This window comes from Muntiacus reevesi, chromosome 6 (assembly GCF_963930625.1).
Source record: "Muntiacus reevesi chromosome 6, mMunRee1.1, whole genome shotgun sequence".
Lineage (NCBI taxonomy): Eukaryota > Metazoa > Chordata > Mammalia > Artiodactyla > Cervidae > Muntiacus > Muntiacus reevesi.
This window is the reverse complement of record NC_089254.1, coordinates 99,329,806-99,618,163: the sequence shown is the minus strand read 5'-3', so window position 1 is coordinate 99,618,163 and position 288,358 is coordinate 99,329,806. Positions and strand designations below refer to the sequence as shown.

At 42.2% G+C, this 288,358-nt stretch overlaps 9 protein-coding genes across 14 annotated transcripts; 2 read left to right on the top strand and 7 right to left on the bottom strand.

Moving 5' to 3' along the window:
- Positions 1-12,870: 12,870 nt before the first annotated feature.
- On the bottom strand, positions 12,871-31,467 carry LOC136170349 (serine protease 58-like). Its single transcript, XM_065938502.1, has 6 exons — positions 31,411-31,467; positions 29,018-29,120; positions 21,227-21,368; positions 14,529-14,779; positions 13,566-13,702; positions 12,871-13,155 (listed from the first exon to the last, which is right to left on the bottom strand). The coding sequence occupies exons 1-6, from the start codon at positions 31,465-31,467 to the stop codon at positions 13,009-13,011; spliced, it is 837 nt and encodes a 278-aa protein (XP_065794574.1). The 3' UTR covers positions 12,871-13,008.
- A 1,575-nt stretch (positions 31,468-33,042) lies between these two features.
- PRSS37 (serine protease 37) lies at positions 33,043-38,234 on the top strand. The gene is made up of 5 exons (XM_065938541.1): positions 33,043-33,076; positions 34,949-35,090; positions 36,333-36,586; positions 37,433-37,569; positions 38,094-38,234. Exons 1-5 carry the CDS (start codon positions 33,043-33,045, stop codon positions 38,232-38,234), a joined length of 708 nt encoding a protein of 235 aa, XP_065794613.1.
- Positions 38,235-47,002: 8,768 nt separating this feature from the next.
- Positions 47,003-48,803, bottom strand: TAS2R5 (taste 2 receptor member 5). Its single transcript, XM_065938501.1, is given in 5 exon segments — positions 47,003-47,096; positions 47,098-47,545; positions 47,548-47,751; positions 47,754-47,873; positions 48,788-48,803. Coding segments are annotated over 5 exon segments (882 nt in total).
- A 9,258-nt stretch (positions 48,804-58,061) lies between these two features.
- On the bottom strand, positions 58,062-58,952 carry TAS2R4 (taste 2 receptor member 4). Its single transcript, XM_065939834.1, has one exon. The coding sequence runs from the start codon at positions 58,950-58,952 to the stop codon at positions 58,062-58,064; it is 891 nt and encodes a 296-aa protein (XP_065795906.1).
- An 11,082-nt stretch (positions 58,953-70,034) lies between these two features.
- On the bottom strand, positions 70,035-70,985 carry TAS2R3 (taste 2 receptor member 3). The gene has a single exon (XM_065938500.1). It carries the CDS (start codon positions 70,983-70,985, stop codon positions 70,035-70,037), a length of 951 nt encoding a protein of 316 aa, XP_065794572.1.
- Positions 70,986-81,449: 10,464 nt separating this feature from the next.
- SSBP1 (single stranded DNA binding protein 1) lies at positions 81,450-98,747 on the bottom strand. Of its 5 annotated transcripts, XM_065939589.1 has the most exons (8): positions 98,664-98,747; positions 97,921-97,987; positions 95,269-95,329; positions 94,097-94,237; positions 93,788-93,875; positions 92,119-92,207; positions 88,724-88,797; positions 81,450-81,690 (listed from the first exon to the last, which is right to left on the bottom strand). In XM_065939589.1, the coding sequence occupies exons 2-7, from the start codon at positions 97,942-97,944 to the stop codon at positions 88,754-88,756; spliced, it is 447 nt and encodes a 148-aa protein (XP_065795661.1). In that variant the 5' UTR covers positions 97,945-97,987; positions 98,664-98,747; the 3' UTR covers positions 81,450-81,690; positions 88,724-88,753. The 5 variants fall into 5 exon arrangements, with proteins under 5 accessions (XP_065795661.1, XP_065795659.1, XP_065795663.1 ...); XM_065939587.1 differs by lacking the exon at positions 81,450-81,690 and having other exon boundaries at positions 86,300-88,797; XM_065939591.1 differs by lacking the exons at positions 81,450-81,690; positions 98,664-98,747 and adding an exon at positions 98,461-98,655 and having other exon boundaries at positions 86,300-88,797; positions 97,921-98,009.
- Positions 98,748-104,434: 5,687 nt separating this feature from the next.
- WEE2 (WEE2 oocyte meiosis inhibiting kinase) lies at positions 104,435-129,681 on the bottom strand. Its single transcript, XM_065939784.1, has 11 exons — positions 129,337-129,681; positions 123,288-123,484; positions 121,265-121,316; positions 118,876-119,048; positions 117,371-117,492; positions 111,114-111,260; positions 110,349-110,456; positions 110,132-110,217; positions 109,260-109,430; positions 107,996-108,138; positions 104,435-104,591 (listed from the first exon to the last, which is right to left on the bottom strand). Exons 1-11 carry the CDS (start codon positions 129,679-129,681, stop codon positions 104,435-104,437), a joined length of 1,701 nt encoding a protein of 566 aa, XP_065795856.1.
- A 14,850-nt stretch (positions 129,682-144,531) lies between these two features.
- On the top strand, positions 144,532-193,047 carry DENND11 (DENN domain containing 11). The gene is made up of 9 exons (XM_065939240.1): positions 144,532-144,790; positions 162,955-163,054; positions 164,217-164,375; positions 175,896-176,049; positions 182,570-182,708; positions 183,548-183,679; positions 183,798-183,948; positions 184,465-184,533; positions 187,045-193,047. Exons 1-9 carry the CDS (start codon positions 144,541-144,543, stop codon positions 187,238-187,240), a joined length of 1,350 nt encoding a protein of 449 aa, XP_065795312.1. The 5' UTR covers positions 144,532-144,540; the 3' UTR covers positions 187,241-193,047.
- Positions 193,048-197,663: 4,616 nt separating this feature from the next.
- On the bottom strand, positions 197,664-285,645 carry AGK (acylglycerol kinase). Of its 2 annotated transcripts, XM_065938703.1 has the most exons (17): positions 285,604-285,645; positions 279,145-279,262; positions 252,675-252,714; positions 248,028-248,107; positions 241,142-241,217; positions 236,160-236,252; positions 234,528-234,560; positions 233,085-233,179; positions 228,329-228,398; positions 216,579-216,658; positions 213,568-213,625; positions 209,448-209,595; positions 208,920-209,014; positions 202,656-202,726; positions 200,378-200,462; positions 198,939-199,087; positions 197,664-198,790 (listed from the first exon to the last, which is right to left on the bottom strand). In XM_065938703.1, the coding sequence occupies exons 2-16, from the start codon at positions 279,243-279,245 to the stop codon at positions 198,950-198,952; spliced, it is 1,263 nt and encodes a 420-aa protein (XP_065794775.1). In that variant the 5' UTR covers positions 279,246-279,262; positions 285,604-285,645; the 3' UTR covers positions 197,664-198,790; positions 198,939-198,949. The 2 variants fall into 2 exon arrangements, with proteins under 2 accessions (XP_065794775.1, XP_065794774.1); XM_065938702.1 differs by having other exon boundaries at positions 197,664-199,087.
- Positions 285,646-288,358: the final 2,713 nt, after the last annotated feature.

The window sequence follows — 288,358 nt, the reverse complement described above, 5'->3', positions numbered from 1 at the left end:
ATGCATATATTATGATTTTCAAAAAGAGGTGATGTGTGTCTTAGGGATCTAAGAAGTTTCAGTTTCAGCATCAGTCCTTCCAGTGAATATTCAGGACTGATTTCCTTTAGGATTGACTGGTTTGATCTCGTTGCAGTCCAATGCACTCTCAAGAGTCTTCTCCAACATCGAAGTTCAAAAGCATCAACTTTGAACAAATTTGAAATTTTGAACAAAATTGAAGAAATCAAATGCCAAGATCATAATTTTCTTAATATTTAGTCTTAAGCTGGCTCTTTCACTCCCCTCTTTCACCCTCATCAAGAGGCTCTTTAGTTCCTCTTCACTTTCTGCCATTAGGGTGGTTATCATCCACATATCTGAGGCTGTTGATGTTTCTCCCGCCTATCTTGATTCTGGCTTGTAACTCATCCAGCCCAGCATTTCTCATGATGTGCTCAGTGTATAGGTTAAACAAACAGGGTGACAGCAGACAGCCCTGTCGTACTCCTTTCTTGATCTTGAACCAATCAGTTGTTCCATACAGGGTTCTAATTGTTGCTTCTTGACCCGCATACAGGTTTCTCAGGGGACAGGGAAGATGGTCTGGTATTCCCATACCTCTAAGTTTCCCACAGTTTGTCATGATCCACACAGTCAAAGGCTTTAGTATAGTCAATGAAACAGATGCTTTTCTGAAAGTTCCTTGCTTTCTCTATAATTCAGTGAATGTTGGCAATTTGATCTCTAGTTCCTCTTCCTTTTCTAAACCCAGCTTGGACATCTGGAAGTTCTTGGTTCACATAATGCTGAAGTCTAGCATGCAAGATTTTAAGCATTACCTTACTAGCATGGGAGATGAGTCCAATTGTCCGATGGGTAGCACACTCTTTAGTACTACCCTTCTTGAGGATTGGGATAAGGATTGACCTTTTCCAGTCCTGTGGCCACTGCTGGGTCTTCCAGATTTGCTGACATAATGAATGCAACACCTTGATGGCATCCTCCTTTAGGGATTTGAATACTTCTGCTGGAATTTCATTGCATTCAATAGTTTTAACAGCAGTGCTTCTTAAGGACCACATGGCTTCACATGCCAGAATGTCTGACTCTGAGTAGCTAACCACACCATTGTAGTAATCCAGTTCATTAAGATCATTTTTATACAGTTCTGTGTATTCTTTCCATCTCTTCTTGATCTCTTCAGTGTCTACTAGGTCTCTACCATTTTTATCCTTTATAGTGCCCAACCTTGGGCGGAATGCTCCCTTGATGTTTCCAACCTTCCTGAAGAGATCTCTAGCTTTTCTCCTTTTATTGTTTTCTTATTAAACACAGTTCATTGGGGAAGTCCTTCTTGTCTCTCCTAGCTATTCTTTGAAACTCTGCATTTAATTGTACATTCCTTTCCTTCTCTTCCTTGCTTTTTGCATTACCTCTATTTTGATAGATAAGTAATCCTCGGTATTATTGACTATGCCAAAGCCTTTGACTATGTGGATCACAACAAACTGTGGAAAATTCTGAAAGAGATGGGAATACCAGACCACCTTACCTGTCTTCTAAGAAGTCTGCATGCAGGCCAAGAAGCAACAGTTATAACTGGACATGGAACAACAGATTGGTTCCAAGCTGGGAAAGGAGTACGTCAAGGTTGTATATTGTCACCCTGTTTATTTAACTTATATGCAGAGTACATCATGCAAAATGCTGGGCTGGATGAAGCACAACCTGGAATCAAGATTGCTGGGAGAAATATCAATAACCTCAGATGTGCAGATGACATGACCCTTATGGCAGAAAGCAAAGAGAAACTAAAGAACCTCGATGAAAGTGAAGGAGGAGAGTGAAAAAGCAGGCTTAACCCTCGACATTCAAAACACTAAGATCATGACATCTGGTCCCATCACTTCATGACAAATACATGGAGAAACAATGGAAACAGTGACAGCCTTTATCTTATTGGGTTCCAAAATCACTGCAGATGGTGACTGCAGCTATGAAATTAAAACATGCTTGCTCCTTGGAAGAAAAACTATGACCAACCTAGACAGCACAAAAAAAAGCAGAAACATCACTTTGCTGACAAAGGTCCATCTAGTCAAAGCTACGGTTTTTCCAGTAATCATGTATGGATTTAGAGTTGGACCATAAAGGAAGCTGAGTACTGAAGAATTGATGCTTTTGAACTGTGGTGTTGGAGAAGACTCTTGAGAGTCCCTTGGACTGCAAGGATATCAAAACAGTCAATCCTAAAGGAAATCAATCCTGAATATTCATTGGAAGAACTGATGCTGAAGCTGAAACTCCAATACTTTGACCACCTGATGCAAACAACTGACTCATTAGAAAAGAACCTGATGCTGGGCAAGATTGAAGGCAGGAGGAGAAGGGGATGACAGAGGATGAGATGGTTGGATGGCATCACCGACTCAATGGACATGAATTTTAGGAAGCTCTGGGAGTTGGTGATGGACAGGAAGGACTGGCATGCCGCAGTCCATGGGGTCACAAAGAGTCAGACACAACTGAGTGACTGGACTGAACTGAATCCTCTGTATATTGTTGGTGAGAATAGAAATTGGCACAGTCATTGTGGAAAACAGTATGGAGATTTCTCAAAAAACTAAAAATCAAACTATCATATGAACTAGCTATTCAACTCTTAGATACATATTCAAAGAAAATGAAAACACTAATTTGAAAAGATACATACACCCCAATGTTCTTAGCAGCATTCTTTACAATAGCCAAGATGTAGAAGCAACCTAAGAGTCCAACAACAGATGAATGGATAAAGAAGATGTGGTACATGTATACAGTGGAATATTACTCAGCCATTAAAAAAGAAGGAAGTTTGCAATTTGCAGCAACATGGATGGATCTGGAGGACATTATGCTAAGTGAAATAAGTCAGACGGAAAATGATAAATATTCTATGTTACCACTTAGATTATATGCATAATCTAAAAAATAAAACAAAAACTAGTGAATACAGCAAAAGAGAAATACACTCAAATATAGAGAAAACTAGTGGTTACTGGTGAGGAAAGGAAGAAGGAAGGGACATAATAGGGGTAGAGGATTAAGAGGTACAAACTACCATGTATAAAATAAATAAGCTACAAGAGTATATTGTGCAGTACAGGGAATATAGCCAATACTTTATAATTGCTATAAATGTAATATAATATTTAAAAATTATAAAACTTAAATGATACTGTAAATCAACTATATCTCAATTAAAAAAATACCACCACTCAAACAAGTTTTCTTATTCTTCTCTCACAGAGTAAAGTGAAGTGAAGTCGCTCAGTCGTATCTGACTCTTTGCGACCCGGTGAACTGTAGCCTACCAGGCTCCTCTGTCCATGGGATTCTTCAGACAAGAATACTGGAGTGGGTTGCCATTTCCTTCTCCAGGGGATCTTCCTGACCTAGGGATCAAACCCGGGTCTCCCGCATTGCAGGCAGACACTTTAACCTCTGAGCCACCAGGGAAGCCCATGCCTGGTACAATTTTAAGACTTTTCCAGTATGTAGAATTTTTACCTTATGGGATTCTTAAAGCTGATGATATATTTGTTTTAGGAGAGACCAAAGAATCAGCATTACTGAAATTTACAGATCTCACTCCAGTGATTCATCAAACAAAAATTCCTCTCTTAAGCCTCAAGATGACTAGTGGTATGTTCTGTACTGAGTCTGCTCATGATCCTCAAGTTACATTGTACTTTGCACTCACAATTGTAGTGTACTCAAAATTCTGGACCATTCTTCCTCAAAACTAAGCTGAATCCTACCTCTTATTTAAAATGGACAGCAAAGGGAAAGGAGGATTCATCACAGGCAGTTCTGCTTACAGCTAGCTCCATTCACTGGAATCCGTCAGTACAGGGCACAGACTGAGCTACAAACATTTGGTATTCTCAGTAAAGCACAGTACTAGGCAAAGACCAAGGAAACTCATTTGTTGGGTATAATTCTGTAAGAAGCACTTAACATTTTCTTTCCTGGTGGCTCAGTGGTAAAGAATCTGCCTGCAATGTGGAAGACCGGGGTTCAATCCCTGGGCTGGGAATACCCCCTGGAGAAGGAAATGGCAGCCCACACCAGTATTCTTGTCTGGGAAATCCCATAGACAGAGGAACCTGGTGGGCTACAGTCCATGGGGTCACAAAGAGGTGGACATGACTGAGTGACTAACACATTCACTTTCGTGTTTATTTCACATGTATCCTCTTTCCAAAAGGAATAAAAGCTGCTTATAAGAAAATACATAGGATAAGTGGGGACATTATATGATAAGAAAGAAAGATGAAACCGGAAGTAGGTGGCATATATAGTACACTCCTCCCAGATCACTTGCCAGCAGTGGACTTCAGATTCAGTCTAGAACTTTCTACCAGCCAAGAATGATCACTTTACATGACTCTCAGTGCCAAGAGGCAAAAGCAGATCTGTTGCTTTGAGACACAGAACAATTCCTTATATTGAGACTTTCAGTTCAGTTCAGTCGCTCAGTCGTGTACGACTCTTTGTGATCCCCATGGACTGTAGCACGCCAGGCTTCCCTGTCCACCACCAACTCTCAGAGTTTACTCAAACACATGTCCATTGAGTCGGTGATGCCATCCAACCATCTCATCCTCTGTCGTCCCCTTCTCCTCCTGCCTTCATTCTTTCCCAGCATCAGGGTCTTTTCAAATGAGTCGGCTCTTCACATCAGCTGCCAAAGTTTGGAGTTCAGCTTCAGCATCAGTCCTTCCAATGAATATTCAGGACTGATTTCTTTTAGGTTAGGATTGACTGGTTTGATCTCCTTGCAATCCAAGGAACTTTCAAGAGTCTTCTCCAACACCACAGTTCAAAAGCATCAATTCTCCAGTGCTCAGCTTTCTTTACAGTTCAACTCTCACATCCACACATAACTACTAGAAGAACCATAGCTTTGACTAGATGGACTTTTGTTGGCAAAGTAACATCTCTGCTTTTTAATATGCTGTCTAGCTTGGTCATAGCTCCTTGGTCATGCTTCCAAGGAGCAAACATTTCTTAATGGCTGCAGTCACCAGCTGCAGTGATCTTGGAGCCCAAGAAAATAAAGTCTGTCACTGTTTTCCCTTTAAGTCTGTAAAAAGTGAGGACTTAGTGTATTACACATAGGTAAGGAGAATGAGGCAGAAAGTGAAGACAAAATAAAAAGCCTCTTGATGAAGGTCAAAGAGGAGAGTGAAAAATTTGGCTTAAAACTCAACATTCAGAAAACTAAGATCATGGCATCTGGTCCCATAACTTATGGAAAATAGATGGGGAAACAGTGGACACAGCGTCAGACTTTATTTTGGGGGGGCTTCAAAATCACTGCAGATGGTGATTGCAGCCATGAAATTAAAAGACACTTACTCCTTGGAAGGAAAGTTATGACCAACCTAGATAGCATATTAAAAAGCAGAGACATTACTTTGCCAACAAAGGTCCATCTAGTTAAGGCTACGGTTTTTCCAGTGGTCATGTATGGAATGTGAGACTTGGACTGTGAGGAAAGCTGAGCGCCAAAAAATTGATGCTTTTGAACTATGGTGTTGGAGAAGACTCTTGAGAGTCCCTTGGACTGCAAAGAGATCCAACCAGTCCATCCTAAAGGAGATCAGTCCTGGGTGTTCATTGGAAGGACTGATGCTGAAGCTGAAACTCCAGTACTTTGGCCACCTCATGTGAAGAGTTGACTCATTGGAAAATACCCTGATGCTGGGAGGGATTGGGGGCAGGAGGAGAAGGGGACGACAGAGGATGAGATGGCTGGATGGCATCACCGACTTGATGGGCATGAGTTTGAGTAAACTCCAGGAGTTGGTGATGGACAGGGAGGCCTGCCGTGCAGCAGTTCATGGGGTCACAAAGAGTCAGACACGGCTGAGCGACTGAACCGAAGGAGAATGTAATAGAAGTTATGTAACACACTCAAGATTCTCATTAGGTATAAATAATAAAGCCAGGATGCAAATGCCAGCAGCCCGACTCTATAGACTGAGCCCTTAGAGTGACTACTTATTATTATCTTCCCTTTTGGACTAACAAGACTAAGGACCAGAGGGTTTAAATAATTTTCCCCCAGAGACACAGCTTATTAATAGTGAGGCTGATTTTTGAAATTAGACTTATCTGATTATACAGCTTCATATCAACTCCTACTATCTACTATTTTCCTTACAAATGAACTTCTTCTCATATCTAATAAACTTAGAAATATTTTAAGTGGCAGAGCTTTGGGCCTCAATTCAGGAAGACAGGATACAGCCTAAGTGAAATATAAGCTAAAATACTTGTGAATATTATAGATATTTATGGTGACGGTTCAGTCGCCAAGTTGTGTCTGACTCTTGTGACCCCCTGGACCATAGCCTGCCAGGCTCTTCTGTCCATGAGATTTCACAGGCAAGAATACTGGAGTGGGTTGCCATTTCCTTCTCCAGGCAATCTTCCCAACCCAGGGATCGAACCCAGGTCCCCTGCATTGCAGGTAGATTCTTTACTGACTGCGCTACAAAGGACGTCCCATAGATATCTATAGAAAAACTAAAAGCCTAGGGAACAAATTCTGATCTTCCCCCTGCATCAAACACAATGCCATTACAAACTCTTGGGAGATGTTCCAGGACCCAAAAGCATGAATTCCATCTCCAAATAAAGAAGGTACGCCATGAAGTGTGAATTACTTAATGCATAAATAAATGGACTAAAGTCCCTTTGATATCTTCCCAACCAGTCAAGTCCACTGGCAGCAAGTGTGGTGGGAAGGATGCCTGAGATGAAGAGGCCAAAAGAATACAACTGGAAAAACCCACTGAAATATTGTGAAGTAATTAACCTCCAACTAATAAAATAAATAAATAAATAAAAGAAAAAAAAAAAAAAAAGAATACAACTGGAGACTCTGAAGCTTCTGTAGTGCTAGTATGAACAGCACTATGTGAAGTGTGGTCCAATGACCAGTGGTCCTTAAACTGTTTGTTACTGTTCTGTGAAAAGCAAATTACAAACTGTAAAGTAAATATTAGGAGAAGGAAATGGCAATCCACTCCGGTACTCTTGCCTGAGAAATCCCGTGGACAGAGGGGCCTGGAGGGCTACGGTTCATGGGGTTCCAAAGAGTTAGATGTGACTTAGCAATCAAATCAGAGAAGGAAATAGCAACCCACTCCAGTATTCTTGCCTGGAGAATCCCGTGGACAGAGGAGCCTGGTGGGCTGCTGTCCATGGGGTCATACAGAGTCGTACATGACTGAAGCGACGTAGCATGCAAGCATGCATGCAAAGTAAATATTTAGAAACATTTATGGCAATCTGGCTTCCTATGAGACCCAGATGCAAATCCAGGAGCTGCTACTGAGTGATCCTGAACAAGCTAATACCTGAGCTGCTACCTTTTAGAATAAAGATGGTCCTTTCAGCAGCAGAGGCAAGGATTAAAGAACTAACACAGTTTGAACACCAGGGAAGGAAGGGCGAGAAGAAAGTGGAAGTGAAGTAAGAAGACACATGAAGTAAAGCTATAGGAAGATGTGATAGACAAAAACACAGCGCAGAGCAGCCCTTGGCAGTTTATCTGCATGGCTCCCCATCCCATTTCTCATAAGTCAAGGTTCATATCCCAGGATATAACTACTCAGAATTTATGATAGCATCATCTTTCCCTTGACAGTCACCCAGGAAGCCCAAAGCAAGGTCTGAAAATGTGTTTTTTCAGACAAGTTTTAAAGTAGTATGGCAAGTTGGCCTGGATAGGTTCAGCTTACGGGTTTCCCTGATAGCTCAGTTGGTGAAGAATCCACCTGCAACACAGGAGACCCCAGTTTGATTCCTGGGACAGGAAGATCCGCTGGAGAAGGGATAGGCTACCCACTTCAGCATTCTTGGGCTTCCCTTGTGGCTCAGCTGGTAAAGAATCTGCCTGCAATGCAGGAGACACTGGTTTAATTCCTGGGTTGGGAAGATCCACTAGAGAAGGGAAAGGCTACCCACTCCAGTATTCTGGCCTGGAGAATTCCATGGACTGTATAGTCCCTGGAGTCACAAAGAGTCAGACATGACTGAGCAACTTTTGCTTTCATGTTTCAGGGACAGGAGAGCTATTCATGCTCAGAGCTTCATGTGACCTCCAGTCAGCTTGGAAAGGGCCCAGAAAAGGTGATAGCAGTATGACCCAGGATGCAGGCAGTGCCCTTGGAAAGAAGAGGTGGTTGAGAGGATCTGAGAAGTTATAGAATTGTGTCCATTAAAATGAACCCACAGATATGCCATGAAAATAAGAATAATCATATAAAGCATTTGTTCTACCATTAAGTATAGCTAGTGAAACAGGAGAGTGAAAAAGTTGGCTTAAAACTCAACATTCAGAAAACTAAGATCATTGCATCTGGTCCCATAACTTCATGGAAAATAGATGGGGAAACAGTGGACACAGTGTCAGATTTTATTTTGGGGGGCTCCAAAATCACTGCAGATGATGATTGCAGCCATGAAATTAAAAGACACTTACTCCTTGGAAGAAAAGTTATGACCAACCTAGATAGCATATTAAAAAGCAGAGACATTACTTTGCCAACAAAGGTCCATCTAGTTAAGGCTATGGTTTTTCCAGTGGTCATGTGGATGTAAGAGTTGGACTGTGAGGAAAGCTGAGCACGAGAAAATTGATGCTTTTGAACTATGGTGTTGGAGAAGACTCTTGAGAGTCCCTTGGACTGCAAGGAGATCCAACCAGTTCATCCTAAAGGAGATCAGTCCTGGATGTTCATTGGAAGGACTGATGCTGAAGCTGAAACTCCAGTACTTTGGCCACCTCATGTGAAGAGTTGACTCATTGGAAAATACCCTGATGCTGGGAGGGATTGGGGGCAGGAAGAGAAGGGGACGACAGAGGATGAGATGGCTGGATGGCATCACCGACTCGATGGGCATGAGTTTGAGTAAACTCCGGGAATTGGTGATGGACAGGGAGGCCTGCCGTGCTACAATTCATGGGGTCACAAAGAGTTGGGCATGACTGAGTGACTGAACTGAATTGAACTGAATGCTATATAGCATAAGTATAGCTAGATAGCACAAGCAGTAAGTATAGCTTGATGCAGAGATGGAAGAGGTTTTGGAAACTGTATCACTGGAGATGGTTTTAATTGTAGCAACTGAAAGCCTGACTCAAACTATCTTACACATTGAAAAGAATTTAGTAGATGATAACTGAAAAATATCTAGAGAAAAGGCCTACATTCTGTCACAGTTTTACTAGGACTTCCGCTCCACTTCTGGGCAATTCTCTTCTTTTGACTTCTATGCGTGGGCTTCATCCTTAGGCAGTTTCCCCAGTGGTCACTGCAAAATGATAGCAGCAAGTTTGATTCTCATTCATCAGCCATGTTCATACGCTCAGAGCAATGTCTCAACACACCTCACTCTGTGTTATCCCAACACTGAACATAAATAAAGGGTCTGATGTTTAATATGACCAACTGTGTCATATACTCACTCCTGAACCAAACACAGGGATTTCACTGCTAAGCTAAGGACAAGCAGGTCACATCCCTAGTGCATCATTGTGACATAATAGAGGAGAGGTAAAAGTGGATGCTGAGAAGGCAACCACAGCATCCACAGGTTTAACTCTTTTGTTTTGTATACCAAGTAAATCTAAAAGCCAAAGCCCAATGATTTTCTAAATTTACATAGTCTGTAAATTCTAATAAAGGAACCACAATCTACTGCATATCATCCCTCACATATTTCCAAAGATGAAGGTGAACTGAGGAAGGAAAGATGTGATGTCAGAAGATAGATCCCAACTCTTTTGGTAAACTGCTGAGTATCATTGCAAAGTATGGATACAGAGAGACTATTGATTAAATCTGTGAATTTGATCAATCCAATTGCTAGGTAAAGATACATGGAAGTGCCTTATACATGAGTGTGTTTCTGAACTGAAGACAGTCATGTGGTCTATTGTGTAGATAGATTAGAACTCAGGTAACTCAGGTTGCTTACCTGCCAGAGGTTGGTCTCTTTATTTAAGAGATTATGACAAGGCAACAAATCAGTGTGAAAAGACAGCAATAGTTACATACAATCCATAGTTATGGGAATCCATCACAAACTTATATTTTTATATGTTGTCCTTGGTATTGCATTTGGTTCCAATCATTATGGAAAATACGTATGTATTTTAGAAAAGCAAAAAAAAAAAAAAACACAAAAAGAAAAAAAAAGAAGTATGCAAAAGTAGGCAAGTATGTGGTAATAATAGAGGTGGTGCAATTAGAATAGTTTACCAAGGGAACCAATAGAAATGAAGACCCATAAACAGATTTTGGAATGAACCCTTCAGGACACTAGAATGGGTCTAAGATAAATAAATAAAAACAGAATAAATTAGGGATAAATAGAAGTTAATAGGCAACATTTACACATGAGTTTAGAAAGGATCTTTGAAATAATCTATAAGTTATAGACCCAAGAAAGGTGATATCTCTCATGAGCTAAAGATCAGACGTGATTGAATCAGAAGGGGGAGACAAGATAGCTCTCCTCCACACTGCAGAGGGGAACCAGCTGCCTGACCAGGCCATCCTTCATGTTCCCATTTTTGTTGTGTTCTTCACTTACCACATTGAAATCTGCTGTTTTGTATCAAGGCTCCATTCAGTGCAATGGATGTAAGCTAAAGAGAAGGGCATGGGATATTAACCCCAATCCATGGAAAGAGAAAAAGGAACCAGAAAGGGAATACAACAGTGATTGGTGGATATGTCAGGAGAGGGAGGTGGATGTGAGGGAAGACAGGGCACAAGGCTACCTGAAGTTACTGATAAACCAAGTTAAATGTGGGATGGAAATGAAAAGGCTTTGCAATCAACCATATGCAAGACTGAGGCTTCCTTGATGGCTCAGATGGTAAAGAATCTGCCTGTGATATGGGAGATCTGGGTTCAGTCTTCTGAACCCACTCCAGTATTCTTGCCTGGAGAATCCCAAGGACAGAGGAGCCTGGTGGGCTACAGTCCATAGCCTTGCAAAGAGTGAAACAGGAATGAGTGACTAGCACTTTCACTTTCTTTCTTACACAGTATTGAGTTTAGGAGAAATTGGCCGGATAAGTAGAAAGGTATTCACACTCTCCACAAATAAGTAGATTGATTAACTGTCCACTCATATGTTAGTCTCTCAGTCGTGTCTGACTCTTTGTGACCCCATGAACTGTAGCCCACCAGGCTTCTCTGTCCATGGGTTTTTCCAGGCAAGAATGCTGAAGTGGGTTGCCATTTCCTTCTCCAGAGGATCTTTCTGATCCAGGGAACAAACCTGGACCTTCCCCACTGCAGCAGATTCTTCACCATCTGAGCCACCAAGGAAGGACATTCATAGATAGATTAATAAATAGATAGAGGCAATGATTTACCCTTTCCTTTTTACATTGGAGAGCAAGGTGGGATAGAAAGAAGGCAATTCATACTAGGAAAATCCAAAGTCAGAAGACGTGAAGAAGCAAAAATGCCCAATGGTTGAAGTATTGGTGACCCAATCAATAAGATAGGCTTGCAAGTAGAGGGCCTGATTGAATCTAGAACAACTGCAGTGGGATGAACACATTGAGAACTCTAAGAATAAGGCCAGAAAAAGGAGGACAGAAGTACAGGTAGATTGTTAGGAAAATCATGCCAACGAAAAGTTCAGGTTGCAACTAGCTCAAATGGCTGAGGACAATATACCATCTGGCATATCATGTAAGGACAGAGAAATCTCTAACAACTTGGAGTAGGAATTAAGTAGGCAACAAAAAATGAAACAGTTGGAAACTTAAAATTACTAACTGAGGCCAATTCCTGAATTCCTCTTATGCATTCCAATATACTTAGCACTTAACACATTATCTCTGATCACCATGATAGTCTTAGAAGGAGTAATAGCTTTGATTTGGAAAAGCTTTGTGAAAGTAAGCAATTTATATCAATCAGCAATTTGAACAAAAGAATCCCAATATTTCATTGCATTGGACAAAAAAAAAGGTGTTTTACATGTCAGATACTAAAATTTCTTGATCACTCAGTATTTTATATAAAAATTAGCAGATTTTAGATCAAAATCAGTTTACTCTATCATGGATTAATGAAACTTGATATGTGGAGAATATATTTGTGGAACAATAAACAAGTGTCTTTTGGGTGTGCTTGAGAATAAAAGCATGTGCTCACGAATATATGCATGGCCTAGAGAATGCATTCAGGGACATGCATAAAATCTCTCAGCCAAAATCCTCAAGAATTTCACTATTGCATTTCCCTGTAAGAAAGGAAAATGTATTGGAAGGAAAATATATTTTAAAAAAAAACAATCCAACCACTTATGAAATCCTTGATATTTGTAATATGAATTATAAAATTCAGATAAACCCATATTCTGAAATTACACTGACCTATGGGTGGCCTCAGCAAACCTCAGAAAATTTTGATTTCACAGATCTTTTAAGTAGGTAATGGAAACATTGACTATAACACCCATACACACATACATACTCTCTCTCTCTCTCACTCACTCACTCACCCAGGAGACATTTGGTCACTAGAAGAATTACTAAATCTTCTAACTAATTTCAGCCAATTATTGCTCAGTTATGTGGTTCACATCACGCCCAAACAGACTCCTAGTAGTTGTTGTTCCTCATACCCACTTGTCTTCTGTGTTCTTAGGATAAAACAGGCAGTATTTTAACAGAAGTATCTTAGTTGGTAGGACTACACTTCTTGAGACCAGCATCCATGTTTTCAATGTTATATAAACACTTGTTCGTGAGCTGGGAATAAGCAAAGAAGTAGTTAAAGAAACTAGAGAAATGTCAACACGAAGGAGTCATCAATGATTTCTTTTGACACTACACTCAAGCCTAGATCCTAGGAAAAATTGGGACTAAGATACAGAATGTGGTTTCCATGGATCAGCTGGGATGTAGGGAGGGTGTCAATGGAGTTGCGAATCAGCTTATGTAGAAATAACGTTCTTGATCCATGGAATGTGGCTGTAGATGTCAATGAAGACAGCAGAAAGATCTGTCGGAAAACATCCAGTTGTCCAAGACATAATTCCTTGTAATTTATCGCCACATGTGGCTGGTGCACCTGTGGTCACCTGCCAGACAGAACAGAGGGGATCAGAACTTCCTTCCCACCTGGAAATTTGTCAACTCTTGAACAAAAGCAAAGGCCATTATATCTGCCATGCAAAAGGGCCTGGGATGCAATAGTGTGAAAGCTGCTTTCCACTGCATTAACCACCCCTACCTCCTAGTCATCCCTGGACATAAATTTCAAAATGGTAGCTGGAAGACAGCCTCACACTCCTCAACAATCTATTTCTCTCATCTCTCACATAAGATGGAGGAGGAGACAGACTCATCATTCTTCAGCCCTTTACTGTCTGAGCTCTCAGTCTGTCTGCAAAATATAGACCCTTATGAAGGATGAGAGGTAACAGAGACACAAAGACAAAGAGAAAGAATAGAAACTGAGCTTATGGGCAAATGAAATGAGAAAGGTTACCTGGCATTCTTCTGTGTTTTTTCTTAAGCGTCCCACACAGAACAAGTCTTCAAAAGACTTTTTATGCAGTAATGTTCTGCAGACTGAATCAATACTCAGTTCAGTCATGAAGCTCTGCAGGTAACCTCTTGTATTCCCTAAACATAATAAATAAAGGAGGCTTTCAGTCATATTTGCATTTTCATAAGGTATTTTGCCTCCCTCTCCTTCAGGGCTTCTTTTCAGTTAGAATGGACTGCAGAGAAAGAACTGAAGGAATAGATCATGGATTAAACATGTCCTTCTGTTTATTTATCATCTTTGAAAGATGATCAGCATCAAGGTGTGGTGCCAACCAAGATACTCCAAACAATATCTGAATCCAAGCTCATCAAATCCAAACCATCACGAAGTTTATGATTTTGGACAACTAGTTAACTTCCCTGAGTCTTGGTTTCCTCATTTATAAGATATAAATCCTAAGAAAACTGATCTACATGATATATGATGATGACTGAATAATACATATAAGATGCTTAGTGCCTGGGACATAATTAGTGTTCAACAAATGGTAGCATCTATCATTGTTGTAAGTGATAACTATATCACTGATAGGCAGGTAAAGGAAAAATATGATTTGCATCAATTTGCAAATAAAGATTCAGAGAAGTTAAAGGATCTGTCAGTAATCATATAATAAGTGGTAGAACCAAAACTCAAACATAAATCCCTGAGCTTCAGCCCTCTGCAGTGTGTACCAACATGATACATACATGCAACACATTGATTTAGGATTTGATTCCCGAAGTCCTAAAGGAGATGACCCTTTCTATTCTAAAGAGCTGACACCATTGCTCTATTTCTACTGTTACAATTGAATGCTTAAAAATTAGTTCCAATTCCTTCCCCTGACTCCTCAGAGATCCTGAAGATGTGAACATATCCAAGAAAACAGCTAACTATTCTTTGTTGACAGTCACTCACCAAAAGATCTTTTTTCCTCCATCCAAGTGTAAACCAAGTAATCTGAAATGTCACTTGCATTGGAAACAGGCAACTGAAACATGCTGGTAGAGAAGAAGGTGAGAGGTACAGACAACTTTATCAGCATAAGATCATTTTTAGGAGAAGTGAAAGTGAAATTTGGGTGAACAACGATCTCCTCATAAGGCAGAATCTCCCCAATAAACTCTTGAAAAGTTATGGCTCCACCAGTTAAGATAACCTGGAGATCTCTGGAAAATGGAGAGAAAAAAGGTTGATATTATCTACTACCACATATCACAAGGCTAATCTCTCTTTCTTTCTATCTCCCTCACACACACACAGTCACGTGCACTTTCCTTCCATAGTAATCCATTTAACCTCCTCTCCTATTTGTCCATCTGAACCTTTATGCATAACTACCACTTGTGGTCATGTAGGTTGTCTGCCATAAAATGTAGTGGGTTGCCATTGTTGTTTTTCAGTTGCTCAGTCATGTCCGACTCTTTGCAATCCCAAGCACTGCAGCATGCCAGGTTTCCCTACCCTTCACTGTCTCCCAGAGTTTGCTCCAACTCATGTCTATTGAGTTGATGATGCCATACAACCATCTCATCTTCTGTCACCCCCTTCTCCTGCCCTCAGTCTTTCCCAGCATCAGGGTCTTTTCCAGTGAGTCAGCTCTTTGCATTAGGTGGCCAAAGTATTGGAACTTCAGCATTAGTCCTTCTCAGGAATATTCAGGGTTGATTTCCTTTAGGATTGACTGGTTTGATCTCCTTGCTGTCCAAGGGACTCTCAAGAGTCTTCTCCAACACCACAGTTTGAAAGCATCAATCTTTCAGCACGCAGCCTTCTTTATGGTTGCCATTAACCCAGACTATAATGTGAATGGTGCCTCCAGGACTTAAGGCATACAATAGCTCGGTCTCCAATTTTAGCATATTTCTAGGGAGAAGCTTCAATCTGACACCCAGAAATAGCTGAGAGAAGTGCACAAGTGGATAGTCAAGTCTTCTCTGAAAGTAGTTTCTGTTAAGTGGACTTCTTTGGGTGTTGGGGGTAAACAGGAAATATGAGATTGCACAAATGAAATAATTAACAGCTTAGAGAATTGAATTATTTTAAAACTAGGGAGGATCATCCAAATATACTATGCTCTACTCATCTCAACCAAAAATTCACTGAATTAACAGGGTTTTCTGATGGTCCTTTACAAGAATAAGAGTCAAAAATACTGGATGTTCCACTGAGATCCAGTTGAAATTCACTCACTAACATGGCTCAAGATTCTTCAGAACAGGACACTTCTCTGAGGTCCCTGAGTCTCCCACTCAGGGGTCTCTCCAACCATAACAGTGAAATAAATACCATATTAGTACTGAACACCACTTTTCTGTTGCAATCCCAAGTGCTAAATTTGTCTCCTAACAGCAGTATAATTTGTCTCAATCTATTCTTGTCACTCTGTTGGGAGTTTATAAGATAAAACTGTGGTGCTGGAGAAGACTCTTGAGAGTGCCTTAGACTGCAAGGAGATCAAACTAGTCAATCCTAAAGGAAATCAATCCTGAATATCCATTGGAAGGGCTGATGCTGAAGATGGAGCTCCAATACTTTGGCCACCTGACACAAAGAGTCAAGTCACTGGAAAAGACCCTTGTGCTGGGAAAGACTAAATGCAAAAGGAGAAGGGGGCAGCAGAGGATGGATGGTTAGATAGCATCACTGACTCAACAGACATGGAGTTTGAGCAAACTCCAGAAGATAGTGAAGGATATGGGAGCTTGGCATGCTGCAGTCCATGGGATTGCAAAGAGTCAGACACAACTTTGCAACTGAACCACAACAGCATTGTAAGCTATACTTATAATTTAGAAGTCTACTTAAATTGAAGAAAATTCATAAGTAAATGTGATTCTTGGGCAAATTATGGCTAGTGAAGTTCAGCTTAAAACAACTCTATGGCATGGAGGAGGGCTTTCCTGATGGCTCAGTGGTAAAGAATCCGTCTGACAATGCAGGAGACACCAGTGTGATCCCTGGTCCAGGAAGATGGCACATGCTGTGGGACAGCTGAGCCTCTGCACCACAACTACAGTGCTCTAGAGCCCATGCTCCACAAGGAGAAACCCATGCACTACAGCGGAGTAGCCCCCATTCACTGCAACCAGAGAAAGCCCACTGCAGCAACGAAGACGCAGCACAGCCAAAAATAAAATAGTGCTTCAGAAAACTAAACTATGGTGAAAAAGTACCAGAATAGTAGGTGCCTCTGAGAAATATGAGTGGAAAGTAACTGAGAAGGAGTACAGGATGAACATTGGGATATTGTTTAACTTAAGACTTTATTAAATTAAAATTTGAAAAGTGAAAGTGAAAGTCAGTCGTGTCTGACTCTTTGCGACCCCATGGACTATACAGTCCATGGAATTCTCAGGCCAGAATACTAGAGTGGGTAGCCGTTCCCTTCTCCAGGGGATCTTCCCAACCCAGGGATGGAACCCACGTGTCCCGCGTTGCAAGTGGATTCTTTACCAGCTGAGCCACCAGGGAAGCCATTAAAATTTACAAAGTAATAACAGAAAGAATAGAAAAATTAATTAAATTTAATTAATTAAATTAATTTAATTTAATTAATTAATTAATTAATTAATTTTAATTAAAAATTAAAAAGTTATCTAAATTACTAACCTAAGAAGAAAGCAAAAGTATTTTTAGCCAAATAAAATACAGTAGAAATTCAAAACAGGTAAAAAGTAAATATAAACATAGCAATAACCAAAATAACCACAAATGGCCTAAACTCACCAATTAAAAGACAAATTATAGTATTACATTTTTTTAAGTCCTGCTATATATAAATTAAGATACATGCTTAAATCAAAAGGATACAGAAAGGTGGGAAAGAAAAGATGTAAACATGATATACCAGGACAACAATAACCAAAAGAAAATCAGGGGTGGTGTATTAAAAGCTGACAAAAATAGGTTTTAAGATAAAACATATTAACCGTATGAGAGAAAGAAACGACATATAATAACAGGTTTAATTTTACCAGGAATGTACCAAGTACCTAAATTTATAAACATACCTAAATTTATAGATACCAAATAAAATAGTCTAAAATATATTTTTAAAAACAAAAATAAAAATAAATTCATAGAACTATTTTGACCAGTCTACTAACACAAAGGAATAACTTCAACACAATCCTCTCATTTCCTGGTATCAAGCAAAAAAAAAAAAAAATTAGAAAGGATATAGAAGATTTTAATTAAATAGTTTAAAAGTTTGGTATACTGGATATACTGAACATACATAAAACCTTCACCCATAAAATTAGAGAGTACACTTTCTTTCAAGCACACAAGAAACATTTATAAAAACTGACTCCATACTAGTCCCAAAACTAAGTCTCAATGATTTTCAAAGAATCAGTATCACACAGATCACATTCTCAGACCACAAAAGAGTACTGTCTGTCTGTTAATCCAAAACTCCTCATTTATCCCTCCTTACCTTTCCCTTTTGGTAACCATAAGTTTGTTTTCTATGTCTGTGGATCTATTTCTGTTTTTTATATAAGTTCATTTGTATCATTTTTTAGATTCCACAATAAGTGATATCATATGATCTTTGTCTTTGTCTGACTTACTTCACTTAGTATGATAATCTCTAGTTCCATCCATGTTGCTGCAAATGGCATTATTTCATTCTTTTTATGGCTGAGTAATATTCCATTTTATATCGATATACACATCTTCATTATCTATTCATCTGTCATTGGACATTTAGGTTGCTTCCATATCTTGGTTATTGTACAATAAATAATGCTGCTATGAATAATGGGGTGCATATATCTTTTAGAATTAGAGTTTCTGTCTTTTGGATATATGCCCAGGAGTAGGACTGCTAGGTCATAGGGTAACTCTACTTTTAATCTTTTAAGGAACCTCCATGCTGCTTTCTATTATGGCTGCACCAATTCACATCCCCATCAACCAACAGTGAAGGAAGTTTCCCTTATCAAAACATTTTTTTAATTTGGAAAAATTTAGAAAACTCACTCCCAAAATTCTAAACTTACAAATGGAAGATTCAATCAAGTGGAAATTTTATTTTATTCCTTTTTATTGAAGTATAGTTGATTTACAACATTATATTAGTTTCAAGTGTACAAGATAGTGATTCAGTATTTTTACAGATTATTCTCCATTCATAGTCATTATAAGATAATGGCTGTACTTCCCTATTCTATATAATATATCCTTGTTGCATATGTATTTCAAACACAGTAGTCTGTATCTGTTAATCCCATACCCCTAATTTTCCCCTTCCTCCATCTGTTTCCCCTCTGGTAAATCTCAGCTTGTTTTCTATATCTGGGAGTCTGTTTCCGTTTTGCATATACACTCATTTGTATCATTTTTTAGATTCCACATTTAAGTGAAATCATATCGTATTTGTCTCTCTCTAACTTATTTGACTAAGCATAATATTCTCTAGGTCCATCCATGTTGCTGCAAATGGCAGAATTCCTTTTGTTTATGGCTCAGTAACTTCTCATTGAATATATATATGTGGAGATAAATATATATATATCTCACAACTTCTTTATTCATTCAACTGTTGATGGACGCTTGGGTTGCTTCCATATCTTGGCTACTGTAAATCATGCTTCTATGAACATCGGGGGTGCATGTATCTTTTTTAATTACTGTTTTCATATTTTCTGGATATTTGACCAGGAGTGGAACTGCTGGATCATGTTACAGTTTTATTTTTAGATTTTTGAGAAACTCCATAATGTTTTCCAGACTGGCACACCAATTTAAATTCCCACGAATAGTGTGTATGAGTTCTCTTCTCTCCACATCCTCTCCAACATTTGTTATTTGTACATTTTTTCATGATTACCATTCTGACAGGTATGAGGTGATATCTCATTGTGGTTTTGATTTGCATTTCATTAATAATTAGTGATACTACTGTTCGACTAATAATAAAAAGTCAAAGCACTTCCAAGCAAATCCCAATAGAATTTTTCATAGAATGCAACAAGTTGATTTTTAAATTTATGTAAAAGAATTCCTAAGCATTCCTGATGAAGAATAAGATGGCTGGCCAACCACATCACACATCAAAAATTATGATAAAGTCATAATTATTAAGGCACTGTGGTCTATAATAAATAAACCAATGGAACAACAATGACAGCCCAGAAACAGACCCATGTACAAATGGAAATTTGATAAATGACAAACAGATACTGTAGATCAGTGGGGAAAGAAGAGACTACTTAACAAATGATATTTGGATATTTCGCTTAATATGTTAAAAAAAAATAAAATTGGATCCCTACTTCACACCATTCACAAAAATCAATTCCAAATTATACAAAAAATTTAAATATGAAAATCAAAGCTTTAAAATCTTTAGAAGTAAAGGTAAAGGAATACCTTTCTGCTTATGATCATAAAAGATATTTTTAACTAGGCACAATGATCAACAACCACAAATAAAGACTGATAATTCAAGTTTTAAATTTAATTATACTGAAGTTAAGGACTCTTTTTACATTAATGAATCACTTATTTTTTCATTGAAAGCTTGCATGCTCTATATGTTTGAATATATGTCTTAAACATTAGTTGCAAAGTACCATTTGGGTTTTTAACTTATTTATATATATATATCATTTATTATTTATAAATATTTATTTATTTATATATTTTCTCTCTCTCTTTTTTTTTGACGTTAAGAACTCTTATGCATGAAAATACACCATAGAGAGAAGACAAAGCCACAGAGTGGAAGATATTTTCAATATGTATAACTGACAAACGAGTAATATCTAGAGCACTTATAGAAATCCTATGAAGCAGTATTTTTACAATACACAAAATGTTCAAAAGACAAAAAAGATTATTTCCCAAAAGATACATTATCGTCAGGAGAAGGAAGAGGAGGATGGGGAGGGAGGATGTTGATCATCACTACTAGTAAAAGTAACACAATTAAGATAACTGACACTTAATCAGCAAAAAAATTAAAGAGCTTGACAATACCCAATGTTGGAAGAACTCATAAATTGCTGGAGGGTATGTAAAAGTAAACATTTGTAAGCTCTACAACCAAGAAATTCCACTCGCTATTATATATTCTATTTATATACCAAGAGGTGTACTCACGGATATAAACCAATATGTTGTGATACCAATACATATATAGATACAGAATATATCTCACAGATACATATACAAGAATAAGTTCTAAGGTACATCATATGTTTACAGTAACACTTCAAAATAGCAGAAAGCTAGAAATAACTGAAACATCTATCAAGAAAAGAATGAACCAAACTCTGTGACATTCACATTGAAAAATTATACAGCAATGAAAAATTAAATACAGCCACATCTAACAGTTTTGGGTGAATCTTAAAACTGTTAAGAACAATGTGCAGGTTTATTTTTACGTGTATATGAAATATTGTACTATACCATAAACTGTTTCCTTTCTGGACATGTTAAACATAAGAATGTGTAGTTAAATTTTACCTGTATGCTTGAGCTCCCCTTTACCATCGAAACATTCAGACTTCCTGACTAGCACAAGTTTTATAGAATTTCCACAGGAGTGTTGAGCCCCAGCCTGGAAGCCTTAATAGAGTAGAACATTGCCCACCACTTACGGTAAGAAGCAGTGTGCTGCCGTTATCACCCACTGAGGAGCAATCAGAGTCCCCATACAGGACTTGTAACTGGATTTCAGATATAATAAATAGAAAAGATTGCTTAGGTCTGCAACATCTTCAATAAAAACTGAAATAACACCTGAAACACACAAACAGAAGAATCACTGGGATATAACCCAGCTGATTAAAGGGAACTGGCATGGTTATACAGATTTTAAGATACCAGTGTCAGATAGTATCAGTATTTACCACATTAATCACTTAGCCTACCTTATGGTACTAAGTTCCATACTTAGTACAAACACTGTACTAAGCACTTTGCTATTGTTGCTTAGTTGCTCAGTGATGTCCAACTCTTTTGTGACCCCATGGACTGTAGCCCACCAGGCTCCTCTGTCCATGGGATTTCCCAGGCAAGAACACTGGAATGGGCTGCCATTTCCTTCTGAAGAGAAGCAGGGAGATCATATAGAGGAGAAGGACATACACAGGATTTGGAATCAGATAGACTGAAGTCAGAATCCTTGAATCAACCATCATTTACTAGTTATATGACTTTAAGTAAATTTCCTAAGGTTAAATTCTTACTTTGTAAAATAATATAAAATGCATCCACTCCACCTTTTTATTTCCTGTGAAAATTTTAAAATATCTATTTTTAAAGTATCTAAAGTGCAATCTCAAAAATGACAGAATGATCTTTGTTTATTTCCAAGGCAAACCATTCAATATCACAGTAACCCAAGTCTATGCCCTAACCAGTAACGCTGAAGAAGCTGAAGCTGAACAGTTCTATGAAGACCTACAAGACCTTCTAGACAAACACCCAAAAAAGATTTCCTGTTCATTATAGGGGACTGGAATGCAAAAGTAGGAAGTCAAGAAACACCTGGAGTAACAGGCAAATTTGGCCTTGGAGTACAGAATGAAGCAGGGCAAAGGCTAATAGAGTTCTGCCAAGAGAATGCACTGGTCATAGAAAACACCCTCTTCCAACAACACAAGAGAAGACTCTACACATGGACATCACCAGATGGTCAACACCAAAATCAGATTGATTATGTTCTTTGCAGTCAAAGATGGAGAAGCTCTATACAGTCAGCAAAAACAAGACCAGGAGCTGACTGTAACTCAGATCATGAACTCCTTATTGCCAAATTCAGACTTAAACTGAAGAAAGTAGGGAAAACCACTAGACCATTCAGGTATGACCTAAATCAAATCCCTTATGACTATACAGTGGAAGTGAGAAATAGATTTAAGGGACTAGATCTGATAGAGTGCCTGATGAACTATGGACAGAGGTTCGTGACATTGTGCAGGAGACAGGAATTAAGACCATCCCCAAGGAAAAGAAATGCAAAAAAGAAAAATGGCTATCTGGGGAGGTCTTATAAATAGCTGTGAAAAGAAGAGAAGCCAAAAGCAAAGGAGAAAAGGAAAGATATTCCCATTTGAATGCAGAGTTCCAAAGAATAGCAAGGAGAGATAAGAAAGCCTTCCTCAGTCATCAGTGCAAAGAAATAGAAGAAAACAATTGAATGGGAAATACTAGAGATTTCTTCAAGAAAATTAGAGATACCAAGGGAACATTTCATGCAAAGATGGGCTCAATAAAGGACAGAAATGGTATGGACCTAACAGAAGCAGAAGATATTAAAAAGAGGTGGCAAGAATACACAGAAGAACTGTACAAAAAAGATCTTCATGACCCAGATAATCACAGTGGTGTGATCACACACTTAGAGCCAGATATCCTGGAATGTGACGTCAAGTGGGCCTTAGGAAGCATCACTATGAACAGAGCTAGTGGAGGTGATGGAACTCCAGTTGAGCTCAAAGTGCTGCACTCAATATGCAAGCAAATTTGGAAAACTCAGCAGTGGCCACAGGACTGTAAAGGGTCAGTTTTCATTCCAACCGCAAAGAAAAGCAATACCAAAGAATGCTCAAACTACCACACAATTGCACTCATCTCACAAGCTAGTAAAGTAATGCTCAAAATTCTCCAAGCAAGGCTTCAGCAATACATGAACTGTGAACTTTTGGATGTTCAAGCTGGTTTTAGAAAAGGCAGAGGAACCAGAGATCAAATTGCCAACATCTGTTGGACTATCGAAAAAGCAAGAAGAGTTCTAGAAAAACATCTATTTCTGCTTTATTGACTATGCCAAAGCCTTTGACTGTGTGGATCACCACAAACTGTGGAAAATTCTGAAAGAGATGGGAATACCAGACCACCTGACCTGCCTCTTGAGAAACCTGTATGCAGGTCAAGAAGCAACAGTTAGAAAAGGACATGGAACAACAGGTTGGTTCCAAATAGGAAAAGGAGTATGTCAAGACTGTATATTGTCACCCTGCTTATTTAACTTATATACAGAGTACATCATGAGAAACGCTGGGTTGGAGGAAGCACAGCTGGAATCAAGATTGCTGGGAGAAATAGCAATAACTTCAGATATGCAAATGACACCACCGTTATGGCAGAAAGTGAAGAAGAACTAAAGAGAACTTTCACCTCTTGATGAACGTGAAAGAGGAGAGTGAAAAAGTTGGCTTAAAGCTCAACACTCAGAAAACTAAGCTCATGGCATCCGGTCCCATCACTTCTTTACAAATAGATGGGGAAACAGTGGAAACTGGCTGACTTTTATCTTTTTGGGCTCTAAAATCACTGCAGATGGTGATTGCAGCCATGAAATTAAAAGACGCTTACTCCTTGGAAGGAAAGTTATGACCAACCTAGACAGCATATTAAAAAGCAGAGCCATTACTTCATCAACAAAGGTCTGTCTAGTCAAAGCTATGGTTTTTCCAGTGGTCATGTATGGATGTAAGAGTTGGACTATAAAGAAAGCTGAGCACCAAAGAATTGATGCTTTTGAACTGTGGTGTTGAAGACAATTCTTGAGAGTCCCTTGGACTGCAAGGAGATCCAACCAGTCCATCCTAAAGGAAATCAGTCCTGGGTATTCATTGGAAGGACTGATATTGAAGCTGAAACTCCAATACTTTGGCTACCTGATACGAAGAGCTGACTCATTTGAAAAGACCCTGATGCTGGGAAAGATTGAGGGCAGGAGGAGAAGGGGACGACGGAGGATGAGATGGTTGGATGGCATCACCGACTCAATGGACATGGGTCTAGGTAAACTCCAGGAGTTGGTGATGGACAGGGAGGCCTGGCGTGCTGCAGTTCATGGGGTTGCAAAGAGTCGGACACGACTGAATGACTGAACTGAACTGCAGGTGCTTAGTGGGATTTCCCAGGTGGTTCAGTGGTAAAGAATCCACCTGCCAATGTAAGTGTCCCTTACATTGGTTCAGTTCCTGGTTCAGGAAGATCCCCTGGAGAAGGAAATGGCAACCTACTCCAATTTTTCACTTTTCACTTCATGGTACTCAAGTTCCATACTACACAAACACTGTACTAAGCACTTTGTCATTGTTGTTTAGTCACTCAGTCGTGTCTGACTCTTTAGAGATCCCATGGACTGTAGCCCACAAGGCCTCTCTGTCTATGGGATTTCCCAGGCAAGAATACTACAGTGGGTTACCATTTCCTCCTCCAGGGTATCTTCCCAAACCAGGGACTGAAACCACCTGTGAAGCCCCACTAAGCACTTTAAGTACTTTTAAAAAAAAAAAATTTTTTTTTTTTAATTTTCACAGGAAACAAAAAGATAGAGTAGATACATTTTATATTATTTTACAAAGTAAGAACTTAACCTTAGGAAATATACTTAAAAGTCATACTAGTAAAGGATGGTTTGTTCAAGGATCCCAATTTCAGTCTGATTCCAAATCCCATGTACATCCTTCTCCTCCACACAATCTCCCACTTTTCTTCACCCTGTCTGCAGTTTTCCAGGATGACTCAGCTCATCTCCAATCTCCCAAAGGCTTAAGACTTCCCAGTTCTCTCCACAGTCATAGTCATGCAGCCTGTCCTGCAGCCCCTGACTGTTTCTACTAGCACACTGCAGGGATGCTCAGAGACCAGTCATTGTGACTCCAACAGCAATAAGTTCATTAGTTAATCAAAATTAAAATTATAATTCTGGCATGAAAATATAGGGAGAGATATTCTGAACAGATGGGCACTTAAATATAGGACAGTACTTATTCTCTGAAAACAGATTATCTGGATTCAAATCCTAGCTCTATCCTTACCAGTAGTAGAAACTTGTACAAATTAGGTAGATCTCTATATCTTAATCTCCTTATTTGTACACTGAAATCATAAACAAACTTCTCTCCTAAGGTTGCTGTGAAAATTGAATGCATTAATGTATGTAAATAGCTTGAAAGAATGCTTGGCATATAATGCATAGAATGTGTGTTCCATAAATGTTATTTTATACTATGGCAGTTTCAAGAATATTTTTACACTGATAAATGGCAAACTAATACTCAGAAAAAGATAGAGACAAAGCCTCTCCATTACTTACCAAATAACTAAACATTGGATACTGACTGATATCACCCTGTTTTTTTGTGTTATTGCTACTTCTTTATCAATGACAGCTCCAGCCCTAATTTAATTCTCCTACCTACTAATTAAAAATTTGAAGAACCCAATTAGGGTTAGGGTACCCCAATTAGAGTCAGAATGTTCCTTCTTGACAACACCAAGTTCTGAACTGACTCCATTTCTCTAACTCCATCTTCCGAATTATCCATCAAACCCTTTAAGACGCCCCTCCCAATTTCCCTTTACTGGGACACGTGAGGTTCTCTGGAGTGTGTTGTCCCTGCTGCATAAAGCTAAATAAACCTCACTTTAAAAAATTCTTGGTGTTTTTCTTGGTGGCATTTGGTTAGTGGGTTCAACAAGTTAGGTCAAATATTGCTTTCTCCAGTTCAGGAAAGGAGACAGGAAAATATAAAACTATTACTTTTTTAAAAAAATCTATGTTCCAACTGGGGTTTCTCTTGCTATATCAATTTATATTTCTGGGTCTATGGGTTTTCATCTAATAAGTAGTAAAAGAACAATGATTTATACTATATCCCCAAGCATTCAGCATAATGCCCAGCACATGGTATAAACTCAATACATATGTATTATACAAATAAATTAATGACTGCTCACTTTGGCAGCATATATACAAATGAATTAATGAGAGATTAGAGTAAAACTCACTTTGCATGAAAGGGGCCACTGGAAGGCTCTGAAATTAATGCAAGGGTTTTATGGATTCATATATAAAGCAAGAATCATCACTAAAAGCTAATATTATGTATATAGACATGTGTAGTTCTGTCCAAATATATACATGTGTGCATTTTTTAAATCGGTTGAATACTATTGGTTTCTGCCATGCATGCATGAATGCATGCTAAGTTGTTTCAGTAATGTCGGACTCTTTGCGACCCCATGGACTGTTGCCCACCAGGCTCCTCTGTCCATGGGATTCTCCAGGCAAGAATACTGCAGTGCGTTGCCATTTCCTACTCCAGGGCATCTTCCCAACCCAGAGATTAGACCCGTGTCTCTTGCATCTCCTGCATTGGCAGGTGGATTCTTTAGTAGCGCCACCTGCTTCACAACTTTTTTTAGCATAAGAACTCCTTTTAGTCTTAAAATATTTTGAATCTTTTTACGATGTTAATGTTATTGTTCAGTCACTAAGTCGTGTCTGACTCTTTGCAACCCCATAGACTGAAGCACCCCAGGTTTCCCTGTCCTTCACTGTCTCCCGGAGTTTGCTCAGATTCATGGTCGTTGAGTCGGTAATAATATCTAACCATCTTATCCTTTAGTCTTTCCCAGCATCAGGGTCTTTTCCACTGAGTCAGCTCTTCACATCAGGTGGCCAAAATATTGGAGCTTCAGTTTCAGCATCAGTCCTTCCAATGACTATTTCGGGTTGATTTCCTTTAGGATTGACTGGTTTGATCTCCTTGCAGTCCAAGGGACTCTGAAGATATATGATGTTAATACATCATGTTTTATTAATAAGACTAAGAGGGGTTCTTATGGTCAAAAGGTTGCAAACCACTGGCATAGGCAATGTTCTCATTCCTTCTTACTCTAAGCTCTTCCAGCACGTAAATCTAAGTCTTATTTAACTCCCACAATCTATCCCTGAATCTAGACCATCTCTTGTTAGCATGAATGCTTAGTCATGTCTGACTCTTTGCAACCCCATGAACTGTAGCCCACCACACTTCTCTGTCCACCAAATTTTCTAGGCAAAAATACTGGAGTGAGTTGCCATTTCCTACTCCAGGGGATCTTCTTGACCCAGGGATCAAACCCACATCTTCCAATTCTCCTGCATCATCAGGTGGATTCTTTACCACTGTGCCACCCGGAAGCCCAAAAGGACCATAAAGGAATACTATAAACAACTCTATGCCTACAAACATGAAAACCTAGATGAATTCTGTCTAAGATATACTCTGCCAAAACACAAACAAGAAGAAATAGACAATCTAAATGTGTCTATATCTATTAAAGATACCGATTAAACAATAACCTTCCAAAAGAGAAAGCACTGGGCCCAGATGAGTTGACTCACAAATTCTACCAAACATTTAAGTAAGAAATTACACCAATTCTCTGCAATCTTTTTCAGAAGATAGAAGCAGAGGGAATATTTCCTAAATTATTCTATGAGGCCAGAATTATCTTGATACCAAAAACAAAGCCATTACAAGAAAACTACAAAAAAAAAAAAAAAAAAAAAAAAACCTTCTCATGATCAAAAATCCTCAACAAAACATTAGTCAAATCTAATTCAACTATGTATAAAAAAAATTATACATGCTCTAAGACCATGTGGGATTTCTGCTGTGTATGCAGGACTGGTTCAGCATTTGAAAATCAATTAGGAGCTTCTTTCCTGTTTTCTTCTAGGAATGTCAAAGCTTCGGGTCTTTTGTTTAAGTATTTAATTCATTTTGGTTTAATTTTTGTGAGTGGTGTAAGACAGGTTTTCCATTTCAGTTTTCTGCATGTGGTTAGTCAGTTTTCCCAACACCATTTATTAAAGAAAAATAGAGTGTTCTTGTCTCCTTTGTCAAATATCAACTGATTGAATACATAAGTGTTTATTTCTAGGCTCTCTATTCTGTTTCATTGTTCTATGTTTTTATTTTTATGCCAATACCACAATGTTCTAATTATTATAGTTTTGAGGTATAGTTTGAGGTGTGATGCTTTTGGCTTTGTTCTCAGGATTGCTTTGGTTATTTGAGGTCTTTTGTGATTCCATATAAATTTTAAGGCTGCTCTTTTATTTCTGTGAAAAATGTCATTGGAATTTTGATGGAGATCTCATTGAATCTATAGATGGTTTTGGGTAGTGTGGAAATTTTAACATTAATTCTTCCAATCCATGAACATGAGATATCTCAATTTTGTTTATGTCTTCTTTAATTTCTTTCTTCAAAGTCTTATAGTTTTCATTGTACAGATCTTTCACTTCCTTTGCTAAATTTATTCCTAGGTATTTTATTGTTTTTGATGCTACTGTAAATGGGATACCATAAAATTCCTAGAAGGAAACATAGGGAAGAAACTCCTTAACATGGGTCTTAACAATTTTTTTTATTACGACAGTAACAATACAAGCAACAAAAGCAAAAATCAACAAATGATAGTACACCAAACTACAAAGCTTCTGCACCGCCTGTAGAGAAAACGACTGGTAGATGACATATTTCCCAAACTTCCCCGGTTCTGACCCATCAGCTCTCCCTCCCAACAGAGCTCTACAGCCTTATCTCCTAGCTGAGGCCCAATCAAACGAGAGAGAGATGCTTTCAGTCACTCACCAGTTATCATCAGCAAGGTTAATAGGATACACTTCATGGTGATGCCTGAATCTTGTCCTGAGGATAAGGTTGTAGTGGAAACAGGCACAAAGCAGGAACAGAACTTATAACCCACTCAGGGATTCTCAACAGCAGGATTAAGTGCAAATGAAAGAACTGGGATGTGGATTCTATAAGTCTGTCATTTAGAGACTGCTTCTTCCAGTCTTGATCCTTAGTGAAAAAGGATTCATCAGTTACACCTGCCAACTCTCTCAGTCATTTAGCACGAAAATCCTAGCAGTCTAACTGATAGCTCCCCTATGAGAAGATGAGTTTCAGGGGTCTGAGCTTTATCCCTTATCTAAGGAAGTAAGAACCGAGTGAACCTTCTGTGGTATTAAAATTCATCCCAAGTTCTTTCCCTAGCTTCTCAGTTCTTTTCACCAGTTCCTTGCCCACGAAGTTTAACTAGCAGCCCTCCCTCTACATATCCCATTGACCCTCTGCTTTCTGGGCTACTCTGACGAAGCAGAGCTATGTCCCCACCCTCTCTGTGACACGGACTCCCTTCTCCTTTATTCATGTCACACTCAGCCCACCCCTCCTCAGAACCGCTTCACTTGTACCGGTTGTATTCACAAATACCATTTGAAGAAAAGTTCTCAACCAACACCAGTGCTAGAGGCCCCCGTCAGATCTCCAAATCTGTTCCTACTACACTGCCCTCTGGGACAGCAGCACTGTTCCTACTACGGGCCCTCTGGACAGTACTCTTGTTCACTCACTCTCTCCTTTCTCTGTGGCTGCCTTATTTAAAAGGATTTTTTGGCAGCAAATACAAGTGTGAGTGAAAGTCACTCAGTCGTGTTCCTACTCTTTGTGACCCCATAGACTATAGAGTCCATGGAATTCTCCAGGCCAGAATACTGAAGTGGGCAGCCTTTCCCTTCTCCAGGGGATCTTTCCAACCTAAGGATTGAACCCAGGTCTCCCAAATTGCAGGCAGATTCTTTACCAGCTGAGCCCCAAGGGAAGCCCAAGAATACTGGAGTGAGTAGCCTATCCCTTCTCCAGCAGATATTTCCAACCCAGGAATTGAACCAGGGTCTCCGGCATTGCAAGCGGATTCTTTACCAACTGAGCTATGAGGGAAGCCCAAATACAACAAGGATATTACTTAAATAGAAAATCTTGTTAGATGGCAGAATGAAACAATAATAGATTTAGAGTCGCTTTAAACCTTAGATATGAGGCCTTAGATAGATATTAGGAATGAGGCCATGGACAGGTATATCTCCATGTATATATATGTATGGAATCTATAATAACTCTAATAAAGAACTTAATGATAAGAAATTTACAAACACAAGGAAATGTTGAATATCATACATATACCTACATACTCATAGGATTCTAAAGTTATCTTGCACAAAGAGAAACTTTAAGAACACTGTCAATATCAGATATCAATATCTCAAAACAAAAAGGGGAAAAAATGAAATTGGCAAACAAAAGGAAACATTCAAGGGCTAATGTATCATTAAAAAAAGTTATTTATTGAAACAAGAAAATTAACACTTGAAAGTAGTTTTGTAGGCCTGCAAATAAGTGTGTGGGGTGGGCAGGCAGGAGTGGGTGGCAAAGAGGGGATGAGAAGAGATGAAATGAGGTGATGTCAAGGGATCTCCCTAAACCATGCTAGGGGTCATTCTACAGTCAGTAGGGAACTACTCAAGAGTTTTAAGAAAGAGTCTAATACTCTCTCACCTACAGTTTAGGAAAGATGTCTGAGTAAAACAATGTTAAGTCGAGCAATAGTAGGCAGGCACATGCATTAGTTCATGTGAGTCAAGATTATGGCCTGGAGTAGGGTGACAGCAGTGAGAATGGAAAGACATGGATGGATTTAAGAGATTTAGGTAAGCAGGATGGACTTTGGGATTGACAGGTCAGAAAAAGAGAAAAAATTTAAAGTGAAAGGTAGAGTTGTTTCCTAAAAGGAGGAAAACAGGCAGAAGACTGAATTTGAAAAGCTAGAGGAATAAGGAGTTTAGCTTGACAGGCTAAATTTCAGGAGCTGAGAGGAGATGCAAACAGTGGTCCCCAGGAAGCGGTCGTGTATGCGTGACCAGAGCTCTGGGCTACAGATAGCAATGTGAAGCTCCTCAGCAGGCAGCAGACCCCAGTGCCAGCTTCTCCCGAAAATCTGCTTTTCTGCTCTCAGTCCTCACATCCCCAGACAAACTCCCTTCCTGGCCCAGAATCTTCCCAAAAGAACCAGGAAAAACCACCTGGCAGAAAAGTCTCTCTCTTTCTCAAATATTTAAACTTTATCTAATAATCCCACCCCCACCACAGAAAACCTTCCACAACTCCATCTTGTCCAGGAATCTCAAGTGTATTTCACAAACGAGCCCTAGTCTCAGTGTGGCTGTGTTCACTGTGAGGTTTAGGAAAGCATGTGCCATGTTAACGTTTTAAAACTGATTTGTTTTTGGTGGCGCAGGGTCTTCGCTGCCATGCGCGGACCATCTCCAGTTGTGGCAAGCGGGGGATGCTCTTCCTCGTGGTGACCAGGCTTCTCACTGCAGTGGCTTCTCTTGCTGCAGACACAGGCTCCAGGCACGCAGGCTTCTGTCGTTGCGGCCTGCGGGCTCTAGAGCTCAGGCTCAGTAGCTGTGGCGCAGGGGCTCAGCTGCACCAACGCACATGGGATCTTCCCAGAGCAGGGATTGACCCCGTCTCCCCTGCACTGGCAGGCAGATTCTTAACCACTGGACCATGAGAGAAGTCCCCGTGTTAACTTTTCATTCCACACTTCAGGAAATTTGTGAGAGGGACTGTATAGTTTTCCAGGATTCATGAATGCTGGCTAATGAGCTGAAGCTTGGAGGATGTGGCTAAAAAGTGGTGGGTATACAGTAATAAAATATAGATACTGTACTTCTAGTTTTTCCAGCCATGTGTGATTTTTAGAAAATCATTTAAATTCTTTGTTTTGGTCCTGTCACTACAGATCAGGAGAAAAGAAAGAATGATAGCAGCCCTGCCTCATCTTTCCAGGGTTGTTGTGACACTGGAATAAGACTATGAGTTTAGGAAATTTTCAGGAGTAAGAATGATACAAAGCTTACTTAATTTTGTATCTCAGACTAACCTGACATAAAATCACCACTAACCATGTCTATAAAGAACTTTGCTCAGTGACTGGGATGCAGCAAAGGCTCACAGGACGTTGGCTGTTAGCATCCAGGCTCTTTGTGTTCCCAGTTATCCAAGGATGACACGGCAGTGTGTTATTGGCAGGCCAATCTCTTCATTAGGTAAAAAGCACTTAGAGGTCCTGCCAACCATTCCATAGATCTCAGATCTAATGTAATCTAGAATGTAAATCATTCCCTGATTGTCAAAATGACTGCTCAATGAATGCTTTACATTTCTCCATTTCCTTAGCTCAGACCTGCTGATCACAACAACCAGGCCAAGCTGGTGATGACGGCGGAGTGATGAAATAGTGACCCCAGGGAAAGATGAAGCTAATGTAACAAAGAGGGGAGGGGTTGAAGAAAAGTATAAGTAGGGGGCTTATTATATTAGGGGGTTTATATATTAGGGGGCTCAGAGCAAACCTGGGCACACCGTCTTCCTGAACTAAGGTGCAGAATCCTGTCCCCCACAGCCCTGGCCTGAAAAACTCCATGGGGACCTAAGTCCTAAGCCTGGAGTTCCCTCTCCCACAGACAGTTGAACTGCTTTTGGGCAGATGGGCTTTTAGGGACAGCAAACTGAGGGACCTGGGTCCAGAAGTCCAGTCACGAAGCTTCCTTGTCTTTCCGTGAGAGGCATAGCCCCCCACCTTCCCTGGAACAGAGGGGCCTCCATCTGCCTGTTGGAGCCCTCCTCCCCTGTTGTGTTCATGCCCAGAGCTGCTTTTCAACCCTCCTGCCTAACCATACCCACTGGTTCTACTAGGTGTTCCAGAGAAACTACTGGACTGGGAGCTCCATACTCTGCTGATCTTCTGCCCCTCACAAAGGGAGACTATGAAGTTTACCTTCTGTTTGAGTGTCCTTGCTGGTATGTATCCAGGACTTTCTACCCTGTCATATAAGGCATAGGTTAATATAGAACGGAGGAGGGCAGATGCAGGATGTGGGGATGGCACAAAAGAGAGTCAAGAGAAAGTGTCAGGAGCAGCACTGGGGATCCCCCTCAGACTCTAGCCACAGGCTCTCTGGACAGGCTGAGAAGCCCAGTGCTAAGCCTGGGGGGTAGGTTATGGTGTATGTCTGCCTTGGAGAGTTCCACGCTCAACACTCAACAGTGAGTGTTCCACCTTGGTTATTCCAAAATACGGGCTTCATCACACAGGGGCAAGTCTCAAGTGTAGTCACAAGGACAGAGAACTCATTTTGACGACTGATATGCCTCTCTGCTGCAAAAAGCTTAGAGACTCAGAATGCGGGGAATGGAGAAGATAGGAACAAGAGATCAAATGCAAGGACCCTCCATCCTGTACTCCCTGACTATCATGAAGCTCTTCTGAATTCTCCAGAGCGGCCTTTCCCACCACACCCTGACTGCCTAGGTTGTTGCATCACAAATTAGCTGCGTGAGCTTGGACAAGTTAATTAATCTATCTGGGCTTCAGTTTCTACAGTCAAAATGGGAATATTCCTACCTACATTATAGAATCATTGTGAAGATTTAGAACAAGAGTGCAGTGGCGCTTGTCCTTATTAATACCCCACCCTTTTTTCCTTGGAGTTTCTAACTGTGACTCCACAGAAAAGGGCATGGTGACGTACAGGCCTGGGCTTGGAAAGGTTTAAAATAAGAACCAAGGGCAGCTGAAATAAAAACAATATTTCTGATATTGGAATCAGCCTTCCTCCCCTTTCTTCTCTCTTTTTTAAAATAATTCATTTATAAAAGCACTGCATGGTCATAGTAGAAAATTGAGAAATATTAAAAAGTATAAAAAATAAACATCATTCATAGTCCCACCTCAGTCAACACATGCTAATGCACTGTTTGAATTTATTCCCAGGCTTTATTTTATTTATTTTAAGGGCTTATTCTTGTTTCTTTACTTGTTCTTAGATAATTGGATTACTAGATTAAATGTACATTTTTATTATTTTTTAACTGAAAGGTTATTAGTATTCCTTTGCTGTTTAATATTCTTTATAAATGCAGTTTTAATATATATGCTGTTCCATTTGTTCACATCCCTTTGTATTTCAATATCCAACATTACTGTATTGGACATTCATATTTCATTTACCTATTATAAGAAAGAAAGAAAGTGAAGTAGTTCAATCGTGTCCATCTCTTTGCAACCCTGTAGCCTACCAGGCTCCTCCATCCACAGGATTCTCTAGGCCAGAATACTGGAGTGGATTGCCATTTCCTTCTCCAGGGGATCTTCCCAACCCAGGGATAGAACCCAGGTCTCCCACAGTGCAGGCAGATTCTTTACCAGCTGAGCCACAAGGGAAGCCAAAGAATTACCTATTATAAATAGTGTTAAAATGAGCACATTTACTAATAATCTTGGTCTACATCTGATTATTTCTTTAGAATCAAGAATTTTGGGGATTGTAATTATTAGGTCAAAGATGACAAACCATTTACAATTCTTGATGCTCATTTTTAAATTGCTTTTGAAGAAGACAGAATCAATTCCCATTCCTATAAGCAGTAAATGAGAGTCTTTCTCATTGTACTCTCTTAGGCTGAATATTGTTAACACTAAACAAAAATGATTATTAAAACTATTAAATAAAATGATATGCCATTTTATGTACATTTTTATTCTTTAATGTCAAGTACCTTCACATTTCCTGCCCAAATGACTGTCACTTTAAAATCATCCGCATTTCCATCCAGTTGGGAAGCTGCTGACTGTCTCGTTTGTCCTAAGCACTTCTCGCTTCCATCCCTCAGGGACGCTCTTCTCCGCTCACTCGTCTGTGCAGAAAGACGACCCTTCCCCCTACCTGGCATACCTCAAGTCTCACTTCAACCCCTGTGTGGGCGTCCTCATCAAAAGCAACTGGGTGCTAGCCCCTGCTCACTGCTACTTACCGTGAGTGTTGAGCGTCCTCACCCACTCTACTCATTTCTCATTGGTGATTCTCAAACAGGGCTAACGTTCCCCCCAGGGTACATTTGGCAAAGGAAGACACTCTTGGTTGTCACAATAGAGTGAGGGCTGCGGGGAGGGCTGTGCTAACGGCATCTGCCTGGTGGACAGACACCAGGGCAAGGATGCTGCTTAACATCCTACATGACACATGACAGCCCCTCCACAACACAGTCATCCAACTCCGCATGTCAACAGGGCTTCTGGGGAGCCCTGTCCTATGCAGTATGCCTCCTCAGTCTCCCATCAGTCTTTTCAAGGTTTTTTTACTGGCAATATGAGTTTTGTCAGTTAAGGAACCAGCAGGCAACAGATGGTACACTCAGATTTTATTAAATTGAGGAGACTTTATAAAAAGAACTAATGACAAAGGTATGGTCTAGTTATAGGAAAAACAGACAACAGTTGAGTTACTCTGGGGTTCAGTACTAGAAAGATGCACTTACTACTCCCAGACCTAAAGAGGCAGAGGGAGAATGATTTTAAGCAGGGAGAGGAAAAGAGTCAGTGAGAGAGGAGAGAGCACTGTGCACAGACTGCCTGATGGAGGTTCTAACCTTTGGTCAGGAGACAGTTGACAGCCACAACCCTGTGGCAACCCAATGGGGTCGCACAGGTGGGAGGATAAACACGCCAACCTCTCCCTTTTCCTTCCAATTCCTTTTTGGTGCTTCTTATCAGCCAAATAGAATCAAATGCCAGAGGAGAAGAAATCTCATTGACTTAATCCACCTATTTCACCTTCCAAAGTACAGAGAAGGATGAAATAGAGTTGCGAGGAGATCTGATAAAGCAAACAGGAGCTGTCCAACACTAAAGTCACCTCATTCTCTTCCCGACAACAGAATGGAAATGCCCAGATAGGCTGGAGCTGGAAAGGAGAGGAAATAATATTTATAGACCATGCATTCTTTTCTCTCCCACTACATGAAAACAGAGAAGTTAAAGGCTCCACCACTTAACTGTGTGACCATGGGTGAATACTCTCATGTGCCTCCATTCCTTCATCTGTAACACGGGGATTCAAAACAGAATCCCCCTCACTGCCTTGCTGTGTGTAGTAAATGAGGGAATCCAGGATTCAGACAAAGCTCTTGGCAAAGCACCTGGCCCACTGTAACATCAGCTTTGACGATGATACCAACAGTGATGATGATGGTGACTTCCAACTCCTTATCCCTCCAGAAATCTGAAGGTGATGCTGGGAAATCTCAGGGTCAGAGTCAGAGATGGGACAGAGCAAACAATTAACCCTATCCAGATTATCCGCTACTGGAACCACAGTCATAGTTCGCCCCAAGATGACCTCATGCTTATTAGGCTGGCTAAGCCCGCCACCCTCAATGAAAAAGTCCAGCCCATTGCCCTCGCCACCAGCACCGTCAAGCCGGGCACCATCTGCATGCTTTCAGGTTTGGACTGGAGCCAAAACAACTATGGTGAGTGCACCTGCCGCCGAACATCAGGTCATCAGTTATATCTGATGAGGCAAGTTGGGGAGGAGCCCATGTCCGTATAACTGAGAGCAGAGGAGGGTGGGGTGGAGACCAAGGGGAGGTACTACCGGAGGGGTCTGGCAAAAAGAGACCCTCCCAGAAGGCCAGAGTCCTCCTTTCCCAGGGTGTCTAAAGCCCCACTGCTTCTTCAGAGCTTTGGCAGATGGAGGCACCAGGCCACCCGACTCAGCACAAAGGCCACGCCTCCTGATTGTCAGACGCACGGTTCCCATTAAAAAGGCTCCTCTTTCCCATACTGGCTCACTTCTCTTGTGGAGGACACCTGAGAACTTGAGTCAGGTCACCTCTTATTCCTCCAAGAACAGACACAGAGTAGAAAGAAAACGCTGCTTTTTAAGGAGACATAAAGGCCATTTCAAAATCCTCAAGATTAACCCTCATAACCATGCACAAAATCACATCTTCTTTCTTCCTCCTTATTTTGTTCAGTTCAGTTCAGTCACTCAGTCATGTCTGACTCTTTGCAGCCCCATGGACTGCAGCACACCAGGCCTCCCTGTCCATCACCATCTCCCAGAGCTTGCTCAAACTCATGTCCATTGAGTAGGTGATGCCATCCCACCATCTCATCCTCTGCTGTCCCCTTCTCCTCCTGCCTTCAATCTTTCCCAGCATGAGGATCTTTTCAAATGAGTCAGTTCTTCACATCAGGTGGTTCAAGTATTGTTCAGACAGATACAAAACATCAGTTGAAACAGAGGCTGGGGATTGGAGAGCTAAATAACATTTGTGAACAGGAAGCTTTCTTTTATCCCTGTCTTCCCTCAGGCAGACACCCTGATTTAAGGCAGAACCTGGAGGCCCCTGTGATGTCCAACACAGCCTGCCAGGAAACCGAACAAGGAAAAAGCCACAGAAACTCCATATGCGTTAAATTTCTAAAAGTGTTCAGTCGAATTTTTGGGGTAATCTTTTCTCTCTATTCAATTTTCATTCATTTGGGTATGTCTAGTTAACTATTTAACCATGGTATTTAAAAAATAGAAAGCCCACAATTTCACAAATTTTTGAGAATTTGGTAAGGCTGCAGCAAAATCTCCCATTATCTTCAATAAAGGGCCCTTATTAGAGACATCTCTATTCATTAAAGGGCATCATGCATAGTTTGCTTGGTTTTTGTAGCACTTAAAAAAAAATTAATTCAAATATTTCACAAACTGAAACAGGCTTCACCAGTTCAAGAAAATGGAGTTTGACTCATTTTACATGTGAGTTCTAGAAAGGCTTTTCTCCGACTTTCTCAATGTCACACAAGGCTAGTTATGACAAAGTTACATAAAAGAATCAAGCTTCCAGTCTGCAGACTCTTATCTTGATGCAGCAAGCTACCTCTAGACAGGGCGCATCCATACTGTGACTAGAGAGCTCCTATAAGGAGAAGATTTGACTGCATCTCTCTGCCTCCCTCTCTGTGTGTGATCCCTTGTAGGAGGTGGCCGTTGCTACTGTCATCTGCAAAAACAAGCTGCAGGGGATCGAGGTCGGACACTTCATGGGAGGGGATGTGGGCATCTACACCAACGTTCAGAAATATATCACCTGGATTGAGAGCACCACTAAAGACAAATGAGACCATGTTGCTCCCTAAGCGTCCCAGTGGCTCTGCCATGGACGATGCCAACCACAACTTACCCCAGATTCAAAATAAAACGTCCAAATAGAAATATTTGGATTTACCACATATGTGTTTTCTCATTTGTATCTCTGTGCATATCCCATAATGAGCTGAAGAACCAAGAATGAAACATGAAATAAGCATTTTCCACACTGTCCTGGGTTATATATATTATCTCACTTGAAGCTTATAACAAACCCTCAAAGTTATCTTTTCTTCCCACTTTACAAATGGGAAAAGTGAGACAAATAGAAGTTACTTAACATTATCTATAGGTGGTAGTTTGTCAGAGCCTGAAATGGAATCCCAAAATGCTGGATTCTTAGCCCTATGCACTTAGCCTTGAAATTATAGGCAAGTCCATAGCATTACAACAGATACTGGCTTCTGTTCACTGCTACCTCTCTCCTTTGCTTTTTGCTTCTCTTCTTTTCACAGCTATTTGTAAGGCCTCAAGAGGCAGATCAGGTGGTCTGGTATTCCCATCTCTTTCAGAATTTTCCACAGTTTATTGTGATCCACACAGTCAAAGGCTTTGGCATAGTCAATGAAGCAGAAATAGATGTTTTTCTGGAACTTTCTTGCTTTTTTGATGATCCAGCGGATGTTGGCAATTTGATCTCTGGTTCCTCTGCCTTTTCTAAAATCAGCTTGAACATCTGGAAGTTCACAGTTCACGTATTGCTGAAGCCTGGCTTGGAGAAATTTAAGCATTACTTTACTAGTGTGTGAGATGAATGCAATTGTGCGGTAGTTTGAACATTCTTTGGCATTGGTTTTCTTTGGGATTGGAATGAAAACTGACCTTTTCCAGTCCTGTGGCCACTGCTGAGTTTTCCAAACTTGCTGGCATATTGAGTGCAGCATTTTCACAGCATCATCTTTCAGGATTTGAAAGAGCTCAACTGTAATTCCATCACCTCCACTAGCTTTGTTCATAGTGATGCTTCCTAAGGCCCACTTGACTTCACATTCCAGGATATCTGGCTCTAAGTGTGTGATCACACCATTGTGATTATCTGGGTCATGAAGATCTTTTTTGTACAGTTCTTCTGTGTATTCTTGCCACCTCTTTTTAATATCTTCTGCTTCTTTTAGGTCCATACCATTTCTGTCCTTTATTGAGCCCATCTTTGCATGAAATGTTCCCTTGGTATCTCTAATTTTCTTGAAGAAATCTCTAGTCTTTCCCATTCTATTGTTTTCCTCTATTTCTTTGTACTGATGACTAAGAAAGGCTTTCTTATCTCTCCTTGCTATTCTTTGGAACTCTGCATTCAAATGGATATATCTTTCCTTTTCTCCTTTGCTTTTGGCTTCTCTTCTTTTCATAGCTATTTATAAGGCCTCCCCAGATAGTCATTTTGCTTTTTTGAATTTCTTTTCCTTGGGGATGGTCTTGATTCCTGTCTGCTGTACAGTGTCACAAACTTCCATCCATAGCTCATCAGGCCCACTGTCTATGAGATCTTACTACTTCTCTCTGTCTCCACTGCTACCACTCTGGTAAACCTGGAGTATTGCAGTATCTCCCACTTTTGCCTTACTAAATTCAACCTGTTCTCAATACAACCTCTTTTAAAACTTAAGTCAAGTTCTGTCACTTGTCTCTGCTTTTAGCAGAGACAACCTCTCCAATGGTTCCCTCAGTCAGAATAAACAAAAAATGTGTATAATGGACTATAAAGGCCCTAAAACCATGGGCCACCCTGCCCCTTTGACCTCATCACCCACAACACCTCTACTCCAGCCTCAATGGCCTCCTTGCTCTCCCTTGAACACATTAGATACTTTTTTACTCAAAACTTTCACATTTTTCCCAGATTCCTTAATCCCTACTTCCCTCACTCCCTAAAATCTTTGTTTGAATATTTTCTAGACTTCCCTGGTGGCACAGTGGATAGGAATCTGCCTGCCAACGTAGGGGACATGGGTTTGCTCTGTGGTCCGGAAGATTCCACATGCCTCGGAGCAACTAAGCCCACGCACCACAACTATTGAGCCTGCGTTATACAGTCTGAGAGTTCCAACTATTGAGCCTGTGTGCTACATCTATTGAAGCCCGTGCACCCCAGAGGCGGTTCTCTGCAACAAGAGAAGCCACCACAATGAGAAGCCTGCACACTGTAATAAAGTAGCCCCTACTCACAGCAACTAGAAAAAGCCCCCACACAGCAATTAAGATGCAGAGCAGTCAAAAGTAAATACATAAAAACATTTTTTTAAGACTACAGGGATTTCCCTGGTGGTTCAGTGGCTAAGACTCCATGCTCCCAATACAGGGGGCCTGAGTTCAATCCCTGGTCAGGGAACTAGATCTCACATGCTACAACTAAGACCCGGTGCAGTCAAATAAGTAACTTAAATAAATATCTTCTTGGTAAAGTCTTGTCTGACTACCCTACCTAAAATTAGGACCCCACTTCTGGTGCACGTTCATCTTCTGTAAGAATTTGGCAATGCATATGATAAACCTTAGCACTGTGCATAAGCATATTCTCTGATGTCTACCTTTAGAGTTTTACAAGATGTTCACTGTAACACCAGAGAGAGCAAAACACTGGTAGGCTGGGGGGCCACAGAGTGTGGCTCATTTTTTAAAAGGCAGTACAATCATACACAATAACATGTGTGGCCATTCAATAATATCTACTGTTCTAAACACGGAAGACACAGGAGAAAATGAAAGATTTCTGTCCTCATGGAGTATACATTCTAGTTTAGAGACACAGGTAAATTTTAAAATGTATTATGTCAAGTAAGTACTATGAAAAAAAAACTAGAGTAAAACTGGGAGTACTGAGGTAACATTTTAAAGAGAGCATACATTGAGAATTACTCAACAAGGATCCCCAAAGCTGGAGTAGGTTCTATGAAATTTTCTTGGACATGCAGAAAATAGAGTTGAAAGGTGTTTGGGAAAGGCAGTGTCTGCTCTCCTAGAGAAATTATTGATTAACATAAAAGAGTCAGAATGCAACGACCAGGAGTGAGGAAGTGAGGATGAGGAATATGTTTATGACAAGTTGTGATAGTAAAGTGCGACAGAATGTGGCTCCTGAGTCTTGGACGTCCCCAGAAAGCACTGATGCTGACAAATGGGCAGAAGAAGGGAAGAAAATAAGAGATCCATCTAGGGAACATCCAGGACAGGAATCTCAGGAGTAAGGGTTGCATTGGCTACCATTCCTCTGGGGATACTGGGAAAGCCCAAAACCAATTTACAAAGCTAGGGGCCTGGGAGTGAAAGATGCTGTCATCAGATATTCCCCCAACTCTTCTACTAGTTCCTCAGAGATATCCAGTGCTGAGTTACAAAACCTTACTAAAAGAAAGAAAGCCTAAGCTGTTGATACCTGATTTTCAAAGTTATCTTTTACCTTAAATTCAGGATAAGTTCATCTTAATGATACTATGTTAAGAAAACTAAAATGAGATTATTACTCTACTCTTCTTAACCTCTTTTGCACACTTAAAAGACATCATGCCTGAGTCCTATCTCAGAGACTCTGGCGGAATTGCTCTTCGGCAAGACTTGGGCATTTGTGATACCTTTTAATCTGCCAAAGTGATTCTCATATGCTGCCAAGACTGAGAACTTGAAACTAACCATGAAGCATGTACTATCTAAATATTTCCCAGAATTTTATAGAACACTAGAGGCTACAAAAAATGGTTTTCTAAAAACTCATGTTTACTGATTGCTTCACACTGCTGTAGAGAAACACATTAACTCTTAGATGTTGACCTTATATATAGTTACCTTTCTAAATTATTTCCTAAAATTTTTTATTTATTGGAATTTTCTATGTATACAACCATATCTGCTTAAAATAATGACAGCTTTATTCTTTTCTAATATTTACATTTTTTATTTCTTTAACGTGTTGTTAAGCATATAAATCAGTGGTTTTTTTCATATAGTCACAGACTTAAGCAATTACTGCACTATCTAAATCTAGAACAGAAACTATATATATCCATAAGCAGTCACTACCCAATATCTATATCCCCAGCACTGGAAACTACTAATTTACTTTCTGTTCTATAGATCTGCCTATTCTGAACCTTTCACATAAAGGGAATCATAAAACATGAAGTCTTCCTGACGGGCTTCTTTCAGTAAGCATGTTTCAAGATCTATCTGTGCTGTACCATTTTTCAATCCTTCTTTCCTTCTTACGGCTGAATAATATTCTATTATATGATTATGTGTGTGCATACACACACACACATACACACACCACACTTTGTTTATCCATTCATCAGACAACAGACATTTGGGTTGTTTCCACTTCTTGACTAGTATGAACAGTGTTGCTGTGAATATTCATTGGTAAGCTTTTGTGTAGACATATATTCTCATTTCTCTTGGCTATATACCTATGAGAGGAATTGCTGGCTTATATAGTAACTGTATTTAATGTAGAATGTTGAAGTTTTGAAGCTACTCCACTAGCTCCCACTAAAGGAAAGAACCTCAGCAAAGTTTTCAGCTTTGTTCTTAAAATGCTCATACATTGCTAATGTTTTCTCTTTAACTGAAAGTAAGTTGTCGCCAACAGTTCATTTTGTCTTCAATCTATATGCTTAATTTCTTTGGTCTGTTTCTCCTATTTCCATCTTTTTACTGTTTCCTGATACCTTCTCAGAACGTTCTTTGAGCTGACCTTCCAGTTCATTAATTCACCATCAGCTGTTTCAATTCTGATGCTTAATGTCACTGTTGAATATGTCATCTAATCTAAAAATACATGTTTCAGAAACCAAAGTGGAATTAGACTTTTTCTCACCACAGGACCTGTCATCTATGGCAGGTATGATCTAGAATCAACCAAGCAGAGGTTTTTAGCCAGGGTTTCAGACCGTGGTACTATAATTCAAAGGGACATGTGAGGCACAGAGGGATACGTGCCACACAGAGGCAGTGCCAGTGTCAAGGGCACAATGCTGACAGTTGAAATGTGAATGGTGGTGCCAGCATCAGTCCCTCAAGAATGACTTGGTTGTGTTCTCAGTTGTTTAAACCCCCTTGATTCCCTTTCTGATATTGATTCTCCCTCTCCCCTTTGATTCTAAGAGATAGCCAATTCCCTTCTAATGAATTAAATTTATTCTTAAGTCATTATCAAGTTGGACACATGAGCTGGGATGTGGGGACAGTACAGGAGAGTTAAAGAACTAATTTCTTCCTTCTACATAGTTCAGATTCTGTAGCTACTGTCATAAGTTATGATTTTAAAAAGCAAAGTAAAAAATATATTACTTAAAGTCACAAAAATTAGTGACCAGAAGAACGATAAGTAAATAAAAATAATCAAATATTGAAGAGGGGAATAAATTTGAGGTTAAGTGAGACAATCCCCAAACTTTGATGAATGGGATTCAAAAGTTACAGTTCAAAGCTAATAAAACAAGTAAGAGAGACAAAATAGTTAGAATTGTGAAAGTCATCACCAGAAGAATGACGACAAAAGGTAAATGTGACTACATCTGGGACTAATGCCAGGGCATTTTCTACCTTTCTGTACTGTTTACATCTCTTTCTAGTTCCCCTCTAGGCTGCACCATCAGAGATCTCAGTCCATAAGAGAAAGGAAGGTTAGCTGAACCCACACACAAGCACGCACGCACATGCACATGAACACGGACCCAGCTGCAGCTCTGAGAATGCAAACTATAAAAGATTTAATTACACAAGATTTAACTCAAGAGCACAGATTTGCCTCCAGATTTGTTTTCTTGGGTAAAATACAAAGTAGCCTCACATCCATCATGAGCTAAATCACATACAGAAGAGGAAGGAAATTCAATCCCAAAAGATGACTAGGAAAATGCAAGTGTTCTGTCCCTGAGAAAAGCAAGTCACAGAAACTTCAGCCTGTCATGATTTTGGATCTTGGCTCCCAAGCATCCCACTAACACCAAACTTGAAAGATTAGCTGCTTATTTCACCTGTTTAAAAATACTCAAAAACTTGAGCATGCCACAGGCTAATCCCAGCATGAAGTCTCACAAGTATGAACAAGAAGAACTTAAGGTTTACTGGAAAAAGCACAAGATTTGGGGTTCAAACATCTGGGACTGTTTTATTAGCTGATGATCTTGGGCAAATCATCACTGCAGCCTGAGTTTTGTCATCTACATAATAGGAAAACAATTACCACTTGCATAGAGTTGCTAATAAAATCAAATGAGATAATAGACTACATATAAGAATACATGATACAAAGCCCAATACAAATGTTAGGTAAGTATCATTATTACAACAACTGGTCACAGCAGACAGCTGTATAGGCGTGGCATAATGGAAAATCTATTCTACTAATAAAAATATAGCCAGAGAGAGGTATCTCTCTACTTGAAAAGGATGATTATTATCATTTCCAGAAGACTAATACGGTGCTTGGCCTCACACAACTCACAGTGACATCAGTGGAGCTATGCCTCCTTTGAACAATGACCAATATCCACATGCACCTAGGACACTCCTCAGTTCACAGCTTTGGATAAGGAAAAGATACGTGTTAGAACATGTTAATGAAAGTAGATTAGCACAGTTAGTAAGAAATGAAAAAAAATATAAGTATATCAAGTACTGTTCTTTAGATTACAGAGGGGAAATGTGTTCAAATAGGCCTAAAAAGAAGGCTGAGAAAGTATATACAAAGGATGCGAAGTTAACTCCTTAGGAAAGTCGTGTGATATAAAGAAAGAGCCTGGGATAGGAGTCAGGAAAGTTAGTTCTGGCTCTCTATGAAACTCTGGAGCAGCCCATTGCCCTCTCTAGGCCTCATCTTCTCTATAATATATAAAAGGAGTTAAAAAGCTACTCCACACAGCAAATCATTTAGAAATTTATTATAGCCCAGGTCATATTCTAGGCACCAGGAACCTAAGCAGGAAACAAAAACAGGCAAAGTTCCTACTGCCATGGATTTGATGTGTTAGATGATCTCCACTCAACTCAAAGACCCAACATGCTAAAACTCTGCTGTTGGGCTGTGGAGAGGCCAGAGTGGACAGACAGGATGGCTAAAAGATCAAAGAAAATAAGGTTTGACCTCTGAAGGGAGCAGTGTTCTTTTGGGGAGTGGAAGCAAGTGCCCCTTGCTCCTATCTTGCTTCCCCCAGGTCCTGGGCATCAGAACTTAATACCAATTATGGCAGCTAATTGACTTTTATCCTAAAAGGAAAGTCTAGGGCTCAAAGAAACTTCCAGAAATAGAAATATATTTTGTTTTGTTTTTCAGTTAGATAATTAGAGAAATGGGAAAATCCTTTGGTACTTTTATTAAACTTATCTAAAATGACTAACATTAACAGACAGATGAAATTTCATAAAAATTAATGATCACTATAGTAATTGTTCCTAACCTCTATTTCATATAATAGGAAAAACACAACTTATATATGCAAATTTAAAATAAATGAATTATTTGTTATATATAAACAGAATATAACATTTCTTTTACCAAACATGAAGCCCCAGCCTTGATTTCTGTAATACATGAAAATAATGTACTTCATATTGTCAAGAGAGAAATACTAATTTTTATTCTGCATTTTCTATTTCCCATTTGTTGATTTAGTGTTAAAGAAGGAAAATTTTTACTCAGCCATTAAAAAGAGTGAAATATTCACACTATAAAATAGATAATAAGAACCTATTGTATAGCACAGGGAAATCTACTCAATTCTCTGTAATGGCTATATAGGAAAGAATTTGCAAAAAGATATGTGAATATGTGTAACTGATTCACTTTGCTATACACCTGGCACTAACATAACATTGTAAATCAACTATACTCCCATAAAAAAAATTTTAAAGAAGAATGAGGTAACACCATTTGCAGCAACATGGGTGGACCTAGAGAGTGTCATACTAAGTGGAATAAGTCAGACAGAGAAAGACAGATATATGATACCACTTATAAAAAGTGAAAGTCAAAAAAAAAAGTGAAAGTCACTCAGTCATGTCCGACTCTTTGTGACACCATGGACTATACAGTCCACGTAATTCTCCAGGCCAGAATATTGGAAAGGGCAGCCTTTCCCTTCTCCAGGAGATCTTCCCAACCCAGGGACCAAACCCAGGTCTCCTGCATTGCAGGCGGATTCTTTACCAGCTGAGCCACCAGAGAAACCCAAGAATACTGTAGTGGGTAGCCTATCCCTTCTCCAGCAGATCTTCCAGACCCAAGAATCGAACGGGGGTCTCCTGCATTACAGGCAGATTACTTACCAACTGAGCTAGTAAGCAGAATCTAAAAAGAAAAAAGTTGATACAAATGAACTTATTTACAAAAGAGACACAGACTCACAGACTTAACAGAACAAACTTATGGTTACCACGGGGAAAGAGTTTGGGGGAGGGACAGATTGGGAGTTTGGGACTGACATGTACACACTGGTAAATTTAAAACAGATAACCAGAAAGGACCTAATGTGTAGCACAAGGAATTCTGCTCAATATCGTGTAATAGCCTAAATGGGAAAAGAATTTGAAAGAGAATAGATTCATGTATATGTATAACAATCACTCTGTGTATACCTGAAACTAACACATTGTTTATCAACTATACTCCAATATAAAATAAAAAATTTTTTAGGAAAGAAAGAAAATTTTTTAAGTGAGTCCTCTTTGGGAGAGCTATCAAAAAATTATCTCAAAACAATCTCCTGACCACTCCTCTCTCTCCAGCTCACAGGCCCTGGGCTCTTCAAGGACATATAGTCTTCCACAGGATTCTCTCACATGTCTGCTTCATCCTGGGGTTCCCCATGAGCAGTATGACAGAATGAAGAGAAGGGTAATGTCTCAGAGATGAAGAGAGTGATGAGATTCACAGGAAAAGTCTTGGAGCTGATGGAGAAGGGGCTGGCCAGGATGTAGACCATGTAAAGTATAAGGAAACAGGCCAAGGACTTCCGGACAGTGATGTGAGCCTTGGCCTGAGCATCTCTTCTGCCGGCTGTATGGGCCTTCATCTTTCTGTAGTGTCTATACAAAGGGACAATCAGCAGCCCAGAGGAAACAAGAAACATCATGCAAGGCATCATGCTTCCTGTATTGAGCTGTAATATATATATATAGTGCCAATTTGAAAGGGGGAATAAGATGCTGCTGTTTCCTTGGGAAGGACTGGAGAAGTCTAAGCTACCCCTGACTGTAAGTTACAAATTGATCATGAAGTACACCAGGAAGCAGCAGCAACTCAGGTAATAGGTTCTCTGCTTCAGCCACAAGGAGACCACATGTTCACGGTCAGGATCTTCCTACAGTAGCAAACACTGAGAAAACTCGCAAACCACAGGCTGGCCTGGCTTACCAGAACCCTGAAGACACTGAGATAGCAAAGCCAATGGTTGCTCTGGAAAAGCAGGAACAGACTTAAGTCCACCACAATCAACCATTGCAGAAGCAACCAACAGACCGCCAGGCTCAGGACAATGAGGTTATACAAGGACTCCTGAATGTTCGGAGCCGTTCTCGAAAACTCCAGACCACAAAAACTCCATTTCCAACAAGGCCAATGAGAAATTCAGCCACTGCCACCAGCATCAGCAGTCCTAGGATAGAAGTCGGCACGGCTGGGGAAGTATCTCACTGCTGTCGCAGAAGGTGCTCTGCTTTAGTGCAGGTAGGTGTATACAGCTCTTGGCTACACTGCAGATTCCCTGAAGGTGATACCACACTCAACATAAAGTCTTAGATTGCAAAATCTGGATTTGGTCTTCAGTTCAGTTCAGTCGCTCCCTTCTGCAATCTGTCCTCAAGCATAGACTGAACAGCTCTGACCAGAAGTAAAGAGTTTAGAAGTTACAAATCTCTCTGTATTTGCATTCGCATGAATGAACCCGGAACAAACCCTGAGACTAGACATTTGAAACATCACAGAGACCAAGTCTCCTTCTCAAGGATATTGGGTTAACATTAGATACTAACACATTATGTAATAAGGGCTTTCCCAGGTGGCACTAATGGTAAAGAACCCTACTGCCAACGCAGGAGACAGAAGAGACAGGGTCTGATCTCTGGGTTGGAAAGATGCCCTGGAGTAGGAAATGGCAACCCACTCCGGTATTCTTGCCTGGAGAATCCCATGCATAGAGGAGCCTGATGAGCTACAGTCCATGGGGTCACAATGAGTTGGACACAATCGAAGCAACTTAGCATATACACACATCAAGAGAGACCAAATCAAAACCTTCTTAGATTCTATACCATGCCAGATGTGACCTTGTTCATATAAGAAAGAAATTCTATTTTCATAAAAAGAACTTTATTTAAGCATGAAAGCTGAATAAACTCAGAAAATCAAAATATATTTATCATTAAAGACTGAATTAGGGGAGTCCGGAAAAGAAAGTAATCAGAGAACCAGAACATATTTCATTTAAGTGGCAAATAATAAAAAAATATATAGGAGATAGGGTACAAAAACCATCACTATTAATCATGATCTCTGAGGTCATTTGCCTTATGATCAATTATCCACACACACTTGACTTAGCGTACATCTCACATCAAAATCTTAAGAGAAAGGAGATGGGCTCGAAGAAGTGAAAAAAAAGACTAGCACAGTTAGCAAGAAATAGAGGGAAAGTGCTTAGCAAATGTGTTTGTGAGAGGCCGAATTCTAAACTGGCCCCCAAAGTTCCCACCCCTTGGTGTACACACCCTGAATAATCCTTGAGCAGGTGCAGGGCTATGAATAACAGAGGATGTCACTCCTGTGATTAGGTAATATTACATGGCAAAGATGGGGGGCTTTTGCAGATGTAATCAAGGCCCTAATCAGTCAAGTTTGAGTTAATCAAAAATGAGATTCACCTGATTTAATCAGTTAATGTCTTGGAGGAGGAACTGAGCCCTTCTGCTGGCCCTGAAGAGTCCAGTTGCCATGTTATGAGAGTGTTGCATGTTGAGGAACTATGGGAGGCCCTGAGATGCTTAGACTGACACCCCCATCTAACAGCTGGCAAGAAAATGGGACCTCATCCTACAAATGCAAAGAACTGAATCCTGCCAATAACCAGGGGCTTGGAAAAGCGCCCTGAGCTCCATAAGGAACACAGCCCAGCCAACATCTTAACTGTGGTTTTTGAGAAGCCTGCACAGAGGGCCCACTTGGGCTGTGCTGGTAGCCTAATCTACAGAAACCATGACACAATAAAAGTATGCTGTTTGAAGCTGCTAAACTTGTCTTGCTATGCAGAGAACAGAAAACCAGTATGGTATTCGATATAGGCTAGAAACAACCATAAAGGAAATGAGAAGACAGTGGAACTGGATTGGAGGGGAAAGGCCAGGCTGGCTTCTTAGGAAGGCAGCACGGGCATAGTGCAGAGCTCTGTCCCACGTCCCAGCAGCGACTGGGGCACTCAATGCAGCTGCAAGTGAGCCAGCACCCTCGTGAGGTCTCGGCTGTTCCACTGAAAATGCAATGGACCGCAGGACTGGCTTTCAGTTCACTGAGGTCAGATACACAGCGCGCACCGTGTGCCAGGCAGCGCGGCCGGCGCAGGGACTCAGCAGTGAGCAGCCCCCAGGCCCAGGCCGCGTGCGCCGTGCCGCAGCCCACCCACCGGAGGGCCTGGCGCCTGAGGACTCCGCCTGCAGCTGTGGAGAGGCCAAGGGGAAGGCCACAGCCGCCAAGGGTCAGAGAGGCGGGATGAGGCACGAACCTCTCCAAGAGCCAGGCTCCTACAGTGACTTCTCAGGCAGCAGGTGCCACTGTCCTTCTCTCCTACCTGCCGCACTCGAGGTCTTGGGCAGTGGAACCTCAGGCAAAGCAGGGTAGCCACCGACAGGTATCCAGAAAGCCCAGTCTCGCCTCCAAAAAAAAAAAATCACCAGGAACAAAAAGATGGTTTCTTGACAGATTACGAGTGGTATTAAGAAAGGCTAAGCCACATACAGAACTGAGATAATTAGCTAACTCTAATAAGAAAAATGTTTGTCTAAAAAACATCTAGCAACTAATGCAAGGTTCAAGTCTTTTTAACACTCATTATTTCAAAATTACAGGTATTTTTTTTTACTTCATTTCATCAGGGGATACATAGTCTACACTGGCAAAGAGAACCGGATTACCTATAATAATTTAGAAAAATGTGATCCCTTCCATGCCAAACATGAAAACTCAGTTTTGACATCCAGAGTTTAACAAAACAAGCCCTTTGCATTGCTTAGAGAGCAACAGCTCTGGTTTCTATTCTGTTTTCCACATTACTTTCTCATTTTATATCAAACTTAAAGAAGAAATGAGAAAGAGAATAGAAATTTAATTAACTCTACAGTAAGTTAATTATAATAAGTTAATTTTATAGTAAGTGAATTTTACTATTGGCAGTGTTCTAGAGTAAGGGCTGATTTGATCTCCCTCCCATGTTTTGGACACCTTCTTCAACAGGTCTGATTCCTTCTAACCATTATAATCGAAATGTCCTTAATCGCTCAGTCGTGTCCAACTCTTTGTGACCGCATGGACTGTAGTCCGCCAGGCTCCTCTGTCCATGAGGATTCTCTAGGCAAGAATACTGGAGTGGGCTGCCTTACCCTCCTCTAGGGGATCTTCTCAACCCAGGAATCAAACACAGGTCTCACTACATTGCAACCAAATTCTTCACCGTCTCAGTCACCAGTGAAAGCTCATGAATACTAGAGTGGGTAGCCTATCCCTTATCCAAGGACCTTCCCGACCCAGGAATCAAATCAAGGTCTCCTGCATTGCAGGTGAATTCTTTACCTGCTGAGCTACCAGGGAAGCCCAATCTGTAAAGGTAGCCGTGAGCATCTCAGAGATGAGCCAGTGGTGGGTAAATTAATATTATAGGTAATCTGGTTCTCTTTGCCAGTGTAGACTATGTATCCCCTGATGAAATGAAGTAAAAAAAATAGCTGTAATTTTGAAATAATGAGTGTTAAAAAAGAGTTGAACCTTGCATTAGTTGCTAGATGTTCACGAAGACCTGGAGATGATGGCAGAGAGGCTAGCCAAGGCATGAAAGCCACGTGGAGAAGGAAGAAGCAGCTAAGAGACTTTGGTTTCAAAGACTCAGGTCTGACACTTTCATCCAAAAAATGCCTTCCACCTACAAGCTACCAAAGTCAGTCCAGCTCCACCTCCTACATCTGACATATCTCAGGGACTCAACGATTCTGTACTCCTGCACACAGCCTTTTTCAGTGCTTCCCAGAACTGTGCCCACATCGCCACCAGAAGGCATCTAAAAGGCAATTCGCCTATAGCAGCTGTTCACCTGAGCAAATTAATTCTTCTCTTAATACACTGTATGAGTCTAAAAATTCAGAAATAGAGCAAATTAAGCATGTCATTAATAAGCACATGTAACCAAAACTATCAACACACATATATTGTCTTTACAGATTCTTTCCCACCACTTTATGAAGAGGTGGAGTTCTTGCTCTCTTGGATTGGTACCATGTCTTGGGTACTAGAATTCAGGTCTTTGCAGGGAGAAGGAAGTGCCAAAGTGCATCATCCTCCACGCCTGGAGTGCCATGGGCCTGGCGTGCCTGGCGTTACAAGGACCAGTATAAGAACATAAGCAGCAGCAGCACTGCTGGGGCAGGAAAAGTAAATGGCAGGGAGGAGACCTGGCAGATAGGATAGCAGGAGCTATTTTCTCTGGTTCCGTAAGTATGAAAACTTGGGAGGAGAAATAAGTAAGACAGACAAGATTTGGGAGACCCTCTAGGAAGCATGGCTTAATGCCGCTTCCCTTGAGAGTGAACTGGATGCAGAGACTTACCTCTAAACTAGAATGTCTGGAAAGGGAAGCAGAGTGAGCAGGCAGTGGAGAAACCTGCAGACACCACCTTAACCAAGCAATCCAGGTTAACAGGACCAATGAATGGTCATGATGACATCATGTACCCCTGATGTGATGTGATGTGATGAGAAGGGTGCTTCACCTCTGTTGTACTCTTCCCCAAAGGCATTCAAACCCAGTCTAACTGTGAGGAAAACATCAGACAAACTCAGGTGAAGAGACGTTTTACAAAATGCCCAAACAGTAACCCTCCAAGCTGTCAAGGTCATGAAAAACAAGGAAAGACTGAGAAACATCATAGACCAGAGGAGACCATGACTATCTGCATTGTGATATCCTGGATTGGACCTCGGAACAGATAAAGAATATGTGTGGGAAAACCAGTAAAATTTGGATGAAGTCTGTAGTTTAGTTAACAGTTACTGTATGAATGCTGGTTTCCTGTTTCAACAAATATATCAGGTTATGTAAGGTATTAACATCAGAAAAGCTGAGAGAAGAGAATATAAGAACCCTACATACTCTCTTTGCAACTTTTCCACAAAATAAAATTAAAACTTTATTTTTGAGAAGTTACATAAAACCCAGTTACAGAAGGCTGTTTGCAAGGCAATCACATTTTTAACATTTTGGAACTTGTGCTTTTCCAGAGGAAATTTGGGGGACAGAGGTTTTCCCCTCGCAAGATCATGCTAAGAAAAGAGTCGAGTGACAGAGATGGCAGACAGGACTTTCCGGATATCTAACCCTCAACGGGACACAAATCTCTTGACAAGCTCCTTGTAAGGGAAATTTAAAGAGGGGCACTTGGGGCCACTCACAGAAAGGCACCATTGCTTCAAAATCCGACAGGTTTGGGTGTGCCTCCCCGCTCAACCAGTCAGAAGCTATGTTCTTACATAAGTCAATTAAGCTCTCAGAGCTCCTGGTTCCTCCTTATAAAGAGTTTTTATAATAATGCTTACCTCACAGGGATATTGTGATGATAAAAGGACATATGAAATTGCCTAGCCTGGTTCCTACAAATTAATGTCAGTATTTTTCTTTCCTTCCTTGGTGATTTCTCTCCATACTCACTCCTATCAACAAAGGAGGGGAGCATCTGAAGTCTGCTGGTATTCACAGCATGCAAATACAAGAACTGGGATGGTGCTTCTAAAAAAGGTGATCAGCTCTACACAATTTTAGAATTTCTGGACAGTAAGAGTAATGATAGGAGACAGGCCTTTAAAAACAGGCAGAGATGTCAAAGATATACAGGAATAAGTGGGAGTTAGAAAGGTTTTTTGAGTAATATCAATATATTTGATTATTTCTGGAGAGCCCAGAATTCAGGTCATTATATAGTCATTGTCCCAATTTGTGAAAGCAGTAAAGCTGAGACAAATAATTTTCTATATTTAAAATAGGTCAGCACAACATTATAAAACAATCATACTCTAATTTTAAAAAATAAATATATAAAATAGGACTTCCCTGGTGGCTCAAATGGTAAAGCACCTGTCTACAATGCGGAAGACCTGGGTTCAATCCCTGGGTCAGGAAGATCCCCTGGAGAAGGAAATGGCAACCCACTCCAGTACTATTGCCTGGAAAATCCCATGGATGGAGGAGCCTGGTAGTCTACAGTCCATGGGATCGCAAAGGGTCAGACACAACTGAGCAACTTAACTTTATATATATAAAATAGGTCAGAAAATCATGAAACAAATCATGTACCTGTGTTTAGACACCTCATTTGCAAGCAAGTTGTATACACATGGAGCCATCACCCAGGGCCTCAGGCTCCTTCCTCCTGACATGGAGGCACATTCCTGCCTTTTCCCAGACCCTACACAGCCCTCAGCCATCATCCAGAGAATAAGCCAGCTGTTCTGACGTGAAGCTACTGCTGGCATGCAAGCTACTGCTGGCATGCCCCAAGAAGACTGATCTTACACCCCCCCCAACCGCTCTCAGAGGCTGCTGTGCAGTCTGCGCCCCCCCCCCCCCCCCCCCCCGCTGCGGTCCTTATCCACTGGCCCCTCTCCCCCTCCCTCCCCTCCCCAACTTCCAGTAACTTCCATCACCTACCTGTAGTCGATTTCCATGCCAGGCAAATTCTCACACATCCATGGAGTTTCTTTTCTCCCTTTTTCACTTAAGGAATCAAACTGGCCAAGGGCCAGTTACCTAAATCCTTAGGGAGCTTTATCAAATTACCACTTCCACCTTCTACTCACCCAGGAAGAACAGGAAGCAAGCATACAAAATTCAAAAGTCCCAGCTTCTCCAGCACTCTCTGAGAAACAGTAGGCAGATGAGAGGATACAATTCCAGCTTGAGCTTACGAAAAAGAACATTATTGGGAAACCTACTCTAAGTGCTTTCAATAAGCTTCAGTTTCACTGGAAAACCCTGGCATTTGAGGCTATCTTAAAAGTTACATTCAATTTATGCTTTCAAACACTACTGTCTTCTTCCTCTTAATCTCTTCTTTCTTTTGTTAGTGTTGTTGTTTTTTTTTTTTAAACTGGAACAACTGAAAAAAGCTTGTAACAACGATCAGGGAAACCCAAAGTCACATAGGTTTAAGTCAAATTTCAGCAATATAGAGAAACCTTCAAAATACTTGAAAAGGCCAAGAATCTCATTTAGTTTTTCCATGAATTTTATCTACCTTCCCACCCTCTTTCTATTGGCCTATTCCTTCCCAAATAGTTGCATTCAAAAGAAATTATAAAATGGTTTCCTCTTTAATGTCCCTACTTGCTGGTTTAAAAAACATATCTCACATAAATTACAGGGCCTAAAATTCCAGTATCTATCGAATCCCATAATACTTATTTTGGAAGGAAACTAAGCACCCACAAGATTTCATATCTCCCCTACCTCTCTCAGATAAATAGACAGAGATAATAGATAAATATAAATCTAGAAGCCTTAGGGTGAAATTTTCAGGTTAGATACATCCTGCTTCAGACATCATTTTGAATACTTTTTTCTTGTCCTATAAAATAGAGCTTTATAATTGGACATTATTCTACTTGGGTCACTATGTCTTCCCACTCATCTTGTGATACAGGGGAGAAACAATTGGATTTTAGAATCAGAAGATGAATTGGAGCCTTGGGTCTACCCTCTCCTAGTTTTACTGTTATGAGTCATTTACTTTATCTGTTTGTGCCTCAATTTTCTCAGTCACATAATGGGCATAATGTACATTACCAAAGAAATCATGAGGAACCAATAAAATAACATGTGAAAATGTACCCCAGAGAATATTTGGACTTGTAGCACTTAAAAGCTAAGTAACAAATCCCCCAGTTATAGCTACCACAGTGAATATTTCATGATGTTATACAGACATTGTCCTGGTGCCTGCCATTCATTTCAGAAAGTGACTCTTCTCAAGAAAGAGTTTGAAGAAAGAGTCTCAATTTGAAGGAAGGTTTGAGACTTTCTTCAAATAGCAAAACCTAATTTAAAAATTTCCTAATACAAAACCAATACCTCCAGTCCAAATAGGAAATAAATGAATACAATATAAGGCAATCAAGAAATGAATTAGCAGAACTTTGTCAATACTAGAAAAAGAATCCATATAAACCCAAAGAATAGTTATTCACGCAGTCTTTCTTAGTGAGGAAAAATAGAATTTTGACATCAGAAGACCCCACAGCTCCTTTAGACAGACAGACAGAGATAATTTCTTACTGTTTATATTTTAAAGTATGTAGTTTGCTCTGATTACCAAAGAAATATATGCTCATCATAGAAAACTTGGAAACTTTGGGGCGGGGGGGCGCGTGGAATTACCCAAAACTTTCTGAAAGTCAAAGTGTTGATCACTCAGTCGTGTCCGACTTTTTGCAACCCCATGGACAGTAGCCACCAGGCTCCTCTGTCCATGGAATTCTCCAGGCAATACTGGAGTGGACTGCCATTTCCTTCTCCGGGGGGTCTTTGTGACCCAGGGATCGAACCTGGGTCTCCTGCATTGCAGGCAGATTCTTTACCATCTGAGCCACCAGGGAAGCAAAACTCAAAACTTTCTACCTAAAAATAATTGTTGTTTTCAATTTTTTTGCATATGCATTATTTTATTTTTATTTCACTTAGTAGTGTAAGTATTTTATCAGATCATATAAAAATGTTCCTTGACTATAAGATGGTAAATGGCTACACATTACTTCATCATAAAGATGTATGCTATTGTACATACTTACGGTATAGCATGTTATTTGAGTAAGGCAACAGAAACATCAAACTACAGAGTTGAACAGAATAGAGATGTTTATTTTTCATAAACAGTCCTAGAGTTAAGGTAAGGCAGTTCCACAGTGTTAGGAACCATACAGCCAAGTCTAGGATGAAAATCTGCTCCACTATCCCCAGGCCATCACCTCACCTGTGGTGCAAGATGGCCAATCCCTGTATCAGCGTTCCAGCCCACAGAAAGAGGAAGGCAAGGCATCTATTAACACCTGTTCTGGGGACACCACCCAGAAATCATATACACAGCTTCTGCTCATACTGCATTGGCAGAACTCAATCATATGGAAAGACCTAATTACAAGAGAAAGCTACCAGAATTCTAAGTAGCTAAAAATTCTGTAACTACGAATTTATGGGGGAAAAGAAAAGATGTTGGGGTCCATCGGGGTTTCTGCTATTCCTTTAGAGTTCTGATGTCATAATGTAGCTTAATCAGTCTCAGTAATCCTTTTATCTCCTAACCTTCAGATTCTAATCTAACAGATACCTCCAGGTTGTGGAGTATAAAATATTGGTTTGGGTAATCTTACTGAATACTCTAGTCAAGATTCTGGTGGTTGAGATGAGAACTATCAGGTAGACTGTAAAATCTGGAGATTTCTCAGGATAATTTTTAATAAGGAGAATGTTATTTTAATTAAGATTTTGAGATGTGTAAATATTACATATCCTGTAAACACACAAAAAACTACATAAATTATTACTTCCCAATTGCCATTTCAAAACATCAGTATTTCAACTTCAGATTTCTGTTCCTCTGTAGCCACAGCCCTGTTGTTCCAAACAAACAAGCAGAAGGCACAGCATTCTGGAGAATCACGCAATGCCCATAAAACTCAGTGCATAAATTCACAGGTGGACAGAAGTCCACCAAAGGGCAGGTGTTTCCACCGCCAGCCCAGGGACTCCTCTCAGCGTTCTACTTAACTCCGTATCATATGATAGGGTCAAATCTTTTGTAAAGTGGCACTCAGAATGTGTTGATTTCACTCTTTGGCACAACTTTTGAACTTGGCTTCCCAGACTTGAAGATCCTTAAAGCCATCCTGGATTGGGCTTCTTTAATCCTGGCCACTTCCTTCCACCCATCAATTCTGGCCCTTCCCTTTTTTCCAGAACAAAAGAAGAAATTCAGTCCTGAGCTTCCCGGCAGTTACTGTCCCTCAGCAAGTTGAGGACCCTTTTTCTCTACATCTGACATAATGCATACCTATCTCCTCTGATGTTCCTCTTTTGTCTCTTTTCTCTCTGAAACTTCCCCTTCCTCTTTTTCTCGCTGCGCCCTCTTGTTATATCTAAGCCAGCTGAGTGGCTCCTGATGACCATTTACCCATTGCTGATGCCTTACCCAGGGCTCCTCAGCTAAACTTCAAAAATTTAACTAATGAAGTGACCTCTAATATATTGCTTAATTTGGGGGAACTACCCATTACACTTCGGTAGCCAGTGGAAGAGTGTGGTGATTTCTATGATCCAGGGATGTGATGCCCATGCAAAACACACGATAAACAATGCCTCCAAGTTCCTTATAGAAAATACCTGATTTTAAAATATTACTAAACAATATATTGTAGAATGAACTGAAATACAGGCACTTAAAGGCTTATAGAGTCAGATCAGTAATTACAAAAATCAATTTCTCAGATCACTGGGAAAACTACCAACAAAGAAAATCTTGCTCCCCCTGAGGTGACTTTAGCACCTTTTATTATTGAAATCCCACTATTTATTGAAACAAAGAATATTCTTTGCTTTTGTTTTCAGTTTAGGATGTGTGAGAATAATAATAAGAGAATGTCCTGGAGGGTAAATGGTGGACATAATAACGTAAATAGACTTGGTTCTCAAATCCATCCCTATAGAAGAAGGGAGATAATGGAGCAGGGTAGCAACTGAGTATGGAATGTAGAGTATGAGGAAATAGATCATCAGCTTCATAGCACCCACATGAGCTTCAGTCTGGGGATTCCAAAGAACAGTGGCACTTCTCTGCATCTTCTGTATATGTCTCTTCAAGGAATTGATTAACAAAGAAGCAGAAGTCACATTAATGATGAACTGGAGAAATGAGCTCAAGACCAAAGGAGTCACCAAAGACAAGAGTCCCTCATTGATGTCAAATACTGTGCCATTTCTCACAGTCACAAATTCAACAGAGGGTGCCAACTGTCTGAGCATAACATACAGGAGAGTGGTGAAGACAGAAAGGAGCATACAGACCAGCAGCAGCCGGGGCATCCTGGTGGACAGATTTCGTTTCAGCAGGAGAAACATTGAGTGTTGGTAGTTAGCAATCTTCACACAATACAAGACGTTGAGCAAGGTTACAAACCAAAGACTACTAGAGTCCAAAAACATCCAACATGACAGGAGAAAACAGGATAAGGAGACTGACCTTTCCACATTTGGAGAGACGGTAACAACAACATTCAGTAACAGTATAAAAAATCTGGTGATGCCCAAACTGAACAGGAGTGTGTCAGAAGAAGAGATCCTGTGACTTTTGATGCAAGTCTTGTAACTGACCACTACAATGAAGAGATTCACAATGAGTCCTATAAAAGTTAAAATTTCAGAGACAACAATAGAAGAAAAAAAGACTATCCGAAGCATCTTTACTCATTGAGGACTCAGGAGATGCGGTGCTGATGCTGGGAGCAGGGAAAATATTGTAATGTACAAGTAGGCACCAGTACCAAGCCAGGAAAGATATTTCCTATTTTAATTTCCCCACTGTGGCAAATGAACCATCAGTGGTGTAACAGCCAGCTGCTTTTACTGAGATGCAAATATTCCAAGGATTGCATTACTATTTCTTCATTCATATCCTGTTTTCCTTAGAAATGCCTAATTAAAACCACCAAAGTGAACCTGGGAGTCCACTTCTCCAAGAGAAGGAATGCAAGAGGGAAGAATTACAGCAGACTCCAAGGTTATCAAAATCAAATGATTGAATTCTGGTCCAGCATGTCTGGACTTCTCTTCATAGCAACCCCAGAATATGGTGGGAATTCCCATGCCTCACTCCTACACACACACACACACCCCCACCCACAAAATCACAGGTGGCCACATCAAACAGGCAACACAGAGTGAGCAAGCAAGGAAACAATTAAAGGAAAGGTTATATCAGAGCACATATTTCTACTTAGCTATCTACAAAATTGATTACTACATTGAAGTAATTATGTTGAAATATTATACCTACCACATTTAAACAGAATAAACAATATAGTATAAGATACAAGAATTACATCTTAATTATATCACCAGCTCTGGGAGTTGGAGATGGACAGGGAAGCCTGGCATGCTGCAGTCCATGGGGTCACAAAGAGTCAGAAAAAACTGAACAACTGAACTGAACTGATAAGAATTAATGTTCAATACTTGAAAACCAAGGTTTGTAGTTATAAATCAAAAACATACAATGTATTCACAAACACAAAAAACAAGAGAACTCAAGCATGATACAAAGAAAACCTTCAAACCACTAAAGGAAAAACAAAAAAGGAAAAGAAAGGAACAAAAAGAAATAGAAAATCAACTGGAAAACAAGGTTCAAAGCAGCAATGAATACATATTCATCAATTGTTTTTGTTCAGTCACTCAGGCATTTCAGACTCTTTGCCATCCTGTGGACTGCAGCACACCAAGCTTCTCTGTCCTTCACTATCTCTTGGAGTTTGCTCAAACTCATGTCCATTGAGTCAGTGATGCCATTCAACCATCTCATCCTCTGTTGCCCCCTTCTCCTCCCCTTAATCTTTCATAGCATCAGGATCTTTTCCAGTGAGTTGGCTCTGCACATCACGTGGCCAAAGTATTGGAGCTTCAGCATCAGTCCTTCTGCTAGGGGAAGCACACTGATTGAAACCGATTGAAACCGCCCACCCTGGCCAGGCACCATACTAACCATTTGCATGAGTTGTTTTATGGCAGGAGATCCTGATAAAGAACACGGAACTAATAAGCCACCACCAGCTGGAAGATTTCGGGAAAGATCGAGAGGAGACACTACCTGTCCGTCCACTTCCCAGAATCCCTCTTGCTAGCATCCATCTTGGCTGAGCGATGCGTGCGCCACCAGGAAAGACTCTGAATTAGAATGATTGGCCAAAGACTACCCGGAAACAAATCCCATCCCCATAAAACCCAAGACTGTGAGCCATGCGGCAGAGCAGTTCTCCTGGGTTCCCTTACCTTCCTGCTCTCCACCCGGGTGCCCTTTCCCAATAAAATCTCTTTGTCAACATGTGTCTCCTCGGACAATTCATTTCCAAGTGTTAGACAAGAGCCCAGTTTCGGGCCCTGGAAGGTGTCCCCCTTCCTGCAACACTTCCAATGAATATTCAGGGTTGATTTCCTTTAGGATTGACTGGTTTGATCTCCTTGCTGTCTAAGGGACGCTCAAGAATGTTCTCCCATACCACAGTTCAAAAGCATCAATTCTTCAGCATTCAGCTTTCTTTATGGTCCAACTCTCACATCTATACATGACTACTAGAAAAATCATAGCTTTGACTATATGACCTCTGTCAGCAAAATGATGTCTCTGCTTTTGAAAACACTATCTAGATTTGTCACAGCTTTTCTTCCAAGGAGCAAGCATCTTTGTATTTCATCGCTGCAGTCACCATCCCCAGTGATTTTGGAGCCCAAGGAAAAAAGTCTGTGACAGTTTTCATTTCCTCCCCATTTACTTGTCATGAAGTGATGGGATCAGATGTCATGATCTTCATTTTTGAGTGTTGATTTTTAAGATAGTTTTTTCACTCTCCTCTTTCACCTTCATCAAAAAGCTCTTTAGTTCCTCTTCACTTTTTTTTTTCACCACTTAAGGTGTTGTCATCAGCACATCTGAGGCCATTGATATTTCTCCCGGCAATCATGATTCCTACTTGAGCTTCATCCAGCCCAGCATTTCATGTGATATACTCTGCAATAAGTCAAATAAGCAGGGTGATAATATACAGCCTTGACATACTGCTTTCCCAATTTTGAACCAGTTTGTTATTCCATGTCCAGTTCTGATGTTTCTTGACCTACATACAGGTTTCTCAGGAGGCAAGTAAGGTGATCTGGTATTCCCATCTCTTTAAGAATTTTCCATAGTTTGTTGTGATCCACACAATCAGAGGTTTTAGCATAGTCAGTGAAGCAGAAAGAGATGTTTTTCTGAATTCCCTTGTTTTCTCTATGATCCAATGAATGCTTGCAACTTATCTCTAGTTCCTCTGCCTTTACTAAATCCAGCTTGTAAATCTGGATTTCTCAGCTCACATACTGCTGAAGCCTAGCTTAAAGGGTTTTGAGCACAACCGAGCTAGCATGTGAAATGAGTGCAATTGTATGGTAGTTTGGACATTCTTTGGCATTGCCATTCTTTGGGATTGGAATGAAACTGATCTTTTCCAGTTCTGTGGCCAATGCTGAGTTTCCAAATTTTCTAACATATTAAGTACAGCACTTTAACAGCATCCTCTTTTAGGACTGTAAATAGCTCATCTGGAATTCCATCACCTCCACTAGCATTGTTCATAGTAATGCCTCCTAAGGCCCACCTGACTTCCACTCCAGGATGTCTGGCTCCAGGTGAGTGACCACACCATTGTGGTTATCCAGGTCATTAAGCTCTTTTTTGCGTAGTTCTTCTGTGTATTCTTGGCACCTCTTCTTAATCTCTTCTGCTTCTGTTAGGTCCTTGCCATTTCTGACCTTTATCATGTCCACCCATGCATGAAATGTTCCCTTGATATCTCCAATTTTCTTAAAGAGAAAGATCTCTTGAAGAGATCTCTAGTCTTTCCCTTTCTATTGCTTTCCTCTATTTCATTTGCATTTCACCTAAGAAGTCTTTCTTATCTCTCCTTGATATTCTTTGGAACTCTGCATTTGCTTGGGTATATCCTTCTCTTTCTCCCTTGCCTTTTGCTTCTCTTCTTTTCTCAGCTATTTGTAAAACTTCCTCAGACAATCACTTTGCCTTCTTGCATTTCTTTTTCTTTAGGATGGTTTTAGTCACCATGTCCTGTACAGTGTTATGGACCTCCATCCATAGTTCTTCAGGCACTCTGTCTGCCTGATCTGATCTCTTGAATCTATTCATCACCTCTATTGTGTAATCATAAGGTATTTGATTTAGGTCATACCTGAATGGCCTAGTGGTTTTCCCTACTTTGTTCAATTTAAGCCTGAATTTTGTAATAAGGAGCTCATGATCTGAGCCACACTCAGCTCCAGGTCTTATTTTTGCTTACTCTATAGAGCTTTTCCACCTTTGGCTGCAAAGAATATAATCAATCTGATTTCAGTATTGACCACCTGGCGATGTCCATGTGTATAGAGTCATCTCTTGTGTTGTTGGAAAAGGGTATTGCTATGACCAGTGTGTTCTCTTGACAAAACTTTGTTAGCTTCTGCAAGGATCATATGCCATGATCAAGCTGGACTCATCCCCGGGTCACAAGGATGGTTAAACATATGGAAATCATTCAATGTGATATACCACATCAACAAAAGAAAGCAAAGACTACATGACCACCTCAATAGTTACAGAAAAGGTATTTGATAAAATTTAACATCCATTCATGATATAAAAACTCTTACCAAAGTGGATATCAAGGGAACTTATCTTAACATAATAAAAACTATTTATGACAAATACATAACCAACATAACACTCAAAAGTGAAAAACTAAAAACCTTCCCACCAAATCCAGAACAAGAAAAGGATGCCCTCCTCTCACCACTTCTATTCAACATATTATTGGAAGTCCTAGCCACAGCAATCCAACAAGAAAAAGAAACAAAGGGTATCCAAATTGGAAGGGAAGAGGTAAAATCACCTTTATATGTAGATGACATGATACTATATATAGAAAACCCTAAGGACTCCACACAGAAACTATTAGAACTGATAAACAAATTCAGAAAGGTAGCAGTATAGAAGGTTAGTATACAGAAATCAATTGCATTTCTTTATACCAACAATGAAATAGCAGAAAGGGAAAGTGAAAAAAATCCCTTTTAAAATCACATCTAAAAAACTACTTAATAAAACTAACAAATGAGGGGAAAGACTTATATGCTGTGAACTATAAAACACCAATAAAGGAAACTGAAGATGATACAAACACATGGAAAGTTATCCCACACTCTTGGATTGAAAGAATTAATAGTGTTAAAATGGCCACACTACCCAAAGCAATCTACAGATTTAATGCAGTCCCTATCAAATTACCCATGATATTTTTTCATAGAACTAAAACAAATATTAAGATTTATATGTAACCACAGAAGACTCGGAGCTGCCAAAGCAACCTTGAGGGAAAAGGTAAGGGAGGGATAAATTAGGAGTTTGGGATTATCAGATGTACACTACTATGTACAAAATAAATAACAAGGACCTACTGTATAGCACAGGGAACTATATTCAATATCTTGTAATACAGTGAAAAAATCTGAAAGGTATATATATATTTATGTGTATATCTTAACCACTTTTCTATATACCAATATCTAACACAACATTGTAAATCAACTATACTTTAATTAAAAGAAAAAAGTAGTAAATGTTCCAAAAAAAGAAGAGGAAACCCAGTGTCATGCAGTAATAGGCCACATTCAGAGGTTTATACACTAAGTGGTTGGGTTCTCAGTAGCAGGAGGCATGGAATTAAGATGCAATCATGCTAATTAGCAAGAGCAATGAGTAAGCTGGTTCTCTCTGAAGTCATTTCTGAAAGGGTCACTATAGGCAAACTGTTAACAAAATCCCTTCTCCCCCTGCATGAGAATTTGACCTTCAGTTAAATATGTTATGGAGGCCTCTTGCTTCCTTGAATGTGGGGGATAACTCCTAGGTGAGTATCCCTTGGCTCAACCTGGAAAGGCTATGAAATTATTACAAGAGAAACTGATTCTTTGAGATATGAGGCTTTTATTTTAGGGCAGCTTCTATCCTTACCTAAATGTGGATCTCTTCTCCTTGTACCTGAACCATATAACTGGCAGCAAGGACACTGCAAAAGAAGGTCTGACATTCCCCTGCTGCTGAACTGGATCCCTGAACTATACCTGTCTGAGTACACTGGTGCCAGAGTGGCCTGACAGTCTTGTGAGTCTGACCATTTATTTATTTATTTATTTTAGAGCCCAAGAAGACCCAGGGTGGATACAGAGCAGTCCTGAATCCACACTTTGCTACTCAGTAGATCTGGAGGAAAAGTCTTAGGGCAAACAGTCAAAGCAAAAGGATGACTTGGTTTATTTGATGAAAACTTTGAAGAATGAGATCAGGCATGGATACACAGGAATTAAAAACTTTGAATTATTTTCAAAAGAGTACTAATGTTGCTTAGAAGAAATGTCTATTAATATTTCTTAGGCTTTTTTGAGTGCTTATTATGTTCCCAGGCATTATAAATCTCAGTTCATCTTTAAAACAGTTCTAGGAGAGAAATCTGGTTACTCCTACTTCCAGATGAGGAAAATTTAGGTCAAAGGAAGTGACTGCCAAATGTCACAGAAAATCAGTGGCTGATTTGGAAGGTCTTCTGAGACTGAGCTCTGTCCAGTACACTAGGCAGCTCCTCATTGGTTCATTCATTCAGTAAATTGTTATTATCAGCCAGTCGCTTATACATTATGTGTTAAGGAAACAGGGAAGAATCACCCACAGCACACCCTGCCTTCAAAGAGCATAAGAATAGTGGGAGTGACAGACATAGACAATTAGATCATGTATTAGGTGCTATAGCAAGAAAAAACAAAGGGTACACTGGGAGTGCTCCAGAGGGATCTTTAACACAGCTTTGAGGATTTACAAAAGGCATCCTTAAGGAGACATATAAAGTAACTATCGAAGACGCAAAGGGGTTATCCAAGCAAAAGACTGGGGGTGAGCAATGGAGAGTCACTGCAGGATTTTAAGAGAAGAGCACCATGATTGTATGTTCACTGTATGAAACCCACAACCCAGTAATGTGGAAATGCTTTGCTGGAAGAGGATGGAATTGGAAAAGGAAACTAGTTAAATCATGCTGCAGGGGCTTCCCTGGTGGTCCAGTGGCTAAGACTCTGAGCTCCCAATGCAGTGGGCCCGGGTTCGATATCTGGTCAGGGAACTAGATCCCACACACTGTAACTAGGACCCAGTGAAGCTAAATAAATAAATAGATATTAAAATAAATAAATAAATAAATCCTGCTGCAGTCACTCTTAAGGAATGAAAAGAGTACAATCAGAGACTAGCAGGGCATTTGAGAGAAAAATTTTTAGAGTACAACCAAACAGATTTAATGACCAAGTGAATATCAAAACTGAAGGAAAAGGAAGAATCTGGGGTGATTTTCAAAACTCTAGTTCACTTGAAAAAACACAACACTTGTATCTTTTACACAAGAAACACAGGCAGAAATAGGATTAGACATGCAAGAGATTTTAGGTGGCAGGAAGTAAAGGAAGGTGAATATTCAGATAGCAATGGAGGTCTGATACCTATAAAGAGAGAGAGAGAAGAAAGAATTGGGTAAGAAGAGCTCTAGACTGCAGCACAGTTCCAAAAAAGGGTCACCCAAGCTGATGGAGAGTCCTTGGGCCAAAACTGCCTGTTGGAAGAGTCTCATGTCAGTGGAGCAGACCTACCTTAGGACTCTGGTCTCCATCACTGGCTGGGAGCAGTCTGCAGGAAGTGTGGCCTCAGCAGCTGGAGCTCTCAGTCAACTTTGCTCCCCAGGGCAAGAGGAGCGAGCAGTATATTTTTTTTTAATTTATTTATTTTAATTGGAGGCTAATTACTTTACAATATTGTAGCAGTACATTTTAATAGCTGTCAGAAAGAGAGAGCTAAAGATCACCTGGGCCAGAACCCTCTGGTAATGACAGGATCCCTTCATCATACCTGAAGCATCTGTTTCAGTGATGGAAAGATGGAATACTCATTTCTGCATCTTTATTGCCCACTACATGCAATGCTTCTGAGAATAATGATTGGTCTAGTACACTGTTAAGTGCAGAGAGAATGTTAAATAAGTGTCTGTAGTATGAAAGAATGAAGTAGAATCAAGATAAGCCAGAGAGGTCAGAGAGTATCAAAAATGAGATGTAGTTCCATGAGACACAGAATATATAAGGGGCCCTGGTGGAAACCTGGTGGAAGGTTTCATGAGGTACTGTTCATAAGTTACTGTTGACTCATGTGTTAAAGGCCCCTCCACCATACACCAAAGAAGAGATGTGCTTGGTGGAGACACGTGGCCTCAGGAACAAGCTCTAGCCTGTAACTGGACTCCAAATGCAAGGACAATTCTCGTTCTCATACTTTGACCCTAAGAACCTGGTCACAGTGGGGAAAAGATATGCTCTGGCCCTTTGTGCATGAAACGGCCAGATGTAAGAGTCTTAAGGGATTTAGCAACTAAAGTTAATTTAATGAAAACAAAACAAACAAGATGGCCACTTCTAGGGTTTCTCAAAAATGGGAGTGAGGTGTTAGGTAATTCTCCCCTATGGCTTTGGACTGTCAGGAACTGGCAGATTAAGCATTTTCCCTGGTGGGTTCAGAAGACCATATCCTCTCCAAAAGAGCTAAACTTCCCTTCAGGGTGCCTCTAGCCACAAGTAAGACTCCATTCCTCAGCAAATCACCACTATTCAGACTCACGTTCCTACTCCCACACCAGTCTTTGATTAAGGGCAGCCAATATATTGTTGAAGTCACATAACAAAGTCTGAGCTTTCCCAGGAGTCACCTCCAGATTTCTCTGAAAAAGGAAACAGGGGAGGGGTTGGGAATGCCACACCTAAGAATCTGATTTCATTTGCTCTCAGGGAGGGAAACTATGCACTCAGCCAACTGGACTACGACAACAGACTCCCTATTGGGGAATTCTACAGTTTCCATCCATACTCCAGGTTCCAGTGGAATGAACATTAGTGGTAGTCTGAGCAAGTTGACTGGACCCACCCATCTGAATCTGTTAGATCAGGGTAGGATTTAATGAAACCTCAGTAGAAAAAAGAGGAGGAAACATCCAGGAGTTAGCCAAAGGCACCAAGAAACAAACAACAGCCAAGCCAAAATCTCTAATAAAATGTTATGTCCAATTAAAAGAGAAGAAAATCCCCACACCCAAGACAGAAGGCAGGATCAGGAATTCCGGTAGGGACTAAAGAACCAGAAAGTCAGGGCTAGGTGGAGAAGCTGTCAAAATGACAAGAAATAAGAACAAGTGTTCAAGAGTCAAGAGAGGATAAACCCGAGTAGGGCTCAAGGTGAACAAAGCGCATAGCAATTGAGACCGCAGTTTTTCCACAGTTAAACTTCCCTGTGCTGAAAAGAAGCACAGATTTTTTAATTACAGAAGTTCTCCTTTTAGAATCCTTCTATGTTAGTGAATTATGCATGAATATTAAATCATTATTTCCACTGACAATTTTTCTCTATTTTTAGCTTTTTTTTTCCCATTTGTTTCTCTCTGTGTGTCTACACCATCTTGGAAAATCCCTTCTTCCTCCAAATTAAATTTTTATTAAGAAAAAAATCATTATTTTAAGTTTCCATAGATACCTTTTTGAAAGAGAACTTTATGTCAGAATTAGGAATTTTCCGAGCACCTCTAAGAGACAAATATCAATTTGAAAGCAAACAATACAGACCAAAAGACATTTTATTTCTATAATTTTGAAAATGAATGTATAAATCAGAACAACCTGAAAACTCACTTTGGGCTACATATGACAAAGTGCTAAGAAATGTGTTAATTCTTCGTGCTATGTCAGAATGTAACCTCTTTCACAAAACAAGAACAAAAACAATAATAATAGCAGTATTTATTGACTTACTCCATGTGGGACTCTAGTTTTCTTATGTTGATTCACTTATTCCTTTCAACAATCTATCAAGAAAATACTATTACTATTTCTATTTTATAAATTGTTGTTTTTCAGTTGCTAAGTCACGTCCAACTCTTTGTAACCCCAGGGACTGCAGCATGCCAGGCTTCCCTGTTCTTCACTGTCTTTCAGAGTTTGCTCAAACTCATCCATTGAATCAGTGATGCCATTCAAATATCTCATCCTGTCACCCCCTTCTCTTCCTGCCCTCAATATTTCCCAGCATCAGGATCTTCTCCAATGAGTCAACTCTTCGAATCAGGTGAATCAAAGTACTGAAGCTTCAGCTGCAGCATCAGTCCTTTCAATGAATATTCAAGGTTGATTTCCTTTAGGATTGACTGGTTTGATCTTCTTGCAGTCCAAGGGACTCTCAAGAGTCTTCTCCAGCACCACAATTCACAGTTCGAAAGCATCAATTCTTCAGCGCTCAGCATTCTTTACGGTCCAATTCTCACATCTGTACATGACTACTGGAAAAACCATAGCTTTGACTATATGAGGAAAGTGAAATAGAGAGAGGTTAAGAAACATCCCCAAGGTCACTCAGTCTGTTAAGGTCTGAGTCAGGATTTGAGCTCAGGCTATCTGGTCTACATTTTTAGCCAAAAAACTTTATACCTGAGAGCCCCGTTAGTGACAGAAATCCAGATTTAGAGTTGCCATGTGTCCTAAATATGTTTGTAAGTTTGAGATCTCAAGCAATAATATTGTCACTGACTTGTCAGCACTGCTCAGTGACAGGAAGGAAATCAAAGCCTATATAATTCTATTAAAATAAAAGTGATTACATTTAGAAAAACCGTTTATTTTTCACAAAACTCTGACATTTTAAAAACAGATATACATCTTGGATAATTTAAAAAAAAAAAAAACTGCTTGGATATTTTGCCCAATCTAAAAAATTACAAATTACTTGAAAATTTGCTTTAGCAAAATGATAAAAGAAAGCAAAGGACTACTGAAATTAAAATGACTTAACCAGCAGACAGGATTGGAACCTAGTATCCAAGGGTCTTGACTTGCATTTCTCTGCTTGTCAGTACATAATGGATCTGTGGAAACAGGTCTCGTGTGGTAATTGCTGCTGCGGCACACTTCACTGTTACAGTAACAGCTTCACCTCCTGCAGATTTCCTTATTGTTCAGTCGCTCAGTCATGTCTGACTCTTTGTGACCCCATGGACTGCAGCATGCCAGGCTTCTCTGTCCATCACCATCTCCCTGAGTTTTCTCAAACTCATGTCCATTGAGTCAGTGATGCCATCCAACTACCCCCTTCTCCTCTAATTCTGGTATAATCCTGACACAATAAGCTGTGCTGAAATGACAGCACACATTGTCTTCTGAATCTCTAAAACCCTGTGAAGTCAGTATCACAGTCTGCATTTTAAAATGGGGAAAGACAGAATCAAACAGGTAATTAAAGTAACTCCCCTAAGGCCAAAAAGTCTTGGAAAACGGAGTGAACCAGAATTCAAACCCGAGCCTGTGGGACTACAATGCTTTTGCTCTCTCCCCTCTAGTTCAGTACATCACTGTCAGTATAAACTTGAAGTTAAAGCTAGTAATCAGCTCATGATGTTGAGTTGATACTTACTAAAATACAACTCCATGTCTATATATTCCAAAGACTATTTCTGCCTCTTCAAAGCAACCATACAAGAGAGGCCATGAGAAGGGTCCCCGAGGAGGACAGGGTGAAGCAGTAATTACAGAACTGGTGCCACAGGAGGGTGAGGAAGAGCCCTGTGATCCTGGCTAAGGACTCCTAGGTTCCCTCCCACACCCCAAGGTGCTCTATCGATAAACAGATCCCTTGGATCCAGGCTTCAGACAACCAGGCTCACATCGGAGCATTGCCACAAACATCTGCTTCAGCTTGCTATTTCCCAGAATGAGAACATAGGAGTGACCAACAGGATATAACATTGCAATTACTTCTCCAATCATCGAAACCATCTTAGTTGCTGGTAGGAAATAACTGGATGTTAAAACTGAAAAGGAAAGATAGTAGAGTAGGAAGAGAAAGAGGAAGGAGAGGATGACTCTGATGGCCCTCCTGTGGGCCTCGGTACTGGGATCTCTGGAGCTGGCACGGTTTTGATGCATCTGCTGCATGTGCCTCCCCAGGGAGAGAATGAGCATAAAGTAGGAGGTTAGAGATACGACTAGGGGAGGGAGGTTCCACAGAGTCCCAAGAACATGGATCAGTTTATATTCCTTTTCTTTCTTTCTAAAGAGCTCAGTCATATTCCCAGTTTCGTCAATTCCACCAAGAACAGAATACATCTTAAATTCCCGGATCAGGGAGATGGCACTGCAACATGATAACAGCAGGGTACTCAACAGCATCCATATGACTACCCTGGAGACTCTCCACTTGAGCCAGAGGAACATAGGATGGGAGAAACTGGCCACTTTCAGGCAGTAGAAGACATTGAGACAGGTGGCAAGCCAAATGCTCAGATGGTTTGTAAATGTCCAGAAAACATCAATAATTTGCATGACTATCCCTTCATCACGTAGTTTGGAAGAGAACACCAGTAAAACACCATCAATCAAGAGAATCCACAGCAAAACAATCCTGGAGACAGCCAAGCTAGTGATGATGAAGTCAGACAAAGAGATCCTCTTGCTCTTGAACCAGCTGCTGCCATTGACCCACCCTATGAAACCGTTCCCCAGCATTCCCAGCATGAACTGAAGGGTGGTCAGAACCAGAAACCCCCACTTGCTGAGTCTCAGCATGTTAGCTGTTCAGCAGACCTGGCCTTTGTTCTTTCCGTTGACAAACATTCTCCTGCTGATTTGAAATTCCTCTTGCTAATCACCTCTACCTGCTGCTTCCCTTATCTCTGCCCAGTTTGGTCTGTTGTAGACACAACACAGCAAACCTTCTGGCTCTTTCAGGTTAGTCTGTCCTCTTCAGAGGACGACTTGGTTTGTCACATTCCATCTACGATCTAAACTCAGAAGCTCTTTGCCAAAATGCAAATAGAGTGGTGTCCGGTGTCACGCAGAGAAGGAAGAGATGAGTCACCAAGAAGATGGAGGATTTGGACTCCATTTCAAAAGTAGTAGGGCTGGGAGTGCAAAGTGGAATGGAAACCCAGAGTGGAAAGGTGGGTCACCAGAAGGGTCACACAGAATCCCTCACGAGGAATGACTCAGGGACACATACAAAAGGGGGAAATATCAGAATTTCACCATACGGCACTATCACAATCATCCTGGAGGGAGGTTTACATTCATAAAATAGGAAAAATTCAGAGTCAGTGGTCCTGGATCAGAATTAAACGGAGTGCCTCCTACTGCCTCTTTCCTTGTTTTCTTAAGAGTATGCCTCACATGAAGAGGCTACAAGCTCATCTCTAGCGAGTCATGGCATCGGAAATTCTTAAGTACCTGAATATTTAAATGATAACAATAATGAAGTATCATACAAGCTGCTCAAAGGATGGATTTTTTCAGAGGGCCTGACCACTGTATTGACATGTCAGTAATAATTCAGGCTGACCAAAAAAACATACAGACACTCTCTGTGAACCAAAACAGTGCCTTACAAATTTCCCAGGACAGTGTGCTTCCATGTATATCTCATTAGCTGGTGACCAGAGTTCAATTTCTCAAATGACTTTATTGAATATCATCATTATCACTGCCATCATTACATCAGGTACCAGTGATATGAATTATAAGCCCACAGTTATAACTATTCTCATTTCTTAACATAAATAGTAGAACCATCATACTATAACTAAAACCACATCATTAGTAAAGGCTGCTGTACATTGACCATGCTCTACCAAGTAACCACATGTATTTCCATTCTATTAAGCCTGCAGTTTGTTGGAGAAATCAATACTAGAGCGGTGATATTGTGGCAACCCAGGCTGCAGATACCTAGGAACAATACTGAGACCACACACTTGCTCTCAACCATTCTTTTCAGTAAAAGACCAAAGTAAATAAGGTAAGTCAGGGCACTGGCAAAAATAATTTGTACAGACTAGGTCATTCCAGAAGTGTTTTAAAAAGGGATTATTTTTTAAATGAAGACAGAGTATTAGGGAAACTATAAACAGACAGTTTAGGACCCCAGGGCAGGAACAGAATGCACTATAATATGATGCCACTCCCAGAGAGAGAGCTGTGTGTAGAGGGGACCTCCAGACCATTACCTGAGATTTTTTCAGCTGGGAGACCCTGAAGGGAGTCAGCTGAGAGAATACAGGTCAGCAGACCAACAAGGCATTCTCAGATCATCTTCCACCCCTTCATTATTCTTGGCACTTTCTCCCCAAGGACTTAGACATCATGGTCCAAGTCTCTGCATTATTCCTGCTTCTGATACTACTCTGCATGACAACTGTGTGGATAAATGTTAGCAGTACACTCAGACTGACATCAAGGCAAATCTTAGACAATATTCATTTATACCTAAGTTCACTAATCTGAAGAACACAGAAGGAAGTCAGCAGAGTTGAGTGTACACAGCAGAGAGATCAGCAATACATATAAAATGATAAGTGGTCTGAAGCCTTGCAGGGCCTTAAAGTCCTGACCTGAAGAATGCACAGTGTCCAGTAATAAGTCTACTTCAGTTCAGTCGCTCAGATGTGTCTGACTGTTTGTGACCCCATGGACTGCAGCATGCCAGGATTCCCTGTCCATCACCAACTGCCAGGGCTTACTCAAAGTCACGTCCATCAAGTTGGTGATGCCATCCAACCATCTCATCCTCTGTCATCCCCTTCTCCTCCTGCTTCAATCTTTCCCAGCATCAGGGTCTTTTCAGATGAGTCAGTTCTTCTCATCAGGTGGCCAAAGTATTGCAGTTTCAGCTTCAGTGTCAGTCCTTCCAATGAATATTCAGGACTGATTTCCTTTAGGATTGACTGGCTGGATCTCCCTGCAGTCCAAGGGATTCTCAAGAGTCTTCTCCAACACCACAGTTCAAAAGCATCAATTCTTCAGTGCTCAGCTTTCTTTATAGTCCAGCTCTCACATTCATACATGACTACTGGAAAATCCACACCTTTGACTAGATTTGTTGCCAAAGTAATGTCTCTGCTTTTTAATATGCTGTCTAGGTTGGTCATAACTTTTCTTTCAAGGAGCAAGTGTTAAAAGATTTTATGGTTGCAGTCATCATCTGCAGTGATTTTGGAGCCCCCCAAAATAAAGTCTCTTTCCATTGTTTCCCCATCTATTTGCCAGGAAGTGATGGGACCAGATGCCATGATCTTAATTTTCTGAATGTTGAGTTTTAAGCCAACTTTTTCACTCTCCTCTTTCACTTTCCTCAAGACGCTCTTTTGTTCTTCTTCTCTTTCTGCCAAAAGGGTGGTGTCATCTGCATATCTGAGGTTATTGATATTTCTCCCGTCAATCTTGATTTCAGCTTGTGCTTCCTACAGCCTGGCATTTCACATGATGTACTCTGCATATAAGTTAAACAAGCAGGGTGACAGTATACAGCCTTGACATACTCCTTTCCCAAATTGGAATCAGTCGTTGTTCCATGTCCAGTTCTAACTGTTGCTTCCTGGCCTACATATAGATTTCTCAGGAGGCAGGTCAGGTGGTCTGGTATTCCCATCTCTTGATGAATTTTCTAATTTGTTGTGATCCACACAAGGCTTTGGCATAGTCAATAAAGCAGAAGTAGGTATTTTTCTGGAACTCTCTTGCTTTTTCGATGATCCAACAGATATTGGCAATTTGATCTCTGGTTCCTCTGCCTTTCCAAAATCTAGCATGAACATCTGAAAGTTCACTTACTGTTGAAGCCTGGCTTGGAGAAGTTTGAGAATTACTTTACTAGCATGTGAGATGAGTGCAATTGTACAGTAGTTTGAGCATTCTTTGGAATTGCCTTTCTTAGGGATTGGAATGAAAACTCACCTTTTCCAGTCCTGTGGCCACTGCTGAGTTTTCCAAATTTGCTTGCATATTGAGTGCAGCACTTTCATAGCATCATCTTTCAGGATTTGAAAGAGCTCAACTGGAATTCCATCACTTCCACTAGCTTTGTTCACAGAGATGCTTTGTAAGGCCCACTTGACTTCACATTCCAGGATGTCTGGCTCTAAATGAGTGACCACGGCACTGTGGTAATCTGGGTTATGAAGATCTTTTTTTTTTTTTTAATGAAGATCTTTTTATATAGTTCTTCTGTGTATTCTTGCCACCTCTTCTTAATATCTTCTGCTTCTCTTAGGTTCATACCATTTCTGTCCTTTATTGTGCCCTTCTCTGCATGAAATATTCCCTTGATATCTCTAATTTTCTTGATGAGATCTCTAGTCTTTCTGAGGGAACTGAGCTTGTGTGAAATACAGAAGTGCTTCATATAAGTGCAAGAGACTCTCTTTTCGCAGATAACGGGTTGTCCAGGCAACCTAGATTGAACTCCGAGGGTTATTTCTGGACAACCTTCCTCTTTACAGTATAAATTTCCTGTAATAAGAGTGATCATATATCCATCTTGTCTAGGGCAATCATGGTTATGTAACTGTCACTCCAAGTAACTAATAATAATGCCCCCTTTTGAAGTTTTACTCACTGAACACTCGGTGCTCAGTGCTCGGAACACAGCAGAACCTCAATAAATACATATTGAATAAATAAACTTCCCAGAAGCTTGACTACTGTTTTTTTTTTTAATTTTTCAGTGGGTTTTGTCATACATTGATATGAATCAGCCATGGAGTTACACGTATTCCCCATCCCGATCCCCCCTCCCACCTCCCTCTCCACCCGATTCCTCTGGGTCTTCCCAGTGCACCAGGCCCGAGCACTTGACTCATGCATCCCACCTGGGCTGGTGATCTGTTTCACCATAGATAATATACATGCTGTTCTTTTGAAACATCCCACCCTCACCTTCTCCCACAAAGTTCAAAAGTCTGTTCTGTACTTCTGTGTCTCTTTTTCTGTTTTGCATATAGGGTTATCGTTACCACCTTTCTAAATTCCATATATATGTGTTAGTATGCTGTAATGTTCTTTATCTTTCTGGCTTACTTCACTCTGTATAATGGACTCCAGTTTCATCCATCTCATTAGAACTGATTCAAATGAATTCTTTTTAACGGCTGAGTAATATTCCATGGTGTATATGTACCACAGCTTCCTTATCCATTCATCTGCTGATGGGCATCTAGGTTGCTTCCATGTCCTGGCTATTATAAACAGCGCTGCGATGAACATTGGGGTGCACGTGTCTCTTTCAGATCTGGTTTCCTCAGTGTGTATGCCCAGAAGTGGGATTGCTGGGTCATATGGCAGTTCTAGTTCCAGTTTTTTAAGAAATCTCCACACTGTTCTCCATAGTGGCTGTACTAGTTTGCATTCCCACCAACAGTGTAAGAGGGTTCCCTTTTCTCCACACCCTCTCCAGCATTTATTGCTTGTAGACTTTTGGATAGCAGCCATCATGACTGGCGTGTAATGGTACCTCATTGTGGTTTTGATTTGCATTTCTCTAATAATGAGTGATGTTGAGCATCTTTTCATGTGTTTGTTAGCCATCTGTATGTCTTCTTTGGAGAAATGTCTGTTTAGTTCTTTGGCCCATTTTTTGATTGGGTCATTTATTTTTCTGCAATTGAGCTTCAGGAGTTGCTTGTATATTTTTGAGATTAATCCTTTGCCTGTTTCCTCATTTGCTATTATTTTCTCCCAATCTGAGGGCTGTCTTTTCACCTTACTTATAGTTTCCTTTGTTGTGCAAAAGCTTTTAAGTTTCATTAGATCCCATTTGTTTAGTTTTGCTTTTATTTCCAATATTCTGGGAGGTGGGTCATAGAAGATCTTGCTGTGATTCATGTCGGAGAGTGTTTTGCCTATGTTCTCCTCTAGGAGTTTTATAGTTTCTGGTCTTACATTTAGGTCATTAATCCATTTTGAGTTTTATTTTTGTGTATGGTGTTAGAAAGTGTTCTAGTTTCATTCTTTTACAAGTGGTTGACCAGTTTTCCCAGCACCACTTGGTAAAGAGATTGTCTTTTTTCCATTGTATATCCTTGCCTCCTTTGTCAAAGAGAAGGTGTCCATAGGTTCGTGGATTTATCTCTGGGCTTTCTATTCTGTTCCATTGATCTATATTTCTGTCTTTGTGCCAGTACCATACTGTCTTGATGACTGTGGCTTTGTAGTAGAGTTTGAAGTCAGGCAGGTTGATTCCTCCAGTTCCATTCTTCTTTCTCAAGATTACTTTGGCTATTCGAGGTTTTTTGTATTTCCATACAAATTGTGAAATTATTTGTTCTAGTTCTGTGAAAAATACTGTTGGTAGCTTGATAGGGATTGCATTGAATCTATAGATTGCTTTGGGTAGAATAGCCATTTTGACAATATTGATTCTTCCAATCCATGAACACGGTATGTTTCTCCATCTGTTTGTGTCTTCTTTGATTTCTTTCATCAGTGTTTTATAGTTTTCTATGTATAGGTCTTTTGTTTCTTTAGGTATACTCCTGAGTATTTTATTCTTTTTGTTGCAATGGTGAATGGTATTGTTTCCTTAATTTCTCTTTCTGTTTTTTCACTGTTTTTATCTCAAGCTTCAGATTCATTTTCTAACACTGTTGGATTTCAGAAAAAATAATGGAAAATAGATGAACTAGAAGTTAAATCTTATTTCTGTACTGCCATTCACTCACCTGACATTTCTTGAGCATCTACTAATGTGACAGGCAGTGTACTAGGTACAGGAATTCATGGAATAGTAAGCAAGAGTGACATCTACAAAAAAATAATGTAACGATGTGACCAATGCTGTAAGAGATAGATACAAAATATCCATGTTTGCACAGACAAGGGAACAAATTTTCCCTGTAATAGTCACAGGGTTGAAAGAAGAGATGATATTTGAGATACATCTCTTAAAACAAATGGAAGTTCACCTGGAAGGCAAGGTAAAGAAAAGAAAACTCCATGTACTACAAAAATAGAAGCGATAATGGTGGTGATGATTTATTTGCCAACATATCCACAGACTAATATATAATACATATCAAATAATAATGGACTTCCTCAATGGTTCAGTGGGTAAAGAATTTGCCTGCAATGCAGGAGATGTGGGTTCAATCCCTGAGTCAGGAAGATCCCTTGGAGGAGAAAATGGCAACCCACTCCAGTATTCTTGCCTGGAAAATCCCATGGACAGAGGAGCCTGGTAGGCTACAGTCCGAATGGTCCCAGAGAGCTGGGAACGACTAAGCAACTACGCGTGCACTCGTAAAATAGTATACATAGCACTTAATTACATGCTACAAATTGTTTTAAGGTAAGTGGAGTAAGTCATTTAATTTTCAACACATGAGGTGAGTTCTATTATTGTCCTCATTTTTAAAGAGGAAAAAACTTAAGGCTGAGATTCTCATAGAGCTAGTAAGCAGCACAGCAAGGATTCTGACCCAGGCAGTCTGGCTTCAGAATCCATTGCCTTAACTAAAGATCTCAAAGACCACCTATTGGTGACACCTCAATAAATATGAGAAAAAATAGGGCCTGGAGCAGTAATGTTAGTCAGGGACAAGATCTTCGAGCCCCTTTTCTTTATATCACACTTCTTCATCTGCTCTGGTTCCTAATGATCCCTATAAACTCCCAAATCATGGGATGTACCTTAAATCAACAGAAGTTTCATTGAGAAACATCTGGGTCCCATTCTCTGCCTTTAACATTCCTCCTCATTTATCTGTATAACACATTTTATCAATTAGTGATCTGATAATTGGAAAAATCCCAGAAGACAGCAACCTACGATACCTGCACCCTTGCCATAGAAATGCTTTAAGCTAATTGTGTGTGTGGTATCTGGCAAACTTCTTTATCTCTCTTTGATCCTCAGGTTGGAAATAAAGTGAGGAGGTAGCAGACAGTCAATATGAATGATTCATTTAAGGGCCTGGGTTCTGGAGTCAGGCCTAGATCTGAAATCTGAGTGCCACTGCTCTGCTCATTAGTTATATAATCTTAGGCAAATGAATGTTCCTAAACTTCAATGCACTCATCTCTAGAACAGGGAGGCCTGGTGTGCTGCAGTCCATGGGGTCGCAAAGAGTCGGGTGTCCGACTTCATCACCAACTCCCGGAGTTTACTCAAACTCATGCCCATCGAGTCGGTGATGCCATCCAGCCACCCCCTCTCCTCCTGCCCCCAATCCCTCCCAGCAGCAGGGTCTTTTCCAATGTGTCAACTCTTCGCATGAGGTAGCCAAAGTATTGGAGTTTCAGCTTCAGCATCAGTCCTTCCAATGAACACCCAGCATACTAGTACCTAATTACTGTCTAATTACAGTAATTAGACAGTGAGTATAAAAATGTAAAATGTAGGCGTGTTTTTTTTTTTAAACATTGACTTTTTTTTGGCGGGGGGGGGGGGGGGGCCCACACCACATGGCATGTGGGATCTTAGTTCCCCAGCCAAGGATTTAACCCAGGCCCCGTGCATTGGAAACACAGTCTTAACCACTGAATGGCCAAGGAAATCCCTAGGAGTGTTTTTTAAACATTAGCTATTAACAGGGTATTGCCCTATACACTAACCACACTTGGGATATCTTTCTGAAAACTGCTATTTGTTTAATGTAATATTTAATACATATAAAAATACATGAAACATATATGTAAGCTATAAAGCAAACAAAGCAAGAACCCATAATCCCAGCATCCAACTTAAGCATCCAGAGTGCCAAACCACGGCACGTGCATGCTGCTTCTGTCCTACCCATGCCTTGCCCCGGTCTCCTGTGGAAACTCACCTCGAATTCTGTATTTATCACTCCTTCCCTTTTTGAATAGTTTTATCACATAGGTCCCTGTCTATTAAAAATACTGTATACTTGCTTGATTTTAACCTGTAAAAAAACAACATGCTATACAAATATCCTCTGCAACCTGATATGAACACAGTGTATGTTTATAAAATTATTCTTGTTACAAGATAACTGCATTTACCCAGGTGTATGATAATCCACTGTGGGGGCATTTATTTACCCATTCTGTGTGGATGAACCTTGGATTGTTCCCGGTTTTGTACTCTTACATATTGTTGCTATGAGCACCTCTGGACTTGTTTCTTGGTCTACATGGCAAGACCTTTCTACAGAGTCTATCTTAAAGGTAGAATAACTGGGTGAAATTTCAACATTACAAGTTCATGTCAAAATGTTTTCTCAAATAAGGCAAGTTATGTCCCTCAAAAGGTCTCAACTTACATTCCCCCACTAGTTTCTATGGTCTACAACATCCTCCTTCACACTTCATTCTGTCAAATGTGTTGAAACTTGCTAGCACGGAGGTCTTAAAATGAAAGTTAATTGAAATTTCTGGTTTTGTATTTCCTTGATTATTAACGAGATTGACCAGTTTTTCATACATTAGTGGATAATTTATATTTCCTGTTAAGTGCTTCTGTCTTTGACCATTTTTCTACTAAGCTCTCATTTTCTTGCTTTGTAGTTTTTCATATATTCCAGCTCATATTTTTTGCTCTCTAGGCCTTTCTATATTCCAGACTATTTCAGTTATATTATTTTCAAATATCTTCTCTGCCAGTTTGTGACTTGTCCTTTTGCTTTCTTTGTGGTGACTTCTGATTTTAAAAGGCTATTTTTAAGTTAAATTTATCGCTTGTTTCTATGTTCAAGATTTATTTTAAAAAACCTAGCCAATTGTCCTGTACTCTCTTCCAAAATTTTGTTTTTCCTTTCACTCTTTAAATAACCAAGAATTGACTTTTGCATAAGATGTAGAGATTCAATTTCATTTTTTTCCTATATGGATGGTAAATTTTCCTAGCAACATTTACTGATACTTAATCTAGTGATCTATAATACCACTTTCACCCTATCATTTCCATATATGCATGGCCTGTTTCTGAGTTCTCTATTCTATACGACTGTTTTATTTGCTTATTTCTGCATCCATAGTATACTTATTACTTAAAAAATAAAAATAAAAAACAAAAACCTGTCTTACCAACTGGCAGAGTAAGCCCCCATCTCACCCTTCCTCTTCAAGAACATACTGCCTGGTCTCAGACTTTTGCTCAAGAATACATCTTTACAATCAGCTCGTCCAGTTGCCCCCAGAACACTTCTGGGAATTTTTTGATCTGTAAAACATCAACTTGGTGAGGACTGATATCTTTACATTTTGACGCATTCAATAAACATGGCACACCAGTTTGTCTTCTTTTCAGGCATTTCAGAAGTTTTAGAACATCCTCCAAAAGGGCCACACACTTGAGGACACCTTCCATCTTCTGATGCTCCTGTGTATAGGATCTTTTTGAAATTACATTTTCTTTGCTGTTTGCAATTGACTTTCGTACACTGATCTTATTTCCAGCAACTCCTAATTGCTCATCTATTGATTCCCTTGTACCTTCTATGGAATCCCAGCATTTGCAACTTTCTTTGCTATCTTAATACTTTTTTTTTTTTTTTCATTTCCTCACTATCCCGATACAACAGGATTAGTTCCTCATGGGAGCTCTCTTTACCAGCACTCACAAACAAGAGGTCATGTGAGCACACAGTAAGATGGCAGCCACCCCGAAGCCAGGAGCACAGGCCTCACAAGAAACCATACTGGCACCCTGATCTTAGGACTCCCTGCCTCCATAATGGTGAGAAGATAAACCTCTGTTGTTTATGTCACTTTGTCTATACTACTTTGTTATAGCAGCCTCAATTAAGACATTCAATGATGCAATAAAAGCTATGTTAAACTCAGGATTCAGTTACTTTTCCTCTGGGAAATCTCACTCCAGATTATCTGGTCTGCTATACTGCAAGGGAAGTATGAGGATAGTATTTCTGTTCTTAAGTGCTCCTTTATTTAACAGGGAGCTGTTAAACTAAGGGTCCTCATTAGGCACTTCAAGCAAAATTGCACAGTATTTATTTGAGGAGGGTGCTCAGACTCACTCTTTTAAACGCTAACTGTTAAGGTTCTGTGTAGGTCTTATGTGCCAATCTCCTCCTCGAATTCAGAATAAGACGTTAAGTGAAAAGCCTGGAGGACTGTGTGAGCAGAAGTAAGATTTCACTTCTACTCACAGTGGAAAGTGATGCAAGAGAAAGGTGAGAGTAACGAGCTGATCACGTGTATGGAGATAAAAGGTTAAAAATGCGTGAATTCGTTAAGGAATAGATTTAACTGCAAAGCACAAACAAGTAGCTACAAGGCAGATTTATTTGTGTCGCCAAAAGAAGTCCAGAAGTAGGCTGTCCGGGACTGGTATGGTGGCCCACGGTCATCATGGATCCCAGCTTCCTCTGTCTTCCAGCCTGAAGACCACCTCACGTTCCAAGATGGCTACTGGAGATTCAGCCACCACGGCCACATTTTAGGCAAGAAAGAGTCAGATGACGGTCAAGAGAAGCACAGAGGATGAGCCTCCCAGCAGACTCAGGTCACTGAAGGGACTTTCCTGGAAATGCCAACAAATGACTTCTGCTTACACACACACCCCCCTCCCGCCCCCCAGCCCTGAACAATTCTTAACTGCAAAGGAGAATAGGAATGCAGTACTTCTGCTGTTCACACTGTCACCCCCCAAAAATATGGGTTCCACAAATGTAGAAGGAATGACAGATACTGGGCAGCAAATGCATGCTTCTTTTTTTAAACAATGGGTCTTATTTCCTGTATTTTACAGTGCTTTGACATCTTGGGGCCTGGCAGATCATGCGAGCCACCGCCCTCACCCCACCCCCAAAGGGTAGCTGATTCCTAGAAGTAGTAGAGGAGTTGCCCACAAGCATGCCTTTGATATGCACATCAAGCAGCCCTGAATTCACAGCCTTCATCAGCCTCCTGAGTTCACAGCCCTCACCAGGACACTCTTCCTCTGCCTGAAATCCCCCCACGACCAATACCAAGGTACCACCCACTGACTACTGAAATGTATTCGAGCTGACTAACTCTAAACTTGTTTGGCTCGGCTATCCTGTCTCACCCGCTCTTTCCCCCAGGAAACCCCCGACTCCCCCTCGCTCCTGCAGCCTCCTGACTTACCCTGGCACCTCCCCATGTGTACATGGTGTGGCCCATGCCCTCCCCTGAGAACTGCAAGGAAGGAACCCTTCTCTCAAAGACAGCTGCCTCTGTGTCTGTCATCACACCCTTCCCTGATTAAAACCAACCCTGTATCGTAAAAACAAGGAGACAACTGGAAATCTTTCCCACAACATGACTTCCCACAACAGAAAGCTGGAATACTGGCCACATTTGAAGGTTACCTCACAAAAATGTACTTACAATGTGTCTGGCGGGAAGAAAAAAATGTCACTCTTGCCTCAGCGTCGCTTCTGAGCACCAGACTCATTAACCTTCACCCTCCCAAATAAGAGCTAAAAAGTCTACAACTAAACAAAACTATCTTCCCTCTTCTCAAGTCTGCTCCCACATCCATGTTCCTTGTTGTTGTTGTTCAGTAGCTAAGTCATGTCCAACTGTTTGTGACCCCATGGACTGCAGCACGTTAGGCTCCCTGAGTTTGCTCAAACTCATGACCATGGAGTCAGTGATGCCATCCAACCATCTCATCCACTGTTGCACTCCCCCACCCCACAGCATATTGGACACCTGATGACCTGGGGGCCTCATCTTCCAGTGTCTTATGTCTTTTGCCTTTTCACACTGTTGGTGGGGTTCTCAAGGCACAAATACTGGAGTGGCTAGCCATTCCCTCCTCCAGTGGACCACACTTTGTCAGAACTCTCCGCTATGATCTGTCCATCTTGGATGGCCCTACACAGCACGGCTCATAGCTTCAGCGAGTTATGCAAGCCCCTTCGCCACAACAAGGCTGTGATCCATGAAGGGGGATCTTCAAGGCCCCAGTGCCCACATTCCTTAGTCTCAAATAAAAATGTCACCATCTCCACAGCTGCCCAAGCAGAAGTTTCAAAATTATCTTCTGACTTTTCTCATACCACCAACACATGTGTTCTGTCACCACTAGATCCTGGGTAGGAGTTATGTGTTCTCTGTGTCCCCAGCACAGGATCTGGCACATAGTAGGCACAAAGATGTCCACGTGAATCCCATACGGCCGTCATGTCACCTCTCATCCCCACTCTACTAACCCTTCCCAGGCTTATTCAGTAGCTTCCTAATGACCTCTCCACTTTCCTCCTTCTAACCCTTCACCTGTCTCCACAGTTCTTAAAGGACAATTCTGATGAGATGTCCCTGTTGTAAAACCTTCTAGGGCTCCTACTGCCAAAGTTCTCTACAAGCTTCCAACGCCCTTTGCAGTCTATCCTCAAATCACTTTTCACGTTTTACCTTTCCATGTTTCACAGACCTTTAAGTTTCTGGACCCCTGTTCGTGATGTTTCCTAACTATTCTCTTCTGAGCCCCGCAGGACTGTCTCCACTGTGACGAGGATCACACTCGACTACTCAGCCTCCTGCTTTTGTCCTCCCCACCCAACCCCCACCACCCTACACCCTGAGTTCCTTCAACGCAGGAGCCCTGTTATATTCAGCTTTATGTCCTGGCTGCATGGATGCATGCATATGACAGATGCCCACATGGCTTCTGAGTTTAAAAAGATAGCCAGGTTAATGGGAAATAGCCATAGAAGATTAACAACAAAGCAAAGAAAAAAGAATGACCAAAGTGGAATATGTGCTCAGTAATCCATGGGTGTTGATAATACAAACACAAAAAGGTAAAGTACAATAAACTGAAATGCCCTCTAAGGATCCCATGAGACTCAGTGAGATGGACACGGTGACTGGAAGAGAAATACACCTTATTTAAAATAACTGCAACAACAGTAATAACATCCAGTATGTACTGAGCACTTGATGCAGTTACTATGTACATCAAGTAAATAAGTTACATGTATTATTATTACATCATGTAATAATAATACATCACACATATTATTAATAAGTTACATGTATTAATATGTATATTAATAAGTTAACATTTATAATAAATTAGTTAACTTAATAAAGTTAATTTATTAACCTAATATTAATAAATAATGTTATTATTAATAATAAATGAGTTACACATGTTATTACTACATCATGTAAATAAGTTACACATATTATTTACTATGTTCTTCATAGCAGGGCCATAAAAGTAGGACCACTATTACCCCTGGTTTATTCACAGGAAAACAAAACAACAAAAATCAAGACATGGGAAGTTAGGAAACTCACCAGAGTTCACTCATCTGCTCTGACCAAAGCAGAGATTCAAATGCAGGCTCTCTGACTGCACAGCCTTCAGTGAACTATTATGACAGACCAGTTTTTTCCCCAAATGACAGGTAGAGGAGAAAAACAAGAAAGTGTCAAGATGTACACCAATACGGACAAGCAGGACTCTGAGGTTCAAAGGATGGCAGAGAGCTAATGGACGAACAGAAAAGAGAGAATGAGAGGGGACATCAGTGATACTGGTGCTGGCCAAAAGTCTCACTCTCTAAAAAGTAAGCCTGACAAATTCTTGAACAATCTTCCAGACAATCTCAACACTCAGAAGGAAGGAAACAACTGGAGGAAACAATAAAAGGAGGAGACACCCTGAACTTACTTTAACCAGTAAGGAGACACTGCTTGATAAAAAAAGAAGAGGAATATGTAAAGATAACCTGGTAGGGAGATTAACTGTGACTTATTTTCCTGTGGGAATCATTAAACTGAAAACGAGAACGAATACTGAAGAGGTGGCGGCATTTCACCATCACTCATAATTCCTCCCCCACTAAAGCCTAGAGAGGTACGGGATCCTGGTGTGATTCAGACGCACCCTGCACAGGGCTCCAGGCAGAAGTCAGCACTGGGGTTCTGGTTACTCAAGGTCAACGGGAGTGGGAAGGAAGCTGTGCTGTGCCGTGCCTAGTTACTGTCATTTCCGACTCTTTGTGACCCCGTGGACTGCAGCCCACCAGGCTCCTCTGTCCATGGGATTCTCCAGGCAAGAATACCGAGTGGTTGCCATGCCTTCCTCCAGGGGAATCTTCCCAACCCAGGGATCAAACCCAGGTCTTCTGCACTGCAGGTGGATTCTTTACCGACTGAGCCACCAGGGAAGCCCAGGAATACTGGAGAGGGTAGCCTATCCCTTCTCCAGCCGATCTTCCCAACTCAGGAATCGAACTGGGGTCTCCTGGATTGCAGGTGGATTCTTTACCAGCTGAGCTACAGGGAAGCCCCTAAGGAGGCTGTGAGCAGAAAGCAAAATGCAAACCTCATGTATCCAAGTTCAAACCCCAGATGTGCCTCTTATGAGCTGCACCACTTTGACGTGTGTCTTAAATCTCTCAATTTCAAGTTTCCTCACTTGTAAAATGGGGATAATACGACCTACTTCTTAGCGTCAGTTTAAATGAGTCAATAGTAAAAAGTACTTAGCTCAGGGCCTGGTGTGCATTACTGTTACCTTGTAAGGTATTTCTCTGTAACTCACTAACCTTGTGAGAATCTCTTGTTTTCTATGATGATTTGCTTGCTGTTATTCCCACCAATCTTCAGGGCATATAATGCAAACCCTGACAGCAAAACAAGTAAGGTGATCCTGCTCTCATTTGCACGTCAATGTCTCAGTGCAGTCCGAAGGACGCATTTACAAAGCCCTAAACCACCCACTGCGCTGGGCTGAGCTGGACAAGGGTAAAAGGGCAGTCTGAGTAAAAGACAACCCTGCCCTCAAGAACTGCACATTATCTTTTAGGAATAATGAGAAATTACCATTAATTTCCCCAGCTACAAAGGTTAGGCTGAAACCCAGTTGGCAATGACAGGTAATCCCCAAAACAGCCACAGAAACAAGTCTTTGATGATTCTGGATGCCTTTGGACAAGTAAGAACCCAGCGATTTTTAAGAAAAGGATGACTCTACACCTCGCAGCAAATAGTGGATCTCATATGTGACAGTCTTTAAAGTCAGCCCTTCCAGGCTATATATACTTAAAGAGGAGAATACAAGAAAAAAAAGATGACGTGTCTAAGCATGAGATGGTACTAGCTTAATGTGAATGAGAGCAAGCCTGGCTTGGAAATAATGGAAAAGCTTTTTTTTCCCCCCAAAGTGTAAACAACTTTATTTCTTATTATAAAAGTAATACATACTCAATGCTTAAAAAAAAAAGAATATACAAAAGTGTCAAGTAAATCATACACAATCTTCCCATTCAGAAATCATCAGAACACTTTGTTTTTTCTCCTTCTAGACTTCTTGAGGTATATATCTATTATCAATTACTTCTCTTTCAAATACGGGATATATTTTCAAACCACACATGCTGTCTGACACTTTTTCTCCCACACTTCCACGTATCATACTCATCATTAAACTAACACGGAATCCCAAAATCAAAGTCACAGAGCAGTCTTCTATAGGTACATTCCCTGACATTGTAAGACCATGAAATAAGGAAAGGCAGGACACAAAACGAGAAGACCCCTACGGTCTGTGACTGCTATGGGATTCTCCGTCTCCTCTGAGACCAACCTGGGAACAGCACGAAGTTTCTCAGCAGCTGGGGCTGCCTGCAGGGGAGGGCAGCTGATGCTCCTGCAGCCCAGCAGGCTGTGGACCCCAGGTCTGCAGCATCATGTGCATGCTGAGGCCTCCGCCCTGAACACCTGACTCTGAAAGCCCCGCTGCCCACCTCGGAGCCTCTCGAGTGAACTCCAGTGGGAGTCTGCAGAAGAGCCCCTCAGCTCACAGGATCCTGGAGGACACTGTCTCTGGCCCCTTCACCCAGACTCAGAATCACTTGGCAATTAAGCTGTTTTGTTCACCATGTCACTTTCCCAAAGCACAGATTCATCACCCAGTTTAAACGGGAATACTTATATGCATGACCTCTTACAACTTTGAAAGAGCATACAAGTAGCTTTGCTGAGGACAATAAAAAGTTGCCCCCAAAACAAATTTTATGTACTTTACAATTTTGCTTTAAGGAATGTGGGGTCAACATAACAACACTAGTGTTAATGTGGGAACCAAGAGGGCAGATGTAACATGCTGATTAATGGTCCCAGTTACAGGAAAAAAGAAAAGAAAAAGGTGGCTGAAAAAAAAATTAAATTTAAAGACGGTTGGTACGAGGAAACAGCAATTTTCTCGCATGTCTTGGCATGGAAAGGATAAACTAAGGAACTCCTATTTTCCCTAGCCAAACTGTAGTGTGAGTACAAAAATCTGCTGAAGTGTGTAGAAGATACGTTAAAACAGCCAAGGGCCCATAAAATGACGTGTGAATGCGCTTCTCGTTTAAGTCCAGCAGGATGTACGCCACAGTGCGCACCACACTCAGAGGCGGGGGAGAGGACACACAGCCTGGGACAAATAACCAGGCTGGGCCAGAGGCGGAGCGGGAACCTGAGAACAGGGACGTCTGCCGTGTGACCCGACAACCTGCCCAGCAGCGGCCAGCCTCTGTGACCCAGCAGCGAACGGGCACACACTCCTGGGAGGGACTGATGCCAACTTCAACACGTACAAGATGCATTTCAAACACTGAGATTATTTCATTTTATCATTACTAGTAAACTGCTAGTGCTCTGTGTTAGAATCTTATAATGAAAGTGACTGTGTGTACACTAGTGTACACAGTATGGACAGCAGGAAACCATGTAGAAAAACGGGAAACGTCACACCTGGGGCGCTAACCTAGAGACGCATTGCCAGAGGGGGCTCCCTAAAAAGAGAGAGCTCCGGATGAGACTAAAAGGACAGAGAATAGGGGCTTAGAAAGAAAGAAAATAGTGTGAAACCAGAGCCCCTGTATCACCTCCTGGAGATGAACAATTCCATCCCCAGCTGCACTTTAGGTCTTTACTGCTGGTAAACTGTTTCATAAATGCTACTAGTGAAACTGTCCAAAAACGGAAGATGGGACTGAGGTAGCTTAGTCTTGAAGCTATTTAGGTTACATACTAACCGCTGCTCAGCAAACCCCTTCACTTTGGGCTAAAAGCTCATTATCCTATTGGGATCATTCACATGTCAACATTTATTGCCTACTCTGTGCAAAGCACTGGTTAAACACACAAGTACACAAAGAAGATACAGCCCTTGCCTTCTGGTCCATAAACCAGATAAGGAAATCAGTATCTGCAACCATGGGCTAAATGTCTGACATACAGCAATGCTCAAGAACACTGTGGTGGTTGACTCAATGCTATAATAGAAGTATGCACAAAAAAGGCGGGGGGGGAGGGTCAGGGCGCCTTCCCAAAGGACATTCATCCCTTTGCCATAACATGGATGAACCTAAAAGTTCACAATTTTGTACACAGAAACCTTCTCTTAAATAAACAATCAGTGAATACCATTAACAGGCAGGAGCTATCAAAGTTCATGACACAAAAAGGGGAAGGGGAGTGAGAGTCAGGAAAATGTTATCACTCATTTTATAACGAAGAATATTTTAATTCTTATCCTTAGGGACTATAAACATTAGCATGATTTGGAAATGAGACTGTACCAAACACCGGCCAGAGAAGAATCGTCCAGTCTACGGCTTCTCTTTCATCTGGTCACTCAGAAATATAATATTATCTGTAAAGAAGCCAAAGCACAAATGTTATTTTCAGAATTCTTTCTCACTTCAGAACTCACATCACTTAATCATTCCCTTCTACCACATACATATTTTAGTAATATTCACCAAAGAGACTTTAGACAATTCTCAAAACACTACGTTCCTGCTGAGAAGGGGGCGACAGAGGATGAGATGGTTGGATGGTTATCACCAACTCGCTAGACATGCATTTGAGCAAGCTCCGGGAATCGGTGATGGACAGGAAAGCCTGGTGTGCTGCGTTCATGGGGTCACAGAGTTGAATACGGCTGAGTGACTGAACTAACTGATGTTCTTGACAGGTATTTATGATGAGCATAATGGAGGTTAACAGCTGGGCTTTGACGGTTTATCAGTAATTCAGACCTTGTGAGAAAAGGTGGGATACTTCTTGTCTTCCCTGAAGGTAGCAAAGGTCTTCTCAGTAGTAACTTTCTACAAAAGAGCTAGTCACACACTTTGATGCTTGCAACACTCAGATAGATGCCAGTAAACCAAGGAGCACGTCCTCACAGAGAAGAGGATCACGGCATCACATACCACATGCTGGAGGGAAGAGGGAAGGACGGGGTTCAATATGGCCCCATCAGGACAGAGACCTATTTGTGTTTTTTAAGTCTGAACACTCATACAGAACACATGGTATTTCTAAATTTCAAAACAAAATGAGTTTTACACACTTATTCCAGGGAAATTTTCTAGTAATCAATATTTCAGAGGGAGTATTTTTATCCAAAAACATCAGACACTGCTCCTAAAAGGCTGTCCAGAAACAATCAGTTTAGGACAAGCAAAGGAAAAGCAGCAGTACCTTCTACAAAATACCAAAACACTGACATTCTTAAAACTTTAGAATTATCCCGGAAATGGTTACTATACAATAACTGAGTATTTCTTCATGACTATAGTCTTCTAAAACTAGAGTATTTTGGTATAGAATAGTTATTTCAGAAGAGATTATCCAAGTTGACATCACTATGTAAAAAGACGAGACTGCCACCTGCTGGTGGCTATTTTTAAGTTACACTGATTTCTAGGAGAAAAATATATAGCCCATAAAACAGATGAGCCAAATTATACTCTATTTCCTTCCATCCTAAAGGCACTAAAGACCTCTTCATTTTACTATTAGCCATAAACCTATGTTAATTGCTTAATCATCCATGCTGGTAAATAATAGTGACAAGAAAAAAAATGGCAGATAATTTGAAATGTTTCTCTTTGACCTGGTTTATAAAACTTCACACAATTTAAATTTGAAATTTGTCCACACAACAGGTTCACAGTAGAAGATCAAAGTATGAAATGCTTCATAAATATGTCAACTATTTTATTAGACAGCTTGATTTTCCACTGCTGAAATTACAGGCATAGTTTTATACCATACACAGGTCTGGAAAAAAATTTTTGAACAGGTAGATACCTCTGCAAGAATAAGCCAAGGAAGAGGGCAGGCAGGAAGTGATTTACTCAAGACACTCAAGAAATATGAAAGCAAACTGGTCAGAAAGAACCTTCTCTTAGGTTTAATAATGAGGGGAGGAAGATACCTACATTGGTTCTCAAGGTCAATATACTTTCAAGAAAACAGTAAGAAAACATATGCTTATTATTTATAACAAATTATAATTTATCGATAACACATAGTAGTTAAGACATGAACTCTGGAACAAGTAAAAAGAGAAATCTGACTATAAAAGGAAAATCTGTCAGAAGACTTTAAGTTGTCAGACTTTTAGCCTCCCAAATCTAAATTCTTTTTTTTTTTTAAATGAGACTTAAGATATACATAAACCATGTAATATAACGTAGAGATTGCTGTTCATGAAGCAAGCAAAAAAATTTCAATACTATGACATCTAGTAAAAGGTGAATTTAACAATGAGTTCTTAATACTAGCTCTGCTAATAGCACTATAAAGAGGAATCCATACATTTCAGATATACCTACTGAAATATTTATGGATGATACAATGTCTCAAGATTCACTCAAAATGATCCAGGTGGAGGAAAAGTGGGCTGGGGCATAGATGAAATAGTATTTGCTATCTGCTGATAACTGTTGAAGCTGCACGATGGGAGTTTTTGTTTTTCACTCCTCTCTCCTTTTGTGTATGTTTGACATTTTCCATAATAAAAAATTAACTTTTGAATATCTAATTTTGGCATATCTCAGAAGTTCATAAATAGCTTTTTCATTCTCATCAACTTATTTAAGAAAATAGTTTCTTGAGTTTTATATCCATAAAAAACAAGAAAACAGAATGAATGCTTAATAACTTTCAGTTTAGCAATTAATCCAAAAGACAAAAAATGCATCATCTATCTCATTAAGACACATTTTCAATAAAATATTATAGCTTTGGTACTTACATATTACAGTTGTTTTGGTCAATTATATTCTAAAAACAACTGTAATGATAACCTATTCAAGGAGAAACCTAACATTTAGAGCCCCACTATCGCAAAGTTTTTTAAATATTTTAAAATTTCTATTTATGCATGTACCTTTGTTACATTTAACAGAATAAAATAATAAAATATTTTTGACTATACAATATATTATATTAAGATACACTTCTAAGGAGAAAATGGAATTGAAAAACAAATTCAGAGAAAAGGGAATCATAAACTTTCCAAATGTTGAAGAGCTTGTATCTTTTTAATGATGATGGATACCAAATTGTTATGGTATTTAGATCCCTTAATACCTTTAACAGCAACATAATTTTATATTGAAAAAAACTCTTAATGTCAACCTAAACGTGTCCAAAGGGGTATATTGGTTTCAAGATTCTTGCAGAATTTTCAGAAAAGTTTGAACACTCTTCGTCTAGAGGATATCTTCTTAACCTCCTTTAAGCTCTGTGCATCCATTTTTCCATGTTGTTTTGTATTTTGTTTAATGAGAACAGGAGTTTAAAACAAAATCATCATGTTAAGTACCAAACAGGCTCTGAGTGAACCTGTACAAATGTCTGATGCCAATATTAGTGTAACTCTTCTTGGTACATGCTTTTCCATTTAGGCCATGTCCTTCAAAGAGGCATCAACAGTGCAACAGATAATTCTAAAGTTACTTGTGAACTAAAACTGTGAGTACAGAGATCACTTTCTGAAAGAAGATATATATATAGAAACTTGGAGCAGGCCCACAAACTCCACTCAGGATTCTCCTGGTGAGGTGCCTTACAATCTCATAAGCATCAGTACTAATAGCCTCAGGTAAGGCTGCAACATAGCCAAGCTTTCAAAAGGGAAAAGAGAAAAGAAGAACAGCTATTATCACAAGAGCCTTACCAGCTATAATTGTTGTTGCTTGTCGTCTCACATTATTTTTATCCGTATATTCACCATAGTCTACTTTCCCTTCCACAAAAATTCGAGACCTGATACAAATAAAATTTACCAGTTTTAGTCTGGAGATTTCAATATGCTTTACAGCAGAGTCAGGTCAGAGAAGAGTTATGAGTATACTCTTCAAGGATGAAATAGATAATCACACATACCACTTCTCAAAATTCAGAATTAAGAGTGCTAAAACAGTTTCCTGATGGTTAGGACTCTGCACCTTCACTGCCTGATCCAGGAACTGAGATCCTGCAAGCCACGAGGCACAGCCAAACATGAGTACCGAAACATAAAGTACACGTGGACTTGCCTTGCCACGCTGTGGAAAAAACAATGTTTTTGTCTTTTAGCTGCCTGTGGTCTTTATGAAGTTTAAGGGGAAAAGTTCCAAATTTTAAGTCAAAATTAAAAAAAAAAAAAAAAGCAACCTTAAGACCCTGAAAATGAAGAGCATCCTTTAAATCTCTATGACTGATTTCCAACATGTGATTTTCCTATCCCCTTTGACCCTGAATTATCTAACAGATTTGTTGGGTTTTTTTCCCACTTATTTTTCAGTTCCTTTCTATAGTGAGATTCATGAACTTACTCTCAAATGACTTTAGATTATTAAAATTCAAAATAGAAGTTTTCAGCTTAGTATTTCACCCAGAGTTAATTACTAAGACTATTCTGCACTCTCTAGAAGGCTGAACTAGAAGACAAACGTAATGCCGACTTTAAAGGGTAGGAAATGGCCACAGCGGCACCAATCTCAGAATCTAATAGTACTGATACTGTATAACATAGAAAGCAGACTAGTACAATGACTGGGTGCCAAAGGGAACAGTCACACAGATTCATCAACCAGTAAGTGAAACTGGATACCTTTTCCTTGAAATGTCCCCTACCTGTTTTATGTGTGTATATACATATTTACATACTATACACACACGACAATGGAGGTACATATGAAGAAAAGGTATGCAGCTACTGAAAAAAATAGAAATTTTAATTATTGCTAAACTTATGCTTCATGAAATGTTTTATTTCTAAAATAGTTAAACTGACTACAGCTGCTGTTAAACACAATCTTTTGTCCTTCTGTGGGTTTGGAAAAGATACTTCTTATACACAATCCAAACATTTCAAAACGGAATTGCTAAGCTTATATAAAATTATATATGAATTAACTGCTCTGAATATCCCCAGAATACCTCACCACGTCAGGCTCCCAACCTCCTAGATGCTCTGTCAAGCCACCACGTGGATGCCAAGAGGAAGACACCCACCATCGGGGTCCCTGGCCGTGGCGGCCTGGGACCTCCCACGAGCACTGCTGCACCTGCTCACAGGCACACGGTACCCTCTGCCTTCTCTCTTACCTCATCAGTGCTGTTCAAGTTCACATCCTATTGTCCTAAGTTCTTAAAAGGCTAAACCATGTTAAAACCTTCAAACTAGTCACATATGACACTATGCATACAGCATTAAGCACTGATAAATACCTCTTGGGCTAACCCAAAGTAATGAGTGGTACTTTATAAATGGAAGAGCTACAGAGTCCCTGAAAACACGTTCCCAGTTTGTTTGTTTTTTTAAACATTCAACCTGTAAGATCCCTCCTTCTTCAACTTACCCCTTTTTCACATACTGATACGCCACGTCTCTGAGGCCCGGTCGGAACACTGAAATTCTATGCCATGTTGTCTTTTGACTGACATCACCTAAGTCACGAGAATCACAGGACAGGGAATGTGGTTACAAATGCAAAAGACAACTGCCAAAGGGCATCACGTCCAGCTAAGCCATGCCACCGTTTCTAAGAGACAGGACAGTTAGGGAAGATCCTTTCTGAAAGTATTCTTAAAGTATCTAATTAGACAAGTCACACTAAATAATGTCTATTTACTGCGGATAAAAGTAAAACTCAGTCTTTTATACTCACCCATTTGGTAGGTTTCATTTTCCCCTGATCGCCACATCTCATTTGTTGCTAGGGAAAATATTGTGACTGGGTTTTTTCCTTCTACCTGTCTCATGACAGGGTCCTGACCTACACGACCAAGCAACTGCACGCGATTCAGAGCTGAAAAGCAATGTAGATAACATAAGACTGACAGAAATGTCCAGAAGAGGAACAGCTACAACTTCAATCTCAGCACTAAACAAAACCCAAACACTAGAAGGTCAGAAAACAAGTGTGAGGAGCAAATAAAAGAGGATCGAAGGGAAAAAAAAAGGACTGACAAGAAAGGAGAAAATATCCATAGAACCCCACAAACAAGCATTAAGCTCTTTATCTAAATTCTTCTTTTCAATTCAGTCAGTTCAGTCACTCAGTCATGTCCAACTCTTTACGACCCCATGACTGCAGCACATCAGGCTTCCCTGTCCATCACCAACTCCCGAAGCTTGCTCAAACTCAAGCCCATCGAGTTGGTGATGACATCCAACCATCTCATCCTCTGTCGTCCCCTTCTCCTCCTGCCTTCAATCTTTCCCAGCACCAGGGTCTTTTCCAATGAGTCAGTTCTTTGCATCAGGTAGCCAGAGTATTGGAGTTTCAGCTTCAGCATCAGTCCTTCCAATGAATATTCAGGACTGATTTCCTTTAGGATGGACTGTTGGATCTCCTTGCAGTCCAAGGGACTCTCAAGAGTCTTCTCCAACACCACAGTTCAAAAGCATCGATTCACCTTTTAAGCACCATTAAAAAACTTTTTTAAACTGTTGTAGGGTTAAAAGAATAAAACTGAGATCTGAAAATCTTTATAAATACAGGGACTATTTCTGTGAAACAACCACTTTTCACAAACATTCACTGCTTCAGTCAACTAGCACACAGCCTTGGATGTCTTAGGTAACCAAAAAGGACCCAAGGAATTTCTTTGGCAGGAAAGTGACGATAAGAGTGGGTAAAACGTGATTGATGAGGAAAGAAGGACCAGGTTTACAGAAGGCCCCTGCAGCCTGATAGGAAGGCCAAGATCAGAGAGGCAGATATGAGCCAAAAGCATGATGGTTAACAGAGTATAACCTGATGAATGCACCTCTTCTGCAACACATTTGAGAACATGAGCAAATTGCTATAAAAACTGGAAATCAGCTACTACTCACATCTCTCGAGAACCAAACTGCTAGCTACTTCAGACTCATGTCTTACAAACTGGCGAAGCACCTAAAGTGGAGCAAAGGAGTAAAACAGCTTTAGTACAGGGGGCAAGGCAAATGCAAACAGAAGACCAGCTCACACCTGGTCACCACCCAGTCAGCAGCCCCCGAGGCACACACCCACACACGAGACATGCACCCGTCACAGTGCCAGGCACACGTGCACGCTCAGTGGCTTCGGCGGTGTCCAACTCTGTGCAAACCTACGGACTGTAGCCTACCAGGCTCCACTGTCCAGGGGATTCTCCAGGCAAGAATACTAGAGTGGGCTTCCATGCCCTCCTGCAGGGGATCTTTCCAACCCAGGGATCGAACCCACATCTCCTGCATCTCCTGCACTGCGGGGAGTTTTTTTACCACTGCACCACTGGGGAAGCCCCACAGAGCCAGGAGGGCCACACACACACCTAGGGGCAGCCTCCGGCAGAAGCCCACAGGCACAAAGAAGGCCCGAGGGAGCACACAGAGTCCATTACAGGCCCCTCCTGCTGCTTCGGTGGCAACCTTCTGACACGGCGCTTCTGTGCTTGCACACAAAAAGGTAAACACCACGTGTTGGAAAAACCTGTGCTTCTGACAGCTCCCCAAAAAAATCTAAGATAAGCAAATATGGTTCTTTGATTAAATACAAAAGTAGGACTGTTCAAATCAGCCTGTCAGAGAAAGACAGTCACTGCAGGGTAACAGCAGCACCCAGTGATAACCAGAGCCATCATTACTGAAAGGGCTTCCCAGGTGGCGCGGTGGTAAACACTCCGCCTGCCAATGCAAGAGACGAAGGTTCGACTCCTGGGTCGAGAAGATCCCTTGGAGAAGGAAATGGCAACACATGCCAGTGTCTTGCCTGGAAAATTCCATGGACAGAGGAGCTTGGCAAGCTATAGTCCACAGGAGTCCATCATTAGTGAATACTAGGTAAGTGCTTTGCCTCTTATCAATTAATCCTCAGAATAAACCTATAAACTATGTAAAATTACCACCACTTAACAGATGACAAAAATGAAGTTCAGAGATAAGAGTAACTTGCCCAAAATCCTACAGGAAAGAAGTGGCAAGTCACAACTAGAACCCAGGGCTCCCTGACCCAAGGCTGCTGGCTTTCCCACTGCCCTTTGCTGCCTCTGTTTAAGGGCTACTGCCAAGATTTAAGTACACATTACTGAGAAGGCCACTGGGTTCAGAGAGTTAACCACTGTATCAGAAAAACATGTGTCCAGAACTGGCACTGTTAACATACAGTAGGCATCTACCAACTGAAACAACACCCATTCCAGGGGTACTTTTGGCTGTGGAATCCCAGCACTATGCTTGCGGGCAGAGGATGGGTAGAAAAATAAAAAATATGAGTTACCACATAGTAAAGAATCAACCTAACTGGTTCTTGTGTCATGATTCTAGAAATGTACTAACCTGATGCTCAGATGAGCCAGAGCTCACATGATTTATGGAAAAATAATCTGTCCCATTGGGGGCACACAAAAATCAAGACCTACCGGAGAAGCAAAAATAGGGAATGAATTATTTAACTGGGATAATTTTTTTAAAACTAAACTTTGAACTCTTTTATATATGGTATTAAATTTACCTTAATACTGTAGAATTGTGTATTAAGACACGAGTAACTTTTCCAGGTTTCACATTTCAACACATTAAAAAGTATACATTTTAAAAGTATGTGTAAGTTAAAATAGGGATCCAAGAATATAGAGCCAATTCTACAGCAGAGTGGAGGAGACCTGAACATGCTTCACAGAGGAAATGATTCTTCCTTAACAAGATGGACGTTATGAGAGAAGTGTTATAAAGGAGAATCTATACAACTTGGTGTCCAAATGAGGTAAGTGAGAAAGAGTGTCGAGGCTGACTCAAGGCTGGCTAGACGGACTGAAGAGATTAGGTGAGGAGTCTGACTGGGTGAAATGAGGAGTTTTGAACATAGTTCATCTGTAGAGTTGCTGAAACTTGACCTGCTCTCCTCAGCAGGGAGATGGCTTGTGGTGGGGGACGCAGACTGACAACAAAAGAAGTAGGTGGTCAGAAAACAAACCATGTGATTTAAAAAAAAAAAAAAGCTGAAACAATTCTCATTGATTTTAGATCAATAAGGACTTTAAATGCTCTCTAACTGATCTCCATGCAAGTAACACGTTTTAAAAAGTAATTACTCTCATCACATATGTGAATAAACTAGAAACGTGGTGGTTTGTTGTTTTTTTTTTTTTTTTTTGCTTTAGTGAACATTATTTATTCAAGTGGTAAAGAATCTGCATCCCAATGCAGAAGATGCCAGAGATGCAGGTTCGATCTCTGGGTTGGGAAGATCCCCTGGAGCAGCAAATGGCCATCCACTCCAGTATTTTGCCTGGAGAAGCCCATGGACAGAGGAGCCTGGGTGGGCTACAGTCTATGGGGTAGCAAAGAGTCAGACACGACTGAGCTTACACCTACCACCAAAATCTGGCTCCAACCCTCATACCAACTAAGTACACATAAGATAGGTGGGCTCAAAGGACTTCTGCCTCTGCAGGCAAAACCCTAAAGAAATGTGATCACTATGGTTTATAGTAACACATCTCAACATTAACGTGAAGTGATTACCTGTACTACAGGTCTTCGAAACATGGCTTCTACTCTCTTTTCTTCCAATCTAATCTTTAGTCTTTTCCTGAAGAAAAAGAGATTATATCCTATAGCAAGAACACGAGTTCACTAAGTCCAAAATTCCTAAAGGCATTCAGGGCTTTTATGCAACCAACCTTGCGACCATAACATATCACGCCCCTGCACATTAGACAAGGATTTCCTCCCGCTCCCCAAAATCTCTCGTACCTGTTTTTTTGGTCCCCCTTAACTTCCTCTTCTTTTAACCCACATAAAAATTCTGATTCTACCCCAATTTCTATTCCACTGTTTTCTCACATTCAATTAAAACGCAAGTTTCCTTCTGGCAGAGATTCCTGCCTTATTTCTTCACGGTTACACCCAATACTTCTAAAACAGCTCCTAAGACAAAGTAAGAGCTCAGCAAATACTAAAATGTTATCATGGGGCTGCAATCTGGAACGTGCTGCCGCAAAAATTACTGCCTCCAATCCCGTCTGCAAAGAACAAGGCGATCCCTGGGCTTCTCCCTCTCACCGCTTAAATGTGCGGGTGCCCTTGCTCAAAGCTGACGCTCCCAAGCGACAACGTAAAGAGCCTGGGAGGTGCGACGATAGCAGAGGCCTCCGCGCGAAAAGAGGAGGTCTACACGCCGACAAAGCAACTCCTCCCGGGCCGCGAACAGCCGTACGCACACCTAACGCAAGACTCTGGCCTTCCGCCCTTCCTCCCGCCCTCACCTGAGGCTCTGGCCCGCACAGCCTCCAGGCAGGGAATCGCTTCCGGCTGCTGCCGGGACTCAAGGCTCGCGAGAAGGAAGAGCCGGAAAGTCCTCTGCGTGCATCGTGAAAATGCAGCCGGCCGGTGCTACGGGAAACACGCCTCCTTAACGCGGTAGTTCCGGGAGCCTCCTTCCGGACGGGAGCAATATATTAACACTGCCTATCGGCAAGCTAACCTGATTTTAACTTTTTAATGAAATGAAATTACTGTATTTGAAGAGCTTCCGGGATCCGCCCAGGACTCGGCAAGGTGAGCGAAAAAAAGGGTAGCTGCGCCTCTGGAAAAAACTAGAAAGGTTCAAGCCTCCCAAAGCAAGAAGAAAAAAACAGTAGCAACAAATAAAAATAAAACAGAAAAAGGAATGGGGAAAGAGCCGAAAGTGCACAATTTAAGGGTCACCAAAAAAAGGGGGGGGGGGGTATCAAAATAAATATTAGTGCAATATTTTTAAGTCAGAATTAAGGAACAAATCCATGAATAACATATAATTTGTATTAAATACAGTATATGAGCCAAGTAGATTCCTAAGGCACCAGGAAAAACGTGCGTGCCTATGTACAAGTTGTTATGTATTTGAACATTTCTTTCCCAGAACATTAAAATACTTGAAGAAATATTGAATATTTAAAAATTCAGTGTATTAAAACTCACAACACTGTTTTAAGATAAGTATTTTTTAATACCAAAAACAATTATAATTTTACCTTCCTACCTTGAATGGAAGTAAAACAATCGATAATATTTTCAAAAGCCTTTGATTACCTTATTTCCAATTGCAAGAATTTCCATCTCTGATAATTTTTCTCGAGGAAGTGGCATTCTTAATTAACTCAAGTTTACTGATCTTGACTTCATTTAGAATTCATTGTGGATTTCATTAATTTTAATAATTTTAAAATGAAATATTAGTCTTGAGTGTTGGGTTTCCTAGCCATCCCTTAAATTTTGTCTTGCACCCGCTAATCCTGGCCTTGGTGAGAGAGGGGAAAGAAGGCTGACAGATTGTAGGATACAGGCTGGGGGGCGCCTCCCCGGGCCTCTCCATCATCTGGTCCTGTCACTGTCCAACTTCTAGAAAACGTACACCCACATCATCCTAATCAGCAAATCTCCTCAGAACCCTACTTAAAACTCTTCAATAGCCCATTTTTGCCCTAAGAGGAAAAAATATCAACTATTTCATGTGATTTCCAACACATACCTTAACCCAGTCTTAACAGTATGACTTCCTTGTTGGTATATTTCATGATGCTTACCTGTTTTACTTCCACCTTCAACATGTTTTGTCCTGGAATCATACCATGTTAATTGCCTTCAGACCTTGCTCAGACATTAATCATCCTACATGCCTCTGTTTACTACTGTAACTTGCCCTCTGATGATTTCATATTTAAAAATCCTACTTTTACTTGAGCTATTGAGTCAAGTGAAAAAACAGATTCATCCTTTCCTTCAAAGCCAGTTTCCCTCTTCTAAGTGCCTTGTGTGTTTTAATGGTGCCAAGATTCTGCCAGACCTGAACTTCAAATCACCTTGGAAACTTCTCCCTGATCACCCATATCTGCTAATCCACATCCAGTCACTTGGCCTTGAAAGTTCTTTATTAGACCACAAATCACTCCCTCTTTTCTTTCTGTTCACAAACACTTTGGAGAAAGGAATGTGGAAAATTTTATTTAAAAAGAAAAAAAGCAGAAAGCACCATGCAAATTGAAAGTCACATGCAAAACTTTATGAATAATACCTTAGTGGAGAATATAGGCTAATCTGAATTCTCTCTCAGACAGGAATTACCAATTCACATTCTCCTTTGTTGGCTGGAGAAAGTTGCAAGTGCTGTCTACTTTGACAAAGGAAATCATATTAAGATGTATGATAACACAGCAGAATGTAGTTAAGACATCTTCTGTTATCAAATAGATCCTCCTTCCCAACATGGCAGATACTTCAGCGTTGTTTTGCTGTGTCTTCATCATCAGAAGTGTCCTTTCCTGTAATTTCAAAATTCTTTATGCAAATCATCCTTTCTTTGTTCTCCCAGTTCACTTTCTTTACACCCTAAATCTTATCTTGAATTAAAATTTAAATGCCCAATGAAGGTGCCTCCTCTTCCCTGTCGACTGTGAGCTCTTAGAGAACAGGGACCTTCTTGTGAATATCCAGTCAGCAGTTAGTCTTTAAACAAGAACAGACCACAGGCAAGAACAAATGAATAGAACACAGAAGGATACTCAAATAGGCCTGAAATTAGAAAACTTAAAAAAATAATAATAATCTGGAAGAGTAGCTGAAAAAAATTTATTAAACACACTGCTTTTGCAAGAAATCTACAGTTTGCATTTTGACGAGGAATTCCTGAAACCTCTTCATGATGTGCATAGACCTGCACCCACTCTTTAACATAATCGTAAGCTTTTTCTGTAGTTCATCCATGGACCCAGAAAGGAAGGACCTTCCCAATACTGAGAAGTGGTGAAAGCATCATGCCTTTAGTCAGCTACCATTACCGCTGGTCTTAGTGGAATAATTCAGGGCTTTCATCCTTTGAAAAGCTAATTGAGAAAGAGACAAGTCTACAGTGTATGCCCAAGGCCACAAAGCTATCTTTGGCCTTGCCTTTTCTCCCCCCTAAATTAAAAGAAAGTCTCAGCTACAGGCATCAACTGGTAGAAACCGTGGTTGGTAATGCTTTCTCACAGACAGGAAGCTTTGGACAATTCAAATGATGTACAAGAACACTTTTATATGTTGTAATCACGTTTTCGCTTTGCTTTTAAATCAGTTTTTCCTGAAGCCTCATAACTTAGAAAAAAATTAAAGCACTTATTACCCAACCTGATCACTAGCATCTATTTTACAGTGATTCAAATCTACTTTAGCAATACCCTATAATTAACCATGGCTACTTCTTGTTAAGTTTTAAAAACATCAACCCAACAATTTTTATGCAATTCAAGATTGATGTAATGGTTCGTACAGAAATTTTTTAAGCCTAATTGTTCAGGCCAAAATATTGACATTTATCTTTCAGTGTTCATCTTTCTACAGCTTTTAGATAAACAGCTTTTATGAATTGGTAGACACATTGGTGGTTAGTCAGTCAGTCGTGTCAATTCTTTGCAACCCTATGGGGCTGTTGCCTGCAAGGCTCCCCTGTCCATGGGGTTTTCCAGGCAAGAATACTGAAGTGGGTTGCCATTTCATTCTCCAGAGGTACTTCCCAACCCAGGGATCGAACTCTGGACTCCTGTATTGCAGGCAGTCTCCTGCATTGCAGGTGGATTCTTTACTGACTGAGCCACCGGGGAAGCCTCAGGAAAGGCCAGTAGTATTTCTTTATAAGGTTTCTTTAATTCAAGATTTTCTGTCAGTACCTGATTGCCAGTGTTCATGTTTAAGAAACAGAACTTCATGACAAGATGGAGCTTCTCGCTGAGGCCAGGGGTCAACTTCCAACTGAAATGGAAGAGATTAAACCCTGAGCCCAGAGAAGACCCAGTCCGTGTCACGTTCGTTCAGTGTCTATGCAGCCTCTTGCTCTTCTGGTGACTTCCTGCTACTGTGGAGCGCAGCAGAGAGAGAGGGAGGGAGAGAAACCAACATTCTAGCATCAGATCCATTCAGGTGCTAGAAGGGGCTCTGAGGAACAACATAGAGAAGGGGTCACAGGCCCTAACAATAGTTGTCGGCGCCTTCTTTGGTGGCTTAGCTGGTAAAGAATCCGCCTACAATGCAGGAACCCTGGGTTCAATCCCTGGGTTGGGAAGATCCCCTGGAGAAGAGAAAGGCTACCCACTCCAGTATTCTGGCCTGGAGAATTCCAAGGACTGTATAGTCCATGGGGTCACAAAGAGTAGGACACAACTGAGCGACTTTCACTTCACTTGAAGAAGACAGGTGTAGCCACAGAACTTGCGGCTATATGTTGCTTGTGCTAAGTCACTCAGTCGTGTCCAACTCTTTGCAACCCCTTGGACTTCAGCTCACCTGACTCCTCTGTCCATGGAATTTTCCAGGCAAGAATACTGGAGTGGGTCGCCATTTCCTCCTCCAGGGCGCAAACACTGCTCAAACATCCCAACCCAGGGATCAAACACTGGTCTCCTGTGTCTCCTGCATTGGCAGGTGGGTTCTTTACCACTGAGCCACCTGGGAAGTCCAATACATTGCATACTCTTAATAATATATCTGTTTATAAATCACAAAGTATGGTCGACCTTGCACTGTTCTGCAAGGGACATGGCTGTTGTCTGGGAGGCAAGACATAAATTCAGTTTGAAAACCTAAATAATCAACTATATTTCAATGTTTTTAAAAAATAAATAAAAATAAAATACACAGTGTATACAGAAAAAAAAAAAAACCTGAATAAAGACTTAATTTTTTTAAATGTCAATGGGCAGTACAGAGCACTATACCTCATTTAATTGCAGGGAGGAAATTGCTATTCCAAAACACAAGAATGATGTGATGGTTTGTTCACTGATTTATTCCATTTTTAAAACTTATCTTGCTTTTAAAAATTAAGGGAAAAGAAGAAAATAAGGCAGCCAAAAAGCCTACAAGCCACAACAGGAGTAACATCATTAAAAGACACAACTAGGCATTCTCAAATGCCTTTGTGACCAACATGATTTTGTGTCATAGCCTGGCCATTTTTAGCTGTGAAGGCTATGAAACCGAGCCTTAAAATCAAGACCTGTTAGCCCTAGCCTGCTAAATTCTCTCTCCTACCTACTGTGGTTTCCAACATGAATTTCTCATTCTTTGTTAGTTACATATTTACAAAGAAGAGTGCTTTACTGCTATTTGGCTTTGGACAAGTTTAAAAAAGGAACTTTATTTACACACATTCTATTCCTTTAAATATATATACAGAGCAAAGGATTTGGATAAAATAGGATAAAAATCACAGGAAGCAAAGCCAACTTTTGATAAAATCCAGTAGAAATTAGTAACACTCAGAAAAATCAAAACCAGTTATAACAGTTACAAGAGAGTCAAAGCAAATAGATTGAGGGACAACAAACCACATCAGATTTCCCTCAAACCCTCTAGCCAGTGTTTTTGTTACATAAGTTAATGGCCAGTTCAGAAATTTCAAGTCACACAGTGAAGCTTACTTACTTTTTACTTACTTTGTAAAAACAGTATCAGAGAAAGGGATTGTCTCCATTCAGAGAATACAGTAGGAAAACCACTTGCTCAAAGCAACTGAGAATTTTTTGAGGAATAAAATCATCTAGCCTGGGAAGTATTGTTGAAATCCAGGCATACTTTCTTATAAAATACTACCACAACTCAAAACAAAATTGACTTTCTTTCTGTGTGCCAGGAGAGTCCCTGGGATCCTTGGTTGGTAGGCAGGTGGGTAGGCAGCCTTGCAGTCCACAGGCTGCAGGGCTGGGAGGCGTGGGGGGCAACTGCTCTCAGTTCAGAGGCCCATGCTTTCCCGCCATGCATCGGCAAACCTGAGAAGTCAGAGCTGTTGACAGGCGGTGTTAGGAACGTAAACGAGAGAAGAGACACGGCTGCTAATGGTAGCACCAGCCACCAGTGCTGCTAGGAAGCCATGATGGCTGGAGGATCTTGGCTGAAAACGCTAAACTAGGCTGGCTCTTGAAATCTTCAGCCTCCTGAGCCTGTCAGTTCCTCCCTTTATGAGAAAAGGTTGGCACAGCCGGGATCTATTTTGGGGATAAAGGGTAAGTTGATGGGAGAGACGTTCTTATGGGGAAGACTGCCTCGAGGTGAAGCTTGAAGACTTGGCACTCTTTCCTCCTACCAGATGTTTGGCGCTACTTGACCTGGTGGGGGTCTCAGAGACCCCGGGGACGCTGTGGCCATCCTTGGGGGACTGGGCCTGCTGGGCTTCTTTCAGTTCCCTGACAATGAAAAAGGAAAAGTGTACATTCCTTGGTCCTAAATTAGAGATGATATTTATGATCAAAACCAGCATAGATTCTTCTTATTTCAGTATTTATAGAAACAAGCATGAACAATGCACAGAATAGAAAATTAACTCCTGTGATTATCTTTAGAAATGGCCAGTACACACATGCCTCAACACATTGCAAGTTTGCCTTCCTGAATTCTACTCATTGGGGCATAAATGGTCTTTAAAATTAAAGAGAAATAAGGAGACAACTCTACAGGGGTCAGCAAAGGATGGCCCATGGGTCAAATCTGGCCTGCCACCTGTTTTTGTAAATAAAGTCTTACGGGAATTCAGCCAGTCCCATTCATTTTTGTTTGGTCTCTGATCACTTTCATATCACTCCAGCAGAGTTGAGTCATTGCAGCTAAGACCATGTGGCCCACAAAGGATAAAATACTACCCTGGTCTTACAGAAGGGTGTGCCAGCCCCTGGTCTAGACAATTTCAAGAAGGCATCTGCCTCATCTCCATGATGAGTGCTCACTACTGGTAATGACCGATGACACACACCTGTACGTCGACAACTGGCTTCACAGATATACACACCACACCTTAAGGATATTTATAGTCCTGAGACAGCATATATATTTGTATTTTATTTGTTAGCAGAAATAGAGCAAAAAAAATATTAGGATTATTAGGAAGTTGCTTACAAGGAAGGATTACTTGACTAATGTCTTCATAGAGTTTACACAGCTCATTGCCAAGAAATTGGGGGAACTTTTCCAAGCTAATCATTCTAAGATGAACTGTGTATCCAAAACAAATTGGACTTAAGTATATTTTAGATAGTGGAAGTGACAAATAGAGTCAAGGGATTAGATCTGATAGTGCCTGAAGAACTATGGACGGAGGTTCCTGACATTGTGCAGGAGGCAGTGATCAAGACCATCCCCAGAAAAAGAATGCAAAAAGGCAAAATGGTTGTCTAAGGAGGCCTTACAAATAGCTATGAAAAGAAGAGAAGCTAAAGGCAAAGGAAAAAGGAAAGATATAGCCATTTGAATGCAGAGTTCCAAAGAATAGCAAGGAGAGATAAGAAAACCTTCCTCGGTGATCAATGCAAAGAAATAGAGGAAAACAATAGAATGAGAAAGACTAGAGATACCTTCAAGAAAATTAGAGATACCAAGGGAACATTTCATGCAAAGATGGGTTTGATAAAGGACAGAAATGGTATGGCCCTAACAGAAGCAGAAGATATTAAAAAGAGGTGGCAAGAATACACAGAAGAACTGTACAAAAAAGATCTTCATGACCAAGATAATCACAATCGTGTGATCACTCACCTAGAGCCAGACATCCTAGGATGCAAACTCAAGTGGGCTTTAGGAAGCATCATTATGAACAAAACTGGTAGAGGTGATGGAATTCCAGTTGGGTTATTTCAAATCCTAAAAGATGATGCTGTGAAAGTGCTGCACTCAGTATGCCGGCAAATTTGGAAAACTCAGCAGTGGCCACAGGACTGGAAAAGGTCAGTTTTCATTCCAATGCCAAAGAATGCTCAAACTGTAGCACAATTGCACTCATCTCACACGCTAGCAAAGTAATGCTCACAATTCTCCAAGCCAGCTTCAATAGTAAATGAACTGTGAACTTCCAGATGTTCAAGCTGAATTAGGAACCAGAGATCAAATTGCCAACATCCATTGGATTATCAAAAAAGCAAGAGAGTTCCAGAAAAATATCTACTTCTGCTTTATTGACTATACCAATGCCTTTGACTGTGTGGATCACAATAAACTGTGGAAAATTCTTCAAGAGATGGGAATACCAGACCATCTGACCTGCGTCCTGAGAAATCTGTATGCAGGTCAGGAAGTAGCAGTTAGAACTGGACATGGAACAACAGACTGGTTCCAAATCAGTAAAGGAGTACATCAAGGCTGTAGATTGTCACCCTGCTTATCTAACTCATATGCAGAATACATTATGTGAAATGCTAGACTGGATGAAGCACAAGCTGGAATCAAGATTTCTGGGAGAAATACCAATAACCTCAGATATGCATATGACATCACCCTTATGGCAGAAAGCAAAGAAGAACTAAAGAGCCTCTTGATGAAAGTGAAAGAGGAGAGTGAAAAAGTTGGCTTAAAGATCAACATTCAGAAAACTAAGATCATGGCATCCAGTCCCATCACTTCATGGCAAATAGATGGGGAAAGAGTGGAAACAGTGGCAGACTTTATTTCTTGGGGCTCCAAAATCACTCCTGATCGTGAGTGCAGCCATGAAATTAAAAGACACTTGCTCCTAGAAAGAAAAGTTATGAGCAACCTAGACAGCATATTAAAAAGCAGAGACATTACTTTTCCAACAAAGGTCTGTCTAGTCAAAGCTATAGTTTTTCCAGTAGTCATGTGTGGATGTGAGACTTGGACTATAAAGAAAGCTGAGCCCTGAAGAATTGATGCTTTTGAACTGTGGTGTTTGAGGAGACTCTTGAGAGTCCCTTGGATTGCAAGGAAATCCAACCTGTCCATCCCAAAGGAAATCAGTCCCGAATATTCATTGGAAGGACCAATGCTAAAGCCAAAACTGCAATACTTTGGCCACATGATGGGAAGAACTGACTCATTGGAAGAGACCATGATGCTGGGTCTTTTCATCTCCTTTTATATTTTCAACAATTCACTGGATGTAATAATTACTTTAAAATGCCTTCAGTATCCTGCTCAACCATCACTGCCTGACCTTTATAATACCAGGTCCATGCTATCTAATTAATTCCTACTTGTTAAATGAAGGAATAGATTAATAAATGCATGCATGAATACAAGCTTACATGCATAAGAAATAGGATTACTTCCTTAGGCTTAGAAAAATACCTCTTTCTTAAACATGGGCCAAAACAGAATTTTTTTCTGTTTTTTTAATTTATTTATTTTTACTTGAAGGATAATTGCTCCACAATATTGCATTGGCTTCTGCCATACATTAACATGAATCAGCCATAGGCTCTGTAACAATCAAGACAGAATATCTGCCTGCCCCATGATTTAATGGACTTCTAATAGGTCTCTTCCCAACTTAGTTATGGTTATCTTACTTTGGATAGTCATTCACCAGTTACTTGAATACTGTTGTCCCTTAGAATCCTAATTTTTCTTTACCAGTTGTATTTCCTTGCATTCATTTGCATTAACTGGAATTGTCTGTCTCAAGCTGTCTACTCACAGAGCATCCAGCCCCTTGTTACATAGGGCCCCTCTTTGTGGGCAGGAGCCTCACAGTCATTATGTTGGATTCCACTTGAATCCATAAAGAAGACACACCAGACCAGTTGTGTCACTGTGAGTACCACATAAATAGGTTCTTCCTCGACTCCAGCATCCAAAAATCTACCTTTCCAGCGTCGCTGTCTTGAACTTTTCCAAGTTCAACTGGTGCTGAAGCTCTTCTGTTTTCCCCAGGGAGGGACAGAGGACTCGACTCTTGGCCAGAGCTGCTGCAGACGGTCTCTCTGCTGGATCAGGGTGGATCATGCTCTGATGAGGTGGGACCAAAAGGGAGGAAACAGAAGCTTCACTCTTGGGAAAATCTCCCCACCCAACCAACTCCAACCCAGCTTCTGCTGGTGGGTTTTTTGAAACTCAATTCTCCTTTGTGCAAAGGGAGGAAATAAATGAAAACTTAGCTCCGCCCAGGACAGAAATATCATCCTTACGTGATAGCATCCATCATCCATACCTTTGACTTTCTCAAGTATCATCTTTTAAAGCTAATTGAATGATGAACTAGTCTAATACCTTAATTTTCAACAGAGGAAACTGAGGTCCTGCGATAAAGTGGCTTGTCCGAGTTATTGACAGGACCAAGACTAAAACCTGGGTTACCCAACTGCTAGCTCAGCTCACTACTGCCATCATGTGTCCATTTTTCACATAAAATTAATTAAGCATATCCCACCATGACAGTACTCCTACAGCCTTTGTCTTCAGAGGAGATCTGTAGCCTAAGATGACCGGAATACAGTAGAAAATACCTAAATATATACAGCAATTGGTGTCAAATAATGAAGAAAACACTGACCCTTCCATTGGAGGAGCAATGTTCAGAGTCCGCTCCACTACTTAGCACGTAGCCCTGAGCAAGTCACAAAACTTTGCTGAAACTCAGTCTTCCATTACTGGCATTTGGAAGAGCAATATTCACCTTCCGGACTGTTGTGAAAATTAAATGAATTAGCATATACTTATTACCTAGCACAGGACCAACACTGAGCTCCTCAGTAAGTATGCTGCTGCTAAGTCACTCCCGTTGTGTCCGACTCACCAGGCTCCCCCATCCCTGGGATTCTCCAGGCAAGAACACTGGAGTGGGTTGCCATTTCCTTCTCCAATGCATGAAACTGAAAAGTGAAAGTGAAAGTGAAGTCGTGTCCGGCTCTTAGCAACCCCATGAACTGCAGCCTACCAGGCTACTCCATCCATGGGATTTTCCAGACAAGAGTACTGGAGTGGGGTGTCATTGCCTTTTCCGCCGCAGTAAGTATAAGTATCAACTCTTAAGATTGACACATAGAAATAGGTGGACATCTGTTTGCCATTACATTAAAAAAAGAGAGAGAGACATTTCCATCTTCTCTTCAGTCCACAAGAGACAGCACCTTGAGTAGTTGGTGGAATTCCTTGGAGAGCTCCTGAGGAAGATCTGGAAGGTTCCCCTCACGAATGTGATGCCACTTGGCGCCGTTGGCGGGCAAAGACTCTGCTCCCGCAGCCACTGCGATGGTCAGCCCCAAGGCAAATATGTCTGCTTTGGGGAGGTGCTGATAATTCTTCAGAACGGAAGACAGGAAGGCTGGTTAGTTTGCCAAGAGAAGCAAGTCTAGACTAAAACACAACTGGCAAGAGAGAGTTGCTTGAACGCACATGTGGAGACAGAGTGGGGAGGTCGCATCTGCTGTGATTAGTAGTCTCTCTAGGGAAGACAGAGGACGGGCATCAATCCACCTGAGTAATACCGCCCTGGTCCTGGGAACCCAAAGCTGGTGCTCTGTGATGACCTAGACGGGTGGCATGGAGAAGGAGGTGGGAGGACATATGTATACCCATGGCTGATTCATGTTGACATACGGCGGAAACCATCACAATATTGTACAGTAAGTATCCTCCAATTAAAAATTAAATAAAATTTAAATATATATATATACTGCCCTGAAGAGTCAGAGGCAGAATCTTAGCACTCTTTTGCTCTCTCAGGCTCAAAGAGGCTTGAAACTTAGATTGACTGATCATAGAGAGAAAAGACTCCTCTTTTCTTCCCCCGACTAGTGGCATGATAAAGGTTGGGTTGGACCAATAAAGGCTTCCTTCCTGCTAGGAAATTCATAATGCTAAGAATTCTAAAAAATATTAGAAATAGCAAAGGACCTTTACAAAAACACAGTAAAAATGTTGATTAGTCCATTGATTGAGCCACCCTCTTTGCAGACATTTCAATGGACTATTAAAAACCCTTTGTTCCCCAAATCTATACCTCTTGCAAAATCTCATTAGCCAGGAAGCGACTGTCCCCCTCTTCCACTTTGGGATTGCTTATTGATGCTACATGACCCAAGTCACCTAAGAAAAGAAAAAGGAAGTTGAGTTCTTTCAAAGCAGGTTTTTCTTAAAACTGGAATAAATGGATTAGAGTCATCAGCATACATTTTGTAGGATTAGAGTATACCAATCAAGTTACAAAACAGACTCACCAATTTTATACATCACATCAGCAGAGAGAAACCAATCAGCTTCATTTTCAACCTCTTCCAGGACCACAGGAGAGTCACTTTGCATCTTATGACAAATGAAGATGTTACCTGAAAAGAAGTACAGAACTGTCGTAAGGAATGATACCTAGACCTTTTCACCTCCGAGATTCTTTTCTATAAATGACATTTCAGTCACCCTCCTCTTCTGTATGCAGGTAACAAGTCTACCAAGGTTTCTTTTCTTCCATGGAATCTCTCACACTACTTCAAAACAGCTCAGTGATTGACAATACCTATTTCAGTGGAACTTAAACCTCAAACCTCTTTGAAGAGGCTGGCGACCTCAATACAAAGAAATAATCAACAACACAGGATAGTAACAACATTTCCTTGCATTTCACATGAATGAGTGCCTTAACTAGGCATTTCTGCTCACTTTGATCCGTGCCAAGTTAGAAAGATTACCACTAGATGTAAATCGTCAGGATGCAGCCAGGATGCAGTCTCTTATCTATGCGGTAAATTCAATACTTATTTTCATAGTTGGGCTTCACTATCTGGGAGTCTTTTCTTTCTGTCCTCTAGGCCCAATGGGAAAGTAGTTAAAGCTGTTTTAACTGGAATGCGGGCTGGGGGAGAGGGACATGGAACCAATGAAAAGGATTCTGCCAGCTAACAGCATCTTTGACAGTCAAGCAGGTACAGATTCTGACAACAAAGGGGAAGGAATTAAACACGGCCAGAAGAGCAGACAGCTGTACTGACTGGGCTTCATGTCCAGGTGCACCATGCCGGAGTTGTGGATATATTTGAGCCCGAGGGAAATCTGCAGAAGGATGTCCTTGAGTCTGGGCTCTGGGAAATGATTGCCAGACTTCGCGTTTTCAGTTATTGCAGCCTGCAAGCTCCCGCCTAGGAAAAAACAACAGAATAACCCCATCGAATGAGAGGAAAAGGTGTGACTCTTATATGTGAAAGCCTAGTATGTATTCAATACATTGCTCATGAATGAACTCATTCAAACAAGTCTAAACTGCTTCAGTGTCGATGGGAAACATAGTATCAGCTCCCTATCAATCCCACAATCATACTGGAAAGAATAATTAAGGGCCTTTAAAGAGGAAAAGAAAATACTGTATCCTAGGTAGCCAATACATGGCTCTATTGCCTTGAGCATGCCCCCAACTAACATTTAAAAAGCTTCACCTTGCTATCAACAGACGATCAGTCAGGCCTAGTCAGTCAGCTACTGTGGTGTCGATGAATAATTCCATGTTGGTGTCAAGCTAGTGATTATAGGCCATCAGTAACTTTAATGTAATTGATTTCAAGTTTCCTTCCATTAAAATATATATCACAAAATAAGAACATTTAATGATGGCTGACCCAAAGAAAATATAAAACCTCCATGTACACCTAAACCCTCTTTGAGCCAATGTGTTTGTATATCAACTCTATCAATGTTGTCAATAAAAAGATAAGCCCTGAGCTCATCTGACTACCTGACCTCAGATGCCCCTGCCATAAAGTATTAGGATGCTTCTGAACCTTTTGATTCATTAATGAGCATTTGTCTGTAGCCTCCTCAGTCAAGTTAGAGAATTCTGGGGCCCCCGTCAGTTATAAGGCCTGTAACTCCCCACTTCAGGTGTCTATCAGAACAGTAGGGTCTGAGATGGTAACTGTACTTTTAAAGAAATCCATATTTAAAACTCTCCTATGTAAAACTGAATGTAAAGGTTGAACTGCCACATTCAAATAAATTCAGAAAGGAGAATTCAGCCCCTTTCAGAGACAAAAAAACAAAAACAAAAAAAAGGGCTAAAGGAGACTGGTTTTGTTTTTCCCTGGGAAACTACTTAGGAAAGAATTTATGAACTGTAGATGACATTAGAAAGGAAAAATAAGTAAAGAAAGAGTGCATTGGGGTTATTATAAACAAAGCCACCTTGAGGCTAAGTTTGCAGATGAGTTTATGAGATGTGACGGAGGAAAAGGGAGGTTGCATCAAGGCCCCTGGGTCTCCACTAGCCTGGCTGTTCCTTTAGGATGTGCCCGCAGCTCTTTCATCCTTCCTGTCCCATGGTCTGGCATGTAATCAGTATTTTCTGAACTGAATGTCTATCCTGGCAACAGAGGGGAAAGACTGAGTGAATGCCCCTATGCAATGTATGGAAAGAAATAAGCATCCTAAGTTACTTAGCATTCCTTTAATATGTTCCTTTAGATTATAAGCAGAGGGATTTCTAATCCCCTGAAGAGTGATGGGTATTTAGTAAGGGGAACTAGACCAGTGATAGCAGCACTTTCAGTTACTTAGAGTCTCTATAGTTAGTGTTAAAGTTAGGCAAGTGATAAAACAGTAGAAGAGAAGTTACTGAAAAGTACTCATTCATATGACGGTATTAGAATATCCTTATTTTGCTAGAGCTAAAACTGATTGTCCACACACTCTTACAGAACAGCATAATGAACTGTTCTTTACTAAAGAATATTAACAAGAAGTATCCATTGACAGGGGGCTTCCCCAGTGACTCAGATGGTAGAGAATCTGCCTGCCATGCAGAAGACCTGGGTTCGATCCCTGGATCGGGAAGATCCCCTGGAGAAAGAATGGCTACCCACCCCAGTATTCTTGCCTGGAGAATTCCATGTACAGAGGAACCTGGCGGGCTACAGTCTGTGGGGTCGCAAAGAGTCAGACATGACTGAGTGACTAACACGTTTCACTCCACTTTCACGCATTTACACACATAGCAATCCTGAGCGAACTGTAAACTTCATCCCTCCTAATTTCACCCGGGCGCACTGAAGCCTCAGTTCTGTAACCCAAGGTAGCCCCTGGCATTGGCTCGGTGCCTTAGGAGGTGCCCTAGGAGGAACACGGCCAGCTCCCGGGCAGTTCTTTTCAAACCATCTTTGTGAGATGAGTTGCTGAATTCCTTCCTTTAGATAAATGTACTTGTCCAACTTGGTAGGAGAAAAGATACTTCAGAAAAATATATCCTTGTTTTCCTGTCTGCTCATAAGACCTAACAGATGCCAAAACAAAGAAAAAGCAAATACCTTCTGACAGTGAAATGCAAAAAACCAGGCCAACAGTTCAACAGGACATCTTATTTATATATTTGTATTCTCACTATGTTACTTTGCTGCCAACGACACAAGCCTACTTTTCTGCTGGTAAAATTGTCCCTTATCTGGTGGGAAAATATAACCTGTATTCATGGTGTTCCAACTTCTGGAAGTCACATCACTTGAGCAAATGTGAGAACCAGTATTCTAGGGGATCATGCTCTGTAAAACTTCTATTCCAGAAGACGTCACAAGAAAACACTGCGATTAGGGAGAGATTGGGCTTCCCAGGTGGTACTAGTGATAAAGAACCTGCCTGCCAAAGCAGGAGATGTAAGACATGCGGGTTTGATCCCTGAATCAGGAAGATCCCCTGGAGGAAGGCATGGCAACCCACTCCAGTGTTCTTGCCTGGAGAATCCCATGGACAAAGGAGCCTCTGGGACTACAGTCCATAGGGTCACAAGGAGTCAGGGATGACTGAAGCGACTGAGCACCCACGCGCAGGGAGAGGGTAATTATCCAGCCCTGAGCCGGTCAGAATCCTGGTTGTTGCAGAATCAGCCGGCTACTGGAGACCTCTGATTTCTCAGGCTGGCCCAGAGGTGACTTATAGGGGACCTTGGCTAGGGTGGCGGAGAGGGCAGAAACTTGTGATTGGTTCAGGGTTTACGAGGGACAGGAGGGAAATCAGATGACTGTTAGTCTCTCATAGTTAAAATCTACGTTATCTACATCATCTAATTTATAATTGAAGTTAAAACCGTAACCATGCATGTTCCAGCCTGACTGCTATGAGAGTCTGGGTAGAGGGGTTTGGGCGGATATGGGTGGCTAAGGGTGGGTATGGGGAAACAGGGCATAGGATGAGAGGTGAGACAGAGGGGGAGAGGGATGATGTAGGAGCAGAAGGAAAGAAGCACCGGCTACCTAACACATACTCTGGATTTCTTATCCTTTATTTAGACCCACTCCAATATTCCTGCCTGGAGAATCCCACGGACAGAGAAGCCTAGCAGGCTACAGTCCATGGCACCGCAAGAGTGCGACACCATTTAGCGACTAAACCACCACCACCACCAGGAAAAGTCTCAACATGGATTATCCTCAACAACAAACAAGATTTGCGTGCATGCGAAGTCACTCCGGTCGTGTCCAACTCTGTGCGACCCCAGGCGCTGCAGCCGGCCAGGCTTCTCTGTCCGTGGGATGCTCCAGGCAAGACTACTGGAGTGGGTTGCTGAGCCCTCCTTCAGAGGGCCTTCCCAACCTAGGGATCAAACTTGAGTCTCTCACATCTACCTTCATTGGCCTGCGGGTCTTTTATCACTAGCACCACCCGGGAAGCCCCACGAAAGGGCGTGCTTTATTTTCCATCATCAGTTCACATTTGAAAGGCTCAATGTATGTGAATTACATTTTGCTAAGTCACAGTTACATTTGAGTTGGCAAGTATTGAGTAAAGTTAGCTGAAGCACCACGATGAACAAATACTAATTTCCCATAATATCTTATATCTAGTCCACACTCACTGCCTGGCTTTCAACGCCCACTGCAGGCTGCCCACACTTCACCTTGCTGGTCTAATTTCCTCCTACAGGGGTCACCTTAGTCTCCTTTCTATCTACTAGGCCAGACGCATGCCCAGTACCATGCTTCTAGCCTGCATGCTGGGCTTCCCTCTGCTTCCATAAACTCAAGGAATCCTTCTGCAAGTTCCCGTTCAAGTCTTAGCTCCTTCTTGAGATTTTCTCAGGCTATGCTAATAACAAGTATCACCATGTTCTTACTATGTATTGGGACTTAATGATGTGCTAGCATTTGACATACACTGTTGCTAATTCGCAAATGACTCCTAAGTAAATATTACTGTCTCTTTACTCAGTGAGATTAAATGATGTCTCAGTGATCCTGAGAGAAGTGAAGTGAAGTGAAAGTCACTCAGTCATGTTTGACTCTGCGACCCCATGGACTGCATAGTGCATGGAATTCTCCAGGCCAGAATACTGGAGTGGGTAGCCTTTCCCTTCTCCAGGGGATCCTCTCAACCCAGGCCTCCCGCATTGTAGGCAGATTCTTTACCAGCTGAGCCACAAGGGAAGCCCAAAAATACTGGGGTGGGTAGCCTACCCCTTCTCCAGGAGATCTTCCCCACCCAGGAATCAAACTGGGGTCTCCTGCATTAAAGGCCAATTTTACCAACTGAGCTATGTGACAGAGCTGGGTTTTGAACTCCAGTCTGCCGACTTTAAAGCCCAGGCCCATCCCACCACACACCCTGCTACCTTTGCTCACATTCACCCTCTCTGGCCATTTTGTGTGCTCACTATAAGAGAACAAGTGGAATAAATCTTCTTGAAGGTAAGGACTCACCTCACTCTACAGTATTTTGCACCCAAGAGCTTAATACAGTGTCAAGTCCGTAGAAGATATTCAAATGTTGAAAAGAATGAGATGATTTTGTAATAGATTGCTTCATCTTATTCTTTTTGAAAATTTGAAACTTTTACATTGTCCCAGTTAAAATTTTACATTGCCCACAAGTTAAAATTAGTTAGTTTTGCTTTATTGACTGATTTTTAAATTTGATATTATCTTTGTTAATAGGTAAATGTTATGGAAATAAAATCAATCTTCTCTATAGAGAGAGGGAAGAAAAAAAGATAGAGATTCTCAGGTTATGATAAGAGGAAATTAAGAGAAGATGATTTTAAAAAAAGGTCTCAACTACTCAATCACAAGTATAAGGAAAGGGTCCATTTTGTTTTAACCCAAGGAAACTATTAGAAAAAGGGATTTGGGGTGAGCTTATTAAAGAAAAAAACTCATGAAGTTCATATGTAAGGCTATGAGAAAAGCAGGCTATAAGGAAATAGCAAGGAAGATGCCAAATTATTATTTCATAGAATATGTGTACTACTGTCTATGCTTCTAGCATCTCATAATTGTTTACTTACCTACGTGTCAAAGTAATCATGTATACAGTGTTGAAACTTTATCACTGATCACTGTCCTCAAAAGCCAGGCTATCTGGTGGTAACTAAACTTACCCAAAGACAGACTGCACCATTAAAATAAAAAACTCAGGGTAGGTGTATATGTTGGGGGGGTGCCATGATCCAGTATTACTGGGGCTAAAATACGGATTGCAAAATGTGGCTGCATCCTAAAACGATGACAAGCTTCTATCCAATTGGTAGCACTTTCCTACTATAAAACGTTTTAATGAAAATGTATTTCCAAGAATAACAATACATAACTGCTGTTATGTAACCCCTTAATCATAGATAAGAACTATTAAATCATGGATTAGAAATATGTTAATCCAAAAGACCACTCTGTGATTTAAGTAGTCCAGAAAAAAGTTTTACTGGTTACTGTGTATACATAGTCCAGAAGGACCTAGGAGGATGTATCTGAAGTCACTAGATTTCAGTCCCAGCACCCCACCCATGCCCCTACTCTTGTGAGAACACTTAAAGCTCAAAGGTAAGAAGCAGCTAGAAACATGAACAATCCCCAAACACAGGAATCCACTTCAAAATCAAAAGTCAGCTATATAAGTCTACCACTCCCTCCTCCAAAATAGTAGAGACTATGGTTTATATCTTTTAGAGCACTTAGTAAATGGTAAAAAGATGATTTACCATTCAAACCACTAGTGTAAAAGTTTTCTAAGTATTAATTAAAGTGAGAAGGATGTGATAGCTCCTATGTACCAACTACACAGCAGCTTTGAAAGAAACACCTAAATAGCATAAGCCTGAAATTCCTTTCCAGCTCAACTCATTTCCTCCAGCTCTCTTGCTTCCAAGCAAAACAGCAGTACAGACTTTTAGGTATGATTTGCTATACCTGCTATCAAGTACAAGAAGGAAGCAAAGATTTTTTTGCGAAGACTTAAAAGCTAATCCTGCCTCTCCATAGATATGAGCCCCCATACTTACCATTGCAGTATTCATTTTGAATGATCATGTAGTCATCCTCTGCCCACGCAGAGTAGTAACGAACCACGTGGGGGTGGTGTCCCAGCACTGCATGGGCATAAACTTCATGCATAGCCAGATTCCTAAGAGATGGAAAAGCATTCAGGAAACTGAAAATAATACACATACAGATTTTTTAAAGATGAGCTATGAGGCATTATTCACAATGGCAGAACATTTATTGAATGCTCACTGCTTGCTTACTATCTTATCACATTTAATGTTTGTAATTCCTCTATATGATATAGTGACAAGGATGAAGCCTTTAAAAGGTTAAGTGATTGGCCCAAAGTCGAGCTGGTGATAATAGATCTAAGACCAGAGCCTTGCCTGTCCTGGGCCCAAGTTCACGGTTTTTTTTATTGAATAGGATATATGTAGAGAGGAATCTTAGGTGTCCATTATCTCAGGAGCAGAATTGTTTTGATTCTAATTTTCACAGCCTAAAAACCCTGATGGGCTTAACAAGAAATGGACTTGGTTGTGAATAATGTGATGGGCCCGCTCCCATCTCTATGAAAGTGAGACAGTTGCCATGTGTGTGGTCAGTCGCTCGGTCATGTTCGACTCTTTGCGGCCCCTTGGACTGTAGCCCGCCGGGCTCCTGTGTCCATGGAATTTACCAGGCAAGATTACTGGAGTGGGTTGCCATTTCCTACTCCAGGGGATCTGCCAGACCCAGGGATCGAACCCAGGTCTCCCGTTTCTCCTGAATTGCGGGCAGATTCTTTACCCACCGAGCTGACAGGGAAGCCTTGATAGTCAATACTAAACTCTGCTGGTATGATGTAGTCACAGGGACAGTCCCGAGGACAGATATCCATCATGGCATTGGAAAATCCAACACAAAAAAAAGCAGCAAAATATAGTGCTTGACCAATTTCAGTATATAAATGAAGAATTCCAAAGGCTAATTTCAGATTCAGCATTTTAGTATTATATTTCGCAGAGTTCACAAAAAGCAATGGCTGAATCTGAAAATATTTGTTTTCCTTGTGAAAAGGAAGAACTTTTGAACAATTAGTTCTAGGAATGAAATTTAAATTTTTGTCAGTTTTTCCTGGCTTGGAGTTTTTCAAACTTGACTATTGAATTTATTATTAATACAAAGTAGAGATAACCAGTGAGTTAGCAATAACTTGGTAGTATTTCTGATGAACTAAACAGATGCCAGAAGATCCTTTCCCAAATCCATTCATTAGAAAAAAAAAAAAGTAGTAAGACCAGTAGTAAAAGCCATGAAAAATTTTTAAAAAATCCAAACACACAACAGAATTCCAAATGCTCATGGTATATTTCAGGAAATAACTCATCTCTGGTCTTGAAAATTCAGAAAGGTTACAAATGTGAGACAACTTTCAGTGGTAAGGTTGACTTTTAAAAGTAGCAAATGACATCAGTGCTCTTATTCAAAATGTTTTGACAAATCCAAGTGTGTATTTCTAGTACATTTTAAAGGTACTCACTCATCTGATAATCCTCCCAAAGGTTTCGTGGAGCGTTTTATTGCATAAACACATCCATCCAGCCTCTTAATGCACTTGTAGACTGTACCAAAGTCCCCAACACCAATTTTTTCTACCTCCAAGAATTCTTTTTCATAGCGGGAAGCCATGTTGGTTTCTCGTAAAACACATCTCTGAAATATTTTAGCAAAAAAGTGAAATATTTTAGAATGAAATTTAGGCATATTATATCCCTCAATTTCCCTAAGTTTCCAAAAAGACTTCTGAGGCAAACCCATTGGATTCTGTCTGTGTCAATGTTCATGGTGGCAAGAACCACCCCCTCCCACCGCCCTGCCACAGTTGCTGACGACCTCCTCTGTGCTCTTTATAGCCTTCCACTCAACTCTGCACCGACACTTCTCTTGGCTAACTTATTAAATCTAACTCTCTATCATCTCCTCTGTCTGGGCATACTCTTCTTCCCTATGTTTGTCCCTAGAGGCAACAGTGCACCCATAGCCAGAGCCCCCGTCCTCAGCTGGAAGGAGTGGTGGGCTCTTGGAGGAGGATGCCAGACAAGCAGAACCTCTCTTTGACTCTTGTCTACTTGTCTCACACTCTGGCTGCTAATGTTTCATCTTAAGCGCAATAAACATACTTTTTAGTTTGCTTCCCACAAAACCTTAGTCTGGAGAACAAAACTGTCAAATTGATTTATTTCAGAATGTGTGCTCAGCTACAGCAACCGCTCCCCCTACTGGCCAACCGTGACATCACTCATTGCTCTGCTAAGTAAGGAACTCGAGCACGTCACTGAACTCCTGTATCCGTTTTCTCATTTATCAGATGAGGATCAGAGCAACAATGCCTCAGGGTCCTTTCAAATACTGCATGAGAATTACATATATTACAAACACATATAAATTCTCAATAAACAGGATCTCTGATGATAGAAATATCCATAGATTTATAAAAATCTCAGTCCAAACTGATTCATCTCTGTGAAATCACCTTTTCCCAGTATCTCCATTAGCAAGAACTTTTTCCATCTAACTTTAAATGTTTAAAAAATCTTGACCCTTAGCAGCTCTTCATTGTCAACATCCAGGCCCAATCAGTCTTCATCAACAAGATCTATAATTTCCCTTGCCCTTACCAGTCTCAGAGAGAAGGCAATGGGACTTCAGTGACAGTCCCACTCCAGTCCTCTTGCCTGGAGAATCCCATGGACGGAGGAGCCTGGTAGACTGCAGTCCATGGGGTCCCTAAGAGTCGGACATGACTGAGCGACTTCACTTTCACTTTTCACTTTCATGCATTGGAGGAGGAAATGGCATCCCACTCCAGTGTTCTTGCCTGGAGAATCCCAGGGCCGGGGAGCCTAATGGGCTGCCGTCTACCGGGTCTCAAGGAGTCCGACACGACTGAAGCGACTTGGCAGCAGCACCAATACCAGCCTTAAGCTCATGCGAGACCTTGCTCCACCTCTGGACTTGCTCCAGCTGCCAGTCCTTCCTCTGTCTCCTCTATCAGTAAAATTATTTTTGTGAAATGATGCCATAGAATGAGACAGACCTAATTGTTTCCCATGAGGAATCCTCACCTCTAATCAGAGGCCTGGAGGCTCTGCTGGTGCTTACCTGCTCCCTTAAATCCTCATCTCAGACACCAAGTACCAGCTTACTATCCATATCAGCCCTTCCCCATCCTCCTCCCTGCCCTGTACGGACACTGAACGTTATACTATCATGAAAACTTGCCTACGTCCAACATGCCATCTTAATGGCAATTTAATATTCTACTGATTTTATGCTCTAATTTAATTGACCATTCTTCTGTTATTGGATATTTGGTACTCCCCCTATTTTTTTTTTTTCTTTTTTTGCTCTTATAATCAAGGCTGCAACAAACATCTCTGGTGGTAATATTTACAGCACTATTTTCTTAGTTTGGATTATTAAATGAGGGATAATAGATCAAAGATTATGAACATTATAAAATCAACAGATACTGGCACATTTAAGAACTAAAATTTTTACATATAAACCTCTGGCTTTATGCTATTTTTCTGCTTTTTTTTTCTTTTTGGACCTTAAATATCTTGATGTTCCCTTTACTTCTGCACCCCAGGAATACAGAACTTTTCCCCAGATCAAAGACAGAAGCAGTAGCCTTGAATTTAAGACTAGTCCAAGGTAATGATTCAGCAGTATAGATGTCAGACACTGTCTGATAAAGTAACAACTAGCTAAGAATATAGACCTTGATTACAGTCCAGATAAATTCAGCTGCAAAACATATTTACTATAAGTGTCAAGGACTGGGAAGGGAGGGAGGAAGGGAGAAAGACGAGGTATTCGAATGAAACGGTTATGATACAACAGCTGGGCCAAAGAGCAGCGCTCACCTTAGCAGGCAGCCCTCGTTCTTCCTTGCCTTCTCCTGGGCTGGATTCCTCCCTTGGGGGAAAAAAAAAGATTATCAATGTATGATTAACACTTATGAACCGTGGTACTGTGCTAGGTTTGGGCACAGTACAAGTAAATAAGACAATTATTTTCCCTCTTCATCTATATTTAGAAGCAGGAATCAACAGAAGTTTTTAATACAAGAACCTAGGACAGTATCAAAAACAAGATATGAAGGATACTCTAGACAGTACTAGACACTCTGTTTTGAAAGTAAAAGCCTTTCCGCAAAAAAAGAGGATATGTACGCTGAGATTCCAAGAATGAGGAGGAACCAGCTAAGAGAAAAGAAAAAGGGTTGCAGACAAATAGACAAGGTATGCTGAGATGTGGAGTCAAGAGAGCTTACAGAACATGTGAGAAACTCTAAGAGCTGTTCACGCCCGCAGTATAGTGTGTCCCCGGCAATGTTTCTCTTCCCCAGAGCCCGGCCTGTCTTAGGTTCACAAGCTGACCGTAGGCATAGCAAAGTGCACTCTAATCCTAGCTAAGATGTTTTCAGTTACTTTTCAATAAGCTGAAGTCTCTGATGGATATTCTCTTTTGGCATGAGCAGATGAATTCTGGAATCTTTAAGCAAAATTTCAGTTTCTAGATCAATTAGGTTTCTTTTCTGGACAAGCACAGGGTCAAAATGGCAAGTGGAGGACATTATACTCACACAAAGAAATTGATGCAGGCAAACTTGTGACTTAAATTTAATACTACATCCTAATCTTTATAAAATAACAACAACACGATGAAAAAGAAGGGAAAATACCCTCTCAGAATCACTAAGTGATTTTACTAAAGTGTCATCATTTTCAGGGCCAGGAATTCAAATCAGCAGTCTTTTCCTGCTAGCTTCAGTGACAGATGAATCCGTTCACTCTGCAGGTTTACAAAGCATCCTGAAGAGCTAAAAACCAGTGGAATACGCAGTAACAAGAATAGATCCAGCGTACTTGTGCTCGAGTCCTATTTACTTAAGACCCAAGAAACAGTATTGAGTAAAACCTGTTCTGGCTACAAGGTTGATTAATATGGCGTCACTGATTCCAAAATAACACAACACATTAAATGCTCTATATACTTTAAGATTGTTAGCTCTACCTTTATTTTGCCAAGTACATCTGAGCACAAAAGACTGGCCTGTTTTAGAGGTGCTTCCATTCTATTAAAAAAAAAAAAAAAAAAAAGGCAGCACTGAAGAAATGTCCTTGAGGGCTTCCCTGATGGTCTTGTGGTTATTATTGCTCACTTCATTAAAGGGAGCACGGGTTCTCCCATCCCTGGTCAGGGAACTGAGATCCCACATGCTGCCAAAGATGAATAAATAAAAATAAAAGCAAGTACCCCTTCACTCCCTCACATTTGGGTAGGGTCACTTAAAAAAAAAAAAAAGCCCCTGAGTAATCTGCAAACTCCTTATTTAGGCAATTTCTCACATTGAGTGACCTTTGTAGAATACTGCAGTCAGCTGTCCCTTTATTAGTGCCTCCAAAAGCAACACTCTTTTTCTCTTCAGCCAATCATCACCTGCAGAGGAGTTCAAATTCTGGCTCTGCAGCTCTCATCGCCAGTCATGCCACTGGATTCAAAACAGCAATGTACTCTCTGAAATGAGAATGACACCTTCCCCAACTGCTAGCCTCGTAGTAACCAGAGGGGACCCCTTGAGAGCAATTCCACTGCCCGTTTGACTTCCTAATATAAGTCAGACTTCCTAATATAAGTCTTCACTTACTCTGCTCTGTTCTTTCAAAGAGAAGGCATTTTACTGTGCACTTTGTTATGGAAAGGTGTTAGGATCTCTGTGATGAAGAAGGTTATAGCCAACACTGACATTTAGGAAGGAGGAGATATATAAACACGATGTTTATCATTTAAAGAGACATTGCTTATTGCTAGTCTTTAACACTCTCCTTTCCTTTCGACAATAGTAAGACCAGTTCTCAAGAGTCATAGCAACAGGACACTTACAGATCGCCTCGGGTTTTCCTCTTGCCATTGGATATAAGGAATTGTTTTCTATAGGACTCCGGAGTGAAGGGATTAATGTTGACCAGAGCCAGTGAGGTCATCTCATCGATGAACGGGCCGGGTGTGAGCTTCAGATGCTTAGAGCTTCGGGGGAGAGGCTTCCCTGTTGAAGAAATCATTGACTGGCTCACCTGACCCTGAATGAGGATGACAAAAGACAAATCAGAATGGAGTTAATTAAAAAAAAAATGGTTCTGTATCAGTTAGGTAGGTAGTTAACATTTCAACCAAAAAAAAGTTATTGCTGAAAGGAATCTTCGAGGGTACCTGGTACAATGGAAACTAGTTGCATGGTAACTAGTCCTCTTGTGAAAGATACAGATCCCCAGACTACCTCTAGATATTTTGATTCATGGGATCCACACAGCAATCTGTACTTTTATTTTAATGTTTTTTTTTATTGTGGTAAAAGTCACTGAATATAAAAAATACTATTTTAACCATACTTAACTGTATGTTACATTCAGTATGTTCAGTGGCAGTAAGTACATTCGCATTGTTGAACAACTCTCAAGCAATCCGTTCTTGTGTCAACTTCCACTCCCTTCCCCTGGGCGATTCTGTTAGCCAGCTGTGAGACCACCAGTTCTAGTTCTACCTCCAGCTTTTTAAAGGTGACATTGAAGCTTAGACAAACAATGACTCTAAAAGCCCCGGCACTTTGGTTCCCAGAGCGTGTACTTTAATTTCCCCTCACTTTTTCATCCCAATATTTGTTTGTTGACTGCTAAGTAGCAGGTGAGCTTCCCTGCTCAACCGGTAAAGGATTTGCCTCTAATTCTGGAGACCTGAGTTCTTGCTGGGCTAGGTGCTGAAGGATGAATTCCAGCTTTTAAAGAACACGAAGTCCACTAGTCCACAGCTTACAATCACTTTGTAAGGGGGAGATTTCATAAACTAAGCATGGAAGAAGTTTCCAATTCCACTTAAAATGTAGCACCAGTTGAGAGGAGCTCCATGAAATGGAGTAGAGAGATTGAAAAGGAATAGTCTAAGCCCTTCAGATGCAAGGCTCTGCAGGGGCTGTAACTAGCATACTAACCCATAGGAAAATGTGCAGGACTTACCACTCCAAGTGGGGTACAGTGAAAGGGCACCAGCCCAAAACACAACCAGAATTAAATCAAACCACAGAGGTTAAGAAATCAAAGAATTCTGATGAGACAGCAGAATGCCATTATGACCTAAGCACCAGGGGCCAGAGGAATGGCTATGTTATAGATTCAAGAGGACAGTAGTAGACCCCAGGGCCAAGATATTACCTCACAGTATAATTACTGTGGGCTTCCCCAGTGACTTAGATGGTAAAGAATCTACCTGTAGTGCAGGAGACCCACGTTCAGTCTCTGGTCAGGAAAATCCCCTGGAGAAGGGAATGGCTACCCACCTCAGTGTTCTTCCCTGGAGAATTCCATGGACAGAAGAGCCTGGCGGACCATGGTCCACGAAGTCACAAAGAGTAGGACACAACTGAGTGACTGACTATAACCATTGCATTGTGAGGCTCTTTCAAAAAGAATTCTACCATTTTGATTGTCTCTGCCCATGACTTTTGAGTGTAGAAGCTGAAGCTACATTACAACACGACTCACTACATAATGTAATTAAAGACATGAGTCTACAAACAATGTATCCTGAACTTATTAATAAATACTCATTAAATGATTGATAGAAGCAGAAATGAAGGAAGCAACATAGTAACCTAACATTGTTTTAAATGAAGAAAAAATTGACCCTCAGTGAAGAGTTTTGATAAGGGCTTACATAGGTCTTAGAGTTCAGAGGGTCAGCAACCTCGGGGCTATCATTATTCAAAGCCATCAATGACAAACAACTTTCCTATAAGTTTACTGTAAGGATTGAGTATTGGTTCAAAAGAAATAAAACTATACAATATGGTATTTCTCAATGGTCAATGTGATTCAGGAAGTGAATTTAGAATTATAGTAAATCATTTTCTGAAACTTTTTTTTTATGCTGATTATCACAGAAAATAAAATACACCTGTCACATATGAAACAGTAGGGCACCAACTCCTGGAACAGTTCACATAATTCCAGTTGCTACAATTCAAGGACAACAAAAACGGCCTAGAAACTTTTCAGCTAAAAGTAAGGAAAAGTGTTCATATCAAGGAAGACAGTACCAGAATTCCTAGTCTGGAAATATGAAGGCTGATAGATTTTTGTGAACTCCACTTAAAATATAGAGAAAGACATTAATACATATTTTATTGCCAGAGTGATAGAATTATGAGTAATCCTTTTGAAATCTAAAAGAACACAATTTGCAAGAAGATTCATGATGAAAATGAGTTCTGCCTGGAAATAAAACAGACTGGAAACATGGAAAGATGACCAGGTGGGAAGTAAAAGTGTGTCCCAGCGAGTGTAGCTAGTTCTATGTAAGTAGCAGCTCTTATAACAGGCAATTAAGAGAAAGAAAGGAAATTTGGGGAATAGCTCCTTGACCTCTGAAGACGGCGAGAGAAGGTGGCTGCCTCCCGTAAGGCACAGCATCACAGGGAAAGACTTTGAAGGCCCAGCACGAACTGTTAGCTTCCTGATGCTCGACTCGCTGCTACAGCATTCCTACACTAGTCAACTAGTGTTCCATGCATTTAGCCACAGGGAACTTACTACCTGCTAAGGAAACTCTTCTATATCTAGATGATTCTACTAGGAAGTCCTTATGATGACCTGGCCATTTCACATAATTTCTGGTCCTATCCCTGTAGCAAGGCTGAATTAAGCCAATCCTCCTTTGCTCTGCATTCCTGTCTTTAGTGCTGTGTACTCAGTCATGTCCAAGTCTGTGCGATCCCATGGACTGTAGCCCACAAGGCTCCTCTGTCCGTATTTTCCAGGCAAGAACACTGGAGTGGGTTACCTTTCCCTTCTCCAGGGAAGCTTCCCGACCGAGGGATCAAACCCACATCTGCTATATCTCCTGCACTGGCATGTGGATTCTCGACCACTGAGCCACCCGGGAAGCCCATCTTTAATACAACATCACCAATTACCATCACCCTGGCCTCTCTCCTCTGATCTTGATCCCAACTATATTTTTCATAAAGTGTGTGCTTTTTCAGTTGCTTCCCAGTTTCCCTGCCAAGCTCTGTTCTCTTTCTGTCCCTTAAATCTTGGTATTTCTAGAGTTCCTAACTTGTACCGCTCTTCTTAGTCTGGCAGACAGGTTACATAAACTTAAACACACCCATGGCTTCAACAGCTTCCTAAATGCCGGTGACATCCAAGTATAGCTCCCCAACTGGGGTTGTTTTCCTGCAGTGCAGAGCCATGTATCCAACAACTTACACCATATACCTCCTCTCCAAACCTATACCTCCTCTAATGTCACCTACCTGATTTAAAGTACCATCTACTCAATCAGACAAGCAGGAAGCCTCACAGCCCCTGAGACCCCTCCTTTCCCAGCAACCCCTCCATCAAGTCAGTTACCAATTCCTAAACATCTCTCAGCTTACCACAGTCCACCACTGTCCTAGTTCAGGCCTTTTTGAGAAAAGGCCCTTCTCTTTTCTCAACAGATCTATTGTGAACACTGCCCTGCCTCATTGGTCTCTCCCACTCCTTTCCATCCTTCACATGAAAGTCATGATTTCTCAAAAACAGCCTCTGGCCAAAACCACTTAATGGCTCTCTCAACACTTTCAGGGTAAAATCTTGGTCTAGCTCCTACCTACCTACATACCTACCTACTCTGGCCCCACTACCTGCCCTCTTGCACACCCAGACCGCTGCTGCTCTGAATAACATAGTTTTCCAGCTGTGGCATGATCTTTTCCCTCCAGGACTTGGTAGATATTTTTCCCTTGACCTTGAGTTCTCAATCCTTCTCTTCCTAGCAAACTCCAACTCATTCTGTAAGATTGCTCTCAAATATTGCTTTCTATGGAAGGGTTTCCTGGCTATCTTGAGACTTAAGGTCTCATTAGTTTTCACCACACTCTACCACTCCTTAAGTTCACCTGCTCTGAACTTATTATTGCTTACTTTTGTATATCTTTTTCAATCTATCTCAAAAAATGATGGAAATAAAAACAAAATTAAACAAATGGGGCCTAATTAAACTCAAAAGCCTTTGCACAGCAAAGGAAACCATAAACAAAACCAAAAGACAGCCCTCAGATAGGGAGAAAACGTTTGCAAATGATGCAATCGACAAAGAATTTAGCCTCCAAAATTCACAGACAGCTCGTGAGGCTTAATATCACTAAAACAAACAATCCAATCAAAAACTGGGCAGAAGACCTCAATAGACATTTGTCAAAAAAAGACAAACAGATGACCAAGAGGCACATGAAAAGATGTTCAACATCACTAATTATTAGAGAAATGCAAGTCAAAACTACAATGAGCTATTGCCTCACACCATTTTGCAGGCACTTGTTGAGGCAGTGAATGGCTTATCAGCAGAAGGTCTGCTAACTTATCAAGGTGTTCAAAGTTTTCAGTGAATGGAAGAAAATATACATACCATGTCATTTCCTTGCCTGTACACTCTTGCTCAGAACCGTATGCTCTCAATCCGCTCTTCCCCAATTGCCATGTGTTAAAACCATACCAACTATCATTAACCTTCTTATACTTGCTTTAAGTTCATTTCTTTTCTGACCAGCCAGTGAGAAACAATCTACCCAGAGAACTCTGACCACGCTTGAATCACCTACCACGTGGTATCTGCAGACATATCTCCCCTCCTGGAGACTGCCATATGCTCCCAGACCACAGTGGGTTCTCAAAAAATAAATGGATGATTGATTGGTTATAGGGACCATTGAAAAACCCACAGATGGATGAATGAAGGTATGAAAGTAATTTGTCTACCACTCAGACAAGAAGCCTGGTATTTCCTGGTAGATGTGGCGACCACCCTCGGCAGGTACAAAGGAGACCTGCTGACGGTGACTGTGCTGCCAGCAGAAGCAGAGATGTTATTACCATGATCTTAATTGCCTCAAGCCGAGCCAGCAGGAAGCAGAGCTAATTCCAGGCCTAAGGCTCTTGTGGCATGTCACCAGTCTAGACAGAGGTACCCCTGCCCAATCCTAGCTTTAATAGTATGAACGATGTAATAGGAGACCAAGCACAGCAAAAAAGAAAGGAAGATGCTTTTTGCTTGTTTGCCATCCTCAGCTTATAAAGTAGTATCAACATTACCTCTTATTCACCTATAAGAGCCTGTTCATCACTAGACCAAGAAAGGGTGAGGACTTCTTTCTGAAAAGAGCATCAGCAAAGATATATACATATATATATATATGTTCAAACAGTGAAGTATACATATTAGGCAATAATAGTAAATAATCACAGGAAAATAGAGCCAGTTGGCGTAATGTAAAGAACAATAGAATAAGCTCCAAAGATTGTGTATCCAGTCCTTTTGCTGCCATTGGCTGAGTAACAGGCCAGTTCCTCTCCTAAGACCTTGGTTTTCTCATAGGTAGAGTACAGGCCGGGCTTCCCTGGTGGCTCAGTGGTAAAGAATCTGCCTGCCAATGCAGGGGACATGGGTTCGATCCCTGGGTTGGGAAGATCCCCTGGAAAAGGAAATGCAACCCACTCCGGTATTCTTATCTGGAAACCCCATGGACAGAGGAGCCTTGTGGGGATCACAAGGGTTGGACTTGCCTTAGCGACTAAACAATAACAGTACAGTCTGGCCTATAGACCTTTATTTTTTCCAGCTCCAGTATTCTTTCACTAGGAACGTTTTCCCCATCCAAGATTTATCTGGGGCCTACAGCAATGGTTTTGAGTAGACAGCTGGAAAGACACTTAATTCTGTGTTCTGGTATCTTTCAACTCTTCTTCATTTTCACCAGCAAATACATAATTGAAGACATATACAGAGCATGAAGCACATCTGTGACACACCCAGGACTGCACCCTCATTCTCTATCAGCTGAGCTTAAGAAACACAGGCCCAGGTGGCCTGGCTCCCGCTCCCCCCATCGCGGACTTACTTTGGGAGTGAAGGGGCTCTCACAGTGTGATGGCCTGCTCTTGTCTGGTGGGGCTGGTGGTGTTTCAGGGAGTGCGAGAGAGTGTGATGCTGGAGTCCCGAGACGCTGGCCTGGACTCGCTTGGTCTCCTGCATGAAATGCGCTGAGGTCATGTTTGTTACTAAGGGGCGTCCTGGGAGGTGTGAGCTTCGCCTCTGGATCCTGACCTCTAGGCCTCTCTGGGGTTTGACTCTGGGCCTCCTCGCCCTCCTGGGCTCGCTTCTGCCCCCCGTTCTCATGCTCCTCTTCACAACAGGAGAAGTTTAACTTCTGCTTCAGTCTTTTATTCTCATCGTTGTCACCCATCTCAGCTGAAGAGCTTTACCATCTGGGCAAGAGGGCCTAGCAGGAGGAAACACGCTACTGAAACAGGAGGAGAAAGAACGAAAGCTGACACGTTCCCCAGTCCCAGCCCTGCTTTCCTTCAGCCAACTAACAGCTACACGGAGACACGCCATTGGTTTTCTCACTTAAGTACCATGCACCCGTAAGATCTCAGCTTCTCCCTATTTCCATTCTGATTAAAGAAGGCTGCAGTAACATTTTGAGCAATTAAATCCAGTTTACGTATAAAACTCCCACAGTCTCCCTGAACCCACGTGCTACCAACTACTAGGGAGAGACACTTGGATTCTTTGCTCTGGCATGGGTTTAAACATACACATCGGATCTGTAATTTTACTTAACAATAAAATGCTACAACAAATTTTTTTAAAATACATATTTGCTAATTAAGAACAAGCTCATTATTGGAAAGACATCATTTTCACTCTTTTCTACCTACCAGTTAGAAATATGGTCCTCTTCTCTCCCCTACTCACCACCCACCCAGTGACTAATAGCAGTTCCTTAGAATTCAGTATCACCGGGATAGTATAATGATTAAACAGCAGCTAACATATCTTGGCTAGAGTTCATCTCTCTAATAGATACACACCTGAGATCTCTACCAGATACACCTGTCCTAATTCAGGCATCTCCACACCCTCCTCTCACCCCTGGGTATGAGCAGTTAAAGCGTTAAGAGAACCAGACACATTTTTATATCAAAATAAAAAAGGGAAGGTAGAAAGATCAGCAACACAGAGACAGATAAATGTATTACTAGAAAATGGTGACTACTTGGGCCCCAAATGCCTTATTTTGTAAAATGTATTTCCTTACCATTTAGATATCTTTTACATACATTATTCAATTTCTTTCTCAGAGTGGCCTCTGTGGGGAGGGTAAAAGTAAAAAATGCTTTGAGGAGCAAAATAAGGCCACCAGTATCATTTTATAGGAGAAACCATGTGAAAGGCAATCTGTGAAAAAGGAAAATGATGTAATGAGACCCTGGTGCCCTCAGGGGAGACTCTGGAGGGACTGGACATGAGGAATTATTTGCATGATAGATGTGGACCCAAAGCGAGAGAGCTGGTGGGAATGATTTTGCTGTTAGTTGTTTTAATTTGGCTGTGCTGGGTCTCAGCTGTGGCAGCAAACTCTCAGGTGCAGCAAGTGGGATCTAGCCCCCTGACCAGGGATCAAACCTGGGTCCCCTGCATTGACAGTGGGGATTTTTAGCCACAGGACCCCCAGGGAAGTTCTGGGTTTGGTCTTGAATGAAACAAACTCACTGTCCCATCTCTTGATTGTCTTTGGTCACCCATTACTTGGCACCCACCTTCCACCTTCTCTCTCTTTACCAATCCCTCCACTCCTTTCTCCCCTCTCACTCCCTTCCTATTCCCCACCTGAACTCATGAGGAAGTTAATCCAAGAGAAGAGTAACTGGGGGTATATGAAAGTGTCTTTTTAGCTAAATGCCTTCTCATGTCCCAGCTTTTGAGGTGTGCACACCACCCAAGCCTTCTTTTGTCCTTCCCAGTCCCTCCTGCCAAGCCGACTTTCCAGATCACTCAACAGGGTAGCTCCCTGCTCACCTTGGTCAGAGATTTGGCATCCCACAGATTTCCCTGGTGGCTCAGATGGTAAATAATCTGCCTGCAATGCAGGAGACCTGGGTCCGATCCCTGGGTCTTCAGGAAGATCCCTTGGAGAAGGAAATAGCAACCTACTCCAGTGTTCTAGCCTGGGGAATCCCATGGACAGGAGAGCCTGGTGGGGTGCATGGGGTCACAAGGAGACGGACATGACTGAGCAACTAATGTTTTCACATTTTCACAAAGAAGTTCCTCTTAACTGAGATTCTGGGCTTTGGAGTTGGGTTCTTGTTTACAAACCAGGAGGCCATATGATATAATTCCTTCACTACAGCCTTGGTGCCGATCAGTTTTCCCCTCTTGAGGTCTTAACTAGTCATTCTCACCTCTCCAGGCCAGCTGGAGACTGCCTCTGCTCTTGGGTGGGTTGGGACTAACCTGAAACAGTCTGGATCACAGGCCTGCAGGCAGAGCACAAGGCTGGGGTGTTTGTTTTCACCATCACCCTTGCCTTTCCTCTCTGCCTTGCTAGAATTCTCAATTACCTTTCTCTAGGACTGCACTGTTTGCCTAGGGCGGCAACTATGCCATCGTGATGACTTAGATCTTACATTATCAGCAGTAATTCTATCAGAAACTTGTGCCATTCACCTTCTGTGTATTAGCACTCTGCAGATGAATTTGCACTCAATATGCCAGCAAATTTGGAAAACTCAGCAGTGGTCACAGGACTGGAAAAGTTCAGTGCATTCCAACCCCAAAGAAAGGCAATGCCAAAGAATGCTCACCCTACCACACAATTGTACTCATCTCACACGTTAGTAAAGTAATGCTCAAAATTCTCCAAGCCAGGCTTCAACAGTATATAACCATGGAAATTCCAGATGGAATTTCCAAATGTGGAACTGTGAAATTCCAGATGTTCAAGCTGGTTTTAGAAAATGCAGAGGAACCAGAGATCAAATTGCCAACATCTGTTGGACTATCGAAAAAGCAAGAAGAGTTCTAGAAAAACATCTATTTCTGCTTTATTGACTATGCCAAAGCCTTTGACTGTGTGGATCACCACAAACTGTGGAAAATTCTGAAAGAGATGGGAATACCAGACCACCTGACCTGCCTCCTGAGAAATCTGTATGCAGGTCAGGAAGCAACAGTTAGAAATGGACATGGAACAACGGACTGGTTCCAAATAGGAAAATGAGTACGTCAAGGCTGTATATTGTCACCCTGCTTATTTAACTTATATGCAGAGTACATCATGAGAAATGCTGGACTGGAGGAAGCACAGCTGGGATCAAGATTGCCGGGAAAAATATCAATAATCTCAGATAGGCAGATGACGTCACCCTTATGGCAGAAAGTGAAGAGGAACTAAAAAAACCTCTTGATGAGTGAAAGAGGAGAGTGAAAAAGTTGGCTTAAAGTTCAACATTCAGAAAACGAAGATCATGGCATCTGGTCCCATCACTTCGTGGCAAATAGATGGGGAAACAGTGGAAACAGTGACAGACTTTATTTTGGGGGGCTCCAAAATCACTGCAGATGGTGACTGCAGCCATGAAAAAGATACTTGCTCCTTGGAAGAAAAGTAATGACCTACCTAGACAGCATATTAAAAAATAGGGACATTACTTTGCCAACAAAGGTCCGTCTAGTCACAGCTATGGTTTTTCCAGTAGTCATGTATGGATGTGAGAGTTGGGCTATAAAGACAGCTGAGTGCTGAAGAATTGATGCTTTTGAACTGTTGTGTTGAAGAGAACTCTTGAGAGTCCCTTGGACTGCAAGGAGATCCAACCAGTCCATCCTAAAGGAAATCAGTCTTGAATATTCATTGGAAGGACTGATGCTGAAGCTGAAACTCCAATACTTTGGCCACCTGACGCAAAGAACTGGCTCATTTGAAAGACCCTGATACTGGGGAAGATTGAAGGTGGGAGGAAAAGGGGATGACAGAGGATGAAATGGTTGGATGGCATCACCGACTTGATGGACATGAGTTTGAGTAGGCTCCGGGAGTTGGTGATGGACAAGGAGGCCTGGTGTGCTGCAGTCCATAGGATTGCAAAGAGTTGGACACGACTGAGCGACTCAATTGAACTGATGATTGTTGCTAAGGCTTCAGATATAACTAGTTATAATGCATGCATGTTTGCTAAGTCACTTCAGTCGTGTCCGACTCTGTTGCCCTATGGACTGTGGCCCACCAGGCTCGTCTGTCCATGGAATTTTCCAGGCAAGAATACAGGAGTAGGTTTCCACTTCCTTCTCCAGGAGCTCTTCCCAACCCAGGGATCAAACCCACGTCTGTTGCATCTCTTGTATTGGCAGGCAGATTCTTTACCACAAGTGCCACCTGGAAAGCCCAACTAGTTATAATAACCAGAAAAAAAATATTCCCAATCTGGAAAATAGAACAGTCAGGACTGGGCATTCGCTGACCTTGATGGCCCAAGGGTCCCTGGAGATGCACATCTTCTGTCTGGTCCACAGCCCTGCTGTTTTTGGTGTCATGCTTTACTCTTTTCTTTGTCCTTATCCTCTTTACATTGTGCAAGATTGCATCTTTGCTTCAGTGCGTGTTAATAGGCGCCCATCCCAGGCACAAAGCTTCCCATCACAGTTGAGATGAGATGTCAGAAGGGGAACCCAAGTAATCTGTAGCAATAAGAGGAAAAGGGGGGGAAGGATTTTTCTCTTAAAGTGGAACGCATTATGGGTGTTCCATAAGCTATTTTTGAATGGACTTGGGAAAATAAAATTAATGTATCTCAGTTTTTGTTAAAAGTACTCAGTATTGGACTTTTTTTTTTTTTTTTTTTGAAATTCAAACATTTCTCATATCGTTACAAGGATTTCTGCAGAGCAGGAAAGTCATGTCCCCAGGAGTGAGATGTACAAGGAGGAAGTCAGCTTTGAATCTCAGGGCTGGGTTCCCCAAACCATGTGCCTGGGGAAAGCTCTCCTTCTGCTGATGCTGCTGAGTGATAAGAAACCTCCCAGACTCAGAGCCCTGACCAAACTTCAGTTCTGACATCTTTGAAGCAGTGATGGGAAGAACAGAAGCGGGAAAATCCAGCTAATTCCAGTCGGATTTGCAAGAGGTAGAAATTTACATTTACATTGAAAAGGCACACCATTCCTTTTCAAAAGTAAAACTAAGGCCATGGAAAATATTTGAGAGTCTATTGCTCCAAGAAAGGACATGCAGACCTGATCTTCTCCTCAGTCAGGAGAGAGAAATGTAAGAAATGTTTGAACAATCTAAAGTGAAGCTCCACCACATTATTTACTGAAGACTGAATTAAGAGTGAGTCATTCCAGACTCTGAAAAAATACCAAAGTTGAATCATGGTATATTTGATAGAACTGCCCCCCCTGGGAACCACTGGGAGGTCTGGTTTACCAGGTAAGAATTGGGCGTTTTTACCGCCAGACTTTCTGGAAAGAGGAGAAAGCCGACCTTTATCCCCAGCATGTGCCCTATAGAGGCAACAGGGAGATGGTGAAGGACAGGGAAGCCTAGCATGCTGCAGTCCATGGAATCACAAAGAGTCAGACACGATGGAACGTCTCAACAACAACAGAGGCGACAGTTAACGAGACCAAGGGCCTCGTTAAAAGGTAGAGGCATCACCGCCAGCTCACTGAGGAAACAGGAAGTCTAGGCAGTGATTATCTCCAAGGTCCCTCAGGCTTCAACCCCATTGTCTTCCTTGTTCTTACCTTGCTCAGTCTGTCATCACAACCGGAAATCTGAAATTCGGAAAAGTTGCTTCAACCCTGGTGGGGGTGGGGGAGGGGTGTTGGAGGCGGAAATTTGCAATAACTTAGAGAAAAGCAGAACACATTCATTACCGACATGTATTACTTAGCAATCTGGACAGTTCCTTAGCGACTGTGACCAAGAGCAGGTCCAAAGATGGTCCAAAGATGGGTGCACCTGTCCTGGTCCTGGACCCATCCCAGCAGGGGTCCCAAGTGTTCCTGCTTCTAAGAGTCCTTTTCCCAAGACAAGTGAAAAAGAAAGTGAAAGTCAGACATATGCAACTCTTTGCAACCCCATGGACTATACAGTCCATGGAATTCTCCAGGCCAGAATACTGAAGTGAGTAGCCTTTCCCCCCTCCAGGGGATCTTCCCAACCCAGGGATTGAGCCCAGGTCTCCTGCACTGCAGGTGGATTCTTTACCAGCTGAGCCACCAGGGAAGCCCAAGAAAACTAGAGTGGGTAGTCTATCCCTTCGCCAGGGGATCTTCCCAACCCAGGAATTGAACCAGGATCATCCTTCATTGAAGGCAGATTCTTTACCAACTGAGCTACCAGGGAAGCTCTCCCATGACAAGGGTGGTCTGCAAAGCCAAGAGCCATGACGGGGACTTTATCTTGAGCTCCTCCCTCAACTAAGGGAGAGGGCACAGAGACAGCATCTGTCAACCCCAGTCAATCTACTGATAATCACATCAATCGTTAACAATACTTATATTTGGCCTCCACGTTTCTCCTTTGGAAGTGCTTGTACATCTATGTCTAAAGAATAGCATTTGCAGCAGAACAGAATTCTAAGGAAAGGTTGTTGGCCAGTTAAGATAAAGTCTGGAAGTCATTTTAAAGCTGATGAGTCTATCGTGAATACTTTTCTTGTTCTGTTTTTTCTTGTGGAAATGTTCAAACACACCAAAAGTAGAGGAAATATGGTATAATGGGTCCTGATGGACCAATACTCTAGGTTCAAAAAATTGGGGACAATTTTACCATCTTGTTTCACTTACATTTGCACCTTTCTTAGGGGTGGGTGCTAGAATATTTTACAGCACATCATGGATAACATGTCCTTTAACCCATGAATACTTTGGTGTCATTAGTAAAAATTCTTAGATTAACCTATTTATTTGAAATCTACTATAAAACTATGTAACAAATCAGATTCTAATGAATTGCTGCTCTTGCCAGAGTTGCCTATTTGCTAGAACTAGAGGATATTCATCAAAATGGTTATTAGAACAGAGATAAACTACTTGTCTGCTCACAAGACAGTATTCTTCTTAGAACAGGAACAAAATTCTAACCTGAAATCCCAATAATTTAGAGATACTGCCCATACTTTAAGGAGCAGAGAGTTTAAAATTATATAGATTCATTTTAATGAATCTTTACTCTATGGGCCACAGTTGACAGAATTTATGTGGCATTTGACCATCCCCAGGACCTCTACAATTACAGCAGTATTGCCTAGGTGACGAAGTCCAAGGTCAGCCCTGCAGCCACAGAGATGAGGCTCTCTGTGACTGTGTCTCTTTCTCACATACATGAACACATTCACACTCACTACTTTAAAGGGAAGAAATTATTAGGGATGAAAAAGACTCATTCTAACAAAGGTCCAACTAGTCAAAGCTATGGTTTTTCCAGTAGTCGTGTATGGATGTGAGAGTTGGAGTATAAAGAAAGCTGAGCGCCGAAGAATTGATGCTTTTGAACTGTTTGGAGAAGTTCAAACAACTGTTTGAACTGTGTTGGAGAAGACTCTTGAGAGTCCCTTGGACTGCAAGGAGATCCAAGCAGTCCATCCTAAGGGAGATCAGTCCTGAATATTCATTGGAAGGACTGATGCTGAAGCTGAAACTGCAATACTTTGGCCACCTGATGTGAAGAACTGACTCATTGGAAAAGACCCTAATGTTGGGAAAGATTGAAGGAGGGAGGAAAAGGGGATGACAGAGGATGAGATGGTTGGATGGCATCACCGACTCAATGGACATGAGTTTGAATAAGCTCCAGGAGTTGGTGATGGACAGGGAAGTCTGGCGTGCTGCAGTCCATGGGGTTGCAAAGAGTCGGACATGACTGAGCAGCTGAACTGACTGAAGGTCTCTCTCTGTTGTGCCTCATTCTTGACTCTCTCTCTCTCTCTCAGGAAGTCCCAAGAAATTTGCCTAAACATTCTCAGTCATTTCTTCATACTTCTGATCCAATGACAAGATCCCCACACTGAAGCTTTGCCTTCATAGAATGAGGCAAAGTGAACTTTTAATGATTTTTTGAAGTGTGATTAGGAATTTAAACTCTTCCACAGGAGGTAACCAGCAGAAACTCTAAAGACAGAAACTTAAAAGTATTAGTTTCTCAGAAGAGAGCATGGGGAAGGGGGAATTGGAGGGGAAGGAAATTGCTGCTCATTATACATCCTCTGTGCAATTTAATTATTTAATCTTTGCCATAGATATCACTGCAGATGGTGATTGCCGCCATGAAATTAAAAGACGCTTACGCCTTGGAAGGAAATTTATGACCAACCTAGACAGCATATTAAAAAGCAGAGACATTACTTTGTCCACAAAGGTCTGTCTAGTCAAGGCTATGATTTTTCCAGTGGTCATGTATGGATGTGAGAGTTGGACTATAAAGAAAGCTGAGTGCTGAAGAATTGATGCTTTTGAACTGTGGTGTTGGAGAAGACACTTGAGAGTCCCTTGGACTGCAAGGGGATCCAACCAGTCCACCCTAAAGGAAATCAGTCCTGGGTGTTCATTGGAAGGACTGATGTTGAAGCTGAAACTGCAATACTTTGGCCACCTGATGTGAAGAACTGACTCATTTGAAAAGACCCTGATGCTGGGAAAGATTGAGGGCAGGAGGAGAAGGGGATGACAGAGGATAAGATGGTTGGATGGCATCACTGACTCAATGGACATGAGTTTGGGTAAACTCCCAGAGTTGGTGATGGACAGAGAGGCCTAGCGTGCTGCGATTCACGGGGTCGTAAAGAGTTGAACACGACTGAGCGACTGAACTGAACTGAACTGATAAATATCTACTTATGAAAATATTTAAAATAATACCTAATAATTTCAGCAAGTAAATGAATATACATGTATACATATGCATATATATATATATATATATATATATATATATATATATATATATATACACACACACACATGTATATAGAGAGATAGATAGACGAATTTAAACCTGCCCAGAACATGCTTGAATCACTTTGCCCACTCCTTTTCATCTCCTGACCTCTGAACTCTGGGGGTCCCTGAACTCACTCCCCCACACTTTTCTGTGTCCACTCTCTTCCTTGGAATATCATTCTCAGCCCATAACTTTAAACCCTCTCAGTTAGCAGGTGACCTTGAAATTTACCTCTGCATCACAGACCTCTCTGTTGGACATCAGACTTGCAGTTAGTTCATCAGATCTCTCTCTGGCAGTCTAACAGGCATCTCAGCCTCAATGTGTCCAAAGCCAAACTAATAATCTTTCCAATCATACCCATTCCTCCCACATTTTTTCATTTCTTGGTGAATAGAACATCAGAAATCTGTGAGTGATCACTGAGTACTCTCTTTCTCTGCAACCATGCACCCAGTCTCTGAGAATTTCTTGCTGTTCTCTCAGCCTCCTCCTATTGAAGTAGCATCTTCTGCATCCCCCTGCCCCCTCTCCACCCAGCAGCCAAAGAGGGCTTTTTAAGAGGATCCTGCACTCAGATCCTCCAGGGCCACCCACTTCACTTAGAACATAGAGCCAGCCCCTGTATGAGGCCCCCGGGGCCATAGGGTCCACCCCACAATGTCTGATTCCTCCCACCCGCCCCCACCTCCACATCCTGCTCTGGTCTCCTCACTGTCCCTCCACACACCAAAACCTTCCCCACACGTCTCACTCACCCCATCGCTTCCTCCAGGTGTCTGCTTACAGGTCACTTACCGTTGAGGTCTTTCCCAACAGCCCCATCACCCAGTCTCTGGTCCCCTAGCCTGTTTCATGTTTCTTCACAGCACTTACCACTACATGATATATTATATATTCAACGGTTCATTAAAGAAATTGTCTCCCCCACCCCATCCCTAATAGAATCTAAATTCCACGAGGACAGGACTTAACTCTTACCTAATGCTGTTTTCCCATTACTGGAATAAGGTTTGGCACACAGCACCCACGGTGACTCAAGGCGCACACTCTGTGTTCTGAGTATCCACGTGATGGACACTACTGCAGAGTGAGTACCTTTTATGAGGTTTCAGATGTTTCATTTCCAATTCCATTGCAAATGTGAGAGGGCTGAAAGGGAGGGATGTGTCGATTTTAAACAATGTAGTAATTTTGAACATATATTCTATATTAATCCTTACACCGTTTTTGGCAGAACTCAGCCTCTGCAATATGAGATTTACCGTGCTCTCAACTTGGGTCATGCCAAGGGCCTGCTGCACAGGTGATTCAGTGCAGACAGGGCTAACGTTCCCGCTGTGTGAGCTAACGTGTGACATAAATGGGTCTCCTCCATTCACATTCTAAATCTCAGCCCATTACACCTCAGCTTGTCCCATGATCTGGACTCCTCTCTGAACCAGTAGCATTTGCCCCAGACAACTAATTATTCAGACCGAGGATGGAGGCAGGGCAACCTATTGCCCTGCCTTCACCAATCTCTCTTAATGTCAGAATAAAGTGGCTTAGTTATAGAAAGATGCTGACCCGTCTCCAGTATATATGTCCAGATTACCCTTGAACAGTGCAAGGGTTGGGGCTCCCCACTCTGCAAAGGTGAAAATCTGCTTGTAACTTAGACTCGGCTCTCTGTGCCTGAGATGACTCTGTATCCACCATTCTCCACCTGCGCTTTCAACCAACCATGGAGAGTATTTACCGTGAAAAAAGTCCACATATATGTGGACTCAAGTGGTTCAAACCTGCGTTATTTAGGGGTCAATTCTCATGCAGTTTGACCTGAAAACAATTCGTAGTTTTTTGGAAACTAGATAAAATGATTTTGAATTTCACATGGAAAAAAATGATTGTCAAAGAAATAGCTGATGACTTTTTTTAAAAAATGAGTAAAGAAAGAAGACTACTTCTCCTAGAAATAGAAATTTATATGTGAATTTATATATGTGGTTTCCCAGAATTTATATATATGGTTCGGTGGTAAAGGACCTTACTGCCAATTCAGGAGACACAAGAAATGCAGGTTTGATCCCTTGGTTGGGAAAATCCCCTGGAATAGGAAATGGCAAGCCACTCCAGTATTCTTGCCTGGAGAATCCCATGGACAGAGGAGCCTGGTGGGCTACAGTCCACGGGGTCGCAAAAAGATGAACACAACTGAGGGACTGAGCACACAGCACATGCGCATACATATACATATATGTATATTCTACATTAATAACATACATACAAGGTTAATATTCTTGCTGCATAAAGAACCCATGCCAGTTGATAACAATTCTTCAGACAGTGTCTTCTGACACTACTCTAAAGAGGAACCACAAGTCACCAACATTTATTTCAAAACCATGATTAGATTCAGTCACAAAAGATTAACTTAAAATATGATGGCCATCTGACAACTGGCAAAAAAAAAAAAAAAAAGATTTTAAATGGCACTATCTAATTGGGATGAGAGGGAAGTGAGATTGAGGTCCTTGTACACTTGTGACTCAACAATTTGGCAGTACAATCAAAACATGGATGCACCTTAACCCGGTATTGCCACCTCTGGCAATCTGTCATAAGTCAGCAGCCTGAGTGACCGATTGTTCTTGCCCTGTTTGTCATCCCTCATTCCAGATTTCATTTTTTTCCTGATAGCTGCCTTGCCTGCTAGGCTGAAAGCGTGATGGGAAGGGATGTCTGTTTTCTTCACAGCAGGACTTGGCATAGAATAGGTACTTAGTGTGAGTTCAGAGTGAAATTCAGTCACAGTAAAAAAGGGAAAAGCTTGATTGTCCAACAATGAGAATGGGTAAATAAATTTTCAGAAAGCATACAAGGGGAACCATTAAAATGATGTGCATAAAGTTTCTAATAGAATGGCAAATTGTTCACAATTTGATAATAAGAGAAAAAAAGTACGAAATTAATATACAGTATGATTTCAACATGTAAACACTCAGGAAGAAAAAATCGAAATCTATCATTTATTTTAAGATATACCATTATTATACTGTTATTTTCACATACCACTGAGAATAAAGAAATGCCCATGATGCTGAGTCTAATATGATATTGTCTACATGGCTTTGATAAATAAACCTCCCATGTAGAGAAGCCTGGGCAAGGGAGCTTGTTTGTCTCAACTTTGTCATTGGGTGCAGAGAAGAAAAAAAATATCTCACCTAAGAATTATAAAGTAGGGCTTGCATTAGCTTGCATTTTGAATTCACACTACCAGCGTGGTCCAAAGAACCTCCAGCAGAGAATTTAACTCAGAGCAATTTAACTCAGAGCATCAACTCAGGTCGATGTTGCCTCAGATGGCTGCAAAAACAGACACACATCTCCCCTGTGAGACTTAGACCTCAGCAGGGCTGGCAGCATTTATGAGCCACCATAGCAATCCTAACAAGTGAAAAATTTTGCACCCTACAATTGATGAGATAGACTAAACAAAATCTTAACAGGGGCCAACTCAGTGGTAAGATGATAAAGCAAAAATACTTTACTATATCTTATAGACATTGTATTTTTATATATTATAGATATGTAATATAGATATGTTTTGTATAATGTGTTTTACATAATGTAGACGTATTGGTATTTGGAAAAGTAAAGTAATTTCATTTAAAATTTGAGATATGTGGGATTCTAGGGGAACTCATTAAAAAATTTAACATTGGGACTTCCCAGGTGTTCTCGTGACTAAGACTCCATGCTTCCACTGCAGAGGGTGTGACTTCCGTTGGTTAGGGAATGAAGATTTTGTATGCTGTGTGACTGAGTGCCAAAGAACTGATGCTTTCAAACTGTGGTGCTAGAGAAGACTCTTAAGAGTCCCTTGGACAGGAGGAGATCAAACCAGTCAATCCTAAAGGAAATTAACCCTGAATATTCATTGGAAGGACTGCTGCTGAAGCTGAAGCTCCAATACTTGGCTACCTGATGTGGGAAGCCAACTTATTAGAGAAGACCCTGATGTTGGGAAAGATTAAGGGCAAGAGGAGAAGGGAGTGACAGAAGATGAGATGGGTGAATGGCATCACTGACTCAATGGACATGAGCTTGAGCAAACTCCAGGAGATAGTGAAGGACAAGGAAGCCTGGCGTGCTGTAATCCATGGAGTCATAAAGAGTCGGACATGACTTAGAGGCTGAACAATGACAATGTTGCTACGTGGCGTCACCAGAAATTAAAATAAATTTAACATTATCCTCAGGTCTCTGAATGTGACAGATCTTTATTTCTTCTTGTCTTTAATACTAGTTTCTCAGCAGTTCTATTCCAATAGCTAAGTTCAATTAGTTCCCTTCCTATCATCTTGTGAAATTCAATAGACACAGAAAAGATAAATCTGATGGTTAGGTACAGAGCCTCTTTCATACTGTGAATGTATTAAGCAGGGTGTCATCAGCATCATTAAGATTTTTGAGCTCTATGTGCAAGATATTAGATTAAGCCTGGTGGGAGGGGCAAGTTGTACAGAGGCTTAAGTCTCTATTTTCATTCATTTACTTAGTTGACAAACATTTGTTGAGTACCCATTATGCAGGGCTTCCCTGGTGGCTCAGTGGTAAAGAACCAATGCAGGAGATTCAGGTTCGACCCCTGGTTGGGGAAGATCCCCTGGAGAAGGAAATGGCAACCCACTCCAGTATTCTTGCCTGGGAAATCCCATGGACAGAGGAGCCTGGCAGACTACAGCCCATGGGGTCGCAAAAAGTCAGACATGACTGAGCACTCACAGGTCTTAAGAAGGACATGATGGCTGGTGAGCTAGACCTCCTGCTTAAATGAAGATTGGAAAAGCTGCTGGATTTAGGGTGTGAACATTTTGGTCTTCTGTTTATACAGAAAATCAACTGGGATGGAGATTATGAGTTTATTTCCTGGTATATATACACAACTTGAGGGTATTAAAACTAGGGGATTCTGGGTGGGGTGAGTCCACACAAAATAACAGAATAAGGAAGTCCCTCCGGGGAAGAAAAGAAAGTCAGACTAAAACTGATGGCTTTGGGAATGGATTAAAGATGTTCTATGAACCCCCATTTTCTATTTAGAAGTAACATTTTGAATGCCTCAACCCTTGGGGTAAATTTGGTGGCTATGTCATCAGAGGAGGTGGGAAAAATAGGAATAGTCATTAAAATAACGAGAAAGAATGAGATGAGGAGAGAGACTTGTTCAGACACCCAGTTTCTCCACGCTTCAGAACAGCCTGGGGTTTTTGCTTGCCCTCAGGACCCAGCGGATTTGTTTACTAGTTGTTACCCAGGGGGTGTTGATGAAGGGTCATATTTATGAGCCAGAAGGGCAGTGATAACACGATCTAACCCCTCTTCCCAAGGAGATCATCAGTGATAACCCAAGGCTGCTGCTTCCAGACCAAAATTCAGAACAAGACAGAATCCAGGCAGTATTCTACCCTAAAGAATAGGGACTGCTTTCCTCATGGCGATTATTTAGTTCAACCTCTCCGCCGCCCCCCGCACCTCCCCCTCTCCAAGGGCAAGTAAGTGACCATCCACCACTCTCTGTAGAGACCAAGTCACTGCAATGGATGGCGCCCCAAGCAGGGTCCAGGAAGACCAGCGTCAGGCACTCTCCAGCCTATTCAAGGGCACACCGACAGGGTGATACACACACAACTGCTCCAGGCCGGACACCAAAGCCCACACCTTCAGGGGATCAGGCCACATCCCGAGTGCAAACAACGCGGGCAGCCGAGGCTCCCCCTTCGGTTTCACTCGCAGCACGGCGGGAGCTCTGGCCGCACATCGGGGGTTATGTAACACCTCTCTGTCACGGTCTGCATGTCCAGGGGACTTTCAAAATAATGGTGTCGTGTAACAATTCACGGCGGTACGGTCATCCCACGGAATCCTAGGTGAGAAGGCACAGGTAGACAGATGCAAGTGGCTGCGCGTCCCGGTCACCGCACTTTTCCCCATCTCGGAGCGCGCAGATGCATCCGTGAAATCTCAAACCCAGCACGCAGTTCCGCGAAGCCGGTAGAGAGGACGCCTCCTCGGGCGGGATCTGCACTCAGCCGAGCGGGGTGGGAGGGCGCTGGGCGCGGGGCCCGGGGCGGGGCGGGGCGGCCGGGGCAGGTGCGGGCCTGGGGCGGCGGCGGCGCGGTGGGTGCGCGGAGGCCCGGGCGGCGGCGGCGACGGCGGCGGCCGGCAGCCCGCCCGGCGAGGGGAGTTCCTGCAGCCCGCCCCTGCGCCCGCCCCTCGCCGCCCGCGGCTCCTCCTCGCCGCCGCGCCGCGCCTCGCCTCGCCATGGTGGAGCGCGGAGACGCGGCGCCGCTGCTGCGCTGGGCCGAGGGCCCCGCCGTCTCCCCGCCGCCGGCCCCGGTCCCGCAGGCTGGAGGCCGTGGCTGGGGCGGCGGTGGGGGCGGCTGGGCGGCCGCGGAGCCGCCGAGGAGGCGGGAGCCCGAGGAGCTGCGGCAACCGGGGCGCCTCGAGCTGGGCGACGTGGAGGAGGACCAGGTGGTGGCCGTGTTCGTGGTCACCTTCGATCCCCGCTCGGGTGAGAGCCGCCCCGGGACCGGGGCGAGGATCGCCCCCCAACCGGGCCTCGGGGACGGCGGGGGAGGGGCTCGCTGCGCGCGCACCCGCACACCTGCACCCCTCTCCCCGCCGGCCGGGGGCCCCCCGGGGAGGGCAGGGGTGCCTCAGCGGGGTGGGCACGTGGGGCTTTGTTCCCTGCGCCCCCGGGCCCCCTCTCCCGTTCCGTCCCGCCGCCTCCCGGCGGGTCCCCAGCTGGCGCCCCAGTCCCCACAGTCTTGTTTGCACTTCTCGGGTGATAGAGGATCCTGTTCGTGGCCACGGGCACGCTAGCTTTTGTTTTCTTTTCGGGCTCGGCTAATCGGTTTCTCCTGTGAAGAGGAGGAACGCCCCTCCACCCCTCCAGGTGAATTACTTCGGAAACAGCTCGTCCTAAGCCTGGAGGTTCTCTGCTTCCCGCCCTCGCTCCCCATCCCTCTCCGCCTGGTAACTTTGTGAGCGCCCAAGTTCAGTCGCTCTGACGGCAGGATTTTGAGGAATTAACGCCTGGAGCATTAAGGGATGGCACGGAGGGATTAAGCTGGAGACGGATTAAAAGAGAAACCTCCTCGGTAGGCTCTTTGCGGGTGTGTTCGGAGAGTTAAAGGATGATCTCGCCTAATCCTTAGCCTAACCATCCGGTAAGGAAGTCTGCGTTTTACTGGTGAGCGAATTCCTGGGGTTCAAAAGTGAAGGCGTTCACTTGTTCAGTCGCTAATACCTCCCTCGGAGAGCCTCAGGTGGTCGGGGAAGGGCTCTGCTCTCAGGAGTGGAGGGAGGAGAGCTCATGGGTCTGAGAAGTGTTAGTCGCTCAGTGGTGTAGGACTCTTCGCAACCCCACGGACCTGAGCCTGCCAGGCTCCTCTGTCCATGGAACTGGGGTTAAGAAAACCCAGATGTGCCTTTCTGTTCTCAGTCCACTGAAGTTGCTGGAATGTGGAGTGTCTGATTGTGTGGACTGTCAGCTTTTTCCTCGAGTTCCCTAACTGGTCCTCCAAGGATGAGCTGTAGAAACCTTTCTGAAAAACTTGATAGGGTGCGATGGAGTGAAAGGAAACGGAAAAGGGGTGAGGATCTTCGGATGTCAGAAGATGGGCGGATTAGAACCCAGCAAGGCCCAGGAAGAAATAGGAACAGCTGTGGGGAGACTAGACCTTTCTGACTCCTGGCGATTCCTTGGCCCCTTCCCTGTGGCTTTCAAACTTTTTTGACTGTGACCCAACATATGAAATTCACTGTACATACCAATCAGTTTGCTCCATACATACACATGTAACTGAAATTAAAGTTTCATCAAACAGAACTAATCCCTTTTACATGTAGTACGTACTGTCATTTTCTATTTTTTGTTTTTTAATGCTCATCACATAGGCTGCTTAACTGACATATGGTTGGGACTCCCAGACAGGAAAACTGTCCTTTTTTGACCGAAGTAACCTTTATCGCTAGAGAAAAACATACTGTTTTGTGACTCATAATATTCCTTATTCCTGCAGTAAATAGATGTGCGCATCAGATTCTTTCTGAAAAGCGTTTAAGAGTAACTAGAAGAAATGGAGAGGGAGCATTCACAGGGTCTGGCTTAGCAGTGGTCACACTGGTGGTAGAGATGAGAGGGGAAGATGAGGAAAAAAAAGAAATCTCTGGGCTAACCACAGGTGGAGTTAATCATACTGAAAAGCACCTCAGAGCCGCAGCCCCCTGCCTCGTTAGTCACAGCTGGTGAACATGGTTTTGTGGGGAAGTGTGTAAGTATTTGTGTGCGCAGACACACGTACACGAGTGTGTATTTGTAATGGCTTTCAGATTAAGATTAGTGTGGAAAGAAGGGATTTAACAGGCATCTGGACACTTGCTTTGTGTAGGCGTTTTACGATGATGGTGTTTCATTTAATTCTCACCACCGTTCTAATTGGATGATCATTTATACCCCATTTATACATGAGCAAACAGAACAAAGATGATTAATTTGGAAATATTAACTAGCTGATAAATAGGTGGCTGTGAGTCTGGTTGTCTCTAAAGTATATACAACATGACCTGAACATCTGCCCTGGTAGCTTTTTGTCTTAACTGTGTGCAGAGAGGGGAAAGGATGGGAAGGAGTGGGGTGGGCAGGAGACAGAGTGTGTTTTTAGTTATGATTGGTGGTTTTGGTTTTGTTTTTTTGGAAAGCTGCTGTTTCCTGCCCATCATTCTCTTTCCTCATCTTCCTAGTTCCAAATGGCACTTTACTTTCTTTAAAAAGAAAAAAAAGAAGAAAATTCTGATAGTATCTGTATTGAGTAAAAATTGTGTGATGAAGCACCTAAAAGTAAAAGGTGGGATGAATGAATGCTCCTGGGGTTCCGGGACCACAAAGGTCACCACTGGGGCGAGGGCCTCAGAGAGCCTGTGGCGCGTCCCTTATGTGAGCGTTGGGGGAGTCTCGTCTGAAGAGGTGACGCTTGGGCCCTTGGATGCCCGGGGAGGGGCCGACGTCACTGGGGCCAGGCTTCTGTCTCCCAGTTTTAGTTGAGTGTCTCAACCCTTATCATCCTGCTGTGGAGGCAGGTCTGCTCTGTGCTGCTGTTTAGCCTTGGTCCACCAAGATTTTTGCCTTCCTGAACCTATGATACCCAAAGTAGTAAAGTGAATACTGGCTTCTTTACCCAAATCAGAACACATCACAGAAGTTCTTACATAGGAGGAACTGTCGTCTCTATGACTGCCCATCTGCGCCCCATGTCTCCCACTGTGTCCTCAGCATCCTCCCCTCGGAGCTTCCTCCCTTGTCCCCAGACTTCCCCAGGCGCTTACTGCCCAGGCCGTGGGTATTTCATTCATCTTCCCTCCTGCTGCAGGTAACAACACATTGGTGCGTGTGCCTGCGAGAGTACAAGAGGGGATGGGTAGGAGAGAATCCACCCCTGTGAGTCATCTGTCAGGGCCTGAGTGGTCTGTGTGCTGAAAGGGGATGAGAGGGAGGAGCGGACCCTGGTTACACGCGTGCAAACACACACACATACACACACACACACTTGGACGGATGAGAGGGAGGAGGGGGCTCTGGTTACACACACACACACACACACACACACACACACGCACACACACACACTCACACACTCTTGGACAGAGAATACTCAGTGATTCTCAGACTGCTATATGGGAATAAGAGAGTATATACTTTAGGATACAGGTTTGGGGTTGAGCATCTATAAGAAGAATCAGAGCAGAGGGTAGGGGCATAAAGAATGTTACTTTCATTGGAGCTTCGGTTTGAAGATTATGGTTGCTGGGTCCGTAGATGATGTCAGGACCAGGGCTTCAGGGTCAGGAGAGGTAGAGGCTCCCTGTCTCTGACATGCACTCTGGCTGCCTCCTCTCTGTCTCTCTCGCACACACTCACTCGCTGACACACTCAGTCTTTATCTGGAGCAGGGAGTCCCTGGGATGGTGGTGATGCCGGCCATCTGGGCCACAAAGCTGCTATTGAAAGCAGGCCCAGATGCTGACTCTGCGAGCTGGGTGGGAGAGATTGGCAGCCAGAATATTGCTTTTTTATTGTGTCCAACCCATCATTTAGAGCTTTGACTCTGTTCTTTGGGTCTCTAGGAACTAAATTTTCTTCCTCTGCCTAATTAAGGGAAAAGGTAAGGTCATGCTTGGAAATCAGCCTCCCCCCTCCCCAGCCCTCTCTGTGAAGGTGACGTAGGGTCTCGCCGTGCAACTGAGGGCTTGTGTGTGGGCCTGAGGCAGGTAGAGCTTTGAACCTATGGTGGATGACACCTGTGATTCAGCCTTGCTGGACTGTTTATAAGAGATCCACTTTCAACAGCTCCATTTTCTGCAGAGTTATTTTGTGGGTGTCCAGGGGAAGTTCCTATGTGTGTGTGTATGTGGGGATGGCTGAGGGGTAGCACACCTGCCACGGTTTATAGGATGTCTTTTTCCTTTGTTCTTCCTGATTAGGGATGCATTACCTGTTCCTCCCTCAACCTCTAGCCAGTGCCTCAGTTACATCTAAAACCCTTATTTAATTTAGTGCATCTAAATGCTTCAAATGACTGTAGTATTTAAAATCACTCACATGCACAAGTTTTAACTCCATACATTCTCCCTACCGTCAACAAAACACAAGCTATTTTCTTTTTAACAACAGCAACACAGAGGCCTAGGGAGACAGGGCCAGGTGTGGTGTCTGAGGCATAACTTGGAGGGCTGCCCAGGTCATCTGACTCGTGCAAATAATAAATGGCTCCAGCCACTGGTGGGAAAGTGACAGAGGAGAATGAGAGTGGAAAATTTGGAGTGTAGTTTTGAAACAGGAAGAGCAGTCCTAAAGATGGCCGGCTCATAGAGGCCAAGAGAAGGCTGGTCCTGATAGCCAAAGCAAGCAAGCCTCTTCTAGTGATGTAATTTGGCCATGGCCTTTCTCTCTACTTTCGATCAGAAGTCAGTGGATTACAACTAGTAGATTTCTTTAGTTCCCATATTGGCAGACTCTTTCCCAGGCTGTTGGTGATTCACCTACTTGCAGTTTTCAGGGAGAAGTCAGTTGGTGACCATCTGCTGTGACTTCTGTTTCTTCTCTTGAAAGCTGATGGAGACTCGAGTAGGAGGGGAAGTCATAACACCCACCGTTTACCAAGTGCCCACCGTGGACCAGGAATTATCTGATCCCTTCAGCAGCATTCGCAGTCATGAGGCAGACAGAGGCACGGGGCCGAGAGGTCATCTGAAGTCACAGATCAGCGGTGGGGGCAGAGCCCAGAGGCAGGCTGGCTCTGCCTGCATCCAGTGTCTGTGGTCCTTCCCACATCACACCACACCACTGCCTGGTGCAAAACGATACGGCGTTCGTGAAATGGAAAGTTTCTTCCATGTAAAATTAATGCATTGGAATTCAGCCATGGATGGGCATATGGCTGACTTGAAATCACCGGGATTAATTTCTTCCTGCCTCAGTTTTCTTTATCCTGACTCTTTCTTCCTTGGCTCTGATAGACTGTTATCCTAGGTGATGTTATGACAATTCAAAGCTACGTAAGAGCCAGTCGAATGATATGGGCTGTCGACATTCCTGGTGTTAGAATCCAAACCCTGTAAACTTCTGAGGTTTCGTCCATTTGGGGTTGGGGGCCTGCTGCAGAAGTGGAGACCATGAGCACTCCTGGATTCTTGCCTTTTTTCATGAGACGGGATTCCTTTGTACCTCGACTGGGATGAGGGCCTGGAATGTGTATGCTGATGGGTGGAAGCTGAAGGAATGACTGAAAATCAAGGCACATTTCTTCTGAGAGGGGAGAATTGGTACAGGGCTCCCCACTTGAGGTCAGAGGAGCGGTAACAGTACCTTTGAGTCAGTCGCTGATTATGAAATCAAGAGCTCGGGAGGAAATTGTTGGTTGGGAACTGCAACAAGGAGGGAGAAAAAGAGGAAGGAAAGTCATGTATTTCCCATTAGAAAGAGATTGTTTCGGTTCAAGACCATTGCTTTCTCCGCTTTCGGTTTTCTGAGATCAGCTTTCTCACAGGCAGCAACAGTGGTAGCTGATGTCTCTTCTCTCTGGAGAAATGGTGGTTGATGAAGTCCAAATATGCTGGGGCGAGGGGTGGTCACTCCACATTTTGACCGAAAGAGAAGATAGAGGCAGCCCTGTTTGTAGGAGATAAGACAGAGTACATCTCACCTAGCGCAGGAGCTTATGAAACATGAGCCCTGGGAGGCCCCGGCCCACCAGGCCATGCGGTTCAGACCGTCTCTGCATCCACAACCAGGCTCAGCATTGTCCTCTAGCTTCCCTGGGTTAAGTGAGCTGCCAGCTCAGTAATCTGTTAGTGCAAGTTCCTTGGCCCCAGCCTAGCATCTGGCAGCAGGCTGCCAAGTTATGTTCCACCAATATTTATTGAATGACTGGCTGAAGGTACACAAAGCAGATTGCCACATCTGTTCTTCATGCTGTTATGTCCATCCCTCCACAGAAGTTGTCTTAGCAGCTGGAGCCTAGGCAGGGCCCGTGGGTACCTGTGATGGGCCCAAGGCAAGGGGGGACTTGGGGATGGAAGGAGAGCAAGTTGGGAAATAAGGCACCTATTCATGTTGATCGCCCCCTCTCTTTGATTGCTTAGCCCTGGATCAGTCCTTCTGTTCAATCCTGCCAGGCCTCACCTCCCTGGCTGGGTTCCTGAAGTGTGGTGAGGAGATTTGGGAAACCAAATGGCTTTGCATGTGAGAGCTGAGCCTGAGGTAGGTAGCATTCTGTGTGAGGTTTTTCTGGCCCTGCATGGCTCACCACAAGGATTGTTATTTTTGCAAAATCACTTTCCTTTAGGCCTGTACAAGTTTCTTATATAAATGGGTTTCTAATTTTTGAGCATCATATTTTCTTTCTGTTAAAGAATGACCTTTAGCCATCATGCTGCTTCATCCCCCTAAATATAACACATTGTCTCAATTATTTTTTGTTTTTGCAAAGTCCTTTATGCTTAGCTTATGGTTTTCCCCATCTCTGTTATTTCAGTTATGATCCTTAATTCATAGGATACATTTTTTAATTTTTCTTTTGTACTGGGGTATAGTTGCTTTGCAGTGGTGTTTCAGATGTACAGCAAAGTGCTTCTGTTATGCATATATATATATATCCATTCTTTTTCAGATTCTTTCCTCATATAGGTTATTATAGAGTATTGAGTTCCCTGTGCTATACAGTAGGTCCTTATTGATTGTTTTATACATAGTAGTTTGTATATGTTAATACCTAGCTCCTAATTTATCTCTCCTCCTCACCTATCCCCTTTGGTACCATAAATTTGTTTTCAAAGCCTGTGAGTCTGTCTCTGTTTTGTAAATAAGTTCATTTGTGTCATCTTCTTAGATTCCACATACAAATACATGGTATTTGTCTTTCTCTGACTTAATCCATTTGGTGTGATAATCTCTAGGTCCATTCATGTTGCAGCAAGTGGTGTTATTTCATTCTTTTTTATGACTAATATTTGATTGTATATATTGATACATACCACACCTTCTTTAGGTGTGTCATCTGTCTGTGGACATTTAGGTTGTCTTGGCTATTGTAAATAGTAAATAGAGCTATAGTGAACATTGGGGTGCATGCATCTTTTTGAATTATAGTTTTCTCCAGATACATGCCCAGAACTCGGATTGCTGGATCATATGGTAGGTATTTTTTTAAGCATGTTGTCCATGCTTCCCGTGTGGCTTAGCTGGTAAAGAATTTGCCTGTAATGCAGGAGACTTGGGTTCAATCCCTGGGTTGGAAAGATTCGCTGGAGAAGGGAAAGGCTACCCACTCCAGTATTCTGGCCTGGAGAATTCCATGGACTGTGTAGTCTTCAGTCCTTGGGGTCACAAAGAGTCGGACACGACTGAGTGACTTTCACACATACTGTTGTCCATAATGTGTTGTCCATAATGGATGTACCAGTTTATCTTCTTATTGACAATATAGAAGGGTTCCTTTTTCTCCACATCCTCTCCAGCATTTCTTTGTAGACTTCTTGATGTTGGCCATTCTGACTGATGTGAGGTGGTGCCTCATTGTGGTTTTGATATGCATTTCTCTAATGATTAGTGATCTTGAGCATCTTTTTGTGTGCCTATTGGTTATCTGTAGGTCTTCTTTGGAGAAATGCATAGTTAGATCTTCCACCCACTTCTTTGGAGAAGGAAATGGAAACCCATTCTATAGTACTTGCCTGGAAAATCCCATGGACAGAGTCTGGCAGGCTACAGTTCATGGGTAGCAAAGAGTCAGACATGACTGAGCAACTGAGCACCCACTTCTTGATTGGACTGTTTGTTTTTTAATGTTGAGTTGCATGAGCTGTTTGTGTATTTTGGAGATTAATTCCTTGTCAGTCACTTTGTTTGCAAATATTTTCTCCCATTGTGTGGGTTCTCTTTGCATTTTGTTTATGATTCCTTTGCTGTGCAAAAGCTTTTTAGGTTTAATTAGGTTCCATTTGTTTATTTTTGTTTTTACTTTCATTACTCTCAGAGGTCGATCCAAAAAGATATTACTGTGATTTATGTCAAAGAGTGTTCTGCTTATGTTTTCCTCTAAGAGTTTTATAGTATCTGGTCTTACCTATAGGTCTTTAATCAATTTTGAGTTTATTTTTGTGTATGGTGTTAGAGAATGTTCTAACATGTAGTTGGCCAGTTTTCCCAGCACCACTTATTGAAGAGACTGCTTTTTCTCCATTGTACCTTCTTGCCTTCTTTGTCCTAGATTAATTGACCATAGGTGTGTGAGTTTATTTCTGGGCTTCCTGTTCCATTGATCTATGTTTCTGTGTTTGTGCCAGTACCATACTGTTTTATTAGCGTAGCTTTGTGGTTTAAAGTCAAGGAGCCAGCTCCATTTGTCTTTCTCAGGATTGCTTTGGCTATTCAGGGTCTTCTGTATTTTCATACAAATTAAAAAAAAGTTTGTTCATTGCAAAATGCCATTGGTAATTTGATAGGGATTATAATGAATCTATAGATTGCATTAGATAGTATAAGCATTCTGATAGTGTTGATTCTTCCAATCCAAGAACATGGCATATCTTTGCATCTGCTTGTGTTATCTTCAGTTTCTTTCATTAGCATCTTATAGTTTTTTAGAGTACAGATCTTTTCCCTCCATAGGTAGGTTTATTTCTAGGTATTTTATTTTTTTGATGCGATTGTAAGTGGAATTATTTCCTTATTTTCTCTATCTAATCTTTTGTTGTTAGTGTATAGAAATGCAAGAGATTTCTGTGTTAATTTTATATCTTGTAACCTTACTGAATTTGTCAATGAACTCTAGTAGTTTTCTGGTATTACTAGCATCTTTAGGATCTTCCATGTATGGTATCATGTCATTTGAAAACAGTGACAGTTTAACTTCTTCTCCAGTTTGGATTCCTTTTATTTCTTTTTTTCCTGTTTGCCATGGCTAGGACTTCCAAAGCTATGTTGAATTAAAGTGGCAAGAGTAGACATCCATGTCTTGTTCCTGATCTTAGAGGAAATGCTTTCATGTTTTCACCATTGAGTATGATGTTAGCTGTGGGTTTGTCATATATGGCCTTTGTTATGTTGAGGTAGGTTCCCTCTGTGTCTACTTTCTGGAGAGAGTTTTTTTTTTTTTTTAATTCATAAACTGGTGTTGAATTTTGTCAAAAACTTTTTCTGCATCTATTGAGATGATCATATGGTTTTTATTCTTAAGTTTGTTAATATCACACTAATTGTTTTGTGGATATTAAAAAATCCTTGCATCCTTGGGATAAATCCCACTTGATCATGGTGTATGATCTTTTTAATGTATTGTTGGATTTGGTTTGCTAGTATTTTGTTGAAGGTTTTTGCATTTGTATTCATCAGTGATGTTGGCCTGTAATTTTCTTTTTTTGTGTTGGTTTTGTCTGGTTTTGGTATCAGGGTGATGGTGGCCTAATAGGATAAGTTTGGGAATGTTCCTTTCTCCTTAGTTTTTTGAAAGAGTTTCATAAGGATAGGTGTTAACTCATCTCTAAATGTTTGATAGAATTCACCTGTGAAGTCATGTAGCCTTGGACTTCTGTAGTTGGAAGTTTTTAAATCACAGTTTCAATTTCAGTACTTGTGATTAGTCTGTTCATATTTGCTATTTCTTCCTGGTTTGTCCTTGGAAGAACATCTCCTTGTGACTTTTTTTTTTTTTTTTTTTGTCTTTGGATATAGAGTATCTTTTTTGATAGGGTCGTCTTTTTTTTGTTGATAGTTGTTCAGCAGGTGGTTGTGATTTTGGTGTTTTTGTGAGAGGAGGTAAGCTCAAGTCCTTCTACTCTGTCATCTTGTCTTCCTCTCATATGTTGAATTTTTTTACACCTTAGGAAAATTTAAAAACCTGTATGTCCCTCACTTAGGTATACCCTTCACTCCCCGTTTGTTGACATTTTGCCGTATTTGCTTTATCCTTGTAAAGTCAGTTCCACCATGTCAAATATGCTTTTCTGAAAACCACAGTGCGAAGCAAATCCTGCAGTAAAACCACAGGGCTTGTGGGGAAGGTGGGGTGAGGGGCACAACGCTTAAAACATTGTGAGTAACACTTTAAAGATGGGAACATAATAAAAAGTGGTAGGACGGCTGTACATATATTAAATAGTTAAGAAATACTACTTTAAATATGGCACTCTACTTAAAAAAAAAAAGATGTGTGGTTTGCTTACAAAGGTGGTTGTTGGAAGGGTGGAGCTTGTGAGTTATTATGGAGCAGTGGAAAAGGGCTTTGTGAAACTGGATAGAAGGTCGTAACACTAGAGGAATTAAGGGTGGCTCAGAATACACATGGTGAACTGAGGTAGCAGGCAGGGGTTTGAGTGATGTGTTGGGATTCATCTTGTGTATTTCTGCAGCTGGGTGCAGTTTTCTGTATGTACATTGTAATCCTTGAGATCAAAATCACGTTTCAGCACACTTCAAATTCTCTGTGATCAAACTGTTAATATGTCAATTGCTTTGGAACAAATTCAGTCAGCATTATAGCAGAACTGAGGATGTGTAGATCTACTTTTTTTCTGAACTGTTTGAAAGTAACTTGCAGGCATCATGGCATTTCATTTCTAAATACTTAAGTATAAATCTCCTAAGAAAAAGGCCATTACCCTGCCTAACCGCAATATCATTTCTACCCCCAGGATAATTAGCCTAGGTTAGTTCTTTTATCAGCTTTTTTAATTAATACATTTTATTTTTAACAGGTTTATAGGGAAATTAAGCAGAAAATACAGAATTTCCATATCATATACCTTCTTCCCTTACCCACCCACCTACATTACCTGTTATTGACATCTGGCATTAGTGTGGCATATTTGTTGAACATATGTGTGTGCATATTGTTGAACCAATATTCATACATTATTATCAACTGAAGTTCATAGTTTCATTAGGGTTCATTCTTTGTGTTGTACTTTCTATGGGTTTTGAAAAATGCACAGTGTTAGATTATCTACCATTAACAGTATCATACAGAATAATTTTACTGCCCTAAAAATCCTCTGTGCTCTGGTTATTCATCCCTGATTACCCCCAGATCTTTTTTTTTTTTTTTTTTCCAACTGTATGTAGTTTTTCCTTTCCAAAATGTCATATAGATAGGATTATACAGAGTATATCTTTTTCAGACTGGCTTCTTTCACTTAGTAATATGCTTTTAAGAAGTTCCCTCCATGCCTTTGTGTGGCTTGGTGGCTCATTTCCTTTTGTTGTTGAATAGTGTTTTGTTGACTCGGATGGTTAAGAATCTGCCTGCAATGCGGGAGATCTGGGTTGGATTCCTGAGTTGGGAAGAACCCCTGGAGGAGGGCATGGCAACCTACTCCAGTATTCTTGCCTGGAGAATTCCCATGGACAGAGGAGCCTGGCAGGCTAAGGTTCAGGGGTCGCAAAGAGTTGGACACAACTGAGTGACTAAGCCTAGCGCAGTGTGTTCTATATGGATAGCCCACAGTTTTTTAATCCATTCACCTTTCTGAAGGACATTTTGGTTGCCTCCAGTTGTTGGCAATTGTAAGTAAAGCTGTTGTAAACATCAATATACAGGCTTTTGTGTGGACATAAGTTTTCAACTCATTGGATAAATACAAAGGAGCATGGTTGCTGACTTTAATTTTGTAAACTAAACTGTCAAACTGTCATTTGAAGTGGCTGTACCATTTTGCACCCCCACCAGAGGTGGACGAGGTTTCCTGTGGATCCGCATCCTCGTCAGTGTTTGGTGTTTTCAGTGTTTTGAATTTTGACCATCCTGTGTATGCTTAGTCACTCAGTCGTGTCCGACTCTTTGCGACCCCATGGACTGTAGCCTGCCAGGCTCCTCTGTCCTTGAGGGTTCTCCAGGCAAGAATACCTGAGTGGACTGCCATCTCCTCCTCCAGGGGATCTTCCCAACCCAGGGATTGAACCCAGGTCTCCTGCATTGCAGTAGGATCCTTTACAGTCTGAGCCACCATGGGAGAAGCCCTTGGACTTTGACCATTCTAATATGTGTGTAATAGGATCTTGTTGTTTTAATTGGCAGTTCCTTGATGATGCGCTATTGAGCAGGTTTTCACCTGTGTGTTTGCCATCTGCATATCTTCTTTAGTGAGATGTCTACTTAGATCTTTTGTCCATTTTTTAAATTGAGTTGTTTTCTTATTGTTGAGTTTTAAGAGTTCTTTGGGTATTTGAATTTAAGCCTTTATCAGATATGTTTTTGCAGATATTTTGCCCCATCATTAGTTTGTCTTTTTATTCTCTTAATAGCATCTTTCACAGATGAGAAGTTTTTAATTTTAATGAAGGACAACTAACCAATTTTTTTTCATAGATGACGTTTTTGATGTATCTAAAAATATTGCTAAACCCAAAGTCACCTAGATTTTCTCCAATATTCTAGAAGAAGTTTTATAATTTTGCATTTTACATTTAAGCATACTATTCACATTGAGTTAATTTTTGTGTAAAGTGTAAGATCTGTGTCTGGATTCATTTTTTGCATGTGGATGTCCAGTTGTTCTAACACCACTTTTTGAAAAGACTGTCTTTTTTCCCATTTTATGACCTTAGCTCCTTTGGCAAAGATCAGTTGATTGTATTCATGTGGGTATATTTTGGGGCTGTCTGTTCTCTTGCATTGATCTTTTTGGGCCAATACCACATTTCTGGATTCCTGTAGCTTTATAGTCAGTCTTAGAATCAGGTAGTGTTTGTTCTCTTCAGTATCGTGTTGGCTAATTTCAGCCTTATGCCTTTCCATGTAAACTTTAGAATTAACTTGTCAATATCCACAAACAGCTTACTGGGGTTTTCATTGAGATCACATTGAATCTATTAGCATTAACAGATGTGAAATTCCCTGTGGGCACATTATTCTCAATATATATCAACTGACACAAATTCAGGAAGCATTGTATCAGAACTTACTAAATGCGGATATAAACTCTTTTCCTCAACCATTTGAAACTAAATGCAGACATGACTTCACTCCTTTCAGTATAAACATCCTGAGAAAAAGGACGTTTTTCTACCTAACTACAATATCTAGGACTTCCCTCGTGATTCATTGGATAAGACGTCACCTTCCAGTGCATCGGGTACAGATTCGATCTCTGGTCGGGGAGCTAAGACCACACATGCCTTGTGACCAAAAAACCAAAAACATAAAACAGAAGCAATATTGTAACATATTCAATAAAGACTTTAAAAACAGTCCCACATTAAAAAACAAAAACATTTTAAAAAACCACACTATCATTACCACTGGCTTTTTAAAATCACGCTTGTCCTCAGTAAAGCTGGGTTTTTGTTTTTGTTTTAATGTTCATCCTGTCATATGCTAAGCACTGTGCTCTGTTGGGACATAAAGATAAACAAGCAGAGTTCCTGCCTTTAAGAAGTCCAGTCTCCTGGGGAGACAGACATCTAAGACAGTGATTGTATTAAGCTGGGATGAGGGCCATAGTAGATTTATCTACTTTCCTTTCATTCAAGGAATATGTCAGCAGAAATGTTCTTTCTGTGGGATAAAGAACTGTTCCCAGAGTGGTGTCCTGGAGTCCACACTCCATTCTGTGATTCAGCCTGACCGTGATGGACCTTCCTTCACAACCAAGAGGGGCTTGCATCCATCTAGCAGTGGAGGATGCAAATAGCAGAGTGTCATTCCCTTCATCTGATTCTTTCAATTTCTGTACAAGGGTTGGCCAGGCACAGAAGAATAAGAAAGAAGCTTTGAGAACTAGGCTGAGGAATTGGGGGCTTTATTCTTCAGATCAGCTGTATTAAGCTGTATAAGCTATATTAATATATGTACTAATGTATATTAAGATATATGTTTGGCCATGAATACCAGAAGTGTACGTGCTCAGTCGCTCATTCATGTCTGACTTTTTGCGACCCCATGGACTGTAGCCCGCCAGGTTTCTCTGTTCATGGGATTTCCCAGGCAAGAATACTGGAGTGGGTTGCCATTTCCTTCTCCAGGGGATCTCCCAATCCATGGATCCAACCCATGTCTTCTGCATTGGCCGGAAGATTCTTTACCACTGAGCCACCAGGAAAGATGAATACCAGAGACCCAAATTAACAGTGACTTAATCAAGATAAAAGTTTAGCTTTCACTTAGCAGGAGATCAGTGGTCCAGGGCTGGAGTGCTGGCTCAGGTCCATGAGGTCATCCGGGGACCTTGACTCATGCTGGCTATCGCTCCATCATCCCCTCTGTGATATGTGGGCTGATGGCCTCACCTGTGTGATGCAAGATGGCTTGTCCCTACATCCACATGCCAGGCAATAGGATGGAAGAAGGCGGCAGCATGTGCCTTTCTTTTAAGGCATGATTTAGAAAGACCTTATTTCTGTCTAGATCCCATTAGCCAGAATTTGCTTGTGTAGCCATACCTATTTACAAGAAGGTGCAGAGAAACATAGTCATCATTTGGAAGACCATATGCCATGCTAAGAATAAGTTTTATTCCCTATAAGAAAGGTGGAGTGATATGTACTAAGAGTCAACTTGCAGCCCCTTACATACTAGTATTTCTTTTATAAAAAAGAGCCTTCTATAAGATTGAACCCTTAAGATGCTACTTAGAAACAGGTTTACCAGCAGAATAATTTTGGAATTTTAAGCATGGTATTGATCTCATAGATATTCATAATGCGGAATAGCATTAAAGGCTCTGAGAAGTTCTGCAGTAAAAGAACATGTCTATCTTTGTTTCACCTGAAAAATCCCTTTATATATGTATATTTGCTGAAGCCCTTAGCTTTGGGAAACACTGCTTTGGGAATTATTGAAGTTTTTTCTTAGTTTGCAGCAATGCAAACATTTTTACAAGACTTTCACTCCCGGGGATTTTGTCAACAGAAACGTGTGCACATTGTGTCAGTCAAAATCAAGGTTTAGTCAAAGAAGCAGAACCACTGGAGATAAATAAAGGGATTTATTGAACTTGTGCGTTTGTGGGAGCTGGGTAGATAGTCTGTGTAAGGCTGCTGTCTTTGTATCTGATTGCGGAGCTGGAGGTCTCTTGAGTAAAGCAGAAGAAATTGGGAAAGGAGAATAAGCTGCAACTCATGAGAGTGGGTGGGAACGACAAGTCAGGCTGTCATTGCCTCCAGTTCTAACGACGTGGTGTCCTGACTCTATGACGCTGATGCCCTTCACTGTGGAACTAAGCGTGTGCCTGGGGTGTGAGTCAGAAGCTGAAAGAGGGTCCAGGGAAGGGAGACCCATCAGCGGCAGACCTGGTGCCCCCTCCCCACCAGAGTGTGATGAGCCTACACGATAGGCAACAACAGGTGTCAGCTTACCTGAAGCTCCCTCACTGACCTTCCCACACAAACATCATATGGCTTCACTTCCCCTTCCCCGTCTCAACTGGAAACGTACAAAGAAGGGAATTCTGAGAAATGTGTATTAGCCCAGCCCGGTCATGCGTTACAAAGCTACTGCATGTGCAGTCAACCAGATGACAAGGATGGGATTGTTTACAGCAGTGCTGTTTCTAATGGCTTCAAATAAGAAACAAGCTAAGTGTGCGTCAACAGTTAAGTAGATACGTAAGTTGTGTCACTAGCATAGGATGGAAGTAAGAAATTAACAAAATATTGCTATATGCATCCCCATGGATGAATCTTGCAAAAAATATGGAGCAAAAAAAAGACATGAATACAAATGATGATTGCATTTATGTAAATTTCAAAAACAGCAAAGCTCATTTGTGGTGTTAGAAGTCAGGCTAATAGTTAGCCTTGAGAGAGGGCTAGCGACTCAGATGGGTTTCTGCTGTGCTGATAATGTCCTGCTTCTTGGTCTGGGTTCTGCTCACCCAGGTATGTTCACGTTGGGAAAACTCACTGTGCCGCACAGTTCTGATCTGTGCACTTTTCTAAACTTATCCTTCAGGACAAAGTTTAGATGCATTGATGTTTTAACAAGTCATTGAGTGCTCATGGACCTGCTGGATTAGAGGAACGGAATTAAGTTAGAGCAAGTTGACCCCTCGTATGGAGTGGCATGGGGGCGCAGAACAAGGCAGCAGATACTAGAAGAAGCAGATGTGAGAGGACAGGGTCTCCTAGAGGGTCACTGCAGGCTGTGCCTCTCTTCGACTGGACATCTGTGACCATCATGAAGGGTTAGGACCCTGGGGACTTCCCTGGTGGTCCAGTGGCCAAGACTGTGTGCTCCCAATGCAGGGGGCCCAGGTTTGATCCCTGGTTGGGGAACTAGATCCCACATGCTGCAACTAGAGAGCCTGCATGCCACATCAAAGATCGAAGATCCTGTATGCTGCAACTAAGACCTGGTGCAGCCAAATAAATAAATAAATATTATTTTAAAAAGGAGTTGGGACCTTGTACACAGGAGGCTTATTAGCAGATGCAGCCATGTGGCACAGATCATAGATCTGGAGTAGATAGTGTAGATTTGGAGTGGGTCTCAGCACATTTGTAAGTTTCCTGGGTTTCCTGAGGTACAACGCAAGGTGGAAGCCACTGGACTTAAGAGACAGTAGACATGGATGCTAAGAGGAAAGACAGGCATGTCGGGGGACCTTGGTGCTGGAAACCTTTCTCCCCATGCTTACTCCTGGTTCAGCATGCAGCATGTTTTTCTTGTCTTTAACCCTGACAAATAACATTGGTCTAGCCTTTCTGTTGTGTGAAATCATAACTCCTTTTTCCACGCTTTTTGTTTTAGCTCATCATTGGGGTTTATGATTCCTCTCTTGAAAACAAGCTACCTGAAAGGGCCGTAGGCTGTGAATATAGAATAGGCTGAGTCCCTGTGATGTCCACTCCGTTCAGAGCCTGGGTTGTATACAGTTGGACCTCTGATGCCCTAAACAGTTATCTGAAAAGCATTGTTGTCTGGGATTATTAATGGTATTTCTGTTGCCTGGGAAATTAGGGTTTGCCATGTTGATGAGCAGTTTGTTCTAAAATGAAATCTTTGCAAGTATCTTAATATTTTTATTTGGAAAAATTTTGAATATGCTAGAAAACAGTAGGGCATATGCTGTAGTGTCCTCCCAAGCCTCTAGGAAACACTGGTCTTATGAAATTCTCTGATTCTCTCAATCTGATGGAAGCTTGTCATTGCTATATTCTAAAATCCCGTATTATACTCTGTCATGGAATTTAGCATAACCTCCAGAACTGTAATCACCAGTCTCCTTGTTTATCTCTTTATCTAGGCCTGGAATCTAATCTGTTTGAGTTCAGGGACTATGTCTTATTTGACTTATAGCTCCAATGTCTGGCTCAGCAGAAACTCAGTAATTAGGGATAAGTGAATGAGCCCTTAAATTCTGGAAGCAAAGCACTGGTGTCTGGATCTTGGAGAAGAGCCTCATTTGAGGAGGGAGGAGAGCTAGGGAAGGCAGCAGAGCTACACTGACCAGAGAAGAAGGAAAAGAACCAAGAGAGTGTTCTATCATGGAAGTCAAGGAAAAAATGGGAGAGACTTTTGAGGAATTATCAAATGCCACAATGAAACCAATGAAAATTTGAATTGAAAAGAGTTTGGGGGACTTCCAGGTGGTTCAGCAGATAAGACTCTGCACTCCCAGTGCAGGGGGGGCTCAGGTTTTACCCCCGGCTGGGCAACTAGATCCTTTATGCTGTAACTAAAGATCCTGACTGCTGCAACTAAAACCTGGCACGGCCAAATAAGTAAATTTTAAAAATAAATTTAAAAAAGAGTTTGGAGGCTTGTCAAAATCACTAGTGGCTATAGAAAAGCAAGATGGAAGCAGGATCTTGAGGGGTTAAGGAGAGAGTATGAGACCAGGAAATGGAGGTAGAGGGTCAGAACATGTACCTAGAAGTGAGGCTATAAAACAAAGGAGATCGGGAGGTGGCCAAGCAGAATGGCAGAAGCAAACCCAGCAGCCTCGCTAGGAAAAACTGTTCATTCAAAGGCAGAGATCAGAGGTGTCTTCAGTGCCCATCTCCCGGCCCGCAGGATGACTCAAGCACTCTGCCAGCCTGTGGCCGGTGGAGGGATGAGGCTGCATTTTGGTGGCTGACTCAGCAGTTCATTTACTTGGAAGCCACACGCGCTCGGCCCTGCACTAAGCCCTTTGAATGATTTTTGTCTGTTTTAAACTTGTATCTTCCCTTTCCTGCAGGAAACATGGTGGAATGGTGCTTACCCCAAGATATTGACCTTGAAGGCGTGGAGTTCAAGTCTATGGCCAGCGGATCCCATAAAATTCAGTCTGATTTCATGTAAGTAGTGCTGATTGCCAGTCTGCTCTGCACTGTTTCCTCTCCTCCTCTGCTTTCCCCAGAGAATAAGAGCTGTCGTCAGGGCATCTTTAGGAAGTGTGTATAAGTGCCCTGAGAATATATGTGCCGGTTTGTGTTTTTATATCAGTTTTGTAATAAGAAGCTCCCAAGCTTTCGTTAGGTTATCATGACCCGAAAACGTTAAGAACTCCTGCCATAGAGGTTCTTGCTTTTTCTAAGAGATGATTGATCCTTGCTTCAGGTTTGGCTTTAATGACCTCGCTTGAGGTTTTGGTTCCATTTGGGTTAACTCAAGACATGTATGTGCTAAAACTTGAAATTTAAGTAAGGCCAGTTTGTAGTCCTGTGTGATTAAGATTCTTGTGAGGAACAACTGGAACATTTGGGTGACGGAGTAGCTTTCATCTTCTCATTGGGCCGAAACCATGACGGGCACAAGTGTGAGAAAGGGGAAGGAAGACAAGTGACAGCTCTGGTCAAACATTCTATTAAAAACATCAGAGACTCAGGAAGCGAGGAGAGAATCAACATGGTTTATGCTAATAAAACAGAGGTCACACATCAAGTCAGCTGTTATGCAGGAAAGAAAGGTCATGGTCACAGGCAGTTGATCTGGGGTCAAGGGCAGCTGAACAGCAGGCTTTGCGGAGAGCAAGTCCTGGCTCCAGCCAGACAACCCTTAGTGGGTTCCAGGTTTTTTTTGAGCCTTGATTGTCCCATCTGTAAGGTTGAATGACTTGGGCTCATTGTCCCCCTGAGATCCCCTCCCACCCGAGATTTTAAAAAAGGTTTTTCTCAGGCTGAACTTTCTCATGTAGAGCCCTGGACACAGTTACATCTTCTATTTGGGATGCCTCTCAAGGGATTTCCAAATGCTCCTGGTGGTAAAGAACCTGCCTGCCAATGCAGGAGACATAAGAGATGCAGGTTCCATCCCTGGGTGGCGAAGATCCCTTGGAGGAGGGCATGCAACCCACTCTGCTATCCTTGCCTAGAGAATCCCCATGGACAGAGGAGCCTGGTGGGCTACAGTCCATGGAGTCGCAAAGAGTTGGACACTGAAGTGACTTTAGCACACCTGTCAAGGGAAAAAACCAAAATTCCTGATTTTGAGCTATGCTACATATTGGGTCTCTTTTAGCTATTTCCGGAAGGGGCCCTTCTTCGGCCTGGCCTGCTTCGCCAACATGCCGGTGGAAAGCGAGCTGGAGCGTGGCGCGCGGATGAAGTCCGTGGGCATCCTGTCTCCATCCTACACCCTGCTGTACCGGCACATGCACTTCCTGGAGAACCAAGTTCGGTGCGTGGGCCACGGGGCGGGGGGCGGTGGGCCGGTGGGTGATGGTGATGAGCCCTCAGCGTTAAAGGTCGTGCATCGATCAGAGCAGTAGGTGCCTCTCCGGGAACTTCCGTGGCCACGTTCATGCCTCCGGCGGTGGTTTTTGTGTTTCAGCCTGCGTCCTGCGTACAGATCCTTCACACTCGAGTGAAAGCTGGGGTCGATTTTGCTTTCAGTTTAACACTATCATCAGTTTTGTTTAATCAATTTGTTGACATGTACAGTGATCTTTACTTCCCCTCAACCACAATTAAACCTCCCTTCCAACTCCCACCCTCAACTCTTTTAAGACCTCATCATTTATTATTTGGAGTAATCGTTATCATGGGAGGGAATTAATAGGAAGGGAATTTTTAACAGAAGCTGCAAAACTGTTACTTTTTCATATTTTTCCCCATCATATGAGTAACCTATATTTTATTTCAGATTTTTGAGGAAGAAATCTATCACTAATCCCTGAAGCATTGTTAAAATTTTAGCACATTTGCCTCTTTTCTGGTATGCGTGTGTTTGTGTACTTTAAAAAATTATTTATATACTTGGCACCATACACTATACATACTTTAACATCCCATCCTTTTAAAATATATCAATATTTTAATTTTTTATATAACTGTCTTTCTTGATCAGCATCTTTGAAAGAATATGAAATGCAGTTTGTAGGGAAGATGTTTATTATTTAAAAATTAGTTAAAAGTACAAATGAACTTTTAAAATTCTCCCAAATCTTAGCACTTAGTAAGATGAAATATCCACTGTCAATATTCAGTGAATGTCATTCTAAAAAACATAATTTTCCAAAAGTAGTGGTTTAATGTATTTGTATATATCAGAGGAAAAGAGTAAGTGAAACTGAAGAAACTGTCAAACTTTGAATATTTTTTTCACAGTAAGATGTATTATTTCTTGGAATATTCCGCCCAAGTTAAAGACAAAAGACTCTGAAAAACATGAAGATACAGTATTATTCTTATTGAGAAATGGCATATATACAATAAAGTATACAGATCTTTGTGTAGGTGTCATTGGTGTTTTTAGGTTATGTTTTAGGTGTAGACAGTTATATTATACTTTTCCCCATAACTCCTACCCTAATTTTTTTCTTAACTTTATATATTGTGAGGTTTATTACATTTAGCTCTGTAATCATAATTCCCATGATTCTTAAGTCTCATTTATATGTTTACAACCACATCCCTGGCTTAACTGTGACTTACTGAGCTCCTGATAAATTTCTTGGTTGGATTTTGCCATCAAGCACTTTTTTTTTGTCATAAAAGGATCGTGGGTGCTGCCTCCTCTGAAATCTTGCATGCTTAATGCTGTTGGTCTTTCCCCTTTACTCTTGGCTTGGGTATAAGATTCTTATATCTTTTCTTTTCTCCTCAGGATGCTGTAAATATCGTCTTCTGATATTGGTTGTTTTAGAAAAGCCTCTGTTGTCTAGGTCCCTATAGATGCTTTATCTGTGATGTTTCTGAACTTTTGGTTTTTTTTTTCTGGAATAGTTCTTCCTTTTTGATCCAGAGACATGACTTAATTTCAGGAACCTTTTCTTCTACCATGAAATACTCAACTTTTTCCCTGCATTTTTCCTTCTTCTTCAGGAACACCAGTTATGCTCAGGTTTTCTTGCCATTGTCCTGCATATTTTTCATTTTGATGATTTAAAAAAATTATTTATTCATCTTCGGCTGCACTGAATCTCCTTTGCTGCGCGTGGGCTGTCTCTAGTTGCGGCGAGCAGGGGCTACTCTCTGGTTGGGGTCCACGGGCTTCTCACCGCAGTGGCTTCTCTTGTCAAGGAGCACGGACTCTCGGGGGTGAGGGCTTTGGTCGTTGTGGCATGTGGGCTCAGAAGCTGTGGCTCGCAGGCTCTAGCACACAGGCTCTGTAGTCGTGGTACACGGGCTTAGTTGCTCCACGGCATATGGGATCTTCCCGGAGCAGGGATCGAACCCGTGTCCCCTGCATTGGCTGGCGGATTCATAATGACTGGGCCACCAGAGAAGTCCCTGCTGATTATTTTAATAGCGGTCGAATGTTAGAGCTGTCCCATTAATCCACCCCCTTATCCCCTGCGGTTGAGCAGTTGGCATGTTTCTAATTTTTTTTAGCTGCGCCTCTACATTTTGGAGCTGTGATATATACTTTTCTGTATTTGAAATATTTCCTGAGTTTTGTGTCTCAGAAGTAATACTGAGGAAAAGAACATTTTCATTGGGATCTTGACACTTTAAAAAAATTATTACTCCTTTTGAAAAATTAATTTCCCAAGGAGGCAATACATTCTCATGGTTCAAAAGCTGAAAATTATAAGGAGGTATTATGTTAGTTAGAGTCCTGGCTAAATGGTGGTTAACAGAGGCCCTGAAATATGCTGGTTCAGATAAGACAGAAGATTCTTCTCCATGAAATGGCCTAGAAGTAGGCAGGTGATCAGGGTGGGCAGCCTACCGTTCCCACAGTCATCCGGGGCCCACACTGCGCTCCTAGGAGAGATTTTTGTGTTCTCAGATGCCCTTCTCACCTGTTGAGAGCTGCTCACCACCACTAGATCTGCATTGCAGCCCACAGGTAGGAGGGAAAAGCCAGAAGTTCCATACATAACTTCTCATGACCCACGGTCAAGTCTTCAATCACAAAGACACGGCTGACAGCACAGGACACCGGGGAGGGTCGTCTCTGACTGGGGGGCCTTGTGACCAGTTAACACGGGGGGCTCCTGTTCGGTATAGGAAGAAGAATGGTTTTAGGGGAAATTTCAGCAGCCTCTGCTTCAGTGTGCCCCCCCCCCCTGGCAACCCAAGTATCTGTATGTACCCTTCTTCCCACACACAGAGCACGTTCCTTCCATCCTGAGACGTCAGAGTCTCATCCAGTTAATGCTGGCAGTCCAAAATCCAAGCTTTCTGTGTGATATGAGGCAATCAGGACATGGTTCCTCTTATTCTGAAAAGCTGTGAAGGAACAGTCACGTCCTCCACTCCCCACCTCCCAAATGCAACATAGAAGACAGAGTAGGAGCCGTAATACAAACTCCTGTTTGAAAAAGAATGAGAAATACGAGCGGTCATTAGATCATAACGGTAATGGAATTCTGCCCAGCAGGGATGGCAAAGATCTCCTGTAGTCACAGAGCAGGAACTTCTGGCTACACTTTGGTTCTGCTCACTAGAATCCCCTTGTCCATTTTCCTCCATGGCTCCCCACTTTACCTTCTAGGGGCTTCTTTATCTGTTTCCCACTGTAACTGCTTTTAAATTGAGCTTTGGAGAACTTTGGAGAAAGCTGCATAGCTTAAGAACATGTTTCCTGTGGGTGTAGGTCTGGAAGTCTAGTGGTTTGTTTAAGGGACCAGAAAAGTCCCAGGCTTATACAAGGCCAAGCATGCGGCAGTCCAGACCCCTCAGAAACTCAGCAGGCTTCTGGGTTGTTTGCTTCCAGTCAGTTCCAGGTCAAAATACCCACTGCCAAACATCTCTTCTGGGTCTGAGCTTTTAAGTCGGTGCACTGAGAAGTAGTTACTGCTCTTTGCTCGTGGCCAATGCATCTTTGCCTCATTTTGATGGCAACTGTCTTGAAACTGTAGCCTAAATCTGATCTTTATAAATGAACTGACGCTCATGTCTGGCAGAGAATATTTAACTGGAGAATTTCTTGGAGGCTTTGAGAGAAAATCTTGGCCTCCTGCTTTTTGGGTCCAGAGAAATTGGTTTTTCCAGTCCCATTGGATCCCAAATGTTTTGAGTCTCAACTAATTCATATTCTGGAACTCAGATGTACACCCTTATGCTATATTTATTTCTGCTTGCACACTGACCAGTTCTTGCTTGTTTTCATCTTAACTCTTGTAGTAGCTCATTAAAAACATCAAGGAGCCGTCAGTACCCTGTTTCTCACTGTTTGCCCTAAAGGCACAAGTTCAGATGACACATGGCTTGTCTTATAAGTTATTGATGCTCTAGTGAAGTTTTTTTGCTGCAGTAATAACAAGGATTACCAGCTTGTCAGTCTGCAATGTTTATTTTCTTATCATTTTCCCTTGCCAGCTGCTAAGCCAATGCACTATTGTTGATCATGGAAACTCATATCTAAATATCATTTTCTACTTTAGCTAAGTTGCTGTAAAAAAGAGACCCAAAATACAGAGACAGAAGTACAACTTTTCTGGCATGATAATTCCAGAGAGAGGGAAGTAGTCTGGTGTGGCAGGCTTTGTTCCACTGGGTCATTTTGGGACCCAAGCCTTTCTGTTTTGTATCCTGCCATCTCCTAGAATATTGTCCTCACCCACATGTAAAAACTGATTCACTGTTAGCAGGTCCTGTCCCAGGCTGCCAGAGGGGGAACATTGCAGGAATCCTAGAAATTGAACACATAACTTCTGCCCACATTTCATTGGCCAGGTTTTAGTTACTAGCTCCACCTAGCAGCAAGACAGTCTAGGAAATGGGGTTTTTAACTGGCTGGTCATGTGGTCAGCTAAAATCTGAAAGGTTCTATTACTAAGGGAAGAAGAGAGTGGCAGTATCAACCACTGGCATTAAAAAGCAAAACGTTCAGAGTTCCCACGTCCATCCAGTAATCCTGGTCATTGCTGCTCATTTCCCATGCATCTTTCCTAAGCTCTTTGTTTATACATATACAAATACAAATATACGTTCTTATTTTCCCCCTTTCATACAGAAAGTAGCATATTATACACATTATCTGCACCTTGCCTTGTTCATTCAACCGTGTATCTGGGAGATCTTTTCATATTTATACACAGAGACCTTCTTCACTGTTTCTCACGGTTGTATCACAAAAGAACCTTGCTTGCTCTATCAGGTCTCTTCAGTTCAGTCAGTAAGTCGTGTCCAACTTTTTGTGACCCCATGGATTGCAGCACGCCAGGCTTCCCTATCCATCACCAACTTCCAGAGCTTGCTCAAACTCATGTCCATTGAGTCGGTGATGCCATCCAGCCATCTCATCCTCTGTTGCCCCCTTCTCCACCTGCCTGCAATCTTTCCCAGCATCAGGGTCTTTTCCAATGAGTCAGTTCTTTGCATCAGGTGGCCAAAGTACTGGAGCTTCAGCTTCAGCATCAGTCCTTCGAATGAATCTTCAGGACTGATTTCCTTTAGGATGGACTGGTTTGATCTCCTTGAAGTCCAAGGGACTCTCAAGAGCCTTCTCCAGCACCACAGTACAGAAGTGTCAATTCTTTGGCGCTCAGGTTTCTTACTGATAGACGTTTGGTTGTTTGCAGTCTTTTGCTGTGGTGCTGCTGCACTGGATACCTGTGAGCAAGTATCACTTCACACAGGAGCAGTATATGTGTACCTTAAGTTTTTAGAAATGAAATTGGTGATTCAAAGGGCATATGTATTTCTAATTTTAATAGATACTTTCAAGTTGCTTTATACAGAGATTGTACCATTTCACATGCCCAACAGTAGTGCAGGAGAATACTTGTTTCCTCACAGCATTGCCCACACAAAAATACAACTTTTGGATTTGGGGCGTTCTGATGCATAAAGCACAGTTGTTGCTGTTCTCTAAGTCATGTTTGACTCTTTTGTGACCCCATGGACTGTAGCCCACCAGGCTCCTCTCTGTCCATGGGATTTCCTAGGCAAGAGTACTGGAGTGGGTTGCCATTCCCTTCTGCAGGGTATCTTCCTGGACCAGGGATAGAACCGACATCTCCTGCATTGCAGGCAGATTCTTTGCCATCTGAGCCACCAGGGAAGCCCATAAAACACATTATAAATTTACATTTTTCTTAGGAGTGAGGACAAGCACCTTTATATGTGCTTGAGCCGTTTACATTTCTTTTTCCATGAACTGTTCCTAGCCTTTGCTACATTATATTTTGGTCATTGGTCTTTTCTTATTAATTTACAGTTCTTTGTATAGTATGGAGATTTATTCTTTGTGATATAAATGGAAAATATTTTTCCACTTTGTCATTTGTCTCTCTTAAAAAATTATTTGTTTATTTAGGCTGCGTTTGGTCTTTGTTGCTGCCTGGGCTTTTCTCTAGTTGCTGAGAAGGGGTTGCTGTCTAGTTGGGGTGCGCAGGCTTCTCACTGCAGTGGCTTCTCTTGTTGCAGAGAACAGGCCGGAGGGTGGGTGGCTTCAGCAGCTGCAGCTCCTGGACTCCAGAGCACAGGCTCCATATTTGTGGCACATGGGCTTTGGTGCTCCATGGTATGTGGGATCTTCCCAGATCAGGGACCAAACCCATGTCTCCTGCATTGACAGGCGGATTCTTTATCACTGAGCCAGCAGGGAAGCCCGCTGTCATTTGTCTTTCAACATTCCTTTTTGTTTGTTGTGCAGATTTTTCTTCATTTTCTTTTTTTCTTCACTGAATTCAGTACTTTTTTATGGCTTATAGATTTTGAATCATAACTAGAAAGGCTTTCCAGCTTGATGAGTAAAGAAGAGCTCAGGTAACATGAGAGAAGGACTTGCGTGAGAGCATATGAGGAAAGAACATAGTGATAAAAGCCCAGGTGTACCCAGGGATAATACATGATTGTAGCAAAGACTTCTATAAAAATTCACTAACTTGATTTTTTAAAATACTGAATCTATGTTTTATATTTATTTTTACGTATGATACCCTAACCTTTTTTGTTAGTATTTCATCCACAACTCTTGACTTCTCTATCTCCCTAGTCTTTTCTATGATTCTTTTTTATTAATCAGAATATATTGGAGAACTGTTTTATAATTTTAAAGGATTAGTCAGAAAAATGAAGAGGGCATGTTATAAAATAAAAGGGACTTAAACACATAACCACATTTTTTATCTTGTTTAGATCATGATAGGAACTACCAACTATAACATTTAGGGGACAATTGATATAATTTGAAAGTGGACTGCGTATTAGTTTGTGTTAAAGGCATTATTATTTTGTTGGGTGAGATAATGGCATGGTAGTTACATTATTTTTTAAAAAGATTTTATTAGAGATGCATACTGATCTATTTATGGGTAAAATGTTATAAGGGATCTGCTTTAAAACATTTCAGGAAAAAGAGTGATGGGCATTGGGGAGGATAAAGTATAGCTGTAACAACCATATTGATCAAATATTGACTGTTGTTGAAACTAAATGGTGGATAATGGGGTCTATTATTCTCTTCTTTCTACTTTTTGTGTATGTTTGAAATTTTCCATATTGAAAAATTTTAAAAGACTAAATAAAAAATTAACATAGAGTTATTACAGAAAACTGAAAAATGGGCAAAGGCTAATGGGTTAAAAATGAACATGAAAAAAAAAAAAAAAAGAACATGATCCCACCAACCAGACCTATCTACTGTTAACATTTATATCCTCCTGGTCTTTTTCCCATGTGTAAATATGTCCATACACATTCATTTTTTTAGAAAAGAAGATTGAGGTCACTCAGTGTCTAAATTTTCTAACTGAAAGATATTTAACCTTTTACTGTATCATGAACAATAGTCCTTATCATCATTCTGGTGGTTTCCAAGCATTTGGGGAAGATCCCCTGGAGAAGGAAATAGCAATCACTCCAGTATTCTAGCCTGGAGAATCCCATGGACAGAGGAGCCTGGCAGGCTACAGTCCACGGGGTCCCAAAGAGCTGGACACGACTAAAATGACAGAACACAGCACACAAGCATTTCAATATATAGATGTATCACAATTTAACTGTTTCACTGTTTTATTTTTAAGTTTGTTTTTTTTTTTTTTTTTTTTTGATGTGGACCATTTCTATAGTCTTTATGGAATTTGTTACGATATTCTCTTTTATGTTTTGGTTTTTTGGTGAGTCATGTGGGATCTGAGTTCCCCGACCAGGGATGGAGCCCACACCCTCTGCACTGGCAGGTGAAGTCTTAACCCCTGGACCACCAGGGAAGTCCCTGTTTCACTGTTTTTGTAGCTTTTAGGTGGTTCTTATTTTTCACCACCATGAACATAAATATCCTTACGAATATCATTGTTCGTATCCACATATAGATCCTTAGGCCTTGATCCTGGAAATGGAATCATTGGGTTGGAGGGTACATCCAGGGTATGCAGTTTTACACAAATTTCAAGTGACCTTTCAGAAAGTACTGCACCGCAATAAACAGGAATGCCTGTTTTTTCTATACTTGCAAGGCCAGAAGACAGAGTGGTTCAGACCGGTCATGAGTGTCAGAAGTGAAGAAGTGTCATTGCTGTCCAGAGGTATCCCTGATGCTTACACTGGGTTCGTGATGGCCCGGTGTGCTGGGAGAAGGCAGGGCTAGTCGCGGTGAGTGTCGGTGTGGCCGTACAGCTCATATCGTATTAGTGAAGGGGCTGTGGGCTTAATAAGCAGCAACCCAGTGTCTCTGGTTCTTGAGAAGAATCCTTGACGTGACTCAGATCAGTAGCACACACTGCCAGTTACCCTCTCGTTTTTACGTTGTCATGGCTCGTGGGCGGTTCCCATAGATGCTCGGCCTGTGCGTCTCCATCTCTGCCTTGTATGTATCACCCTCCTGAATCATCTTTGAAAGCCAGCTTATCTTCTAAACTCTCAGGCTTGTTTCAATACTTTTTGGTTTATCTTGGTGTTACGGTTTGATAATTATTCTTGCTCAATTGCAAAATCTATATTGTGTTTGAATTTTGAGGCTTTCATAAAACGGCTGTGTAACACGTATCCGGGAACTGCCAATTTATATTTATGTCTGTGTCTGTGTCCATACTCCATGTCCTTGCTTCATCCTGTTCCATCAGCCAGTGGTATCTTAGGCTGTCAGAGGACAGGATTCTGAAACTACCTTTTAGTGTAAGAGATTCTAACTTCGTAGTGAGCTTTTCTTTAGACTCTTGGTTCAAGTATAGAGTTTGATAGAGTCAAACAGGTAAGACCATTAATTGAGAAGCAAATCAGCAAACAATGAACCTAGAAAATATAGCCAAGATGATAGTATTAAAAATACAATAAAATGCTTCCCACTGTTCCTTTTAAGGAAATTAGGTCTTAATAAAATTACCCTTGAACTTAATTGTCTACTTGCTATTTTGTAGTAGTAAAGCTTTTGTCCCTTTGACATAGCCTTGAGGGTTGTCTGAAGTCTGCCATCTTCTCAGAATAGCTGGACACAGCTTAGCCCTCATGGGTTTCCTGTCTAGACTGTGAACATTTGTAAGAGTGAAAGAAAGGATTATAGGGACGTTCCTGGTGGTCCAGTGGTTAAGATTCCACACTTCCAATGCAGGAGGCGTGGGTTTGATCCCTGGCCGGGGAACTAGATCTGACATGCTGTGCAGCCCAATAAAAGAAAACCAGAAGTGATTATAAGCACACACACCCTCAGAGTCATTTATTATTACATCACAGAGCTGCTTCCTTGTGCAGAGGTTAAAGTGTAGGAACCACGGAAGTAGAGAGCTGTCACTCAGAGAGGAGTTTATTTTAGTAATGAACTTGGTGATTTTTTGTTGTTGTTTGTTTTTAAAATGTAAATTTGCCCAAAGGTCTCTGCCAGGGCTTGCCCTGAATCTTCCCCTGTTTCTCTATTGTTTCCAAGCCTTCCCTGTGCACCTGGCTAGACGCTGCCCGTGTGCTAGGAAGGAAGGAACCTGGGGTTTTGCGTGCTGTGTTTCGCCCTTCAGTCGTGTCTGACTCTTTGCAACCCTGTGGACTGTAGCCCGCCAGGCTCCTCTGTCCATGGGATTTTCTAGGCAAGGATATTGGAGTGGGTTGCCACTTCCTCCTCTAGGGCATCTTCCCACCCATCTTCAAACCCATGTCTCCTGCATTGGCAGGTGAATTCTTTACCACTGTGCCACAGGGGAAGCCCGCCAGGTGTTCTAAAAGAAGCTGAAATAGATCACAGACTGTCCTGGGCACTTTTTCTACTCAGCTCCATTTACACCTCACAATACTATTGCGGTGGTTCTGCTATCTACAGGAAGAAAAGCAGATTTCGGAAAGTTCAGTAATGTCACTGAGCACTCACAGGGAAGAAGTGGCAGCTGTAGCCTTGACATCAGGAGCCGTCGGTCCCTCTGGAGCAGGGATGGGTGGGGAGCAGCAGGGTACGTGGTGGACAGTGCAGATCTGGAATCTGAGCCTTCCGTGACGGCGTTTGGGCGAAGCCAGCAGTGACAGGCTGGGGGCATTGCCTTCCAGTCGTCATTGTGCCAGGGCCAGCTGTAATTAGGGGAGCCTCCCCTGGCTCAGAAAAACTCTATTTTGATTCTCTTTCATTGCAGTATGATGGAAATTGTAGAGTTCTAAGGCCATTTAAATGGACTAAAAAAGTTTTTGTTTTTTTTTTTAATTTTTCCTTCTGTTTGTGTCCTAAGGCTGCTGTCACAAAGTACCACAAACTAGGTGATGACTGAGAACAACAGAAATATATTGTCTCACAGTTCTGGAGGCTGGAAGTCTAAAATCCAGGTGTCAGCAGGCTTGGTTTCTGCCCAGGGCTCTGAGAGAAAATCTAGTGGTTGCTCCTCTCCTGGCTTCCGACGATCTTGGCTGTTCCTGGCTTGTAGATTTATCACTCCGATCCTTCACTTGCACACAATGCTCTCGTGTGTGTCTGTGCGTCCAAATTCCCCCTCTTACAAAGATACCAGTTGGGACTTTGCTGGTGGTCCAGTAGTTAAGATGCCACACTTCCACTGAAGGAGGCACAGGTTTGAACCGTGGTCGGGGTGCTAAGATCCCGTATGCAGCGCAATGTGGCCAAAAAATAAAAAACAAAGACACCAGTCATACTAGATTATGACCTCATTTTAAATTCAGCCTCTGTTACACTTTCAGCAAACATAGTGCCAAAATGGTACCCATGGTCCTCCTGTGCTTGACCCGAAGGCAGGATTGGATTCTCCATTGACCAAATGGTCCAGGGCCTTAGTGTGGCTTTCTTGGCTTTGGGATCAGTTGACAGAATTACCCACAGCCAAGTCTCTGCCACCTGTGCAGGATGGGGTGGGGGGGAGAAAAGGTCCTGAGCTCTTTATTACTTGGTTCAAACATAAGCCCTTCGTGACCTCCAACAGTTGTTTTCCGTCATTTGAGATGTTGAGGAGTACGCTTCTTCTTATTCTTTCACAACAGCAAAGCAAGAAGACAAACTTGCTCTCTAAACAAAGAGCAGCTTTTAAGCAGGGAATGTGTGGTCTTCCAAGTTTCCCCTTCTCATCACCAACAGCCATTCTCTGGGAAGCATCCTTTGCTCCAGAACAATGGACATTAGTTATAGTCTGTTAATTCCTCCTGTTTCCCACGAGAAGGAGCTGTGTCCACAGCACTGTCGGGGAGTTTCAGAGCCTATCTTAGAGCTTTTGCTAAGGAACATGTAACATCGAAGGAAGTGTCCTAGGCAGCCTCTGGAAGGGAGGCTTTTAGTTTATCCAGGCTTTTGCCCTCCCCCACCCCAAGCATTGCTGCCCCTGGGGCCGGGGAGTGAGGGCAGGGCCGCAGTCAGGGCCGTTCTCACTGTGCGTGTCTTGCGCAGACACCAGCTGGAGACCCCGGGTCATTACTCTCACCTGGCTGCCTTCTATGAGGACAAGAAGGGGGTGCTGCACGCCGGTCCGGGGAGAGGTGGCAGCCTGCCCCCCATCTACTGGCTGCCTTCCATCCACCGATACATGTACCCCGAGATGAAGGTAGGTCAGCCAGAGTCTCACGCAGTCCTGGGCTTGGGTCTGGGGACAGTACTTGCTGATTATTGTTTTCATGAATAAGGAAATTTGTGTCTTGGACTAATGTCCAAAGTCTGCTTTTGATAGAATAGGATTGTAACCTCAGCATTTGGTTCTTATTTAAAACATAAGGCAAGTTATCTTAAACAATATGCTTGGTAATACTTCCATAATAGCGGTGCAAAACCATATGGAGGGCCCAGTTGTGGTGGACTTCTGGGGGCGACGAGTGGATCTGATTCTTGTGATTGCTTCGGTTTTAAAGGCAGACATTTGAACTAAAAGTGAAGTGTTTGAACAGTTGAGATATTTTTTAGTTACCGTATTTTTGATATTACTTTATTGTGTATTTTTTCTGAATTACTTTGTACTAGAATATGTTTGTTTACCATTAAGAGAAGACCCAAGCAAGTGTTAGATGTTGGGAGGGTACAAAGAGCCTCCCGCTTTCCCTTCTCCGCCAGCTCTGCCGTCCCCATCCTCGTCCGCTTCCTCCTCCTCCGTCCCCCTCCTCATCCCCCTCGTCCTTCATCCCTCTCCTCCTCCTCCATCCCCCTCTTCATCCCCCTCATCCTTCATCCCTCTCCTCCCCCTCTATCCCCCTCCTCATCCACCTCCCCCTCCTCCTTCATCCCTCTCCTCCTCCTCCATCCCCCTCCTCATCCACCTCCCCCTCCTCCATGCCCCTCCTCCTCCCGCAGCCTCCTCCTCCTCCATCCCCTTCCTCCTCCATCCTCCTCGTCCACCTCCTCCTCCATCCCTCTACCGTTCCCCTCCTCCATCCCCTCCTCCTCTTCCATCCCTTCCTCCTTGTCCACCTCCTCCTCATCCCCCTACTCGTCCACCTCCTCCCCCCCTCCTCCTCCATCCCCCTCCTCCTCCTCCTCCACCCCCTTCCTCCTCTTCCTCCATCCCCCTCCCTCTCTTCATTCATCCCTCTCCTCCTTCTCCATGCCCCTCCTCCATTGCCCTCTTCCATCCCCCTGCTCATCCCCCTCCTCCATTCTCCATCCCCCCTCCTCCTCCACCCCTCCTCCTCCTCCATCTCCCCCCTCCTCCTCCACCCCCTCCTCCTCCTCCATCCCCTTCCTCCTCCTCCATCCCACTCCTCATCTTCCTCCATCCCCCTCCTCCTCCTCCACCCCCGTCCTCCTCCATCCCCTTCCTCCTCCTCCATCCCCCTCCCCCTCTTCCTCCATCCCCCTCCCCCTCTTCCTCCACCCCCCTCCCCCTCTTCCTCCATCCCTCTCCTCCTTCTCCATGCCCCTCCTCCATTGCCCTCTTCCATCCCCTGCTCGTCCCCCTCCTCCATTCTCCATCCCCCTCCTCTTCCATCCCCCTCCTCTTTCTCCATCCCCCTCCTCCTCCTCCATCCCCCTCCTCATCTTCCTCCATCCCCCTCCTCATCTTCCTCCATCCCTCTCCTCCTCCTCATCCCCCTCCTCCTCTTCCATCCCCCTTCTCCTCCTCCTTCATCCCTCTCCTCCTTCTCCATGCCCCTCCTCCATTGCCCTCTTCCATCCCCCTGCTCATCCCTCTCCTCCATCCCCCTCCTCCATCCCCCTCCCCCTCCCCATCTTCCACCCCCTCTCCTTCTCTAACCCCCTCCCTCCTCCTCCACCCCGTCTTCCTCTTCCATCCCCTCTCCCCTCCTGTACAGGTGGCCACAAGATACTTCAGTGGAAATTTCAGGCTCCCTGGTAGAGAAATTATACCATGAGCTTGAGAGGGCTCTGAGAAGGCATCTTGGAAGAGGCACTTGAGGTGTTTAACCGGGGGACAGTGAGGGATGCTAGGTCCAGGGTGAGGGAAGGCATGAGCCACAGTGCGGGCCATGGTCCAGCACTCTGCCAGCACCTTCTCTGAGTTAGACGTCCTGCTGACTCTATCTGCGTCTGTGGCAACTCTCTTTAAAGTGGATTTTTTTTGTCAATCCATGTTTTAAAGGTTCAGTGACTTGCTTAAGGCCTTACAACTAGTAGGAGATAGAGCGAGGGTATAAACACAGGCCTGTGCCAGGGCTGGGGCTCAGTCCCTCCCACTCCATTGCCTTGTGGGGATGTGTGTGAGAAATCACAGGGCGAGTTCATGGGCGTGAGAAGCCTGGTTTGACTGATGAATATCAGTGTCATCTGGCCAGGAGAAAAAAGTGGAAAAATAGGTTGCAGTCAGATTGGAAAGAGCCTTAACTGTTAGACCATGGTATTTGAATCTGAAGAAGTACCAGCTAGGGTCTCGTTAGGAAAACACAAACTATGCCAGGTATTTCAAACTGATTCAATACAAAGAATCGGTAATACAGGAGTTGGAAAACCAAAGGCACAGAGAGGTAACAAAATAACCTAAACACTAGAAATACAGACAGTGGCTACCACCCTATGGTTAGTTATCTTGCTGCATCAGAAGTTGCCCTCAAATTAATGGTTTAAAATGAAAGTGAAAGTCACTCAGTCGTGTCTGATTCTCTGTGACCCCATGGACTGTATAGTCCATGGAATTCTCCAGGCCAGAATACTGAACTGGGCAGCCTGTCCCTTCTCCAGGGGATCTTCCCAACCCAGGGATCGAACCCAGGTCTCCCACATCGCAGGCGGATTCTTTACCAGCTGAGCCACATCTCTCCATTTCTGTGAGTCAGGGATCCAGGCTTTGCTGGGCCCTCTGCAAGACTGCAGTCAAGGTGTCCCTCACGACTGGGGGCTTATCTGACAGCTCAGCTTGGAGAATATCCACTTGTGAGTTCCCATGGTTGTTGGGAGGATTGAGTTCCTTGAGGGCTGTTGAACTGAGAGCCTTGCTGACTGTTTAGTGCCGCCGGCAATAAACAAACACGTTGGGTCTCTCCAACATGATGGCTTCTTTCATCAAAGCCCACCCGTGAAGAAGTCTGCCGGCAAGGTGGAAGTCCCAATCCGTTGTAGTCATTGTGGAAATCACAATGCTGTAGTGTTGCCATATTCCGGTGGTTAAAAGCGAGTTACTCAAGAGGAAAAGAGGATTGCATAGATAGGCAGTAGATAACCAGTGAGTGGGGGAGGGGTTGGTGGTGTACCTGGGCTTTTTGAGGCTGCCTGCCATGCATCCCCAGGGCTGGAGTAAGAAAGAGGGGAAAGTGACAGGAAGTGACATCTGACCTGCAGGAGCTCGGAGGAGGGGCTCTGCGGAGGTGGTTCCCAGACCGCTTAGGGAGGCACGGTGCACCTGGGCCTGGTCTGGGCAGGGCTTGCCTAGGGCTGGGGATGCCAGGAATAGCTGGAATCTAGAATGGAGGTGTCCTCTGCCCCTGGAGAGATACCAGCGGAAGCTGGACCCTGAAACTGGAAGCCTCCTCCCGCCCTCCAGTCTCCAATCACTGACCCCCATTGGCAGAACCTAATGGGCAGCCACCAGGCATGAGAGTCCGGGAAATGTGGTTTGAAGATTTCCCCGGGCGTGTGCTGCGAGGCAATAACTAGGAAGCTGTCAGAGGATCATTAGGGCAATTCCGGGCCTGTATTGATGAAAACCTACTTTCTTTCTCTTCACTCCTAACTCTGACCCTCTTTTTCCTTCTGAGTTCAAGGCTGTCTCCAAACCCACAGGGAGGTGACCAGCATCTGACCTGGGTGCCCTAGATTCCTCTCCCCAAGATGCCAAGAAGGGGACCAAAGGGGGAAAAAGTGAAATCACCTCTGTTTTTTGCCTTATTGTGGGCAGCTCATTAGCAGACATGTTAAACCCTGGGAGATGCAGGGAAAAGGATACCTTAATAGGTTGCAGGTAGAAATGTGAACAGTCTTCTTTTAAAAAAACAATTTGTTAGTGCTTTATTAAAAATCAAAATATTGCACCCTTTGATCTGATAGTCCCACTCCTAGAGATCTGTCTTCTATCTGTAAACCACCAGAGTGTCATAATGTCTGTATGAGCATGTTTAATTCAATATTGTTCAGAGTGGTAGACAAACAGAACACTCTGTATATTATACAGTCATTCGGAATAATGAATTAGAGCATAACTAGTTGACAAGGGATGCTCTACTAGGAAGTATTGTGAGAGAATAGCAAAGAGCTGAAAGCTATATATGATGTTATCACTTTTGTAAAATAATCACTGCCTTGGGTATGTACAAACATGTAGGTATATCCATATACACACATGAACATATATACATATATGTATCTACGTCCACATACATACATGAACATGGAAAAAAAATATGGATGGGTATGATGTAGGTAATTAACACATATTACCTTGGGGTGAGGTGGCTTTGGAGGGACAATGCTTATATATGTAAAAGAGGAAAAGACCAGGGGAAAAAATGACAGTACTAATTAACATGGTATATTTGATAGTCTGTTCAAATATATCACACATGTGTACATATGAAGAAATTGTTATGTAACCTCTCCATTGAAATATAACATTTATCGCAATTGGTTGAAAGCTGTATGTTTACTATAGGTCATTGAACTTTTTACAAAGTGAACAGATATATATAGAAAATTGTAAAATAAACTTATAAAGTAGAGGTCAGATCTAAGCAGAGGGAAGGGAAAACCTGGAAGGTGAGAGGAAGGCAGGATGATGGAGACCTCTCTGAGCAGCCCAATAACAGCTAGTAAATGCTCCCCCAGGGAAATAAGGGAGTGAGAGAGAGACAGAAGTCGGGGGACTGAGTCCCAGGAGTGGATGGATTTCCTAGGGGGATGAAGGTGAAAGGTGAGGGATGAAGTGTGAATCCGAGGGACCTACCAGCGACAGTTAGGGAGTAAGAAGAGGATGGGGTGCCTGACATGAAACGCTGGAGGGAAACCTAACAGTAGGAACTGTGCAAGTCCAGAAGAGAAGGTTCTCTGTAAAAGCTCCAAGGCCCAGAGAAGGGAAATGTGTTGAGGTGAAAGCACAGGAGAAGTGTGTGGTATCGTGCGGTCGGGGTGCAGCCTAGCACCGTGTCTCAGCAGAGAATGCCCCCTCGCTGGGCTGCTGCCCGTTTGCCCTGGCACAGGCCCTGCCCAGCGCCCCAGGTACTTGTGGTTCCCAGAAAGCAGCTTGTTCTCATACCTCAGGGCCTTTGTACACTCTCCTGGAGCCCCCTGCCCCTCTCTCAACACAGCTCTCATCAGGCTGGTGTGCCTGCTTCTTCCACTGGCTTGTAAACCACACACTTTGTCCTGGAAGTGACCTTCCAAAACATTCGCAGAGCACTTGGCTTGAAGCCTGCCGTCTTGTCAGGGACAGTTGCATCATGTGGCTTTCCCATGTGCCAGGTGTTGCACACGAATTTTCTCAAGTGTTTCTTCTAGCCATATGAGGGATGTGATGATATAGCCCCATTTTACAGGTAAAGAAAGTGAACCAGAAACGTGGGCTGGCTTTCCTGAGGTCTCCCTGTCAGTACAGGGCAGAGCAGAACCCCGGTCTCCGACTTCTCCTGGGTCAGACAGAGCTCATGCAGTTGCTCCTGGAATATGTCCTGGCTCCTCTGCCTGCCTGGAAGGCAGCCCTCAGGGTTGAGGGGTCCTGGCATCCAGCACTGAGAGGAGGCGGCGGTGGAGTTGGGACAAGGGGAGGGAGTTAGGTATGGGGGTGGGTTAGGTGCAGGGGATGGAGTTAGGTGCAGAGGGTGGGGTTAGGTGCAGGGGGTGGGGTTAGGTGCAGGTGGGTGAGGCTAGGTGCAGGTGGGGTTAGGTGCAGGGGGTGGAGTTGGGACAAGGGGATGGAGTTAGGTATAGGGGTGGGATTAGGTGCAGGGGATGGAGTTAGGTGCAGAGGGTGGAGTTAGGTGCAGAGGGTGGTGTTAGGTTCAAGGGAGTAGGGTTAGGTGCAGGAGGTGGGGTTAGGTGTAGGTGGGTGGGGTTAGGTGCAGGGGGTGGAATTAGGTGCAGAGGGTGGGGTTAGGCACAGGGGGTGGGGTTAGGTGCAAGGGTGGGGTTAGGCACAGGGGGTGGGGTTAGGTGCAGAGGGTGGAGTTAAGTGCAGGGGGTGGGGTTAGGTGCAGGGGGTCCCTCTTCCAGCGGGGTAACCTGTAATCTGTTCCCACATGTCACCTCGCACGGGAGCTGGGTCCCTGTACATTGGGGTGTCACCTAGGACAGGTGACTCATTCTTTCCTTCCTCCCTGTGCTTAGTCACGTTGGGAGCTGAAGCGTCTCACTAAGGTGTCCGTCACCTGGGTGAGACTCATATTACAATCCAGTTTCTCTTCCTCTGCACCGCTTCCCCAGGTGAAGTAGTTAATGATCCTAAACTCTCACTTCGGTGCATCCGGAGAGCTGCTGAATGATAGAATTCTGGTTTAAAGATAGGACTTTCAAAGTAAAAAATACCGTTTTATGTAGAAGTAACCATCCCTTAGTGTATCTGTTTAGTTATACCTTGGGTGTTTTTTTTTTTTTTGGTGGGAGGGGTGATTAGCACACACTTGTATTGAATATTTTTCACAATATTTGTAACAAGCTTTTCCTCTCTCCCCCTCACCCACCTCTGTTAATTTTTTCAGATCACACACCCAGCTGGCTGCATGTCTCAGTTTATTAAGTTCTTTGGCGAACAGATCCTCATCCTTTGGAAATTTGCCTTACTTCGAAAGCGCATTTTGATATTTTCTCCCCCTCCAGTGGGCGTTGTATGCTATAGAGGTAACTAGAAGCCAAGGTCAGGGACACTGCCCAAACTCCCTGGACAGAAACTGCTCCCATTCTTTCCATTGTTGACCAAGGTCAGAGGGATTGATCCGTATCAGGGGCTCACTGATTTGAAGCCCTGGAGGGCTGCGGTTGGATTGCTGGCGTAGAATGTGGACTCTGGCAGTAGGGAAGATGGATCGGGTGGCAGATGAGTAGTCTGGAAAGAGACAAGGGCCTGGGTTAAAGCAGAGAGGATGGATTCCAGATATAAAGAGAGAAACCTGGCAGAGGCTGGCGTCAGACTGGGTTGTAAGGTTCTGATGTGTGTGAGAGGTCAGGGCGGAAGAGTCTAGGATGCCAAGGACGATGGGGCCTCCAGTCGGGGAACTGAGGAGGAGCAGATAGGGAGCAGTGTAATGGAGTCCACTTGGACACTATATGTGTGTGCGGCTCTGAGATCTTCTCGAGGTGGACGCTAGGCAGTAATCTAGTTGTGTCAGGACCTTGGGGGACAGGCCGGGCTGTCTGTGCTGTTACTTGGAGAGAGTGTGAATCAGGAGGGATGTGTCAGCGTGGAAGATGCTGGCCCGGGAGGTGAGCCGGAGGAGGAGGAAGACAGGAGGCCGAGGGGCGCAGTCAGGAGAAGGGAGGGGACCAGGAGAGGCATGGTTGCTGTGGGCAAGGGTTCTGAGAAGGGGAAGGTCACCAGTACCACGTCCTAAGCAAGATGTCCCAAGAGGAAGATTGACCCGTGTCTGAAAGGAGCACTCTGATGATGCTGGCAGCTCAGAAGGCGGGGGGCAGGCTGGGAGGGGGAACCCCGGGCGCCCTCACCTCCGCTGTCCCGCCAGTGTACTGCTGCTGCTGCCTGGCCAACGTCTCCTTGCCTGGCATCGGGGGCACCGTGCCCGAGTCCAAGCCTTTCTTCTACGTGAACGTGGCCGACATCGAGAGCCTGGAGGTAGAGGTGTCTTATGTGGCCTGTGAGTACGGGGCACGCCCCATCCTGCCCGTGCTTCCCCGGCAACCCTCCGGGGGCCCTGGTTCCCTGTAGAGCCGCCCTGCGGAGGGTCCCCACCTCCTGAACCCCGGCTCCCGCAGGCACCACGGAGAAGATTTTCGAGGAGAAGCAGGAGCTCTATGACGTCTACGTGGACAACCAGAACGTGAGGACGCACCACGACCACCTGCAGCCACTGCTGAAGATCAACAGCGCCGACCGGGAGAAGTACCGGCGGCTCAACGAGCAGAGGTGGGGCTGGGGGAAGGGCGGAGGGGAGCTGCCCGTCCCCACACCCGAGGGCTCCGGTGCAGCCCCCCTGCCTGCTGCCCCTTCCCTCTGTGCACACTTGCCCATCTGCCCAGGGGTCAGGGGGTTGACGAAGTTCCCCAGCTATACTGATGGGTAGCAGGCATGCCTGGGCTGACTCCTTCCCGGTGGCCTCTAGGATCTGTGAAGCAGATCCTAGCACCTTGGTATCAGTGGTGACGTCAATGGCTTCATGGACTCCCCCCAATTGTATGACAGTCAGGAAAGGCTGTCCCTCGTCCTCGTTACCCAGGGCCAGGCCCAACCCTGAACTCCAAGCCCTGTGCTTCCGCTTCTCTCCCTGTCTTTGGCCGGGGCAGGGATGGGGGTGTTGCCCTGGGTTTTCAGCCTCCTTCCTGGGAGGTAGTGGCCCATGCAGATGCCCGCCCAGTGACCCAGCCTGGGGCCTGGGGTCCTTGTAGCTGTGCCAGAGGCTGATGGTCATCTCCTTCCCAACAGGCAGATGCTGTTATATTCCCAGGAGGTGGAAGAAGATTATAACCCCTGTGAAGAGGACCTCTTTGTGCTGTAAGTCAGCCTAGTGGTGGTCATAGGCCTCCCTGAGGGTCCCTTGGCATTTGACGGCTTTAGCCTGGATCCCTCCTGTGTTGGGCTTCGCTGGTGGCTCAGCGGTAAAGAATCCGCTTGCCAGTGCAGGAGATGCAGGTTCGATCCCTAGGTCGGGAAGACCCCCTGGAGGAGAAGTGGCAACCCAACTCCAGTATCCTTGCCTGGGAAATCCCGTGGACAGAGGAGCCTGGCAGGCTACAGTCCATGGGGTCGCAAAGAGTCAGACACGACTTAGTGACTAAACAACCACCACCTCCTGTGTTACATGCTGCAGTGCAAGGATGCCCTTCATTGCCCTTAGAGCTGGGTTCCACAGTCAGCCTGAGCCCCGAAATGCTCTTAGGGGGACCCAGAAGAGTTCAAGAGCAGGGAAGGGTTATTAAGAGAAGTGGGAGCCCCAAGAGTCATCTTCCTATTGGTCATTTACACCCAGATGTACGCTGCATACGAGCTGTCTCTCAGGATGCAGGGGCTTGTCATCCATTGCTGCCTTTGAATAGAGCACTTTCTTACATGGAGTATTATGGGATTATCAGAAACTTAACTCTTGAATGACATTTCTTCCACCACCAGAGCAGCTGGTGGTTGGGGTCTGAGCCATGGCCTCCTCAAGGCATTGATTTCATTCATAAGTAGCTGTGTGAAATAGTGCCAGGTGATAAGAACAGAAATGTAATTGAACCGGAAACAATTCTGCCAACCACCTTCTTGGTCTTCCTACTTGGGATGGGGAATAGCTCTTGCAGTTAGAACTGTTTCTGCCTTTGATACTGGCTTTGAGCATCTGCCTGCAATGTAAGAGACCTGAGTTCAATTCCTGGGTTGGGAAGTTCCCCTGGAGAAGGAAATGGCAACCCACTCCAGTATTCTTGCCTGGAGAATCACATGGACAGAGGAGCCTGGCAGGCTACAGTTCATGGGGTCGCAAGAGTCAGACACAACTTAGTGCTGTCTTTTGATGTTGCAACAAAGGTCCAGTACTTTGATTCTGATCAAGTGTACTTTCTAATGTGTACCTGCTGTTGAGATGTAAAAGTATCTGGAAGCTGAGCAGAGAGCCAGCAGTCTCGTCAAGGCTTTTGAATCTCTGTCTATTGAATCTGAAATCCCTGACTGCCCAAAGCTGCTTGGGGCACTGAGCACCTTGCTCTGTGGAATACAGATGAGAAGTCTAGACTGTTACGTTATCAGACTATCTGAATACGGCGCATATATTCATATAGTACTATAAGTCAGTGACACTCAGATATGCTCTGTGCAAATTAAAACAAAGCCATCAAAGTATTGATTTCTAACATAATTCCACACTAGTAAGAGAACAGACTGTACGATTTCAATACCTTTAGACCATGAAATTTTTGCACCTTGTTTTATGTCCCTGGATATGTTCCAGTGTCTCCTGGTTTATAGTCTATGGGAACTTGAAGTGAATTTGTATCCTACTGTCATGTGAAAATTGTGTAAATTTTAATTACATTGAACTGGTTCTTAGCTTTTCTGGTCCACTATATTCTTGTACTTTTATGTCTGTTCATTCTAGTAATTTTTGAGAGTTTGATACTGAAACTCCAACTAAAAATGTTACTTTATCTGCTTAAAAAAATAATCGTAATATATAGTAGAACTATATGTAAGTTCCACTTACATATAGTTACATATAGGACCTATATTTAAGTTCCACCATAGTGGAACTTTGTTCTGTGTTTTCTAGGTCTCCTATAAATGTTTATCATACTTTCATAATTTCAAAAAGAAAAAGCCATCTAAGGAACACACAATTATACACAGATGATGGAGCGCTGTGGAGATATCGGTCCCTCTTCCTGGCTCCCCGTTCTCCATCACTGCCTGCCCCCAGGGCTGGCTTCTGACTCCCCAGTGCCTGCCCCAGTACCTCTGAGCTCCATCTTTTTTGCGTGGTTAGCTCAAGGGCTACAGGGTCATTTTAAGAGTCAGAGTCCTTCTTTGCGTTGGGAAGCCTCGCCTCCTGTCACTGGCTTTAATTACCCATGCAGGGCTTTGAAGGTAGATTTCAGTTTCTCACATTAAGTCTTGACCTCAGAACTGCATTATCAGGTTTTTTGTTTTGTTTTGTTTTTAATATTTCTCTTCCCTTTAGGACTAAGCAGAAAGAGAGGAACACAGTTCATGGGGCCTCTCTCTACAGCTGTGTTTAAACCTCTAGTAACCTTCCTGTAGATTTCTGGCAGTCAGGCCATCACTCATTCAGAGATTTTGCTAATCACAGAATGGCTTAACACCAGTTTTCTGCTGACCTTAGAGGCACTTGAGTAACTCTTTTAACTTTTATCCTGTTTTCTTCTTTTAAAAGGCTTGTCTGACTTTTGAAACCATTTAAACGTATAGCCAGCAAAACAGTGTAGTTTTGGTTCCCCATGTGTGGCTTACTTGGTAAACTTTTGTGCTTTTTCTGCCCTCCCTCTTCCATGTCTTGTCTTGTGAATGCAGGTTTTTCCTTGAGCAAAACAACCGGATATTTCAGACTTTGTTGGAGGTGTCCGCCAGTCAAGACAAAACTCTGACAGCTGAGCATGCCCGGGGCATGGGTTTAGACCCCCAAGGAGACCGGAGCTTTCTTATGGACTTGCTGGAGGCCTACGGCATCGATGTCATGTTGGTCATTGACAACCCCTGTTGCCCATAGGAAGGATGAGCCGCTATCACGTGGGGATGGCCTGATTTCTGATTGACACACAGGAGTATTTATACTTCCAACAAATGTAGTTTTTGCATCTCCTTTCTTCCCTTCTTCCCAAGAGGTAAGATCAGAGCACCTTGATTTTGGAGGTTGCTGGAAGCTACCGCTTTCCTAGCTGCTGCTGGGTTCAGTCTTGGGAGTTATCAAAGCAGATTCTCTCGTCTCCTTGTGATTGACTTGAGGTGAAGGGGGAAGGCCGCCTATCACCAGGAGCGCTGGACTGTTGGGAAAGTCTGTCTGGTCTCTGTCATTTGATGTATTAAGAATGAGACCACAGTCTGTCCAGCGTGGCCTTGCATATCCATCTGCCCAAAGCAGAAGCTAGACCAGATGGCCTTCCAAGGTTTTTATCAGTTCTGGGAGTCTTGTCTTGCGATCAAATTTCCTTTCTGGTTTATTAGAGTAAATCTGTGTTTTCTCTGTTCACATAGAGACTTCAGAGTGGGACAAAGGATGTTTTTGTCACCAGGTATGAAGCTTCTCTAGACAGAGGACAGGGAGTGGTGGCTTCTAAGTTAGCTGAAAACTAAAATTGTAAAAATGAAGCCTGGAAACCTTTCCCTAAGTTAATGGTGGCCGCTCCACGTCATAGCTTTGTTTCTCTGAATTCCCTCCTGGGACGGGCTGGCACATTCCTCCAGGCCGATGTCAGCAAGAATGTGTACCAGTTAGGAGCCTTCATAAACAAACTTCTTTTTAGCAGAGACAACATTCCTCGAGCTAGGAAACTGGGACCAGAGACGCACCAGACTCGTTAGAGGTGGCGTGCCTGCACCAGGGGTGCGGTTGGGAACCCCGTGTGTGAGATGACTTTCTGCTGCGCTCTGGAGTGCTTGGACCTGGGATAGCTCCTGTTGGCCCTGCTTGTTCCCTTTGGCTGGGGTGTTCAGTGGACGTCAGTCGCGGTGAGACAACCACGGTCTGTTAGAGAAGCCTGCTCCTGTGAGTCGAGTAGAGGTCTTCTGGGCCAGTTCAGGATTTCGACTTGGGGTCCTGGGTTGTTTGTGACAAATAACTTCTTCCCCTTCACTGTTCCTACCTGGCTGGGTTATTGGAATAGCCGTCTGTGTATCTGTGTCCGGGACCAAGTTCTAGCCAGGCTAGTGTCAGAGAGAAATGACTTTCAGATGGATGGATCATGTCTCTTGTCTCGAGACTAGCTTTGTAGGGCTTATTGCTTTATTCAGAACCATTCTCACTGCAGCTCCCTGACACAGAATTCAAGATTAAAGAAGTTCACATGTGGAAATGCAGACATTGATTAATCAAGGGTAGTGTCTTCTATGTAAATATATAAATAAGTTTGGGCATTGAAATGTAAACTGTACATTTTTCTTCTCTGTGGGTTTAGCCATCATTTCAGTAATATATTTGTTTACAGAAGAAAAAAAGAATCCGTTTAGAAGCTGAAGCTTCACTGCCTTTTTCCTTGAAGAGTGGCCATCTCCTCTTATTCCTGGAGAAGGAGCAGCCTTTGTAACTGGGATCAAGTAATGGTTACTCTTAGTATTATTGGAAGGGTCAAGGCTTTCTAAGTTGGGATGGGAGGTCAGAAGTAGGGGTGGGGTAAAAGGACAGGTCAGGTTCTCCTGGAGGACAGAGGCAGGCCCTCATTCTGTGGAATCAGGGCATTTGTTGGGCAAATAGCTTTGTAAGCCCTTCTGTTCTAGAGGGCGTCTGCATGCGAACGCTTTTATTTCTGTGCGATTGTAATAGACGTGCTGATGTACAGGTAATCAGATGAAAATGAGGTTCCTGTATTTCTCTTTGAATGGCGGGCACAGGGTCCCTCACCCCTTCTTGTAACTCCATGCACTTCTAGGCAGCCGTCCATCTGGCATCCCCTGGGCTGGGAGTGGCCCTGGGAGAGGGTGCACCCCGCCTCCGCAACAGTCCTTTGAAGAGGATCCCCTAGCGCTGGTCCTTCCTTGCATCGCCAGCTTCCTGGTGAGGCCAGGAATCTAGCGCAGCGCCCTCTGCTGGGCTGCAGAGCACGCTGTTACCCTGTGTTACCCTCCTCACTGACATCCCCAGACATCCCCGAGATGGAGCCTCTAGGAGTTCACCTTTTGGAGGCTCCCCCCCTCCCCCCGCCCCCACCGTCTTCCCCAGTCTCTCCGGTGAGCAGCACGCCAGCATCACTTGCTGCCAGGTCTCTGCAAGGGGAATTTGTTGGCGAGGTACCAGACAGGGCTCCCTGCACAAGGACAGCAGAAGCTAGGAGCCACCCAGGCCTGCTTTTATGTCACTATGGAAATACTTTCAGAGAAACCATCTGCTTTTGTTTGGAAGTCATTGGAGAATGTCCTTCTCTGTCCTCTGTAGAAACAGGGCTTATTATACTACTACTGTGACCTTCGGGAGCTGGCTGGGAACCTCAGGTGTGGGCACATTGATTGATGGTGACCTACTGTCCCTCTCGACTCTCAGACCTCCTCCTCCTAGCCCTGTGCCAGCTGGCTTGGTCCTTCTGGGGAACTTTAAGCCTGATCTGACGCCAAGCTGTGCGTGTGTGTCTGTGTGTGTTCAGTCATGTCCGAGTCTCTGCAACCCTGTGGCGTGTAGCTCGCCAGGCTCCTGTGTCCATGGTATTTTTCAGGCAAGAATACTGGGGTGGGCTGCCATCCCTCCTCCGGGGGATCTTCCTGACCCAGGGATTGAAGCCCCGTCTCGAGTCTCCTGCACTGGCAGGTGATGCTTTACCCGCTGAACCAAGCTGTGAGCCGTGCCCTAAGCTGGAAACATTGCTAACTTGAGAAGTGGGGGCCACCGGGTCATCCTTGGATGAAGTTAAAAGAAATTCTAGGTGGTCAGAGTCCTTGTGGGCCTAGAATCCAGGTTTGGAGTTTGCTGATGTCTAGTCGGATATGACAAAGTTCTGACAAAATGGATTTTTTTCACTTGTGCAGACTTGGCAGATGGTACTCTTCAGCCTTTGGGACAATGTCCAGTTGTCCTCTGGGTTAGGACTCTTCTAAAGGAGTCAGAAATGGTAGGACTTATCTTTCCCCAGACCAGAAAGTATGGGGCAAATAACAGTTCAGAATTGGCTTTGGCTTTTGCTAAGCATGAAGCACCCCTTAGGCCTGGCATAGATCCCTTCTAAGGTAAGTTCCCATACAGTCCTCAGTAAGTTATGATTACTGTGGATTAGAAGGCTGCCTCCGTCATTCATCATGGCATTGTGTCTTCCATTTGGCTGGAGAAGGGAAGCTGAATTCATTGATACATTGATAGAAATCATTTAGCCTAGGAATTTGCATTTGTAACTTGTTTGTCCCACGTGAAAAAGATGGGAAATTTAAGTATAGCACAGGGTGCAGATCATTCTCAAAACCACATGTGAAGAGTCACTGATCAGTGTAACTACCTGTTTTAGCTAGAAGATAAAGGTAAAGATAAATGAAACCATAGCTGAACCACTTTTTCATTCTGGTGGTTATGAGGGCAAACTTGCTATTTGTCTTAATACACCGAAAGCCCTTCAAACAGAGTAAAAAAGATGAGCTTACTCACCTTTAAACCAAGGCCTTTGGGGAAGCTTTTGCAAAAGGCAGTGATGTGAAGTTTTCGTTAACCTTTTAAAGGCAGTACAACAACCCTCCAGGAAGAAGGGGACCTCAGGAACTTGTTTTTGTTTTGAAATGAAACTACCCAGGTGGTGCATGTGGCAAAGAATCCACTTGCATCTCCTGCTAATGCAAGAGACGTGGGTTTAATCCCTGGGTCGGGAAGATCCCCCGGAGAAGGAAATGGCAACCCACTCCGGTATTCTTGCCTAGAAAATCCCATGGACAGAGGAGCCTGGTAAGCTACAGTCCATGGGGTCGCAAAGAGTCAGCCCTGACTCTGGACTGCTAAATCAAAGAAGGAAAAGAAACCACAGAGCCCAGGGAATGAACTGAGGTGCTTTCTCCCATCCCAGGAGGATCATACTCACAGAGGTATGGGAAGCGGGGGTGCTGCTGAAGACAGTGTTCAGGCTGACCGTGAACTTGCCTTGGTGTGATGACAGTTCTCAGCCAGGTGGGAAAGTTAGTAATAGGGGGACCAGTGTGTGTCAAATGGGCTTTCTTCTCCCCACTAGGCTCCTGGCTGTGGGCCTGGACTCTGAAAGGGCCAGTCCTCGGTCTCTCCTCTGCACTCCTGCAGGGCTGGGGTCGCCTCGGCAGCCAGCCCGCCCCTCTCACTTCAGGAAAGCCCTTTTGTGATTCAGGTGTAGGGGAAGAGGAGCTCAGGGCTCCTTTTTACTCCTAAGTCATGGATGGATTTTTAATATTCCATTTGTATTACTAATATACCTCTGTTCCCAGGAGCTACTGGAGGGCCGAGTGTGGTGGAAAAAGGATAACTGTGAATTAATGTTTTTCTGGAAGTTTATTTTTATATTGATATGACTATGTGATGTATTGAGGATGCACATGTTGAAATGGAAGGAAATGTCAACACAATAATCCTGGAAGAAATGGGCATATTGCAATTTGGAAGCAGCTGAGACCCCCCCTTTTATTGTTTTTTATTTAAATGTTCTGGTGAGTGAATAAGGACTGTCCTGTGAAATCTAACAGCCTTTTGAGGAGATAAAGTTTACAGTCCTATGGATGATGACATACAGTCACCAACCTTAATAAGACTCTCTTATGAAAGCGGGTGAGTGTGATCAGGCTGATTGCTAGGCCTCTTAACTGGAGGGAGTCAGAGGTAGTTTTATAACTCACTTTAGCTCATTTTTTTGGAGCTGGAATACAGGGGCTGTTGGATGAAACTGCACATTTAGAAAGGAAATAATTTTCTAGTACTATACAGAGAACTGAAGCCAAGCCCTGCTCTCATCTCTTTGGCATTTATTCTAGAAGCTCAGCACTGAATGGGCTTTTAGAGGTAATAGGATCTCAATTCAGGAAATGTATTTAATCACCATAAACAGATGGGTATGAACGAATGCCTCTTTACACTAACGGTACAGCTATTTTGCTAAGGACAGTTGGGGGATGCGGAGGTGGGATGTAGGGTTTTATGAACTAGCCAGAGATGATCCACAAAATGAAAAATATACACACAGGTCACTGAGTTATCTGGTTGTCAACATATATCGTTGACATTGGAGTGAAAACTCCTTCCTTTGCCCAAATCAAAGATTTTCAGTCTAGCCCTCCAAGACCAGTGAGGAAAGCTGTAGATTCTGTGCTTTGGAGGAGACTGGGTAGGAGACTTGAGGGGTATGGGGTAGAGGAAAACAAAACGAACCTCCTTTGTACATCTCAGGCTTGTTGGCTAAAAAAAATTTTTTAAATCAGTCTGACGAGTAAGTCTTTTCTGAAAAACTTGGGAGAAGTTCTGTGTTTTCCAAGTGTAAGATCAGCATAGCCTCCCGGTCGCCTTAAATGTCAAACCCCTATTTTGATTAATATCCCAGTGTAAAAGTCATAGCAATAAGAGAAACGGAATCTAGTTTTGTTTCAAGTCTTTAGCTCCTAGGATGAAATTAGTAAGACAGTTGATGCATCTCCCTGAATGTCCTGCATCTGGCTCTGCTGTTCTCTCTCGTCGGTGGTAATCCTTTAGAAGGCCTAAGGAAAGCTGGGGTTCATTCCAGCGGGTACATGTTTCTTGAACTGATTTTGTTCTGTGCTACAGATAACATCTGTGTATATCATATCTGTATATATCTGAACCAAGCTGTATGCAGAGAGGTTGATATAACTATATTTACAGAAAACTTTTTACGATTAAAATTCACATTTTAACACGAACACGTGTGCTGCACTCCTTCGCCTGGCCCGAGAAAGGTGGTTTGTGATAGGAAGGAGCGGCAGCCACGGGCGTGAGCAGAACGTGTGGTGCTGACCTCCCTTGGGGTGACGACCGAGGCCACCGCAGAGGCTGGAGCCTGTCCTCCTCGAGGCTGCGGTCTGGACACACACTCTCCAGGCAAGGGAAACCAAAACTGGGAGTAACCATCCCCATTCCGTCAAAAAAGTCAAGACTGCGTGCTCTCAGGCACAGCAGACGACTTCTGGAGGAGGACCCCCACCCAGACCAAGGCCTTTTTGTTTCACATCTTCTTCCTAGTAAAGTTCACTTTAAAACATGATATACTGAGATGCACATACACACACACGTCTTATTTTTACCCTTTTGGGCAGTTACTTATTTTAAGACAGTATAGAGTCAATTCCTAACACTGTTATCTCTCTGTTCTAAGCCAGGTTCCTACCTTCTAAGTGACGCGACCACGTATTACCTAGCTCCTTGGGTGGTGAGAACACAGCTGATCAGTCGTGTGTGTAAAGCACTGATGCATAGTAATTACAACCGTGCATTCACACTGGCTATGGGGTTAAGAAGACTTTATACTAAGCTATATTTAATATAACACGTCTGCCCTGCTTTGAATAGAAATGCTGTTGGTTTTTCGGCGACATCTGTCTGACATAAGGTTTGTACTAAATAGAAGGTGGTGGTGGGGGACTCAGGTTCTCATTGGACCCCTTTGCATTCAGGTCTGGCTGACTTGGGAGAGTCTGTCATAGTTGTGTTAAACATCCTTTACGTGGACCTTATACAGAAGGACAATGGCAAGAAGATGATAAGGCAACTGTGTTCTCAGTTAAAAGTCTGAATCAAGAAAACAAAATTTGAACTAGAACATATTTACATTTAAAAATGAATAAAAACACTAATCTGAATTAAATATCCTTCCCCAATCCTATGTTCCATTATTTCTATAGAAAAATTAGAATCACTAAGTAAACACATACCTGCTGGTAGTCAAGATTCTGTGCTGGTCTCTGCACTCTATTATACAACCAGTATATGCCAGATTCTCTTGGCTCATGTGGAGACTGTATTTTCTCACACCACAGCACCCCCTCCCTGGCACATTTGGATCCGTCTGCTTTTTGTTTCATTAGTTTTTGCAAAAGTATAGCTTTTAACGCCACTCTGAAGAACACAGAGGTAAACAGGTAAGCATCATTTTATGGGCTTTTTAAGCTGCTTTTCATGGTCTTTTCGTAGCTGCTCTGTAATCCTTTAAGCATGTGGTCTTCCCTCTCCACAAGATCCGTGGGTGCAAGTATATGCACTGTCCTAAAACGGATCTGCCTGAGAAGTCCGCCAATTCTTCTTCCCCTTTTCCCTTCCTTTTAAAAAAAAAAAAAAAAAAAAAGTGCCTTAGGTCTCATCCACCTTATTGCAGTGCATTGCCCTCTGGAGTATTTGATATAACAATGGCATGCAGTTCTTTGAGTTGCATAACAGAATCTTTCTATCCCATCTGCTTATTTATCTATTTACATCTATAATGTCAAGCACTGTCTCAGCTGTAAATAACATGCCTTTGGGAGGAGACAAGATGGCAGTGTAGAAGGGCGTGAGGTCACCTCTTACGGAAACACCAGAATCACAACTAACTGCAGAACCATCAACAACAGAACACACACGAACCCACAAAAAAGATGTCCTACACCCAAAGAGGCCACAATCAAGATAGAATCAAATCCCCTATGAACCGGGTGGAGACCCACGAACTGGAAAATAATTATACCGCAGAAGTTCTCCCCCAAGAGTGAATGTTCTGAGCCCCACAAAGGGCTCCCCAGCCTGCAGGTCTGGCGACAGGAGGAGGTGGCCTCAGAGAATCCAGCTTTGAAGGCCAGTGGGGTTTGACTGTGAGAATTCCACTCTGGGAGGGCACAGAGTCTCACATACATGAGGATTCAGGGAAAAAAAGCAGTGACCTCATAAGAGATTAGGCCAGACTTACCTGCTAGGATTGGAGGGTCTCGGGCAGGGGGCAGGGACAAGGACACTGGCTGTGATAATTCTAGGGAACACTTACCGGCGTGGGCCCTCTTGGATGCCCCCATTTTCTCACCAAGACCTGGCCCCACCTAACAGCCAGTGCTAGGACACCTCAAGCCAACCAACCAAAGGGCAGGAGCACAGCTCCGCTCAGCAACAGACAGCCCGCTCAAAATCCTGAGAAAACAGCTGCCCCGTAAAAACAGTCCCTGACATAGCCCTGCCCACCAGAGGGACAAGACCCAGCTCCACCCACCTGTGGGCAAGTACCAGCTTCTCTCACCAGGAAGCCTGCGTAAGCCTCTTAGATAGCTGCACCTGGCAGGGGCAGACAGCAGAAGCAAGAACTACAACCCTACAGCCTGCAGGATGGAAGCCACAATCACGGAAAGTCAGACAAAATGAGATACCCCAGAAGAACAACAAGGTGAAGTAGACTGGCAATCTACCTGAAAGAGAATTCAGAGTAATGATATAGTAAAGATGAGCCAGGATCTCAGAAGGGGAAGGAGGCACAGATCAGGAAGATACAAGAAAGAGTTAAACAACAAAGATGAATAATACAATAACTGAAATGACAAATACACTAGAAGAAATCAATGGCAGAATAAATGAGCTGAAAGACGGAATGGTGGAAATCACTGCCATGGATCAGAATAATGAAGACAAGAATGGGCAGAAGTGAGGACAATTTAAGAGATCTCTGGAATATTAAATGCAACAACATTCACATTATAGGGGTCCCATAGGAGAAGAGAAAGGACCCAAGAAAATATTTAAAGAGATAATAGCTGAAAATTTCCTAACATGGGAAAGGAAGCAGTCACTCATGTCTAGGAAGCACAGAGTGCCAGGCAGGATAAACCCAAGAAGGAACACACCAAGAAACATAGTAATCAAATTGACAAAAATTAGACAGAAAAATTAAAATCAACAAGGGAAATGTAACAACATACAAGGGAATTCCTATAAGGTTAGCAGCTGATTTCTCAGCAGAAACTCTTCAGGTCACAGGGAATGACACAATATATTTAAAGTGATGAGAGGGAACCTACGACCAGGAATACTCTTCTCAGCAAGGCTCTTTATTCAGATTCGACAGAGAAATTGCCTACAGACAAGCAAAAGCTAAGAGAATTCAGCACCACCAAACCAGCTTTGCAACAAATGCCAAAGGAACTTCTCTAGGCAGAAAAGGCCACAACTAGAAACAAGAAAATTACAAATGGAAAAGAGTATCAGTAAAGGCAAACACAGTAAAGGTAGGAAATCATCTGTAAATGATTCAAATATTTCAAATATATCAAAACAGAAATAGTGAGGAGAGCACAAATGCAGGATGTTGGAAATGCATTAGAAATTAAAAGACTACCAACTTAAAACGTATCATTTATATGCAGACTGCTGTATCAAAACTTCATGGGAACGGCAAAAGGAAAACCTACAATAGATACCACACACAGAAAAGAAGAAGGAAACCAAACTCAACACTAAAGTTAGTCATCAAATCACAAGAGAACAGAACAGGAAGGGAAGCCATAAAGTGCAAAGATAACCCACAAACTGGAAGAAAATACTTGCAGATGATGTGAACAACAAGAGATTAAGCTTCAAAATTTATAAACAGCTCATGTGACTCAAAAAATGGGGAGAAGACCTAAAAGACGACATGCAGATGACCAAGAAACACCTGAAAAGATGCTTAACATTGCTAATTATAGAGAAACGCAAATCAAAACTGTAATGAGACATCACGTCACACCAGTGATAATGGCCATCATCAAAAAGTCTACAAATAATAAATGCTGAAGAGGGTGTGGAGAAAAGGGAGCCCCCTACACTGTCAATGGGAATGGAAATTGGTATAGCCACTGTGGAGAACAGTATGGAGGGAGGTTCCTTAAGAAACTAGGGTTATCACATGATCCTACAATCCCATTCTTGGGTGTCTATCTGGACAAAAACATGGTTGGAAAGCAGCCCAATGTTCATTGCAGTGCTATTTACCATAGCCAGGACACAGAAGCAACCTAAATGTCTGTGGACAGATGAATAGGTAAAAGAAGATGTGGTACATACAGTAGAATTATTACTCGTTAAAGAGAATGAAATAATACCATTTGCAGCAACATGGATGGACCTGGAGATTATCATGCTAAGTGAAATAAGTCAGACAAAGACAAAGGTTATATGAAATAACTTAAAATACAAACTTATATACAAAACACAGACCCACACAGTGAGAGAACATACTTGCCGTCACCAGCAAGGTGGGTGGGGAGGATAGAGGAGTTTGGGCTCAACATGCACACACTGCTCTATTTAAAATAGATAACCAACAAGGACCTAGTGTTGATTGGGAACTCTGCTCACCACCCTGTAATAACCTAATGGAAAAAGAATTGAAAAAAAAAAACAGATACACATACATGCATAACTGAATCACTTCGCTATACACCTGAAACACTACTACTATATGAAATAAAAATACAAAAACAAAAACTTGAGTTAAACCAAAAAAACAAAGGTGTTTTTCAATAAAATCAACTCAAGATAAAGAGTATTCTAATAAAGTGTTACTTTTTAATTTTCAAAAATTTATAATATCAATTGCATTTCAATAACTTATAACATTTATTCTCTTGTGAGTTAATTGACACTTGAACTAAAAAAAGTTATTTCCATTTATACTTTTTGTTGGCAAAACGATAGTTCCAATAAAAAAAATTTCAAGCATAAAAACATTACATTATGATAGCATTCTTTGCAGAAAGGGGTATGGAAATACACATATAAGAAAAATCGGCATTTTTCAATGACTAAACAACTTACTAGTTTATTTTTGTAAATGGATGATGAGTGTCAAACTGCTATGTATCTCAATTACACTGAAAATGTTCAAAAGAGTAATGTAACAGTTTTATTTTAAAATATCAATATTTACATGACACTAGAAAGTATGTACTTTGGCAACTAACTTCCCATGAAAAATTTTGGCTGTCAACTTAAAACTGCGAAGGGTTACATGATTTTTCAAAATACTTTTTAGGACGTACATGACCAGAATAACAATGTGTGTGGACCACTGCTTTACAGGACCGTCCCATTCAGCTCGGGGGATCTCTCCTAGTAGAACCGCTTGGGGAGGGTGGCCGCCTTTTAAAACGTGCAGATTCCTGGGCTCGGCCCTGCAGACCGAGTTACTAGATTCGGGATGGGCCCCAACTAAGTCAATTTTCAACATGCACCCTAGGTGCCACCCTAGGTGGTTCCCTTGCAAACCGACATTTCAGAAGCAGGACTGCAGGGTGGAGGGGTGGGGAAAGAGTATTTGACAGCATTTCAGCCATGGCTGAAGAGGGACACACCTCCCCCTATGCTTTTCGCTCGGGCGGAGTCGGAGCTCACCAAGTCGCAGCACCCGCGGAAGGGCCTGGGAGCGGGCGGAGCGGCGGGAAAGCAGGTGGCTTGCTTCCCAGGAAGACCCAGGGCGGCCGCGGGACCCAGCGCAGAGGAGGATCCTGCTCCCCACCAGGGGGCGCTGTCGAGGTCGAGCCCGTCTCCGGCCACTGCGGGTGGGGATTTCCTGGAACTGGTCTTGGGAAAAGCGGTCTTCAGGAGGGACCGGGCCGTCATCGCAGCGGAGTGGAGCATGCGCTGCTGGGAAGCTGGCTGCAAAGCTGGGAAGCACTGAGAGGGGAACCGGGGGTGGGGGGGGGGGGGGTGCTACTTGCCGTGAACCGGCCCTTGGGGTCCTCTGACGACACTGCGGGGGACAGGGGAGGCCTCGGTTCCCTTTTGGTCCCGGGGTGGCTAAAGTGCAGTCTCGGGCGCCCACCTGCCGCCCGCTCACTGGGCCGGGCGCTGCAGCAGCTGCTCCCTCCTGCGAGGGTCACAGAAGAACTGCAGTTTCCTGGGGAGCAGCTTCACCTCCACGGGCATCGCTTCGTACTCCTCACTGTCGATGCTGAAGGCGCCCCCGGTGCCCTGTGTAGGGGGAGAAGACTCAGAACAGCTCGCGACCACCGCTGGCTGGGATTCGTCATCACTCTGAGCATCCGGGCAGGTTGTTAGAGAAAACCGCACCCTCTCTGAGGATTTAGCTTCATGTTCTTTAAAAAGAGATTTCTGTGCCTGTGTCAGACACAGGGCTGGTTATGGAAATAGGGGGGCTTCCCTCATAGCTTGGTTGGTAAAGAATCTGCCTGCAATGCAGGAGACCTGTATTCAGTCCGTGGGTTGGGAAGATCCTCTGGAGAACGGAAAGGCTTCCCACTCCAGTATTCTGGCCTGGAGAATTTCATGGCCTGAATAGTCCATGGGGTCGCAGAAAGTTGGACATGATTCAGTAACTTCCACTTCACCACCATGAAAAAGGTTTAAGTGGCCTCTGCCTCCTCCCAGAGTATTTTGGGATTTGTGAAATAAGGTTATCATTTTCAAATGCTTATTGAAAGACAGGGTCCTGTCATATCTTTAAGGAATTCACATAAGACGTGTATGTCCTTCTCAGCCCTAATCTTGCCCAAATGAAAAGTGAGCAACACAGCCAGTTCTCTTAGGAAAGCCATTACAGCCACTCGATTATTTTCATGGTTGTTCTTTAGGACTCGCTTACCTGTATACCGAAGGTATAGCACCATAATATTACAAATTCTAGAAAACCCTTCCATAACTCATGCGTTTAAGTCAACATTTGCTGTGATGAAACTATGGTGCCAGCCACTGTGGGGACACCTTCTGTTTTACCTAAAGTCCTTTTTGACCACCTTAGTTTAACAGTCAGGTCTTCAGAGGACATCTGAAGTTAACTTTTTCCCCCCACTTATAGGTTATTCCACATAGCTTGGCATTTCCCAGTACAGAAAAATTTACTGCCATCCTGAAAATGCTTCCAGATCATTTTTAAAAAATGTGAAGCTAGAATTCACTATGAACATTTGCAAACTGGAGAATTCTGTGGGTTGTTATAGTAACCATTCGCATAATTTACATTCAGAAAAATAAAAGCTCAGGAGACTGAAGGATCACTTTACAGAACCTTGGCTTGACAACACTGGAAGTCTTCAGGAGCCAAACTCTAAACTTGTGACTCAGAAGGGGCTTTTCTGCTATCTTTTCAGTCTCCCTTAATATAACCCAGAGCCTGGCACAGCACTCAGCATGTATGAGGTACCTAAGGAAGGGTCTGTTAATAGGAAAGAGGGAGAAAAAAAAAAGAAAGGAAGACCAAAGAGGAGAAGACCACCAGCTGTGGGGCAGCTCACCCCTGCTCACCTCTGGAAGAAGCAAAGTGCAGCGGCTGGCTTGGAGACACTCGGTGCCCTCAACATGCAGCTTGGGATCTCTCACCTTTTTACTTCTGTTGGTAGAGGAAAAAGCAACCTTGGAAACCAGTGCTGGCAACTGCATTCGACTGCCAGAACAAAGCAAGTTCTGCATGTCTTTGGGTAAAATCAAATACATGGACTCACAGTCTCTTGAACCATGGGGGTTCTGTGAATAATTTTTCCCCCAGTGCTACTTGCTTAGTGTTGAGATACATTCCAGATTGAGAAGGTTTATTTACTGAACAGAAATGTGCATGAAGACTGATTTTTCTCTCAACTGATCTTTAAGTAGTTCCATGTATACCTAATTCTTGGGCTATTTAAAAATCCCAAGTTTAAAAATTGGAATGAAATGCTTTAGAAAAAAGTACTAAACTTTTGATATTTGGTACTTCTTGTGAGTCTGTTACTTGAAAGAGAAAATTTTGTATTCTGATTTAAACTAGATGGATTTATATGAACAACCAACCTTAGCAGCTTTTGTATGATTCTCTGTATTGATATAAAGTCTACTTAGAATACTGCATCTTGACCTGACTACATGGCTTTGGAATAAAACTATTAGCCTCTCTACACACATACACCCCTACCCACCCCGCCTCATGTATATATACCCTGCAGCTAGTCAGAGTCACTGGGAAATGGGTAAAAGCTAATCTATGAAAATCAGTCTATCTTCATCACTAATTGCTGGAATAGGGATAGGCTACCCACTCCAGTATTCTTGGACTTTCCTGGTGGCTCAGCTGATAAAGAATCCACCTGCAGTGCAGGAGATCTGGGTTCAAACCCTGGGTTGGGAAGACCCCGGGAGAAGGGAAAGGCTATCCACTCCAGTGTTCTGGCCTGGAGAATTCCATGGACTGTACAGTAATTCCATGGACTATATAGTCCAAGGGGTTGCAAAGAGTCAGACACGACTGAGTGACTTTCACATCACTTCTCATTAATTAACAATAGTAATTCTTTCGATGAAACATCATCGGTTTTCTAAAGCAACTTTTCAGTGTTCTAATCGGATACTCAGAGGAAGCAGACATGGCTTGATTTCACTTCCTGTAGAGACCAAAAGGAAACTATGTTATTGCTGCTGCTGCAGATGATGACAGCAACCATGTGCACCATAATGACTTCGTCTAATTTAAGCAATATCATCAGTTTTTCTTTCTGGTTTTGGATGTCAGCATTATAGAGGAGATTCGAATATAGCTGGTCCCACAGGCTTGTGGGACACTGTGTAGCTTCTGGACCCTTCCTAGGAGAAGAAAGACTTTTTCCCTTTCTCCCTTTTACTATAGTTACAGCAAGTAAATCAAAGGCTGCAGAAGCAGCTATTCAGCATCTGAAGAATTGGTACCCAAGGCGAGAACAACACAAACTGAGCAAAGACATTGTGCTGCCGGTGCTGGCACAGAGAATGAGGTAGCCATGGAGACCCGGCCGCTGCAGCAGCAATGTCTAATCCTTACGTGGGCGCGAGAGGGAGCTCCGAGACAGAGTTCAGAAAAAATGGAGCAGATTCCAGTTGGCATGGTAACACACGGCCTTCTCAGTTGCTCTGAAGTCTGGCGGAAGGCTGAGAGCATCCTTAACCAATAAAACTCTGGCAGAGGTATGGCTTAACAAATCAGACAGGACTTGGGAGGGTATTTTGTAGTGGAAAAAAGAAAAAAGTCTGGAAGATGTCCAAGGTACTCAACACCTTTTCATTAATGCCCTGGGAAAAGGCAAGGTGAGCTGACATGAATGGTAACCAGTGCTGTGAAGTACTTCATGCTTATAAAGACTTTGCCCACACAGTCCCTCATATGAGACTCAAAAACAGCCCTGAGAGAGAGAGGCAATTATGTTATTCCACTCCAGGATTCAGGGAAAGTAAAGGATCATGAGGCCAGTGAGTGGCAAAGTCAAGATTTGTATCTAGTAGTTCTGACCCCGAGGCCAAAATTCTGGGCAGGATACCATGCTACACTGACGCCTGTCATTTCAGTCAAAAGCCCAAGACAGCTCCCAAACTCTGATCTTCCCAAAATGCAAGCGGAAGGCCAAACTAGGAGACGTGCGCTACGCATGCCAACCCAAAAAACAAAAGGGTGCTACAGTTGCCAAACCACGCAAGTCTTCAGTGAGATCTCTGCTGTGGGCTTTGTGGGCGCCCGGATTGGTGAAGTCTGAGAATACAAACCACATAAAGCCTCACGGCCTACAAACCCCAGTCCACTGACCCTAGAGTGATGAAGTCTCCTTTGCTGACGGTGTTGGGTTCCATGCAGATGTTCATGAAGTCTTCTTTGCTCTGAAAAGTTAGGAAAACTAACATTAATGCTCTGAATTTTGGCCTATGGACCCTGTTGCCTTGGAGGGTCATGGTTGGAGCTGTGTATTACAGAAGGAACTTGACTTTCAATGACTTAATCCTGAGTATATTTTCAGTCCTTCTTTCTTTTTACATTAAGACCTTTACTGAAGCATAATTTATATACCACAAAATTCATCTCCATTGCTTTTTTTTTTTTTTTTTTTTTTTAACTACATACATAAGCTAGGTAAAAACTCAGGTTGAGAGGTTGGTCAAGTTCTGTCACTTGCTGATAATCACAATTGTTACAGTCTCGAGGGTCCTCTCCCTGGTAAGCCTCTCTCCCAGCAAGTCTCCATCCTCACTGTATGTCAGCATCACACCACACCAGCCTGATCAGCTTCTTGGTGTGAAGTATCTGGATTTTTTTTTTTTTTTTTTTAAACTCTCTACATGCAGACTTAGTGAGTGACCAGAGTTGAAGAGCAGCAATCCATTTATGTCATGGAATGGAAATGTTTTTAATGCAAGAGTTGTGGGTTCGAGCCCTGGGTTGGGAAGATCCCTTGAAGGAGGAAATGGCAACCCTCTCCAGTATTCTTGCCTGGGAAATCCAATGGACAGAGGAGCCTGGCGGGCTACAGTCCAAGGGGTTGCAAAAAGAGTGGGATATGACTCAGTGACTAAACAACAACAAATGTTTTTAAAATGCTGCATTCCCAACCACAGAATGTTCTGGAAGAACTAAGCTACAAGGAAGTGGCTATAAACAGACTTGGTTCTTTGGCCACCGCCGAAATTTACTACCAGTTGGTAGCGAGCAATACAATCTGGCCCTCTATAAATCAATCCCAATCCTTCTGGGTCTGCTTCAAATAGAATTTCGTTCTTTTTGGAAAGGTTCAAAATTCATAGCCGCAGGGTCATCCCCAGGCCTCTGTAAGCTGTCAGCCTTTGCCCAAGATTAAAGGGCTCAACCAAAGCACAACTTTACATCTCAACCAGGAATTACAAAATACAGAGGGATAACTCTGCTCTAAGGTCACCTCTTACTAAATGACTTATTGTCATCTTTGTACCATGAACTTTTCTAAGTGCTAGGGTCCCCTCAATGAACCAGAAACACGAACATTTCTGCCTACAAAGAACCTACATTCTACCGGAGAAAGCGAAAGGAATGAACAAAACACAACCATAATAAAGTAATAAATGATCACGTATATTAGAAGTATGCTAGAGTATATCAGTATAAAAATAGCAAGCTGGAGAGTATGTATATTAGCATAAATGGTATAGAGTATATCAGAAATATTATAAGTATGTTATAAAAGAGATAAAAGGTGGTGTTGGTGGCATTTTTAAAGAGGAGCCCAGGTATGCCTCATTGACAAGGTAACCTCTAGGCAGACACCTGAAGAAGGTGCAGGAGCTGTGGAAACCCAGGGCATTCTTCAAGAACTGTCACCAAGGTGGCTGTTAAGTTCAGACTCGGCCCCATTCTCAGAGCTTGTAGTTCAATAGATCTGGGGTGGGTCCCAAGCGATGCCCTGCTGCTGATCTAAGGCCCACACCTTGAGAACCACTGGTCTGGGGACGCGCCGTCCACACGAGGGACACTGGCAGGCCGGGGCCTTCGGTGGGAGCAGGTCTGACAACAGGAGCCGGCACGGCTGCAGCAGAGTGGGAAAAGGAGGCAGGAGGAGGCGAGACCGGAGCGCATGGACACCGGGCCGCCCTCCAGGGAAGCTGGCTGCTAGGTGAGCGAAGCAAAAAGCCACTGGGAGGTCTTAAGCAGAGAAATATGAAGTGCTTTTATTAAAAGGCTCTCTCTGGGTACTGTGTTTAGAGGAGCAGGAAAGGGGCAGGGAGACCACTTAGGAAGCTATTGTGATAACTGGGCTAAAACACGACCCTGGCTTGGAAGAGCTGGCAGTGGAGACTGACGTGCTGGCAATACTCATTAACAGAAGGTGTAGCCACTAGGATTTGCTCGGAGGTGTCAGGTGTGGACAAGGAGTATCCAAGATGTTTGGCCTGAACAACTAAAAGAATGGAATTACAATCAGCTGCGCTGGAGGAAGAGCGAGAATGAGACCTTTTTCAAGGGGTGGGAGGGAAGATCAGGAGCTCAGGACATGCCAAGACTGAAATGTATATTAGACATCAAAAGGGGTAAGTGGATATTTATATACGAGTCTAGGATTTGACTTTTGTAAAGTGTGCAAGTGTGGAAATCAATGTATTGTAATACGACAGACTCAGTGAGAAAGCCTTATCTCAGTAGTGGCTGAAAAGGTACTTGATGAAATTATATAACCACTCATGATAAAAACTCTTGGCAAACTAGGATAGGAATGGAAGGGAACTTCCTTAATCTGATAAAGGCTCTCTATAAAAAAAAAAAAAACAACATCAAATTCAAGAATGAAGCAGTAAAGCCTTTTTCTCTAAATTAGGAATGAGACAAGGACTCCTGCCAACACCGCTTCTGTTCAACCTAGTACTGAGGTCCTAGCCAATGTGATAAGGCAAAAGGTTATAAAGGTAAATATTTGAAAGGAAAAAAATCATATCAACTGCACCATTTGCAGTTGGTATGACTGAATCTATTGAAAATCTAAAGGAATCCATAAACATGATAAGAATTGTAGGTTGCTGGTACAGCATCAATATAAAAAAATCAATTACATGACCATCTACTAAATCAGTTAAAAAATGACATTTTAAAAGACACTATTTACAACAACGTCAAAAATTAAGATAACCAGGAATCTACTCAGCAAGACAAAATATTAAAGAAAACTATAAAACTTCACTGAAAGACATTAAAAGCCTAAATAAATGAAGAGATATGCCATGTTTATATGACAGAAGAGTCAATGTTGTAGAAAATGTCATTTCTCCTCAAATTGATCTACAGGTTCAATGGAATCCTGATTGATTTTATAACAGATATTTACGTAGAACTTAAACATTCTAAGAGATTTATTGAAGTCAAAGAGCCAAGAATAGCCAAGAAACCCTTTAAGAAGAAAAACAGAGGGACTTACTCTAAAACTAATAATTAAGACAAGCATAATACTAGTACAAATATAGAAAAATAGAGCAACAGAGTAGACTTAGGAACATCTCCATGTATACAAATTCTTGATGTATGACAGGTTTACTGCAGATCAGTGAGAGAGGGGGAGGGGTGGGGCATATTTCAATAAATGATGCTTGGACAACTGACTTTCTATATGGAAGAAAGACAAAATTAGAGCTTCACCCTCTATCATTCACAAAATTCAATTAGAAGTGGGAGTATTTCTTTTTAACAGATATATGAAATCTTTTGATGCAAATCATATTAACCTGGTTTTTCATTTAAATATACAACGAACATCTTTCCATGTTGGTAGAGAACATTTTAAATACACGTACCAAAACCTATTGGAGTAGGAAGTAGTAATCCACTCCAGTATTCAAACTCCATGGACAGAGGAGCCTGGGGGGTACAACCCATGGGGTTGCCCAGAGTTGGACATGACTGAGCAACTAAACACATCAAAATCTATTTAATCAGTTGCCTGATTAGTTTGTTTCATGTATTTTGCCATGATAAATACAGTGAACATAGGTCTACAAGAGATCCTAATTTTCAAACATTCCACACCCCTAAAGCTTCTTTCAGACTCTGAATGGACTTTTTTTTTTAAATGATAAATGAACATTTTGAGCTATTACATGGCAGCTTCATTGTCTTTGAATATTTTATTGCATTCGCTTTTATTTTTACAAAGAGGTTTTGGAATAAAAGAAAATGAATGCACTGCTGCCAGTGATAAGCAGCACAGGATCATATACTTTTATAATTGGCACAAAGATAAAAAGCTTTCAGCATTCTGAATGCAGCTAATCTTGAGCCACAATCACCTACTTGCTGAACTCAATCCATTCACTGGTATTCAATCATCAGAGCAAAGAACACGGTTAAAGAACATGAACAAAACACTGGAAATACATATCATCAGAGACTGGGTATAAAGGAAATGCATAATTAGAAATCTTATCTTTCTTTTTAACAGAGTATTTTTTAACCTTAATACATTCACTTTCACCAACATTTCCAGAATCCCATTATGTAAGAAATAAGGGATTGTCTTTATATATCATCTGATTATTTTTGATGGATAAATTTTTAGAAATATGCTTAACAGGGCCAGTGGCATGCTTGTATTTCAGATGCTTCATATATACTGCCACAATGCCATGGAGAACGGGAGTTCCGAGCTCTCTTCCCTCCAGTAATACCTGACAGCCCATTTACCCACCCACACTGAATACTAGCATGCTTTTTAATTTACAGCCATTCAATATTTATGACTTTAATTTGTATTTCTTTGATATTAAGCATTATTTTCTTTACCTATGAAATTAAGATAGACATTATACCCACCTGATAGTACAGTTATGAGGATTACATGTGATGACACCATGTAAAATTCTTAGGACAGTGCTTATCATGTAGTAAATACCAGTGATTTTTTTTTCATGTTTACTTCCTTTGTGAATTTCTGTTTTTGTCCTTTGCCTGTTGTTTATATGAATCCTTTGCCCATCTCTTATTGACTATCCTAACAGTTTTACTATAAAGGAAAGCTATTAACTCCGCATCTATCACATCCTAATATTTTCCCCAATTTTCATTAAAATTTTTGTTTATTTCTTTTGTATTAGAAGTATGCAAATGCATCAATGTGATTTTTGCCTTAGGTGCCAGGTTTAGTCTTGTCCTCCCAAGTTTATGTTGATAATTACTTAAGATTTCTCTCCAGTACTTTCATAGTTTTTTTTTTTTAACATTTAACTTTTAATCCAACTGGAATCAATTTAGAAGGTGAAAAGAGCTATGTGATCCAAATGTTGTACAAAGACATGCATTAGTTTTACATTTAGAAAGTCACCCAACACTCTGCATATTAATACTGGAATCAAACTTCCCACTGCACTTCTCTCCCTTACTCACCATACTACATTCATACGTTCAATTCCATGTGCCAATTTTCAGACTGACCAGGTCAATTGTGAACATACTACCATGATTTACTTAAAAGCTAAACATAGTATTGGTCCATGGTTAAGAATAACTTTCCTGATGGCATCTTCATTAACATAAACTACTGAGGTTTCCTCTAGACCAGGGGTCAGTAAACCTTTACTGTGGATGGGCAGAGAGTAAATGTTTTAGGCTTTGGGGGCCATTCAGTCTCTGTCACAATGACTCAGCTCTGCTACTGCCGCCCAAGACTGGCCACAGACAACACGGACATGGATGAACACAGTGAAATTTTACTTATGGATGTTGAAACTTGAGTTCTGTATACTTTTCACCTATCACAAAATATCATTCCTTTTTTGACTTTATTCTAACCATTTGAAAACTTAAAATCAATTCCTGGCTTGCAGGCTGTAGTAAAACGGGTAGCAGACCAGTTTGCTAACCTCTGATTTATTTCAGAATATTTTTTAGCGTTATTGTCTGTATCAGCACTCTCCAGGAGAACTCTCTTGCACTGTGGAAATATTTTATATTTGTGCTTTTCAATATGGTAGCTACTAGCCACATATGGCAGTTGACATGTAGCACAAGAAATGAGTTTTAAATTTTATTTTGTAATTAATTTAAACAGCTACCTGTGACTAGTGGCTACTATATTGGACAGTCCATGTCAATAGATTGAACTCAAAATATGCAAATAGATATTTATGTGTGCGTGTATGTGTGTGTATATATATATTTTTTTTTTAATTTTTTCTTCCATGGAGATCTAAATCTATATATTTAATACAGTCACAAAAATAACAGATGTTTACTCAAGCAAAAGTTCTGCAACTTTTGATTCCTATGACAAACAGGAGTAGACTAACTCCACTCCTAAAGGCCCTTTGCCCTTAGTTCTCTCAAGGCAGAAAGCCTGGTGACAGATACTTGACCAGAGCCCCATAAGCTTTTAGGCACTTCACTCAGCTGTTTCTTCTCATGCTATTATTCCTCAAAGGCACCCCACATCCTCTTGTTCCTGACCCCTCTCTCTCCCCACACGGTAAAAATAAAAACACCAAGTTACTAGAAGAGTGTGTAGCCTTTGTAGCCTTTGTCACTTTTCCGAAATGCTTTTCTAATTAAAAAAAAAAAAAGCACACTTACTGCCAGGTCAAGCTGACTGTTCCGGGTTGTGATGGACAGTTCAAGGGTGGACAGCTGCACTTCCTTCCAGACCTCTGGGTTCACCTCTTGGGGGGCTGTGTGAATGCATCCGACACAGGTCAGCTATCTCCCACCAACATTTCAGCACTGCCACCCACGGCCAGCGGCCAGCAGCTCAGATGGCCTCCCAAGCCCGTCTGTGGACTTCCAGGCTTAATTTTCTATATCTCATACTTTTGATACATGGGATAAAGAGCCAGGTTCAGAATGGAATCTCTAGGCCTGAGACATCCCAACAAAAGCAGCTACAGTAACACAAAGGCTGGCGAGAGAAAGAGGGAGTCGCTGGGAGTCAGGAATGACACCGGCTGCCCCCATTCACGGGGCGCTGCTGCTGCTGGTCTGGGCCTGCGCTGCCACCCGCGGGCTGAGTTCAGGCCTCCCCCGATCCGGGAGGGTCGTGGGGCCTGCCCCAGGCAGTCCTGAGCTACCCAGGGCTTTCCAACCTCCAGCCCCCAGGCTGCTCACCGCCCTGCGGTTGTGCCCAGTAGGACGCGAGCCTCCGCAATATCCTCCTGTACAAAGAGGGCCGGGGCGGGGTCTCCTCCGCTCCACTGGGACGTCTCTCTGTAGGTCCCGCGTAGGAGATGGAGGCTTGATGAGTCTGAGGCCACTCCTTTCAATGAAGGGGAAAAAACGTTTATCATGCAACACAATTACAAACTCTTGGAGTTTCCCAACATGAACGAGCATAGAATCACACCATATATAATTTATCATTCATTTAGAGATGGTGACACAAACATGAGACTGATGAAATCTAGTTGCATCACAGACTTCCTTCACTTTGGGACGCATGTTCCACTCGGAGGTCACACTGGTTTGGCCTCGAAATCCAGCCCAAGGCTTCCTGTTTCTGCTCTCAACAGCCATCATTCTCACACCCAGATCTGTCTTCTTCCTGGCATCCCGAGTCCAGTACCATCCTGGGTCTCATCAGTGTCCTCAAGGATTACTAAAATAATACCCTAGCCTCTCAGCCCCTGACACTGCCTCCAACCTACCACAGAAACCCATTTCCACATCCTAGTCCCTATCGGTACCCAGAACTACTCCAGCTTAGAAGTCTAAAGCCCTGGTATCCCACTCGCTAGTCACTTCCCTTATTCATCCAGGTGACATTTTTGTGCCCAGGGGCCCTCAGGGTGAACTACTCCCCTGTTCTCAAGTTTCCAAGTGGTGAATTACAAAAGAGTAACAACTAATTCTGACTTCTCTCACTCCATCTCTTACTACTCCCAGGTCCAGAAAGACCCAACCTCTTCTCTTCTTTCTCTGGAGTGAAAGCCATTGATTCCTCGTGCAGTGGGCTTACTTAGCAGTCTCTGTCCTGATGGAGGTCTTTTAAGTGGAGAAATTCAATTTGGACTGTGAGGAAATCAGATTGTGACCATGTATCCACACTGTGTCCTTCACTCCTGCTGACATTGATAAAGCCGGTATGTCAATTTTCATCTGCTTTGTTTCTGCATTTTGCTTTCATAACTTGGTTCAAAGTGAGAGGAGGAGGAGAGGGCTATGGACTGGGGGCCCCTGAAGACCCTAACCACACCTGGTTCTCGGAGAATCCCAGCTCGGGGTCACTCCATTTGTCCTCAGCACCAACCAGGTGAACAGGGAATTTTACATCATCCTTCTGTCACTTTTGGCCCTCATTGTCTTCCTTCTCTAACCTGTACCCTGAAAAGCCTCAGTTCTGGATCAATCTGTCACTAAGTGTCTGTGCTTCTACATCGTGGCTCAATATTACCAGAGGGGGAGATAAGGCACTCCTGCTGAGTACTGACACAGGGAAAACAACCACCCAAGTGAGGATACCCACATCACAACAAGTTCTTGGTCTAAGGTCTTTTGTGTCACTTGATAATCTTTCTAAACCTTCCTATTTTCATCCTTCTTCCAAATTCCCCACCCACCTCGCTTTCAAAAGATCACCTTGCTTCCTACCATTCAGAGAGAATACAAGGACATCAGGGAGAACTGCCTCACCTCTTTATAAACGTGTTTTCATCCAGACCTCTGTTTTATTGCTCTCCTGTCTCAAGGGAAAAGGTGTCCCTCCCCCCGTCCGAGGCTAGTCCAGGGCTGTGATCCACTCCCTTCCTCGTGCTCACGGACTTGGCCGAATCAGTCATGATTTTTGTGCCCTTTCTCTCTTCTCCTCCCATTTGCTTTTACTTTTGCTTCAGGGAGTAAACACATGAACAGCTAATTAAAAAAAAAAAAAAAGAAAAACAGAATGCTCCACTGACCCGTATTTCTCAGTACTTTCTGCTGTTTTTAATCTCCTCTCCTTCAAAGTCGAGTTTCTTAAAGGAGTGGCTCTGATGCCTCCAGTTTTCACCTCCGGTTTATTCCTGAACTTTCTTCAATTTGGCTTCGGCCCCTCCACCTAAGACGTTACCAAACCTGCAGGGGTTGCCAGATTCAATGGATCCTTACTTTCCTCTCTTTATTTTAGCTCTTTGCTGCTGCTGCTTAAAATCTCGCTGTCTTCTGGAAGTTCTCTTTTTCATCGGCTTCTATATCATCAGTACTTCCTCCCAGTCTCTCTCTGGACTTTCTGGGCATCATTTCTGGCTCTTTAAAATGATGGTTATTTGTGCCCACCTATTCTCAACAGTAACTTTAACAAACCCATAGCTCAATGCCACTCATACACTTACGACATTTAAATCTATTTCTTCAGCCCAGATATCTAAGTCATAATTGTATGACTTCACTGGTCTGTACCACTGGTAATGTTAAACTCAATATGTGCCAAACTGAGAATTCCACCTTTCTTCATGAATGTGATCCAACTCTAATATTATCAGCATTCATGGAAAACTCTAGCCCCTCAAACCAGAAATCTGGGAATACTCCATGCTCCTTCTGACTAAAGAGGATTGTACCTCTTTAGTCAATGCTCTGGAGTCAACGTTCACTATTACCACCTTGTCGAGACCTCATCTCTCCTCACCTGGATCGTGTTAACAATCTTCTATCTGATGCCTTTGCCTGTAACTACCAATGTCCAGTCTCTTGTCCATTCTGCTGCCAAACAATTTCTTGCCAAAGTGAAAGCCTGCTCCTATCATTCCCCTGCTTAAGATCCAGTGACCCTCTAATGCTTTAATGATAAAGGTCAGATCCCACGTCAAAACCTGCCGTAAGCCCGCAAGCCATTCCACTGTGCTGGCCATAATTAAAGACCATGTCCCACCCCTGTGACTCCACACATCCTGACCCCTGCACTTGGAATGCCCTTTATCTAGTCCTGTATATTTTTCAAAATTTGGCTGAAGTACTGTTACCTTTTCTGGGCTGACTCTACTGACCTTCAGTCAGAGGTAAATGCTCCTCCTCTCTGCTTCCATCTTATTCTTTCCTATTTCTCTCCTAGCATTTGCCCAACTGCTGATTTACCAGGCCCTCACTCCTGGCATCTGAACACTTCTTGAGGGCATGATACCTGTCTTATTTGACTCAGTATTCCAAATATACAGCAGGGCTTGCCACCCAATAGGTATGCAATCACAGTTTGCTGTAGAAATGATAGAAACAGTTTATATGGTCCCAGATTCTACAGCTTAAATACGGAGCTACTCTATTTCTTCCTGAATACTCCATCAATGAAATTATTCCTCCAAGCAACAGCAGTCATGCATTTTACTCACACAGTTTGCCTTAAGCATAGAAAGTCCTTGCTCCCCATCATCCCAAGTTCATTTTAGTAATCACATAGATTGGTTACCCCTAGTACTTTAATGGCTTTGTTAATGAATAACTGGATAGCTCTGGGTAAAGGGAGCTATGTTTTCCAATGGACATACATTACTTCTTTAATTTCAAACCCATTCGATACTCTGAATGTTAACATTAGATAGAACCAAACTCCTTACTACATTGAAACTTCATCTGCCAATTTTCAGATTCAAACTGTAAATATACTACCTTCATGTGCATAAAAGCTCAACATAGCATGTAGTACAAGATAACTATGACTTTTCTATTAGCGTTTTCTTTAACATACATTGTTGAGTTTTTCTCTATACCAATATTTTTCATCGTATAACCTACAACAGCATGGCCGGATAGAACTTTCCCTCATGATGGCAACGGCCTCACACTTGTACTGTCCAATGCAGCAACCACTACACATATTTGGCTAGTTAAACACGGTTTGTAGCACAAAGCATAGTTTGAAGCCTACTATATTATACACAAGCCTACACGATTAGGTGTATTCAGATACAAATCTTCAGTTCATTTCTAGATATTCATTTCTAATATAGAAACACTTGCAAGTAATTAATGAGATACAGGTCACTGTGTTCAAGGTTTGTTTGGTGAGAGTGAGTGAACAAAGGGAAGTGAAATACTAAAACGAAATTAAATATGGGCTTGGTAATAGAGAATAAGTTGGCAGATGAGAAGTATCAAAATAAGAATGCCGTCTGCATTTGTGTGTAAGTAAATAGGCCCCATTTTAGGAGCATGCCATATACATCTATAGCAAGAAACTTTTAAAAATTCCAAATACACACATCACAAAGGAATAACAAAATACCAGAGGTCAAATTTCAATACTGTAGCCTGCATTTACCTTAAGAGTGCTGAAAAAGTGGGCTGCTTTGGTTTTTAGAGGCCCAAGATACCAGTACCTGAGAAAGAGCAAGATAAAAATCTGATCAGAACATTAAAAAAAGCTATCAACGTGCTAGATACCATTCACGACAGATAATACATTAGAATTACACCTCTACCAGGAGTGTCTGCTCTGGAGGTTTGGAGATCGTGGTTTAGCATAAAAAAGTATTACAGTTAAGTTTTTAATCTGCATTTGAATACCACGTCAAACAACGTAATTAGTTATACAGCAGCTAAATCCCTGCAATTTATGAGACATATAATCAGTCTCCTTGAATCTCTAACTTCACAGGCATCACTGTAATATGTACTCTCCACCATGAAACACAGCTGAGTTCACGTCCCGAATGCGTGGGGAGGGATAACGCCACGACGAGATGCAGACGCGGGCGCTGATAGACTACTCGTGAGCTAAATGGCTGCATGCCGTACGCTGCGTTCTCTCTCAACACACAAACATGCAATGAAAATCTGTAAATCAGCGTAATTTCACATTACTCATGTTATGCAGCTTCAACATGGCAAATGTGAAATCTGGGAGCAAAGAGGGTCTACTTCATATTGCTAAATTCCTAAAAGCTACCGAAGAGAAAAAGATGCCTGGTTGGATTTAGAAAGTGGCATAAAGTAGACTTCTCTCTTAAAAATGTCTTTCACCTCCCAGCCCATCTTAACCGCTCCCTATTCAATTCAAATCAACATGCATTCGTTTAGCACTTACTATGTATATGGAGGAAACAGAAGCAATATAATCAGTACAAAATTCTTGCCTTTGAAGGCTTCTGAGAAGATAAGGCCCCCAAATATAATAGATAACGACAAATAAACATATTTCTATGACATGGTATAAACTGATCACTATTTACTGGTAAGGAGAGTCAAGAAGGCGCAAGAAATCATTATAGGGCCTAAAATCATGGGAGCAGCCACACCTGCACAACAGATAACAAGAACAAAGTGAGGGCGTGAGACCTAGAAACCTGGGTTTGATGCAGACACAAGAAAGAGGCAAGGACGTCATTCTAGGCAGGATAAGGAGTAACAGTACGGGAAATGCTTAGAGTAATTGCCAGAGCAAAAGCTTTAAACAAAGGCATGCTGCTGCTAAGTCGCTTCAGTCGTGTCCGACTGTGCAACCCCATAGACGGCAGCCCACCAGGCTCCCCTGTCCTTGGGATTCTCCAGGCAAGAACACTGGAGTGGGTTGCCATTTCAAAGCAAAGGCATAGAACTCGGTAATTAGGGATGATGATGGATTAAGTTGGTCTTGAACACCAGAATATGGAGTTTAGCCATCCAATGAGCAGAGCAGAACCATTCTAACTATTATCCCAGTAAGCACCACAAGGCTATTAATGATGGCTTTGATCATCTCATGTTTTTGTTTCTGTTACTCTGTTTGAAAGCTTACTCGATGCTTTGCTTCTTTTCTCGGGTAGCCAGACAGAAACACATCCCAACCAAGGCAGTTTATTTCCAAACTGATTTAGAAATAAATAAATAACTTCATTCTGAACTGATACTGTGCAAGGCCAGCTAGGAAATGGCTTCTTGCACCCCCCCAGTTTCTCCCGTAACACACATGGTGACTCAGTGGATGGTTCTAGTCCAGGTACAACAACAGCCAGCATTTACAAATTCCATGCTCAGAAATCAAACAGAATATGGGCCTGTGTGTGATATTCCTCAAGGGCTGACCTATGCTTGTGCTGAATACACTTAGAAAGCAATGTAGGACTTCCCCAGCGGTCCAGTGGTTAGGACTCTGCACGTCTCCTGCAGGGGGCATGGGCTCCATCCCTGGTCAGGGAGCCCCACATGGTCAGGGAAGATCCCACATAGCACATCGTGTGGCCACAAAAAAAGAAAGAGCAATTTGCTCTCATCAGACTTTCTCAGGGGAAACTAAGCAATTCCTCTTGGTAAACTGCTGGCATGTGAGATTACAGATCAGATACAAGATGACTTGCGAAATGAAGATAACCATGCACACTTGCAAACAAAAGAACGCAGTGGGTGATGTAACTCAGTGGTCTCTATCCTTTGACAATCCACTGTCAGGAACGTCATTAGCAGGAACAACCATGTGGGACAAATGAGAGGAATTTCTGTAAAGAAAATGTGGCGAGAATGCCTACAAAGTGAAAGCGAGCTTTCTTGATAAAAGCTGTGTGCGAGATCAATCATCACTCATTTACACTGTAAGTGTGTTATCAAGAAGAGGTAAAGAAAGAAAATAATGCCCACCAGCCAGGAGCGAACCTCACACCCTGTCTCCTCCAGCCCCACCTCAGGAAGCCTTGCCCACGCGGCCTCTCCACAGCACACAGCAGAGGGCACACCCTCTTTGCGAGCCAGCAGTTTTATGCTCCACAATGAATCCTCCAAAAATAAGCAGGTTGCCATGAAAAGCCACCAGCAGCCCTCTCATCGCCTCCCCCGCAGGCCTGTTTCTTCCCCCTTCCAGCATTCCCAGGTCTCTGCCCTTCTCCCTCCTCTGAAGGAGGCGGCCTGGGGTCGGTGAATCCGCTAGGCCTTCAGAAAGAACACCTCTTGGGGCAAAGGGGGCCTTCCGACCAGGGCTGTCAGAGCTCCAGGAGGCTGCTGCCCCAGTGGTACCCTGCACTTGGTACCCAGCTAAGCAGGCAGCGGGAGGAGACGACACCAGCGCCCCTCTGGTCTAGCTGAGCCGCGCCCCCCCACCCCCCCATCGTCAAATACGATGTCTAGAAAGAGAGGTGGACACTGCTCATCCTGAGCTACCACTCAGCCAGCGTGGAGGAAGCTGCGACTTCCCCCAGCCTCTCTGCACACAGAATGTAAACCTCACTTCTGTTATTCATACATAATTCAACCACCGGGCCCACCACATGTACTCCGAGATCACTGTATACTGAAACCTCAAAGACAGGGACAGAGTAAGAAGGTGTTTAAAAACCACCACTGGTTAACCCAGCGCCCTTCTACCTGCTAACTGAGACGCCGGCATCTCGGAAGGATCCCCATCGAAGGCCGGTGAGTGCAAACACAGGCTGTTCCTTTTCACCCTGGAAGTTAAATACATTTCACTTAAATTTATGACAATAACCTGGAACTCTCTACAGGTTAAGTAGCCAGCAAACGTTCACGGCCTATGTTTCGTCAAAACAAAATTTCAAAAGGGATGTTCCAAATTTAAGAAATGAACTCTTCTGTGTGCTCAGTAAAAGTACTGAAATAAAATGAAACTAACGTTCATGTATTAGGCCTCATGAATCTGCTGGCAAGAAAACATGGTATCATACTTCGGACTGTAATCACTATGCTGATTCTTGAACCAATTAGTCAGGTCAGCCAGAACTTCTCTCACTTGTACTTGTTCAAGGTAACTTAAACCTGTGTTCTCTATGGAAGGCCAAGAGTTGTCAGGCAAGATCATCAGAGTTCTGGTATGTACTCTAGAATGTTTCACCTGAGTCTCTGAAGATACAGTCAGGTATTTGTCATGACAAACCAGGATGCAAAGTGATTCGGGTTTAATTCAGTGCTTTATGGCCAAATACTGCATATTATAATCACCGAATTCTAATAAATCAGTGAGTTCAGCAATGGCTATTATAGAAATAAACATTAACAATGCCACTGCCTCCAAGAGTTTATACTCCATGCTGGGCTTTTTTCTAGATGAAAATATACACACCTGAATTCTGAAAGGGACATTCCCTATAGCTCAGAATTGCAGCAAAAGCCCAAAGGTACCCCCACATTCTAAGGACAGCTGCCAACTGCTAGACACAACTGCACAGCATCTGCTAACCATGCACAGAACCAGGTCAGTTTCCCGCGTGCCATCATTAGAACCAGTGTAAGCAGAAGATTAGGAACGAGAGGAGACTCTTGGCACTCTAAGTTGCTAGTCGAGAGAAAGTGTCTAAGGCTTCTTAGGAGAGGGCGTCTGTCCCATTTTCACTCCTGTTCCCACTATGCTGAAACAAGCGAGGGTCTTCTAGGAGAACTATACACAAATAGGACCAGCCTACAAGGAAAAGACACTGGCCTCTCACTCCTCGCTTGTCTATCCACTGAAGCAGACTTGCTTCTCTGCTCTCTGTACCTGGTTGAGCAAGAGAAGAAACAGAAATAGTAGAGCAAAGAGGTGATGGTAAGATTAAGTCATGACGGGCAAGGCAAGGATGTATTAGTCTCCTGGGTGCCAAGTGCGTACTGTGGAAGATAGCAGGGCCTGAGTCTTTCTCACTCTATTAATCATTCATTTAATCATTTTTTCCCTGAATCATTAAGGATATTTATAGTATACATTAGGAACTAGGAATAAAAAATGTCTGTCCTCAAAAAGCTCAAGGTATGATGAGGGGATAGAGAGACAGACAATACGAACATGCAGTAGGCCCAAAGAATAGAGACGTGTACCAAGTATTTTGAAAAGTACAGAGTAGGTGCAACTGTATGATGAGTGAGGGAGCAGGGAGACAGATGGTCAGGGAAAACGTAAGTTCTAAGACAAACCATATATTTTAAAGAATAAGGTAAAATCTGAACAGCCTGATGCCTAGTTAGAAGGCTAAATCAGTAGAAACCTCTCACCAAACAAAAATCCAGGACCAGACAGTTTCACTGGTAAATTTCATCAAATACTCAAAGGAGAATTAACATGAATCCTTCTCCTACTCTCCCAAATAACAGGAGGATTTCTTCCAAACTGACCTTATGAGGCCAGCATTACCCTGATACCAACATCAGACAAGGACAACACAAGAAAATTAAAAGCCAATATTCCTGACAAATATAGATGCAAAAACCCAAAACAAAATATTAGCAAACCAAATTCAACCATACATTAAAGGGATCAGACACCATAATGAAGTGCAAGGATGGCTCAACATCTTAAAATCAGTCAATGGGATCTGACACATTGACACAAACAAGGGTGAAAATCATATGTTCACCTCACTAGATGTAGAAAAAGTATGTGATAAAATTCAACATTAATAATTAATGATAAAAAGAAAACAAACCTCTCAATAAAGTGGCTATAAGGGGAACACACTTAAGTATGGGATAAAATTCAACAATGATTTATAATAAAAAAAAAACCCTCAATAAAGTGGGTATAAAGGGAACACACTTCAACATAATAGAGGCCATATATGACAAGACCACAGTTAACATCCTATTCAACAGTAAACAGCTGAAACCCTTTTGTCTAAGATCTTGAACAGGAAAGACAAGGATGTCTACCCTCACCACTTTTATTCAGCATAGTATTGGAAGTCTTAGCCAGAGCAATTAGGCAAGAACAAGAAATAAAGACACCCAAATTGGAAAAGAAGAAGAAAAACTGTCACTATTTGTATATGACATGAGAGAAGTAAGAAACAAATTCAGTAAAGTTGCAGGATACAAAATCAATACACAAAAACCTGTAACATTTCTATGCACTAACAAAACATCAGAAAGACAAATAAAGAAAACAATCCTATTTACAACTGCATGAAAAAGAATAAAGTATCCAGGAATAAATTTAACCAAGGAGATGAAATTTGAAAACTAAGTGGCATTAATGAAAGAAGCTGAAGGTGACACAAACAAATGAGAAGATACTCTGTGATCCTGGATTGAAAAAATTATTGATGTTCAAATGTCCATACTACCCAAAGCAATCTACAGATTCAATGTAATCCCTACCAAAATTCCAATGACATTTTCAAAGAAACAGAATAATCCTAAAATTTTCATGGAACCATACACACACACACACAAATGCAAAAAGCCAAAGCAATCCTGAGAAAGAAGAACAAAGCTGGAGCCATTACAATTTCTGGTTTCAAACTATATTACAAAACTGTAATGATTAAAACTGCATGGCATTTGCGTAAAACCAGAGAGAAAAATCAGTAGAACAGAGAGCCCAGAAATAAACCCACACATATACAGTCAATTAACCTGTGACAAAGGAGCCAAGAATATACAATGAGGAAAGGAGAGTGTCTTCAGTAAATGACGCTAGGGAAACTGGCAGTCATATGCAAAAGAATGAAACCGGGCCATTAGCTTATACCATATACAAAGATTAACTCAAAATGGATTAAAGACCTGAAATAGAAGACCTGAAACAATAAATTCCTGTAAGAAAATGTAGAGGGTAAGCTTCTTGACGTAAGTCTTGGCAATGATTTCTGAATCTGACACCAAAAGCAAAAGCAACAAAAGCAAAAATAAATAAGTGGGGCTACATCATACTAAAAAGCATCTGTATAGCAAAGGAAATAAATCATCAACAAAATGAAAAGGTAACCAAATGATTGAGAGAAAATGTTTGCAAATCATATATCTGATAAGGGGTTAATATCCAAAATATTTAAAGAACTCATACAACTCAATAGAAAAAAAGAAGCAATCCAATTGAAAAACGGGCAAAGCATAGGAACAGACATACTGATGGCCAATAGGATGCCCAGTATCATTAATCAGAAAAGGCAAATCAAACACAGTGAGGTAACACCTCACATCTATTGGAAAAGCTATTATCAAAAAGATAACAAAACAAATGCTATTAAGAACGTGAAGGAAAGGGAACTTTGTGAATGCTGATGGGAATGTAAATTTGTGCATCCACTATGGAAAACAGTAGGGAAGTTCCTCAAAGAACTAAAAATAGAACTATCATGTGACCAAGCAAATCCACTTCTAGGTATTCATCCAAAAACAAAACACCAACTCAAAAGATATACATGCCCTATGCTCACTGCAGCATCATTAACAATAGCCAAGACACACAAACAAGTTAAGTGTCCACTGACAGATGAATGGACAAACTGTGGCACGTGCACACACACACGTGCAGACATGCTCATTATTGTTATTCAGTCAGAAAATAAGGAATGAAATCATGCCATTTGGGATAACATGGATGGACCCTGAGGGCATTAGGCTAAATGAAGTAAGTCAGAGGAAGAAAAATACTGCATGATCTCTCTTACATGTGGGATCATAAAAAAAAACACAAAAATCTAACAACTACAAAAAAAAAACCAAGCTCATTGATGATACAGAAAGCAGACTGGTGGTTCACACAGGCAGGAAGTAGTGGGTGGGAGTTTTTTTTTAATGCAATGTATCTACATTTTTTGATTCACATATATACATGTGTATATCTGTATATACATCTTTATCTACATGAATCCTGGATTATTTTATCTATTCATTATAATTTTTGCAGATATACGTAGGAGGTTCTCAACAGTGACCTAAGCACTATATAGGATTGAAAGAGAATGAACAAGGCTGAATCATACAGTATTGGGACTAGGGAAGATGCATGCTAATTAAAAACAGAGAAAGAAACCAGGTCCCTCAACTGAGGAAGAATACTAGATTACAATATAATAAGTGCACACCACAGTGATCTCACCAGTCCTTCTCCTAAAAGGAATAATAATAATAAAAAAAAAGAACCTGGATTAGGGAGGTGGGAGAGAAGAGGAGAGAGAAAGGAAAGAAACAAGAGGAGAAAGAGTGTTCCAGCCTAAGGGAGAGAAACAACACTACGTGAACAGTATGCTGTATCCATGGGAACATTTCCCAAATGTCTTATAAGATCTTAAATGTTACATCTGAGGATGATGATTTTGATATCAGAAGATTCCAGTTGAAATAGGCTGGGAAATAGCAAACGCATTTGGCTTGAAACAAGTTATGTTGACTGCAGTTTTTCTTAGAGTCTTTCATATGTTAATGTACATTATAAATTTCCAAAAGGAGAAATATAATACACAGTTTTCCTGAATCATTTGTGCAGCCCTCTCTGGAAAGACATCCTGCATAAGTAAAATATATTCCTTGGGGAAATGCTATTCTAAAGCATGTAGAGAGGCAAGCAGTTCTGAGATAAATACTCAAGATTTCCTGACTGGTGCTCTAAAACCACTTTCCCTTTCTTCACGTAGGGGGAAGAATTTGGGGACTATTCTGTTAAGACTAACTGAAAAGCCTTGTAACCTTAAGGTTGCACAGATCTGAGGTGCTGCTCTAGCAAGTGGTATAAAGGGCTCTGGACAATAGGAAAGGAGTGTGAAGAGTCTAGAGAAACAGGTGGGTACAGAGCCTTCAGGATTAGAAGAGGTCTGAGGGTCAGTAGCGAAGAGACTGGTCCCAGTTAGAGATCACATGAGTCCAGGAAAAACAAGCAAGGACAGCTGCATAGCGTGGAGGCCAACAGACAAAGCATCACTGTATCTGAGGTCAGTGAACATCTGGCTGATAGATTATGAGATGGAGAGGTCACAGAACAAGAATGGATACAGAAAGATGGTGCAGAGCCAGACCTTAGCAGAAGAGACACGGTGCACCAAGTCAGAGGCTCCCCTGGACAGACTGACTCCCTGGGCGGAATGGCTTTGTGCTCTGCAGAGGAAAGTAACTGGGAGAGCTGGCTGGAACAGAACAGTGAAAAGAAAACAATCCCGGTCAACCAGACAGCTGCCCGATCTAGGAATCTTAGGGATTTTAGATGAAGAAAAAAGAAGCAAGGCAAAGAAAGTGAAAGTGGCTCAGTCGTGTCTGATCCCATGGACTATACAGTCCATGGAATTCTCCAGACCAGAATACTGGAGTGGGTAGCCTTTCCCTTCTCCCAACCCAGGGATGGAACCAGGGTCTCCCGCATTGCAGGTGGATTCTTTACCAACTGAGCCATCAGGGAAGCCCAGGGTAGAAGGAGCTCTAAAGCAGCCCTAAGCATCATCACATGAGAAGGATCTGAGCTGGGACTTTCACAGAAGGAAGCCATGTGATAAGCCAGGAATGACAGAGTGGGGAAGGGTGGGGAGCTTCTCACTTCTTACCACCTGCCCCACCCTCCTCATTTGGTTCTGGGTTGGCAGAGTCTGAGTCCAACCAAAAGACCAGAAATAAAGAACCAAAAAGAATTACATAAAACTTTCCAGCAGTTACATTAAAGTCCATTTCAAGGAACTGTAGATATATCTATGTGGGACAGGAAAACAGTGATCCCCCCTGGACAAAGCACTGAAGGAAAAAGCAATGAATGGCCCATAAGACAGAAAACCCTCATTTTGTCTCCAGCACAGCTAGTCTATGATGAGATAACCCTTTATTTCTTAATCTGTCCCATGAAGACACTAATACACATCTTGCCTCTCTCACTGAGTTAGAGGCCCTATGATGTGAACTCACACTCTACAATGAAAATACAAAGCACGATTAGAGCTTCTAAGGGCCATTTCTTTTATCTTTGGAGAATCTTCCATTATATGTTTAACTGTGTTTCAGTTTGTATTTTAAAAGAAGAGCAATCTGGTATCAGGCTTCATCTATAATGCTTTCCAGCATTTTGAAGGCAATTTCCAGAAAGAAAGAAAAAAGAAAAAGACAAATTCAGCCTACCTGGGTGCCTCAGAAACCACAGTAGGGGCTACTATACTTTTGTTTTCTAGGAATTGATTTTAAAAGTTTTCTGCTTCCTGAGGTGTGTTACCAATATGTGGTAAATTTGACTCTGGTTTTATCAATTCACAGAATTGGTATATTTGAAAGAAAAAGATAAAGGAGACAAGACATTTAAATGTAAGCACAGTCAAGAATTTCCAGTTAAATCCTAATTATTTCAGAATGCATAATTTCTCACACATAAATGAGAAGCAGTAACTCACTCAGTTATTAAGTAACTCACTCAGTTATTAAGACCCTGATTCATTCCTGTGATAGTAACAATATTTTAGAATAATATCTGTAGTTTCCTTTTCTAGCCTAACATTTCAGTACCCTTTGTGAAAACAATTAAGCTTTAATAGATGCTAAAGACTCAACTGCAACTTAAATCACTTTTACCCTGACCAGCAAGGTCATGGTGGAGAGGCAGATGTCACTGCATAAAGAACAAGGAAAATAAAAGGAAAACAGACTGCAAGCTCACGGGTTCATCAACTGTAAACAAGCACATAACACAGGCTATACAACAAGAGTGACATTTTAGGATTGAAGCTTGGAATCGTAGATACTTGGAAACTTGCATGAATATAAAATGTGCATAACCTTTGGAGGACAACCTGGATACAGCTGGTACATTTTTAAGGCCAAATCTGAGCAAAGTATGAGGGATTCACTTGTTTACAGGATTATTTGACTCTGTTTACAGGATTATTTGGTGGAGGGGGGGAGGGCAGGGGGGGGATGGGGAGAAATATAGATGACAAAGGAACAGATACTTAACTGCTATCAAGCGAGAGTATCTTTTCCTTTTCAATTTCCAGGAATTGAACCTTTTTTAGAAAATTCTGATCAAGAACCTGGAATAGCTGTTGGGGCTTCTTCCCTCCAAAATTTTACCTTTGGTAAGATGCCAAACCAAAAAACATTTTATATGTGCAATGAACACCATTTTTACCTCACACTCAGCTTCACCATGCCAACATTTCCTCATATTAGCTTTATCTGTGTGTGTACAGTTTGTAGAATTGTTAAATCATTTGCAAATAAACTGAAGACTTCATGACATTTCACTCAAAAAATGTCAGCATGCATCTAAGAACAAGGACATATACAGACATAACCATAACACCATGGCACCATATATCATCCACATTAAAATATCTCTGGTATCTTTTATAGCTGACTCTAATTTTTCATTTTTTAATCCAAGATCTCATATCTTAATTATGACAATTCTTTAGTTATCTTTAACTGCTCAAGATTAAATCTTCTAGAAGAAGATTTCATGACACTGATATTTTTGAAGAAACCAAATCAGTGGTTGCTTCTAGAATGTCCTACAACTTGGACATTTTGATTGTTTGTTGATTAACAAACATTTGTTTGTTTGTTGATTAACAACAAACAACTTTGATTGTTTTCTCAAGATTAGAGTCAATCAGATTAAGATTAATGTTTTGGGCAAGACACTACATAGGACGCTGTGTCCTTCTCAATGTATCTTATCAGGAGGCAGACAGTTCATCTGTCCCATTACTGGTGATGCTGTCTGATCACTCGGATAAGGTGATGTATGCTAGATCTCTCTATGATAAAGGTGTTTTTTCCCTTTGTAATGATTAAGTACAGTAATTTGGCATAATTTGAGACTGTGTGGATATTTGTTTCTCAACGACCTTTCATTCAATGTACGCAGCATCCACTGATGATCCCTGCTTGAATTACTTTATTAATTCACTAGTGACAGCCAAATGGTAATTCTCTAACTCTGTCATAACTTACACAATTTGGTGATTCTTCTGTAATATGACTGTAGATTCAGGATTCATCATTTTTATTTAATGTATTATAATCCACTAGCATTACTCTTTTTGAAGTTCAAACTGCCCCCAAAATGGCTAGTAGGATACCATCAAATAGCTGATAAAAGAAGAGAAGTGAAAGGCAAAGGAGAATAGGAAAGATATACCCATTTGAATGCAGAGTTCCAAAGAACAGCCAAGGAGAGATAAGAAAGCCTTCCTCAGGGATCAATGCAAAGAAATAGAGGAAAACAATAAATAAGAAAGACTAGAGATCTCTTAAAGAAAATTAGAGATACCAAGGGAACATTTCATGCAAAGATGGGCACAAAAAAGGACAGAGAAAGGTATGGACCTAACAGAAGCAGAAGATATTAAGAGGTGGCAAGAATACACAGAAGAACTATACAAAAAAGATCTTAAAGACCCAGATAACCATGAGGATGTGATCTCTCACCTAGAGCCAGACATCCTGGAGTACGAAGTCAAGTGGGCCTTAGGAAGCATCACTATGAACAAAGCTAGTGGAGGTGATGGAATTCCAGCTGAGCCGTTGCAAATCCTAAAAGATGATGCTGTCAAAGTGCTGCACTCGGTATGCCAGCAAAGCCCCTGCTGTTTTCCAAATTTGGCCACAACAGTGGCCACAGGCCTGAAAAAGGTCAGTTTTCATTCCAATCCCAAAAAGGCAATGCCAAAGAATGTTCAAATTACCACACAACTGCACTCATCTCACACACTAGCAAAAAGTAAGTAAAGTTGGTCAGTCGTGTCCAACTCTTTGCGACCCCATGGACTGTAGCCTATCTGTCCATGGGATTTTCCAGACAAGAGTACTGGAGTGGGTTGCCATTTCCTTCTCCAGGGGATCTTCCCGACTCAGGGATCGAGCCCGGATCTCCAGCATTGCAGACAGACGCTTTTCCGTCTGAGCCACCAGGGAAGCCTAAAGCAAAGTAATGCTAAAAATTCTCCAAGCTAGGCTTCAACAGTACATGACCCAAGAACGTCAAGAGGTTCAAGCTGGATTTAGAAAAGGCAGAGGAACCAGAGATCAAAATGCCAACATCCACTGAATCACAGAAAAAGCAAAGAGAATTCCAGAAAAAGCAAAGAGAATTCCAGAAAAACATCTATTTCCGCTTCATTGACTACGCTAAAGCCTTTGACTGTGTGAATCACAACAAACTGTGGAAAATTCTTAAAGAGATGGGATCACCAGACCAGCTTACCTGAGAAACTTGCCTGCAGGTCAAGAAGCAACAATTAGAACCAAACATGGAACAATGGACTGGTTCTGAACTGAGGAAGGAGTATGTCAAGGCTGTATACTGTCACCCTGCTTATTTAACTTACATATATGCAGGGTACTTCATGAGAAATGCTGGACTGGATGAAGCACAAGCTGGAATCAAGATTGCTGGGAGAAATATCAATAACCTCAGATATGCAGATGACACTACCCTTATGGCAGAAAACAAAGAGGAACTAAAGAGCCTCTTGATGAAAGAGAGTGAAAAAGCTGGCTTAAATCTCAACACTCAAAAAACAAAAATCATGGCACCCAGTCCCATCACTTCATGGTAAATAGATGGGGAAACAAAGGAAAGAGTGACAGACTTTATTTTCCTGGGCTCAAAAATCACTGCAGATGGTGTCTGCAGCCATGAAATTAAACTACACTTGCTCCTTGGAAAAAAACTTTGATAAACCTCAACAGCATATTAAAAAGCAGACATTACTTTGCCGACAAAGGTCCATACAGTCAAAGCTGTAATTTTTCAAGTAGTTAAGTATGGATGCAAGATTTGGACCATAATGAAGGCTGAGCACCAAAGAATTGATGCTTTTGAACTGTGGTGTTGGAGAAGACTCTTGAGAGTCTTGAACTCTCAAGACCCTTGAGCTGAAAGATCAAACCAGTCAGTACTAAAGGAAATCAGTCCTAAATAGTCATTGGAAGGACTGATGCTAAAGCTCCAGTACTTTGGCCACCTGATACGGTGAGCCAACTCATTGGAAAAGACCCTGATGCTGAGAAAGATTGAAGGCAGGAGGAGAAGGGGACGACAGTGAACAAAATGGCTGGATGGCATCACCACCTCAATGGACATGAGTTTGAGCAAGCTCTGGGAGATAGTGAAGGACCCAGAAGCCTAGCGTGCTGCAGTCCATGGGGTCACAAAGAGTCGGACACAACTGAGTGAATGACAATGAAGGATACCATCAGGCTGGCTCCTATGTCATTTCAGTGTTGTCCCCATGAGTTTTTGAGTAGTTCTTTGCCTTGCTCTTGCCCTGCCACTGAAAGACATCTCTGCATAGAGTACTGGTAAGTTTTATTAGGGAAAGTACTTAGAGACCGAAATCTGGGTGCCAGGTATGCTCACTGCTGTTTGGTGTCACTGTCTTAAGCCCCTTCAGTGGGCAGAGTCAGCAAATGTATTTCTAGAATAATTTATGAGTTCACCTACAAATCACTAAGAAAATGTTAGGCCACCCAAAAGATATAGGAAGCAACAGAAAAGATTGTTCCCACCCTAAAGCTGAGAAAAAGCCTGATAATCTACAGAATCATAATTTTTCTTCAGCTCTTCAGAGAGCTGAGAATACGAGAAAATAAAATAACCTGAATTCCCAACAGAAAGCCCTCCAGAGGACAGAAGGGTCATGAGAAGGGTTCTGCCCAAGGCAGAACATGAGATTAGGAGATAGCCACTATATAAACACAAAAGATGAAACCAGGTGCTGTCCCGAGTGCTTTTATTAGCTCTTTCAGTACTCAAAACCACCAGGTAAGATAAAAAAAATTACTTGTGGGTCAAACATAATCAACAGAGGAACTAAAAATCATGATACAACTATATTGAGAGGTGATACAGAGGACTTCTGATACGTGAGAGGTCAAGAGATAAGGTCTAAAACTGATAAACCAACACATGGCGTCATGCACTTAAACTGAACTGTGTCTGCGTGCTCAGTCGCTCTACCATGTCTGACTCTTTGTGATCCTGTGGACCAGAGCCCACCAGGCTTCTCTGTCCACGAAATTTTTCAGGCAAGAATACTGGAGTGGGTTGCCATTTCCTTCTCCAGGGGATCTTGCCAACACAGGGATTGAACCTGTGTCTCCTGGATTGGCAGGCAGGTTCTTTACCACTGCACCACCTGGGACGCCTCCTACACTGAATTATACATGGAAAAATGGTTATGATGCAAATTTCAAGTTTTGTGGGAGTTTCTTAAACTACAATTTTAAAAAACAGCATCATAGGTATACTAATTAGTGATAACAACTAGAACAACCAGGTAAAATTATTTTCTCTGTGGGGTTCTACTTCAGATAGGAAAGGGTAAGAAGAGGAACTGGTTTCATTCTAACATTATTTGAACTACTACATTTTATTTTTTTAAATAGGTATTAGCTTGTAATTTTTTCAAATTCTGATGAAAAGACCTCCTTACCTTGATCTGTAAGACATCAAGTGGAACTGTCTCTCCTTTCACAATGGCAAGTGTAGCATCGGTAATATGTCTAAAAGATAACAAGAAGGAAAGATCATGTTGTGAAAAATAGACAACAGTCCCCCAAGACACACACACAAAACCATTCCTGCCCAGAGTACTAACAGTTGAATCAGGGAAAAGACATACTCCTTTGAAATACCCCCAAGAAAGTAGAGCGAAGGAGTGTAAAAGAATTGCTGATACAAATAGAGTGGAAGGCTCCGATACAGACTCAAAGAGAAGGCTTCAGCAAAGAGAAGTTTATCTGAATCTATTTATTTATATCATTTATTTACTTCAATCATTTATATACTTCACACTTACAGAGGGTCTACATTGTGTCCAACTCTTATCATTGGAAATTATGATAAATAAATAACATAACATCTTTCATTCATTGTAACAAAGTCAAGCACTTCAAAAACCATATACCTTTTTACTCTGATAACCTGAAGGATAACTAAAGGACAGGACTAGTTGGCTCAGGGGTAATGAATTCGCCTGCCAGTATAGGAGACATGAATTCGATCCCCTGATCCAGGAAGATTCCAGATGCTGCAGAGCAACTAAGCCCATGTGCCCCAACTCCCAAGCCCCTGCTCTAGAACCAGGGAGCCGCAACTGCTGAGCTCACGAGCCGCAAGTACCAAAGCCCATGTGCCCTAGAGCCCGCGCTGCACAACAAGAGAAATCACCGCAATGAGAAGTCCATGTAATGCAACTAGAGAGTAGGCCCTACTTGTTGCAATTAGAGAAAAGTCCACACAGCAACAGAGACACAGCACAGCCATAAATAAAAATAAATAAATAATGTTATTTTTAAAAAGAATAAAAAGCTACTAAGTATCTCTGGTATGGGGATTACATTCAAAAGAAGAAAAAAAAAATAAAGGACAGGATTTGTTGTAGTTATTTTAGAAAAATATAATAAATCCTCAAAATATACACGTTAATGCTTGAATGACATTCTGGGTTCCCTAGTAAGCAAGCTGAAACTTAAGAAACAACCTCATTTACTTTCTCAAATTTCTCTTTATCCCATTTTCCCCTCCAAGACAGATGTTATGTGGGAAGCAGGTAGAAGTCTAGAAAATGAGATTCAATTTAGGAGATAGCAAGATGCATGATCACCAGTTCAGATTAATTCGATATGAATATATTAATTTCAAAGTAAGCTATCAGAAAGAATCCTCAAGTTCCATGCTTGCTCTGAGTGGTACCTAGCACATTAAGAGGTTTAAGAAGTGCTTTTGAGAGGCTGATCTTTAAAAAATGTTCCATCTGAAAAATGCCTTTCCATATTAATTTTTTTCAAAATTGCTTGGCAGAAGATGGTTAACATGCAACCTTAAATTTGTCATCCTCTGGCAATAACTGAAAGTTCTAAATAAAGCAGCCCTATAGCATGGAATAGCTATTTTTTAGGATTATTTATCTGCAACATTCCGAATTCAAAATTCCTTTTTCTTCTGTAGTAATTATGGTACAACAAATCTTGACAGCAATGCAAAAAGCAAAGCCTTGTTCTTTTAAATAGCCTCAGGCACCTGCCATGTTAAGAGGGTCTACAAAATTCTGAACCCAGGGCAGACCGACTTAATTACCTAAGAGCCCTGGGGCATGCTTATAAATTAAGTTTTAAAAATCTTCAAATTATAAATAGAAGCAGCAACAACATTTGTTTAACTACAGGGAAAATCAGCTCTCAAGACACTGAGGGCTATCTAAGGCCTTGAGGGTGGGCGCCCAGCCTAGACCCTGGCTTTGGATAGGTGAAAGGTTCTCCCAGGAACGCCGTCTGCCTCTGCATTGCTGACATATTCGGTGATGCTGGCAAGCAGTTCGAATAATCTACACTGACAGGCAGAAAGACCAGCTATCACAAGTGATCAAGACCCGAACCAGACAGGATTTGTCTCCGACAAGCAGAAACGTTTAACTCACTGGTTGCCATATTTATTGTCCCTCAGAAATTCTAGACTGGGGAAAAATATACAGCAAAATGAAATGCCACGTTCGGCTGCAGGAAGACTGGTAAAGGGCTGGATACTCTCAATTAGATGAAGACTTGAGGCATGAGGGACGTTTTAATAAAGACCTGGTATTATTAGTATATGTCTACATGTGTGCCTAATCTGTGATATACGGACCAAGGCTTTTATCTAAAACAAAGAACTGAATTGTTGAAAGATATAAGATGACTCCTAAAATTAAACAGCAATAATAAATCCATAAAACCAGTCTATTCAAAATCCCCAAGCAGAACTGGACAGCCACATGCAAAAGAATGAAACTGCACCACTAGCTTACACTACACATAAAGATAAACTCAAAATGGACTAAAGACCTGAATGTAATAAGACTTGAAACCATAAAACTCCTAAAAGAAAACAAAGGGTAAGCTCCTCAACCTAAGACTTGGTGATGATTTCTGAACCTGATACCAAGAGCAACAAAAGCAAAAATAAAAAAGTGGGACTACACCATACTAAAAACCTTCTGGAGAGCAAAGGAAATAAGCAACAAAATGAAAAGGCAACCTGATGAATGGGAGAAAGTATTTGCAAGTCATGTATTTCTAAGTGGTTAACATCCAAAACATAAATATCTCATACAACTCAACAGAGGGAAAAAAAATTCACTTGAAAAATGAGCAGATGATTGGAGCAGACATTTTTCCAAAGACATACAGACGGCCACAGGTACATGAAAAGATGGCCCGGAATCATGAAACTTCAGGGAAAAGCAAATTGAAACACACAGAAATATCCCCTTAAACCTGTGAGAATGACTATTATCAAAAAGATAAGAGATAACAAGTGTTATAGAGGATGTGGAGAAAAGGGCACCCTTCTTCACAGTTGGTGGGAATGTTAAATTGGTACAGCCACTGTGGAAAACAGTATGGAGATTCCTCAAAGAATTAAAAACAAAACTACCATACAATTCAGCAATGCCACTTCTAGCTATTTATCTAAAGAAAACAAAAATACTAACTCACAAGATATATGCACCATATTTGTTGCAGCATTATTTACAATAGCTAAGATATGGAAACAAGCTAAGTGTCCACTGACAGGTGAATGGATAAAGAATCTGTGATACATGTATATGTTCGTGCACACACACATAGTATTCAACAATAAAAAAGAATGAAATTATGTCATTTGCAACAACACGGATGAACCTGGAGGGTGTTGTGCTAAGTGAAGTCAGACAGAGAAAGACAAATACTATATGATCTCACTTATATGTGGGTGGCATCTTAAAAAAAAAAAGTTCATAAATGACACAGGACAGATTGGTGTTTGTCAGAGGTGGGGTGTGGGAGGTGGGCAAAATAGGTGAAGGGAGTCAAAAGTTACAAAATAAGTAAGTCCTGGGGATGGAAGGTATAGCATGGCAACGAATGCTAATACTGTGCTGTATGTTTGAAAGTTTTAAAGACAGCATATCTTAAAAACTCTCATTGTAAGGGAAAAAATTCTGTAACTATTGTCTGGTGGCAGATGTCAACTATACTTACCCTGGTGGTATACACATATTGAATCATTGTGTTTTACATCTGAAACTAATATAAGGTTGTATGTCCATTACACTTTAAAAGAAAAATCCCAAAGCAGAAACAAAAAAATAATCCAAAAGAGAAAGTCACCTGCGTACTGTTATTGTCACTGATTTTGGAAGGTTATAAACAGAAATGCCTTGAGAATATTTCAATTCATTCATTCAATAAACACTATTTATTGACCTCTCCAATGTGTCACAACTCCTTAAACATCAGGCATTTAAAATGGATGGCCAACGAGGACCTACTGGACAGCTCAGAGCTCTGCGCAGTGTTACGTGACAGCCCGGACAGGGAGTAGTTTGGAGAAGGGATGCATGGATATGTATGGCTGAGTCCCTTCACTATTCACCTAAAATTATCACAACATTGCTAATCGGCTATATCCTAATACAAAATAAAGAGTTTAAAAAATAAATAAAGATCAGGCAACCTACAATGAGAGCCTGAAAATGATTTGTCCAAGATTCTATTTTTAATCAAAGTCAGGACTCAAATTCAAGATTCCCATCTTCTTGAAAGACTCAATTTTTGTTTACATAATGCTTTCAAAAGAAAAGTGCAATGGTAACAATTTGCCTGACTCCTGAAGACAATGGTAGACTCACAGCAATTTAATTTAGATGTCAGGGCTGCACTGCTTTCTGTCTACTTTCTCTGTACTGTTTTCTACTTTGGGCATTCCCTAAAGGGGGTAACTATATTTGGCTGTTTTAGCTACTTATATTATCAAGGTAATGGAGCCAAGGCTGCTGGCTCGGTCTCCACGGGGGATTTGCTATTTGTCATCATGCATACTTAACGCAAACAAATGAGCACTGCGAATCTGTCTTCACCAGAGAATCTTACAACACAAAAACACACAAATAGTATGCTTGGAACAGCAGAGCTATCTTAAGAGACAAAAGGACATCAGTATTCATAGCCATACCTCACCTGGCGACTTAATATTAGGTCACCAGGGTCCCACCACCCAACAGAGAAACTTCCCCATCAACCAAAAGCTTGAACTCTGATCTCTTCCTCCTTAATGATCTGAAGTTTCAGGCTAGCGAAACTCAGAAGGAAAACTGTATCACACATGCAGATCTGCCATTCCCAGACTCTCTCACCCACAAATGCTACCATCCCACATTGACGACCTACTGGACTTTGTTTCCACTTTCGGCAAAGAGTGTCTGACTCAAACTACTGGTCTGGCCCAGTGGGATGAATCCGATGGGGATCTTACTGAAGGTAGCCTGTGGGGAAGAAAATGAGAGGGAAGTTTTATTGTTATGGTCAGAAAATGAGATTGAACAAAGAGGCACAGACGTGTCCATAAAACAAAGTAAGTGACCCTGGCCCTGCCTCCCTGTCTTCCTTCCCACGCCCCTAGACCAGCCATCAAGGTAATCCTGAGGAAGCAGTTTCTAGAACAAGGCAGTTCATGAAAACAACAAAACTTCAAATTTAGAAGAAATACTTCAATACTCACTAATAGCAATGGGTTGAAAGAAATTTGGTTAAGAAAATGAGTGTCTTGGATATTACATAGCTGCATGACTGTGACAGACTGTATTATGTTGCCACACTATTTGACAAAGTTGCAGATAAAATTCAGTTAAAAATGTCTGACATTGGTATGGTGACTGAGGACAGGTGAAACTGCCTTGTAAACTATTACAAGTATAAACAAGACTATGAGAATACGCAAGGTGAAGTAGCAGAAGAATGGCAGAGCAGAGGACTCAATTAAATGCTACAAATCCTAATAGATACCGTAAGGTTCTAAAGACTATTTTGAGCTCAATCTATCATAACCAAGGGACTGCGAAGGATCTTCTTCCTTGTGGTTACTTTCTTTTCTCTGTTGTATTTCTTATTTAAAATACTTTATTGTAGAAAAGTGGATAAAATAATCTCAAAACACCCATGTAACTAAGACCCAGATTTGGCAAATATTACATTTTGCCCTATTTGCTTCAGTTTTAAGAGAGAAATTGATGCAGATGCAGGTCAAGTCCCTTCTTACTCTCTTCCTCTTTCCTTTCCCCAAAGGAAACCAACCATCCATTATCATAGACTTTGTACAGTTCCTTTCCACCCTTTGACTACAAAGTTGATGTGTCCATCAACAGTATCTTTGTTCTCTGAATTTTAAAACTTTGTAGAAATGCATTAACATGCTTTGGCAACCTAACTTTCTTATTGAATATTTTTAGATTTACCACATAGATGTTTGTAAGCCTAGTTCATTCATTTTAACTGTTGTGTGGCTTCCAACATATGAATATACCACGGTTTATTAATGAAGGAATCCTTTGAGAAAAAGATTTTATAGGGAAATTTTATAGTTTAAACAACTCTTGGTTAAAAAAAAAAAAAAAAAAAAAATCATTGGATATTCTAGGTTCCCAAAGCAGAAAAGTCCACCACGGGTTAATAGAAGTGTTCTATGACAGGCAGATTTTACTTTCTAAAATCCAAGGAAGCTTGTTCCCACCTTAAAACATAAAATAGGGAGGAAGGGAGGGAGGGAGTGAGGAAGGGAGGAATAAAGAAAGAGGAGGAAAGTAAAGTCAAAATGCAATTATTCTTAAAGCTCACCTCATCGGCTCTTCGAAGAACTCCAGTAATAACCTAAAAATGTTTTTAAAAATTATTATAAACACCTTGTAGTTCCTTTATCATAAAATAATTGGATTCAATTTTCATGGACCACAAACTTGTTCCTGTTTTCTTCCTAGAAACTATGTCAAAAGATGTATTGGTTCTTAAAACACAAACCATTCTCCAATAGGATCAGAGCTAAATTAGGTTTTATTCTTCACCTAGCATCAATAGGACTATAAAGACTAAGAGAAAATAATTGTAAAACCTCCACATTATATTAGCAAAATATGTTTTAAGTTCAATAAGATGGGTCACTCAGAAGCCTGCTCTCAATAAATGTTTCTTATCGATGAATACAAAGACAAGGGGAATTGTGTTCCCTCTATAAAAAGACATTTTTAATTTGAATTTTTGCATAATTTACTTTTCACTTTTAAACTATAACACACAAGTCTTGTAAAAACTGTAAAAAATACCTGAAGAAAGAATACTTCCTCATTAACCCACCAGACATCATTAGTGAGTTGTTTACATTGTTACATTTCTCTCCAATTCTTTGTTTTTTTAATTGGGGTATAGTTTTATGCATAGATCATACCAGATACACAATTTGGTATCTTTCTTAAAAACATTTTGTAAAGTCAAGGCTGACGCCAATCTTCTCCCCCATCTCCTGCCTCCCTGAATTTTGGATTAAATGGGGCTCTGATGTGGCCCACTTCATTCTTTGTTGGCATGCTATCTGTTTTCTTCACACTTCATTAAAAAGCCATAAAAACAATTACAAGATCATTAGCACAGCCTTTTAAAAAGCAGCTTACTAAGGCGCACATGGTTGCTAAATTAAACACAGGACAATGCCCTGCCTGCTGGCAGCTCTTGATCCATAAACACCGAGGAAACCACCAGGCAGAGGCAAAAGGCGAGAAATGAGGTTCAGATGCAACTTTTACACAGGATGGGGTGACTGAGTGGGAGGCCCCCCCCCCACTGGGCTCTTCAGGGGCTTCCAATACATAATGAAGGTTCTAGTTTATTGCCCTGGAAGAGAAGAGTATTCCCAGGGCAATATACTTACTGTCCCAGGCAAGCAATATGGAAAAGGGATTGCAGAACAAAGGCAGTACACACACTAGAACATGGAAACTTCTGCCTCTAAAGGTACCATTAGGAGATAACATTACCTAGGATGGAAATGATGTGAGAATGGACAGATGCATTCTTTTAAAAAAGGAATCATTATTTAAGCTTTACAAGAAACCTTCCCATAATTCAAACTATGATTCCATAATAAACAGGGCTACTGCAGAAGAGTCGTAAAAATGTAAAAAGCATTTCACACCCAGCACCATTTTGTACCCTGTTTTATTTCACTTTATCCACCTTCAATTTGATAGAACGGAAACCTTTCTATGTGCTGGGTTCAGAATTTATACAAAGCAATGAAATAAAAGTCCATAAGGAAAAATGTAATGCTATGCTTGCTTCACAAAGAAACAATGCTAGAAAGAATGGATTACTAAGAAATCATTTCCTTAAATGATAATCACTTTATGCCCCTGCTCTAAGATCTCACTTCTATTTTCCTCATTTTCAAAATGGCTTCGGAGAGAAAAGCAGCCATACCTCTTGCAAAGTCCCATCTCCTCCAGCGACAATGATCACATCTGTGTTTTCCATCAGTTCCAGGAGTTTCTTGGCTTGGCCCTCATAATCTGTCTGCAATACAAAGGAAGACTTTGGTAAATATATCATCCTAGAGCCACAAGCCCAGAGGTCTAAAAATGTAGAAGTTTCTTTACAGTTTTGCACTGAATCTTTTCTTAAATCCTATATAATTGATGCATATGAAAAACTAAATAGCTGCTAAAGCAACTAGATATGGTTTTTATAGTTTTATATGTTTAGAGCTGGATGGGACCTCAGAAACCATCTAGTCAGCTCCTTGCTTTTAAAATAAAACTCAAACTCAAACTGATGTGTCTCAGTTACAGTTAGCCAGTCAGGGGACTCATTTCCAGGCCAGTGCAAATTCTATTACTTCATTTACCCAATGACTTTCATCTGAAAGCAAGAGGTCAAATGTATATGCAAATAAGGAGAAACAAATGTAATGAAAAAAGCACAGATTTGAGACCCCAAGAGACCCAGATTAAACCCCAACTCTATTTTTTAGCTGAGTGGCTTTAAACCCTCAAGATCTTCATTTCCTTATCAATGAAATCATGTGTACTGGAAGAAAGGGTAAGAGATTTCCCGAATACTGTTGGAAAGCAGTATGAAAAGCAAACAGTGAGGTACCTGTTCTTAACTGGTACTGTGCTAGATAATGGCTTCCCCAGTGGCTCAGCTGGTAAAGAACCCGCCTGCCAATGCAACAGACGCAGATTCAATCTCTGGGTCAAGAAGATCTCCTGGAGAAGGAAATGGCAATCTGCTCCAGTATTCCTGCCTGGAAAGTACCATGGACAGAGGAGCCTGGTGGGCTACAGTCCATGGGGTTGCAAAGAGTTGGACACGACAGAGTGACTAAAACCAAATTTAACAGATGTAAAGGTAATGCCGTTAATAGTAAGGAAACACTATCTTCTATGGACACTTTACTAGACAAACTAATAGGCAAAAAATTAAGAGACTGAGGTTTCAGATGGGCTAAAGCATCTGGGCCACAGTCAACACAGAAAAAAAAAATGAAGTCCCTACACTAACATCATCTTATCTCATGATGAATGGTTCTACTTCTATCCTGAAAAATCAAATGACTGGCTTTGCAGTTACACATTTGCAAATACATCTTTTTTTCACACTTAACAGCTTATTAGAAAGGATCTAGATGAACAAATGAAGACGTACATGGGGCGACTGTGTGGGGAGGGGCGTCCCATGCCCTCTCTAGCACACCACTTCTCAGATCTTCACATGTTCACCAGCCCAGAAGCTCTCTGAGCCCCGTCCCTTCGGGTTTTTACGTTGGTTTCATTACATACCCATGATTGATTAAATCGTTGCCTCTGTGGTGATTGAGCTCGATCAATCCAAATATTTCATTAAAAAAAAAAAAAAAAAAAGAATGTACATTGATCCTAATTTAAAAGGAAGCTTTGTAAATATCCCAAAATAGGTGACCACTGGTAATCTGCAAGGGTTCTCCCAAGAACAAGGCGTCTCAGACTATTCTCATCTTTGACAGATTACTAGATAAACGATATGGGAATCCAAACAGACATTCTATCTGGTCCTCAGCAAGGCACCTGGCAAGTTGTTTGATCATATCCTTGGGAACAAGGTGGAGATAAGTGGGAACAATACACTAGAATACAATTGGGTGAACTGATTACCAAGTGAATGTCTATGCTCAAAATAACACGCACCCAGTAGGGGAACATCAAATTGTAGGTAGATTCCTGATGTCATTTCTTTAGGGCTCTCCGGTCAGACTTTTTCTGCATAACACTTGATCAACAGTGAGAGGAAAGGTCATTTACTGAATATATAAGTGATACAAACCTGACAATCTTGCCCTTCCTGACTTCTCCAACCTCATCCTCTCTGCCAGTCTCTCCTTGCTCATCCTCCTCTAACTACACTGGCCTTCTTACTCTACCTCAAACACCCACAAATACTCTGCAGAGCCTCTGAACGTGCAGTATGCTGGGCCTGGATCCTCTCCCTCGCCCACCCTGCATGACTCTCTGATTTCCTCCAGGTCTCTTTCAAAGGGCATCTTATAAGAACAGCCTTCCTTGGCTTCCTGAACTAAGCTAACACCCCCATTACTTTTTTTTATCCCTCTTGACTTTTCCTCTTGGCACTCACCACCACCTGACAAATCGTAAGTTTATTTATATATGTTCATCATGTGCATCCCTTCTTTTCACACTTTAGAATTTCTCTGAGGACAGACAGGGAAAATGTTTTGCTCAGACTCTACCCTCAATACCTAGAACAGAGTTTACTTTATAGGAGGTGCTGCTGTTGCTCAGTTGCTAAGTAGTGTCTGACTCTGCGACCCCATGGACTGTAGCCCACCGGGTTCTTCTGTCCACGGGATCTCCCAGGCAAGAATACTGGAGCGGGTTGCCATTCTCTTTTCCAGGGGATCTTCCCGACCCAGGCATCAAACCCACATCTGCTGAATTGGCACGTGGATTCTTTACCACTGAGGCACCTGGGGTACTCAAATATTTGCAAGAAAAAAGTGAAAAATAGGAAAGAGTACATGAATGAAAGAACCAAAATTTCAAAAGGCATTGACACATTTAACAGACCATAATTTAAAAGATTACATTAATAGGGATGATATATTTGAGGCTCTAACCTTAAGAGGAAAATTCTAAATGCACCAAACAGAAAGGACAAAGAGTGGCCTAAGGATGCAGAAAACTCAAATTTTATACCTTTCATAAAAATTAACTCAAAATGGATCACAGATCTAAATGCAAATAAAAATGTATAAAATTTCTAGAAAATAACGTATTAGAGGATCTAGGTGATCCTGGGTTTGGTGATGAGTCTTTAAATAAATCACCAAAAGCAAACCTAAAAGAAAAAATTGGTAAGTTGGACTTTCTTAAAATTAAAAAGATAAATAAAAATTATACCAGGCAAAAACTAACCAAAGTAAGCCAGTATGGTTACTAATAACACTAAATAAAATAGACCACAGTAAAAGACAACGTTAATGCTAAAGGGTCACTCTATGATGGGTTCAAAATGTAAGAAAAATGAAATAACTTGAAATGTGAATTCATCTACTGACACAGTCTTAAAATATAAAAGAGCAAAAGTGGATAAAACTACATTGAGAAATAGACAAATCTATCCGGGGGATATTTCTAACACCTCTTTCTGAATAATCTATAGTTAAGACAGAAGAAAACAGTAAGGATGTATAAATTTTGAGCTACACAATTAACAGACTTGACTTACTGGGCATATATTGAACATGGCACCCAGTAACTGATATCGCCTGTTCTTCTCAGGCATACATAAAACATTTATGAAAACAAACCACAAGCTAGGCCATAAAACAAATTTCAATAAACTTTAAAATACTGGAATTATATAGACTATATTCTTGGACTACAGCACAATTAAATCAGAAATCATTAACAAAAAGATGTGGGAAAATTTTATATTTGAAAATTTTAAAACATGCCTAAATAACTCATAGGTCAAACAAAAATCATGATGGAAATTAGAAAATATTTAGAAATGAATGATAATGAGAATATATGAAAACTTCTAGGATGCAGCTGAAGCAGCAAACACTAGGAAAGAAGGGTGAAAATCAATGAAATAAATATTCGAGTTAAAATGTCAGAACAGCAGAAGCAGAAAAAAACAAAAATCCAAAGAAAGCAGAATGAAGGAAACAGACTGAAATTTAATGAAACAAACATAAATAAAGGGACCAACAGGCCAAAAAATGGTTCTTGGCAAGGATTAACTGACACAGCTCTCATATGACTGGGAGGCTAAAAAAGAGATGGCATGGATAAACAATAAAATATACAGCATGACAATGATTTATTTCAGATGGTACAGAAATTTAAAAGAAGATTTTATGAACAACTTGATTCTATTAGTTTGAAAACTTAGATGAAATGCACAAATTCCTTTAAAAATTTTAACCTTACCAATATTAATTTAATAGAACATCTTGATGTACTTCTACAGGCACTAAAGAAATTTAATACATACATACAAAAAAATTTCCCTTCAAAGAAAGCTCCAAGTAGGCCCAGGTGGTTCTACTTTTGAGTTCAACCAAACATTCCAGGGATAAATAGTATTAGTCTTAAGTGACCATTCCCAGCTCTCTTATATGTAGTCTGCAGTATACATTACAGGTTCTAAAATAAACATCAGTGCTCTTCCCCTCTCTCCCATCGTGGAAGACCATGTCTCAGACACGGTGGAGTTCAGCACTGCATGGTCAATTGGACTAAACGACCTTTCAACCTCTAAGATTTAATGAAAGTGTGTAATATGAAAAATCAGTAAACCACAGACTTAAAAAACAGGTAACACAGTGATTTTTACCAAATACATACACCTGTGTACACACCATACATACAGCACTTAAAGTCAACAAGGTGGAGCCTTGCGGCATCTTCTGAAGTACACAATTCCCTCTCATTTATTTTTGACCCCCTTTCTTCATGTCGAAATCTCAAAAATTCTAAAGCTTTGCCACTTAAAATTCCTCACCAGAGATAACTCCTCACCAGAAAGAAAATGTTTACCTGTCTGCCAAGAAATTAATTACTCAAACTTGAAGTTGTTTTTTTTTTTAAAGAGCCAGAGGAATTCTTACAGCTATGACAACTTTTCATCTTCTAAGAGACAAGCATTCCAAGTCCTATCTTTCAGAGGAAAGGAACCCAGTTCATGGCTTCTTTTAATCCTATTCTGAAAATGAAAAGCTGAGAGTGGTTGGGAAAAACAATATAATTGTATTAATTATCAGAAGAAGAACACAACGTTGATTTCTCTGTTCTTACCTCCTTACGTGATAAACACTTTTCGCTAGGAAGTCAAGAGAACAGGATATGCTATAAGGAGGGGTGGCTTGGATAAAATCAACACTCTAGAGCAATTCTCACCTTAACGATAGTAACATCCATGCCAGATAAGTGTAAAATCGGGGCAGCATTTTTTTCAAATAGAGTTCTGGCTTTGCTGTAAACGAAGGAAAAAAAATACAAATATTTTAACAGGAGTGATCAGGAGGGAAAATAGAGCCCAACCATCTTCTCTAGAAGAGGACAAGGAACAGCCTACAGAACACAGGTTTCCTCTATTTCTTCAACACAGGAAGACTAATGATGAGTAATGAGTTTCTCTGGGTAGAAACACGGACTCTCTCGCTCTAGGGCCTCCAGGAGCGTGCCCCTATCCATATGGGATGCTTACAGTTCACATTCCTGCTCCTCCAGAGGAAAAGGGTACACTAGATATGGCTCCAGTCTAGCAACAATGTCTGATTCATTCAACAAGCACTACCGACCTTCTGCTGAGTGCCAGACACATCTAGGAGCTGGACAAACGACAGGACAAGGCAGACAAACATAGGTGTAATTCAGGTACAATGTAACAAGCCCTCGAGGGGCTTCTTTATAGTCCGCTGCTGGACTGAGAATGCATTTAACATTTTTCATGTGGCCAGAGAGAACAGATTGAACCAAACAGAATATTGCTTAATTCTGACTCAGTGAACACAACCTTTGAAGGAAAGAGATATCATTTTTAACAATTTCAAATACTCTCCATTTCTTGAGTTTTAAGCCTGTAGTGAAATCCCTGGAGAAAGAGCAAAATTCTTTTCCACAGAGGCAGAATTTCTGCTGGGAAAGGGAAAAGTTCTAAATTACCTAATCTTAATACGGGATAATTGGCAGTTTGTCTAAAACTCCAAGGGGCTTCCCTGGTGGCTCAGCTGGTAAAGAATCTGCCTGCAATGTGGGAGACCTGGGCTCGATCCCTGGGTTGGGAAGACCCCCGGGAGAAGGGAAAGGCTACCCACTCCAGTGCTCTGGCCTGGAGGATTCCCTGGACTGCACAGTTCATGGGGTCGCAAAGAGCCGGACACGACGGAGCGACTCTTTCACTTTTAAAAACTCACAGTCATGTGCTTTTCAGGGTAACCCTGGCACACGGTCCACACCTCTCGTGGGGACTTTCACATTCTGTGATGAATAGTGGTTCCCAAGACAGTCTTCACCACTAGACTGGAAGCCTTGCAAAAACACACACCAAACCTTATTAATCCTTGAGTCCTGTGGCCTTTAGCATTAAGACTGGTATATTTAGAAGGTTATTTAGTAAGCACCTGGTACATTAACACACTTATGAATGAATGAATAATCCATTCCAAATGTAGACAGGTGTATTGTGAGGAAAAGGAAGTGCGACAACTGTGGTATCTTATAACAGAAATAAAGCGCTCTTAGAGTTTGTGTGTTTTGAAAGTATACACAGCATTCTAGTAGTGACCCTTGTCCAATTCAGGTCAAGATTCAAAAACAGGAGCCTAGAAATCAAGGGATGCAAAAGCTGCAGAAAGTTCCCAACCACACAGTCTCAGGGTTGAATAAATGTTAAACCTATCAATCAGCTGACTTGTCTTTTACCCAAATATTTTCAACTATCGTATCACAAAACAGAAACAAAAACTAGCACTTTCAAAACAATCAACACCAAACATCTAATTTTTACATTCACACTTACCCAGTCCTCTATCAAAAAGATTATTTTTCTTATCAGTGAGGCATGCTTTGACTTTCTTAAGAATATTTTATACTAGAAAGAGATGCAAAAGTAGTGAATGAGGAACATGTATAAAGTTATGCACAGACCAAATTCAACATTCTTTAAAAAGAAGCAACCACCAAATGGAATACAGAACATAAAACGTTTCTGATTATGAATGAAAACAGAAATTGAGAAACTTGAGTAAATTTCACAAGAGCCAAAAGAACAGCTGGAACCAAGGGCCCACCTAGGCAGGTAATAAGCAAACCAAACAAACCTATCCTCCCTCTTCTACGGCTCTGAATGCTTATTAGAATGAATGCTGCTGCTGCTGCTGCTAAGTCGCTTCAGTTGAGTCCAACTCTGTGCGACCCCACAGACGGCAGCCCACCAGGCTGCCCCGTCCCTGGGATTTTTCAGGCAAGAACACTCGAGTGGGTTGCCATTTCCTTCTCCAATATTAGAATGAACGGGAAAGGCTAAATGGAAACCCCTCCTTCCCAGATCACCTTTTCTGGGGCTTACACCAACATAAAAGGCTGAGCTGGTGATACTGTAAACACCTCTCCTTGCAGGACTGCTTTCATTAACGGGCTGCTAAGAAAGGGTCAGGTGGAAGTGGATCAGATCTATCTCTGGGAGGCAGAACTCTGGAGAAGTCTCAAGTGGCTATATTGATCACTTATAACACACCTGGGGGCTCCTCTGAGTTAGCTTAAGAAATAAGATTTGCAAAAGGACAATGAGGTATCACCTCACACACAGTCAAATGGTATCATCAAAAAAATCTACAAACAATAAATTCTGGAGAGTGTGTGGAGAGAAGGGAACCCTCTTACACTGTTGGTGGGGATGTAAATTGGTTCAGCCACCATGGAGAACAGTATGGAGGTTCCTTAAAAAACTGAAAACAGAGGTACCATATGATACAGCAATCCCACACCTGGGCATAACATATATCTGGAAAAGATGAAAACTCTAATTTGAAAGGATACATACGTGCACCCCAATGTTCACAGAAGCACAATTTACAACAGCTAAAACATGGAAGCAACCTAAGTGTCCATCGATAGATGAATGGATAAAGATGTGGTGTGTATACACATGCATATGCATGCATACACACACACACATAGTGGAATATTACTCGATCATAAAAAGAATGAAATATTGTCATTTGCAACAACATGGATGGACCTAGAGATCATCACACTAAGTGGAATAACTCTGACAGAACAAGACAAATATTATATAATATTACTTACATGTGGAATCTAAAAAATAAATTTATTTTAAAAACAGAAATGAACTCACAAACATCAAAAACAAGCTTATGACTACCAAAGTGGGGAGGGATAAATTAGGAGTATGGGATTAACAGATACACACTATTATATATAAATTAGATAAACAAAGAAGATTTACCAGTTTATTGGGTTTTTTTTTTTTTTTGGCCAAGCAGCATGTGGGATCTCAGTTCCCTGACCAGGGACTGAAGCCAAGACTCCTACATTGGAAGTATGGCATCTAAATCACTGGATGGCCAGGGAAGTCCCAACAAAGATTTACTGTATAGCACAAGGAACTATATTCAATGTATTATAATAATCAATAATGGAAAAGAATCTGAGAAAAAAATGTATATATAACTGAATCATTCTGCTGTACAGCTGAACCTAACACAATACTATAAATCAACTGTAATTTTTAAAAAAGAAAAAATATCTGAACATTTGGGCCTTTATTCATGTATTTACGTGATGCTACAGGTACAGAAAATCTCTAAGATGAAAGTGAAGACTTTTTTTTCCTTCTAATGTTCCATATAAAAGATTGAAAAACAAGTGTTAAAAAAAAAAAACACAAGTGTTACCAGTAAGAAATGTATTATTTATTATATAATTAAGGGTGAGATAGCACCAGAGCCAAATAAAAACTTTCTATACTACAGCAATTTCCAGGTTCATGCACACACAAAAAATAATTACTCCTTAATGTATTATGTATTAATGCTAAACACAGTTATCTTATTTCCTAAAGCTCTAATGTAGTTTTAAACCAGTACTACATAATGAAATAGCTACATGATAAATTATAAATTATGTGTCAGGGCAGAGCCAAGATGACAAAAATAGTACAATTAAGTAGCAAAAGCTATTTCAGAGTGACTGCTTCCTAGAAGCATGCAGGGATTCACCTTGTCAAAGTGGACCATGACTTTAGAAAAATTTTCCTTACCCTCATCTGCAGATAAAGGTATCATTACTTTTCAACACTAACTTCATCTTTAAAATCACAAATACATTTCCATGTAAAAGTGTAAACAGAACCTAAAACTGCTTTTTAAAAAGTGTTTTTATTGTTTAAAAATGCAAGTATCTCTTAGATGTAAAAATTCAAAATGACTGATTATAGCTTAAACAATTGCCATATAGATCATCAAAATTGGCAACTTACTAACTTACTAGGTCTGGAAAGGAATAGGACCTGGAACAGTTACATTAATGCGGACAGAAGGAGAGGTCCAAGGGTGGACAGCCAAGTAAAGAACCTTTTGAATTCAGCCTACAGGTCAGTAGGGGCTTCCCTGGTGGCTCAGTGGTTAAAAAACCTGTCTGCCAATGTAAAAGACGCAGGAGGCTTGAGTTCGATCCCTGGGTCGGGAAGATCCCTGTAGGAGGAAATGGCAACCCACTCCAGTATCCACGCCTGAAAAATCCCATGGACAGAGGATCCTAGTGGGTTACAGTCCGTGGGGTTGCAAAGAGTTGGACATGACACAGTGACTAACACTACAGGTCTGAAACAACAAGAACAGCAGCTTGTATTTCTTTAATCGAATGCTAATTATGAAATGGAAGGAATGCAAAACACTTTAGAGGCGTTATCTCATTTCATCCTGAAGGATTACACGGTAATTTTTATAAGGTATGTGCCATTATTTTCCCATTTTACAGATGAGTATAAATTGAGGAGTAAAGAAACTAAAAAGCAACACCCACAGCATCACAGAGCAGAAGAGAGGATATAGACATGGTCCTCCAGACTCTCAAACTCACATCCAGGTCCCTGCTGGCTTCTCCCAAAAGCCACCAGCGACTATTTAGCGGTCTTGGGTATTTCGATTGTGTTCTGTTGGTATTTTTGTTTAGTGCTGGTTTTAAACAAGAATGAGGGAAGCCCCTGGTGGTCCAGTGGGTAAGAATCTACCTTGCAATGCCGGGGAAAGTGAAAGTGAAAGCCGCTCAGTTGTGTCCGACTCTGTGACCCCATGGACGATACAGCCCATGGAATTCTCCAGCCCAGAATATTGGAGTAATGCTGGGGGGTGCAGGTTCAATCCCTGGTTGGGGAACTAAGATCCCACGAGCCAAAACTAAGACCCTATGCAGCCAAGTAAATAAATATATATAAATAAATATTGAATAAGAACGATCACAAGGGCTTATGATAAGCATGTTTAGGGGGACAGGAAGTGGCTCCAACAAAAGTGGGCAGATCTGATTTAATCAGGTAGCGCAATGCAGCCAATTTAGGCAATCTGGAGGTAAGTATCTTAAATTGCTGAATTCAAAAGAAATAAGGCATGGCTAGTCCTCATATCTGTGAAGTCACACTCACTACCTCCCTAGAAAAGACAAGAGAAACTTATTTCAGAACTCCTGCTTTTCTTTCCAGACAACGTCAAACTTCCCACTTAAGAGCCACTCCCAACTATGCTTTTTGTTGTTGTTCTCATTATCTTAATTCCAATTGATTTTGACCTTATAGAATCCAATCTAATACAGATTTTTTAATTTTCTGATCCTCAAACAGGACAAAAAGAATTATTCTGGTCCTCAGAAAGAATAAAAAGTATCACTCGCCCCCTCCCCGACCAATTCTTTCTATTTAAAAAAAGATAATTTTAGGACTTCCCTGGTGGTAGAGTGGACGGGAATCTGCCCGCCGACGCAGGGGACATGGGTTCGATCCCTGGTCCAGGAAGATTCCACACGCTGCTGAGCAGCTAAGCCCATGAACCACAGCTAAGGAGCCTGAGTGTCACAACTACTGAAGCCCATACCCCCTTGAGTCTGTGCTCTGCAACACGAGAGGCCACTACAGTGACAAGCCCAAGGGATGCAACAATGCATAGCCCCTGCTCACTGCAACCAGAGAAAGCCTCCATGCACAGCAGCAAAGACCCAGCACAGCCATAAATAAATAAAAAATTTTTAAATGGAATCATAATTTTAAACTTTAAATGATTTCTTCTAAAAACTATCAAAAGTCCTTTTCAACTGAATGACAGTTGTTCCCAACTAATAATATAAAAGAAAAAGTTTTTTATTTTGCTTACAGGACTTTTAAAAAAATTAAGACTGTAGCCTGCCAGGCTCCGCTGTCCATGGCATTTTCCAGGCAAGAGTACTGGAGGGGGATGCCATTTCCTCTTCTAGAGGATCTTCCCAATCCGGGGATTGAACCCAGGTCTCCCACATTGCAGGCTTTACCCTCTGAGCCATCAGGGAAGCCCAAGTTTATAGTAAAAAACAGTGGACAATACAGAGTTCTCACATAACTCCCTCCCTGATCCCCTACACACACACACCACACACACTCTCTCCCTCCCTTTCAATATCCTGCACCAATACCGTACATTTGTTATAATAAATGAACACATGACTACCAACCAAGGTCCCAACTAGTCTTCACATGTTAATTCTCACAATTGCCTCACATGAGCCCTCCAGGACTGTCAGAACAGTGACACAGCAAGGGACCTAAGTCAGCACTCCTATCCCTAACCACATTCCCCCACCACCACACGTCATTTCCTTAGTCAGGAAGACCGAGTGTCCTCCCAACTGACCTCCAAGACCTAACTCTACATTCACTGCTTTGGAGAAGGTTTCTGACCTCACAAGGCCACAGTAGTCTTGGCCATCTCCGAACATCTCACATCACAGCAGCAGAAGCTGTTCCCAAGGGGGCTAGGACCAAGCAGATAAGACTGATTTGAATGTGCTAATTCTGCAATAATTATTAAAATTCAATTAGACAATTTGGCTAAGCATCAGTTAGCTTTACAGTTATATCCCCTTAAACCGTGATTTCTACAATACAATTGAATCTTATGGCTATGAGAGCAATGAACCTAGTGCTTCCAGTTCCACAAATTCAACCAGCTGCCTGAAGCTGTGACTCTTTGCCCCTAGAAAAACTGAATTTGTAACAAATCACAGACTGAACTACCCTTTGCAAGCTGCAGGGTTGAGAAACACAGTTGCCTTCTTCACTTGCGCATTGGGAGGAATAAGTTGATTGCCAAACACCTAAAAAGGAACAAAGAAAAGTTTTCAGTAAGTGTCCTTTTATTGAGTTAGTGAACACATATATTCTTTCATTCCAAAAGAATTTACTTCTGGCCTGTACCCTGAGGAAGTCAATGTTCTTCCAAGATTTCATATTGACAACCCCACCATAAAGCTGCATGAATCTAAAAAGAATGACACCAACGAATTTACTTATAAAACAGAAGCAGATTCACAGACTCAGAGAAGGAACTTAAGGTTGCCAAGGGGGAGGAATGGGGGGAAAGGATAGTTAGGGAATTTGGGATTGACATGTACTCATTGTTATAATTAAAATGGATAACCAACAAAGACCTACTGTAACAGCACAGGGAACTCTGCTCAATGTTATGTGTCAGCCTGAATGGAGAAGGGTTTGGGGGAGAATCAGTTCAGTCACTCAGTTGTGGCTGACTCTGCAACCCCGTGGACCACAGCACACCAGGCTTCCCTGTCTATCACCAACGGCCAGAGCTTGCTCAAACTCAATTCCATCAAGTCGGTGAAGCCATCCTCTGTCAGATGAGGAGAAGGGGTTCTCTTGCCTTCAGTCTTTCCCAGCATCAGGGTCTTCTCCAATGAGTCAGCACTTCATATCAGGTGGCCAAAGTATCGGAGTTTCAGCTTCAGCATCAGTCCTTCCAATGCATATTCAGGACTGATTTCCTTTAGGATTCACTGGTTGGATCTCCCTGCAATCCAAGGGACTTCTCCAACACCACAGTTCAAAAGCATTGATGTGTAAATCCACGGCTGATTCATGTCAATGTATGACAAAAACCACTACAATATTGTAAAGTAATTAGCCTCCAACTAATAAAAATAAATGAAAAAAAAAAATTGATTCTTCGGTGCTCAGCTTTCTTTATAGTCCAACTCTCACATCCATACATGACTACTGGAAAAACCATAGCCTTGACTAGATGGACCTTTGTTGGTAAAGTAATGTCTCTGCTTTTTAATGTGCTGTCTATGTTGGTCATAACTTTACAACCAAGGAGTAAGTGTCTTTTAATTTTATGGCTGCACTCACCATCTGCAGTGATTTTGGAACCCCCCAAAAATAAATTCTCTCACTGTTCTCATTGTTTCCCCATCTATTTGCCAAGAAGTGATGAAACCAGATGCCATGATCTTAGTTTTCTGAACGTTGAGTTTTAAGCTAACTTTTTCACTCTCCTCTTCCATTTTCATCAAGAGGCCCTTTAGTTCTTCTTCACTTTCTGCCATAAGGGTGGTGTCATCTGCGTATCTGAGGTTGTTATTTCTCCCGGCAATCTTGATTCCAGCCTGTGCTTTATCCAGTCCGGCATTTCCCATGATGTACTCTGCATATAATTTAAATAAGCAGGGTGACAACTTACAGCCTTGACATACTCCTTTTCCTATTTGGAACCAGTCTGTTGTTCTATGTCCAGTTCTAACTGTTGCTTCTTGACCTGCATAAAGATGTCTCAGGAGGCAAGTCATGTGGTCTGGTATTCCCACCTCTTTAAGAATTTTCCATTTTGGGGGAGAATAGATACATGTATATATATGGCTGGGTCCCTCTGCTATTCACCTGAAACTATTGCATTTTTAATCCACTATACTTCAAAACAAAATAAAAAGTTTTAAAAAAAAGTGGACCAGTATTTAATAAAATATTATTAAATAATGAATTAGATAATTAAATATAATTAAATATGAATTATACTAAAACACCTACTTCATTCACTTACTACAGGCAAGTAACTTTTCTTTTCTCTATAAAGTATGGTGAGGTTTATTACAACCAATAAAGGCATAATGTGTCACAAGGGAAGTTTGTCTTTAGTTTTCAGAATATAATCATTTTTCCTTTTAAGTGAAATGCAAGTCACTCATTCGTGTCCAATTCTTTGTGACCCCATGGACTATTCAGTCCATGGAATTCTCCAGGCCAGAATACTGGAGTGGGTAGCCTTTCCCTTCTCCAGGGGTTATTCCCAACCATCTAAAGCTTATTAATGAAAAACCTTTGTGTTACCAATTTACCTTCATATCTTTATACACATAAAAAATAAATCTCATACTCTAGCTGCCTCCTTTCTTTGCAACCCTGAATGATAACTCAGTAGCATCAACTGGTACAGGAAAATAAATATAATTAATGTTTACTAAGTGGAAGGACTAATGCTGAAGCTGAAACTCCAATACTTTGGTCACCTGATACAAAGAGCTGACTCATTAGAAAAGACCCTGATGCTGGGAAAGATTGAAGGCAGGAGGAGAAGGGGATGACAGAGGATGAGATGGTTGGATGGCATCACCGACTCAATGGACATGAGTTTGAGCAAGCTCTGGGAGATGGTGATGGACAGAGAAGCCTGGCATGCTGTGGTTCATGGGGTCGCAAAGAGTTGGACATGACTGAGCAACTGAACTCAACTGAACTGAAGTGCCTAATATTTGCCACTTCCACACATATTGTTCTTAGTTCTCAGAAACCAAGTAGGAATTAAATATTCCCCTGTCTATAGATGAGAAAGCCAAGATTCAGAAAAATTAAGTCAAAGTGTTAATAAATTACAAGTTCAGAATTTATATCCAGCTAACTTCAAAATCCAAACTTCCACTCTATCAGTTCTAAAGGGAAGATAATGGATGAGACAAGAGTTCAAACTCACAGAGGATAAGATGTAAGGGGTTACGATGGGGACTGATCAGAGCTGCCACTGCTCCATCAGGATGGGAGAAGATGGTCAACAAAAAGAAGGAGAATAGGGAAATCCTAAAGAGGGCAAAATTTCGAGTCTTAACTGGTCGGGAAGCAGGTCTGGGTCAAGAAGGTAGAATTCAAGTACAGAAGTACAAAGCAAAGAAGAAAAATGAAAGTTATACCAAGTATCTTATTAAGTAACTGATTCTGATTCTACCACCTCCCTGACAGCCCACTGGAGATCCTTTCTCATTATTGTCTATTACTTGCTCTAAACACAAAAATAAACCTCTATTGCTGAATACTTCAGAAGGACATATTGTTTTCTTTGTAAAAAGTTTCTGGTACATCATAATTTCTACTGTTTTCACTCTGAGTTAGACCTTAATATAATATTGTAATTTGTTCTTCTGTTCATACTATTTCTGGAATTTCTCCAGGAATGACTTATTTAACTGGGCAGATTACAGATCTATAATTCTAGATTATTCTTCTTGGTCCTGGGTTTATAGCCTCTAGAAGCCTTAGCTACCTGCGACTCAGGATTCGGGTTTACAGTAGATTAAGGAGTTTACATGAGGCTATAATGAAGTGAGCTTAAAAAAAAAATCCTATTTTATTCAAGAATTTAGACTGAAAGGGGACGGACACAGGAAAAATAACTAGAAGGAGTAGACTGTAAGGATGAATTCACTTGCTTTTTTCAGATGAGAGGAGCTAAATGGGTGTTGGGAAGTGGAGAATTAGAACAGTGGGAAGAGGGAAACATGCAAGGGAAGAAACAACAGAAGGAACAGGGCCATGAAAAAGGAGGAGAAGGAACTCAGAGCAGAGGTGAAGGTATTAATACTTCACACAAGAAAGGTAGTGCCGTATCCACTCTTTGTTCAAGAGCAAAAGGCTTCCCTGTGCACGATTTTCTAGTTACTAATGGAAAATTAGCTTGGGGTGAAGATCACCTCAAATTTAATACTTAAGTTTATTTGAATTGATCTCCAAAACAACCCAGAACCATGAGATGAAACAACAAAGCAATCAAATTCTTAAAACACGGATTTAGAACAGTTAGGGAATCCTGAAAGAGAGAAATTTGTTCACACTGTCTATTGTCATTGTCATCCATGAAGACACTTCAGAAACTTTTCTGCCTCCTACTTCTACTAAACGCATCATGCCTTTGTCATTTTTTAATTTCATGTTTCTTTTTTGGTATTTCTGACATCATAAGCTTAAGTGACATAACAAAAAGGCAACTTAACCATGCAAATTCATCTGCAAGCTATAATGTGCATATTTGGAGGGGAGGGAAAAAAGGAATGTGATCTTAAACTTGAAAGGATGAACAATTCAACTCTAACTAGATGGATGAATATTTAAGTGCAGTACCCTGAGACTGGGAATGACAATGCACAGGCTATGACTCAGCTGGGCCAAAGAGACAGGCTTTAAAAGTACGAGTCAACAGTTTTAAGAAGATTTGACTTTGAGAGGTAACAACCGCTCTGAACTGATATCCTTGGGGCTTATTCAGCTTAGGCATGAATCGGGCTTTAGCCAGAGCTTCCAGGCCACCTGCAGACATGAACAAATTCCCAGAACGCCACCCAGTCCAGTTCTGTGTTCTTTGGACTAATCCAGAAGTAAACAAGTCTGAAGGGGTGGGCGTTGGAACTGCTCTTCGCCAGATGGTTAACTTCCTCGAGTTCTATTCAGAATTGGCTGGCAGCCTGATTCATCCCCTGATAGTGGGGGAAAAAACAGCCAAGCTGCACCGATGCAAGGTGCTGGGCAAGTCCCCTGGAACAGCCCGAGATTTCTGCACGGTGGAGATAAGGCGGGTTTTAATTGTTTCATATTAAACAGCATTACCTGGGCTTCTTGACAGGCTGCTCTCCTTAGTAGGTTATCACTATCAAAGTAAACAAAAGAGAAGGAACATTAGCTTTAATAAGTAGGTTCAAATCCAAAGAAATCATCACTTTTTAAAGTACATATAACTCTTTAAAATAGTCAAGTGAACGTTTCTTAAGACCTGTAACAAATCATGGGCACATTTGAAAGGTACTTTCTCCAAATGAAATCCATGTTAGGTGTTACCACACAACAGCAGGCAGAATAATCCTCACTCCCTTTAAGATGTTCACATTCTAATTCCCAGAATCTGAAAAGGTTACCGTATATAACCTTATGTACATACTACCGTATGTAGTAACAGGGTTTCTACAGACATTATTAAGTTAGGGTCTGGGGATGGGAGAGAATTCAGGATGACGTAGGTGGGCCCAATGGAATTGCAACGGTCCTCAAAAGCAGAGAAACTTCAGTAGCAAATATGACCAGGAAAGGATGGTCAGAAAGATGCAACCTCGCTGGCTTTGAAGATGGAAGGTGGGTTTAAGTCAAGGAGTGTGAGTACCCAGGCAGGAGAGGGGCTCTCCCCAGAGCCTCCAGGAGGAACGCTGTCCTTGCCAACACCTTGAAGTTAAACCCAAGGAGCCCTGTGTTGGATCTCTACTCCACAAACAACAAGGTTTCTGCTCAGTCATGTCTGACTCTTTTTGACCCCATGGACTGTAGCCTGCCAGGCTCCTCTGTCCATGGGATTCATCAGGCAAGAATACTGGAGTGGGTTGCCATTCCCTCCTCCAGGGGATCTTCCCAACCCAGGGATCACAGCCCCATCTCCTGCATCGGCAGGCAGATTCTCTACCACAGAGCTACCTGGGAAGCCACAAAACTGTAAGATAATAAATTTGTGTGGTGTTAAATCTCTAAGTTTGTGGTAATTTGTTAGGGCAGCAACAGAAAAACAAATGCACATATCCTGTGTTTTTCTTATTCAGTAGAAATTACGCAGGTCATTTGCCAGAAATAAATTTGAAATACAGTTGCTTCTGCTAGTGTTTTCTCTAAATCTCTTATTTTTTATATCACAGTCAGATACACAATTATATCATAAATGGAAAATTCTGGCGTGAGGCAAAATTTTAGCTTGCAAAAACAAAACGCTCAATCAGAATATGTTCATCTATTCAGCATAAAGCTTTCTAAAATGTGTTTGGGCCACTTATACCCGAAGACCACTTTAAATGGCTGACTGCCTACCATGCTCCAGAATCTTCTCCTTGTAAGAGTCCATTCTAACACGGGTTGCTGGCATCATTCAAATAGTGACTTCAACCTGGCTAACAACAGTTAAGAAAACGAATACCCAGAAAACATGAGCAGTAAACAATTTAGAGGGAAGAGTTAAAAGGAGAAAGGGTTATTTTACTTAAATTTTCTGTCTAGACCTTTCTCATAACATCAAAGACCTTGAATTTTGCATCTTTACAGTACAGTAAGTCCCCCACATGCAAACAAGTTACGTTTTGAGGGTGCATTCCTAAGTCCAGTTTGTCCATAAGTCCAACCAAGCTACCCCAGGTACCCAACTAACACAAGTGGCTATATAGCACTGCACTGTAATAGGTTTACAATACTTTTCACACAAATAGGACATATTAATTAAAATTAAACTTTTGCTTTTCGCTATAGTTGCAGTCAAAGGCTATGGAGTTTTCTTCCAGAGCCAGGCTGCAGGACAAGCCCGATTTCACAGAGCCATCAGCTTCCAGGAGAAAGCACTCCCTAAGAGGAAGTATCTCTGCTGCCCACCTGAAACCTAAGGGCAGTGACAACGTCCCATCACAATCACAATGACACCAGTACCTCAAATCCTGAGAGCTCAGTGGGTAAAGAATCTGCCTGCAATGCAGGAGGCCCTGGTTCGATCCCTGGGTTTGGAAGATCCCCTGGAGAAGGGAAAGGCTACCCACTCCAGTATTCTGGCCTAGAGAATTCCATGGACTGTATAGTCCATGGGGTCACAAAGAGTTGGACATGACTCAACAACTTTCACTTTCAGTAGCTGAAAAGCACATACGGTTCTACAACAAAGCTTTTAGGGGGACCGATCCCTTGTGATGTCTACCCCACAAGGTGCCTTTACAGCCAGGCTCAGCCCCCTTGCTTGAGCGACACTGCTCCCTACTAGCCCACGGCAAAAGAAGTCCTACAAGCTCATCTCCCTCCCCTACCCAAGAGTCACAAATGCTTTGCTCTTTCCAAGCCTCTCCATCAACTGCTCTCAGTGAATTATTCTAACGTCAACAGAACATGCACGCAAGATGAGGCAGATTCAGGGTACAATCTAGTAAAATATTTAAAAATAGTTACATGTCAATAACCCTTTGTAATAACCCTTCACACTCATGCCCTTCTGTACAATGATGAGGCAAAATACAGAGCCCTCTGTATCCGTTGGATCATAAAATACAACTAGGTTCCTTGTAGTCACCTGAGCATTCTCAGCAGATTTAACCCTCAGTCTAGTTTCCAGACTGCCCAAGTTTCTGCTGCCAGTCTCATGGGACTGTCTTCCTCCTCCTTGCCTCAACGTGTTTTTCCTAGTAGACAGAATGACCTGTGGCTCGTCTTATCCTACAGAGACATCCTGTGGATTACTCCATACAAACACATGCTGCTATAAAAGCTGATTGCCTATCTCTATATATCTGTCCGTTTCTCCCAGCCAGCTCCTTCTTCTACGAGGGACAGGCCTCTGAAGGCACCAGGACCCTCTGGGTCATTAGTAGACACCACCTTCCTTACTGCATTTCAGCCACGCTGATGCCTGTGGGCCCAGCTGAAAAGGGAAGACCCCCAAACAGATACAGGAATATGGGTAGCATCTTGGATCATTTTTTCTCAATTATTTTTTTTTGCTAGAAGTAAAATTCTGATGGTTAACTTGTGATGAAGTGTATTATTAAAGATCTCAGCTCTCTTGAGCTTACTAATAACTGCTTGATGTATCAGCATGCTATTGAAAATCAAAAGGTATTTTGATAGTTAACGTCCTGGATTACAACGAGCTAAATGGAATATGTGCACTGCCAACGCCACCTGTGAGAAAGACAGAATATGTACCAATTTAGACATTACAAAAGAAATCCTCATTATAATCACACTTAGCTTTTTAAGTATCAAAAAATGGTATCAACTACCTTGATCACGTTCTCTGAACCAAGCTGTACCTAAAACTCAAACTTATCCACAAAAGAAAAGATATTTCTCCTATTGACATATTCTGAAGGTCTACAGCAAGTTCTGAAAACTATTTCAAAAAAGAAATTTCAAGGATGTTTTCCGTAATGGCAGCATTGCTGCAATTAAAAAGAAAATAACTTAAAATCCACAGAGCAACTACTGTGCGCCAGGTACTATGGCAGTTGTTTTCATAAACCTTCAGTCTTTGTAACAACCTTGCAGGGCTTCCCTGGGGGCTCAGCTGGTAAAGAATCCCCTGCAATGCAGGAGACCTGGGTTCAATCCTGGGGTTGGGAAGATCCCCTGGAGGAGGGCATGGCAACTCATATCCACTATTCTGACCTGGAGAATCCCCACGGACAGAGGAGCCTGGCAGGCTCACTCCATGGGCCTGCCAAGAGTCAGACACAACTGAGGGAATAAGCACCCAACCACCTTGCAAGGCAGGCGGTATATTCCCATCTTACAGATGAGGAAGCCCAGGCTCAGAGAAAGAAACTAGCTTGCCCAAGAGCATGTGTTGCTAAGTGGGAGAGCGGACTTTCAAATGCCTTAATGCTGCTACTTCTTAATTCGACCATACTGAATGGGCAATGCTTCTTTGGATGCATACTTTACAGCACATTTATTAAGCTATCACATCGCTTCCTAGTCCCAGCTAACATAACTCTTAGAATTTATATTCATACAGTTGTTTTGTTTTTGTTTTTTTTTTTTAATAAATTCAAGCGCAATAAAGCTCCCAAAAGGAACTGATGAAACAAACTGATTTAACACAAACTGCCAGGTACAGTACCACAAACAAGACTTGGTCCTGACCTGAAGCAGCTTGGGATCTAGGAGCAAAGAACAGCACTTGTAAGTATCAGTGATATAGTAAAAGACATGTATCTTGATAGATAACATGCCAGGCACAGTGCTGGGTATCTATGACATACAGGTGCATAACGACATTCCCCATCCTTGTGAAGTCTACAGTTTGAAGAGGGAAGAAAGATAATTTGCTAGGCAATCATCAAATAATATGACTTTTACGTGCTCCATAAAAGGAGTGTCTAATAGAGGTATCTAACCTCGTCTTGAGGAAATCAGAGAAGACTTTTACATGGATAGTGAAGTTGAGATCTAGCAGAGAAACAGAAAGCAGCCAGGCAAAGACAGGGAGGAGAATGCAGGCAAAAAAGGAAAAAGCCCACAAGTGCCAGGTCACAACCAAGGCCAGAACCGGAAGCAGCTCAGGACAGCTGCGGCAGCACACCAGGGAGGAGCCAGGACAGGTGGCCTCCAAGAGCCTGCTCGAACCTATTTAAGGGATGTGGGCTTTACCCTGGGGGCCATAAGAAGCCATTACAGGGTTTTAAGAAGGAAACTGACATGACCAGGGTGACAGAGTAGAAGGATCACTCTGGCCGCAGTGTCAAGAAGGCAAGGGTCAAAGATAAGACTGAATCCAGGGAGACCAGGGAGGATTCTTCAGGAACGCAGGTCAGTGAGGATAAGGACTAGAACCAGGTAGGTGGTAGTGGGGATGGAGAGAACACAGATTCAGCAGAGGTTGAGGAATGAACTTAAGGGCTGGCTCGTGGGTAGGGGGAGGTCAGAGACCCCTCGACCTTGCAGTGGAAGGTGTCACTTTCACAGAGATGGAAGGCAACACGAAGGACTGGTTGAGGAGGGAGGAAGCTATGTTTGATCTGGATCGGTCGATGTGAGACAATGGTGAGAGACCCGGGGGGAGGATCCAAGGGACAGGTAGAAATACACGCCTGGAATTCCAGACAGAGCTCTTGACTAAAGGTGAACATGGCTGGACTTCCCCGGGGGGTCTAGGCCTGCCAATGCAGGGGACACCAGTTCGATCCCTGGTCTGGGAAGATTCCACATGCCGTGACAATTAAGCCATGCATCGCAATTACTGAGTCTGTGCGCCCTAGAATCTGTGCATCAAGAGGAGCCACCGTAACAAGGAGCCCTTGCATGGCAACTAGAGAGGAGCCCCTGCTCCCGCAGCCAGAGGAAGGTTGTGAACAGTAACAAAGACCCACTGAAGCCTAAAAAAAAAGGATATACACATAGTAACAGGAGGGATGAGAGGGCAGAAGTTCATCCCTATGAGCAGGTGAAAGCCGGAGAAGCAGGAAGAGAGTGCCTGCACATCAGGACCCTGGGCAGAGAACAGCAAGTGACTCAGAGAAGTGGAGACTGTCTCATCTCAAAGCCAAAGGAAAAATGTGGGGGATAAGGCTAGCGCCCTTCCCGTATCCCCATCATGCTCTCAATGCTGCCCCTACTCTTGGCAAATGGCATGCTTTGCTGTTCCTAAAAGACAAAAAGGACTTCACTTTTCCCCACCAGGGATGTGATCGTTTCCTCCCCTCTCTCTTTAAAAAAAAAAAAAAAAAATCGAAGACCAAACAATACCACCCTCGTCCTAACCCCACCACACACAAAGCGGCTTGTCTTATCTTTCTTCCTTAATGATAACTGTCCAGAAGTCATGGATAATTCACCATTTTCTCTCCCACAGCACAGAGCACAGACTGCTATATGCAATCTAAGATACTCAATAAATAACTATTTAATAAATAAGTGGCAAATGTTTGAACAGCAGAGATTGACTCATTGTGCTCAGACAGGCAGACTTTGTTCTGGAGGAGACACTGAAAGTTATTCTCTGCAGGAGAATCTGGTGTTCTTGAAGAGGATGCTGTTTCAGGGTCATGATCACCAAATGACAAGAGGAGGGCTCACTGTGGGGCAGGACAGAAGAGAAGGGGAAACTCCAGTCATAAGAGTGAAAAAAGTGAAGTGAAAGTCGCTCAGGCATGTCCAAGTCTCTGATCCCATGGACTATACAGTCATATATAGTCAATAGAGACACATAGTCAATACAGACGTACTGCACTCAATATGCCAGTAAATTCGGAAAACTCAGCAGTGGCCACAGGACTGGAAAAGGTCAGTTTTCATTCCAATCCCAAAGAAAGGCAAGGCCAAAGTACGCTCAAACTACCACATAATTGCACTCATTTCATAAGCTAGAAAAGTAATGCTCAAAATTCTCCAAGCCAGGCTTCAACAGTAAACCATGAACTTCCAGATGTTCAAGCTGGATTTAGAAAAGGCAGAGGAACCAGAGATCAAATTGCCAACATCCGTTGGATCATCGAAAAAGCAAGAGAGTTCCAGGAAAACATCTACTTCTGCTTTATTGACTACGCCAAAGCCTTTAACTGTGTGGATCACAACAAACTGTGGAAAATTCTTCAAGAGATGGGAATACCAGACCATCTGACCTGCCTCTTGAGAGATTTGTATGCAGGTCAAGAAGCAACAGTTAGAACTAAAAATGGAACGACAGACTGGTTCCAAATCAGGAAAGGAGTATGTCAAGGCTGTATATTGTCACCCTGCTTATTTAACTTACGTGCAAAGTACATCATGAGAAATGCCGGGTTGGGTGAAGCACAAGCTGGAATCAAGATTGCAGGAGAAATATCAATAACCTCAGATATGCAGATGACACCCCCCTTATGGCAGAAAGTGAAGAAGAAATAGAGTCTCTTGGTGAAAGTGAAAGAGAAGAATGAAAAAGTTGGCTTAAAACCCAGCATCCAGAAAACTAAAATCATGGCACCCAGTCCCATCACTTCATGGCAAATAGATGGGAAAACAATGGAAACAGTGACAGACTTTATTCTTTTGGGTTTTAAAATCACTGCAGATGGTGAGTGCAGCCATGAAATTAAAAGACACTTGCTCCTTGGAAGAAAAGTTATGACCAACCTAGACAGCATATTAAAAAGTAGAGACATTACTTTGCCAACAAAGGTCCGTCGAGTCAAAGCTATGGTTTTTCCAGTAGTCATGTACGGATACGAGAGTTGGACTACAAAGAAAGGCTGAGCGCGGAAGAGTTGATGCTTTTGAACTGTGGTGTTGGAAAAGACTCTTGAGAGCCCCTTGGACTGCAAGGAGATCCAACCAGTCCATCCTAAAGGAAATCAGTCCTGAACATTCATTGGAAGGACTGATGTTGAAGATGAAACTCCAACACTTTGGCCACCTGATGCAAAGAACTGACTCTTCTGAAAAGACCCTGAGGCTGGGAAAGATTGAAGGTGGGAGGAGAAGGAAACGACAGAGGATGAGATGGTTGGATGGCATCACTGACTTGATGGACATGAGTTTGGGTAAGCTCCAGGAGTTGGTGAAGGACAGGGAAGCCTGGCATGCTGCCGTCCATGGGGTCACCAAGAGTCAGACATAACTAAGCAACTGAACTGGACTATAGAGTCCATGGAATTCTCCAGGCCAGAATACTGGAGTGGGTAGTTGTTCCCTGCTTCAGGGGATCTTCCCAATCCAGGGATGGAACCCAGGTCTCCCATATTGCAGGTGGATTCTTTACCAGCTGAGCCACCAAGGAAGTTTACGAATACTGGAGTGGGTAGCCTTGACTGGATCAAGAAGACCCAAGGGGGTGGGTGGATGTGGGTGTGTGTGTTTGTGGGAGGGGGTCATGGAGCTAGAACCCTCTAGAAAGGCTAAATCAGGAACTCAGAAATTCCAGACTGCTAATAGGTCAAGAATTTGAATGTGAACCAAAGACATGCCCACCAGGAAAAAAACAAGTATTGTATATAAATTCCAAGCCCACACTCCTTCCACTACAGCATGCTGTCTCCCGAGAGCACTGACGTTTAACACAATTTAAAAGAGGTGCTGCAAAATGTAGTCATATCAAAAAGGGTCCCTGAAGATCTGCTCAGTGCTAAAATGTGGGTTCTTATACAGAAAGAAATTAGAAGCTTCTGGATTAGAAAATGAAGAAAAAATCTGCTGATGTCACCCTGCCTGAGGCTTTAAAAGAATTTGAACGTGCCTGCTACTGCAGGAAATGGGATGCTCTCAATTTATTCTGAGCCATAAATGTTTTATTTATTACTTTAGGACTGCAAAATAAGATAAGCTGTTACTTCAATAACAACTCTACATGGAGAGAAAAATTACATTGATCCATCCTATTCCCCCCCTCAAAATACTTCTCACTATAGTCTAGAGGCAAACTGTACAGCAATTTCTACCACCAGCTTTCCCCTTGAGGCATGCAAAGAGAGTTTCTGCTTTACACAAAACTGATTTCAAGTTCAAGCCCCTACTCTTTGCAACCCCATGGACTGCAGTCCGCCAGGCTCCTCTGTCCTTGGAATTTTCCAGGAAATAATACTGCAGTGTGTTGCTGTTTCCTGCTGAGAGGATCTTCCCAACCCAGGGACTGAACTCTCGTCATCCAAGCCCAAATTCCATTTCCTGACAGTTGACATTTTTAAGGTTGGGAGAGTCCTTAGAAATTATCTAATCCAATGCTTTTCAACCTCCCCCAACGCAGCCTGATCCCCATCAATCAAATGACACGGCATTCCATTAATAATCAAGTTCACTACAGCAGAGATCCTCATCTGGGCAAAGAGACACACACATACCAGCCCCCTACACACACACACACATACAACACATATAATTCTAATCCCTACACCCCACGAGATTCCGGAAGGTTCACTCCAGCAGGGACTCCTTCAACAGTGCCATCTCCTTCGAGCTCCTGAAAAATAACCGACTGACCTAGTCTGGGAAACTTCTGGTCCGGGGATTCGCCCACTGTCAGACAGAAGTTAACTCAAAACATGGCACTAGAACTCAAGCCTTCTCATTCTCAACAATGGTGGTTCTTCTCTCGACACTCTGCATCTACTCTGTTCTCTAAGGCCAAACCCAAATAACACAAAAAGCAGTCAACACAACTCCATCCACTGTCTAACTACTCACAGGTATATGCCGCCACTATGCTCACCTCAATTCACAATGGATCGCTAGAGTGATTACTTATGTCCTGCAAACGGGCTTAGGAAAAAGCCCAACTAAATCTAACCCCACTCTATTCATTAACTCAAGAACACTTATTAGCCAAACAAAGACTCAATCTCTGTGCTCAGTGGGAAGGCCCTATCTATAGTGATGGCCAGAGGTTGCATGAAGCTCTGGGTAAACTAGGGCTCATTCTTTCTTACTCTCTGAAATATAGAATTCCAAAGCCAACTTCTTCCAAGCTTACTCATTCCTGGTCATTTCAGTCTATACTCATGTGTACTTCCCTGGTAGCTCAGCTGGTAAAGAATCTGTCTACAATGCAGGAGACCCGGGTTCAATTCCTGGGCTGGGAAGATCCCCTGGAGAAGGGATGAGCTACCCATTCCGGTATTCTTGGGCTTCCCTGGTGGCTCAGATGGTAAAGAATCCACCTGCAATGTGGGAGATCTGGGTGCGATCCCTGGGTTGGGAAGATTCCCCAGAGAAGGGAATGGTTACCCATTCCAGTATTCTTGCCTGGAGAATTCCGAGGACAGAGAAGCCTGGTGGGTTACAGTCCATGGGGTCGCAAAGAGTCGGAGACAACCGAGCGACTTTCACTTTCAATGTGTACTTAAGTGGACCACTTGTAATATTTCAAGTAACTTCTTATTCCTCAGGTTTACTCCACAAAACATTTCCTCTCTAATTCAGGACGGGAAATGATTTAATGAAAAATAGCATCCCCTGAGGGCTCCGCTCACACAGTAAGTGAATCATTTGGGTCTGTTCTGTAGAAATTTCCAGCGACCAGAGAGATGGAAATGTGTTCTGCAGGTTATTTCTTCATTCCATTGACCAAGAGAAATAGACGTGGAGGAAGCCTAAATCTTCCTTTCTCATCTTAGAACGTGAAATTATTCTATTTTCACCCTCTTATTCAAGCCTCGGCTTTCCATAAAACACCAACTGTTCCAACTCCACTGCCCAAACACTCACAGAGGCTGAGGTCTGAGGGCCGTCTCCAGCTGGCTGCTAGGTCGCACTCAAGTGTGGGCCCTGGCTGCCACTGAAGGGAGTCTTGGAGCTGCTACCGCTAGTCACTTTTTTTTTATGCTTTCTACCCCTACCTAATTCTCACAAATATTCTGACTTTCTCTTGTGGTTCATTTACTTCTTTTGCTTTCTTTTTCCATCCATCCACTTCCACCCGACATGCCAACTTAAACATTCTATGCCATACAGTTTCCTTCACACACATAACATTAACTTTAGTTCGCAACCAAAATACTAGTTCTTTCTGTTCTATCAACCATTACATATTTATGTATATAATTACACACAAACACACACGGAGTGTCAACTATGTCCAAGGTACCCTCAGCCATCTGCATAGAAAGAGAAAAGACAGATAACGGATGGCATGGAAATTGACAGGTGTTCAGGAAGAAGGGCTTCCCAGGTGGCTCAGTGGTCAAGGGTCCACCTGCCGATACAGGAAACATGGGTTCGATCCCTAGACCGGGAAGATGCCCTGGAGGAGGAAATGGCAACCCACTCCAATATGCTTGCTTGGGAAATCCCATGGACAAAGGAGCTGGACAGGCTACAGTCCACAGGGTCACAATGAGTCGGATACGACGTAGCGACTACTCAACAACCTTTAGGAAGAAAGCACAGGAAGAGAGAATTCCTTTCTATCTCCCCCACCTCCCTCAACGACATATCCTGTGTAAGTCGCACACAGAATGTGGTTATTTACTCTGGGCTCCAGGATTCAGGACAGATCTGGACAACTTCTGACCTGCAGACACATAAACTCGCAGCTACTGTCGTCAGTATTTGTGCTGGTCCAGGACAGACAGTATACGAGATACCAGTGACAACCTAGAGAGGGGTCAATTTTAGCATCACCTATGATTATTCTCTCTGCAGTGCTTAGAGCGGCTGAAACCACTGATATAAATATCCCTAAAAATTACGTAAAATTAAAACCAAATATAACATAAATATCTCTCTGTCGTTCCAGCTCAGTGCCCCCGCCCCATCCCACTCCACCTTCTACCAGTAAACATATAGAAAATACATGGAAAGGAGGCAAAATAAACAATGTAGACTTAAAAAAAAAAAAAAAGATCTGTTTTCTAAATAATAAAAGAGCTAAAAGGAACGGGGAAATAATTAAACTTCATTGCACTGGAAAAAAAAAAAAAAAAGTCCCCCTGTCCTCCATCAAATCTGGGCTGACAGGCATGTTATTTAACTGCCCATAAATGAACTTCTTTAAATAGCACCTACTAAAAAAAATAAATAAACAGCACCTACTGATACCTCAAATTTCAGCATCAGATTGTGCTCAGAGAAAGGGAGAGAGAGAGGAACTTTGAGATGGCTAAAAAGCGAAACAAACTGCTTCCTTCAAACTGCAACAAAATCTAGAATGAGGAAAAGTCATGAGGGAGAAGAGCCTCGCTACCTTCTACTGCTGCTCAACCAGCCGGGCTCAGGACCGCTGACTGCAAAGTCAGAGGCTGATCTGAATGGATGTCCAAGTAAAACGTCTGCTTTGTCAGAAACCCCAGAGATACTGAGAAACAAAGCACAAGGCATTACTGGAACCATAGCCTGTACCAAAAGAAACAGCATGGGTCTGGTCAAGTGTGGCTGCTGCATAATTTCCCCCTGGAATCTGACATTCCCTCTTGGACATCCCATCAAGGTCTCAAACTCAACACATCTAAAAGTGAATATAAATGTAACAACCTCCTTAAACCAATTCTCCCAGGCGACCTTCCTCTTTTTGTATCACCAATTATCCTAGTTGTGGTTCAGTCACTCAGTCGTGTCCGACTCTTTGCGATCCCATGGACTGCGGCACACCAGGCTTCCCTGTCCTTCACAATCTCCCACGGCTTGCACAAACTCAAGTCAATTATCCTAGACTTGAAGCTAAAAAAAATTTCTCCTAACTTCCTCTCCTTTAACCAAACAACCAATCATCTTGTAATTATCACAGTTAGCATTTATCAAAGTGCAACACATGACATGCATTATGTCATTTTTTCTTTTTCTAAATTCCTTTTGGCTGTGCCACGGGGCATTTGGGATCTTGATTCCCTAACCAGGGATCGAACCCACATCCCCTGTGTTGGAAGGGCGGAGTCTTAACCACTGGACCGCCAGGGAAATCTCTGCACCATCTCATTGAATCCTTACAGGTAACCTGCTAAACAGACCTCACTGTTCCCATTCACCAGTGAGGAAAAGGAGGCTCAGAGGTCAAGCAACTTGACATGGCCAGTAAGCAGCAAAACCCAGACCAAACAGAAGTCTGCTGGCCTGGCATCCTGCACTCAATCATTGCTCACAGTGCCACAACTTCATACCTACCCTTTTATTCTCCCCTCCTAAGGCCAGCACTCTGGCCTCTGCTCTCTTCTATGTGAAGTTCTGAAATGCCACTCCCCTGCCCTCGCAGTCTACATGTTTTTCTTCCTCCTAGGCAGCAGAAATAAACTTCCCCCGCCTCTTTGTTCCAGACATCCTCCTCTCCTTGAGCTCCAAATACTATACACTGCCTAGAGTCAAAGCCATCCACCACCTGGCTTTCCCCCTGTTCAACAGAAGAAAAAAGAAAAAGTGAGGTCAAATTCTTCGCCAGTCTCCAAGAACATACCATACACTTTTGTTTCCTGCCTATGATCAGGTCATGAATCTCAACCAGAACATCGTTCCATCCATTCTGCAAGGCCCCACCTGAGACATCTTTGCTACAACACTTTCTCCGATGAGGAAAGAAGAGAAGAAGGGCAGCAATGCCTCTGATGGAGAGCCTGCTTTGTGCCAAGCCTGATTCTAAGAAAATCTGTGTGATAGCCCAGTGAGATAGATCAACCATGATCCATCTTTGCTTACAGGCCAAGAACTGAGGCACCTTATCCAGGGTCACAGATGGGTAAGAGTAAGTCAACATTCAGATCCATCCAGCGGCCTCCCTCTTCACCAGATTACACTCCAGGGAACGCTCGGAAGAGATTTCTCAGCCTTCTCATGGATGGGTCAGCCTGATCACATGTGAACCCACTGATCAATTTAACATCCCCCAAAGCAGGACAATCAGATACCACGCACTTCCTGGTGGGATACAGTAAGATCCACAAGACGCCTATGAAGCGCTCTTGCCACAACAACTAAACCTGATTGGAATCACACCTTCAGAACAGTGCTCCTCAGACTTCACTGCGCAGGCAAGGGACCCTGAGGATCTGGTTAAAATGTGGGTTCTGACTCAGCAGGTCTGGGCTGGACCCTGGGGTTCTGCATTTGTAATATGCTCCCAGGAGTGACTTGTTCCACTGGACCATGGCTCATGTTTGAAGAGCAAAGATCTAGAAGTCGGAACGGGGGACTTCCCTGGCAGTCTCGTGGTTAAGATGTCGCTTTCCAAAGCAGGGGGCTCAGGTTCGATCCCTGGTTGGGGAGCTAACATCCCACATACCTTGCAGTCGAAAAACCAAAACAAAAAAATAGAAGTAATATGGTGACAAATTCAATAAAGACTTAAAAAAAAAAAAGAAAGCAGCAGCAGGGAATTAATCACCAGTGTACAAGACCCAGGCGAGACAGTGGAACAAGTTAAACAACTCACGTCTGGGACTGGAACAAAGGGAGGGAGGAGCCACTTGCCTCAGGTGCAAAATTTAAGGGAACACCACAAAACATAGGAACGGAGACAAACACTTTAATACATTATTTTTTAAAAAAATCAAAATGATGAACACAATATCAGATTCTTAAATACAGACTCCGTATTACTGATTCTTCTTTTTGCTTCAGGCTCCAATATGACTCTGCCCACCATTGAACCATGTAAGTTAACTGTCAAATCTAGAGGATGAAAAATTCTACAGGGCAAATGCAGACATGCCTGGTTTCTAAAACAAATAAATGCTATGAGAGGAGGAGGGGGTGGGAGTTTATGAGGCTTCAAAGATAAGACATCAAGTACACTGTGTGGAACTCGTTTCGATATTGATTTGAACAAAACCATAAAGCAGGTGTGGGCATCAACAGGCAAAATGTGAACACAGACTGAGTATTAGATGACACAAAGGATGTAGGGGGCTCCCCTGGTAGCTCAGGGGTGAAGAACCCGCTTGCCAACGGGGCGACTCGGGCTCGATCCCTGGGTTGGGACGATCCCCGGGAGGAGGGTATGGCAGCCCACTCCAGTATTCTTGCTTGGGATATCCCATGGACAGGGGGCCTGGCCGGCAATAGTCCATGGGGCTGCAGACAGGGGAACACAACTTAGTGACTAAACTTAAGTAGTAACAGCAGAGGATTTCTAATTCTGTTAGGCCCATGTTAATGGCGCTGTGATTTTTAAAAATTCTTTAACTATTAAAGGTACTAACGTATTTATGGGTATAGTTATGAGATATATCTGGAATTTGCTTTAAAATATTCCAGAAAAAAAAAAGAAAAAACAAAAACAGAGGAAGACAGAGGAAATGAGAGTAAAATGCTGGTATTTGTTGAAGCTGAGTGCTGATACATGAGGATTCATCACACTATTTGAATTTTTATATGTTTTAAATTTCCATAATAAAGAAATGTTCAAGTAATCTTTTCCCTTAGGCACCCAACCAACTGACTTTGCAGCACAGGACACAGCACGCAGTGCCTTATTCATCCAAAGTAAAAGGTGTTGCTCTTTTTGATGTGTGCCAGAAAGTGCGATGATCTCATTTAAGGTCATAATAATGTTGTGAGATGCCACGAGGATGCGGAAAAGTGAAGTGTAGCAAGCTTGAGGAATTTGCCCAAAGTCACACATCAGCACGTGACAAAGGCAAGGGCTCGAACCCAAACCCAGCTGACTTGGAGGAAAGCTCGATTTGAAGCACGACGTTCTATCATCATCTTATGCCATGTGGGGCTTAAGGCCTGGGAAAATCTGTTTGCAATTTGTCACCTAAGACAAAGGGGCCACTGGGAGAGGTGACGAGGAGGACCTGGTTTCGAATCAGGGTCCTGACACTGACTAGTTGTGCTCAGTTGTTTCCGACTCTTTGCAACCCCATGGACTGCAGCCCGCCAGGCTCCTCAGTCCATGGGGATTCTCCAGGCAAGAACACTGGAGTGGGTTGCCATTCCCTCCTCCAGGGGATCTTCCCGACCCAGGGATCGAACCTAGGCCTCCTGCATTGCAGGTGGATTCTTTACCATCTGAGCCACCAGGGAAGCCTTTACTAGCTGTGTGACCCTGGGCAAATGACTTCATCTTGCTGTCCCTCAGCTTCTTCATCTGTCTAGGGCTATTAATCTCACACTAGCCTGAGATGAACAACCATCTCATAAAGTTGTTAGGAAGATAAAATGAGCTAATAAATGTGAAGTGCTTAGAACAGTGTCTGACACGTGACAAGCTCTGATGAAGTATTAGTGATCTTCATGATTAACACTACCACGTTCTCAATAAAGCTGAACAACAGTGAACACACCCCTTGGGCCAACTCATAACCATTTAGTTTTACTTGCAATTTTTTAGTTTTACTTCTAAGCAATTGTTTTGACCACAGAATTGAAAGGTGGGCTCTTATCAATGCTTATAGTAATCAAGATTAATGTATCATAATCAAGATTAACGTTCCTATGTTCAGATGGAAAAAATTCCAGCATTAATAAAAATGTCGGGACGCACGGCCCAGGACCAGTGCTATAGTATCACGTCTGCTTTGCAAGTTTCACGTGGAGGGATGCACAATGTTCGTGGGATTGAAGATTCTCCGAGAAGATACCAGGAAGTCTGGCTGAGTGGCTATATGCTCCAGAAATAAACAGGAGGAAGTCCCAGGTCACAGGATAAGGTGGGTGGCCGAACTGGTGCCAGAAGCACAGAGCCAAAGGACAAAGCTGAGAACCGGGAGCCGGAACTGAGCAAGAACAGAGCTTCTGTCACCTGCTGAGCCACGAGGACTAGTCGATAAGCTGTGGCAAGCCTCACCAGCCAGAACCTCGAGGAGGGAGACCAGAGGCAGGATGAGCAAGGACACAGTTCCCAAAGATGAAAGGATCTGAGCTCAAAGCAGATGGACAAGGATTCAGACACGGCTCACGGCTTTTTAACTGCTTACGCCCTGCCTCTTCTGTGGCTATGTTCTGTCACTCTTGAAATTACACTCTTCTAAGCTGTCTTGTTACACATGAAAGGTGAAATAAATAAAAGGCTGAGATCTCATTACACCATCTGGCGATCTTCGTCTTCCTTCCCCACTGGCTGGCTCTCAAATCACTCACTGCCCAGTTACCAGCAGTAATTCGTTTTAACTCCCAAAGTGAGTGAGTACCTATTACATCAAATTAATTCAGAGTTACTGGCATGTATTGAACCCTGATATCAATCAAGCACTATGCTAACAGCTTTTCAGTTACCTCAAGCCTTCAATGATCCAGTAAGGTACTGTTATTATCCCCACTTTACAGATGAAACTGAGGCTCAGAGAGCCCAAGGTCAGACTGTTAGAAGTGCCTCCTTTCTTATGCTACTGTCTGTTAGCAGGATCCTTGCCACTGAAAGGGCTCCAAATGAGAGAAAGACCATTGCAGGTAACTGCTGACATGATGAACTGAACAACCTGGAACACAATCTCCCCCAGAGAACCCAGAAAGCTTGGGGAGAGAAGCTGAAGAGGAATGAGCAATACTCAAATTCTCTTTACTTTCAGCAAAGAGGGTCATTTCCTCCTCTTCAATTGCTCTTTCCAGAGTCCTGAAAGCAGCCCCTGCTGCTCCTGTCAACTATTGCAACCTGCTGTGGGGGAAAGTATGCAGAGGAGAATATCACAGGTTTTTTTTGTTTTTTTTTCCCCTTGAAACTGAGGGGAAAGGAGGAAAAAAGAAGAGAAATTCCCATAGGAAAAAAAACTATAAATACAGCAACATGAAATAACACCCACAAATAAATAATAACTGTGCCCAAAGACAAAGACAGCAATACAAAATCGGATGGATAAAAATAACATATGTCATTTTTTCCAAAGCTGTCATACACACACACACACACACACACACACACACACACAAGCTTTTCCTTACAAATGAAAGTGAAAGCCGCTCAGTCGTGTCAGACTCTTTGCGACCCTATGGACTATTAACAGTCCAAGGAATTCTCCAGGCCAGAATATTAGAGTGGATAGCCTTTCCCTTCTCCAGGCGTTCTTCCCAACCCAGGGATCAAACCCAGGTCTCCCACATTGCAGGAGGATTCTTCACCAGCTGAGCCTCCAGGGAAGCCTATCTATCAAACCAGGGTCGTTATTTAATCATAAAGTCAACAATCAAACACAGTCAATTATTCTCACTGGTATGTGAATCCCAATCAGGAGACACCAGTTTCCTTCCAAAGGAAAGGAAGTCAAATACATATAACCTAACAATTTGCTTGCTTTTAAAAATGAGGAATGCAAAATATTATAACCGCTAAGAACAAAAAACTTAAGATTCTATAAGTATAAAATAATTATTTTATGCTTATCTTCTAGAATACTACTCAGCCAAAAAAAAAAAAAAAAGAAATGAACAATATGGATGAATCTCAAAGCCATTATGCTAAAAGGAAGAAGCTTAACAATAAAAGAATACAATTTATATGATATCTCTCATATAAACTTCTAGAAGTAAAAAAAGATTAGTCTACGGTGGAGAAAAGAAATCAGAATAATGACTGCCTCAGGGTGTGGGGGACAGGGAGTGATGGTGAAGGGACGTAAGGCGAGCGCCTGGACAGATGACAGCATTCGGTCTTACTAGGAGTCTGGGTTACACCGGTGTCTGCGTCTGACAAAACTCAGTGAAAGCAGGCTTAAATCTGTATATTTCACAGTATGTAAATTTCACTGTAAAGGGAAAAAACAGTATAAGCAAACGCTAAACCCTAATTACTGAGCCACATGGTTGGGTATTCAGGTAGAAGTACATCGATGTTGACAAATCACTTGGAAATGCATCAGAAAGATTGACAGGACAGACAGATGGATAGCGAAGTGACAAGGCAAATACAGTGAAGTCTAGAATCCAAGAAATAGGTAGGCAGATGTTTATTGTAAAATGCTTTCAAGTTTGCTGTACATTTGAAGATTTTCACAGAATGGAAGAAAAATAAATGTACTCATCTGTAAATTACAAACAGGTAAGGAAGCTTAAAAGGGGCAGGGGAGGGGGGCGGGACTGACTTCCCTGATGCAGTGGTTAAGAATCTGCCTGCTAAGGGAGGGGCCATGGGTTCAATCCCTGGTCCAGGAAGATCCCACATGCTGCGGGGCAACCACTGAGCCTGCCTGCCTCGAGCCCGTGCTCTGCAACAAGAGAAGCCACCACAAAGAAAAGTAGCCCCCGCTTGCAGCAACTACAGAAAGCAACAAAGACCCTGAGCAGCCATAATAAATGAATAAAACTTTTATAAAAGGGGGAAGGGGGACACAGAGGAAAAGTAAGAGGGCGAGAGAAAGGGTAGGAGCAGTGAGTAAAAGGGAGGAGGGGAGTCAGACCAGAACATGAACAGAGGCCACAGAGAACCACTGAGAGCATGAAGGAACAACCAAGAGAGCCCAGAAGGTTCTGAAATGAGGGCCGCGTTCCCTGGGCTATGTGTCCAGTGTGCACCTCGTCTCCACTAAATGCTAATAAATGCACTCTGTCTATTTAATAAAGGAGCTTGATTTCATCTGAGCAATGAAAAATGAAATGGGAACATAATACAACAGTTCTAGTAAAGCTGCATAAAAAAGGCATTTGAAAGGTAACGTCATTTAATCAATGCAGCGGAATTCATATACTGAAGTGAGCATCGCTGTCCAAGGTGGTCAATAGGAAAGAAAGCCCATCATAGAGCATGATTAACCTGGGTTCAAATCTCAATTTCACCAATAAGCAGAGAGACGATTTTAGACAAGTTACTAATTTCTCTGAGCCTCAATGTCTTCACTACATATGGAAGTAACATTCTCTCTCCCACAGGTCGAGCTTGAGGATTACAGGAGACCATGTACATGGGGACAACGAGCCCTGCACCGGCAGCCCAGCAGGCATGGGGTAATTACACACGTTGCTTTCTTTTATTCTTATTCAGTAATGCCACCCTTGCTTTACACAGCCTGGTGACACGTTTTTTGAGCTGCTGGCCAAGTGAAGAAGAGCAGAAGTGTTCCAGGTAGCGGGGTGAACACAAGCAAAGGAACAATGAGTCACACAACAGGGAGGTCTTTTTCTAGAGACTTCCGGAACACAGAGGTTGAGTGTAAGTGCTATGGAGGGAGGATGAAACGCAATCAGAAAAAGGCTGGAGAGGAAGACAGGGCAGGATCACGCAGGCTCTTTTATGCCATGCTAAGGGGTTGGGTCTTTTTGTTCCAGGCTGTGGAGAACCATTTACAGGTTGTCAGTAGAACAGTGACGTGATCAGAGTTCTCTTTCAGAAAGAATATTCTGCTTGTCGACTGCATGGTACAACTCCAGGGATGCGCCTCACATAGGATGTCAAGGGGGAAATAAGACATGAACTAGAAAATACTATGACTCCAAAATCTAAGCATCCCACCTGAAAACCCTGCTGTGGTTACAATCACCTAAGAAGTTCATGGGATGAGGACAGGACCTAGGGACACCGGCATCTAGGGGACAAGCAGAGCAAAAAGACACCCTAAAGGCAGGAACTCCCTGGCGGTCCAGGGATTAGGGCTCAGCTGCAAGGGGCACAGGTTCGATCCCTGGTTGGGAAACTGAGAGAACTAAGATCCACCATGCCACGCGGCATATCAAACAATAGGGAAAAAAAAAGATGCCCTAAAGGTAACTGAAGAGAATCAAATGTGGCAGATACAGACTGAAAAGTATCTACTTTGTTTAACAACTAAGAGGCTATTAATGACCTCCTCAAGGACAGGGTCAAATGATGGGATAGAAAACCAAGTTTTACTAAGCTTATTCTAAAAAGAGGGAGAGGCATGCAAGTGTGAGGCAAGCTGTCAGGAGTGGTGTAAATGGGAGAAAGAGGGCGGTAAATAAATGGGAACACACGGCTGAAGTGACACATCTTAGCTCTGAACAGTTTGACAAATGGGGGGAAAGAAGTAGGAAGGATGGGATTCAAGATATAAGTGAGGACTGCTGATACCATGTATAAAATAGGTAACTCATGGGAATCCACTGCACAGCAAAGGGAGCTTGACTCAGCGCTCTGTGGGGACCTGAAAGGGAAGGAAATCTAAAAAGCAGGGGATATATGTATACACAGAGCTGACTCACTTTGTTGTACAGCCGAAACTAACACATTATAAAGCAATTATCCTCCAATACAAATTTAAAAGGTACAAGCAAGGAAGAGGATAACCAACAAAGGCGGAAGAACTGGATCTATATGAGGGTTGGAGGGGCTGGCCCTGGGCAGGATACAGCTTCATACAATGAGACAAAAAGAACAGACATGTGCACACAGAGGTAACTGCTGATGTTCTTTCTCTTTGAAGTAGGAGTTCAGGTTGTCTAGGAATGAGCATAAAGAAGGTGAAGCAGGAAACTGAGGAAATTCATGACTATTTCAAAATAAATTTGTGAAGACGGAAGACTAACCTGACTATGGCTTGAGTGTATCATTTTCTTCAGGAGGATATTCAAAAGCCTGGGTTTGTGAATTCAGAAGTAGCCAATCAAAACGGTTGAGATTTTGCTCTCTGAGAACTCAGACCTTCTTTCTTTTGTTTGTTTCTTCCTCAATAAATAAAATATATTTCAAGTACTTTCTATGTGCTGGCCTTGGGGATGACATTGAGAAAGACAAACAGAGCCCCTGCCTGCAGAGTCTTATAATAGAAGAAACAAACAGAACAAAAAAACTACAATAGTAATGAGTATTACATGGAGTTGGACCATAAGGAACGCTGAGCGCTGAAGAATTGATGCTTTTGAATTGTGGTGCTGGAGAAGATTCTTGAGAGTTCCTTGGATAGCAACGAGATCAAACCAGTCAATCCTAAAGGAAATCAGTCCTGAATATTCACTGGAAGCACTGATGATGAAGCTGAAGCTCCAATACTTTGGCTACTTGATGCAAAGAGCTGACTCACTGGAAGAGATCCCGATGCTGGGAAAGATCAAAGGCAAAAGAAGAGAGTGGCAGAGGATGAGATGGTTAGATCACATCACCAACTCAATGGATGTGAATCTGAGCAAAGTCTGGGAGATAGCAAAAGATGCTGCAGTCCATGGGGTTGCAAAGAGACAGAACTAAGCGACTGAACAACAATTACAGCAGTTCATAGCACTATGGAGAGAATGATGAGAAGACTGCCTAGTGTGGAGGGGGCAGGGAAGAAATAGCATTTGAGACCTGGGGAAACAGTAGAAGGCTGGGGAAGAAGACAAGGGAAGAGTGTTCCAGGACAGAACATTCCTGGAGGCCCTCCAAGGGACCATAAAAGAAATGGGACATGGCATTTTGGAAGACCTGAATTGGGCTGGCCAAAAAGTTTGAGTTTGTCAGTAACATCCTAAAATGCATATGGAATCTCAAGGGGCCCTGAATAGCGAAGAGAATTCTGAAAAAGAAGAGGAAAGTTAAAGGTCTAATACTAATTTCAAAATATATTACAAAGCTACAGTAATTAAGACAGTATGGTACTGGCAGTGTTGTGCAAAGCAGCTTAGAAGCAGGCAAGAGTAGATGCAAGGAGAACAGTCAGAAAGCATTTAGTAAGAATCCAGGCCAGAGATGATGGTAGTAAAGACAAAGGTAGTGACAGTGAGGAAGGACGAAAGAAAACTGAACAAAGTTGATATAAAAGAAGCAAAGCCACTTAGAATGCCATAACCTGAATGTGGGAAATAAGACGGAAGGATGAATGGCAAATGATGTCCAACTTTTCAGTTTGGGAAACTACATGGCTGAGGAGTGGTACCAATCACTGAAAAGGAACAGGCTTGCCAGGAAAGCTTCTGATTTTATCTCTAGTCTGCTGAGCTTGGAGGCACCTGGGCATTATCCAAGGGGACAAGTGTAAGCAGCTGAATACATGCAGAGGTCTGGAGCTCAGAAGAAGAGGTCCTTATGGAAATATGAACCTGGGGGTTGCCTATCTATAGCTGACAGTGACGCCACTGCAAGTGGACGTGACTGTATGAGGAAAGGGTATGGAGCGAGCAGAGGACCTAGGGCAGAGCCCTGTGTGTGTGTGTGTGAAAGTCACTCAGTCGTGGTCAAATCTGTGCAACCCCATGGACTGTGGCCCGCCATGTTCCTCTCTCCATGGAATTCTCCAGGCAAGAATACCAGTGGGTTGTAATTCCCTTTTCCAGGGCATCTTGCCAACCCAGGGATTAAACCTGGATGTCTTGTGTTCCAGGCAAGATTCTTTACCATCTGACCACCAGGGAAGCCCTTAGGACAGAGTCCCAGAGAACTATTGATCCTTCTCTAATGTCTGAGTAGAAGGGAGAAGTGAAAAGTGAGAATAGACAGCTAGAAGAGGAGGAGGAAAACAGGGCTCTGGCAGTCAGAAGTCAAGGAAAAAAAATGATTCAGGAAGAATCAACTGTGTCTAAAGCTGAGCAGTCAAAAAGGATGAGGAATAAAACTGGCAAGACTAATTCTAATGAAGACCAGACAGGATGTAGTATGGGCAGGAGGTAGGGAAGCAGAGGGAATCTATTCAAAAAGTTTAACTTAGAAGAGGAGGAGGAAACGAGATTGAGAAAAGGCCAGGGAGAACATATGAAAAATGGTGTTGAGAAGCTGTGTAATACGTTGGATAGAGGAACCAAGGACATAAGAAAGTGAAGAAGGCAGGGATGAGTGATAGATTGGGAAGAAAATCGAGGGCCCAAGGGACAAGAAGTTGATAACACTGAAAAAGGGGAGAAAAGGAAGAAAACTGGAATAACAGAAGGCTGACATGAAAGATTCAGGTGCCGAAGTTCTGTATTTCAAGAGAGGAACAGGGACACGTGATAATAAGGTTCAGCATTCAACCAATGAGAATAGATGTTGAGAGAGGCAAAGGCTTACAGTGACAGGAATAGATGAAGTCAGGGAAAGGAAAGAAAAGGTGCTGTTGGATGGGTCATTCACATAAACACTCAGGGCGTTCAGAAAGATAACAAGACTTAAAGAGAAAAGGATATTGATGAGGCAGGCTTTGAAGTCTGAGTCTAGTGCAACAGATGAGACTCCAGAAATCTGGGAGGTTTATGGTTTTTATGGTTTTATGATATAGTCAGGTATTATAAGCCTCAAAAGAGATTTTTTTATAAGATGATAAAAGAGTAATGGTTTGGAATAGGTACTGAGAAGCTAAGAGAATGCCAACACATTTGAAGGTAAGAGTAGCTTCTACTCAAGAGAGTTCAGGGGAAGATTTTCTCAGGGAAAAAAAACTAGATTAGTATTAAAAAAAATTGTGTTAGGACTGTTATGTGAAAAGCTGGGAGATATATAGATTTTTTAAAAAAGGACAATAGAAGGACACTACCTCAATACAATAAAGAACATGTATTAAAGCCCACAGCTGACATCATATTCAACAGTGAAGATCGAAAGCTTTTCCTTAAAGATCAGGAACAAGGCAAGGATGAGTGCTCAGGCCTGGTGCACTGGGAGGACCCAGAGGAGTCGGGTGGAGAGGGAGGTGGGAGGGGGGATCGGGATGGGGAATATGTGTAACTCTATGGCTGATTCGTGTCAATGTATGACAAAACCCACTGAAATGTTGTGAAGTAATTGGCCTCCAACTAATAAAATAAAATTTAAAAAAAAAAGAAAAAGCAAGGATGCCTGCTCTTACCACTTCTACTGCATATAGTACCAGGAATCTTAGCCAGAGCAATTAGGCAAGAAAAAGAAATAAAAGGCATCCAAATTGCAGAGGATGAAGTAAAATCATGTTTGCAGATGACATAATCTTATATGTAGAAAATACTGGAGATGACACACACACAATCAGAATAAACAAATTCAGCAAAGTTGCAGAATACAAAAATCAGTCATGTTTTCACATGCTAACAGTGAACAAACAAACAGATAAACAAATGGCCAGCAAACATGAAAAAAATGTTCAATATCACTGATTATTAGAGAATTGCAAATCAAAACCACAAAAGACCATATCACACCCATTAGGATGGCCAGTAATGGTTTGGGGGGGGGTGCGGGGGTGGCGTGAAAACAGGAAATAATAAGCGTTGATAAAGATGTGGAGAAGTTGGACCCTTGGGCAGCTGGGGCTGTAAAATGGTACAGCCACTACAGAAAACAGTATGGAGCTTCCTCAAAAAATTAAAAACAGAAATACCATTAATCCAGCAATCCCACTTCTGGATATATATCCAAAAGAACTGAAAACAAGATGTTGCAGCCATATCTGCAGACCCAAGTCCAATGGACTAGCACTATGCAACAGCTAAGAGGAGGAAGCAACCCAAATGTCCATTAGTAGATAAGTGGATAAGAAATGTGGTCTAAACATACAATTCAGCCTTAAAAAAGACAGGAATCCTGCCATATGCTACATCAATGAACCTTAAGGACACCATGCTAGGTGAAATAAGCCAGTTACAAAAGACAAATACTGCATGATTCCACTCACATGAAGCATCTAAAGCAGTCAAACTTACAGAAACAGAAAGTGGAATGGTGGTTGCAAGGGGCTGGAAGGAGGAAAGAGACAGTTCTGTTCAATGGGCACAGAGTTTCAGCTTTGCAAGATGAAAGAGTTCTAGAGATCTGTTGTATGACAAAATGAATATACTGCATGCTACTGAGCATACACTTAAAAATGGTCACAGTGGTAAATTTTCTGCTAGTGATTTTTATCACAATATTTTAAAAGGGGCGGGGGTGCTAAGTCGCACCACAGCATGCAGGAGAGAAGTTGAGAAAAGCAAGCTACGAAGGACAATGGAGGTCTGCATTTTAAGCAGTGACCCTAAAGGTCAAAGGTAGAGACAGCAAAATGAAGCCTTCAGGCTCCTGCTACACTTCCGGTTCAAGCTGTTTCAGATCCAACTGAGAATGAGGCCTCTGACTCAGTGCTAGAGACTCAATGGGGCCTTTTTAAAAATCTCAAGACTACACTATGAGAAGCAACTGTGGTACCTTAAAGACATCCTGAACAGAGGACACAGTTATTTCCTCAGACCTTCACCCCACAGTAGCAACAGCCATAACCCTCAGCGAGGGGGAGGTTCTCCCGCACTGAGCCAGCTGGGCCTGGAGTGGGTGCTCCTCCAAAGGAAATCCTAGTTCCTACTTTGGTAGGAGCTGTAGGGAGCCTTCCCTTGAGGGCTCAAATGTAGCTTGAAAAGGGAGGAAAAGCCAAATAACTATATGCTCCAGACACAATTTGTTAAAACCTTTCCTCTGCCTTTTTTTTAATATATTAAAATTTTAAGATTCTTGGGTCTGATCTTCATATGTTAGCTAATGGAGCTCACATGCTCAGCCTTGAAGATACTTAAAAGGAGGTGGGAATGGTTCATCTTCTCCATGCCTGCAGAAAGTAGATACCACGTTTATCATAAATGATCTCTGATGGGCGAATTGAGGATGCTCACAAAAGGACCAGCGTGAGTCTGCTTTTCCATTGTAAAGCCTGCTCACTGTGTTCCATTCAACAAACCAGTCAATTAGGACACCCGGATTTTAGAGAAGGTTGCTATATATTTAAGAAGTAGCCCTGAATCCCCCAAGGCTGCAGTGTGACTGGGTCTCTTAATAATCTGTATAATTTTTATTTTAAAAAATTGTTTATTTAAGTCTTATTAGCATGTTAAGCCAGAAGAGAAGCTTGGCACTTTCTTCTCCCTGCAGACCTGAAGGGTAATAAAACCCAGGACTCCCTGGAATCCCTTACTCAAACAAAAGGTAGCAAAGTCTTAGTTTTATTTAAATGAACCTAGGCTAACGAGTTAGACAGGAAAGTCCAAGTCAGACATTGGAGGGAGCGGACTTGGTGTCCAGCAATGGCCACCAACACAGATCAAGAAACTAGAGTGAGAAAAGGAGGACTAAAACCCCAAGGAGACGCGAGTTCCAACCCTCTACCATTGCTCGGAAGGTCACTTGCCTCTCTCATGAGGTGGCCCTCAGTTTCTCCCTGTTCTGATCTTGCTGCGGTATTCTGTGTCCGCTCAAGTGTCAATAGTTCTACACAGTTTCCACCTCTCAGGACTGGTTATAAGAAGCCGTCGTCTCTGTTTGAGGTTTTAATATCTGCCTTCCTTTTATACCACAACGTTTCAGAGACGAGCACGGCTGAACAAGGCTTTATCCTCAGGCCCCTGTGGACTGTTCCATGTTGCGCGTGGAGGTGGGGTGGGGTGGGGTGAGGCGCTGTCAGAGGCTTACCAGTGTTTCCCATAGACCCAGTGGCCTCCCCATGTCAGCAGGCAGATCCCAGCTGTCGTTTTCTTCCAATGATTTCGAAGCGTTTTAAAGAACACAGTCATCTTCTCTTAGGGATTTGCTAGATCAGTAGAGGCAGAAAAGAAAAATATAATTATCCAGGAAATCATGTGGGCCCTACGCTTTCCTCCTCTTCCTTCTTTCATCCTCTCCATGTATTCCTTCCTTCCTCCTTTTCCTTCCTAGATACTTCATCTTCTTACCTGCCCACCTACATTTCCTTTCTTTCTTCACTTCTTTCCACCTATACTTTTTCTTCTTTCATCACTTTTTCTTAGAAGGAAGAGGAAAGGAATTCTAGGAGTCCTGTCTTTGCTTCCTTTTTACAGTCACTATACCTGTTTAAAAGTATCTGTTTATCCATTATATATAAAGTGCTTATCATCAAACTAGTAATCAAATCAGTGATGTAAAAGGGTTATTCAAAACAGAAGACAACCAGGCCCTCAATAAAAGAACATTCAGAGAAAACTCAATGAAGAGGAAATGTACATAACTGTAAAAATGCTCAACTTCCAAGGTAATCAAAGACACGCAAATTACAAAGAACTATCTCCATTCACCTAAAAAACGAACAAAATTCTAAAATGATTGTATTCACTGATGACAAAATGAGACAGACACTCACAAACTACTATAAGGAAGGTAAATTAGCAAAACTTTGTGGCAACCCACTCCAGTATGCTTGCCTAGAAAGTTCCACGGACAGAGGAGCCTGGTGGGCTGTAATGCATGGAGTTGGAAAGAGTCGGACATAACTGAGCCACCGACCATGCACACTCAAAAACAAACTCATGTCAGTGTAGGGCAAAAACCACCACAGTATTGTAAAGTAACTCACTTCAGTTCAGTCACTCAGTCGTGTCCGACTCTTTGTGACCCCATGAACCAAAGCATGCCAGGCCTCTCTCTCCATCACCAACTCCCAGAGTCCACCCAAACCCACATCCAATGAGTCGGTGATGCCATCCAACCATCTCATCCTCTGTTGTCCCCTTCTCCTCCTGCCCTCAATCCTTCCCAGCATCAGGGTCTTTTCAAATGAGTCAGCTCTTTGCATCAGGTGGCCAAAGTATTGGAATTTCAACTTCAACATCAGTCCTTCCAATGAACATCCAAGACTGATCTCCTTTAGGATGGACTGGTTGGATCTCCTTGCAGTCCAAGGGACTCTCAAGAGTCTTCTCCAGCATCACAGTTCAAAAGAGTCAATTCTTCAGCACTCAGCTTTCTTTATAGTCCAACTCTCTCATCCATACATGACCACTGGAAAAACCATAGCCTTGACCAGACAGACCTTTGTGAACAAAGTAATGTCTCTGCTTTTTAATATGCTGTCTAGGTTGGTCATAACTTTCCTTCCAAGGAGTAAGCATCTTTTAATTTCATAGCTGCAACCACCACCAATTAAAAAATAAATAAATAAAAACAAAAAAGTGGAAAAAAAAATGACCATATATACTTTTGTTTTCTTCACTGCACTTATCGTGTGATGGTCTGTATGTGTTAAGTTTACTATCCCACTGGAATGTAAATTCCATGAGCAAGGACTTTGCTCTGATTCACTGCAGAATCCCCATGTCCAAAATAAGATCTGGCGCATAACAGCCATTTGATAAATAACTGTGGAATGAGATGGGGTTCAAGACATTCTACCCCAAACATGGCACGTTGTGAGGATGGATATCTTACTCAGAAAAGGTTTGGAAAATAGCAGAAGCAGGAAGGTCACTCTGACCATCTCCCCACATTGCTGTTTCTTAAACAGATCATAAAACCCTCCAGTGAGAGGCGCTTGCTTTGTCGACAAAGACTCCTTAACACACAGGCCTCTCTAAGGTTTCCATCTGCTACAATTACCTCATGCTCTTTACCCTATCACGCTTCTCCACGATGGTCTACTCAAACCCCTGGGTCCTCATTTCCTTATGAAGGCTCTCATATCATGTAAAACTTACACTAGATAACTTGCATGCTTTGCTCCTGTTAATCTGTCTTTGTCAATTTAATTTCCAGACCCAGGTAGAGACCCTCTGAGAGTCAAGGAACACTTTTCCCCCACCTACATTAAATTTTTTTTCACTAAGAATTTTTGATGTAGAAAAAACTAAAAAATATAATTTTAAGTAAAATTAACAGGATTTAAAAGTCTTATGTAATTGCCATTTACCAATTATGTTCAAACACAAATATAAATGAAAAAAACAGAAATAAACACACAAGACTTTGTAGTAATTCCCTCTTGTGAGATAACAGGTGGTATTTATGTTTTAAATTGCAATGTATTTTTAAAATTTTCTGAAGATAATTTTCTAGACAGAACCTTTCAAACTGAAGTAAATAGACCAATGCTGATGGGCGTGGGGGCAGCACGGGAACAGCTGTTTTTGCTGATTCTAGTTCTTTGGCAGGACTAGTGGTAAAGAACCTGTCTGCCAATGCAGGAGATGTAAAACATGTGGGTTTGATCCCTGTGGGTCAGGAAGATCCTCTGGAGGAGGGAATGCAACCCCCTCCAGTATTCCTGCCTGGAGAATCCCATGGGCAGAGGAGCCTGGCAGGCTACAGTTCACAATTTGCAAAAAGTTGGACACGACTGAAGTGACTTAGCACTAACAGTTAATTCTTTTATTACTCCATTTAACCACAGGGATTCTCTTCTTGACCAGAAGCTTGAATCAGGCTCTGAGTTCTGCTGGACTAGGACTTACCTTGGGCTTCCCTCTCAGCCCTTTTAGAATCCAATTTAAGCAAGACTCCTACTAACGTAGTTTAGTGAAAATCTCCCATCCACACCATTGGAACCTGACCACCCTGGATATCTTATCACCCTGGTCTGCCTTCAGCAAGAATTCTACTGGGTCACCTAGTAAGAGTCCCCTTTACCCCTGACATTTCTTTAGCAATTTTCCATCCACTGATGCCACCCTGCTCCTTGGCTATGAACGCCCATTTGTACTCACTGGAGTCAGGGTTGAGTCCAAGCTCTTCCCCTCAGTCCAAGACCATGCCTGCAGTGGCTTCTACACCCACCCAGATGCCTCTCCCCACCCTGGAGAGAAGTCTGTCTTACCAGTCTTTAACAAGTGTCACTACTTAATTTTTTCTTTACCACCACCACTGATTAAAATTCCTAAGACCAGACACATCGTTATCACCAGTCACATGTGAAACTGGTGCCAGGGAACCCACCTTCCTGTGAATCAGGGCCGCAGTGCAGGATGGCACTTAAAGGAAGCCGAAAGCACATGTGATAATTAGATGCCTCTCCATCTGGCACAAGAGCGCTCATTCATTCAACGTGCTAGGCTCTGGGTTGGCTGCTAGGCAGAGAAGCACAAGTCTCTATTCTCAAGTGCTGGCAACTGTGAAAGCCACAAGTACAAAACAATTACATAACTTATGGTGGTAACACAGGAGGAAGGCTGTTGAGGGCTAAGTCATGGCTCTGTGAGAAGCCACGAGAATGACCTAATGTGGACTGGAGGTGACAGGGTGGTCCATGATTGAGGAAGTCTCCTCAAAAGGTATCACATGTACCCTGGGTCTTGAACAATGAGGAGAAACACCAAAACATCAGCTAAGGCGCACAAAGGCATCAATGACAGAAAGCTATGATCAGAGAAACACAAGTGTATCATCAGGTGTAGATAGGAAACAGGGTCAGTATGGAAGGTGAGAACAAGGCCTCTCAAACTCTAGTGTAAATCTTGTTAAAATTCAAAGAACTTGTTTAAAATCCGGATTCTTGGGCATGACCCTGAGATTCTGACTTATTCTGGTCGGGCCGTCAGTGAAACAGACCAGTACCTGTCAAGCTCCTCAGCACAAAAGCCTGTGGCCCCCATTTCTTGACCTTCCCCAAGTTCCAAAGGGCAGGTTCAAACAGTTGCTAATCAGGGAAGGGAGGGGGATACAGAGACGAGGGAGGAGAAACTAAAAAAAAACAAAAACAATAGTGCAGCCTTGCGGGGCCAAGTCCTGGTTCTGCCTCAAGTGATAAACAGGATTCCTGGCGCTCTTCCCCAGAACTAAAACCCCCAACAAATGGAACACGTTAATACTTGATGAAGCATTCTTCATCCCAGAGAAGGTCACAGTGTGATAACTTCGAGAATCACAGAAGCGCATCAGAAACCCACCTGAGGCCAGATTAAAGGAGAGCAGGCCCTGCACAGCTGATCCTTATTAACAACCCTGCCTTAAACCATTCCTATAAAGCTCCTCACCAAGTTCCCCAGAGTTGAGACACACAGGCTTTGAAGACACGATCCCACTGTGTCCCCCTTTGCCTGGCAAAGCTATAAAGCTATGCTTTTCTTCTTCACCCAAAACTCCGCCTCCCAAATCCGATTGGGTACCTGTGCAGAGGCCATTTTCAGCATCATCATGTTCATTATTAACCAGTACTCCCGTGCCGCTCACGGAGGTCAGCACCACACTCTGACAAAAAGTAGTTTGAAGATAAAGGATGGGGAAGGTCCAGAAGGTTTGGAAAACATAAGGCAGGACCTCGAATCCATGGTAAAAACTTTGGAAATTATATTGACGATAATAAAAAACCCTGAAGGGATTTAAGTAAGTGGGGGACAGGATCACATTTGGACTGTAGAAAGATCACTTTGTAGCAAAACGGAAAATGGGATGGAAGAAGCTGAGCTCAAAGCTACAAAGAGACAGCAGGAAGTTATTACAATCTTTAGACACATAAATGAAGGAAAGAACAAAGGGGGATGAACTTGGCAGCACTGAGTCATCAATTAGGGCTTCCCTGGTAGCTCACACCATAAAGAATCTGCCTACAATGCAGGAGACCTGGGTTCAATTCCTGGGTTGGGAAGATTCCTTGGCGAAGGGAATGGAAACCCACTCCAGTATTCTTGCCTGAAAAAATCCCATGGACAGAGGAGCCCTGTGGGCTACAGTCCGTGGGGTCGAAAAGAGTCAGGCACAACTGAGCAACTAACAGGTTCACCCGTGATCAACTGATTATAGATGGTGAGAGAAGAGGTACCAAGCCAGGTTTGTACCTGGGCAACTTATTGAAGAACGATTTCAATCATGAGATCTGGGAAGTAGGTTCATGAAGAAAGGTGTTATATGTGGTGTAGGAGATGCTGAGTTTGAGATTCCCATGGGGGATCCAATGGAAATGATCAATGGGTATCTGGACTTAGCAGTTAGAAGCCAGGAGAAACTGGATAGAAGATATAGATTTGGGATTCAGTGTGAAGGAGGTCAAGATGGATTGCAGATAAAATACCCAGGGCAAGGACAGAAATTAGAGAACAATTTAAGAGTTTTAAGAGTCTGTTTTAAGGCCACCCATGACTCACTGGAACTGCCTGGCGTCACAAATGAATGGGTTTATGCATTATAAAACTAGTGCAGAAACATGCAAGCAGCCTAGAGCAGTGGAAAGGACACTGGTCTAAGACTGCGGCTTAGATTCAAGTCCTACTTTTGTCACTTATTGGCAGTGAGAGCCTGGGTAAGTCATTTAACCCGTCTCTTATGTTTTCATGAATAAATGCGGATCAGTTCAGTTCAGTCTCTCAGTTGTGTCCGATTCTTTGCGACCCCAAAATGAGGATACACCTGCTCTGATCAACTCATTTGGTGGTAAAGTTACCATTGTACCAGGTGTGGAAGCACTTTGTAAATATCTCCTTATTTAGGTCATCATCACAATATGCAACATATGAGTTACCAATGTATATGCTTTCTAAGTACCCAACAGAATTCCTATTCCCCAACCACAGTAAATATATATATATATATTTTATAAAAATAAATTTATTTTATTTTATAAAAAAATAAAAGTTGGCATATAATAGTCATTGGAGAAATAATGGTTGCACCGCTCATCCAAAAGGCATGTTTGCTTTTCCCCTAAGAACTCCCAAATTCCAATTGTATTCGACCCCCCTCACAAACGGTGGGGCTTTCCTTAGACGATGAACCCTCACAAAACAGGTTCTAACAAACAGAACCTAGTAACGCAGCTGAAATGAATGAATCAACCGACCAGAGACCAGTAACCCTATTTTGCAAATAAGTTAGCTGAATCGCTCTCTTCTCCCCACCCCACCCCCCACCTTACCCCCGTCCCCAAGAAAAGGAAAGGGTCGCACAAGTTAGCGACAGCTCTGGGGCCAGAGCCCAGGACACGTGCCTCCCGCAGGGGCAACAGGAACCCCGCCATCCGATGCTCGGAGCTCTCCCAGTGCCGCTCCGTCCGGCCCTCGCTCCCACACCCTCCGTCCGCAGCCGCGTTCCGACAGCGGCCACCTAGGCCCGGCCCCCGGGGCTCCGCCCCACACCCCCGAGTCCAGCGCGCCAGCGCTTGCACGGTCCCCGAAACCCGCTCCCGGCTCCCAGCGCCAGCACCGCCGCACTCACCACGGCCGGTCCCGCTCGCCGCCCAGCTTTTCCTGTGTGCTCCCTTAAGAGTCCCCCGCTCTTTGAAGGGAAACAGCTACCGCCGCCCTCGGGTTCCGCCGCGGGTTCCTGACGCGCAGGGAGGGCGCGGCCTGCAGGGGCCGCCGCCGCCAGGGGACTGCCTTCGGCTTTTGATCAAACATTTATTTGATCTCCATCCTTGCGGCTCAGACGGTAAAGCGTCTGCCTACAATGCGGGAGACCTGGGTTCAGTCCCTCTGTCGGGAAGATCTCCTGGAGAAGGAAATGGCAACCCACTCCAGTATTCTTGCCTGGAGAATCCCGTGGAACCGAGGAGCCTGGCGGGCCACAGTCCATGGGGTCCCAAAGAGTCGGACACGACTGAGCGACTTCACTCCTCACTCACTTATTCATCCATTCATCCTTACCACTTATCCCTCTGTCGCTCAACAATATTTTATGAGAAGCCTAAAAGGCAAGCACTGTTTTAGGGCCTGGCGCCCAATCAGAGAATTTTAGGCAGTGATATAAACCGCTCATTCATTATTAACATGAATTTGAGCAAACTCGGGGAGACAGTCGAGCGCAGAGGCGCCTGGCTGGCTGCAGTCCATGGGGTGGCGAAGAGTCCGACACGATTTAGCCACTAAACATGTACACAAGAAAATGAAAACAGGTGATCGAGAGTGGGTGGAGAAAACTATTTTAAGTTAGGCCTCTCCCGTTAAGGGGCAATTAATCTGAGACCTGAAGGTGAGAAGGAGCAGGTCAAGCAAGGTCCTCTTTTCTAGAGGAAAAGAGCCTGAGGAAGGGAACAATCAGGGCAAAAGCGGTAAAGTCTGAGGCAGTTTACCAAGTCAGGGGCCAGTGTGGGTGAAACAGAAAGAACTAAGGAGTAGGTGACAGGGTGAAGGCGGAAAGGTGGGCAAGACAGGCCAAGGTAGTAAGGAGCTCCGACGACGTTATAGACAACGGAATGGGAAGACCTGGAGGGTCAAGGGAATGACGTGATCTGATTTGCATTTTAAACACCTCTGGCCACAGTGTTCTGTTCAGTCACTCAGTCATGTCCTACTCTTTGTGACCCCATGGACTGCAGCACGCCAGACCTCCCTGTCCATCACCAACTCCCGGAGTTTACTCAAACTCATGTCCATTGAGTTGGTGATGCCATCCAATCATCTCATCCTCTGTCATCCCCTTCTCCTCCTGCCTTCAATCTTTCCCAGCATCAGATACAAATGAGTCAGTTCTTCGCATCGGGTGGCCAAGGTATTGGAGTTTCAACTTCAGCATCAGTCCTCCTTCCAATGCATATTCAGGACTGATTTCCTTTAGGATGGACTGGTTGGATCTCCTTGCAGCCCAAGGGACTCTCAAGAGTCTTCTCCAACACCACAGTTCCAAAGCATCCACAATGTAGTGAATAGATCCTAGCGAGTAAGAGAGGGCAGAGAAGTCAGGTCACAGGCAGACCACCAGAGGGCACTTCTAATTCTCTGTCCTCCCACCTCTTCCCCTGACCAGCACCTGTAGGGTGGAGACCATGCCAGTCAATCAAGAATGTTTTCTTTCCTTCTCCCATCTGTTATTGGTCAACCAACAGTTGCAGAGTGTTGCACATGCGCTAGGGACAGGGGATGCACGCCTGCACATCACCCCTCCCCATGGTCCCTGGCCTTACAGAGTTTGCAGTCTAGTTTCCCCAATTCCCCAATGTGTGCATAAAGACACACATCCTTCCTATTGCCCCTTATATGAATGATTTAAGAGAAATGAGACAGGTCGATAAGATTATGGTGCAGTAAAGCTTACTTGCCAAGTTCTAATCCTCAAGGGGCCATATTAATGGTAGGGTGAACTTCCTAGACCATCCACCTGTAAATTAGGAGACTAGATCATCATTAAAAACAATCCTGCCTAGCTATAAAATGTTGTGATATTTTAGGTATGACAGTTATTTCCAACTCTCCTTTTCCAACCATCTAAAACATCTGCATTTGAAAATAAGTTGCTGAACTGCTTGCCTGCAGGTTAGAAAAATTTGGAACTTCATGCTGCATGGTCCAACGGGCAGATTAAGCTTCAGGGCTTCAGCAGAACAGTGTTTCCCCTCGGTGAGAAAAGTTCAGCTTAAATGAGTTTTTCCATAAGTTTCCAATAAAAAAAATGAAGAAATGTAGAATAAAGCTTTTTCTTAAAGTATATATCTATACCCTATATGGAGATGTATACTGCGTATACTTTCTTTATACATACACTTTTTCTGTTGTTCTAGAGCTGATTTTATCTTTGTTTTGGATCACACAGCGACAGGACGCTCTATACTCATGTCTGTCATTAGGACCGACAAGCTACAGAATCCAGGCTGGCTGGGACATCCTCGTCCCGAGTGGGCGTGATCTGACCACACTGAATGTGCTCGTGTGCGTGCCGGCCTGTGAGTGCCCGGTGACGACAGCTGTGTCGGCTGTCTGTCTACCTGTGCACACGGTGTATCGAGTTTCACAGCAGTGAGAAGAGTCCTCCCTCTGTGGTCTGTGACTTATTGCCACAATTGGATGAGACCATGGCACTGCCCCAGGCTGCGGATGGGCACTTAGTGTGATCGAGAAGAAAGCAGAAAAGCCTGGTCATTTCAGTTCAGTCGCTCAGTGGTGTGCGACTCTGCGACCCCATGGACTGCAGCAGGCCAGGGTTCCCTGTCCTTCACCAACTCCCAGAGCTTACTCAAACTTGTGTCCATCCAGTCAGT

Coding starts and splice junctions, on each gene's coding strand:
- TAS2R4 (XM_065939834.1), bottom strand. CDS start 58,952: ATGCTTCGGATAGTCTTTTTTTCTTCTATTGTTGTCTCTGAAATTTTA.
- LOC136170349 (XM_065938502.1), bottom strand. CDS start 31,467: ATGGCACATGCTTTCCTAAACCTCACAGTGAACACAGCCACACTGAGA. Junction 14,780..21,226: donor GCAGCACACTGCTTCTTACC/GTAAGTGGTGGG, acceptor TCCATTTTCCAG/AGATCTCCAGGTTATCTTAA. Junction 13,703..14,528: donor GGAGGAAAAAAGATCTTTTG/GTGAGTGACTGT, acceptor TATTATGTTTAG/GGAATACAAGAGGTTACCTG.
- TAS2R3 (XM_065938500.1), bottom strand. CDS start 70,985: ATGCTGAGACTCAGCAAGTGGGGGTTTCTGGTTCTGACCACCCTTCAG.
- DENND11 (XM_065939240.1), top strand. CDS start 144,541: ATGGTGGAGCGCGGAGACGCGGCGCCGCTGCTGCGCTGGGCCGAGGGC. Junction 163,055..164,216: donor AAAATTCAGTCTGATTTCAT/GTAAGTAGTGCT, acceptor GGTCTCTTTTAG/CTATTTCCGGAAGGGGCCCT. Junction 182,709..183,547: donor GGGCGTTGTATGCTATAGAG/GTAACTAGAAGC, acceptor CTGTCCCGCCAG/TGTACTGCTGCTGCTGCCTG.
- SSBP1 (XM_065939589.1), bottom strand. CDS start 97,944: ATGTTTCGAAGACCTGTAGTACAG. Junction 92,208..93,787: donor TATCAGTATGTGAAAAAGGG/GTAAGTTGAAGA, acceptor TATTTGTATCAG/GTCTCGAATTTTTGTGGAAG. Junction 88,798..92,118: donor AGCAACAACAATTATAGCTG/GTAAGGCTCTTG, acceptor GCTTCTTTACAG/ATAATATTATATTTCTGAGT.
- WEE2 (XM_065939784.1), bottom strand. CDS start 129,681: ATGGGTGACAACGATGAGAATAAAAGACTGAAGCAGAAGTTAAACTTC. Junction 119,049..121,264: donor AACGAGGGCTGCCTGCTAAG/GTGAGCGCTGCT, acceptor AAAATATTTCAG/AGATGTGTTTTACGAGAAAC. Junction 110,457..111,113: donor GCACCTGGACATGAAGCCCA/GTCAGTACAGCT, acceptor ACTTCTTTTCAG/GTAACATCTTCATTTGTCAT.
- AGK (XM_065938702.1), bottom strand. CDS start 279,245: ATGACTGTGTTCTTTAAAACGCTTCGAAATCATTGGAAGAAAACGACA. Junction 234,561..236,159: donor GAGATGGGACTTTGCAAGAG/GTATGGCTGCTT, acceptor AAACATTTTTAG/GTTATTACTGGAGTTCTTCG. Junction 209,015..209,447: donor CTGGGCACAACCGCAGGGCG/GTGAGCAGCCTG, acceptor GCATTCACACAG/CCCCCCAAGAGGTGAACCCA.
- PRSS37 (XM_065938541.1), top strand. CDS start 33,043: ATGAAGTTTACCTTCTGTTTGAGTGTCCTTGCTG. Junction 33,077..34,948: donor CTGTTTGAGTGTCCTTGCTG/GTATGTATCCAG, acceptor TCCATCCCTCAG/GGACGCTCTTCTCCGCTCAC. Junction 37,570..38,093: donor TGTTCAGTCGAATTTTTGGG/GTAATCTTTTCT, acceptor GATCCCTTGTAG/GAGGTGGCCGTTGCTACTGT.